Source organism: Martes martes (assembly GCF_963455335.1).
Source record: "Martes martes genome assembly, chromosome: 1".
NCBI lineage: Eukaryota > Metazoa > Chordata > Mammalia > Carnivora > Mustelidae > Martes > Martes martes.
Window position 1 is genome coordinate 159,693,733 of NC_137888.1, and position 274,567 is coordinate 159,968,299.

The window sequence follows — 274,567 nt, forward strand, 5'->3', positions numbered from 1 at the left end:
TATCACAGTTGGTCTTGTCCCTCGAGGTGTCCTCCCTGGTCTGCAGCATCCTAGAGGCCTCTGGTTGGGCCCACTGGCTGGTCTAAGCCCTTCCCCTGCTCAGCTGATGGGGGGTGAATATACCAGAAATCCTCTAAGGGAATTACCACCAGCCCAGCCCCACACCCCCTGATATTCCACAACTAGATCACGTCACCTTCCTGCCCCAGGAGCAGAGACACCCAACCCCAGCGTTCAAGAAATGGATTCAGAAGCCCTCAGAGCCAGACACCATGGATGAAACCATCCCTCCAGGGGAAACGGAGGTCCAGCAGGGCTCAGGGTCACTCAGTCTTCCCAGGAGTCCCTCTGGAGATATGCTGAAAGAAGGGCATTCTACCTAGATTCCTTGGCTCAGAGGCCCAGCCCTGCCTCTGTTCAACCATGTGATTTGGGCAACAAGTCTCAGTTTCCCCATCTGTTCACTGAGGGGTTCATTGGGATGTTCTCCGAGGCCTCTCCTATCTCAAGCACCCATTGTCTGAGGAGAGATGCAGCTTACCTCTCTGCAATCAAACTCGGCTACTTCCCCTTCTGCCTGTGTGACCTTGGGCCAGTGGCTTAACCTCTTCGAGGCTTGGTTTCTTCATCCATAAAATGAAGATGTAACTTATGGGGTTATGGTGAGATCCCATCAGATGATTAAAAAAAAACACACACACACACACTTTAACACACAGTAAGTGCTCAGTAAATGTGAGCTGCCCTGCGTCCCTCCCTGCAAAGGTTTAGCTCAAGGTCATGGCCAACACACCAGTGTCCCAGACTGGCGTGGAGGCCATTTTCCAGAGAAGGCCAGGCTCCAGGTGACCTCAGCGGGTGTCTGAACAGCTGAGCAGTGGAGTCCCAGACTGAGGTCACCCTTCACTTTAATGTTACAGAGTTCCTCCCCTGTGCCAGGCACCCTTGTCGACCTTGGAGAGCGGTCCAGAGGAGAACAAGAAGCTCTTGGGCTTGGGAGGGGGCTGACATCCTGCGGGCTGCGGGGGAGGAGAATAAAAGGGAGGAGTAGAACAGAAACGCCCCGGGTAGGAACTGGGGCTCCTTCAGAGCCAGTGGTCAGGGGCGAGCTTATTAGGGAACACAAGTTAGGCACGGGGTGGGGGGTTGCTGCAGGACAGGCATCCCCGGTGGAGGGTCCTGCAAGCATGCGGGCCTGCAGGCCGTCACACCGCCGAGGTCCGGCCGGAAGGAAAGAAGATGGATGTGCGCGCTGTCAGGGAAGGACAGCGCTGGGAGGGTGTCAGCCGGGCGACGCGCCTTCACGCAGGCCTCGAAGCTGCGGTCAAGCAAAGCGCCGGGATTCTATTTTCGGGAGACAGGAGCCCCTGAGGATGGAAGCCGAGCTCAGTGGTGGGCTCTCCATCCGACGCGGAGGCCAGTGGCAGGCTCAACTCCGACCCTAGGAGTCTGGCTCCAGGCCCACAGCTCCCGGCCAGAAAATGAAGCCTGAGGGAGGCCCCCCGCCCCGGGGCGGAGGGAGCAGGGGCCGGGGGAGGGGCGCGGGCTGGGGATCCACGGTGGGGGACAGGAGGTGAGGTCTGGGGCTGGGGCGCGTCTGGGAGGTGCCGGAGGGCCCGGAGCTGGGGTCCAGAGGAGGGGTGGGGGTTATAAGCCAGCGGGTGCAGGCGCGGTTCTGAGCCAGCGCGCCCCCACGTCCCGAGCCAGGCAGCAGAGCGCGCGCCGCCCCAGCCACGGAGCGCGGCGCCCCCACTCCCCGCCCCCCGCAGGCTGAGCGCCGGTGCCCGGTGCAGCACCGCCCCCTGCTGCCCGCGCCGAGTATTGCACCAAGGCTGCGCCGCGCCCGGGCTGCGCGCGGGCTGCGCGGGTAGGACGGAGCAGGAGCCCCCGCAGCCAGGGGCTACCGAGGTGGGGGCGCAGAACGCCCTGGCTCACCTTCAAGGAAGGAGGCTCACCTTCAAGCCCAGCCCTGGCTGCCCTCCTGTGACCTTGATAGCCCCCCAACCCTGGATCTCACTTCGCAGTGGGACATGGCCAAGGTCATGCATTTAGATTTCCAGGCCTGCCAGCGGGGCTGTCCAGCAGCGCTGTCAACGCAAGCCAGCATGCTACACGATTTTCTGAGCCTCAGTGTCCTCATCTGTAAAACAAGGGTCATCGTTCCCCACCTGGCTTAAAAGCTCGCCTCTCAAACCATTAAATTTCAGCAGTTAGAATCCAAGCTAAATTCTCCAACAATTTCTAGATCATTTTAGTTTAAATCTGCCTTACTGCAGTGCCTAGGTAGCTTAGTCCGTTAAGGGTCTGCCTTTGGCTCAGGTCATGATCCCAGGACCCAGGGATAGAGCCCTGCATCCGGCTCTCTGCTCAGAGGGGAGCCTGTTTCTCCCTCTCCCCTCTGCTCATGCTCTCTCTCAAATAAATTTTTAAAAATCTTTTTTTAAAAATCTGCCTTATTCGTGCATTTCCTTTCAGCTCTGGAATGAAGCAGAAGTAACTGTTGAACTAGAGGCTCTCCTAACCAAAGATGATGGTTTTCAAGAAACAAGACCCTCCAAAAGTCAAGTTTGTAGGTCGGTTAAAGATGTGCGAAGACCTACCTTGGAAGTCGAAAGGTAAATGACAGACCAGGAAAGATCTTTGCAACTCCTATCACAAAAGTCTAATACAGGAGTCAGCAAACATTTTGCGTAAAGGGCCACACGGTAAACATTTTCATCTTCCAGGACGTAAGATCAAAACTACTCAATGAGCATAGTTGGGCTCCAGTAGAATTGCATTTACAAAAAATGGCCTGATATAGCCCATGGATGGGTCCTAGTTTGTTCTCATTTAGCCAATATATAAAAAGCTCCTAGAAATCAAGAAAAGACGATCTAATAAGAAATGCACAAAGAACATGAATAGACAGTTTAAAGAAAACTCGTGAGTCCCCTACACACACAACAAATGCCCAACTTCACACATAGAAAAGAAATGGAAATTTCATTTCTCCCTTATCCGAATGGCACTTCCATCAGGTGCCAAGACAGTCTATCAGTGATACCATGGGACACAGGTCCATTCCGGCTGCTGGTGGGAACTCACAGCGGACACCCTCCCCAGGGGAGGCTCTGCGTATCTGTGCATCGTGGTTACCCTCTGACCCAGCAACTCCACTGAAGGGCATGATCCAGTAGGCATCCCGGGGTCCCCTGCAATGCAGTGAGCCACTGCTGCTGTGTTTGGAAACAACCCAACCAGGAACCAGTTACAGAAACCCTGCTTTGGGTGCACAGAGGAATATCACACAGCTGTTAACGGCAGGGAGGAGGTTCCAAAGCTGATACGGAAAAATCTGCATGTGGGCAGACATCAAGGGGGAAAAAAGCAAAGTGCAGAACTGTGTATTTAGAGTAAGGCTTTTGTGTAGAACAGGGTATGGGAATAAGAGCCTATTTGTATGTGTTTGTATTTGTGTGAAGAAGCACTGAAAGGGTCCCTAGGAAACCAGTATGAATGCTTACCTGTCTGGGGAAATGAGTGGTCAGAGGCAGGAGGAGAAAGAGAATTCTCAGTACAGATCGTTGACGTTTTTAAACCCTGTAAGCATGTATTTTCTCTTCAGAAACTTAAAATTCTTAAATCAACGACTATGGCTTTGATGAGGAGTGAGGGAAAGAAGCCAGAAGCGTAAATATAGATTTCTCGGGTGTGTATGGGAAAATGTATGTTTCCTTATGCGTAAGTATCTGGAAGGAGGATCCCCTCCCCTCGAAAAATGCCCACAAAGGTGGCCTCTGGGAGGAGCATGGGGCCAGGGATTGGAGGGAGACTCACCTTTCATTGTCATTCTTTTTGGAAGGTTGGATTTTCTTTAATTTATTTTTTGTTGCCATATACATGGTTTGAAGCTTTCAAATCAAAAGAAAAAAGATTAAAAAGTAGGCAGATGAGAGCCTACGGGCCATTAAAACAGTACAGCAGCTCCCCAGGTATGGTGTTTGCTAGGAGCCACCTTCTGTTCCAAGTATTTGCGTGCATTTGCTCCTTTCATGCACCTAGCAGTTGCAGAGGAAACTGAGGCCAGAGAGGGGAGCTCCATGCCCCACATCACGCATGGATGGGCACGTGACCCATCGAGCCCATTCCCACCCAGGAAACGGCAAACACCCACTGCGTAGCACTGGAATTCCCTCTGTAATGTCCTCTCAACTTGTTGCCCAGCCTTTGTTTGACTACCTCCCCACACAGGAAGCTCACCACTTTACACACAGGGCATTCCATGGCCAAGTGGCTCTGTTAAAAACTCATCCTCACTCAGCAGGAGTGCCTCCCTGCCCCTGGCTCTGCCCTCTGAGCCACCTGCTCCCTCTGCCAAGGCAAGCCACATGGGCACACACACATCAGGGCACCTACAGCTGGTCCCGTTCCCTCCGTGGAGCAACGTGCATAACACCTCCCCTTCCACATAGTTGCAGTGAACTTCACAGGACCAGGGCCCACACGCAGGAAGCCCCAACCAGTCTCTCCTGGCTCCTCTTTATTCTGTGCTTTGGCCATACTAGCCTTTGGTCTTGTGCATATTAGCCAAGACTGGGCTTACCTCAGGGCCTTTGCACTTACTCTTGGCTCTATCTGGAAAGCTCTTATCATGACTGTGTCTTCCCATCCTCAGCTTCTAAGCAGAAGGTGACCTCCTTGGACGGGCCTTCACTGAATACTCTAGTTAACACAGCTCTCACCCATTCTCTTTCCCACCTTTCCACTTCACTCGAATCATCTTGCTTATGCGTTTCTTTGTTTGTAATAGAACATGGAGCCCCAGCCGACGAGGCCCTCATCTACTTCATTCGCTGCTGGGTCCCAGCTCCTAGAACAGTGTCTGACATGTGTTTGACACATGAATGGAGGGATGAATGCAGAGGTCTCACTGGCCTGCAGGGACAAGCCAGGAGGGGCTGCATGCCCTCGGGGCTGTAGGTCTAAGTGCCCATCTCTGGAGCCCGCCCTGAGCAGCCCCACCCAGGCACCGTCATCAGTCGCTGCCCTTTCGCCCCTCCCTTCTCTCATCCACTGCACAGGGCAGAGGTGAGGCCAAAAGGCCACCCTCCCAGAGAAATATCAGGGCTCTAAATTCAATTTAAAACAGTTTAATTGCCTAATTGCTCTGCTCTTCGGTGCAGTTTGTTAACAGAAGCGGTTCTGCAGCAGCCGGGCCAGCCTAGCAGAAAATTGGCATTTCAGCCAGAGGGAATTAAAGAGGCAGAGCCCTGAACCGCCACAGATCCCCGCCAGCCCACTGTCCCTGCACCGCCACCCCTGGCCCCCATGAGGCGGTAGGGACGGGAGCGCCAGAGCTGAACCTCTGTCCGTGCAGAAGCACATGCCGGTCTGAGCAGTGTCTGTGTTTAGGAAGAGCAGGTGTTTCTGCTGGCATGTTTGGATCTCTCTGCTGTGTGCTTACCTAAGCATGGCTGTGCTTTCTCTTTCTTTATGTTTAAGCCATGCTTTCAAATAGGGAACACAAGCAAATGGTGTTTTAATTCAAAGTGTAAGTGTGTTTGCAGCAACAAAACCCTCCTTTCCCCCCACTTTGATCCCAGACCACCAGTTCCTTTCCCCAGACCAATACTGTTACATTTCATGTGGGTCCTTCTAGAGGTATCTTGTGCTTGTATATGCATAAGACCGTTTTTTATACGGATGATCACATACCATAAACATCATTCTGCCTTTCTCCCCCGCTCCCGCGGTATCTCAGAGACTGTCTTATCAGAGCATATCTCGAGCTTCCTCATCTTTGCCATATTGAATGACTGCCCTTGACGCCTTTCATAACTCCCCCTATTGCTGGACATCACGGTTGATTCCAGCCCTGCGCTTTAGAAGAAACAGTACCCTCTCGATGTGTACACAGGCCTCATTTCTGCACATAGGGGGGTACGTGGGCTTAGAACTCATATTCCTGTTCCAAATCCAATTGGCTTTTCCCACCCACAAAACAACACTGGCATCCTACAGGACTAGGAAAAGTACCCTAATTCCACGGACTCAGAAACAACTTCGATTATGCTCAGACCCTAGTGCATCCTGATTCTGACTTCAATTTCACCCAAACGGGTTCATAGCATTCAGACTATTTTGCAAGCTCTCCTTTTTTAACTTCATTCGACAATCAATGATACTCATCTTCCCATGTAAGTAAACAGCTCTGCTTTGGTTTTGAGGGCTGAATAGCACGCCATTGTGCGCTCTCCTACTACAGCAGGATTTAACCACTCCCTTATTGGAATCCAGATTGTTGCCAACTTTGTGTTATTACAAGCTGCGCTGCAGGGAAATTCCTTGAAGCTAAGTCCTGGCACACACCCTCTATTCTGTCCTTAGGGCAGCTTCCCAGAAACGGAATTTCTAGGTCAGAGGGTGTGTACTTGGAGGGGGGGGGGACTGCACATTTTTAAAAGTCACTTGAAACGTATTTGTGCGTGTGTATCCAGTTATGGTTGTGTGTCTGTGGTCTTGTGCCTGTAGTTTCTTGCAGGTACCCAAGCAAATCTGTTGCATGGATTTGCATAAAGAGGGGGTGTGTGCTTTCTCTCCACCCTTCGTCTCTAGGAGTACTCCCTGCTTCCGCCTCCTCTGCCTAGTATCTGGGGAAGTACGGGACTGTCTCCCATGCCTGTACAGGGCCATGCTTGCCCTCTGAACATGCCTGTCAGAGGGTCTGTAGACCGCATTCTGATTCCCAAGCTCCCCCTAGGGTGCCCCCAGTAACCAGGGTCAGAAGCCAAATCCAGCCTGTCTTTCCATGACAGGAGAGACATCAGACTCATCGGCAGTCGAGGACCTCCAGCCCAGGTATGCTGGTGTTAAAAGACATCCATTCGGAATTGATTCTGGTTGGCTCTGCGCCGTCAGCACTTGGGTCAGCTGTCACGCGTGGAGGGGAGCCAGCTTGCCGCCAGCTCCAGGCATCGGCTCCTTGCTCGTGACCCCAATTCCTTCTCTCTTTCTGCAGTTCCAGGCAGAGCTTGGGGTTTCCTCATAGGGACCAGCGAAGAGTGCACATCCGCTTGAACCATCACGGCATCCAAGGAACCGTGGGGTCACAGGCCACCTCTGGATCCAGAGGTCGGAGCCAGCTCTCCTGCCCCACCCTGCCCAGCCCGGCTCCTGCAATCCTGCCCCTGCTCGATCACCCAGCAGCCAACAATGAAGGGGTCAGAACCGATAACTCTCGCCAATTGCCTCACCGCTGGGATAGCTGCAGTCTCAAGGAAGGACTCCAGAAATCCAAAAGGCTTCCAGCCACAGAGGAGGAGAGCAGCTAGGGACCAGAAACAGCTAGTCAACATCACCGAAGTCAGTGGAAACAAGGCTTGACTTACTTGTCTTTGAAAAGCACTAAATGATTTGGCAGAAGGGATGACTGAAAAACAGTGGGCTGTTTCACTGGTCCCCACTGCTTTTCCTGTTTTCCTGCACTGGCTCTCCCAACCTGAATGAAGGGCTGCAGTTTGAAGCTGAGGCTGAAACTTCACCACAGGTGATGCTTCCAACCCCAGGTCCTATCGGGCTGGGCATCTGTGATTCAGCAAACTCCTACTCATCCTGCAAAACCCCTCCCAAAGTCACTTCCTCAGGGAAGCCTTCCCTTGTTCCCTCTGGCAAAGTTGGCCCAGAGTGATCTATCTTTGCCCTCTGAGTATCCACCATCCATCAGTCCCCTGGGCTCTGGGTCTGATCTAGGCCTTCTGCTTTCCCCAGCCTCATATCCCTTTGTTCCATGAAAGAGGAGCTTAGGGTAAGGTGGATATTTCGATCACCTAAAGGAACAAAAATTGTTTTCAGTCATTCATGCATTCATTCATTCAGCCAATATATACTGAACACCTACCAAAGACCAGGCCTGTGCCAGGTACCCTGACAGATGTCACAATAACCGAATAATATCATAAATAAACACAACATTACAAAGGATGGTGCGTGAAGGAGAGACAGCATCATACAAGGGCTGAAAACATGGGCTTAGAGCCAGACTGCCTGGGTCTGAATCACAGAGCTCCACCACTTACCAGCAGGATGAGCGTGGCCAAGTCACTGAACCTCCCTGAGCCTCAGTTTTGACATCTGTAAAATAGGGATACCCACAGTGCCTGCCCTATTCATCCACCGGAATGATTAAATGGGTCACTGGAGAAAAAAGGCCTGAGAGCTGTGTGTCGACCTCAGCAGGAGATAATACGCACCTGTATAGCAAACCCCTGAGCCTATGTACCAGGCACGCCTACCTTCTTTGGAGGGTCAAGGAAAGCTAGCGTTTGAGCAGGAGGCTGGAGGATAGATAGGAATTAACCATGGAGGGAGACCAGAAACACTCCAAGCAGAAGGAGCCTGTGTGTGCAAAGATGCTGACCAGCTGGTGTCCCACGGTGGACGTCCCACCTCTAGCACATCACAGTTCCATCTGAACAAGAAGAAATGGGGGACGCGGGGGGCGTGAGGCAACCTCCATGAGGTGTGTGCTGGAAAGTGGATGTCCCTTCCTTTCTATCCTAAAGTGCGACAAGAGGAATAAGATTCAAAGCATTTAAGGAAGATTTTCAATATTGGATGTGCACTAAATTTCCAAATAAAACATTTCCAAATATGCAAATGATCTCGAGTTGGCTTCTACAAACATGACTGTTTTCACACCACTATATCAGGTTTCATCTTTGAGATGGCTATATACGGTGCGTCACCAAGAATTTGTTTCATTGACCAGCTCTTTCGTGGGTGAGAAAATGCAGGGGCAGGTGGCAGCAAGGGAGGGCTGGGGCGGAAAGCGCCGCAAGAAGGCTACAGAGCGCCCTCTGGTGGCCAGTGTGAGGCCTACAAAGCCAAGTTCCTGGGACTGAATCAGAATTGCAGGGAGATGCCAAAGTAATGTCCCAATATCATTCCAGACTAATTTAATCGAGTGGTTGTGAAAAAGCGATTTTATAACTATAAAAATTTACAAGTATGAAAATATACTACCCTCAGTAGCTTTCAGGTTAGTATTGGAAAGCAAAGTTAGAGGGGTCCAGAGTAGGGGTTTCTAGAGGGTAGACAGGGGAGGGGGGCTGCTGGTAAGACCAGTGCAAAGGGCAGAGCCTCTGGGAGCCTTGCTGAGGCCTTTGGGGGTCGTGCTGGGGAAGCCGTAGGAGGGCACACGGAGGGCACACGGAGCCACAGACGCAGAGCCGCATGTATGCCTCTGGCCTCAATCTGCAAAGGAAAGATAACAGGGGCAGGATGGAAATGACAGCACTGTTCTAGAGGCAAAGGGTGGCAGTGAGGACCAGACTGATGCAGGGAAGAGGCAGGTAGACTGAGGCTATCTATTCTGGAAGTAAAATGCACAGGACTTGATAATGGATGTTGGGGGGGTGGGAGGCTAGGGGGATCTTCAAGCCCTGGCTTCCAGAACTGGGTGGGCTGGACTCCCTTTTGGCAGGAAGCCACCTGATGTTGGGGAGGGAGGATGGCGTAAGAGGCACACCTGCCAGTTGTGGGGGGACAGTCCCTGTTTATGCATATCATCCCTGCGTTGTTATTAATCATGCCCACTTTCAGCCTCAGAGGGGTCCCTATCTTCTTCTGACCCATAAATAAAAATAAACATAATAAATATAAATAAGGACTGAATGAACAGTGAGAAGGGATGCTCTTCTTGATAGCAGAAGCCAACCTGTGACTGTGGGAGGATTAAAACGGTACAATTGGAAGGAAAGTCACCATCTGGCAACCGGTTTGGGCACCACTGTTGCTGGCAAGAATCAAAAGAGAGTAAAACCAGCAGGGAAAAGGTCGAGGGAGACAGGGGTATCTAACAGAGGCTCAGAGTACCTCCCCAGAGAGCCGCCTGACTTACAAAGGGGAAAAGAGCAGCTCTGCAGTGAGGAAGCCTGGCTGATGTCTCTGTATTCAAGTAAGGAGAGTCAATGCCAACAAAGAGACAAGAGGACGTCAGGAGCCCTGTGACAGGGTGCGGTGGGGAGAACGCAACATCAGTTCTGTGATATCCCTTCTGAAGACACACCGGCTGGATCTAATCATTAGGAAGCAGTTATTCTATAAAATAGAATAATATTCAAAGGCATCCAAGTCATGAAAGTCAATGAAAGCCTGAAGAATGTTCCAGATTAAAGGAGACTCAAGGAACAGGAAAACTCGGGGTCCTTAGTGTGTGGTCCTGAACTGGATGCTTTTGCCATAAAGGACATTACTGGGACATCTGGCAAATGTGAACAGGGTCTGTGGATCAGACTAGGGTGTCCTATCAGTGTGGCTTCCCAGATTTTTAGGGGGGGCTGTGCTCCGAATGGCCTATCTGAGGGAAATATGCGAAAATGTCTTCTAGGTGGGGGGCATCATGTTGGCCGCTGCTCTCAGACTGTCTGTGGGAGTAAGAGTTCTTTGTCCTGTCTTTGTATCTTTTCTGTGTGTCTGAAACTGAAGCCAGAGAGTAAAATGACTGACCTCAGGTCCCTCTTAGAGGCAGAGTCTGACTTAATACCAGGTTCTCCAGCTTCTTGCCTCCCACTGCACTCCACTGCCCTTCCCAGCCTGGAAAAGGATTCTCTGCTCAGATGTGCAGTTTCCCAGAGTAGGGATGGAATTGGAGAGGTTGGAGACCCATGACACACGTTTGGCCATCCCCCACGGCCACCTGGCTGGTTGCCATTCTGTTAGATATACTGAGAAATTCGAGGGTAGCATTATGGCTGCATGAGCTGTCCTCTGGTGGTCCAGGAGACAGGGGAATTCAACACAACCAGGATTTTCCCATCTGCCCCTGAAATCACTTCATCATCAGCATCTCAAGAAGTAGATCTTGAGGGGAGGGGAACCAGGGGAACGGAAGGGGAGGGAGGAGAAGGTCACAGGCTGCCACAGCCCCAATGCAGTTCAAGTTTCCAGGGTCCCTCCTGTGGTCCCACCCAGTGGGTCCGTCTCTCAGCAATCTTCAACTTTCGGGTCCCGGGACCCCTTTACACTCTGAAAGATTATCGAGGGCTCCAAAGAGCTTTTGTGGACGGGAATCTTGTCTATCAATATTTACTGTACTGAAATTTTAATTTTCATGAAATTTAATTTTCATGAAAATTAAAGCGCACATTCCATTGGCTGTCAGAGCAATGACATCCTCACCTGTCAGGTCTGGAAAATTCCATGGCGCACTTAAGACAAAATGAGAATGAGCAAGGCCGTTCATGCCTTACAGTGTTACGAAAACAGCTTTGACCTCACAAGTCCCCTCAAAGGGTTCCAGAAACCCCAAGTGGGGAGAACCCCCCTTGCGCCACGTTCCTGCTCCAGGGATCACTACAACCTTGGAGGAAGCGGAAGATGCATCCACCGGTGACTCCCAGCAGTTCTGTCACTGCAGATACACCCCAGAGAGACTCCCACATGCACCTGTGAGCCAGGAAGTCTGACACAAGAATGTGTGTGACAGCATCATCGCTGTCACCATTCGGAAACAATCTGAATGACAGAAATGACAAGTAAGCGACGCACTGTTTGTGTAACAGAACGCTGGCCAGTGGCCAGCGGTATCGACATACAGAAGTCCCCCAAACCACTGATTGAAAAACACACATTGCAGGGCGCCTGGGTGGCTCAGTCATTAAGCTTCTGCCTTCGGCTCAGGTCATGATCCCAGGGTCCTGGGATCGAGCCCCACGTCGGGCTCCCTGCTCGATGGGGAGCCTGCTTCTCCTTCTCCCACTCCCTCTGCTTGTATTCCCTTTCTTGCTGTGTCTCTATCAAATAAATAAATAAAATCTTTAAAAAAAAGAAAGAAAAAGAAAAACACACATTGCAGGGTACTTGGGTGGCTCAGCCCGTTAAGCGTCTGCCTTCCGCTCAGGTCATGATCACGGAGTCTGGGGATCGTGTCCCTCATCAGGCTTCCCGCTCCTCGGGGAGCTTGCTTCTCCCTCTGCCCCTTACCCCCTCCCCTGCTCTCACTCACTCTCTCTCTCAACTAAATAAATAAAACCTTTGTTTAAAAAAAAAAAATGAAAACACACATTGAGGAAAGAAAGGATCAGGGATCAGTATGAACGCATTTGATGAATTTCAAGCTCACAGGACGTTACCGCACGTCGTTCACAAGTACACCTGTCTTTGCTGCGTGGATAAACACAAAATTCAAGATTTCAGGATGCAGGGCCATGGTTCCCTACTGTGGGCGCAGGGGAGAGAATTGGGAAGGAAATTTACACGGGGGGTGGGGGGGTGGTTCTCACTGCATCCGTGATGTTTAATTCATTTAAGTTATTTTTAAAGAACCTAAGTGACACTGGAGAAGCATGAAACTGGGACAAGCAGACAGTGTGTTCCACCGCCAGTCCATCCACTGAGTCTTGGCATTTTTGAGGACGTGCAGCAGAGACGGCCAGCCGCCTACCTAATACCTGTTTTCCTTCTTTCTTACCAGTTTATCAGGGGCAGCCTGTGCCCAGCTCAGAAAAAAGAGAGAGAGAGAGAGTGAGAACCCTGCACAGTCGAGCCTCCCTGCCGTGTAGTGGCCATGTCAGTGAACTGGAGCCAAGAAGGTGAAATTGAGGTTATTCAGTACCTCTCATGAGAAAGATCCTCAAATATGAGGGATGACAACTGACAGCACTGGTTTTCTTCACCCCTCACACTCACCCCTTTCTCCCTCTTCCTACCTAGAGCTGGATGGGAAAGACTGTTGGAGCTGCAGCAGCCCTCTTGTGATCATGAGGCCACCTTGTGGATGGAAGGCAAGACTAAGATGGCACAGCATAAAAATAGGGGGAGGCTGGGCACTGATGATACCGTAGAGCCCTGCACCAGCCCTCAGCTGCTGTCTCCTGACCTCACGTTTTGTCGGGGAAAAAGAATCCCTCTTTATTTAAGCCACTTGGGTCCAGGTTATGCCCACCCACAGCAAAGCGACCTCCCACACCCATGGCTCCCCAGACCTGCTGGGAGCAAGCTGTCCCACACCGCAGATGCAAAATGGTAGTCGCCCCAATTCCCTTACTTGCTAATCCCCCTCTGCTCTTTGCCTTTTCATAGCCTAAGTTTCCAGCTTGTTGAGCTGAGTTTTTTTTTTTTCCTCCTCTTGGTGCCAAATAATGAAATTTCAGTACTTAGCCTTGAAAACTCTGAGCTTTTCTAACTGCTGGTAAAAGACATCTCAGCAAGAAAAGAAGCAAAAAATGTTCCTGCTTTCCCTAGAGCTGCAAAAACATAGACGCTCTTCGGAATCATAAAGCCGGTTCCGATAAGTGGTGGATTGAAAACGTTCACCGAAAAAAAACACATATGTTCTCCTCTTTAGTGTGGAGACCGATGTGAAAATGTAAAGCCCTGTTCTATTTTCTGTCCATACGAAATTGTCCTCAACAGGGTTATTGGCACAAAAGAGCCTTGTAAGACGCCTGGCCTTCGGGCCTGGCTGCTGTGTCCTGGGAAATGTGACCTCAGCCCTCACAGGCTGCAAGGTCCAGGACTGGGTGGGGGGGGGGGGTCCTTATGTGGTCATTTCTTGTCCTGCTGATAATATTTAACTTGGCATCTGTTATGTTCTGGAATTTCTAGGTCAAAATCTAAGAGGATCATTGCCACATGCATAAAGGAAAAAAATTAATAAAAGCTAAGATGTTCTTAGAGTCTTTATTTGAACCAAGAGTCTGAGGATCCTTTGTCTCATTTTTTTAAAGATTTATTGATTTGAGAGATAGAGAGACAGAAAGAGCAAGCTGAGGGAGAGGGAAACAAGCAGACTGCCCACTGAGAGGGGAGCCCAATGCAGGGCTCGATCCCAAGACCCTGAGATCATGACCTGAGCCGAAATCAAGAGTCAGATGCTTAACGGAGTAAGCCACCCAGGTGCCTCTCTCTTGTCTCATTCAAATCAACACTGATCTACCAGTCTTTGTTCATGTGTTCTCCTGTCCAGAATGTCCACCTGCTCTGCCCTCCCTTCATTTCACTAACATCAGCTCACCCCTCAGGCTTGCCCAGAGTCTTCCTCTTGGAAGGACCCTGCCCCCAGCAGAACTGGGGCCTCCTTCTCCATTCCTACAGCCCCCCAGTGTCTTCCAAATAAGTCCCTCCCTCACTCACATCAGCCAGGACTCCTCTAGTTACAAGGGCTAAGAACCCAATTCAAACTAGCTTGAGCAAAGAAGGAGTTGCATTAGCTCTGGTGCCTGGAAACCCTGACCAAGCTGCACTCGGGCACAGCTGCATCCAGGCGCTTGCAGGATGATTTGTTCCTGTGCTTTGCTCTCTGTCTAGCCTCTGCAGTAGCCTGGGGTGGCTTCATCCTCAGAGAGGTTCTAGCAAGGGAGTGACGGCAGCTCCAGGATCACAGTCCACTAACTCAGCCAACCCGGCAGAAAGAGACTGCATGTTCTTAAAGGCCAGAAGCGGCTCTATGATTCTGAATGGCCCTTCCTCACATGTCACAAGCATCTCTGAGCCAATCACTGCAGCTTCTCACGGGCTAGGTCGGCACCTGTGCCCACCATCGGCAGGGGAAGGAGCATTGATGGTATGGGAGGGCTAGTCCTGGAAAGGGTGAGTGGGGTGGTTTTCATCAGGACACTGAGCTGGCCCAGAAGCCCACTGTAACGTGAGCTTGTAATTCATTTTCATGTGTCCCTTCTGTGTCCAGATGGCTGAACATAGAAGCCTGGCACATGGTAGGTGCTCAGTAAATGTTTGCGGGATGACATGATGGAAAGTACTGGATGCATCCTGGACAAGTCACCTCAATGCCACAGCCTCAGAGTCTCTCAGCTATTTCAAACCCCCTCATGTCGAGAGGCCACTCCGGAGACGCAAAGAACTGATGTAGGCCAGGGGGGCATGGGGGAAGGGCAGGGGGAATGTCCCTATCTCCGATTTTTGCATCTTGTGAATTTTTTTTTTTTGAGAAGGCAAAAATCTGGGTGTGTGTGTGCTATCTAGTACTTAAGTTCTGACAGCTAATTAGAAAACCATTTTTTAAACATTGTGCACACCCATGGGCCACCTGTTTATGAGGACGAGAGTCGGTATTTGAAATGTACACAACAGGGAAGAATAGGAAGCTTCTGGAAGGCCACCTTCATAGGGGCTGTTCCCATGGCCGCATGTGAGTGCTGTCCTCCCACACTGGTCTGCGAGTTTCCAGGACCAACCCCGGGGGAGCAGGCCCACCACGTGAGGGTGTGCGCTGGGCCCGTCCCACGGCCTAGGGCAGACCCTGGCCCACTGGGAAGGCTGCCTCCAATTTTCCACCTCGAATAAGATGCATCTTCCCCAGAATGCCATTCGGCCCTGGCCAAGTGGAACTGATTTTGCATCCCAGAGCCTCCCGGAGCTCCTAACGAGATCTTGACTGGAGCCTGGCTTTAAACATTCTTCACAGCGGGTGATTGGGTCTTGATTTGCTGGATGCGTTCAGCTGTGTCACTGTCCCCAAACAATATGAGAAATAAAACGCTGGCCACGCTCGGATGGCCAGCAGATACCTCCTGATCCGCGGGGCCAATTACTCGGGCCGCTCCCCGCAAGCAGGCCCGGCGCCCCCACCTCCAAGAAAGTCCTGCTTAGAAACAGAAGGTGGACAGGACCCGAGACAGAGAAGCTGTTTAGTGCCAGGCCCTGCGCAGGAATGGGGGGTAGACATGGTTGGTGCTATATTACCGAGGTATGGAGAGCAAGGGGCCCTGTCAAGGTCACATGTGAGGGAGAGGCAGACCTGGGCCAAGGTCACATGTGGGGGAGAGGCAGACCTGGGTCTAGGAACCAGGTTGTCTGCTTGATGTTCAAATGGTGTGCATTCCGGACCCAGCTCTGCCATAAGTACCCCAGGGGGCTCTTGCTCCGCTCGAGGGCAATCCAGTGGGGATTTCTCTGTACCCTTAGACTGTCCGTGGAGTGGCTGCAGGTTCCTCACCTGGATCCAACAGCCCCAGTGACCAGGCTCAGAGCCCTTTTTATGTGGGAGGTGTTTCTGTGAGTCTCAGTAGGGGAGTCTGGTGGTCAGCGACCTGTGCTCACATCCCACCCAGCCTTGTGCTGGCCATGTGGCCTCTCTATCCCTCAGATTCCCCATCTGTAAAGTGGGCATCTTAACAGTGTGGGACTATGTTCCTCCACCTGCACGCAGGTAGTGTTAGGGACTGCCACCATCACAGTCCCCTGCATAACAAACGACTGTCATTCTCCCCCAGGGACAACAAGCCAACGACACACAGGCCCGCCAATGGCTCCGGCTTTCTCTCTTGGACAGCTCCCCTTCACACCCCTGACACCTGCTGCTGCTGGGGGCACACTGGGGCGGCCCACGGTCCCGGGGTCTACCTCTCAGCTCCACATCCCGCAAGACAGCCGCTGGCCCCGTCAGAGCCTCTGAGCCCTCACCTGTAAGATGGGAGTGACAGAGAATGCCCGTTTCGGGGGGTCCTTTGCAGGGCTTTAGCAGAATTGTCTGCTGTGAATGACCCATGGCTGAAGAGCAGACCAGCTCTCTGAGAGACAGCAGTCCCCCCAAGATCCGAAGAGTGTGGCCCCTGCAAGGTCTGGAGGCAGAGTTCCTACCTGCATCCCTGGCTTGACAGGTGCTGCCGTGACTTGGCAGGACCGAGTCACATGCTAGCCATCAAGTGCTTCCACCCAGAAGGGACCCGTGCCACTTCTCCTGGCATTTCACTAACCATGTAGTGAGTCACACCGTGGCATTACACTTCTCCCTGAGGGGGAGGGACGAGGATAATGATCCTGTAGATGTGTCCAGGAGGAAGAGAAGCAGGACGTGTGGGCAATTCTCCAGAGGAACCCCCCCACCCCCCACACAGGCACCATGAATCCCAGTCCACACACATACAAGTGGCTTTCTAGAATGTGACTTAATGTACTACTTCACCCTATCCTGCTGAATGGGTGGAAGATTTCACCCCTGTCATTCTTTGGGGCTTTCTGCCTGGTCCGTGGTTCTGGTCAAGTTCCCAGGGTCTGGTGCAGTGCCAGGCTGTCAGGAGAGGAAAGTTCTAGTACCCTTTATCCCGGGCTGAATTGTGTCCTCCCCCCAGTTAGTGGAAGCCCTAAGACTCAGCACCTCAGAATGCAACGGTATTTGGAGACAAGGCCTTTGAGAACTGATTAAATTAAAATAAGGCCGTCAGGGTGGCCTTGGAAGAAGAGGAAATGTAGGGCCCCAGAGAGGAAGCAGGAATGTGCATGCACCGAAGAAAGGCCCGCTGAGGATTGAGCAAGTGTGCCAGAGAGAGACTGGGCTCTAGGGAAGCCGACTCTGCCCACATCTTGATCCCAGACTTCCAGCCTCAGGAGCCAGGAGAAAAAAATTATCTTTTTTTAGCCACCCGGTCTGTGGTACTTTGTTGCGGCAACACCAGCAGGCCAATACACCAATGGTCCTGTGTTCACACCTGTTATCACTGAGGCCTCTGGTGCTCCTGGCTACGGGGACCTGCACATTTCAGAGTTCTGCTGTGTCCACATCACACTTGGGCCAGGGGACCCCTTGGCAGCAGCCAAGGACCCTGTGCCCAGGGTCTTCCTCCCTATGTTCACAAAAGTGCTGTGTGCCTGCCCTTATCCATGCTTGGGTCCTCAACATCCAGGGACACATAGACCTCATTCCCAAGGGAATCCCCACCTGTTTCTTTCCACCAGCCCCTGCTGCCTTCTGTAATCCAAGGCATTTGGGACAAAGTCAGGAGGTCATCCACCAGCTGTGGGCTTCCCTAGGCAAGGAAGGACAAGACCAAACTCCCACTGACATGGGAGAGAGAAGAAGGTGAAGTTCAGGAAGGAAAAGACACAATTACCATCTCAAAATATTATCCTGTCTCCTGCAAGTGACCCCTTGGGGGGCATGTTCTGATCCTCACATTTCCATTAGGGCCAAGTTTGCTATAAACAAGATGGTTTTTCTCTCATGTTAAAGAAGCCTGTTGGTAGCAGTCCACTACTGGTACAGCAACACCACCATCCTTAGGGACAGGGATTATCATTTTGTCTATTTGAGCATCCTCGATGGATGAGGGTGAACTTCCCAATGTCACCTCATCATCCAGCCATCACATCTGCATTCCAGGAAGCAGGAAGGAAAAAGACAAGAGAACAAAGGAGCAGAGCTCCTAGCTGAGTTAGCTCCCCTTAAACAGTCTGTGCTAAAGAAAGTTTCTCCTATTTCTGCTAACACCTCACTGACCAGACTTTAGTCACGTGAGTGACTAGAGTGGGGGCAGGGAATATCACCTTACATCCAGGTGCTTCCCTGAACCACGAAACATCAGGGCGGGGTCACTAAGAAAGGGAAAATAGGGATTAGGTGGCAGCTGGTCATCTGATACCCTGAGTCACTATGAGGAACTAGAAGGTCAGAAAGAAGACATGACTTGCCCCCCCAGTCCACACCCCATGAGTGGCAGCAGCAGGGATGCAGAACTGGCACTTGGGCCACATACGATGAACCCCATCACCATACCAAGGTCTCGGAAACCCCTGCATTCTGGTCGGTCTTCAGCATGATGTTTGTTACCATCCAGATACAACACACAGAATGAGGTCCTGGCAGAACAGAAGTGAGCGGGTCTTTTCAGGAAAATCAAAAATTTGAATGGCAGACAGTGTTGGTGAGGCCTTACTGGTAGAAGTTAACACTGGTCCAGCCTCTTTGAAGAGCCTGTTGGCTCAGATTAGGTTCAACTATAAGAGAAAAATCCAAAGGGGTTGAAATCGAGTAGACATTATTTATCACTCATCCTCAAAAAGTCATCCTTAGGTGCAAAGTCCAAGGCGACTGCAGATGCACCAGCATCAGGACATGGGCTCCTTCTATCTACGCAGCAAGCTCCACTTCCATGAGAGGCTTTCATTACCAAGATACTCTGTGACTCAAGATGGCTGCTATGATGCCAGCGAGGGCGACCATATCCCCATTAGAAGAAAGGCACAGAGCCTGTTCTCTCCATAAGGAAGTTGCCTGCATGCTTGTATCCCATTGACCAGAACTTAGTCCCATGGCCACACCCACCCACAGGGACGGCTGGAAAATGTAGTCTTGTTCCAGGAAGCTGTGTACACAACTTTAAAAAAAAAAATCAGGGATTCGATTACAATGGAAGAAAAGGGGGGCACACTGGAGGACAGCTATTAATCTCTGCCAGAAGACTGTAAGACTAATTAAAACTAATTAAGACTGTGTGCTCCAGTAATTCCATGTGCATGAGTTACCGAAAGCATATTTGTAAGGATGTTTGTCACTGAGTTGTCTACTGTTGCAAAATGTATCAGGAACAAAAACTGCCCTGACACCTGACAAGGAAGGATCCCGAGATCAAGCGTCAAGTGAAGAACAGACAGAACATCTACATTCCCAGAACAGGGTAAAGCGCATACACAAGTGTGAACACACACAGGCACCTCCAGCCAGCAGCGAAGCCCCTGGCCTTGGCAGTGCTTCTGGAGCAGGGGACAGGGAAAGCGAGGCCAGGCTGGGGAGGAGATCCATGCTCCACTGTGTACCTCCCTGCACAGGGCGAACTGTTCTCGTGCATGTTACTTATTAAAAAACAAATTTTAAGATGGGCAGTAGGCTTCAAGCCTTTTTTTGTCTATGGGTGCCTCCCCGTTGACAGGGCTGTTTGCTCAGGCATCACACTGAGCAAACCCAGGCTGTCACTCTGGCTTCTCAGATGGCACTGGCCTGTCCAGGCCTCTCTATCCAGCCCCCAATACGTGCCCTGCTTGCAATGCCCAGCAGGCCTCCATCCCCCACCCACCAGTCTTCTAAGAAAGCTCTGAGGAGGAACCTCCTGGTCCACCCCTGGCCAGCTCTCTGGGTCCCGGATCCCGGGGAGCATGGCACGTTGGCCCACAGTCACGACCTGTGTTGGTAATCCTTACAGCAGGCCTTGCAACACAGGCCTCTTTATCCCCATTTCACAGATGGTGAGCTGAAGCTAGGGGAGGGGAAGCAGCCGGTCCAGGAGAGCAGAGCAAAAGGCGCAAAGAAAGGACAGGACCCGCAGGGCTCACTCCAAACCCCATGCTCCCCAACAGGGTTGGGAAACAGCAGCTCACAGAACCATGTTTCCCTTTCCACGATCCTCTTGTCTGCTCGGATGGGGACTCGAGATATGGGGCACTGGGATCCGACTGTCCTCCACTTCTCCAGCAGCCAGCCCAGGGTCTGAGCACTGGCCAGTGTTCCTCCACTGAACAAATGAAGGAACTTGGGACACAGAAGGACCTGCCAGGACCTCTGATCATCGCAGGGTCTCACCCCAGCCCTCAGGCTCCTAAGAGGAACCTCTACAGACGCAACTTCTGTTCCTTTTATTTTTTTATTAAAAAATAGATCCAGAAAATATACACACTTCCGCCCAGCCACCAGAGTGGGCTTTGAGGAGGCCAAAGCGCAATGGGGAAGAGGCAAAGGGATGAGAAGAGCCAGACCAGTCCTGGGTGCCCAGGCTTTGGAGAAAGGAGGTGCCCCCAGCTGGCCTAACCAGGCCTGCCCCTGAGAGATCAGAGTCTGGGCCAGCAGAACAGGGACAGAGCCGGTGGAAGGGGGAGGCAGCCCCCAGCTAGAGCAGAGGTGGCCAAAAGCAACTGGGGGCACAGAGGGGAAGACAGGGCCTGCCTGGGGCTGCTGCCCACAGATGGTCCCATGACCTCGTCCTCCTCCCCCCCAGGGCCTTGGCACTCCCTAGTCTTCTCTCCAGCCTGCCCTCCATGGGCCCCACCAGGCCTTCTGGGCCACGGTGGCCACACTCAGGCGTTGATAGCCTTCCAGCGCTCACTGTCTGTGCTGTTGATGCTACCCGTGTGGCAGGGCATGGAAGCGATGTCATCCAGGTAGGCCACCCCACCGGCTGAGTCAAACTGCGTGCTGGCGGCTCCTGCTGCCTCCGGGCCCTCCCGCCGGGCCACAGCGTAGGGCTGGGGCAGGTGCACATCTGGTTCTTCCGTCTCATCCACTTGGCATTTGTAGGAGAAGAGGATCTTGGGCTCCGAGCTGGTGGGGAGGAGAAAGGGGTGGCGGAGCCCCACTGTCTGGTCAGGAGAGGCTTCCTTCTCCAAACAGTAAGCCTTGCTGCCCAATGGCCGCCCCAGGAGGTCCCCAAAGCTTGGACTCTGGAGTCCAATGGGACCTGTTTTAAAACTCAGCCCACATGTGAGCTTGGACAAGGGCACGTTTCTCACTTGCCTGTTTCTCGCTGTAAAATGGGTACTCTGACCTCAAGAGGCCCTTAGCAGAGGGTAAACAGAGGTAAATTCTGGCCCGAGGGGCTCAGCAAACACCAGTGACAACCTCCACCACTGCAGCTTTTATGACCACCTACTTGGTGCTCTCCTGGGCCATGTTGCTGAGCAGGGAGAGGGCAGGTGAAAGGGGTCCCTCAATGCTCAGGGTAACTCTGACAGGGAACAGCTGTAGCCAATTTACAAAAAGGAGCCCAAGGCCAGGGAGATACATGTGTGTGCAAGGTCCCACACAGATCAGGGCTGGGCTGATGAGGGCCAACCCAACCCCTCTCACCCCTCCTCTGATGTCTTGCCCACCCCCCTCCAGTCCCCCGCCGCCTCTTCAGATCCAGCTTTTCCACCGCATCAGAGGCCCAGGATCCAACCATCAATCCCCCATGTCCTTAGCATCCTGTCTCCCTGACATGCCTCCAAACACAAACAGGTACCAACGTGCACCTCCCCCATTATCCACTCCACACCAGCCTCCCGCAACCCTGCTCCCCTCCCCAGCCACTCCAGTGAGCATCCAGGAGCGTGGTGATTTGTGTCTTCTTTGTTCCCTGTCAGAACGTGGCAGCTGCAGCAGTGCCTGACACCTAATAGGTGCTCAGTGAATGCTTGCCGAAAGAGTGAGCGGAGTCTTCTAAAATGAAAAGCAAGCAAGTGTAGAACACTGCGCATAGACACTCTCTTGTGGGGAAAGTGTATATGCCTGTGTGTGTTGCATACAGAATGTGTATATGCATGCATGTGTGCATATGCATGCATGTGTGTATGCACGCGTGGGTACAGACATATACACACCATCTGTCTCATCCTTCCCAGTGCACGAACTGGGTGGGAGCAGGGAGGCGGGGGACCCTGAAGCGGGGGATGCGCATGCGCAGGGAGCTGGAGGCGCAGTTCCGCAGGCGGCCACGCGGGGGCGCCCGCGGCCCTCAAACCACCAGCCGCTGGGCGGTGAGCAGGGCACCAGCTACCACCCCCGTCCCCCGCCCCCTGCCTGCGCCACGCCCCCCATCCCCGTGGGAAGACTCACCCAAAGAAGCCCCGCAGGAAGGCCACGTAGATGAGGGGCGCAAAGAAGCTGAAGTAGAGAAATGTGGTGGCATCTACACAGCTGGGGGCGGGGCAGGAGGAGCGGATCAGGGAGGGGCCTCCTCTGAATGGGACCTGGGCTTAGCCTCCCCCTGCCCGCCGCTCCCAGTCCCGCCTCGCCCCACCTACCAGAGCCCCTCGATGATGTCCGCGCAGAGCAGCGCACTTCCCAGCCCCTGCAGCAGGTTGAGCAACGCCAGAATGCCCGCGTACACATAGAAGCTCCTTCGCGCTGGGGGGTTGGGGACCGTGAGGCCCTGCCCTTGCCTCCACCCTGCATCCCCGGCGAGTCACCTGAGGCCCTTCTGGGCCGCCAAGAGGACCCCTCCCTCTCACCAAGGGCTCTCCAGCAGAAGACCCTCCCCTGCACCCAGCACCGACCCAGAGCCACCCACTGGCTGCTTACAGGGCAGGGAGATGCGCTCCTTCAGTGGGGTCTTGGGGAGCACGACCACCAGAGAGTAGACCTGCAGAGACAGAGCAGGGCTGAGAAGGATGCTGGGAACACCGAGCCCAGAGCTAAGCCCGGGACCAAGACATCCAGGCCCCTGCCTCAGGCTCTGAGACCCATGTAGCCACCCCAAGGGTGCCAGGCCCAGAAATGGGGGAGGGCCCTCTCCGCCTCACCAGGAAGAAGAAGCAGGAGCTGACCAGCCAGAACTGACGGCCCCCATGCCCATAGATGTTGAAGTCCTCAGCCGACAGGTGGGCGTCAGGGTACAGGATCTCCAGAGTCCCCTGCAGGGGCAAGCAGGGGATGGCCTCAGTCTCCCGCCACCCGGAAATCCTAGGGTCTCCCTAATACAAAGCACTCAGAGCTCTCCACCACAGCAAGCCCAGCTCCCTGGCCGGGCCTGCTCCAGACTGCTCGTGGCCTCGCTCTACTCCCTACCCACTTGGCTCCAACACCCAGAGGAGGCCCTTGCCGTGGAGCAAGGAACTGAGCTCGGCAGGAGGTAGCCACTGCCAACTCTAAGGAAGGAGTCTCTAGATGTACAGCTCTCAGTGTGGTCTGCAAACCTGTATGTTAGGGAACCTGGGCTGCTGTGACAACAGCAGGTTCCAGGCATCCTCCCCGCCCCGACCCCGGCCTACTAGACTGGAATGGTTGGTAGGGGGGAGAACCTGCCTTGTTAACAAGCACCCTAGGTAATTCAAACCTGGACCCAGAGCCAGGGAGCAGAGCATGCTCGGCCCTCAGTGACCCCTGACCTCCTCTAGGGAGCCCCCCTAGCTGCCCCTGCCCCCCACCTCCCCCTTTACCTGGGTGACCGAGTAGGCCAGGGACAGCACCGTGGTGATGGCCAGCACCCGCTTGATGCTTGACTTGCTCTCCAGGTGACCTGGAAGAAACGTACTGGTCAGGGAGCGGGAGCCAGCTGTGGGAGACCATGGTGGGGTCGGTGCCCGCTAGGGAGGGACAGGGAGAGCGCTGGCCCCAGCAGCACACGCACCAAAGGCAAGGCCCAGGATGACCACACTCAGCTCGATGGCCAACAGGAAGAAGCGGGTAATCTCCCACAGGATCTGGACACAGAGCGGGCAGAGTGTCAGCCTGGGGGCCCGGTCACCCCTCTCCCCAGCGCCCCGCATCCCCCCGCCCTTGTCAGCAGGCCCAGCCACACCTTATCAGCAACAGTTGCAGCATCCGAGGTGCTGACCGTCATGGACACCACGGCTCGGGCGATGCCCACCAGCGCCACCACAAACACCTGGTGGGCAAGAGTGGGGATGCTATAATGGGGTCAGGGAATGAGACCACTGCGAGGCACAGAGCATCACAAGAGCCTCAGATTCTCTGAGAACGGAAGGATTCCAAACTCTGAGTCAGGAGTGGGATGCAGGGAGGTGGGGAGACCCTCCACGGCCGGTAAACTCCACCTGGCCTTTCCCTTTCCGGCCTCAGTTTCCTGGCTATACTGGCAGCCTTAGAATGGCTAATGGGGTGATATGGTAGAGCCCCACAGCCAGGCTGGAATGCCAGCCCTGCTGCTTCCTGCCTCTGTGACCTCAGCCAAGGACGTGCACCTTCGTGCCTCAGTTTCCTCATCTATGAAATGGGCCGAAACTAGCGCCTACTGTATTTGATGGCTGTGAGAAGCAAATGGGTAAATTGATGTAGCGGAAGTGAGCCTGGCAGCCGGTAAGGGCTGGGTACACATTTTCCTTCAGTGCCATCACATTAGCACTTTTAATACCCAGCCATGGAGGAGAGGAGGCTGCAGGGAAGAGACCTCAGAGACCCTGGGGAAGACTGCTGCCCCTTCTGTCTCGCAGAAGTGCCTGCGCTCAAAATCCTGGATACCAGGATTTTGTCAACCTGGTATCCACTCCCTCCCTCTGGCAACAGCCTCCTTCCTCTCCCTGCTGCTCATATAGCTCAGGGGCCAGGAGGTGGGGGGTGGGGGGGAGAGGGGGTCTTGACCCAAATTCAGGGGACTGGCCTGTAACCCAGGGCTGGCCATGTGGCACATGCCATTCCCTGATTTGAGGATGGGGTGGGACCCAAGGGAGTCTAGTGACAGGCACAGCTAGGACACCAGATGCAGCCACTGGAAATGAAGCTGGTGGGGCAGGGGGGGTGGGGGGGGGGCAAGTTGCAAGCCTGGAGCTGCTGGGCTGCCTGACTCCACGAGCACGAGACTGCTGACAAGGCCACCGGAGAGACCCCAGCTGAGAGGGAGACTAAGACTGTGCCCCCACAGTCTTGTGGAGCCCCTGAATCCAGCCAGTCTGAAGCCCCAGGACTTGTCCGTTTCTCCATCAATACATTCCCTCCAGCTTCCATGAGTTTCACTTTGGTTTTCTGATACATGCAAACACAAGAGTCCAGATGCATACACAGTCTGTCCTTTGTGCCACGAAACCCATGTGGAACTCTCGGGGAGGCTGACACCACTCAAGAGGATGGGCTGTAGAAGCAGCCAAATGCTGTGTGCCTACTGTATGCCTGGCTGCCAGAGGGCTAGGGCTAAGCGCATGGTCTTCTTTGGTGGTCACAGGCATGCCACAGGCTAAAGCAGGCCCAGCACACATCATGTGGGAAGGAGGGCACCGAGGAACAGAGAGGCCAAGCCACCAGTCCAAGGTCATTTGGCACAGCTGGGGCCTGGAGGCAATCTGCCTGAGCCAATGCTCACCACTGTCTCCTGAGCTCTCCAGAAAGAAGTCCCCAGGAATACGAGGGCAGGGGCAGCGCTGAGTCCCCTGGCACTGCCTCATGGAGATGGCAGTGGGCATTCTTCTGTCAGCAAGTATCTCTTCCCCTGCCTTCTACAAAGAGCACCCCAGTTTTCCTCCAAGGGCCACCACCCTCTGCAGTGCACATGGCCTGGCTGAGTTGACCCCACCCTCCCAGCCCAGAGTGCCCCTTCCCTGCTAGTCACAGAGACTGGCTCAGGGACCAACAGGGGATCCAAGGCAGGCCGGTCAGAGGGAGTCCCAGGTCTACACTAGCACCACCAGGAAGGCAGTCCTCTTCCACTGGCATGGGCAGGCAGACAGGATGTCAGCTTACAGCTGCTCTTGGCAATTTGGACACCGGCAAGGGAGGGTTCATCTGAGATGAACCCTGAGGATGTCCGTTTACCCGTGGATCCAGCCACGTCTGAAGCTGGACTTTATCATAGAAACAGTTAATAACTCCCCTTTTCACCTGCACCCGTTGGAGTTAGGTTTTTCGGTCACCAGTTGGGAGTGAACTCACCAGGATATAGAAGGTGATAAAAATGGGGCTGGAGGTGACACGGATCTTGGCACGAGCAAACGGAAGCTTCCAGAGCAGGAAGATGAAGAAGAGCACGTTGGGGATGAGCAGCAAGAGGTCCCAGTACCGGACCCTAGCGGGTGGGGACAGAAGCCAGCCACCTGGTAAGGTTCTGTGCAATCCCCCGTCCTCGCCCCCACCATACACGTCACACCCATGCGTGCTGCACACAGGGGAACCCGCTCAGGGCCACGGCCTGCCTCACCTGGAGGTTCCGATATCCTCGTAGAGCAGCAGCAGACAGCGATGTGGCACGCTGATGTTGGGTGCCACAGGTGGGGGCAAGGCTGTGCTCCCGTTGGCCCAAATCACCTCTTCCAGGATGTCCATTCCGCCAGCAGCTGGCCCTGGGGGAGTGAGAGCCCCCACGTGAGTAGCGCAGCGGCTATGTGGCCTTGGGTCTCTGGTGTCAGGTTCCCAGTAGATCCCAAGAGTGGTTACCTACCATGGGCTGGTGGACCACTCTCCCCCCGACCAGGCAGAAGTTGAGGTGTGGCTCCCCCTCATGCCACAACACAAGACCCGGACAGGGGCCCAGTCGTCTACCTTGGCCTCTGTCTCATGACCCACACACAGTAAAGGCCACTCCGAGTGACTGAGCCTTCCTCTGTGCCAGGCACAAAAAAGCCGGCTACTCAGCATGACCCCAGCTCCTCCCCCTGATCCAGGGGGTCTGGGAGATAGGGTGCAGAGGGGCAAGGTCCCTGTGTCCTTGGAACAGGACTAAGGACAGCGTCCACCTGGGAGGCTGTGGGAGGCACTGAAGTGAGGTCTAGCGCCCCCTACAGCCCGAATGCTCGCAGTCCTCAGAGTCCTCTGCGCACAGCCCACCGGAGGAAGGCGGGGTACTGACAGTTTGCAATCACACAGTCACTGAGCACCAGAGTGGGGCACCGTGTGCACCTCAGGCGGACCATACCCCTTGCCATCCTCTGCTGCCTCCCTGGAAAGGGAGACACAAATCAGGGGGACATGCATTGTGCCAGGAAGACGCACAGGAGGTCTCCAAGTAGAAAAGGGGAGGAAAGGAGAGACACGGCAGAAGAGGTGAAGAGTCCAGCCTTAAAGACAGAAGAGCTGGCAGCGTGGGGCCTTGGGAGCCACCCTGGACCAGACAGGCTCCCAGGTCGCTGGACTCTCAGGGACCCGGACCAGAGCTGGCCCGCACTGACAGCAGCAGGGACTTCCTTGGGGGAACTCAGGGGGGTGCAGGGCAGGCGAGCCTGGCGTGGCCTGGGCATCAGGTCATAACAGACACCAGTGTTAAAATGATGACCAGAACAGATGAAGCCTTATGACCTGGAATCGCCACTTCTGGGTACATTTGTAACTGCCCAGGGCTAGCAATGGCCCAGCCGCCCACCATTGGCAGTACGCACACATACGTGGTGCCACTCATACAAGCAGCAGAACAGAAAGAGAAAGAACAGGCCACTCCTATGTCGGCGACATGACAGGGCCTCACGGATATGGGGCCAAGTGGGGCTAGCTACGAGTGCATGTGTGCGGCCTGAGCCACACACACACCCAGGTGAGGGTCACCTTTGTGGAGGATGGAGGGCACAGTGGGGGGGGGGGACATTCCAGCTTCTGGTGCTTGATGGGGGGGTACACAGGTGTGCTCACCGTGGCAAAATTCATTGAGTCTGTGATCTGTGACTTTTCTAATATTGATTTACACGTCAGTAAGTTTTAAAAAATTAGAAAGATGTGTTCTGTTCACACTCTAAGAGCACAGGTCTCCCATTCAGCAAGGAGCAGGCCGGGTCGCTGGGCACCCTGTTGCAAGGATCTTCAAATGCCACGGGCACCCATGTCTGTGCTGTCACTAAGGCTACCCCTGAGCACCAGCAGGCCTGGGGTGAGGGCTGCAGGGGACACAGGGCCTCCTAGCTACTGTTCCAAGCCACAGAACACAAGCGCTGCCTCTGGCTGAAAGGGACAGGAGACCAAAGCAGATGGGCTGAGACCTGGGCCTCAGACTCCTCCGTCCTTCTCCTCAACAGGCCAGTCTCTGGCTCTGGGGTAACATCCCCACCTGCAACTTGAGGCCAAACCAACAGGGAAAAAGAACATATGCCCAACACATAGTAGGTCCGAAAAAAGGATGCATTCTTCATGCATTCTTCCACCAGCCAGGCAGCCAGCATGAAAACCATGTTAACACAGAAGTGGGACTGAAAGATGAATGGGTAACACAGTAGAGACTACCAGGGTCCTCAATATCCACCCTACCCTTTAGTACTGGAGCCCATGGATTTTACCTTACATGTGGCTTCCCAGGATGATGGCTATTTTCCGAGCTTCCATTGCCACTGTATGGCCACATGACCAAGTTTTATCCAATTGGAAATGAGCAGTTAATTTAATGAGTTGGTCCATTTCGGGCCAAGCTAGTTTCCTTTCCTACTGCCTGGAATAGGAATGTGGTGGCAGGAGCAACAGCAGCCACCTTAGACCGCAAAACCGAACTCATGTATTGAGAATAAGAGAGAAATGAGGAAAGGTGTCTGGGTCAAGTCCAACATGCCTCCAGGCAACTCCTGGACAGCTTGAACACACACCATCAATGCAATACACAGGAATAATCTACTATCTTGTTTCCTGACCTTTGTTTCAACAGCTAAGCCAGAATCCCAATGAATATGAAGAGGTACTGCTTTGGACTGGGTTGTCAGACAAGCTGACATTTGCACTAGATCTAAATAATTGAGAAGGAAGCAGACTTGGGAAAATATGGACAAAGAGCACACCTGGGAGAGAACAGTGAAAGCAAATGCCATGAGGTACAAACAGGCTTGGCCTGTTCAAAGGGCAAGAAGCAGGCCAGTGTGGATGGTGGGGAGAGCAGAAAGGCCAGCAAGGCCAGGTCACACAGGACAATATGGCCACCTACAATGTGACTGCATTCTGAATGCAATGAGAAGGGTGTTACAAAGGCAGGTGATAGGGCCCCATGTCCACATGGAGAGGACCCCTCAGGCTGCCAAGGAACATGGAATGGAGCAGGGGGAGATTGGAGGCAGGGAGACCAAGAAGCCACTGTACCAGTGCAGGCAGGAGGATGGTGGCTTTATCAGTGGCTGCGGTGGGGGTGGAGTGGAGGGATCTGGGATACCCCTGGGAGGGTCAGCCAACATGAGCAGCCCACAGACACCCCGAGGGAATGCAGGAAGAGAGCAAGAATTGGTGACTTCTGGCCTGGCCACTGGGTATTTTGTACCAGCTAGCCCAATGCTGCTAATGTGTCCCCACCAAACACGGCCCCCTTCTCCCCAGCTATCAAGGTGCAATTTTATTCCAGAACCCCTCCGTGATGCCCTGCTGCACAGGCAGGGGCCCTGCCCCTGGACCAGAAGCTGAATCTTAACAACAGTAAGCCAGTGGCCTTGGGAAGGGGCAGTGTGGAACAGAACTGGACACCTCAGTAGCACACAGGGGTTCTCCAGGTTGACATGGGGATGGTGGGGGTGGGGTGCTACGATTTTTTGTGGACAGGGTCCAAGGCTGCCACATGTCGGACAGCCCACCAAATGAATGATCGTCTTCCCCTTTGCCAACACTGCCCTGAAGGGAGGCTCTGGTCCACGTGTGGAGGGGCGTTCTCCTTGCTGGTGCCAAGTTTAGGCAACGGCAGGTGATGAAATATGGGGGAAGTTTCCCAAGAAACATTCTCCTCGCTGACCGTCAGACACCCTCCAGGAGGAAAGCCCTTTCTTGGCACCTGCATGGGGCCCTTGAGGGTCTGCTGTGTGAACGTGGCCATGGTGAGCATGGGGTGTGCCACTCCCCCCAAGACTTCTGTGACCTGGGAGGATGACTGATTAAGTGACCTGAGTTGAAGGAGATAGATTCCACCTCCCCCTCCGCCCCTCACCATTCTCTGTGGAGCAAACTTCAGGTCCCAGCAACCCAACACCAGCTCTGGCCTAGGACGGGGTGTCAAGCAGTCCTAGGAGGGGCAGGCCCCAGAGGGCAGGCCAAGCACCCAGTAACTGCTGAGAAGCCGAGAGGTCTCTTGTGGCAAAAAAAAAAAAAAAAAAAAAAGCAAGCCAGTGAGGATGACCAGGGCCAAGCAGCAGGAAGAATCAGATAGAGTCTGATGGGGGAAGCATCACTTGGTTTTGCCTGTCCAGCCCCCCGTTTTCCTGACAGGGGAACCTCAGCTCCCCGGGTCTCTGTCCATGAAATTGAGGGACAGCTGACTCAAGCCCTTCACAACGCCCGAGGAGTGTGCTCATGATCTAAGCCTGGCTTATCAGGACACTCCACTGTCCCGGCCAATGAGAATCAGCACAGGACTTGCTGTAATTGCTAGCAACAGATACTCTCTGCTCCAAGTGTCATGGTACCAGACAGCTGGACCACTTTGACCCCACATGTGGCTACCCACCTGAGAATAAAGCCAACACAGAGGGATGCAGAGCTGAGAGGCAGATGGAAATCCACCCCAGGATAGAGCCTCACATGAGCTCCTGGATCTAGCCAGACCTGAAGCTAGTACTACTCCTGTACTTTCTTTTTAGGCATAAAATCCCACAAATTCCCTTCTCTGCTTATGTCCAGTTGAGTCTGATGTCCTAATTCACTAAGGAAAACCTTCTGGCTGACATGGGTTATGGAGTCGGACAGATTTGGGTTGCACTTCTGGCTCAGCCATTATGTGGCTGTGTGACGTTGAGTGAGTCACTTCTCCTCTCCCTGTGTCACAGGGACAAATAACACCTTCCCAACAAAGTTGCCAGGAGGATCAAACAAGAACAGAGAAGTAAATGCCCAAGAAAGGTCACGCCTCAGTAACTGCTGCTTTTTTTCCGAAGAGGAAGGCCTGGGGGGTGTAAAGGGAAGAAGGATTTGGTTGGAGGGCAAGGGCCCCTTTGGAAGGACACTGCTCCACCAGTGCCCCCTGCTGACTCAGTGGCTGTAGCAGACACACTCCCTGAGCCCTCCCAGCCCACGAGGGAAGTACTTCTGTTATCCCCTCAGACAAAGCTCTGGGCCTCCCAGCCACCTGCCAGGTTGTCTATTTCCAGTGCCCAGGCCCCCAAGTGGCGACTGCCAAGCACCTGTCTCTGGGAGCCAGTTTCTCCACCTATAGATGGAAGGCTCTGGGCTCCATCTGGAGCTATGCTTCTCACACCTGAATGCCAGGAACGTGCAGATTCTGATTCAGCAGGCCAAGGGCAGGGATGACCGCCCACATTGCTAATATGATCCCAGGTGGCGCCTTTTCTCTGCTGGTCAAAGAAGCACTGTTGGCTTATGAGGCTGTTGGCCTTACCAGAATTGCCACTATGTATCAAAGCTTGTAAAATAACTGAAGCAACGATAAAAAATAAAAGAACAATGCACACTACCCTCAGACACAGGCCTAAGGGCTTTACACACTTAGTGACGCTCTTATCTATCACACCACCTCTGCATGAGATGAAACTACTCTTGTGCCCATTGTACAGAGTGGGAAAGGAGAGGCGCAAGAGGGTTAAGTCACTGGCCCCATTTTCTCCTCCCCCGACCCTGGGCAAGCTCCAGGGCTTGGGAGCAGAAGCCTGGGTGGTAACAGAGAAGTAAGGGGTCTGCAGGCTCAGGAAATGGGGGACAGAGGATGGGACAGGGGACAGGAGATGGTGGGAAGGCTGGCTGAGGGCAAGAAGAAGAAGTAGAGCCCAGATTCGAGGGATGGAAAAGGGAATTCGCAGAGGAGTTTCCTGGAGGCTGAGTGGCTTAAGGCAAACGCAGGTCTTTCAGGACCAGGGAAACCAGAACAGACTGTTTCTTCCACCTGGGAGGGACTTTCCTGAGCTTGTTAACATTCCAGAGGCCATCTTCCCACTCTCCAGTTGGGCTTCCAGCTCCTTTCTACCCTCCCTCTGTGGCTAGCCTGCGGGGCAGGACCCCAGGCTGGCTCCAGTCACACAGTGACTGGCAATGAGCCCCTGAAGAGGATCTTCCCTTCTCTGGGCTTCAGCTTTCCCATCTCTCATCTGTGCAATGGGGTTAACCAGGACTGGATGGAAAACCCCAGGGAAGACAGAAAGCCCCGAGCAAAGAGAGAGGCTATACTTCCTAGTTGCTACAATGCCCCCTCAGTGCTTCTGACCCTTCGCAGACAGGTAAGATTCTAAACTCTGGAAACAAAACAGATTAAGAAGTTTCCCTAGGACAGATGCCAGCTCCTCATCCTTCAGGCTTCAGGTGTGGGGAGGGGAACGCTGTTCCAGACAGGCCACTCTTGGTAAACTGCCAACAGCCCAGGCAGGAGGCCCCAGGATGAAGGGAAGCCCCTCCTGATTTGCCCCCTGCCTGCTGCCCTGCCTCATGCCGTCCATCCTCCAGCCCCCTGGTTTCCACCTTGTTCTCCAAGCTGCTAAGCTTCCTCCTACCTCAGGGCCCTTGTGCTGGTCCTTCTGCCGGTCTCATCATTCAGGCCACCTCCTCAAAGCCCTCCTTAACACATCTCTCTCAGCTAGCCTGCCCTGTGTTTTCTTTACAGCACTTGGCCTCCATCTGAAGTGGGTCTTTATGTGTTTACTGGCTGCCCACCCCAGGCGTGCTCATGACCCAACCCTCTAGAATAGTCCCTGGTACAGAATAAGTTCTCAATAAAATGTTATGATGGGGATAGATGAACCTCCAGCAGAGTGCAGCCAAGCCCTTCCCCGGGAGCGGGAGAAGGATCACCTGAGAAGACCCTCAGACCCATCACTACCACAGAGGCAGAAAGCAAAGTCCCCCTCCACCCTCCTTCCCCTGGTCCCATGGATGCAGCACTTCTGAGCCTCCCAGAAGGCCCCTCCTGCAGCAGCAGCCCTAGCCGCATAAACACCACCTCCTGCCCCTCTCCGGCTGCTGAAGGCCACGGCAAAGTAGCAGGCAGGTCCTGTCCCCTGTCTGTAGACCGAGGCACAGGCCCAAATGCAGGGCCACTGACTCTAGACTCTTCCTGCATAGTCTCAAGCCACTGGGTCCACCATCCCTGCTGGCTGGCCAGCCCTGGCCCTGCGCAGCTGTAGGTGTGCTCACTCCCCCTCCCCGAGCACTCTGCCACCCCTACCCCTCCCGGCCTTCCCATTACCCGTCGCCTCTTCCTGTGAGTCTCACCCAGGGGGCCCCCTTGGCCCTCTGAAACTTCTCCAAGGGGGTCCTCTGAGGCTGCGCCCTGAGCGGGAAGGGGTCACTCCCGGAAGAAGGAGCGGCGACAGGTGGGCCCCGGTCGAGCTGCGGGGATGGCGGTGAAGGTCCCGGTCAGCTCCCGGCTCTCCCGCAGCTGTCGCGGGTAGTCACTAGATGCACCCGGGCTCTGGGTGCTCCCTGCCGGCGAGGGGCTGTAGGTGCGGCGGAGGCCAGGGGGCGTCCCTGCAGTGGCGGTCCCAGCCGCTGAAGAGGGAGGGGGCACCCAGCCCCGCGGTAGGGCTTCAGGAGGGGCGGCGACGGGGCTCCCCCTCCAGGTGTGGCGGGAAAAGGTTCCCTCCTTACCTGAGGGCCCCGGGCCGTGCTCAGGCCCCGCCGCCCGGGCCGCTCATTCGCCACCGCAGAGATCGCCGACGAGGCGCAGGCCCTGGGAGTCCGGCCTCCAGCGCCCGGGGCAGGCTGCAGGGCCAGGGAGCGTCGCGCAAGAGCCGCAGGCAGCCGGCTCCGCAGAAATGGGGGGCCGGCAGGAAAGGGGAAACGCGGTCAGCGCACCGGGCCCACCGGCCCCCAAAGAGCACGCAGCCTTTCCCGGCAGCGGCGACCGAAAAGCAAGAGCGACCTTTTCGTTCGGCCAAAACTGCGAAAACAGCCACAGCCCCTACTTATAGCACTCAGGCCCGCCCCCAGACCCCAGTAGCCTATAGAAATGGAGCTCCACCAAAAAGAGGGCGCAAGCGGCGGGAAAAGCCAATTAGATCCCTAAGAGGCGGGGCGACTCGCTGACCTCTTAAAGAGACAGGACGCTGGCATTGCGGGGAGGAAAGCAGCGCCAGGGTAGGGAAGCTGCTGCGTACCTTCCGCTGAAGGCGGCCAGGATCGCGGACCCGAGAGCCGAGGACGCTGCCGCCTCTTGGCCCCCGCGCCTGCCAGCTGTCAGCAGCTGTCAACGGACCCTCTCGCTCCAGCCTGCGCTCCTCCTCCCGGGCCCGACCGCCCAGGGAGGAGCCTCCGCGGACCGCCCCCTCGCGTGCCACCGCCTCGGGCGCCCCGCAGCGGCTGTCCGGCCGGGTGACCTTTGGTCACCTGGCTGAGGAAGGAAGGGTAGGGACAACCCCTCCCCCGGAACGACGCGCTTCCACAGCACGCCACGCCGCCTCCACGTCCACCATCAAAGCGCGCTGGCATCCGGGTTTCAGGCACTCATTTTCACAACAACCTTGCAGGGCTGTTATTATTAGTTGCCTTTTCAAAGGGGGAACCTGCGGCTTAGAGACGTTAAATAACTTGCCCAAAGCCACACAACTAGGAAGTGGCAGAGCCTGGACGCGGGGGGTTTGAATCGCTCCTGGTCTCGTCTCTAACTTCGACGGTTCTTCAGACCACTTCCTCTGGGAAGCCTTCCGCGATTGCCCCATCCTTGCGCTTCTGACATCTATGCTGTGTTCTTGGCGGGCTCTCCTCGCGCTGGCCCTGCGTGGCCCTCCCGCGTCTGAGTCCTCCTCTCCCACCCATCCCCTCCTCAGTCAGCATGCTCCAGCCCACCGTGCTTTCTGTTTCTCTTCTTTGAATATACCGCAGCTTGTCCTGCCTCCCTCTCTCTTGCACCCATCCCATCTGGCTGGCTCCTTGTCACATGACCTCCTTCCTGACTCCCTAGCTGAAGTAACTGTGCGGTCTCTGTCACATAATGCCCCTTTATTTCCTTCCAAGCACCATCTCTCTAACATGATTATATTCATATACTTGCTTCCTAGTTCATCAGCCACCCTCCACTAGAATTGTCAGTGTCATGAGGACAAAACCATGTTTGTCACATTCCTTGCAACATCCTGAGGCTGACTTGGCGCCTGGTACAAACTGTAGACACCCACTTATCACAGTAACCCCAAGACACACACCCCGTGATAACACAGCTGCTTCACAGTTGGGCTGGAACGAGATTGGCCCCATTCTTCTAAAACAGGAGATGGAGTCACCTCCTCATTACGGTTTGGGATTTGGTTAGTCTGGGACTTTCCCAGCCTAGACCGTGGTCAGCTCAGTGTGCACAGTTTCTGTAGGTGCCAAGAGGGGCTGTGCTCCAGGCTGATGCCTGCCTTCCTGAAGGGGCTGTGTGGGGAGTCAAGGTCAACTTCCAGAGTTGCCAGGAAGCTAAGAGCATCACCACTATTCACATTTAATTGGCAAAAACAAGTCCAGGCCACTCCTAACCTCCAGGGGGCAGGAAACGTCCCTCCTATCATGTTCCAGGAAGAAGAAATGGAATAACTGTGACCAGACCAAAAGACTACCCTCCATCTTGTGTGTGTGTGTGTGTGTGTGTGTGTGTGTGTGTGTGTAGACAGTACAGACTTTCCAGGGCAGGGAATTTGCTATTACTATTGCAATGGACAATTCTGCATTCTGTACTCTGAGTTTGGGACCTCACGTGTAGGTTTCTGCAGGATTTCATTTGTGGAGTAACTGAGGGTATCTTTTCATCCCCTCCCCTTCAGGGCAGAATCAGGGTCTTATTCACTGCAGTATCCCCTACACACAAGACAAAGTGTGGTGTCAGTGAAGTTCAAGAAATGGTGGTTTGAGAAACAAAGATCTGACTCCCAAGTTCAAGCCCTACACCAGGCTCAAGGGTGGTCATGCTCTCTGGGCCATCGCTGCTACAGGGCCGGGCTCCGTGAAAGCAATGGAAATCTGCAAATAACAGAAACAACACACAGCCCTCAGCTGTCAGAAGAAAAGTCAGGGCATTCGAGGACAAAGGAGCAGCCAGTAAGGCTGAATTTTCCCAGAGTTTTGAGGTCTGAGTTCTCAGGTTTCCCAGAGGTGAAGGTCCAGTGAAAGCCCCTGAAACTTGTCCCCACCCACCCACCCACCTCAGCCAGGATAGTAAGTACAAAAACAGTATCACCTAGTGGGGGAAATGCAGAGATGAGTGCTATCCATGAAGACCTAAAGCATATGGAGTTGCGGGTAAACCCCATCGTATTCCTAATGAATTCATCAGTCTGAACTTAATACAGAGAGTGGTAGTGGATTGCTACAGACTCATCAAGGAGTAGCCTCAGTTGCAGCTTCCGAGCTGCCGGCCATGCCAGCACCGATCGGCATGGCCTCAGATAACCAGCAGGGGCCTGAGATCTGACCATATGTATCAGAAACTGTTGACTTTCACAGGGAAAGATAGCCACTCACATTTATGGTCTTGCCCCAGGCCAGTGGTCCCTCTACCACCTTTGTCATAATATGGTCCAAAGGGCCCTGGCCATCTGGACATTTGAGAGAACGTTGCATTGGTTTACTGTATCAATGATATCCTACTACTCTGGCCAGCTGAATGAGAAGTAACAAGTAAATGAAGACCTCAATGAGACCTAGGTGCTCCAGAAGGTGGAGGATAAGCCCTGTGAAGACGTGGGGGCTTGTCACCTCAGTGGAGTCTAGCCGTCCAGGACATACCAGGACGTCCCCTCCAAAGGACAAATGATTGCATCTCACACACCCCATTGCAGGGAATAAGGCACAATGCCAGAACCAAACTCTTTGGGTTCTGAAAGCAGTATATTCCACACCTGAGAATTCTGCTCTGACCTATACATCCCTGGGCAATGTAAAAGCTTCCAGCTTTGAGTGAGGCTCACAGCAGGAAGGGGCTGTCCCCTAGGTCACAGGAACCACAGACTCTATAATATTAGGGCCATATGGGGTAGGTAAATGTGCTGTGTACGTTTACAGCAAGCCCTCGTGGGAAATCCAGAATGTACACCCCTAGGGTTCTAGAGGCAGGCCAGGCCACCTACACCAGAAAATCATATGCAAATTCAAAAAGCAATGCCACTGGGGCACCTGGGTGCTCAGTGGGTTAAGCCTTTGCCTTCAGCTCAAGTCATGATCCCAGGGTCCTGGGAAGGAGCCCCGTATCAGGCTCTCTGCTCAGCGGGGAGTCTGCTTTCCCCCGTCTCTCTGTCTGCCTCTCTGCCTACTTGTGATCTCTCTGTCAAATAAACAAATAAAATCTTAAAAAAAAAAAAAAAAAGCAATTCCACTAGGCTACTGGCCCCTCATGGAGATGACTAGGGGACATCAAGTAACCATGAGGCCAGAGCTGTCCCTGATGAACTGGGTTCTATTGGGCTTGCTAAGTTGTAAATTCAGGTGGGCCCAGCAGACCATAAGCGATCCATTGTAGATCCACATCACCTGCCCCTGTCACACCAGCCACCCCTCCCTCACTCACACCTATGACCTACTGGGAGGCCCCTCATGACCAGCTGACAAAGGGGAAAGGCCAAGTTCAATCAGAGATACAGTGCCTAGACCAGGAGCAGCCAGAGGGAGACTTTGAGGATGAAAGCCACAGGCTGAAGTTCCCTACTGGGGTCCCCAGTTCTCCATTCCATGGGCATGTTCACAGGGCTGGCTGTGTGGCCTCAGGACATGGAAGCTGGGGTCCATGTGACTAAGTAATTTGACAGAGAAAGGGAGCCAGAGAGGGAGAGCAAAGCCACGGTCTTTTTATAACTTTATCTCCAAAATGACATCCAGTCACTTCTGCCACGTGCTATTGGTCACACAGACCGATGTTGGTCAGTGTGGGAGGAGATTACCCAAAGGTGTGATTCTAAGAAGGCGGGGATCATCGGGGACCATAACAGGCTTCCCCAACCCTCTTCCACATTTCCATTTCTCCTACCCCCCTCCCATAGTATGTAAACATGCCCAAATATCATCTCAAAAAACAGCCCTTCCTCAGAGACCTCACATCCCACTCCAGTCACTACTGCTCTGCCATAGCCCAACTTCCCCAAAGAGTTGTCCACCTTCACCCCCTATTACTTCCCAGCACTCCAGTGTGGTGTTTGACACTGACCCAGCACAGACCTGCTCTAGCCGGGGCCACCAGTGTGATTCCTGAACCCTACCAAACATGACTCTTGGCAGCTTGTCACCTGCTGATCTCATCTACCATCTTTTTTTCCCCAAAGGTTTATTTTTTTTACTATTTATTTGACAGAGAGAGAGTGCACGCACAAGCAGGGAGAGCAGGAGAGGGAGAAGCAGGCTCCCCGCCAAGTAGGGAACCTGATGTGGGTTTCGATCCCAGGACCCTGGGACCATGACCCGAGCCGAAGGCAGTCACGTAACCAGCTGAGCCACCCAGACACCCCTCCATCTACTAGCACTCTGAGAGACCTCGCTGCAGAGGCACCCAGCTAAACCACAGCCAGATCCTGGACCCACAGACACTCAGATAATACATAGTCATCGTTTTAAATTGCTGGATTCCAGGATAATTTGCTATGCCGAAATAGATAACTAATATAATCCCACCCATGATCTCTTCTCCGGCTTCTCCTCAGCAGCTCTCAGTATCCCATCTCCTGCCCAGAGTCCTTTGTTGGTGCTTCCTGTCTTCCAGGGTTTCCCAAGTCTGGGAAACCTCTCTGGGCCTTCTCTTCTCACTGCACTCACTCCCTGGATGGTCCAGCCACTCTCCAGATGATCAACAACCACAGCCTGAACCCTCTCTCAAGCCCCAGACCTGAACACTGAATGGCCTCCTGGATATATCCACTCAGGGCCCATGTTTAACACAGCCAGCAACAAACTTCTCCTCTTTCCCCCCAACCTTTCCCCCCCAAAACAACACAGTCGGATACAAACTTTTCCTCTTTCCCTCCTGCACTCCCTATCTCAGAAGTGGTGCCATCATCCACCCGTCTCCTGAGCCAGAATCCTGGTGTCTTCCTGGATGTCTTCCTGCCCTTTTGCTGTCCTTAATACCCAACGCCAATAGATTCTATCTCCTAAATGTCTCTTGGGTATTTCCATGCTCATGCTCCCTCCTGCACCTACACGGGATTCCATCCAGAGATGCTGGTTCCGCACAGAAGTACAGAGGGCTGACGGACATCCACCCCCCGCCCTCCTCACCCAGGGCCCTGCCCTAGCCTGAGGTGCTGGTGTAGTTGGAGAAGAACAGCCACCACAGCTCACAAGTTGGTTCAACCCGCCACCACGCAGGAGCAGCCTGACGGATTTCCATCCCAAGCTGTTTAACCCAAACTACGGACTTGCTTAGAGATCCCCGCTGTGCCAGGCTCTCTCCATCTTTACAAATGACGTTCTTTCTATCCGGAACGCCTCTGCATCTCTGCTTTCCTAGGGGAAAACAGCTCCCACTAGAACATCGAATTGTGGCCTACGACAATCCTGGGGCTGTTTGGGTGCTCTCAGAATTCAGCCTGAGAGCTTCCGGAGTAGTTGAAAGAGACCTGCGGCTCATGAGACCTCAGAAAACAGGCCTCAGCGGCCTCCTCTGTAAAATGGCCACAGGGCCGGCGCAGTGACGCCGGCGGCAGGCGGGGCTGGTCCCCACCGCCCCCCGGCTGGAGGTCAAAGCCGCGGAGGTTCCCAACTCGCGCGCCAAGGCAGGCCGGGCAGCGGTTCCTGGGAGGCGTGGGCGGGGCCTCTTCCCTGGCCCGCCCCCCGGGCACGCAGTGAGGCTGACGTCATGACGCAGTGTTTCTTCAGTCGCTTCCCGGGCTCTGGAGGGTCACGTGAGCCGGTTTTCGCGCGAAAACTGGTTGTTGCTGGAGTGCCGGCGGGGAGCGTGGTACTGCTGCGATGGCGGTGAGCGCGCGGGGTTTTCCCGGCGGGCTGCGGGTCTGCGGTGCTGGACGGAGGCGCAGGCGGGGATGGGGACCGGCGGCTGGTCCCCGCGAGTCTGCATGTCTGCGGGGGCCGGGGGCGCGGGCGGTCCGGGCGCGGGCCGGGACCCGGGGCCAGGGGCTGCGCTCTTCTAGTCCTCAGGCCCCACCCTACTCCGCCCCGTCCGGATCGTGCCTCCAGATGGGGTTGTGTCCCTGGGCTCTGGTTTGAAGCCGATTTCTCCCCTATACTCCTCCTTTGCGGGCCCCCAAACCGCTCGAATCCCCGGGAATTCGGGGAATGCGTCCTCTTCCCCGCCCTCCAAGCTGGGAGCCCCGAATTCCGTAACCCGAGCTCAGTGGCCGACCCGGCCACTATCATTTACTCACTCCGCACATGCTTGTGGGGCTCCCTCTCTGTGCTTGCGCTGGGTGCAACACAAGATGGATGAGGCCCCGCATCTTCGACCACGTATTATTGTAGTGGTTTTTTGTCCCTTTGTTTTTTCCCCTCCACCAGCCTGTACATTCCCGATCTCTTGTGCTTTGGTCACTGTCGTGTTCTGTCTCCTGTCGCTGTGGCTTGCATATTGTGGGTGGGAAGGCATGCTCACAGGAGAGGAAGACAGGAGGAGTAGAGGAATAGGTACACAAACAAATAAGGTGTCCTTAGTGACTTGTCGTGGAGAAAACACAGGGAAATGTCAGTGCCTGGAGTATTTGAGGAAGTGATGCTTGAGCTGGTTCCTGTATGTCGAGAAGCCATTGGCTCTGAGAGCTTACAGGAGAGTGTTCCAGGCAGAGGGAACCTGAGATAAAAAGTCCTGAGGTTGGAGGGCTTTGGAGTGTCATGGAACAGGGTCTCAGGTGGAGAGGGCTGCCTTAAAGGATGTTAAGTCAGCCCTCACCTTCTCGGTCCTCTCCTGCAGGAATCATCGGAGTCCTTCACAGTGGCGTCCAGCCCAGCCCGGCGGCTGCGAAGTGATCCTCTCACCTCCAGCCCCGGGCGAAGCTCCCGTCGCACAGATGCCCTGACTTCCAGCCCTGGCCGTGATCTTCCCCCCTTTGAGGATGAGTCTGAGGGACTTCTAGGTACAGAGGGACCCCTGGATGAAGAGGAAGAGGATGGAGAAGAGCTTATCGGAGATGGCATGGAGAGGTATTTGCATGCAAGGCCAAGCATTCAGATAGTTTTGCCGAGCACGTATGGTGTGTCCAGTGACCTTGCTTTGGGTACGGGGGAGGCAGAGGAATCTGTATCCTTGCCTGTGAGTGCACCTTGATGCAGGATCTAGGGGGATACAGACAGGTCCAAGGAACCACAACAGAGACCTGAGTAACTTGCAGTATCATGCACAGTCTGGGCCCTAAGGCCTGGGTAAACCTTAGCTCTGTAAGATATGCGCCTCAAGGGATGCAGGGAGTCTCTCCTGTGGTGGACCATATCAGGGATGCTAAGATTGACTTGGAAGAACAGGAAGCAGGCAGCTGAGTGTTACTGTGCAGTTGCAACTTAAAAGAAATGTTGGGGGTGGAGGCTGGTGAATCAAGATTTCAATGCATTTCAGCAAACATTTATTACACTTAATCTGTACCAGGCCCTGGGTTAGATAGTTTCACACTTACTAATAAAAATACAAACACGTATTAAAGGTTTTGAGACTCAGTGGAAAGGTCATGGAGTAGGCTGTGCAGGGGAGCAAGGTTAGAGTTCTCCTGCTGCTCTGCCCCATATTTACAACCGGTATTTGGCAGATATACTACTGGTAGAATTGTTTGAATCCCCACAGCCTTATGAAGACTCTTCTTTGGGGCCTTCTTTGACTCTGACTCTGGGGTTCCAAACGTGGGGTGTAGGAGAGTACCGTACAGGCCTTCCCACGGTCCACGGCGGGGTGGTGGTAGGGGAGCGATGGTGCTCTCTGTGAGCCACCGGAGGGACTTGCAAGGGCTCCCTGGGCTTTTCGGGTCTTTGCATTAAATACCATCACCCAGGTGATTGCGGATGTGCCATATGCCCCACACTCTGGAAGGAATCGGGAGCCTTTGGACAAATCAGCTCCAAAGTGTTAGACAAACGTACGTTTTGAATTCTCTTCAGAATACATCTAGGGATGAGATCGTTGGCTCATATTTTAACTCTGTAGTTCACATTCTGAGGAACTCCTAGACTGTTTTCTGAAAGAGCTCCACCATTTTACGTTCCCACGAGTGGTGTACAAGGCTGCTAATTCCTCCAGTTCTTGCCGACACCTGTTATTTTTTGGGTTTTGGTGATAGCTGTCCCAGTAGGTGTGACGTGATGTCTCACGGGGGTTTTGGTTTCCATTTCCCTGGTGGTTGATGACGTGGAACATCTTTTTATGTGCTTATTGGCCATTTGTATATCTTTGGAGAAATGTCTGTTCAGCTCTTTTGGCCATTTTATGATTGGATTGCTTGATTTTTTTTTTTTTTTTTTTTTTAATTATCGAGTTGTAAGAAGTTTTAAAATTTTATTCTGGGTACAGTTCCTTTACCAGATACATGATTTGCAAATATTTTCTTCTCACTTTTTTTAAATGGTATCTTTTGAGGCACAAAAGTTTTTTTAAATTTTGATAAAACCTAATTTATTAATTTTTTTAAAGATTTTATTTATTTGACAGCGACACAGCGAAAGAGGGAACACAAGCAGGGGGATTGGGAGAGGGAGAAGCAGGCTTCCCGCAGAGCAGGGAGCCCGATGGAGGGCTCGATCCCAGGACCCTGGGATCATGACCCAAGCCAAAGGCAGACACTTAACCAACTGAGCCACCCAGGTGCCCCGTTTATTAATTTTTTTATGAATCGATTAGAATTTCACTGAGGATGGAGGACATCTCATGTGACTTAAAGTTTTCTCAACGAGTCAGACAGATACCTTTTAACTGAGAGCATTTAAGAATTCAGAAATGGGTCAGCCCACACATTTACCTGGCTCCTCTGGGATCTGTTTCTGGGCATCAACAATATGGAATTACTTATTTTGAATTTATTTTAAAAAAACAAAAATAGCCGGTCCCCCCAGTCACCATTTACCCTGAAAAAATGGAGAATTCCAGAGGATCGTCTTGGGGAGGTAGTGTGGTATTAGGGAACGAGCCTGCAGGTTGTGGTTGGGCCGCATTTTGACACCCAACTCTGCTGAGTGGCTCTTGGCAAAAGCCCTATCATCCTCGTCTTTCCTCATCTTTCAGATGGAGTAATGATGTCTCCCTCCCAGAATTGTGGGGGGGAAGCCGTCCTTGCTCTCAGTGGGTTCTTTGTCCAGACAGCATTCCCCTTCACATACCTGCCCAGTGACATCGTGGAAAACGAGGCCACGAGGCCTTGGAGAGGTGTTGGAGTAGCTGAGAGGGTTGATTGAGTGGGCGGGCGTTTCTGAGAGGCCGGTTTGGCTGATGTCAATAGAAGACCTTCCCAGTACTTCAGGGGGTTTGAGGCAGCATTGTTCTTGGGGGTTGGGGGTACAGGGAGAATTTGTTGGGAAGTTGGGGTTGGCTGTCTGAAGGGCCTTTCTGCCTGAAGGTTTTGTGGTTCCTCAAATTCCTGTTTCTGACTGGATGCTCAAAGCTGTCTGGAGGTCCCCCTCCCTGTTTTTATGGTGGTAAACACACATAACACAGAATTTACCATCTTAACCATCTTCAAATGTCCAGTTCGAGGGTGTTGAGTTCACTCTTGTTGTGAAACCATCTCCAGCACTTTCTTACATCCCCAAGCTGAATCCTGCAGTGTTTGTCCTTTGTGTGGCTTAGTTCACTGAATCCATTGTCCTCAAGATTCACCCACGTCAGACTTTCTTCCTTTTGAAGACTGAGTGATACTCCATTGTGTACACAGAGCACACTATCTCTGTTGGAGATCCTTTTGGAACCTTTTGTATTTCTGGCTTGGAGACCCTTCTGACCTGGGCAGGCTGGGGTTCCTGAGTCTTCTGGAGCAGGTCCAGTTCCTGGGGCAGCTTTTGTTTTGTTTTTGATACTAACGGTCTGTTTGGGGGGCTCCCTCAGGGACTATCGTGCTATCCCGGAACTGGATGTCTATGAGGCTGAGGGCCTGGCCCTGGACGACGAGGATGTGGAAGAGCTGACAGCCAGTCAGAGGGAGGCAGCAGAACGGGCCATGCGGCAGCGTGACCGAGAGGCCGGCCGGGGTCTGGGGCGCATGCGCCGTGGGCTCCTGTATGGTAGGCTCAAATGTCTGTACCTCCAAGGGTATCTCCAAGCTTCCAGAGCCTTGGGGCGCTGGAAAGGGAGTTCTGGGGAAGGCAGATGGAAGGTGGTGGGAAAATTTCACTGGAGGGTATCCCTTTGGCCCCCAGACAGCGATGAGGAGGACGAGGAGCGCCCCTCCCGGAAACGGCGCCAGGTAGAGAGGGCCACGGAGGACGGTGAAGAGGATGAAGACATGATCGAGAGCATCGAGAACCTGGAGGACCTCAAGGGCCACTCTGTGCGTGAGTGGGTGAGCATGGCAGGCCCACGTCTGGAGATCCACCACCGCTTTAAGAACTTCCTACGCACCCATGTGGACGGCCATGGCCACAACGTCTTCAAGGAGCGCATCAGCGACATGTGTAAAGGTGCAGCTCCTGCGTGTCCCCGCTGCCTCTCCACTCGCTGCAGTCCGCCTTGCCAAATTCTCCCCTGGGGGGGGTCATTCACTTGGGTCTTCAACAGCACGTTGACTCGAGATGAGAAGTGCAGGGAATACTGGGCCCCTTGCCCGTGGCTGGACAGGAGGTGGCACCTGAAGCCTGAGATGTCCGTCCTCAGGCAAAACACAAAAAGCACTGCATGTCTGTGCTAGGGACAGTGCTATCCAGGGACAACATCCGGACCACAGAAGCATTGTTTGACGTGCTTAAAATGTGGCAGGTTTAATGTCAAAGTCTACTTTCTACTTCAGGTAGAAAGTAGCACATTTCTGTGGAACAGGAATTACATTTAAAAAGAGGCTTGTGAATCTTTCCGCTGTTGTCCATGTCGCTCCTTTTTGTCTCGTATCTGATGCAGTTTATTCATGGGTTTCCTCCTCGGCCCTTTTAGGCACTTTGAGTTTGCGGCCTTCCTGTAAGAGGCACCCCGCATGTATCGTTTCACGTAATGTGACTTCCTACATTGTGCGATGTTGCATTTTACAGATTGGGAAGTTGAGGCATAGGATGTGTCACTTACTGCCAGAGCCACACAGCTAAAGCAGGGCAGTCTTCAAAGTTGGGGCTGGGGCTTCCAGCTCCAGGTCAAGGATTGGAGGGGGCAGGCAGGCCTGCCTCGTTGCGCAGAGAGAGGGACGTCACCTGCCGTGTCCCCGCCAAGCTCTGTGCTCAGTCTCTCTTCCCTCCTGCAGAGAACCGCGAGAGCCTGGTGGTGAACTATGAGGACCTGGCAGCCCGGGAGCACGTCCTAGCGTACTTCCTGCCAGAAGCGCCCGCAGAGCTGCTACAGATCTTTGACGAGGCTGCACTGGAGGTTGTGCTGGCCATGTACCCAAAGTACGACCGTATTGCCAGCCACATCCACGTACGCATCTCCCACCTGCCTCTGGTAGAGGAGCTGCGCTCGCTGAGGTGAGCCAGGGGCTGGGCGGGAGCTGGGGCTCCAGGGCCAAGGAGCCCCCACTCACTACTAGGCCCTCTGGCTTGGACCGGCTGTGGTGCTGTGGATCTGGCGGGCTCCCAAGTTTTCCTGGACCCACCTCACGTCAGGCGCTGATCTCTGGAGGCCACGGGTCAGGCTTTGGCCTCCAGTCCTCTGACAGGCCATCTCCACAGGCAGCTGCACCTGAACCAGCTGATCCGCACCAGTGGCGTGGTGACCAGCTGCACGGGCGTCCTGCCCCAGCTCAGCATGGTCAAGTACAACTGCAACAAGTGTAACTTCGTGCTGGGGCCCTTCTGTCAGTCCCAGAACCAGGAGGTGAAGCCGGGCTCCTGCCCTGAGTGCCAGTCAGCCGGACCCTTCGAAGTCAACATGGAGGAGGTGAGAGGCTGCGCCTTCCAGTGGCTGCCCTTCCTGTCTACCCTGGTCCCGCCCCATGGTTAAGGCAGGTGTATGAGCTCAGCAGCCGCGGGAAACGAGGTGGACTTGTGTGCTGGCCACACCCTGAGGTGAACCAGAGCTCCCCGGCCAGCCTGCTCAGTTTGGCCCGTGGGCTGTTTTTCAAGAATTCGGGCCAATATTTTTTTTTAATTTGCTTTTTTGTTTTGTTTTGTTTTAAGATTTTACTTGTTTGACAGAGAGAGAGGAACCACAAGTAGGCAGAGAGGAGGGGGGGGGGGGGAAGCAGGCTCCCTGCTGAGCAGAGAGCCTGATGCGGGGCTCGATCCCAGGACCCTGAGATCATACCTGAGCCAAAGGCAGAGGCTTAACCCACTGAGCCACTCAGGTGCCCCATGAGCCAATACTTTAAAACAAGGCCATTTTGCTTAAAATGTCAAAGTTGATGGTTTTCCTTGAAAAAAAAAAAAAAAAAAAAGGCAGGGAAGCTCTGGCAAAACTGGGCTCACTTCTTGTTCAGCTCTCTTCTTAGTAAGGTACCTGCTTTCCTGTCCCTCACTCCCATGGGGCTTCCCCTTGGCATTTCTGGTACCTGCCTCTCTGGGGGCCTCTCGGTGGGAGGCTCTAGATCATAGCTAGCTTAGACATTGCTGCACTGGATTCAGGAGGCCCTGCTTAAAGCTGCTGGGCCATTTGCCTTTGTGTTTGAATGATTTTTTCTGTAGAGTTGGGGTCATTGCAGTACCTGCCGGGGGGGTTGCCCAGATCCCCTTTATTGCCTTGCGGCCGTGAACGCCGGCTGCCACGCTCCCAGCACTCTGCACCTCTGAGAAGTGCCCTAGCTGGGACCTCCTTACCAGAAAGCGCCTGAGAGTTTCTGCTTGTGGCAGCCCACAGCCGAAAACAGACGTGCTCAGAAGCTCAGGTGCACCTTGCCCTGGGGAGGGTGAGCCCGCGCCTTGCCTGGAGTCTTCCCCTGCCTGCTTCGTGCATCCTCAAGAATCCACTTACCCTGGAAGCTCCTTGAGAAAGCTCTGACACAGGAGCAGGGTTTCAGGCTCTGCTTCTACATGAGTAATAACTACAGCTCAAGTTTCTGGAGTACTTGCAAGGTCCCTAGTGGGTGGGTGATGTATATTTTAGTTTTCCTCATACCTTTTGAGGCAAGTGGCATTATTGACCATGAAGTCACCCAGCTAGAAAGAGGCCCAAAGGATTAGAACTCTGGCATTTGGATCCAGAGCATCTGCTTTTAACTGCTGCATTATGTGGTCTCTTCTTTAGACTATAAATGAAATAAGGGACATTAATTAAATTGCATGGCATGACATTGCCATGTAACGTTTGGTCACAGAGGCCACACTTGGTGGAGTGGCCACAACACTGTCTTGTTGGGCATTGATTTGAGTGCTTTTGATGTATGGCATGTTTTTTTTTTTTCTAAGATTTTAATTACTTGAGAGAGAGAGCATGCGTGAGTGGGGGTCTGGGGTGTGAACTGTCTGTCATGCAGGGAGCCTTATGTGGGGCTCACTCTGAGGACCCTGAGATCGTGGTCTGAACCAAAGGTAGACGCTTAACTAAGCCCCCCAGGCTTCCCTGTATGACGTGATTTAACCTTCACTGTGAGATTGCTCTTAGAGTGTTAGCATCCCCATTCTGCAAAGAAGATAGAGAGAGGGGACATCGCTTCCCCAGGATCACACAGCTGAAGCCACGGAGCTAGGGTTTGAAGCCAGGCAGTGTGGCTGTGGCATCCATACACACTAGCACTCGGCTAAACTGTCTAGCAGTAAGGATGTACCCACAATGGTAGAGGCAGGAATGGGGACTGTCCATGTGTCAGTCACAGCAGTCTCGTCCTCTGCTGGCTTCAGCTCTCCGTTTTCTGGTTCATTGATGGAGGTCGGAATTCTGTCTGTTCTCCTTACTCGTGGGGCCATGGCCAGGGTCAGGTGACATAGCAAATCCGGGCTTGGAAGAGTACAAAGTCGACCATACAGAGACAGGTTCCTGTGACCTTCTGTTTGTCTTATGCAGACCATCTATCAGAACTACCAGCGCATCCGAATTCAGGAGAGTCCTGGCAAAGTGGCAGCCGGCCGGCTGCCTCGTTCCAAAGACGCCATCCTCCTCGCGGATCTGGTGGACAGCTGCAAGCCGGGAGACGAGATAGTAAGTGGCCCAGGAACAGGCCTGGCGGGAGCCGAGTTGCTAAGGACATCGGTGCAGAAAGGGTTGCTGGCCGCGGGAAGAGTAGGCTGAGTTCGGTTCTTCGGTCACTGGGAGGAGAAGAGCCTTTCCTCTTGTAAAGGACTGGCCCGTCGGAATGTAGGGAGGAGTAGTTTTGCTTTGGTCTGGGTTACTTATCTAGTCTGGCAGGGAGGAGTTGAGAAATCAGATGACGGCCGTAGTGGGGAAGAGGACCCCGCCCCTGAGCCTAACCCTGGGCTGGCCCTCTGGGTTGTCTCCCCCTCTCAGGAGCTGACTGGCATCTACCACAACAACTACGATGGCTCCCTCAACACGGCCAACGGCTTCCCCGTCTTTGCCACTGTCATCTTGGCTAACCATGTCGCCAAGAAGGACAACAAGGTCGCCGTGGGGGAACTGACAGATGAAGATGTGAAGATGATCACCAGCCTCTCCAAGGACCAGCAGATCGGGGAGAAGGCAGGTGGAAGTCTGGGCAGGGTTGTCATCCTCCCAGAGGAGGCCCCAGAACATGGTGCTGATTCCCGGGTCCTAGGATCTGGGCTCCGTTCGTTCTTTCCCTTCCTGGCATCAGCTCAGTAACCGTGCCTTGACTGGGGGGGGCCTGTGCTGTGGGGGAGGAGCTGGAGTGCTGCTTCGGGGACCGACCCCTCAATGGGATGGGGCTGTGATGAGGCATCAGTGGGTCGGGTCGAGCCCAGGCTCAGAGCTGAAACGGGTGGAGCATTAGGAATAATTCGTCTCGTGAGGGTGTCCCCTGGTGTTAGACTCCTACCAGCGCTGGTTTCTCCAGGAGGAACGCTACCCCAAGGGGGTTTTAGGGTTTTTGTAATTGCAGATGTTTTTGCCAAAGGTTGGGGAGCTAGGGATTAAAGAGCCAGAGCCTCAGTTCAGGTGACTCGGCAGGGGTTCCATCTGACTTGATGAGCAAATGAGATCCTTCCCTTGAGGGCAGGGCCACATCTGGTGCACTCACCTTTGTCACCTCCACCTGGGCCACCAAGATTTGGGGTTTCAGCAGGAGAGCCAGGGGCTTCCCAGCCTTGGGATGACAAGAACTTCATTGTGCCAGCATACTCAGTCCTTGAATACCTCATAGGTCTGCGTTTTAGCATCGTGGTGGAAGTCAGACACAGTCCTTCCCTTCCTAGGGCTTATAGTGAATTAGGATCCCCAATAGTAAAGTCTTTTCATGGGACCGGTAACGTGGGAAGACAGCCACAGCCCCTGATCTTTTGCTTCCCGTTCTTCCCAGAGGAAAATTAGTACTAACACAATGAACATGAGTTTGGACCCCGCACTGGTATTTGAGCCAGTTTCTCCAGGGCTGGCAACCCGGGCCTCGCTGCCTGTGACCTGGTGTGCGTCAGTTGTGTGCACGTGCGCCCAAGCTGCTAAAGGAGCAGTGTGCTTCTAGAACATTCTTCTTGTGCCCTCTTTCCCTCTGCTTCAGTTCTCAGCCACTGCTCTCCCACTCTGTTGAGGAGAAAGGAACGGTGGCAGATACAGCGTGGGAGGCGGGATGTGCTTGACTTAAACAAGGCTTTGGACAGGACGGGCCCTATGTGTGCCTTGTGCCCCGGACTTCAGAACTGCCCCCAGCAGCCCTAACGTAGAAGGCTCTGCCACACTTCTGTGCAGTGATAGCTGCTGTTTTGTCTGCCTTCTTGTCCATGAAGCTGACTATGCCAGGCAGACGTGTCCCGGCGTCATGGTAGTGACTGTTCCAAGTTCAGTTACACCTGCACACTTACACCATGATCCCATCAGGTTTGGAGATGGTGACTTCTAAACAGAGATCCTGGGGCACCTGGGTGGCTCAGTGGGTTAATTGTCTGCCTTTGGCTCAGGTCATGATCTCTGGGTCCTGGGATCGAGCCCTGCACTGGGCTCTCTGCTCAGCAGGGACCCTGCTTCCCCACCCCCCACCCCGCCTGCCTCTCTGCCTACTTGTGATCTCTCACTCTCTGTCAAATAAATAAAATAAATCCTTTAGAAGGATCTAGAGGGGATCCTTCTAGAGAGGATGAGATCTCTGGGGGACACTTTTCTAAGCCTCATCAGGGAAGAAGGGCTGGGTAATACCAGGGAGGGTTGATCTGTACTGACCCCTTTAGTCCACTGTCAGGGTGGATATTTCTACTAAGAACTTGGGCAAAGACAGGAACCATACTCTGTAGTTTTGGGGACAAACTGAGAGGAGGAGAGTCTTGTCACCATGGGGCTCATTTGAACTATTTAAGCCACAGGTTTACAGTTTGGTGGCCTGTGGGCCACCTGCGGCTTGCTGATGGGTTTTGTTGGGTTGGTGGGTGGTTCTGTTTCCTTTTCTTTTGGTTTGCTTTTATTTTTGAATTAGTTACCATCCTCTAGGCATCGAGATGCCACAAAAAAAATCTGGAAGCCCTGGTTTGTGACCATCCAAGCATCTGCCAGTGCTAGGTCTTTGTTTCTGTCCAGTGATGACTGATGGGAGAGCTGAGGGGCAGCTGCCCTTGCTGACAGGACATGCTCCCTGCCGTCTGTCCTCGCCACCCCCTGCTCCCTCCTCTGCAGCCTGATGAACTCAGCTTGCCTTCCTGTCCATTTGGTTTTGTGGGCCCTGGCCACTGACAGGTAGAAATCATCAAGGGGTAAGTGCCCTCCCTGTCTAGCACTTAGATTTTAAAGGAGATTTTAAAGGAGAATCAGTCTGGAGCCAGACTCCTTGGGTTTGGCTTTTGGCTTGATCTTCGGTTTGATCAGGTGAGGTGTAGGTACTCTACGGATAAGCTGACAGTAGGCAGTACCCCAGGGTAGAGCTGTCACAAGGGTTACGTGGACGCATGCGCATGAGTGCTGCGCTGCCGCGTGCTCAGCAGCTAGTTGTTATTGCACATCAGTACAAAATTTAAACTGCTGGTACAAACACTGGATGGGCGTGCCGGCCAGGACAGTGGATGTTAAAAACATTAAGGACCATAGGAGGATTAAAAATAGCTTTGGGGCACAGTAGACATTTCCTGTGCATTGTCTTGTGGTCCCAGTGGCTATGCAAGTGGGAACTTGGCCTCCCTTCATGGCAGGCTGTTCTGAGCTGGGGGATAGGGCAGTGTGTGCTGAGAATTAAGAGCATGGGCTTCAGATTCAGAGGAATCTGGGGTCATGTCCTGCCTCTCTCACTTAGGAACAGACAGTGTGACAAGAGCCTTGGTTTGTTTCCTCTTTTTTGATGTGGGGGAACCCAGATCATTATGAGGGTAAGTGGAATACTTCACGGCAGGTGTGTCATTCCTTGGCAGGTCTGGGCTTGAGTTTACCTTTTTTTTTTTTTTTAATTTTGTTTATTTGAGATAGAGGGAGAGAGTACGTGGGGGGACAGAGGGAGAGGGAGAAGCAGACTCCCCACTGAGCAGGGAGCCCGATGTGGGGCCCGATCCCAGGACCCTCGTATCACGACTTGAGCCGAAGGCAGATGCTTAACCGACTGAGCCACCCAGGAACCCCTGACTTTCCTTTCTTCCTAGGGGGTACCTTTGCCTGTTACTCTCTCGGACCACCTGGTCAGCAACAGGCAGCATGAGCTTTAGCGTGGTGGCCTCCTCGTCCTCCAGACTCTAGGGATGCCCGTCTGGATGCAGTGCGTGATTTGCAGGAGGGGAGCTGAGCTTGGGCAGCTGGTGCATGACAGGCAGGAAAGGGGCCCGCTGCTCTCAGTCCTGGAGGGAGACATTACCTCACCCTTGCAGGGGTGCCTGCTATAGGAACAGCTCTGAGAATCGGTCTGGGTAAGGAGAGGTCAGGGATGGGCACCCTTGCACACCCACAAGACATACAGGAGAATGAGACATCTCATTCACGGGCCTCGCTGCCTGTGACCTGGTGTGCGTCAGTTGTGTGCACGTGCGCCCAAGCTGCTAAAGGAGCAGTGTGCTTCTAGAATATTCTCCTTGTGCCCTCTTTCCCTCTGCTTCAGTTCTCAGCCACTGCTCTCCCACTCTGTCAGGAGCGGCTTGTCTCTCCTGACATTCCCAGCACAGGTAGGGGTGCAGTGGAAGAGGCCTGCATACTGAGCCCAGAGTATCTGCTCGACACCGTGTAGGTAATTTCCAGGTAGTAACAATGGTAACGGTCCTATAATGGAGGTGTCACGGGTGCCCATTTTATTGATGAATAAACTGAGGCCCAGCATAAGTAAGCCACCATGTAGCATAGTTGCTGATGACAGAGCTGGGATCCCCACCCAGGCAGTCTGGTCTGACTCCGCTCTGGTGACTACTCTGCACCCTCTCCGTGTTACTGCAGCTCAGGAAGGATGTGGATGTGTGTGTTTTGGGGGGGTGGGGGCTTGGGATGTGAGTTCTGTGGCCACCCAAGCACGAGTCCTGGTCTGAACATCAAAACGTTATTACAGAAACTCGCAAACATACGCATGGAGTGGTTACAGTGAACCCCACATGTCCTACCCCTGGCTCCACCTGTGGCTGGAGTCGGACCACCCCTGTGTCCTGTCTATTCACGCCCAGTCCCCTCAATGACTGTAGACAGTTGGCCATGTGGCGTCTGACCTGCAACTGTGGATCTCTAACGGGCCCTCCCTGTTGCACCAAACCACAGCACTGCGGCCACACTTTAAAAATGTTGGCGGTTCCGTGGTAGCAAGTATTTAGTTGGTGGCCACATTTCCCTGATTATCCTACTTCTTTCTTTTTTTAAAAGTCTCTTGGTGTCTGTGTCCAAGGAAGGCCCGCATATTGGGACCAACCGATCTGCCTCTTCAGTCTGTCTTCAGGTCCCCTCTCCCTCTCCTCTTTTTTTGTGGAAGAACATAGGTCGTTTGTCCCGTTGAGATTTCCAGTGTGGATGGTGCTGATGAGGTCTTTGTCGAACATGTTCCTGGGCTTCCTGTTTTTCTGTGAATTGTCACCGCGATGCACATGCTTAGTCTCCAGGCTGATTTCTTTTTAGGTGGGGTCCATGGCGAGATGGGCCAGCGGTCTGTGTTCCCACCATGGCACCTCACATCTCCTTGTTTCCCTGTGATTTTAGCGGCTGCTGCTGATCCTTGGCCAAACCCACTCATTCATTAAGCTTGTGAAATGACAGTCTTCTAACTCCAAATCCTCCATTTATTTTCTGAAATGCTTCTACGTAGAGAAACTTCTCTTTATTAACTACTGGACTGTGCTCAGGCAGAGGTCCTATAGAAAAAGTAGGATCGTGCTTGATCCTTTCCGTTCACTGACCAATTTTCAAACTCACGAATGGTTCTCCTCCTGAGTGTCATCACAGATGAGCAGACTTAAATGTCATCGAGGCTTTGGCGTTACGGTGACCATCCAGGTGATGCCTGGCTAGTTGCCAAGCGTGAAGCTCATCATCCTGAGTCCTGTCGGTGTGACCCTGGGTCTCTGATAGCTTTCTTTATTTTATATAAGACACTGCAGGTTCTTTTTGCCCATTTCCTGCCCCAGACCTGGGATTGGCCATTTCTCCTTATAGCCCTGTGGGGAGTAGAATTTTCTTTCCGTGGGAAATAGTGTTTAGAGAGGCCAGCCTCTACGGGCATCAGGCCTGGATCCCCGGGCATCAATTAATGCTGTCCTACCTCCCCTTGGGCTGGGTTTTGTAAGAAATGTTAGGGCCGGGGAAAGAACCAGCCAAAGTGTCCAAGTGGAAACTGACTTCCACCCCTGACTTATTATATAAAGTAACAGCAGCAGGCATGTCTGGCTCAGTACCAGTGGTACTGGCAGATCCTCTTTCCAGAAGGATTTGCTGGTCACTCTTCCCCCTGGCAGCAGCACCCAGTGGCCGTCCGCAGGATAAACTGCTGAGCCCTGACTCCAGCTCTAAGGACTGGATGTCTCCCACCTTCATGCTTCCAGGGAGCCCGGAGGAAGCAGTTCTTCCCTCTGCCTGCTGGGCAGGTGGGACAACCAGATCCAACACAGTGTGGGGGTGGGTGGGCACCCTCTGGATTATCAGCACTGACTTTCCTGCTTCTGGGCTCCCTTTCCCCTGGGGCCTGCTGCATTACAAGCCACCTTGGTGTGACCGGTAAGGAAAGGAGGAGCACGCAGTGCTTCTGTGGAGCCCCTCCGTGCAGATGGCAGAAAGGTCGAGAACAGTAAAAGCGTGCAGGTGGAGATGGAAGCTGCTTCCTACTGGCAGGACATTTCTTTGTCTTCGCTGGTTCTGTCTTTTAAAAATCATGCAAATTTTCAGATTCTCTCTTTTTTCCTCTTCCCTGCCGTGTGTTTTTCTCTCAGGCACAAGTAGATATCTCCGTGACTTACCAGTTGAAATGACGACTTCCTGGTGGGCCCATTGCCTGAATGTTCTATATTTATCGCGTTTGGCTACCACAGCATAGCCGGGAGCCAGGAGCTTGTATAAACCTCTCACTTGGGGCCCACCCAGTCCTCTGAATTGGCTTGTGATACCCGTCTCCCATCTGAGGAGACCAAGGCTCAGGCCGCCACAGAGCCCGGGGGAGGGGTCTTGCTGCATCTGTGTTGTCAAAGCCACCATTGCACAGTTTCGTGGGCCTGGGTCTTCTTTCTGTTACCTTTGGGTAGTCCTTTTTGACATATGACCAAAAAGGGGGTCCACCTGAGGTTCTGTCAGGCTCTGAAGTTCTGTGATTCTCGCCTGGCCCAAGGTCAGAGGGCAGGGCTCGGTGCTGGGGCCTGGTGGGACTGTGGCAGCTGTGGTGTGTGCACTCTGGGGCTGGAGACATCCCTGTTTGCTAAGATTGGAGCAGGTGGGGGAATGTACCGTGTGTGTGTGTTGGGGTGGGTTGGCCCAAACTCAGAGCAGAGGCGCCTCTTCTCACTGGCTCTTCCTCGCTTGCAGATCTTTGCCAGTATTGCTCCTTCCATCTATGGGCACGAAGACATCAAGAGAGGCCTGGCGCTGGCTCTGTTTGGAGGGGAGCCCAAAAATCCAGGTGAGCGGCATTGGGCGCCACCCCACCTTTCCTCTATGTTGCGGGTCTCAGACAAGACAGGACACTGCCTTTAAAGGCTGGGTGCCTGGGGAGAAAGTACAAGTTAGTAGACGGCCAGACCATGTGTGGCTCAGTCGTTGTAGGGAGAGCATAGCCCATGGCTGTGGCACCTTGGGCTGTTTTAACTGTAAAAATAATACATTAATAGGTAGAGGTAATTACATCCTCTTCTTAAATTGTTAGAAGTCACAGAAGGGTGGAGGTCCCTGCTGACCACCGTTTCTAGTCCAGTCCCCTCCTGGCGTGTCACTTGTGGACCTTTGCATGGCCATTCACAAAGACTTACACATGTACTTAGACAATGACACAGTTCCATGGTGTGCATGTTTCTAAGCACAGTGTTTCCTGTGCCTGCGTGTAAGTGACTGTGTAAAGTACCCAGCTTACCTCTCCCTGCTCATTAGCATGTGTGGGGCGTCCTTTCTGCATTAGTGCCTACTGAGCAGATTCATTCTCATAAGCAACCATATCAAGGTCCCTACAGCACAACGTACATAGCTGTTCGTCTCGCTGGAGATGAATCTTTACTAGGGGCGTCTTTATGCTCGCGGCCCTGTGCCCCCATCGCTCTGGGTTTCGTTCTCAGCAGTGGGATTGCTCGTCTTAGGGTCTTGTATCCCTTTCTAGAAGAGTATGTTTTGCCCTCAGCATAAGCAGCTTGAGAAATTAGGGATAACCCGGCTATGTCTTGCACCCCGCCCTCCCTTTCATCCCCACCTCCGTCCTTGCCTTCTCCAGGGGGTAAGCACAAGGTGCGAGGCGACATCAACGTGCTCTTGTGTGGAGATCCCGGCACAGCCAAGTCTCAGTTCCTGAAATACATTGAGAAAGTTTCTAGCCGAGCCATCTTCACCACTGGGCAGGGGGCTTCGGCCGTGGGCCTCACGGCGTATGTCCAGCGGCACCCCGTCAGCAGGGAATGGACCTTGGAGGCAGGAGCCCTGGTTCTGGCTGACCGAGGAGTGTGTCTCATCGATGAATTCGACAAGGTGGGTCCTTGGGCCGTGTGACCATAGGATTCGGGATGTGTTGGCTTAGTCCTGAGTAGGGGAAACAGGGTTACTGGGATAGCCGTCGGGGCCAAGCATCACACGCTTGAACCTCCTATAGATGAATGACCAAGACAGAACCAGCATCCATGAGGCCATGGAGCAACAGAGCATCTCCATCTCCAAGGCCGGCATCGTCACCTCTCTCCAGGCTCGCTGCACCATCATCGCTGCGGCCAACCCCATAGGTACGCTGGGCACGACAGCCATGGGGGTTGGGGTCTGCCACAGGGAGGCCTCTCCTCAGGGAATAGAAGCCGCAGCGTCCCTTGGCCAGTCCCGACATCTGAGGAAGGAACTGAATACCAGAAAACCTTTCTCTCTTCCATGGTTCTTGCTAGGGGTGCACAGAAGCAAGACTTGGGGTCTTTTGTTGCACCATGTTCTCAGAACCAGTTTTGGACATTTTTCCTCAGAAGACAAGAGAAAAATGCAGTGCATTGTCTAAGTTGGGGTGGAGTTGGTTGTTGATCCCAGCCAGCATGTGTGGGCAGAGAGACCGGTACCTCGCCCATCTTATTCTTGGTTTTTCCTGCTGGGAGTTGATTAGACTTTTAGTCTCAAGGCTGTTTCAGGCCAGTGCTCCAAGAAAGCCTTTTTCCGTGTCTTGTGAGGACACCTGGCAGATAGCAGACACTGAGCCTTCCTTTTCCGAAGTCGTCTTCCTCTCTTGTCGCTGAAGCAGCGTGAGGTTGGCGAGAACTTTGTGCTCAGAAGAAGAGCAGGTCGAGGGAGCATGTGCCCTGACGGACAGGTGCCTTTGTGTTACAGGAGGCCGCTATGACCCATCGCTCACCTTCTCAGAAAACGTGGACCTCACAGAGCCTATCATTTCCCGCTTTGATGTCCTGTGTGTGGTGAGGGACACGGTGGACCCAGTCCAGGTACACCACCCCATGTCCCGGGCCTCGTGCAGTGAGTTCCAGGGACCTTAAGTGAGGTTTGGGGGCCTGGGTCATGTCAGGCGCGGAGATAGGGATGCCGCTCAGACTGTGGCGTTTGTCCGAAAGTCAGCCTTGGTTTCTCTTTGCTTCACTGGCCCGTGTCCGCTGCCCCACTGGCATCGCCCACTGTCTGCCACTGGGCCCTGCTGGCCCAACCATGGGCGCCCACCTGCCTCTCACTGCCTCCCTGCTGCAACCGAGCCCTTGGCTTCTCTTGCTCTGACCCAAAGTACTGCGGTCGGGATGTTGGCTTCCACTCCCACACCCGTTTAAGGTCTTCTCCAGTTGGAGGCCAGCCTGTCTTCTGAAACACAGAAGGTGAATTAATGCCTTTTTTCCACTTGCTGGCAGCTTCCATTATAACTAGCAGAGAATCCCCTGGGCCCCGAGAGGCCTCCTCTGGGCCTGTCTCTCCTCCTTGCTCCCTTCACTTCACCCACCCTGGCCACACCACCCTGTTTCCCTCCCCTGCAGCTGCTGGGCCTCGGCTTGTCATCGTACTCTTTTCCCGGAAGCTCCTCCTAGATTGCTGACTGGCTGAGGCGCTCTGGCAGCCTCGGCTGGAGGGGTCTCCTCGGGCCTCCCTCCTGGGCACATTCCTCTCTGTGGCTATTGGGAAAACCGCGCCTGTCCCCTCTGCTCTCTCTGAGAGGTGAGCTCGAGCTTTGTCATATGCAGCGGTGACCCCCCGCACCCCCGCTGCCTGGCACGTAGTAGGCATCAGATGGTGCCGTTGCAAGAACGTCCTCCTCCGGCACCTGCAGCTCCCACTCCTTCCAGCGAGCCGGCTTTCTCCAAGCCGGGTCACAAGACTCACCCTGCAACGTGCCCTCACCTGTCTTGTCTTAGGATGAGATGCTGGCCCGCTTTGTGGTTGGCAGCCATGTCAGACACCACCCCAGCAACAAGGAGGAGGGGCTGGGTGGCAGTGGCACCCAGGAGCCTGCCATGCCCAACACGTACGGTGTGGAGCCCCTGCCGCAGGAGGTCCTGAAGAAGTACATCATCTATGCCAAGGAGAGGGTCCACCCGAAGCTCAACCAGATGGACCAGGACAAGGTGGCCAAGATGTACAGTGACCTGAGGAAAGAGTCCATGGTGAGGACCCAAGGCTCCGCTGGGGGTGGGGGAGTGGGGCGGGGCGCAGGGGGAGCTCAGCTGAAGCTTCTTTAGCTGTGCGGTCCATTCATTGAAGAAGCACTAGAGCTAGAATGCCTGTCCAAAATGGTAACATGGATACCTTGACCACTTTGTTTCAGATGGAATGTAGACATACATGCATTTGTCTGGGTATGGGGCCAAGGTCTCCTGAGTGTTGGTCACTGGTTAAGTTCTGTGCTAACTTTGTGAATCTCACCACCTAAACATGTGGTCTGAACGAGTATGCAGGGATTTTTTTTTTTTTTGAGACTTTATTTATTTATTTGACAGAGCTCACAAGTAGGCAGAGAGGCAGGCAGAGAGAGAGGAAGGGAAGCAGGCTCCCCGCTGAGCAGAGAGCCCGATGCGGGACTTGATCCCAGGACCCTGAGATCATGACCTGAGCTGAAGGCAGAGGCTCAACCCACTGAGCCACCCAGGTGCCCCAAGTATGTGTTCTTTAGTCATGGAGCGAAATTTAATATAGCAGCTAGCATGCAGCTGGAATGCAGAACCCTTTTTTTTTTTTTTTTAAGATTTATTTGTTTATTTCAAAGAGAGAGCTTGAGTGAGCAAGGGGGAGGGGCAGAGGGAGAGAGTGAATCCCTATACAGACTCCCTGACATGGGGCTCAATCTTACGACCCTGAGATCATGACCTGAGCTGAAATTAGGAGTGGGCCACTTAACCGACTGAGCCACCCAGGTGCCCTTGGATTGCAGAATTCTTGTGGATTGGTAGGTCTCACCCACCTAACCAAGACAGCAGCTTCTTTGTTTTTTTGTTCATTTGTTTGATTTTTTTTTTTTAAATTTTTTTTTTACCTTTCAACTTCATGAGGTCCTTGGAGAGCATTTGGCTTACTTTTTTTACAAACAGCTTTTTTTCTGCACATGTCACACAGATATGTGCAGCACTCACATGAGATAGAAACAAGCACAACTGGTCACAGGCCTCTCGGACTCTGGGATGCACACAGTGAGCTGTGGGAGGGAAGGGGCAGGCGGGATGGCGCCAGGCCATGAGCATGCTGCCTACGTAGGAGCCGCTGGTAGTGCTACTTCTCTATTTTCCTTGCCTCTGTCTCTGGCCTGAGGAGCCCTGACACCGTCCTTCCCCCAGGCCACAGGCAGCATCCCCATCACTGTGCGGCACATTGAGTCCATGATCCGCATGGCAGAGGCCCACGCACGCATCCACCTGCGGGACTACGTGATAGAGGATGACGTCAGCATGGCCATCCGTGTGATGCTGGAGAGCTTCATTGACACACAGAAGTTCAGCGTCATGCGCAGCATGAGGAAGGTGGGTGGGAGCTGTGGCTTGGGCCTGTGGGGGCGTGGCAGCCATGGCGGGCATCTTGAGGCTCTGGATCCCGTCTCTGCTGTCCTACCTGGCTGCTCGGGCCAGTCGCAGAGGGATCGTGGTGGGGACTGGTCATCCTCTAGTAGCCTGGAGGGTCCCGGTGAGGAAGGGCATCGCTTGACTTCAGCTGTCCTCTGCAGACTTTTGCCCGCTACCTTTCATTCCGGCGTGATAACAACGAGCTGCTGCTCTTCATACTGAAGCAGTTAGTGGCGGAACAGGTGACGTACCAGCGCAACCGCTTCGGGGCCCAGCAGGACATTATCGAAGTGCCTGAGAAGGACTTGGTGGACAAGGTAGGGACACAGCTGGGAGGGAGGGCTGTTTCCTGGGGAGCTGTCTGGCATCTGTTGGGATGGGAAGTCCTTGCTCCATGGTGAAGCAGGCAGGCCTCGGATGGGAGCGGTTCCTTAAATGTTTGTGATGTACCGAGCCCCGTTCTGTGCAGTTACACTTGACCATGGTGAGCCCTGTTACTGCCATCCCGTCTCACAGAGGAGATAGACACAGAGCAATTGAGGACAGAGCTTGTCCGCGTTTACAGGCAGTGGGCAGAGCTAAGATTTCAAGCCTTGTGTCTGCCTCCAGACCCTGACTCAGTTTACCCCCGCCAGGGATGGGCCTCAGACATCGCACCAGCGCCATAGGCTTTGCTGCGGACCGGCTGGAGCTCGTTTTCATGGCTCTCTTGACGTTTTCTCTTTCCAGGCTCGTCAGATCAACATCCACAACCTGTCTGCTTTTTATGACAGTGAGCTCTTCAGGATGAACAGGTTCAGCCATGATCTGAAACGGAAAGTGATCCTTCAGCAGTTCTGAGGCTCGGGGCCATCCCCAGCAACTCGCTGACGTCCTGGCGGGGCCGACTTCACACGCTCTGAGGCGTGCAACACCCGACCGCTAAGGGACCCCAGAGGGGGTGTGGGGGCCCGCGGCTGAACCACTCAGCTCCCACCACCGCCTCCTGGCCTCAGGCAGGGCTGGGAACGAGGCTCTTTGTTTCTATGGCTCCACTCCCTGCCCTTCGTGCTGTCTTAGGTGGGCACACTCTGCCAGTGTCCCTCTGTCACGTGCTTGGCAGCCCGCCGCCTATGGGAGCTTGGTCTCCACTTTGTCCCTTGGACCGGAGTCCCTTGTGTTTTGGGTTCTACAGTCCGACCAAGCATATGAGGGTGTTCCGAGAACTTGTTGCCCTCTTGGTGTGAGTTCTGGTCCTGGATGTTTCTACGCTTTGGCCAAAGAGCAAGTTCAAGGTATTTGTAGTGTTTTCCTGAACCCTGTCCCACAGGTTTCTCTGGGCTTCTGTGAGTAGAGAAAATGTGGGCAGAAGAGCATACAATATGTGACATGGCCCCTTCCCCAGCCCCCAGCTTCCCCCCCGGGGTCAGGGATTGCTTGGGTTGGGAGGTGGGAATGAGGCTTGTCCCTGGTACCAATTGTGCCTAGCAAGGGCTGGTTGTCACCATTGCTGTGCTCGTTTGTTTTCTTTTACTAGCCAGTCCCCATTCTCTCATTGTACATTCAATTTTTGTTTCTGTAGTTTTTATTTTTAATAAAATAAAATCTAAACAGTGGTGGCTGTTAATCTGAATTGTGTCTTCGTGTCATCACGCAGGCTTTCCTGCACTCTCCTTGAAGACCTTTCCCATCTTTTGTTTTTGGTGTTTGTCAGAGGGAGATTTGGCTGTAAGAGCTATCTTATTTGTGGATGTGCAAAAAGCAAAAATGGCGTTGCTTTTCCTAGGGAATTCAGTTGGCAGTTGCCGCCTCTGTGACTTCTGTGGAATCTACAAGAACCAGAGAACAGACTTGTACACCTGAAGGGACTGGAGGTAATCTGGCCCTGCTTCCGAAGGGAGCCCTATTGTTCATTTCGACAGCATCGCCATCTGGCCTCTGCCTGGAAACACCCAGCTCTGATCAGCTGCCCTCGGGATGGGTGGACACCTACCATTCTTAGTGTTTCTTACCTGAGGTGTAGCAGAAGTGTCTCCTTATAGCTTCACTCTGGTTCAAATTATGCTTCCTGGAGACTTCCAGGGTGAGTCCTTCCTGTGAAAGTCCTGCAGATGTTCAATGAACCTCTTGTTTGATTTCCTTATTCCATTCCTTGCACATCTCCTGGTGAGTCCGATAAGGGGAAGGCCCTGAGGGATGTGGGGCGATCGCAAAGGAAGCAGTCAAGTATCGGGGAACTGAATTGGGGAGGGGTGGGATGAGGAAGTGGCCCCTGGAAAGGTGAGAACTTTAGGAGGAAGAATGGGAAGGAGCCCCTCCCCAGGAAAAAGCAGTTGGTGTGGCTGAAGCTTGAGGGGTGGAGGGGAAGCTGGGGCGGGAGCTGGGCCTTGGAGTGCTTACGGCCTGAAAGGAAAGAGTCTCTACGCAGAGAACACGTCTGACACCAGATGTGTGGGTCTCCACACCACCTCAATTCGCTTCACAGTCAGACATTGGGTGTCCTACAGTTTTTTCCTTTAAAGATTATTTGAGAGAAAGAGAGTGCATGAGCAGGGGGGAGGGACAGAGGGAGAGGGAGAGGCAAACTCCCCACCGACCAGGGAGCCCCAGACGGACATGGGGCCTGGATCCCAGGACCCCTGAGATCATGACCTGAACCAAAGGCAGACGCTGAACCGACTGAGCCACCAAGGCGTCCCTGGGTGTCCTACGATGTAAGGCAGCTCGGACACTATCTGGAATCAGCATGCAGACCCCTCAGGGGAAGGGCTCAGTCCTGCGGCACTGCACCCACTTCAGTCACTGGTTGCATATAGTGGGGCCCCAGGTTTCCCATACTTAGGTCCAACGTGCCTGCAAATCACAGATTCCCACGACCTCCCCCCAGGTTTGATTGTTTGCTTTAACAGCTCACAGAGCCCAGGACAGCAGTTGGCTTGCTAGGACCGACTTACTACATACTGAGGGATACAAACGATCAGTCAGAGGGAGAGAGACATGGGGGGGGAGGGATCCCAAAGAGTCCTGCCTGCAGGAGCTTCTGTCCCTGTGGAGTTTAGGGAGGCGGCACCCTCCTGGCACACGGCTGTGTTCTTGTTTGCCAAGCCAGAAGATCCTCGAACCCCTTCAGTTAGGGGTTTTTCTGGAGGCTTCATTCCCTAGGCACGATGATTAAATCATTGGCCATTTGTGATTAGCTCAACCTCTAGTCCTCCCCTCCCCAGAGGCCAGGGACTGGGGATGAAGGTTCCAACCCTTCCATCCCAGGGTTGGTTCCCAAGGCAACCAGCCCCCATCCTTGGGGGCTTTCCGAAAGTCACCTCCTTAAGCTCTTGTGTAATTGAAAGGGCTTGTTAGGAATAAGTAACGACGTTCTTTCCACCTTTATTACTTGGAGCTTTAGGAGCTAAGATAAAACTGAGATATTAGAACGAAAGATGCTCCTATCCTCTTATCACTTAGGAAATCATAAAGTAGTCAGGAGCCGGGGGTGAAGACAAAATGTTTACTATGCATTGTTCTGTTCTTTAGGAACCCAGACGAGAGATCTGATTGTTTTTTTCATTGAGATATAATTGACGCATAACATTCTATTAGTTTCAGACGTACAACATGATTGGATCTTTGTACATGCTGCAGAGTGATCACAGTGAGTCTAGTTAACATCCATCACCCCATATAGCTACAGATGCTTTTCCTGTGATGGGGAATTTTAAGGACTTTTCTACTCCGAGCAACATTTAAATCCACCATCCAGCACTGTGAGCTATGGTCACCACGCTCTACCCTCTCTTTTTACAACGTTACAGAACAGTATCACATGGGCCTAATTAGGGCTTGAGTCTGACTGCTGGAGCCAGCCCTTGAGGGGTGGTAAGCAGGGGAGTAAAAGGGTTCCGTGTATTTTACAGGAGCCCCTCCTGGGCCCCGTCGACTGCAGGGAGAAAGGAGGAAGAGGTGAGCGGAAGGCTCTGGAGCCGCCTGCCGATGGCAGTGGTCTGAACTAGGGGGTGGAAGACGGTGGATGCCGTTTAGCTGGATTTTGCGATTTCAGCAAGATTTGTTGATGGAGAAGAAGGGGGGTGGGAGAAAAGGAAAGTGGTAGACAATGACGACCGGGTTTCTTCGCTCAAGAAACAGGCTGGGGTTTAGTGGGGAGAACCAGTAGCTTCGCTGTGGGTGCGTTGGCTAGAAATGCCTTGTAGACGTCAAGTAGCGTTGCAAACTTTGCAGGCAGATCTGAGTCTGGACTGCCGATAGAGTTTCGGGCATGAGCTATAATCATCTGACAGCCGTCACGGTGGGCTGGGTATAATCACCCAGCAGAGCGCGATGACAAGAGAGCACTGAAGGAGACTTGAGGGCCCATTATCTGAAACAGTGAAGGACACTTAGGAGTGGGCAGAAGGCGGGAGGAAAATGATGTGCTTATGGAAGCCAGAAGAAAGCAATTCAGGAAGGCTGAGGTCAGTCGGGGCCAACATAGCTGTAAGTTCAGGTGAAATGACAAGCCTGTCCACTGTACCAAGTTTCATTGCACCTAAGATGCCATCTATTATAAAAATCACCATTATTTTATGTGCTGCTAAGACAAAAATGCTAACATTTAGAATGATTAGATGCCATCAACCGTAACACATCCCAGCTTAGAGATGCTGGGGAATTGTTTCAAATAGGCATCTTAAGTGGAAATGGGGTATTTATGGTAACATGGAGGCCGGCAGTGACCTTGATGAGCGGTTTCAGTGCACTGTTCATAGAATAAGGGGGAAGTAGGTGGTAAGGCAATAGAAGTTGCGTAATAAGAAAAGTCTTGGGAAGTTTGGCTCTGAGGGGGGAGCAGGGAAATGGGCAGTTGGCAAGATGTATAGGGTCAAAGGAGTTAATGTATTTTAGAACTGGATAATCAAAGTTTGTATTCACACAATAAAAGAGTTTACTAATGGATTAGTTTGAAACATAACTGTGAGTGAAAAAATAAGATGCCAAAGGATGTGATCCCAAATATGTAAAATTGAAAAGTATACTGATATTATGTACTGTTAATGGGTGTGCATGTGTTAAAGATAATACAAAACAGGAGTTCCTGGGTGGCTCAGTCCATTAAGTGTCTGACTCTTGATTTCGGCTCAGGTCACTATCTCAGGGTCATGAGATCAAGACCCACGCTGGGCTCTATGCTCAGCATGGACTCTGTTTCAGATTCCCTCCTTCTGCCCCACTACCCTCCCCTGAACATTCTCTCTCACACAAAAGAAAAAAAAAAGATAATATGAAGCGTATGCTTATGTTCTTATGTTTTTTTTTACATAGCAGGCTTATTGAGATAGAATTTACATACCATATGATTTAAAATGTACAATCCAATGGTATTAACATATTTCAAGTTGTACAACTGTCATCATAATCAATTTTAGAATATTCATCACCTCCCCAAAACCAATACCTGTTAATAGTCAACTCCCCTCCCATTCTCTCCCCAGCCCGAGTCAAATACTAATCCACTTTCTGTCTCTGTGGTATGCCTATTCTGGACATTTCTTGTAAATGGAATCTTAACAATACACATGATATTGTGATGGGCTATTTCCACTGAGCATAATGTTCTTAATTTCCATCCCTACTGTAGCCTGTATGAGCTCTTCCTTCCCTTTCATGGCTGAATAACATCCCATTGGAGGGATACACCACATTTTGTGTACCTGCTCATTGGTTGATAAGCATTTGGGTTGTTTCCACCTTTTCACTATTACAAGTCATGCGAACATGAACATTCCTGTAACATGTTTTTGTATAGACATATGTTCTCTGTTCTCTTGGGATCGTACCTAGGACTGGAATTGCTGGGTCATTAGCAACTCTAGGTTTTAATTTTGTGAGGAGCCACCAGCCTGTTTTCCAAATAGCTGTGCCATTTTGCATTACCATCTAGGACATGAGGGTTTTGAATTCTCCACATCCTGCCTGACACAAACTTTCTTGATTTTGTTGTCTCTGTGCAGGTAAAATGCTTTCTTGTTGTGATTCCGTTTTGCATTTTCCTGAGGCTAATGAAGTTAAGCATATTTTTATGTGCTTATTGGTCCTTGGTATATCTTCTTTGGAGAAATACCTGTTCAGATTTTTGCCCATTTTTAATTGGGTTGTCTCTTTATTATTGAATTGTAAGAGTTCTTTATGTGTTCTAGAAACAAGTACCTTACCAGATTTATGAATTCCAAATTTTTCTTAAAAGATTTTATTTATTTATTTGACAGAGAGAGACACAGCAAGAGAAGGAACATGAGCAGGGGGAGTGGGAGAGGGAGAAGCAGGCTTCCTGCAGAGCAGGGAGCTGATTTGGGGCTCGATCCCAAGACCTTGGGTTCATGACCTGAGCCGAAGGGTGTCCCCTGCCATATATTCTTTTCATTGTTTTATAGTTTTAGCTCCTACATTTAGGCCTTTTGGAGTTAATTTTTGTATGTAGTGTGAGGTAGGGGTTTAATTTCATTCTTTCACATGTGGATATCCCTATGTCCCAGCATGATTTCTGGAGACTATGCTTCCCCGTTGAATTGCTTTGGCACTCTTGTCAAAAATCAAGTGACTGGGATGCCTGGGTGGCTCAGTTGGTTAAGCAACTGCCTTCAGCTCAGGTCATGATCCTGGAGTCCCAGGATCGAATCCTAAGATCGAGTCCCGCATCGGGCTCCCTGCTCGGCAGGGAGTCTGCTTCTCCCTCTGACGCTCCCCCTTCTCATGCTCTCTCTCTCTCTTTCTCTCTCTCTCAAATAAATAAATAAAATCTTAAAATTAAAAAAAAAAAATCAAGTGACCATAATGTGAGGGTTTATTTCTAAACTCCTAATTTCATCTAAGGATGTGATTATCCTTGTGCCAGTGCCTGCCTCCTTCCTTTCTTCCTTCCTTCCTTCCTTCCTTCCTTCCTTCCTCTTCCTCTTCCTCCCTCCCTTCCTTTTTCTTTTCTTTCTTTTTTTCTTTCTCTTTCTTTCTTTCTTTCCTCCTTTCCTTTTCCCTTCCATTCTTCCTCCCTCCTCTCCCCTCCCCTCCCTCCCTCTTACTTTTCCTTCCTTCCTTCCTTCCTTCCCCTTCCTCCCTCCCCTCACCTCCTCCCTCCCTCCCTCTTCCTTCCTTCCTTCCTTCCTCCTTTCCTTTCTTTTCCCTTCTTCCTTCCTTCTTAACTTCCTTTCTTTCTTGGCAATGTGTACACCCAATGTGAGGTTCAAACTCATGACTCCAAATTCAAGAGCCGCATACTCTACCAACTGGGGCATCCAGGCACCCCTCCTTCTTCCCTCTTTCAATTTTAAGGATCCTGTAATTATATTGGGCCCACCTATATAACCCAGGATGATTTCCCATCTCAAGATCCTTGACTTAGTCACATCTGAAAGTCCCTTTTGCCATGTGAGGTAGTGCATTCACAAGTTCTGGTGATTAGGACAGGGGACATCTTTGGAGGGGCATGATTCTGCCTACTACAGAAGTATATAGAAACACATTTGATTTTGTATATTGATTTTGTATCCTGCTAAATGCTTTTATTAGTTCTAATAATTTTTTTTACTGGATGAATCTTTAGGATTTTCTACACAAAAGATTATGTTATCTATAAGTGCAGATGGTTTACTTCTTCCTTTCTAATTTGGATAACTTTTGTTTGGTTTTCTTGCCTAATTGTCTTGGCCAGAACCAGACAATGTTGTACAATATTGAATATAAGCGGCAAGAGTGGACATCTTTGTTTTGTTCCTGAACTTAGCAGAAAAGCATTCAGTCTTTCACCATTCAGTATGATGTTGGCTGGAGGTTTTCATAGGTGTCTTTATCAGGTTGAGAAAAGTCCCTTCTATTCCTAGTTTCTTAAGTATTTTTTTTTTTTATCATGAAGGGCTGTTGAATTATGTAAAATATATTTTCTGTACCTGTTGATGATCATGTGTCTTTTGGCCCTTATGCTATTGATATGGTGTATTGTATTAGTTAATTTTCAGATTTCGAATTACCCTTCATTCCTGGGATATATCTCAGTTGGTTATAGTGTAAAATTCTTATATGTTGCTGGATTTGGTTTTCTAGTACTTTGTTGAATATTTTTGCATCTATGATCACAGGAGATACTGGTCTATAGTTGTTGTTGTTGTCGTTGTAGTTGTTGTTTCCTTACCATATCTGTGCCTGGTTTTGGTAACCAAGTAATACTGCCCTCATGTAATGAGCTGAGAAGTGTTTTCGCCTCTTCTGTTTTTTGGAAGAGTTTGTGAAAAATTGCTATTGACTCTTCTTTAAATGCTTGGTGTTTATTTTTACGTAGTGATGAAACTCAATCACTTCATTTGTGCATTTTGTGATTGGCTAATATATTTCCTGTATTACTTATCATTACTTAAAGTAGCTTTTAAAGATTATTGCATTCAGTTCTTCAGTCTGATACTATGATGGGAAGTATGGATATAACTTCATGTTTTCAAGTATAATTGACACAACACCATTTTCTGAGGGAGTAGCTATTCCTCACTACGTTGAAAAGCTTTCTTTATCATGAATTTCCAAGTGTACTGAGGTCTGCTTTTGACTTCTCTGTTTTATTTCATTGATTTATGCATCTTTTCTGGTTTTAATACCACACTATTTTAATTTCTATATTTTATATTTTGATAAAAATTTCCTTGGCTCTTCTTGGATGTTGTCTGTTCTAGCTGAATTTTAAAATCTTCTTTTCAAATTCCATAAAACAGTCTCAGGGATTTTTTGTTGGCATTGCATCAAATTTTATTAATCTGACACCTTTATAATATTGAATCATCCTATCCAGGGACAAGATACATTTTCACCTTTTTGGCAGTATTACATGGAAGTCTAGCATTTTCTTCATTTAGTTCTCTTACATCTAGTTGGGTTTATTCTTGGCTTGTTGTTGTGACTGGGATCTTTTCTCCTCCTATTTTGATTATACATAGGAAGTTATTGATTTCTGTATCTTGTATCCAGAAATCTTGCTGAACCCTTTTTAAAAAATTATTTATTTATTAGAGAGAGAAAGCAGGGGGAGGGACAGAGGGACAGAATCCCAAAGCAGACTCCCACTAAGTGCAGAGCCTGGCGTGGGCTCAGTCCCATGAACCATAATATCATGACCTGAGCTGAAACCAAGAGTTGGACACTCAAAAAACTGAGCCACACAGGCACCCATTGCTGAACTCCTAGTAAATGTTTTCAATTAGTGATTCTGTTGATTGTCTTGCATTTTCTCAGCGCACTTGCAAATAATTAGTTTTACCAAATTTTCCCCAATATTTTTAATCCATTTCCTTTATCATGCCTTATTGCATTGTCTCTTACAGAATACTCAATATTTGTGTTGATAATGATTATCCTTTCCTTATTCCTCACTTAAATGAGAATGCTTCTGATGTTTCTTCATTAAGTTTGGTGATAGCTGTAGGTTTCTGGGAGATATCCTTTTTGGTTTTTTTAATTTTTTTAAAAAAGATTTTATTTTTATTTATTTGACAGAGAGGGGAATCACAAGTAGGCAGAGAGGCATGAAGAGAGAGAGGGAGGGAGAAACAGGCTCCCTGCTGAGTAGAGAGCCCGATACAGGGCTCGATCCCAGGACCCTGAGATCATGACCTGAGCCAAAGGCAGAGGCTTTTAATCCACTGAGCCACCCAGGTGCCCTGAGATATCCTTTTTGAATGAAAGAAGTTTCCTTCTATTTCTGGTTTACTTCTTAAGTTTTTGTTTGCTCCTTATAAAAGGAGTAGGTTTTAAGTCTCATCACATGCTCCTTTTGGGGGCATCTCTCAAGATTTTTTTTCTTGACTCACTTTATGCAGAGAACTGTATTAGTGACTTCTGCTAATACTCAACCAATCTTATGTCCCTGGGTTAAGCCCTATTTAATCATAACATATTTTTAGTACATTGTTGCAATCAACTTGCTTATATTTTCTTTATGCAAGTTGCATCTGTGTTAAGGGAGGTTGGCCTAGGGGGTTTTCCATTTGTATTATTCTTAGTTGGTTTTGGCATTAGGGTTACACAAACCTCATAAAGTGAATTGGGACACTTTCTAACTTTGTAAGAGTTTATACATTGAAGGTTTGACAGAATACACTCATTCCAAAAGGAGCTTATGTCTTTTTTTTTTTTTTTTAAGATTTAATTATTTATTTGACAGAAAGAGACACAGCAAGAGAGGGAACACAAACAGGAGGAGTGGGAGAGGGAGAAGCAGGCTTCCCACTGAGCAGGGAGCCCAATGTGGGACTCAATCCCAGGACCCTGGAATCATGACCTGAGCCAAAGCAGATGCTTAGCTACTGAGCCACCCAGGCAGTCCCACTTATGTCTTTTTTTTTTTTTTTTTTTTTTTTTTTTTTTTTTTTTTTTAAAGATTTTATTTATTTATTTGACAGACAGAGATCACAAGCAGGCAGAGAGTCAGGCAGAGAGAGAGGAAGGGAAGCAGGCTCCCTGCAGAGCAGAGAGCCCGATGCGGGGCTCGATCCCAGGACCCTGGGATCATGACCTGAGCCGAAGGCAGAGGCTTTAACCCACTGAGCCACCCAGGTGCCCCCCACTTATGTCTTTTTTAGTGGTCGATTTTTTTTAAAGATTTTATTTATTTATTTGACAGAGAGAGAGAGAGAGATCACAAGCAGGCAGAGAGGCAGGCAGAGAGAGGGGGGAGAAGCAGACTTCCTGCTGAGCAGAGAGCCCAATGCGGAACTCGAACCCAGGACCCTGAGATCATGACCTGAGCAGAAGGCAGAGGCTCAACCCAGTGAGCCACCCAGGTACCCCTTAATGGTCAATTTTTTACTGTCTTCCCCCCCCCCCCACTGTTATTTGTTTGTTTAGCTTTTCTACTATTTGAATCGATTTTTCAGTAGTTTGTGTGTTCCTTAAAAGCATTCAATTACACTTTAAATTTTATTGATATATATCAAGTTTTGCTTATAATTTTGAAATCTTATTTCTAGTTTTGTTCCCTTTTTCATTCTTAATGGTATTTACTTATGTCTTCTCTTTTTTATTGTATACTAAAGATTTGACTGCTTTATTTATGTTTTCAAATAACAGGCTTTTAACCATCAGTTCTACTCGTTTTTGTTATTATTTTAACAACAATAGAAATTTATTGATTCATGTGTATATGGGGGTGTGTGTTTCTGTGAGTTTAAACCTTCTTAAATTGAATGCTTAGTTCATTTACATTTAACCTGTGTTGTTTTTCCCTAATAAATACATTTACAACTATAAAACCTCTGTGAACTGTTGGCTATATCTTATGGGTTTTGATGTGCAATGTTCTTACATTGTCATTAATTAATGAATAGACTAAAATTTATATTGTGGTTTACTCTTTAACCTAAGATTATTTAGACAGGTATGCATTTTGGGTTGCAGTTTCCTCCATCAATTAAATCTCATTTGCTTTTTATCTTCCAAGCAGTTCTTCCTCATTTTAGACCACTAATTGATCTCATCTTGTTTTCCAGTGCTGTTTTGGACTTAGGTGTATATATTTATCTTTCTTATCATTTCTAGGAGTCAAAAGCAAGAGGGGAAAGCCGGGACATGTATTCAGTGTACCAGCATGATTTCATATCCCTCAATCAACCGCTTGCTTGCTTGCTTGCTTGCTTGCTTTCAAGGTGGAAGTTCTGGACCACATTTGTATCTAATGAAAATGATCCAGAGAAAGGAAAACTGACGCTGTCAGAAAAGGGATACCTGAGGGGCGCCTGGGTGGCTCAGTGGGTTAAAGCCTCTGCCTTCGGCTCAGGTCATGATCCCAGGGTCCTGGGATCGAGCCCCACATCAGGCTCTCTGCTCAGCGTGGAGCCTGCTTCCCTCTCTCTCTCTGTCTGCCTCTCTGCCTACTTGTGATCTCTGTCTGTCAAATAAATAAATAAAATATAAAAAGAAAAGAAAAGAAAAGAAAAGGAATACCTTAATATGGAAGTCCTTGAAGAGGAGATAAAGAATGCAGTGGTGGAGGAGACTGGCCAGTGATAAAGAGGGGGTGTTTCATTCCTTGTAACAGAGGAAAGAAGGAAATAGATGACAGGTCTAGATGCACCCTACTTTTCTCTTTTCCAAGTCAAATACTCCCAGTTTTAACAATTGGTTTTCACGACATCTTTCTGGATTTCTCCTCTGTTACTTGTTTCTTCCTAAAAATAAATAAATAAATAAATAAAAATAAAAAGGTTATTATAAAAAGATAATGCTAACAAAGTTAAAACAGTTTAGAATAATGGAACAATTAATTTCCTTTTTCTAAATACTGTATCATTTTAAGTCCAAAACTGCTTTACACTTTGTAGCCATTGCCTATTCATGGGCTTTTTGTATGAACTATTTTTTTCAAAGCTTTTATTTGTTTATTTGACAAAGTAAGAGAGGGGGAAAGAGAACACACACAAGCAGGGGGAGCGGCAGGCAGAGGGAGAGGGAAAGGGAGAAGCAGGATTACCACTGAGCAGAGAGCTGACATGGGGCTCGATCCCAGGATCCTGGGATCATGACCTGAGCTAAAGGTGGACACTTAGCGGACTGAGTAACCCAGGCGCTCGCATATGAACACCTTTAGATTAGGTCTCCTTTAACTTGTACTTGCATAGAAAATAGCAGCCCAAAACACAGTCAACATGACTCAATTCAGTCATTCTCCAAGTCCTGTTGGTTGCCTCTGGAGTGTTTTCTCAAATCTGCTATGCCAGCTCTTGGTCAGACTTCTACCATCTGCCACTGAGACTACTACAGCACTCTCTCCACTGACCATTTTGCTCTTCCTCCCAGCTGCCCTCAGAATTCTCTAAAATACATGCCATGGTTCCTACAGAAGAAATGGAAGTTGAAACTTACAATGTTCAAGATCTTTTACTACTAGGTCCTCACTTAATTTTCTAGAACCCGTCATGTCCATTGACTCAAATGGCCTGTGGAGTTTAAATTGACCATGGGCTAAATAAATGATGTAGTTCTGTTAATTAAATGAGAATATCTTTATCTAAATATTCTAATTTTATGGTACAGCTTTTTGATATGTTCTTAGACCAGTTACTTCCTCCTTGTGTTTCTTCATTTATAATGTAAGGACTTACTACTTCGTACAGATAAACCAAGAATTCATCATAAGCCATGTATTTTTCTAACCTTATCTCCTGCCCCCATGCTAATCATGAAACTCATTATCCCCCTAAGCATGGTTCACCATTTATTAACATACCATGCTCATGTTCTTTCCTTTTCCAGGGACCCATTCCTGCCCTACCCCCTCCTCCCCAACTCCTATTTCTCCTAACTATTTAGTCCTAAGAACATCCTTCGGGATTATCTACAATATCTAGCAATACACCCCTGGATAGAGGGATGAGAATATAATTTGAAAAAGCAGATTCAATATAATTTATTTTAAAGCAATGTTTTCCAAGTATACTACATATAAAGTAAAACTCCAGGAAATTATCACTGCTGCAGATGTTTAAATTTCACTCATCCCCGAAGGGTCAGGACTTTTCCTCTGTTCCTTAAAGAGGCTGAACTCCACCCTAACTCAGCAATTACGAGTGCACTTTTCTCTCTGCCTGGAAGATTCTCTCCCTAACCCGACTTCCTACCCAATACCCATTCATCCATCCAGGTGCCAGCTTAAATGTCGTTTCTCCAGGAAGGCATGTGTGAAGGTGCTCTTGTCTACTGTCTCATGTTCCCTTATACGTCTTAACAGACCTTACAATTTAATCATGCAATCATATGTGTGTCGTGTTGGTCTTTAGGTTTGTCTTCTCCACTAGACCAAGCTCTGAGGATAAGGGTTGTGGCTGTTTTGTTCACAACCGTGGAGCCCCGCCTATGAAAGAACTTTTGTTGCCAAAAGGGACCAAACTCTTGACAGAAGGTAAGCAACATGCTCGGATAACAGAAAGCCCATATATAACAGTTCAGGCCACTGAGGCACAAAGGAGAGCTTGCCCAGCTGACGTGCCCTGGAGAAGCCTGCCCTGACCCCACTCCGCCTAGAGCGCCTTGATGTAGGATTAAAGCCACTCTTCGTATCAGCTGCGTCAGGGGTCACTCCTGTCTTCTCCGACAGTGCCCTTGCATGCAAGGGACCCTCGCTGCCTTCTGGGCGCTCAGGAAACGTTTCCAGTGGAATGGATGACTACATGGCTCCAGCGTGCCCTCCTCCGTCGCTGCACCTCAGGCAGGTGGCCGCAGCTCCTGAAGTCGCGAGGTGCGAGGCCGGGACCTCCAGGCGGTCGCGGCCGCAGCCCCGCCCCTACAGGCCTCTGCGGTGCTGATTGGCCGGCCGGGCGCCCGGGCCCAAGAAGAGGGGCGGCCGCCCGCGCGCCCGCCTCGTCTTCGCGGGGGCGCGCCCGCGGCACGCGGCCGGGCGGGGCCGGGGTGAGTGACGGCCACGCGGGCCAATGGGGCGGGCGCGCGCCGCCGCCGCCGCCCGCGCGGTCCCTGACGCCGGCCGAGGCGCCGCGCCGCTGCGGCTGCGGGCGGCGACGGCTGCACCATGGGTCGGCTGCCGCGGGCCGCCCGGCTGCCGCCGCTGCTGCCGCCGTTGCTGCTGCTGCTGGCCGGGGGTGAGTGCGCGCTGCGCGGGCGGGCGGCCGCGGGGCCGGGGCCGGCGGGCGGCGGCGGCGGCGGCGGGCCGCGGTGCTGGACAGCTCCCGGGCCGCCAACAAAGGGCCGGCGCGCGAGGCGCGGGAGCGCGGGGCTCGGCTGGGCTGCTGCGCCGTCCGCGACACGCGCGCTCCCAGGGCGGGGGGCGTGGGGCCACGGCGTGTGCCTCGTGTGAAGCGGCTCCCCGGCGCGGGGGCGTACGTGTGCGCGCGCACACACACACACGCACACACAATCACACACACGCAGGGGAGGCGCGCGGAGTGTGGCGGCGGGCGCGCCTGCACGCGCTCCCTGGGGGCTCTGTTCGGGGGGCGTTTGGGGAGGGCCGGAGCACGAGCGAGAGGAGGACGGACCCTGGCTGCCAGCCCCGCGACAGCCACACAGGGATGGGGAGGCGGCATTTACAGGTCCCGTGGGGTCACTACAGTGAGCGTGGGCGCCACTGTCTTGCGGCTCCGAGGGGGAAAGTGCCAAAGAGCCGTACACACAGCTGCTGCGACAATGAGGGGTGTGTGTTTACGCGCGTGTGGTGCTACCGGACAGGATGAGGGGTGTGTCATTGCGAATGGCTGTCTAGACTGTGCTGGGCAACTTTATTAGGAGCTGACAAAGAAGAGGTATGACAGCACCCAGGTCTCTGCTTGTGACAGTGACACTGCTGGATAGCTCCTGCGCAGCTGCCACGCAGGGATGGGTGTGAGAGACACTCTGAGATGTGGTTTTGGTTCAGCAGTGCCCGAGGGCAGTGTGTGGGTGATGTCAGGTTGGGTGTGGGGGGCAGGTGTGAAATAGATGTGCCTGTGACAGAGCCTGCTGAAAGCTTCCCAGGGGGATACATGGGATTCAGGTGTTTGCTGGCGGGTGGTCACAAGGTATGTGGCAGCCTCCCAGACAGGCCACCACCACTGAATGCGGGTGGGTAGAAGTGCTGTCTGCAGGAGTGGGTCAAATAAGGACATGACTGAACAGCTTCTCCACGTGCCGGACACAGCAGAAAGGGGACGGTATGCAACGAGTGCATATTAAGGGGCGATTGCTAATTGGTGTTGGTGGAGAGACACACCGGAATGAGTGTGTGCGCGCATGTGTATGTATAGTGTACGTGTTCACTCATCGGATGGCCTTGAGTGATTCCACTTCTGATGGACATGCAGGAGTATAACGTGTGTGTGTATGGGGGCGTTGACCTGCGACACTGGCTACTTAGTCACCTCCCGTGAGGTTAACCCCCAAAGACACAGGCACAGGTGTGCATATGTGTGATGAAGGAGAGTCCTTTGAAGGGTCTCTGCCCGAGAGGGGAGAGCAGTCTTTGCTTGACGGTGGCAGTGAGATGGGCCATTGCCATGGGCCCATGGTGACAGAATCTCAGGGAAAATGACTGGAAGGGGAAAGGGATCTCTTGTACCTGAGTTTGTCCCAGGAAGGGTCAGTTCAGCAAGGGGTACTTTTTCTCCACCATCAGTCCAGGGATGGGTAAGGACCTAAGTGTGTGCACAGAAGTATGTCCATTGGCGTTTGTCTCATGTGTTCACACACAACTATGTCTATGTTTGCATAGCTTGAATCGTCTCTGGAAGAGGTGAGATTCAACAAATAAATTAAATATTGATTAGTCTGCTCTTTCTTTGTGTAACAGCCATACCAGAACTGGCAAGCAGCGTGTGTTGGGACCCATGTCCAGCTGTGGCTAGGAATGGATGACTGTGGGCACCTTACTCCTTCTGTGTTCCCTCCCACCTCCTCCCTCCGGTACACACTTTGTGGTGTACGTTATTACTTCCCTCTTGGTGACACATATGTGTCTGGTAGTATGTCTCTTTCTTATACACCTTTCTGTAGAAACCTTTCAAGAGCGCTTGGGCATTGCTTCTCAGATTATCCAGACATGCACACAAGTGTGAGTGTGTATGTGGTAGGGTGATTGTGCTAGACAATTTCTGTTGAGGCTGACACTTACGGGTGTGGGGGCTGTGTGGCAGATGCTGCCGGGCAGCCCCCGTATTGGTGTCTGGCAAGGGCTTAGGGAGAGCTGTACTTCAAAGCTGCTGATGAGGAGAAGGGTGGGGGTGTAGTGGATGGTGGAAATCAGAAAGGGATGTTTGGATCAGGAGCAGATTGCAGGGGAGATAAAACATGCGGATTACTAAGGCCTTGTTTTTTTCACCCCCTGAGATATAAGCCTGCTTCCTCTGCCTCTTTTTCCGAGTTTGGGTCAGATTTTCAGTTCTTTGAGGCTGGTCACCAAATCCTTTTCACGTGCCTTCTTTTTCTCTCCCTCTTTCTGTTGGGAGTGATGAAATATCAGAAAATTATAGATGCTAGAGGAGAACAAAAGAAAATCAGGGGCACCTGGGTGGCACAGCTGGTTAAGTGTCCACCTTTTGGTGTCGGCTCAGGTTGTGATTCTGTGACATCAAGCCCTGTGTCGGGCTCCACATTCAGCATGGCGTCTGCTTGAGATTCTTTCTCCCTCTCCTGCTGCCCCCCTCCCCATGTGCTAGTGTGCCCTCTCTCTCAAGATAAACAAGTCTTTAAAGATTTTATTTATTTATTTGACTGACAGAGATCACAAGCAGACAGAGAGGCAGGCAGAGAGTGGGGGGTTGGCAGGGTCCCCGCTGAGCAGAGAGCCCGATGTGGGGCTCAATCCCAGGACCCTGGGATCATAACCTGAGCTGAAGGCAGAGGCTTTAACCCACTAAGCCGCCCAGGCACCCCAAAGATAAGTAAGTCTTTAAAAGGAAAAAAGAATCAGTCACAAAGAGTATAAATCTGAAATTTTAAATCAGATGGAGTCTCAGTTAAGGCAGATTAATTATTAAGTGTAAAAGCAATTATACACAGAATGCTTAGGGCTCAGCTACTATTTTGGTGGGCAAGTTGGAACATAAGCAAGCTCTTACAATTACTAAATAATTATCCATTGCTAAGGCTTTTGAAAATATCAAGGTCTATATAAAGAAAAAATAACCAGCACAGGGAAAAAGAAGTTCAAGAAAATGGAACTGTTTACTGGAGAAGAGTGAGAACCCAGATTCCTTTTTTCACAATAGCTTTTTGGCAAGATTATCAAAATTTCTGTTCATTCATATCAGAAGTTTGGGAAAGGAAGAGAAGGAGGGAGGAGGAGGTGGAAGGAGATGGTGGTGTCTCTGCCTGACAGGTGGAGGAGAGAGTTTCAGAGAATGGAGAAACTCGCCTCATTGTGGATATGGTACGGAGTGGTCCCAGGGAATTCCGCAGACTGCAGTCCTCTGGACAGGGAGCTTCACTGACTAAACAGTACTTGATTTCCAGAAGTGGGAAATCAACAGGACTGCTGGTCAGACTTTCCTTGAGAGGGCTGACACGGTTTCCTCAAGATCCACGCCACTGTGGAGAGAAGGCCGGAGGCCTAGAAGGGAGTGACTTCTCTCCCACCAGGCCCCTCTCTCTGAGAGAGGCAACACTCAGGTTTTGAAGAAGCAACGCAAGTTTGAGCCTCCAGAAGCTAAAATCCCAAGAATTCCTAAATAAAACTAGTTTGTACTTTTCTAAAGAGGCTGACATAATGTCTTACCCAATGTACCCGCTAGAGGCTGGTTCATGTAGATAAAGATTTTCACCCAATGGCTTTTTCAAAGATTGGCTGCTCAGGTGACCTGGAGATCTGTAAAATATTTATTTAGTTATTACAAACATTTCTTGTCAATTGACTTTTTTGTGTGTGTGGACTGAGTGAGTTTTTTTCAGGTAAGTTTATTGCATTTGGCTCCCCCAATCTTGGGGGTACCACTTCTACAGTTGTATCTGCTGGTATCCCATTTAAAATTTAGACTACACTTTTCAAACTGTGGTCATTTTTGAGGGGAGAAACCAGCTAATTACAGCACTTCTATTAACTGGCTGTGTGATTGTGACCTTACGGTCCCGAGCTCTCCCTTATTTCGCCTGTGAAACAAGAGGGTTATTTATTCAAACACCTGTTGTGTTCCTGTCATATTTCAGAGTCTGTCAAGGCACTGGGCCGACCAACTTGACTCAGACACGAGGCATACAGAGTGAGGGAAGGAGGCCATAGATGGCCAGCTCCAGTTTGAGAGAAAAGTGCAATGATTGGTTCAGAAGGCTCTGGTACTAGGCGTGGTGCCTAGCCTACACCGGGAATACCAGGGCGAGCTTCTCAGAAGCAGGGACTGGAAGCAGAAGCAGGAGCCGGGCGGGTGAGGGCAGGTGGCCCTAGGCATTACCTGTTTTTGGTTAAAGGTTTTTTGAAGCTTGCATGCTGTCCCACATTTCCACCCATTAGTCCTGGTTTTGTTTTTTGTTTTGTTTTGTTTTTGAAGTCACATAGAATAACTCTGATCTCTATTACTCACATCAACCTTTTATTTTAATATATTTTAAGATACTGACCATTGTCTCTCTTGCATGTTCTTTTTTCCTGGCCAAGAACATCCCAGTTCTCTGTTCTTTATAAAGGATAATAATACTTAGATTTCTGGAATACAGTCTGCTCATTATGGCACGGTCTGCCTGGAGCTTCCCTCATTTGAGGCCCCTGCCTTCCTGAGGGCTGTGGAATTTTTGCTTTACCAATGAGGAACCTGGGGCCCTTGGTGAAGTAGCTTACCCAGAGCAGCTCCCCCAGGGAAGCCAGAACCCAGACCTGCTTCCCTGGCCCAAGCTCTCTCTACTAGACCGTCCTCCTGTGTTTGAGATCAAGACCTGTTTATCCTCATCCACACACCTTTTAACTGTGTTAAGCCCCTTTCCCTCGGGGCTCTCCTTTCGGTCAGATGCTGTATTCACAGTCCCGTGTCGCCCGACTGTGCACACATAGCTCACGGGGTCTCCACCATGCTCCGGGTTCCAAGCTTAGGGCTTATCACGACTGCAGAAGGCAGTTGTGAAGCTTCGGATTCAGACCATGCAGAGCGTGAAGCATGCAGCACAGATAGTGTTAGCTCTCACTTTTTATTCTAAGCATCATGAAAAATTTCCATGAACTATTCAGGCCGGGGCCCAGTGCGCAACGGAGGAGAGCAGGATATAACTCTTGATCCTATCACTGAACATTAGTCTTGGAAAAGAGAACCTGGAGGTCATTTCAACCACCTTCCTTATTTTTGAGGATGAGGAGATAGACCCAGAGGTTTTAAGCAATTTTCCAGAAGACATAGAGCAAATTAGTAATATTTGTGTGATTAAGCTAGTACTTAAGGAGTGAAGCTGGCCCATAGGGCTGTCTTCCTCTTCTCAGTGAATGGAAGTGAGAGACGGAAGAAAGATACCCTTTAATTTATTGGGTTTTGCTCATTTGTTTTATAAATTAGGAAAGAGGGATCCAAGATGCTAAACAAAGATGTTAGGACCAACGCTGGCTGAATCTGACCTGCAGTCTCACCTAGTCTTTAAAGACTGTTCAGGAGATCGGATTGCTGACATCCGAATCTCATTCTTAATGCACTTTTGGAAAACATTCAGCTTAGGACAGAAGCCTGGGGACCGGTGTGTACATGAGGTCCTTCAGAGCAGGCACTTGTTCTTCACCGCATCTGTGCCCGCTACAGCCCCGCACAGCTGTAGTGAAGGTGGCCGCTGGTGGCCGTTTCTGAGTGAACAAACACTCCCCCCACCGCCCCGCCACTACCGCCAAGCCGGTGCTGAGTCCGATGACACTCTCCGGCCCACCTCCCTCGGGCTCGCCTTTGGTCCTGCCACCGGGAGGGCTGAACAGCTCGGCCTTTGTGGAGTGCGAACAGCATCTCAGAATCCCCTGGATGTCAAGAGCGTCTCCCCGCAAGTCCCCACAGGCACCCCTGTGTTCTTTGCTGTTGGAGACATGTCCTAACCGTGTGCCAGTCTAGCCTTTCTGGCGTCTTCTAACCATCTGGCTTTCATGTCTGTGCAGGAGCGTCTCTGGGCACGTGTGCAGCAGGGTCCGATGAGCCTGGCCCAGAGGGCCTCACTTCCACCTCCTTGCTGGACCTCCTGCCACCCACGGGTCTGGAGCCGCTGGACTCGGAGGAGCCCAGTGAGGCCATGGGACTGGGAGCGGGCCTGGGAGCCCCCGGCTCGGGTTTCCCCAGTGAAGAGAGTGAAGAGTCACGCATTCTGCAGCCACCACAGTACTTCTGGGAAGAGGAGGAGGAGCTGAACGACTCCAGTCTGGACCTGGGACCCACTGCAGGTAGCTCTTCTCACCCGAGACTAGGGGCACCTTGCAGCTGGGAGGGAGGCTGGCCAGGCAAAATGCCAGAGGACCATTTCCTTGTTCAAATCCTATCTCTTGTCTCTCCCTGCCAGTTTTTATCTTGCCGTCGTCCACCTGTATCCCACAGCCAAGTCTCTGGGACCCTGGTGTCTTACTGGTCCCCGAGGCTCTTTTCTCTTTAACATTTACTGCTGTTTAGGGAACCCATGTTCTGCGCTCATGTAACACCATATAATGCAACAGCCTGGGAGGGTAACTTTCCCCCCATGTAAACATGCAAAAACCACTGCTCAGAGAGGTTAAGAGCATCCTTAAATTCATCAGCTGCTCAGCTATGATCCAAGCCGGGGCTTCCCAAGGTCTAGGGGTTCATCCCCTGCTGTGCTATGTTGTCCCTGTTGAAGGTTCCTGTACCCCTCCTGAGGTCTCTCTGACCCCGGATCAAGGCACCGCCCTTCTCCCAGTCATGCCCCAGAGCTGGTTCATGGGTTTCCAGAGCATGGCTGATGAACCTATGTGGGCCAGCCGCCTGGGGCCAGCGCCCATGCTGGAATGCATGCAGTTAGGAGCTGGATGCAGATGCGGGGAGCACGTAAGGCCATGCTCCTGGCTCCAGCAGCTGTGCACGTTCTTGGCCATCAGGAGCCCGTTTGTAAATGCCAGACTGCCACATTGTGTGTGTGCCTGCCCGTGCACGCGGGGGCAGGCTGTTACAGAATGCAGTTTGAATTTTTCTCTTTAGCATATATAATATTTTGGGTTTATGTCCTCTAATTATAAAAATAATACTTGGAAATTGTAGAAAATAAAAAAGATGCAAAGAAGGAAACGAAAGTCACCTGTAACCTCACAACTAAAAGAGAATCACTAGTCATAGTTTGGGATACATCCCTGTAGCCCCTTTTATGTGCCAAATTGGAATCGTAATATTTTCACTTAAAATATTTAATAAATGTATTTCCACATAATTGAATACTCTTTTTAAACCTGATTGTTAGTGACTACGTAGTATTTCGTCATGTGGCTCATCACAGGTTTAAAACCAGCTCCCTATTGTTGAATATTTAGGTTGTTCCCAGTTTTAATGCTGCTAAAACTATCATCATATATTTTTACACTTCTCTGATTGTCTCCTCGTGATACATTTCTACAATAAAATTCTAGGTGTAAAGATGTATCAATTGGCGTCCTAGCCGGAAAAAGAAGATATGACCAAACTGAGATAACCCAGAGAGAGTTTATTTATAGAATAAGAACTTAGAAAGGTATGGGCAGGGGATAGGCCAACCACAGAGGAGTCCAGGGTCCTGGGCAGCAGAACACTCAGTTTTCCTAGACCCAAAGGGACGGAGGGAGAGATGGATGAAAGGAACCAGGAGGGACAGAGAGTGCTAGCAAGCAAGTGCTCCTGGCAAGAGCTGTGACCCAGCAGGGGAGAAACCAGGGGAGGAAGTACCTGACCCCCTCTCCTCCCATCTTCTGCCAGGATCCCTGTCAATCTCTCTTCCCCTGCCTCTGTCGGGGAGTCTGGTCGGGAAGCAGGGACACTTGGCCTGTTGCGCTAACTCCCGGGGTCCATCTCCCAGGGCAGAGGACAGGGTAGAGAAGGGTAGAGAGAGGATCTGGAGGGGATGGAACATGTCTGGCACAAAGAATAGGAATCTTTCCACAGGCTTTTGTTAAATATTTCCAAACAAGCCTCTAGGAAGGTCTTTCCAGTTCACATACCCACCGGAGGTGGAATGAATGGCAGGTTGTTGGACCCTCCTCACCACTGCATTTTGTCATTTAGAAATCTTGGTCAACTTGATAGGGAAATTATAATGGCTTTTGATTGCTAGTGAATGTTAACATGTATGTGTGCATATGTATGTATGTATGTATGTACGTATTCTGACCACTATGGTCCTCTCCAATTTGAGGCATAGTATAATGAAGATCAGGCTCTGGAGTCAGGCAGACTCCAAAGTTGCAGCACCGACACCTAACGGCTATGTGATTTTTGGCAAGGAGCAAGGTGAGCCTGTTTTCTCATCCGGGAAATAGTATCATAGGGTTGTGAGGTTTAAATGCAGTAATTCATTGAACGCTCCCAGTACAGCGCTTGGTACTTCTAAGTACTCTGTATTATGTATCATTGCTTTTCCATTTTTTTCTATTGGGGTTTTAATTATTTTTATCACTGTACCAATCCTCACATGAAAGGAATACATTCTCTGATATATATAGAAAACATTTTTCCAGTTTATCAATTACTTTTTTTATTATAGTAATTTTTGACATACATTAATTTTTTTTAAATTTGTTTATTTGACAGAGAGAGAGATCACAAGTAGGCAGAGAGGCAAGCAGAGAAAGAGGGGGAAGCAGGCTCCCTGCTGAGCAGAGAGCCCGATGTGGGGCTCGATCCCAGGACCCCGGGATCATGACCCGAGCTGAAGGCAGAGGCTTAACCCACTGAGCCACCCAGGCACCCCTACATACATTAATTTTTTTTTACAAACTTCACAGTCTTTCTTTTGAAATGTTTTTATGTTTTTCTTTGCTTTATGTTTAGAAAAATCCTTTCCCTCCCTGAGATATATGTACCTTTATTTCCTTTATTTTTTAACATTAAATTTTTACATTTAACTCTTTATTCTAGCAGTAATTTACTTTGGTATGTGGTATAAGATAGGGATTTAGTTCATTTCCCCCATTAAGCTAGTCGGTTACCGCAGCAGAATAGGCTGATAAATCTATCCCCTTGTCATGGAAAAGAAGCACTAGATGATTAGATGTGCTTGGGTCTTTCTCTGGAAAGACCCTCAAGAATCTAGCCTAAGACAAGCAGTCATTCCGAGGGCCTCAGCCAAGAAAGCCGCAGTGCTGAGCCTAGGACCTCCCTCAGGACCGCAGCGGGACGGCCCTGAGACTTTGCCGGACTCGCTTTCCCTGCCCCTCACTTCCCTTTCCCTCCTTTTCCTCTCTCCACCTCTCTCTTCTTCTCCCAGTAGCCTCTCTGCGTCTCTTAATAGTGAAAATAGAAAGCCATCGAATACGTGTTCTGGCACGGGCACTTGGCATCTGTTCTCCTCCTTGTGCCGGCTCTACAGCGTGGTCTGTCTCCTCTTCTCTGCTCTACACCCTGACCGACTGTGAGATGGGGGCTCCGGTGCCCTGCACGAAGAATGGGTGCGAGCCCTGGAGGAGGGAGAGGAAGGAAGGCTGCTTTTCCCAGGCTTCCACATCTCTCACCTTCCCATGGGGCCCTTACCTTTCCTTGGGTCTGTCTCTCCTCTGTACACCTCCAAGGCAATTTGTGAAAGCACAGTACCCACAGGATAAAAGTGAAACATCTTAGTGCTGCAGAAAGTGTTCTTGATGCTCTGGCCCAGCCCCTTGGCCTCATCTCCTTCCCTGCTCCTGCAAGCGTCAGTTCACTAGCCTATTATCACTGGCAGATGCAGGACTGAGGCACAGGGAAGCTAAGTGCTTTAACAAGGTCGCACTTGTTATGAGACAGAGCTGGATCAAGGATCGGTGTGTTCTCAGGCCTGTTCCCTGAGCCTTGGTGCCCTTCCTGCTGTCCTTCTGCCTGGAGCACTCTTCTCCATCCCAGCTGCCAGGCAGACTTGTCATCATCCTGCAGCACCCAGCTCGGAAGACACAGCTTCTGAGAGGCCTTTGGATCTCTACCAAGCAGGCAGTACTGCATGTGGTTGTGCGCATGGTGCCCTGTCCAGGGGCGCCTTGCTGAGCAGGGGAGCTGGGGCTCAAGTCCAGCCTGCATGCTCCTCACACAGTCAGGCTAGATGGAAGGAGTGCCTTCTTCTAAGTCATCTGCTCAGAGGGGCATCTCCATGAGCTTAGCAGTGGCTCTGACGTGAAGCTAGTCGTTTCTGCTTCTGCGTCCTCATGGTACCTTGATAATACGGTGTGAGGTCATCCCAGAGACAGAGCGTGTTCCAGGTGTGCGGCTCATTTGTAGGGGGAGGAAGCCCAAAGAGGACAGTGTGTGCCAGCCCCTTCTGCCTGCTTCTGCTCCTGACCCTAAAAGTCAGAGGCTTCCATCTAGGGTTCTCTGGAAGGAAAGAGGGCATTGACTCTTTGGGTTTGCCCCTCAGGTTAGAGGAGACCCAAGGAAACCTCAAAGGGCCTGCCCGGAGGAAGAGTGTGTCCAGAGGTCAGAGTGACCATGCAAAGTGCTGTCCTAACAGCCCATGGGGACATGGCTACATCCACGTCCGAGAGCAATGACTGCTGAAAGCCAGGCAGTGGATGGGCCTAATCTCAGACCCAATACCCTTCTAGTAATTATGACATCAACCCATATATGAACACTTAGTGCATGCTAGGCGCCATGCTAGGTGTTTCTGTGTACTATCTCATTTAATCTCAACAGGAACAAGTATATATTGTTACTCCCATTTAACCGGTGAACAAACTGAAGCTCCAGGAGTTTGCATAACAACCCAGCTACCACGTGTAAGAACCAGGAATCAAACCCAAGTTTCCAGACTGCATAGCCTTGGCTCTTTCTATTAGGTTGCCTCTCAGCTCAACCATTTATTAGAGACTAGCAGTAATATCTTGTATTTTACGTAGTAAATATTACCGTTTTTTTCCTTAGAATGTTCTCTGTGATTAGCTCATTTGAACTTCACAACTCTGTGCACTCTGTAGGGTCCACAGGCAGGAGTTGTCACTGCTTCACAGATGCTGAAACCCAGGCCCAGAGAGAGTAAGAGCTTTGCCCAAGTCTGCATAGCTTGTGTACGGCGGCGCTGAGTCTGGAATCAGTGGCTCCTGAGCGCCTGGGCCTAGTGACCCACTGTGGGAGCACAGAGATAGCATGTGTTAGAAAGGAAACCAGTGTGCTTTGTTGTCACGAGTACTTTGCTATACTTTTCATTGCTAGTTTGCTGGACCTAGAAGAGCCAGAGCTAGAGCCTTCCTTCTACAGTGACGATCCTGAGGTCCCACAGCAAAGACAGGCACTGGTCTTTCTGCTCGGCTGATGACGAGGGATGTGACCTTGAGCACATGTTCCTTGTCTGATCTTGGCTTCAATCTCTCCTCTGTAAGTGAGGAATGATAGACTGAAGCCTTCTCCAGCTTTAAAACATTATGGTTTTCTGACATTCCAGGTGAGTGATCTCAGCAAAGTAGGGGGAAAGAAGTAGAATGTAGATCGGTCCTCTACCAACTAGCATCAAGCCAACTTAAGACCTGATCAAGTAATTCAGACAAGATTGTTAATGATTAAGAACAGTTTCCCGGGTTCCCCACTCATCCCAAGGCTGTCTCTCCTGTCACCCTCCACCCTTTCATTCTCCGATAGCCTTAATGAAATTCTCTGCATGCGGTTTTAATTTTCCTAGTGAACAAGCTAATTAGTGTTCTACAGGAAAAGCGACAACTCTTCAGGGTCGGCAAGTTTTAGAAACCCAGCTCAAACATGCTGACAGCCCTGTGTGAAAAAGAGGGTGTTGATTGGCTCAGTAACTGCAGAAGCTAGGCAGGTGGGATCCAGGTATTGAAACGGGGTGTAGGCAACTGTCTTCCTCCATCAGGCCTAGCCTTCCCTGGCTGGCTTCATTCTCAGGCACATTGTCCCTGTGCGGTGGCTCAGAGAGCCCTCCACTCCAGTCACTCCAGTGTCCTCCTCTTTCACTCAGCAGCCTCAGCAGAGAGAGAACTCTGCTTCCCCAGCACTTCTGGAAAAGTCTTAGATGGAAACTCGTTTGTCTGCCCTGGGTCATGAGCCTATCTATGACCCAATCCTGAGGCCAGAGGGACTGGGTTCTCTGGTCTGTACTAGCTCTTGAGCACCCCTCGAAGCCAGGGGGTAGTGCCCCACACTCCTGTACCAAGAGGAGGGGAGTACATGCCAAATCATGGTTGGGCATAAAAGAACATTCATGAGTACTTATATTATTATATATATCAGTTTCACATCATTTTTTTAACCTCACAGCAGCCTGATGAAAACTATAAAAGCAGGCATCGTTAGGATCCCTGTTTTATAACTAAGGAAACCAGCTCAGAGAGGTTTAAATGTGGCACTAAATCACACAGGTAATGGGCAGCAGAGTGAAATCTCAAATTTGAGATTTCTGCTTTAAGATCTGCTACCCCTCTGTGTGAAATCATTTATTAGACCCCTTAAATTACTATTGCCTGTGAAGAATTTTGTAGAAAGCAGATCATCAAAGCCAGTCTGCTGGGACCTGGAAATGGCTCCTATGCGTTGATACCATACCTGCTGTTGAATGATTTGACCTTCTGGGTCACAGCGCACGCATCAGGCATGTTTGCTAAGAAGGCCAGCCGACAGAAGCACTTACACCTAGATGCCCACAAGAAACTGCACTTTTGTTTTACACTAGTAATAAGTATTGTTACGTGAAAATCCGAAAATGCAGAAAAAGAAGAAAGTAAAAACCACTCCCGATCCCATCAGCCAGAATTGGTGAATGTTAACATTTTGGCATGTATCTTTCTGGAAATTTTTCCTACATGGGAAATACATAAAATACACCTTTATAAAAAATGGCATTACAGTGCACAGGTTCTGCTGTTTCACTTCCCAGCATCTCTCCAAGCCAGCTAAGGGAGCTGTCTGCCCTCACTTTTAAGGCAGGAGTAGTCTCCCAAGCCAGGCCCAGCCACCGCCCATTAGGACAGTGGCCTGCTGCCTGAGCGTTGGATGGTCCCCAGTCTTTTGTTCTGCAAACTGCACCATGATGGGAATCCTTGAAACCAAGTCCTTACCAGCATCCTCATTGTTTCCTTAGGGTGTATTCCAAGGAGTGAAATGACAGGTTCAGAATGTCTCTTCTTAAAGCTTTTCATATGTATTAAGCCCCCCACCCGCAATGTGGCCTGATTTCCATTCCCATCAGTAGCAGATGGAGTGCCTGTTTCCTGCACTCATCCAATACTTGGTATTATCTTTAAATATATATGTATATTGTCAATACTCGGTATTATCTTTAAATATATATGTATATTGTCAGGTTGGCACCCCCAAAGCTGTATCATCATGTTTAATTTACATTTCTTTGATGACTACTGAGGTTGACCATTAAAAAGTCATTTTTAATTATACTGAAAGCTTCTCCCCTTGCGCCTCTTTTTTATACCAGTCTGTTGTGAATTTTATGAGTGTTTTCGTATCAACACTGGGTTGAATAACTGGCTTGAGTGTTGCACTCAGGGGGGCAATTTTCAGTGATTTGACATTAAGCGAAAGGGACATTTAAGTGATCTTCCAAGGCCACTGGCTTGGTGCCTGTCTTAATTTCACATCTTAAACAGGGGAGTCAGTTCATTAATATTTCAGTGGATGCCAGGGGTCATCCATGAGATTATGGCTACCCCGCAAGGCAGAAACAAAGTCCAGTGTGACCTTGATAAGCTGGAGAAAGAGACTTAACAAAACCGATGAAACACAGGAGGGAGAAAATGCAACACGATCTATTTAGGGAACAAAAGCCAGCCCCCAGAGTGAGATTAAAAGAAAAAGAAAAAGCCTGGAGAATCCAAGCTGTCCAAAGGTCTGGAGCTTCATCAGAGTGGCCTCCTGCTGCCTCCGAGCCACAAGATCACGTCCAATGGGGAGAGAGCAGCTTGAGTGCTGTGTTAAATTCAGACCGTGCTGCCTGAGTCCAGAAACCTTACTTTCCAGCTCACATAAGCTAGCTTCTCGCCCGTGAATCTTGTTCGCTTTTCAGCAGTTCTTCAGCAAATATTTACTGTGTACCTACTCTGCTGATTTTGCGACCACTGGAACAACTGCGTGGCGAATCCAGCGTTTCCACAGAGATGAAGAATGACAGGGGGAGGGGCTGAGAATGAGGGATAATCCCAGTTGTCGAGCCCCAGGCAAAGCAGGCTACACTGGAACAACTGAGAAAATACGTGGGTTTTTATCCCGAGGGAGATGCTTCCCAGAAGTTCCTCACGTAAACAGACAAAAGAGAAATGGGCTAAAGTTGTACAGGAACCACAGAAGTTGGGTTTAAGGAATTTGGGGAGAAAACAAAAGCTACCAACACAGAAATGCCTCTCTAAGGAGGTATATTCTTGAAGCGGGTGGCAGCCCGTCTTGGCTAGATTTAGCCGTCTCCTGTCCAGATGACCTCCCAGGTCCCTTCTTGAGCTAGAACCCTAGGTCCTTGGAGGTTCTAGCGCGTCCAGTGGAGTCCCATTGTAGGAACACCTGCCCGCGGATTCAACTGCAGTGAGCTGGAGCATGTGGAGTGTGGCAGCAGTGTGACTTTAAGAGATGGCCCGAGGGAGAAGAGCAGGCCTTCTGGGCGAGCTGATCTGAATGTATTATGTCATTTCACCTCAGCCTCAAGGTCCCAGAGGAGTGGTGGGGGGCCTAGAAGCTGGTTAGCCGGCATTCTAGCCCCTGGCCATAGAACCTTGAAGCTGCGCCTTGAGCCCTTACTTGTCAACTAGTCTGGTGATTCAAGCCCAGTTTCCAAGAGACGGCCCATGGCTTGTGGTGCCGATGGAGGGGGAGAGAGGATGCTCCTCTGTCAGTTTGCTCCTCCCCCTGCATCTGAAGCCCAGTCTGGGCATTGGCCTAACTGAACAGGTGGGTCTGTAAAGACTGGCTAACCACGCACAAGCCAGTTCTGATAAGTGTATTTTCACAATTTAGAGCAAGTGTCCTCCCCTCTGTGAGCTTCACTTAAGGCTATGTCCTTTGGAAGCCTGGTTTCCTTTGAGGGTGGGGGGTGGTTTGGGAAGACGTAGTTTCCAACGTAAGCCACCAGGGGGTACTACAACTTCACAGAGCTGCTGCCCTGCGTTCGGTGGGGGAAGCTGTGGACGCAGGAGGAAGAGGTTGGTGGAGGTCCCAGGCGTTCCTCTGCAGTCTCACCGATGGCGAGGTGAGACCTTGCAGTGTCCTTGCAGTGTAGCCACTTCCTGACCTCCCATGTTTGAGGCCAGGCTGGAGCTCCCTCTGGAGGGTCTGAGCTGTGAGGACCTCTCACCTTTTTGGTGTCCCAACTGTCACTATCTTCCTGGGGCTTTGACCGGCTTTCCTGCTGTCTTGAACGTGTCTCCTGGGCATCTCTGCTTGTACACATTTGTGTTCAGATGTGGGGTGTGCGGGGAGTGCCCTGCTGGTATGCCTTCGTCCCAGACAGATTTCAGGGTGTGCAGGCCCCTGCCTGTCCTGACTCCAGATGCTGAAGTAGATGGGCTAGGAAGCAAAGTCTAGGGCACTAAGCAGAACAGGCTCTCGCCATGTGGAGTCATAGGTGTCAGTGACAGCCGTGGAGAGGGCTCAGGACATACTGCTGTCCCTGCACTGGGAGACCAGCGGCTGGGGCAGCCACCTGCCTTGCCAGGCCCTTTGTGCCTCCCCCACTGTGGAGCCATCCTTTCCCATATCCCTCTCCTATTTAAAGTGATGTGCGCTCTCTCTCTGTGTGTAATTCCTTATTTAAAATATAATTTCAAATTTCCAGAAGATTTGCAAGAATAATTCCCACACACCCTTCACTCAGATTCCCGCACTGTTAGTATTTTACCAAATATGTGTATGTGCTTATGAACATACAGTTTTTTTCTGAACCATTTGTCAGTATCTTGCAGACACAGTGCCCCTTTACTTACACTGCATACTTCAGTGTCTATTTCTTAAGAACAGAGACATTCTCTTACAGAATCACAGTACAGTGACCATCAGGAAATTGACACGGACACAATACTACTATACAATGACAAACTCTGCTCAAACTTACCACTCCCCCACTCCCCCCCCAGTGTCTGCTGTAGCAAAAGAAAACAAAATTATTTTATATAGTTCACTGTCCAGTCCCAAATCAGGTACTGTATTTGTTGTCATGCCTCGTTAGTCATTTTTTTTTCTAAGATTTTATTTATTTATTTGACAGAGAGAGAGATCACAAGTAGGCAGAGAGGCAGGCGGGGTGTGGGGGGTGGGGAAACAGGCTCCCCGCCGAGCAGAGAGCCCAATGCAGGGCTTAATCCCAGGACCCTGAGATCATGACCTGAGCTGAAGGCAGAGGCTTAACCCATTGAGCCACCCAGGCGCCCCTCGTTAGTCACTTTTATTCTGGAAAATTCTCCAGTCTTTCTTTGTCTTTCATGACCTCAACAGTTTTGAAGGAGATAGGCTAGTTATTTTGTAGACTATCCCTCAGTTTTGTCTCGTGTTTCCCCATGAGTCAGGGTCTACATTTTTGGCAGGAACGGCACAGAAGTACTGTTTTATCTTTCTCAGTTAAGCAGACCATGGTTCTCCTCTTGGACTGAGCATGGCTTCTCTACTGGTCAGTCTACATTCACGTTTGGATCCCATCCCACTCCCCACTCTTCTGGCATCCCCATTTTCATCCCCCTTGGGTCTGTCCCCCGCCTGCTCACGTTCCACTTCCCACCACACCTCTGGTTCATAGTCTGCGCCCCCACTGAGTCTCCCATTAACTTCTTCTTTCTGTGTAAGAGACCTTTCCGATACTCAGGTCATATCTAGGCTTGTCAGGAAAGCATTGATCCTTCCCTGCCCTTCCCTCTTCCCTTGATTCACTTCGATTTATTTATCATGCAGGCCCCTATCCTGTCTGTCAGCCTGTGGAGCAGACTTCCAAAATGCTGCCATTTTTCCCCTTACGATTTTACCACATAAAAATTTAATGATAATAAGAAGGAGGAGGAGATAGAGGAATACTTAAAATCAATCACTCATTTGCTGTGCAGTGTGGGCTGTGTCCAGGTTTTATCTCAATGCCTCCTGACCACAGCCCTGGGTGCTAGGTACTGTTGTTATCTCACAGAAAAGGAAAACGAGACACAGGGAAGTCAAGTGCATGTCCAAGGGCACACTGCCGATTAGCAATGGGACCAAGATCACACGATAAGAGAAGAAGGAATAACTCTGGATGCTGGGAGGTGGTCTAAAAAAAAAAGTGGGAAAAAAATCCTGCTGAGTCTGTGTTCAGGGTGTGGCGTTTACTGATTTGTCAAGTCTCAGGAAACGATAGAGCTGGAGAAGGCCAAGGCCTGGTGGGCGATGTAAATTTGGGAGTCTTTAGCAGAGAGGCAATAGATTAAGTCTCTGGAGTCCATGAACTCGCTGAGGAAGGATGAGTCAGGGGCTGGCTATCTGGGCGTGATCCCACAGTAGGGAGCCTAATGAAGGAGCAGGAGCAGTCTGTGCCCTTAGAGGCTCTTTTCTCTCCCTAAAGGGGCAGGTTCAGGAGGCAGAAGTTGGCAGTCAAGGGTTCACCAAATACATATTGTTAAGGGTTTTCCACGCACTTTGCCTCTAGACATGACCATTTCTGCTTCGGGCATGGCTGCCCCCACTGTTAGCTGGAGTGCCCCCTTCTTCCTGTTAGTCAGCCGATGCACACAGGGTGTCAAGTCCACCCTCGATTCGCTTTGATTTATCATCTCTCTCTCTTTTTTTAAAGATTTTATCTATTTGACAGAGAGAGAGAGAGCACAAGTAGACAGAGCGGCAGGTAGAGGAAGAGGGAGAAGCAGGCTCTTCACTGAGCAGAGAGCCTGATGTGGGGCTCGATCCTAGGACCCTTGGGTTGATGACCTGAGCCAAAGGCAGCCGCTTAACCGACTGAGCCACCCAGATGCCCCTGGGGTCATCTCTTGAACCTGTTCTCTCATCATTCCAATGTCATCATCTGTGTTTATCTCTCCCAGAACATTGCAGCAAACCCCCAACTCTTTCTCTGCTTTCATTCGTCCCCTCTGTCATCAAATTCTTGCACATTATTGTCAGGGCAATCTTCTAGCCATAAAATCTCATGCCTGTAAGGGGTTGTATATGTCCATTTCCCCAGCATCCATGTGGTGAGCTATTATAAAATCTTTTTTTTTTAATAAAGACTTTATTTATTTATTTGTCAGACAGAGAGAGAGGGAGAGAGAGAGAGAGCACAGGCAGACGGAGTGGCAGGCAGAGGCAGAGGGAGAAGCAGGCTCCCTGCCAAGCAAGGAGCCCGATGTGGGACTCGATCCCAAGACGCTGGGATCATGACCTGGGCCGAAGGCAGCCGCTTAACCAACGGAGCCACCCAGGCGTCCCCGTCCCGTGGTGTGCTATTATATCATCTTCCTGTCAAGTGGCCATCCAGTCCATTCCAATTATGTTTTTATGCATTGTATTTCAATTTTAAACAGATCTATTAAAAAGTGCTTACTTCTGTTGAAGTAAAATACTTCCATTCTTTTATAAACTTGTTTTATGGGTGTAATTTCCTCGAGTCTCTCTAGAGGTGTTAATAAGAAATGTTTCTAAGTTTTCTTTGTTTACTAGATTAACTCTTCTCTCAGAAGTGAGTTGCTTTGCTTTCTCTCCTTCATGCTTCTTCATGAGCCTGGCTTTCCCCTAATGTCCTGTGAATCTTGATCATTCTTTGATATTTATAAAGGTGATACTAGATTGTGCAGTATCAGAGGCTTGTGTAGGTCTCCACAGTATTCTGTGGTCTCTGTTCCAGAAGCATACTTCTCCCCTGAACACCATGGCTGCTTCGTGTAGGGAGTAGGTAAGCTTCCCTACAGAGTGTGTGCAGGGGCTGAGGAGAGGAAGATCTTAAGTTACCAATCACTTCTACTCAAAAAGAGTACACTTAACAAAAGTAGATTGGGTAGAATATTTTAATTATTCATTTAAATAAATATTCATTTAATTATTTGTCTAAATGATATTTGATTATTCAGTTAAAGATTATAATTTAATATATAATATTATATAATTATAATTTAATTATTATAATTATCACCAAGATCACTTAGCTTCAAAAAATTATACTTTTTCTTAATAGGGAATCAATTTTTCTTTTTGTAATAATTCTCAGAGCCATATGGATCCACGTTCTAATTTGAATGCTTGTTCTCTAGGCCCACTGCACAGCTTCCCTCCAGAGATTTATTTTTATGACTTCCTCTCATGTTTCTTGATTCCATGTCTTCTTTGGATTTCTTGGAGAACTTCCTTAAGTACTTCTCTCAGAATCTGTGGATTGAAAAACTTTTAAGTCTTTTGCATATATGAAAATGTCTGTATTTTGTAATCATACTTGAATGATAATTTAGTTGGGTATAAAATACCAGGTTCAAAATATAGTCCCTTCAGAGTTCTAAATGCATTTTCAATTTAGCTTCCTGTAGTCTACTGTTATGAATTAGAAGCTTGGAGATAATTAATTATTACTTTATAGGTTAACCTGTTCTTTCTCTGAGAACTTTTAGGATCTTATCTTGCTCTTTAGAATTCTGAAATATGAGAATGAGGCTAAGTGTGAGTCTTTTATCACTTACCTCAATTATATACCCTTTCAATGTAAAGATTCCCATATGGGATATGGGAAATTTTTTTCTTTGTTTGGTTATTTATTCTCTCCATTTTAAGGGTTCTTCTCTTTTTGGAATAGTTAGTTAGTTAGATATTAGATCTCTTGCACTGGTCATCTGTATTTTTTAACTTTTCTATCTTGTCCTTTTACTTTTGCTCTTGAGGCTTTCCCTTGACTTTTTTTCTTCCACCTGTTCTATTGAATTTTTATATTTTGACAATTTAATTTCAGTTTCCACAGACCTTTTTCTTTTCTTTTCTTTTCTTTTTTTTTTTTAAGAGATTACTTGATTCTCTTACTACCCTGTTCTTATTTTAGGGAGGTAATATCTTTGGGTCTCTCTGAGATAGTAACTGGAATTTAAAAATTATCTTCCATTACCTGAATGTTCTGTGTCCTGTGTTCTTGCTGTTCCCATAGTTGCTCTCTCTCCTTAATTCTGTTGGGAAGATGCCTCCCTTCTTCAGTATCTTTCCCGGTGTTTGTATTGGCTGAATGGTTAATTTATTCTTGTGATTTCATCTGCTTTCCATATTCCCAGAATTTTATCTAAACCTTTAAAACTTTAATTTGACAGTTGAAAAGCCATTCTATCATTTGATAGAAATTTTGAGGGAGGAGGCCCAGTTCCCTACTTTAAACTGCCTCTCTCATGTCTAAAGAGTATTTAAAAATAGTCTTTGATATTTATTTTGCAACAAAATGGCAGCCAATTTAAGTTGCTACCTAGAAATCACTTCTGGTATTTTGAATGAATCTCCCAACTGAACAGGCCCATGAGTTTCCTATGTTGTTACCCTGAAGAGGCCTAGGGTTCACTGCAAAACCAGAACAAGTCCTGCTTGTCCAGGAGGCCTCCTAAGTCCTGCATTTCGAGATATGGTTCCCAGGAATGGCAGGAAGGATAAAATTCCCCGTCATTTCCAACAGTGACCCTGTCCATTCTGGGAGGCTCTGAGCTCAGCCAGTGGGCTCTGTTGAGCTCTCCTGATATCTTTCTTTTGTTTCCCAGCCAGGGCCTAAATCTCAGCAAAAGAGCACGGTTTAGGAAAAATGGTCACGATCTCTGTGTCTTGTCTGTCTCTGTGATCAGAAGGTTCTCAGACCTCATTGAGGGTTTTACCAAGAGGCCTCCCATTACAACCCACTGGGAAAGAGATAAAGGGACCCTTTTCTAATGGGTTGTCTGGGGTCTTCTTGGCAAAATCCCCAGAGGAGGAAACACAAATGCATTGTAAGAACCATAGAGATGTTAACTTCTTGTCATGGACTGTTAACGAGGGGTATCTCCCAGGGGTGCGATCATACACACTTTCTTTCTACTTTATACATTCCAGTATTCACAGAATTTTAGTGGCAGATTTGTGTCATTTTTGTCATCGTGAAGGAAACAAGGACTAGCCTGGCCCTCGTCTCTCGCACAGTCTGCCCCACCCCCCACCCTCACTGTCCAGCTTTATTTCCCACTCCTTTCCAAAAGGACTGGTAATCCGACTCCCCGCTGTCCCCCTGTGGGTCTCATGGTTGCTTCATGTCATCTGCTCTGTGAATACTGAACAGATCAGTGGTGGATGATGAAACTAGCAAATGAGGTTTCTGTCTCTGTCCTTAGATTACGTCTTTCCAGACTTGACTGAGAAAGCGGGTCCAATAGAAGACACCAGCCAGGGTCAAGAGGTGCCAAGTCTGCCCTCTCCCTTGCCCAAGATGAACCTGGTGGAGCCACCATGGCATATGGCTCCTGGAGAGGAGGAAGAGGAGGAGGAAGAAGAGGAGGAAGAGGAGGAGGAAGAGCGGGAGAAGGAGGAGATCGAGAAGGAAGAGGAAGAGGAAGAGGAAGAGGAGCTCCTGCCTGTGAACAGATCCCAAGAAGAAGCCCATACTCAGTCCCACAGCTTTTCCCCCACCAGCAGCAGCCAGATGCCAGGGGCTGCCAAACACAGGCATGAAGAATCTGGGGACCAGGCCTCCTCGGGTGTGGAGGTGGGGAGCAGCATGGAGCCCAGCCTGTCACCACCTGCAGTCACCCCAAGTACAGTGACCCTGGGGGGTCAGGACTTCATCAGCCAGGAGGCAGGGGGCACAATGCTGCCAGCCGAGGGGCATGGGGTAGAGTTTGAGGCCCCTTGGGAAGCAAGCGAGGAGGCCACTGTGGGAGCAGTGGGGCTGGCTGGGAAGCAAGGGGAGGCGCCGTCCTTGGCATCATTCCCTCAAACAGAAGCTCCCAGTGGGGCTGAGAGCCCAGATGAAGATCCCCTTTACCCTGGAGCCTCAGCATCTTTCCCCCTGGCCCCCCGAGATGTGGAACTAACCCCTTCCTCTGCTACTTTGGGGCAAGAAGACCTTAGCCAGCAGCCCCAGGAAGGACAGGCCGCCGAAGCCCAGTCCAGAATACCCTGGGATTCTACTCAGGTAAAGTGAGAACACATGAAGGCCGTTTGGCGGCACCTTCTCTAAGGGGTCTGGTCATCCCCTGGCTGCACGGTGGGGATGGGAGGGTCTGCCAGGCTGAGGTGGGAGGCCCTTGGATAGCATGTAGAACCCCAGCAGAACTTTTGGGATGCACGCCTCACAGCCCTGTACGGTTGTTCTCACCACACTTAACACGCAAAGCTCTTGGAAGAGCTCAGCTTCCCTAGCTCGGCCTTGTTCAGTGCTACTGCTGCCTCCCGTGGCCTTCCCACTGCCGGCCCTGTGCCCGCCCCCCATCTCCACACCCACCCTGGACGTGCAGTCGCCCTCTGCTCTCCTCCTCACCCCTGCCCAGCACACACGCCCGGGCCAGTGCTCGCACCTGGGAAGGGAGAGAAGGGAAGGGGAGTCCCAAGTCGCCAGCCTGTGCATCTGGCCTTCAGGCCTGTTTTCCTTTGGCCTAGGGCACATGAAACCCCCACACGGTTGCCACTGAAGGCCTGTAGCTCGGGCAAAGCCCTGTCAGGCCCCTCCTCTCATTGAAGACATCCTCAGTGTGGTCCCTAGAGACATCTGGGTTTGTGAGCCTGCGGCTGGAGCCTGGGCTTGCCACCCTGCAGAGGCTGTCGGCTCCCACCTAGCTGTCCCAGACCTGCAGCTGGCCTTCCCATCCGGCTTCTCAAAGGGTTTCCATCTGTGCTTTCACCGGTTGCCTTTCCTTGTGCCTTTGTAACTGTGGCCCTTCTTTTGGTCTCACTGTCCAGGTGATCTGCAAAGACTGGAGCAATCTGGCCGGGAAGAACTACATCATTCTGAACATGACGGAGAACATAGACTGTGTGAGTGCCGAGCTAGGCGGGGACCACGGAGAAGGATGGGAGGGGGTGGGCGGCCAAGCGTGGACAGAGGGGAGCATGCTGGGCATGGGGAGGGGCCTAGCCTAACCCAGGGGAGGAGCCAGCCCCCACCCAAGTCTAAAAGAGGAGTGCCTTCATATGTTTAAATTCCTAAGGGCTCTTTTATTCTTGCCCTACTCTGTTTAATTTCAAGGAATAGTTTTTTTTTGTTGTTGTTTTTAGATTGTATTTATTTATTTGACAGACAGAGATCACAAGTAGGCAGAGAGGCAGGCAGAGAGAGACGGAGAAGCAGGCTCCCCGCTGAGCAGAGAGCCCGATGCGGGACTTGATCCCAGGACCCTGGGATCATGATCTGAGCCGAAGGCAGAGGCTTTAACCCACTGAGACACCCAGAAGCCCTCAAGGAATAGTTTTGTTCACGTGTGCAATGTCTTATCGCCTGGAACATATTGAAACTGTCTTTAAAAAGTTGCTTTCCTTATTTGTTGGTTTTGGCCTTGGTTTTCTCACTTGCCTTTGCTCCCCAGATGTCTGGTGGGTTCTTTCAGAGCTATTTAAGGAGGGCCATCAAAAAGCTGGTTGAAGCTTTGAGCTTGGAGTGGGGTTTGTTAACTGGCTTCTCAGGAGGGTGGACTGGCTGGGCCATTTGAGTTTTTAATGTCAACATTTTTAGGTCCTTCCTCTTGGGCGACTAGATTCTTTGAAAAAGGAACGTCTGTCCTACTGGGAGCATAAAGGGCTGGTTGCCAGTGTTCCGGGAGGCAGGGTGGGGAGAGGGCTGGGCGCCTCAGTGTTAGGGCAAGTGAGCACAGACAAATTCATTTACTCCCTCTTTGAGCATGAGCCCCCTCCCACAGTGGTGCCTCATGTCCTCTGGGTCAGAGGGCCTCTCTTTTACCCTCTTTGCAGAATCAATTTCCAGGCTTCTGCCAGGGGGCAGGGACATTTGTCAGCTCTGCAGTGCTGGGGAGAGGAATTAGGGATCCAGCTGCTTCTTAAACAGTTTTCCTATTTTTAGAACCATTTTCATCCTCCCTTCCGAAGGTAACCCGTGCTGCCTATTCAAGAGCGTGTGAGTTGGGGGTTTGACACTGTAAGTGTGATTGCTTCTCAGCTTGTCCCATTTCAGCTGAGGATCTGGCTCTTTGGGGCTTGCTAGATTAGGAAATTCTAACTCATCCATATGCCTCCAGTGCCCGGATTTTGTTGTTCTTGTTTCCTCTTCCGTTTTGTTTTGTTTTTGTCTTTGTGCTTTTAGACCTTGAAAAAATTCTTTACTCTCATTTAGTGGGTTTGGAGAAAAGTGAAAGTATATGCTTGTGTTTAGTTCAAAAGTGATCCAGAAGGTTGTTTTCTTTTTTCCCCACTATAAGTAATAAACAAGTAGATTTTTTTTAAACATGATTGATACATTTGAATCTATTGCAGTGACTATTTATTCTTATTGATGCTTTTACACGCCCCATCTCTGGCCAGCGAGAGCCTCTTTGAGTTGGCTTCTAAGCCTTTTTGGCCAACCAATTAATGTTTGATAGTTTCCTTGGTTTCTGGTGTGACAGGATGTTTGGGCTCATCTTGTACTTTCCTTCCCCCAGGCATGAAATCAACATTTCTCCAAGCCATCATTCCTTTTATTGGGAAATGGTACTTAGAGACCACAGTAAGGGTCCTTGAGACCCTTAAATTTTGTATGTGCATATTTGAACAATAAAGTCTGAAGATAATGTCTGTCTTCTTTCCAAGTAACACATACGTATATAAAAATGCTTTCATTCTGCTTTCCCTGTTTTTGTCTTGATAGTTTTTCTCATTTACTATTTGATCACTGCCTAATTAGTCATTACTTTTTTTTAATGGATTTTTTTTACCAGGGTAAAAAGATCTAACAAAAATTGATCATCTTAACCATTTTTAAGGTACTACAATGGTGTTAAGTATGTCAACATTGTTATGAAACAAATCTCCAGAATTCCCATCTTGAAAAATATATTCTGTCCCCATTAATCACTTTCCCAGGCCCCTGATAACCACTGTCCTAGAAATTGGGCTACTCTGAGTATGTCTTACAAGTGGACTCATACAGTATCTGTTCTTCTGCAGCTGCCTTATTTCATTCAGTAGAACATTCTCAAGGTCCATCCATGTTGCAGTGTGTGTCAGAATTTCCTCCTTTTTTAAGTCAGAACAATAGTCTATGGTATCTATAGGCCACATTTTGTGTATGTATTTGTCTATCGATGGATATTCAGGTAGCTTCCCCCATCTTGGCTGTTGTGAATAATGCTGCTATGAATGTGAGTCCACCAATATCACTTTGAGACCCTATTTCAATCATTTTGGGTATGTACACCCAGAAGTGAAATTGCTGGATCATATAGTGCCTCTATTTTTTATTTTTAGAGAAATCTGCGGTGTTTTCCACAGTGACTGCACCATTTCACATCCCCACCAGCAGTGGACCAAGGTTCCAGTTTCTCCACATCCTCACCAGCACTTGTTTTCTATGTGTGTGTATGTGTGTGTGTGTGTGTGTGTGTGTGTGTTTTAAAGATTTTATTTATTTGAGAAAGTATAGGGAGGGTGGGGAAAGGAGAAGCAGGCTCCCCGCTGAGCAGGGAGCCTGACGTGGGGCTCGATCCCAGGACCCTGGGATCCTGACCCGAACCGAAGGCAGACGCTTGACCAACTGAGACACCCAGGTGCCCCTGTTTTCTGTTTTTTTGAATGGTGGTCATCGTAATGGGTATGAAGTGGAATCTCATTATGGGTTTGATTTTCATTTCTCTGATGATTAGTAATGTCGAGGATCAGTCATTATTATTATCAGTCAGTGCTTATTTTACTTTATTAATACATTTGTTTCTTTGCTTACATGTCTTTTCACATTCCCATTCCTTTCTTGCTAATTTAATTGCCTTTTTCCTGAAATATACCCTTTAGCAGCTCTTTCTACAAGGATATGTCTATATCAGCCCTTATTAGTGTAAAGAATGTCTTTAATTTTCTCATGTTCTTTTTTGGTAGCTTTTCATTTTGATATAATCTCAGAAGACTGGTGCAAAGATATCCTTTGTATCTTTCAGCCAGAGTCACCAGCTTTTAGCTGTTTTTAGCTGTTTTAGCTGGTTTTTCCAAACCATCTGAGAGTAAGTTGAGACACATTTGAGATGTAGTTAGGTTTATTTGTTACTGTTTGTATTCAGTTTTGGACCTTAGCCCCCTCATCCTTGTTGATTCAGTTGTATTTTTGACCGTGTAAAGCATCAGTGTGGTTCTAAGCATCTAAATGACACAAAAATGTGTGCTTAGAGAAACACCCCTCTCCCCCATCACCTCTTGCCTTCTGTTCCCACCCACTCCCTCTAGGTAACCAATCTCATTAGTTTCTGCTTATCCTTCCTGGGTTTCTTTTTATAGCAATAAGCAGACAGATATTTCATTTCTTCCATTCTTTCTTTCAGGAAAGGTAGCATACTATTTATATTTTTATTAGTTTGCTAGGGCTGTCATAACAAAGTACCACCCTGGGTAGCTTAAAAACATAAATTTATTCACTCACTGTTTTGAAGGCTGGAAGTCCAAGGTCAGGGTGTCAGGAGAATTGGTTTCTCCTGAAGCCTCTCTCCTTGCCTTGCAGATGGCCGTCTTCCCTCTGTATTTTTACATTGTGGTCCCTCTGTGCGTGACTGTGTTGTTAATCTCCTCCTCTTGTAAGGACCCCATCTGATCGGATAGGGCCACCCTAATGAGCTCATTTTAACTTAATCACCTCTTGAAAGATCCTGTCTCCAAATACAGTCACAGTCTGAGGTACTGGGGGTTAGACTTCAACATACGAATTATGGGGGAGATACAACTCCGTTCATACATAACATTACTCTTTTGTGTTTTGCTTTTCTTGCTTAACAATATATGCTGGAAAATCACTTCATGTTAGTTCATGGAGATTATTCTCAATCATTTTATTTTTACAACTGAATAATAATAACCCCATGATGTGTATGTATTTTGGATTATTTATTAAATTTCCTTTGTGGTGGGCATTTGGGTGGTTTCCAGTATCCTGCAGTTATGTATAAGGCTGCTTTGAATGACCGTGTGTGTATGTATTTTTCTGCTGTTGGGATGTACCTTCAGAGTAGATTCCTGGGACTAGGATTGAATATGCAGTTTGTTACATGCTACCAATTTTCCATTTCTCTCTCATTCTCATTAGAAGTTTATTGGGCCTTATTTTTCTATCTACAATGTCTCTTAATGCTTTCATGCTTTCTCTTTTTTAAATTTCTCTGATGAGGGGTGCCTCGGTGGCTCAGTGGGTTGAGCATCCAACTCTCAGTTTTGGCTCTTCGGCGTCCTGGGATGGAGCCTTACATGGGGCTCCATGCTCAGCCGGGAGGCTACTTGAGGATTCTCTCTTTCTCACTCTCTTTCTGTCCCTTCCCCTGCTCACGCTTTCTCTCTCTCCAAAGTATAAACAAACAAATCTCTCTGATGCATTCTGAGTAATTTCCTAGCTTTATCTTTCAAATTAATAACTCTCTTCAGCAGTGTCTAATCTTTTGTCTGATCCATTGAATCTTTAATATAGGTAACTGTTTTATATTTTTAGAATTTCTCCCTGACTCCAAATCCTTCCCTTTGTTCTTCATTTTGTTCCCTCCTTTCATTATGGTTTCTATTCCTTCATTTTCTGAATTAGCTTGAGTATATTGATTTCATGATCTCTTTCCTTTTGTTTTAGTAACAGGACATCCTAGGATGTCAGTTCTCCTGTTTGTGGCTTTGTACCTTGTTCCCTGGAATGGATCACTCTTTATTATTGTGATCTCCTCTTCAGCCCCAGGTTGTAAAAGATTTCCAACAGAATGGTTTCAGGGAAACTTTGGGAGTTCCAGCATTCGTAGGTCAGCTTTCATCTTAATTTCTTGGCTTGGATTTTCATATCACGAAGGACATTTGGACTCCAAACCCAGGTAAAGCACAAGCCTGGGTTTTTAAGTGATCTTGGATAACATTTTTCTCCTGCCCATGGACCTGGGCAGGTGGGAGAGCCCATGACAGCTCCTCCAGGTGAGCAGGAATGTTTTTGAGTCCAATTTCACTGAAAGGGCGGCTCTTTGGGGCTTCAGGCTCCATCGTGGTACTGTGCTGTAGTTCTTCATTTCATGTGGGCCAAGAACATGCAAGCGTTTAAAGCCAAGTCTCCAGCTCCTGGGCTCCATTTCTGGGTCTTGCACCCCTGCAAACTGCTGTAGCTTTAGCACCTGCTCACTCTTCTGGCTTTGAGTTCCCTCTGTTTCTGCCTATATTTTTCCCCCAGTGTTTGTCTGTGTTTATAGCAAGGTGAAAGAGCAGGACATTCGTCAGTTCTATCTGCTGTAATGCCACAAGTCAAAATGATGGGCTGGGTTACGTGTCCCTTCCTGTTTGCCATCAGGACCATACCGGGCACTTCGAGGAGTTACATGTAACTTTAGGGCATTGGATACAGGGGCTTGGATGGTAGCAGGAGAGCTGGAGCCTTGACTGTGGGAGAAACGGTGTGATGTGAGGGAAGGACCATCCACCCAGGAGCCAGCAGGGAAGAGAGCATTGCACTTCAGAAAAGTTCTAATGACTTACAGTGTATGTCCAGAAAAGCACGCAGATCCTAAGCGTTCAGCTTGATGGATCATCACAAAATAACCACACCTACGTAATCAGCCCCCACACCAAGACGCGGCACACGATCAGCACTGCCAAAAGCCCTTCTCACTCTTCTTTCCAGACTGTTTCCTCAAAGGAAACCATTTTCTTGGTTTATAACCCCATACATTGATTTTGCATGCTCTTGCACTTTGTATAAAGAGTCATTCAGTAGGCAGTATTTTGTGTCTGGCTGTTTGCCCTCAGCGTTTTCTTTTTGAGATTCATCTAGATGACGGCACGTAGTGAAGTTTGTTCACTGTGCTTCTGTCTAGTGTTCCATTCATGCATCCACTCTAATGTTGCTGGGCCTTGGAGTAGTTCCGCTTCAGGCTATGGGGCGTAGGCTACCGTGGATGTTCTCAGACAGGTATTTTGGTGAGCGTCTGGACACCACTCTCATGGGTGACACCGCGGGGGCCACGTCCCTGCCTCTGTTCACCCTGAACAGATGCTGTCCCACAACTTCCCAAAGTGTTTGCACAACTTCTCCTGCCTCCAGCAGCGCATGACACGTCTGGTTCTCCCCTGTCTCCACCACCTCTTCCCCTTGTCTTCTTCATTTTAATTGGTTTTCAAGCTGTATAGTGTAGTGGTATCACTTTGTGGTTTTATTTTGCATTTTCCTGATTCATGAAGTTGAGCACCTCTTCGTATGTGTTTTGGCTGATTGGATCCAATTGGGATATCTTGACTATTTTTAATTAATTTCGGTGAATTATTTCTATATCCTGGATATGAGATGTGTGTGTGTGTGTGTGTGTGCGCGCGCACGCACGCGCGCGCCTGTGTACATGTTTATCTCATAAATATTTGCTGCTACTCGGTGGGCTGCCCTTTTCCTCTCTTGATGGCACCTTCCGATAAATGGATGTTCTCAATTCCTAAAAAATAGATCGTAAAATAATCTAACTTACCAATTTTTTCCTTCTTGGTTAGTGTTTTTAAGTCCATTTTAGAAATCTTTGCCTACTCAGAGGTCATGAAGATAGCTTTCTTTTTTTTTTTAAGGATTTATTTATTTTAGAGAGAGACAGAGAAAGGGAGAGAGAGCACACACAGGGGAGAGGGACAGAGGAAGAGGGAGAGAGAAACTCAAGCAGACTCTGCACTGAGCACGGAGCCCAACATGGGGCTGGATCTCATGATCCTGAGATCGTGACCCAAGTTGGACACTCAACAGAGCGCACCACCCAGCCACCCCTGAAGATAGCTTTCTATGCTTACTTCTAAAAGCTTTAGATCTGGTGTCCATCTGGAATTGACTATAGTATGATTTTTTTTCTTTTACACTGGGATAATCAGTTGTCCCGGCACCTGTACTGAATAAGCACTTCTCTTTTAATCCTCACATTAAGTGCATGGTGTTAGGACCAAAGCTACATGTTCAGAGCGGGAAGCCGAGACTCAGAGAGGTGCAGTGTTGTGCTAAAAGTTGCAGAGCTGTTGAATGGCATAACCGGGATCTGAACCCAGATTTCTTTAACTCCAAATTCAGGGCTTTCTCCCCAGGCCACTGACACTCAGTTCCCATCTACAAAATAAATGGCATGAAATGTATAGTCATCAGATGCTGCCAGAATGGACACTGTGGGTCTGTGGGCTTAAGCCAGGCAGACATCTTGACCCAGAACGTGGGTCTGCACACATGGGGGATCACAGGCCTGTGGCATGGGGGTAGGTATTGCCTGTGGTGGGGATGTGTTCCTTTTGTAAGCAGGGAGGCTGCTGGGTACAGAGCCTGCTGCTCAGGCAGATGCAGGTGTGTATCCCATCCCTACACACATATGCACACACGTGCACATGAAGACGGTAAGAACTATTTCGAGAATAGGGCTTTCCCAGGCACATGTGACTATCTCCAGGTACCAGTTTTCTCCCCAATTCAGAACAGAGTTGACTTTCTGTTCAGCCAGTGAGGGCCAAGGCTCACGTTTGCACCTGGCACTTGCCATGGTAACAAGTCCCTTTGGTGGCCTTTACGCTGGGATGATGACCAGGAAGCCTCGCTAGCTTGGGCTTTACCAGAAAGGAGATGGGAATGTCAGGGCCCCGCATGGTTTGATGAGATGCCTGGGCCTGGCAGGCAGCCCTGGGTCAAAGCTCTAAGGCCGGGCACTCACGAGAAAGCTTAACAGCTGGGACAGTTGCGTTGCTAGAAGGTTTGGAAGCCAGGAACTGGGGTCGGTGATTTCCTGGTTATTAGAGGAAGAAGGCTGCTGGAGAGGAGCCTGGGGGTGGGGAGCAGCTGTAGGCTAGTGGAAGGTCTCTTCCCTGATGGGACTAGGTTGGTAGCCTGCCTGGGTTTCTGCCACTCACTGAGTTCCTGGCCAGTACCTGCCTCTTGTTGTTGTTTTTTAAATTACACAATCATATCTACACAAGGTCAGGAAAATCTAAACAGTACAAGCGAGTGTCAGGTGAGAACAAAATCTGCTTATATCCCTCCTCCTGCCCCTGGCCACTGCTTCCAGGGGTTACCATTTTAACTGTATCTGTTTTAGTTCCTCTGGCCACCAGTGCCACTGTAAGAGTACTCAGACAGCTTTCTTGACTCCCCCACTTTGGGCTATATCTCTGCAATGACGGGTGAGAGGTGAGCCTGTTACTGCTCCCCACTTCTCCTCCTGGGTTTGGGGTGCATCTTTGGTCTGTTGCATGCCTGACCTCCCAGTATGTTCATCCCTTGCGCTGTACACTTGAATACTCAGGCCTGATCAGCAGACTTCTGTAGGCCTTCACACATGACACACCCGCTTCAAGACTTGTTGCACTGGAATGTATCTGTCCCCAAGTTCAATAGCAAGTATCCCCCAGCAGTCCCCACACCCTCCTCATGTGAGAGGCTCAGGCAGGAAGGAACATCTGGATGCCCAGTGGATGTGTGTCTTGACGTTCCCACAGTTCTGCCCAAAGGCCGGGCTCAGAGCCTCTCGATGGTCTCCAGGTCTGTAAGAGCAGTCCCCTCTGGAATAGCCAGATGGCCTTTCCCAGGGTTTGGCCACTGGGAGGTTGGAGGCTGGAGTGGGGGCTAGACCTGGAGGTGGGGAGTCAGTAGAGCCCTCTCGCTCACTGGGTTGGGGGCTCTCTTTCTGTCCTTGCAGGAAGTGTTCCGGCAGCACCGAGGGCTGCAGCTCCTGGCCCTGGTGGAGGAGGTGCTGCCCCGCCATGGCAGTGGCCACCACGGGGACTGGCACATCTCCCTGAGCAAGCCCAGTGAGAAGGAGCAGCATCTTCTGATGACCCTGGTGGGCGAGCAGGGTGAGTGGGGGCAGCACAGGGAAGGGAGGGCCCAGGGAGGCAGCATCAAACCAGTACCACTTCTCGGGGGCTGCGGGAGGTCTACAGAACCACAGGAAAGCACCCAGAGGCTTTGACCTTGGACCCTAGGATTGCAACAAGAGGTAGTGGTTGGGCCCCTAATGTAGGGTTCAACTGGAGTTGAACTGGAGTTCTGGCAAAGAGGAGGAGGGTGCAAACGTGGGGACCAGGAGGGGAAGAGGTGTGGCTTCAGCACCACGGCGGGAGAAAATAGGCACGGCACAGGAGCAGTGGGCTGCGGAGGGGGCGCGTTCAGAATGTGGCAGTGTGGGGCTGTGGGAGTGACCACCTGGTGTCCCACCTGTCACATGGTGCCATTCACTTACTCCTTTGCAATGAGGCACCCTGTGGAAAGCAAGCATAGGGGAGAGGGGGAATGCGTACACCATGGGGTCTACATGTGGTCAGGAGCAGGGAAACTAGCCTCTGGAGGCTTAGGCCAGAGGTTATCCCAGGGAGTTGGGTGTGCCCCAGTGGCCAAGGCTGTGCTGATGATGGTGCCTTCCCCCAGGGGTGGTGCCCACTCAAGATGTCCTTTCCATGCTGGGTGACATCCGCAGGAATCTGGTGGAGGTAAGAAGGCAGGGACCTACTCCCCTCTCATTCCTTACAGCTCTGGGAGCAGGGCTGCCTTCCCTGGGGGTGGGAGATAGCCGGCACGGTGGTGCAAAGGAGCAGAAGCCCAGCTCTTGCTCTGCACAGCTCCTCCTTTCAGTCCTCCTAAGACACAGTTCCCGCGGGAGAGATGGAGTGCACGAATGCTTCAGGATGTGTATGCACCACCGCAGTTTATGAAAGGGCCCGGAGGGGGTGGTGGTCAGGATAGGACTCAGAAGGAATGGGACCTCCGAGGGGGATCTGGACTGGTCAGTGGGAGTCCTGCGGGTAAGTGGGAATTGCCCTAGGAATTGGGTAGAGGCCTCGTGGGGTAGGAAAGCGTGATGCAGTTTCAGAAACCACAAAAGAAAACATAACAGCCATGGGCATGCTTCAGAACCCATCAGTCAGGCATCATCTAGCAGGACAGGGCTCAGGCTCAGGGGACGGCCCCACCATCTTGAGGAGCAGCCCTGAACCAGTACAGTTGGCCAGCTGCACAGCCAGTCCTAGAGACACGGGCTGAGCAACACTCTGGCCAGCCTGTCCTCCTGCACTGTCAGCCACCCCTGTGTAGGGTTGAGCAGAGCAGGGGCCTGTGGGTGGGGCAGCCTCCTTGGTTCTTCTCCTTGGTCTTCCTGCTCCTTGTTCCACTTTCTCTAACAGGGAGGACCTTGGGTTCCTCTCCTCCTTTCCCCAGGACAGCCACCATGCCAACTGCTCACTGTGAAACCCAGTGACCTGGCATCAGCCCTCTCCCTTTTCCCAGGCTCTGCAGTATTTCACAGCTGGGAAAGATGAGCTGTGCATGACCGTGCACCCCACCTCCTTATCTGTCACATGCAATGCGGAAAGGTGGTTGCGCTGGTGGTTTGGGGTTTTTTTGATAAGCACACTGAACGCTTGCTAAGTGCCAGACTGCGCTGGGTTCGCTCACTCAGCCCTCAGCGCCAGCCCTTGCCTCGTGAGGATTAAACAGGGTTCCCTGTTGATTGCCATTGGTGTCCTATTTAAGATGAGAGCTGCAGCCCACAGAAGGGAAGTGATTCGCCTGAGAATGCACAGCCAGGAAGCAGCAGAGCCAAGCTTTGGACCAGGCCTGAAGGATTTAAGAGCCCAGGCTTTTAAGCACAATGCTGTCCTTACTACCTGGATGGTTACCAAGGGACTTCCCAGTTGTTAAGTTCTGGATTCATGAACACAGGGTGCTGGGATGGGGGGACAGGTGGAAACTTGGGCTGGTCTTCATCTTTTTTTCCCACAGAAACTTCCTGCCTCTCCCTGCTCCTGGGTGTTCTAGCTTTGCCGGGCACTATTCAGACTGACCTGGTCTGGCAAATTTAGCAATTTCAGTTAGGTGGCTGAACCTAGCAAGAGAAACTGATCTTTGGTAATTTAAAAAGTCAGTAAAGAAAAGTACTGGAAATAGACAGGATGTTCATAGATACCCCCGCAGAGATGAAACCTGGCCTCATGTAGAGGACTTCAAGGCAGAAAGGGAGGCTCCCAGGCCGCTGCATTGGAAGCTAGTAGATAGCCCCCTCACCCTGGCACCTGTCATCCTACGAGGATAGCACCTCCCCTTTCCTGCTCTCTGCTTGAGGTGCTCATTAGCCTGGCCCAATAGGGGCGCAGCAGCCTCTAGGCCTGAGAAGAGCAGCCCACCCAAGACAGCTTGCAGTGTGGCGGAGGTACTGGCCAGCCAAATGGGTGGTGGGTCATTGGTCACCACCCACTCTTAGTGGGAAAAGGGGGAAAGGTGGGAGGCTGGTGGTGGCCCAGGATGTGGGCTGTCCCCAGCATCCCGATCTGCACTGTCCATAATGGTGATAGAACACCTCCACACCCAAGGTAGAAGCTGTGTTTCAGCGACCTGAATCAGTAGGGGAGCCAGACTTCTGCCCCAACAGGGACAGGATCAGGGCAGAGCCATGGTGGGGATGTAAGGGGAGGTTGGGAATGGAGGCATGGCATCAAGAGGTTTGGGGCTGCCATCTGGTGAACGGATGGCAATTGGGCAGAGACAGGGATGGAGTCCCAGATGAGCACAGGTCCAGGCCTCCAAGAGGGCATAGTCAGGAGCATGCCAGCTCTTCTCAAAGCCCATCCCCTGTCCCTGAGCCCCAAGCCTACAGCCCCGTGGGGAGCCCTCACGGGGCTGGGACCCAGGACCTCAGCTGGGGAAACTGGCCGCTCCCACCCCCAGATTGGCATCCAGAACTACTCCACTACAAGCAGCTGCCAGGCACGGGCCAGCCAGGTGCGCAGTGACTATGGGACGCTCTTTGTGGTGCTGGTGGTCATCGGTGCCATCTGTGTCATCATCATCGTGCTGGGCCTGCTCTATAACTGCTGGCAGCGCCGGCTGCCCAAGCTCAAACATGTGGTGAGCATGGGGGCACATTGGCAGGAGGGCTTGGGCTGGGGGTCCTGCCTATGGAGGAGAGAGTACCCAGTGGGTTCAGTCATCTGAGACTCACTGTCCACACTGCAGGTGGGGTGGCAGTAATTGTCCTGGGATGGGGGTCTGCTCCTGAAGCTGCTTGTCCAGAGCCTCCCCCCAAGTTTATTCCTCCTGTCTGCAGGGCACCTGCCCAGTGATAGGTGCTAGAGGTGCAGTGGGGGCTGTGGGGGCTGTGGGGAGAGATCAGATGGTGTCAGGGAGGCCCCCGGCTTGCTGAGTGCAAAGTCTCATCAGGAGTTTGGTTGTGGGAACAGGACAGAAGGGAACGGACATCTTTCAAGGGTCTGGTCTGCTGGGGGTTCCCTGTGTCCGGTCTCACAGACCAAGGAAGGAACAGTGAATGGTTCCAGGCCGTGTGCTCGGAGCTGTTCGGGCGGGTGGGGGCTTGGGTTGGGGCGCTCGCACAGCGGCCCTCTCCCAACCGCCGCAGTCACACGGCGAGGAGCTGCGCTTCGTAGAGAACGGCTGCCACGACAACCCCACGCTGGACGTGGCCAGCGACAGCCAGTCGGAGATGCAGGAGAAGCAGCCCAGCCTGAACGGCGGCGGGGCCGTCAACGGCCCGGGGGGCTGGAGTGCGCTCATGGGGGGCAAGCGGGACCCCGAGGACTCGGACGTGTTCGAGGAGGACACGCACCTGTGAGGGCGCCCGCCCGCCGGCAGCTCTGGCCCGCTGTGACCCCGCGACCGTGCCCTCGTCCCGTTGGGGCTGCGCCGGGACGAGCCGGGCGGACCCGGAGCGGTCAGCCGCGCCTCCCCTCCCCTCCCGGTCCCGGCCGCTCTCCCGCAGCCCGGCCCTCGGTGCGGGGTCCTCCCGCTTCCCACCGACTCACGGAACAGTCTCGGCACAGCCCTCCCCACTCCCACCTGACGCCCCCAAGGGGCCGGTCCCGGAACGGCCCCGCTTCCCCGGCCGCGCCCCGGGACCCCCATTAAACCCGCCTGGAGACCACGCCGGGCCCAGCCAGTTCGCCTGCCCGACTCATTCTTGCTCCGGGGCGGGGCGGGGCGGGCGCGCAGGGGGCGGGGCGGCGCGGCCCGGGTCGGTCCTCCGGGCGCCAGGCGCCGCTGCGGAGCGGGGCGGGGCCGCGTGTGTTTACATCCGGCCGGGGCGCGTCGCCGCCGCCGCTGCAGCCGCCGACGCCTGAGGTCGTTCGGCCGGGGTCCGAGCTGCCCGCATCATGGACACCAGCGACCTCTTCGCCAGCTGCAGAAAGGGGGATGTGGGCCGAGTGCGGTGAGGACCCCGCAGCCCCCGGGGGGTGCGGGGTGGGAGGGGCGCCGCCGGCCCCGGTGCGTGCGGTGGACCGGCTCGGGACAGGCGCGCGCCTCTGCGCCGCCGCAGCCCCGGCGCCGGACCCACCACGGACGGCCCCATCCGGCAAGAGCGCCTGGGCGCCCCAGCAGGGGGCCGAGGCAGCTTTCCGAGCCGGGGTGCGCCAGGACGGAGTGCTGGGGGTGTTCTACTCCCTGGGGTCCCGGAGGAGCGGACTGCTACGCGGAGTCGCGGAGAGGAGGGTCGCCCTCTGAGTGCTCAGGACCGGGAGGTCAGACCCCGAGACGGGCCCGGGACTCTAAACGTGGCTCTTCGCGCTGATGCGCTCCGGGACTGGCATGCTGGGAACACCTAGGACCCAGAATTAACCTCTGATCCCTGGAGATTTGGAAACTCCTAAGTGTAGTTAAAGCAAATCTGCGTAGAAATCGCCATAGAACAGGGAGTGACGGGGTGCCTATTTGGGATGTGGGGCATCTCACTTCGTGGGCCCTTCCCTCCCTGTTCCTTGTATCTGACCCACCACTACCTCTCTTGGGCTGGTCCCAGGCTTCCTGACTCCCACAGCGTCCCTGGGTACCACCCCCACCCCCCAGCAGCAGGTGTAACCTAGGAGTTAGTTGATAACCCCTGAAGCTGAGTGCAACTCAAGAGCACTCCCCGCCAGCTTGGACGTCTACCCCAGGCTTCTTGCCCTCAGTGATGGCTTCGTCACCATCCGTGATGGCCCCCCTCGCCTCCCACATGCCATTGGCTACCGTGTCTCCTGACTTCTGGCTTCTAGAATCCGTTCACTTCTCTTCACGCTTCCACACCACCCGGACACCTGCAGCAGCCTTCTTGGTCTCCCTGCCTCCAGTCTCCCTGATCCAGTCTGCTGGCCCAAGCAGCCAGAGGGCTCTGCCAGAACAGATGCCCGTCATCAGCTCCTCTCTCCCAGATGCCTTCAGGCCAGACTCTCGACCTCCTGGGCTCTGGGGTCCTGCTTCTGAGGCTCAGTGTTTGCCTTTTGAGTTCCCAGCTCTACACCTTGTCTACCTATGTTGGTCCGTTTGCTTCGAATGCCTTTCCTGCTCTGGTCTGCCTGTCATCTGCCCTCACCTAGGGGAGACTTCCCTCAGCCAAAAGGGATGTTTTCTCTCTTTCCCCAGTCTGTGGGTCTCCTCTCACAGACCATGAACGTGTCCTGACTGGGGCTCTGACCTCCTCCCCGCCTAGGTACCTGCTGGAGCAACGGGACGTGGAGGTGAATGTGCGGGACAAGTGGGACAGCACCCCTTTGTGAGTGCCGGCTGGGTGGGTGGTCATGGCAGGTGCGGGGTGGGGGCTTTCAGTCCTGGTAACTCCCTCCTGTACTCCTTTTCCTCCCTCAGGTACTATGCCTGCCTGTGTGGGCACGAGGAGCTAGTACTCTATCTTCTGGCCAATGGTGAGAGAGGGGGGCTGAGGCTGTGTGTGTGTGTGTGTATTGCATTTGCAGACACCATCAAGTCCTGTCTTTCTGTCACCCCCACACACATCCAATCAGCAAGTCCTGTTAGTTCTACTTTCAGAACCTATTTTCTGCCTTGTCCACTTCCCCATCTCCACTGCCACCACCCAGCCCAACTACAGCACCTCTCCCCAGCCTTAAAGCCAGCCTTCTCTGGTCTCCTGACTGTCCCTTTTGCCCCACCTATAGTCTGTTCTCCATAATGCAGCCTGGTGGGTCTCCTAAGCCTGATAGGCTTTAAGTTCTCCAAAGATTGCCGTTGTATTTAGCATAAAACTAGAATGCCTTGCCAGTCTTTGTGCTTCTAAGTCGACCTGCTGTTCCTGCTGTGGCCTTACCTCCTTCGGCTCCCCAGGTGCTGTCTTCCAGCCATACTTGCCTCTCCAGTGCTCCAGCACTCCAAGTCTGCCTCTACCTCAGGGCCTTTGCACTTGCTCTTTCTGTTTAGATGGCCCTTTCTCAGATCTTTGCATGGCTGACTTCCTCATTCCATTCAGGTCTCTGCATGCGGTCACGGCCACAGTAACCTTCCGTGGCCTCACTACGTGGCAGCCACAACTGCTGTTACCATTTGTCTTACTTGCTTTTTCTTCATAGCACCTGACATTTATTAACCTGTTTATTGGCTACTGCCCCACTAGAGTATCAGCTTAGTTAGAACAGGTACTTGTCTGTTTATGGTTGTCCCTCCAGTGCATAGAACAGGGCAGTCTCTGAGCCTGCTCTGTTTGTAGTGTGTGGTGGTCAGATGTGCCTGTGTGCCTAGGTCCTGGCAGGGAAGATTAGAGTGTCAGAGTGGGCCCAGGGTAATTTGGAAGGGGCTCCACATTATAGGGCTGGGCCCTACATGTGGGAAGGTTGCAGGGGGAGAGATGAGGATTTCCTCCAGGCCCTATCCCAGCCATAGTGTGCATGTTCCTGACCCTGCTGACCGGTGAGCCCTGCTACCCCCAGGAGCCCGCTGCGAGGCCAACACCTTTGATGGGGAACGCTGCCTCTATGGAGCACTGAGTGACCCCATTCGCCGGGCCCTGCGTGACTATAAGCAGGTGACAGCCTCCTGCAGGAGGCGGGACTACTACGATGACTTCCTGCAGCGGTGAGATGGGCGCAGGGCTGGGTGTGCGTGGAGTGGGACGGTGATGCGGGGCTGAGGGCTCTCCAGGGTGGGATGGGGGCCGCTGTGCTGAGACTGGGGGGAGTCGCACACTGAACACCCCCTCTGCATCCCCCTCCCAGGCTTCTGGAGCAAGGCATCCATAGCGATGTGGTTTTTGTCGTGCACGGGAAGCCCTTCTGGGCACATCGCTGTGTCCTGGGCGTGCGCAGTGCCTACTTTGCCAACATGCTGGACACCAAATGGAAGGGCAAGAATGTCGTGGTCCTGAGGCACCCACTGGTGCGTCCATCCCGGGGGGCATTGAGACGGCAGGGGGCTTATGCTGGGTGGCCACCTCTGACCTTCCGTCCTGGCTGTCTCTGCTTACAGATCAACCCCGTGGCCTTTGGGGCCCTGCTGCAGTACCTGTACACAGGTGAATCTCTGGGCCCAGGGTGGGCAGGCAGGGACGGTGTTTCTGTCCAGCAGCAGACCCCCCTGTAGCCTTGGATCCCCCATTTTATCTCCTGGTACTTATCCCCTGCAGTGTGGGGCAGTTCCACCTGCCTCCTAGATGGGCTGGGAGACAATGAGCCAGTGTGTCTGCTCAGGAAGAGCTTGTCCCGCCTACAAACTGAGCCCTCTCCTGTCTGTCCCGGGGCCTGTAGAACTCAGGCAGTGGCTCCCGATAGGAAACCCAAGGCAGCAAGTAGATCCCGGAGTCCCAGTGCTAGGGTCATCGGAGGGCTCATCTCGGGTCCTGAGACTCCTGTGCTGCACCCAGGCCGCCTGGACATCGGTGTGGAACATGTTAGCGACTGTGAGCGCCTGGCCAAGCAGTGCCAGCTCTGGGACCTGCTCAGTGACCTGGAGGCCAAGTGCGAGAAGGTGTCCGAGTTCGGTGAGTCCAGGCTTGGGGTCCAGGGCATCAGGTGGGAACTGGCGGGGCCCACCTGGCTCCCTGAAGCTATACTCTCCCCTCCACAGTGGCATCCAAGCCAGGCACGTGCGTGAAGGTGCTGACTATCGAGCCCCCCCCAGCAGACCCCCGGCTTCGGGAGGACATGGCCTTGCTGGCCGATTGCGCCCTGCCCCCTGAGCTCCGTGTAAGTGCAAGGCACCTTGGGATGGGGCCCGATGTGGGCGTAGCTATGGTAGACAGGTCCCACTCTTGGGTTCAACCCTTGTGTGACCTGAAGTCAGTCACTTCCCTTTTTCTTTTTTTCTTTCTTTATTTTTTTTTTTTAAAGATTTTATTTATTTGACAGCACACAGGAACAGTGGGAGGGATAAGAGAGGAAGAAGCAGGCACCCCCTTTGAGCAGGGAGCCCCATGCAGGGCTTGATCCCAGAACCCTGGGATCATGACCCGAGCCAAAGGCAAGCACTTAACCGACTGAGCCACCCCAGCGCCCCAGTCGCTTCCCTTTTCTGAGCCTACTTTACTTTTGTTGTTGGTGTTGTACTCAAGTCTTCAAATGGGGCAGCAGGCCAGCCCTCAGGGGTTGAGCTAGAACAGGCTTTTGGCTGGGGCTGGCCACTCTCCCTTGTCCCCCCTGCTCTGAGGGTATCTTTTTTTCCCATCCTCTCCAGGGTGATCTCGGAGAGCTGCCCTTCCCTTGCCCTGACGGCTTCAACAGCTGTCCCGATGTCTGCTTCCGGGTAGAAGGTTGCAGCTTTCTCTGCCACAAGGTGCCGTCCCTTCCCCTCTACACCACCGCCCCCTTGCCTTAAGTCCCCGGCCAGCTCTCTGGGCATGGGCCCCAGCCCTTGCCTTTCCTGAGCCCAGCCTCCCCCAGGCCTTCTTCTGCGGCCGCAGTGACTACTTCCGGGCCCTGCTGGATGACCACTTCCGAGAGAACGAGGAGTTGGAGGCCTCGGGTGGCCTCCCAGCCATCACCCTCCACGGCATCTCGCCCGACATCTTCACGCACGTGCTCTACTACATCTACAGCGACCACACAGAGGTGCGGGGCTTGGGTGGGCTGGTGGCGCTGGGCTGGCAGGTGTGACAGTCAGGACAGGGCCACAGCCCGGGTCTCCATGGGGCTTAAAGGGAGGACCCAGGTCCTGCTTGGCTCCATGGGGCTGGCTTTCCAGGAGGCTGGAGAGGAAGTGTGGAACATGTCTGGATTTGTCTTTCAGGCAGAGGGGGCCTCATTCGGTTCCAGAGCAGGAAGGAGTGGTGGGAGCCACACCATGAGCACATGCCACCTGGGGCCCCCGAGTTCTCCAGTTGGAGGGTGGGTAGGGGGAGTAACCCTGAATTACAACAGTGGGATACCCTGAGCCTCCTATCTCTAGATAGCGGCCCACGCCCAAGGTTCTGGATTTCTGTGCCCTGTTCTTTTGTGTCCCTGGGTCTTCAGCTGCCCCAGAGCATCCCTAACGTGTGGACAACACGGGCAGCCAGAGCTAGTGCTGAAGGGGTGTGTGTGTGTGTGTGTGTGTGTGTGTGTGTGTATAAAAGGCCACTGTGATAAAGGATAAACAGAGCACCCACATCGGGTAACTTAAAGGAGAGAGAAGTTCGTTTCTCCTTCATGTCTGAGGTGTGTGCACCAAGTGTGTGCTCTGGGACCCAGGTTGTCCCCTCCATCTTGTCCCCATGACACGGCCTAGGGCAGGGGTCTGCAGACCTCCAAGGACCAGGTGTAAATGCCATGTGCACGAACATCCTTGCCCCGGCCGGTCCATGCTGCCGTCGCTCGAAGCACCCTATAGCCAGGGTGGAAGAGAGCGGGTGTGGCTGTGTTCCACTCACGCTTCCTTGCCAAACACTGAGCGGGCTGGACCCGGTCCTCAGCACCTGAGGTGGCGTTCTGCTCTGCATCTGGAGGTCGGGGTGTGGGCTGATTCATGTGTCAGGAGGAAGAGGAAGACGAGGCAAGCAGTTTCCTTTGTCATAGGCCAGGTGGAGGCCACACATACCAGTTCTGTGGCCCTGGAGAGAACTCATTTGCCAGATCGCAGGCTGGGACACGTGGCCTCTGGTCAGGAGGAAGGCCCAGGAGACCGGCCGGGCTGTGATGTTAGCCCTGTGCTCGCTGCATGTAGCACCCCCATCCCTAAGCCCAGCAGCCACTGCACTCAGACACCCTTTCTGGCCTCCATTCCTCCCACCTCCTCAACTTCATTCCTCCTGTGGCACAGTTCTTTGGCCCCTGCCATCTGCGGTCCATGATCCCCCCCCCACCACCAATTCCTGAGGGAGCTTTGCCACTGAGGACAGCTGTTAATGGCTGGAAGTGTGGACTTGGGCTGCAAACCTGGTTTGACACTGAGGTTAGCCGCCCACAAGTCGTGTGTTACCTCAGAGCCGGTTACTCAGCTGCTCTGTGCCTTAGTTTTCCCCGTCGAGAGAGCAGGGCTGCTGGTAGCTGTTCTCTTTCAGGGGCTCCTGTGGAGGGATGTGTGTGTCCCAGGCAGAGTGCCTGGCCTGGCGGAGCAGTGCGTGGGGCCTGGACGTGCGAGCAGATGTCCTGCCCACCCTGTCTCCAGCCTGCTGCCTGTGCCTGCCTGAAGTCTGGATGGGAGCTGAGCCCACTCCCAGCGTGTGGTCCTGGTGTTGGGGGGGCGGGGGAGCAGGTAAAGAGTTACTGCACCGCCTTAGTGGGGGACCCCTGCCTCAGTTTAGAGGAGCACCTTCTGTTTTCTGACAGTCTTTTTTTTTTAAGATTTTATTTATTTATTTGACAGACAGAGATCACAGTAGGCAGAGCAGCAGGCAGAGAGAGGGGGGGAAGCAGGCTCCCTGCCAAGCAGAGAGCCTGATGCGGGGCTCGATCCCAGGACCCTGAGATCATGACCTGAGCTGAAGGCAGAGGCTTAACCCACTGAGCCACCCAGGCGCCCCTTCTGACAGTCTGTTGAGGCTCACATGGTTGTGAGCCAGAGAGGAGGAAACTGAGGCACACAGGTGAAGTGACTTGCCTAGGAGGGTCCCACAGCTAGAATTTCAGAAGACTTTCTGTGTGATTCACAGCTCAGCCTCTTTCCCCTTCCGAGGCCCTGCTGCTTCTGGCCTGCAAGTCTTCCTGGGGCCCGGGAACCCCAGGCCCCTTCAGCCTTTCTGGTCCCACAGTGCCTGCAGCAGTCTGGGCCCTGTGAGGTGTGGGTTGGAGCTCTGAGTGGCCTCGGTGACCTCGGGGCACACCCTCCCTCACCCTTCTTTCACTGCAGCTGCCCCCCGAGGCGGCCTATGATGTGCTGAGTGTGGCCGACATGTACCTGCTGCCGGGCCTGAAGCGGCTGTGTGGCCGCAGTCTGGCCCAGCTGCTGGACGAGGACAGCGTGGTGGGCGTGTGGCGTGTGGCCAAGCTGTTCCGCTTGGCGCGTCTTGAAGACCAGTGCACAGAGTACATGGCCAAGGTCATCGAGAAGGTGGGCCCATGGGGGCCATGGTGGGTGGGGCAGGCTGAGGGAGGGCGGCGGGCGGGCTCTGAGCTGGCCTCTCCGCAGCTGGTGGAGCGGGAAGACTTTGTGGATGCCGTGCGGGAGGAGGCGGCGGCCGTGGCTGCCCGGCAGGAGACAGACTCCATCCCACTGGTGGACGACATCCGTTTCCACGTGGCTAGCACGGTGCAGACCTACAGCGCCATTGAGGAGGCCCAGCAGCGGCTACGGGCACTGGAGGACCTGCTGGTGTCCATCGGCCTGGACTGCTGACTGTCCGCATGTGGCGTGGGCGCGCACATGCATGCGTGTGCACATTTGCAGCTCGTCTTTCTGTTCCTTGCACCCTTGAGGGTATCGTGGTGGGCTCCGTGGGGTACCCCTCTCCCCACGTGCCTGGGAGCCCCAGAGGAGGGTCAGGGTGAGCCCCCTTCCCCCAACACAAGCCAGCCCCCAAGGCCCTGGGGCTGGGCACTGCTCAGGGAAACCTGGGGTAGGGGTCTCTTTGGGCTTCCCCCCCCGAACCCCTCCACACCCCCTCTCTCCTGGCCCTGGCTTGTTTGCTTCCAAGCCAAGCCAGCAAGTAGGCTTCCCTGAGGTGCAGAGTTGGCCCACAGGGAGCAGAAAAGTCTGTGTGTGGCAATAAAGCTTAATTCACTGTGGGAGCCTGAGCCTGAGTCTTGGGTGGGCTCCAGGGAAGGCCCTGGGGAGGGCCAGGGAGGAAGCTCTGGGTTTAGAGCCCCTCATCCAAGCTGGGAAGGCCTTGGTGACCAATGGGGGCTCCTTGGGGGATGGGAGTGTGTGTGGGTCTGAGTAGGCAGCCCCTCTTTGCTGGGCCTAGCCTCCCCAGCAGTGGGACTCCCCTCAGGCACAGCTGTTGTTCTGGGGTCCTCTTGGTGAAGTCCGACCCCTCCCCTCACCCCCCCCCCCCCCCCGCCCTCAGTGGTCTTGGGGGAGGTTTAGTGGGAGGGCTGACTGGGCGACTACAGAGGCTGCTTCCCTCTCACAGGAAAGAACTGGTTTCCAAGGCAGATCGGTTTCTAGCACTTGTTTATTGAGCACTGACTGTATACCAGAGGCTGTTCATCCCGCCATGGTGTCTCCCCACAAGCACCTGCATTTTCCACCTGCAAGGACCAAGGCCGGGTGGTGGGCAGGGCCAGAAGGGAGAGGCCTCCATCAGCCCTGAGGCAGCAGCTTGCTCTACAGCTCCAAGAGGAGAGCCAGGGAGGAGGGGTGGAAGTGGAAAGGGTAGGAGGCGGCCCAGGGACCCCAGCTAGCCCCAGCCTGGCTCCCTCCACTCCCCAGCCCACTGGCCACTGGCTGTGGGGAGCCCTTAGCCCAGGGCCAGCCTCCCTCCTGGGGCGACCTCCTGGGCTCTGCCACAGGGGCTGTGGTTACCAAGGATGTCAGAGGTGGCTTTCTCAGGATGCCCTGTAGCCGGTCCCTCGCCCCAATCCCTGGGGTCCTGAGGCCCAGGCACAAATACCCTGACGCTTGCTCCCTTCTGCCCAGGGCATAGCAGTGGGGCTTCTGGCCCTCCCTGCAGTTATTGTTTTGGCCTTTTGCGCCTTTTTACTGTTGGTCGTCAGTTCGACAACTTCTGGGGTCTTTTCCTTAAGTCCCCCGTGCATTTCATCCATATTGGTCTGGCACAGTGCTCACATGGGGTCAGCTGAACAAGGTATGCAGTTGGCAAGGAGGTGATGTGTGGGAGGGAGGGGGAGGGGAACTTGCCAAGTGGACAGTGGGGCATGCTGGGTGGAGGGCGGCTGGGCCTAGGAGCCTAAAGAGGCCCAGGATGAGACCGAGGGAGGCCAGCATGGCCAGAGTTCCCACCCTGGCTCTACCTCTTACTGCCTGGTTACAGCTCTGTGCCTCAGTTTACCCAGCTGTCAATTGGGATGACTCTGATCGTAACTCCCCTCCTTGCTTGGGGCATTTAAGGTGAGTTCCTGCTATTTGGGAAGGGGCCCACACAGGCCCACGGAGTGAGCTTGTTGTGTATTTGTGAAATGCTGGGCTCCACCCAAGGTGTGGAGGGAGAGGTGAGGAGGGTGTGGCAGGGGCTGACTTAAGCTTTGCAAGGTCACTCTGCTTGCTCTGGGTACCCAGACAGGAAGGGTGGGTCCAGGCTGGTGGCAGAAGAGCCACAGGTCCCACCTTAGACCCCAAAACTCCTACATGCGCCAAGGTATGTAGTAAGTTTAAACGTTAGAAAAAAAATTTTTTTAATTATGATGTATTTACTTTAAAAATTTTTTTTTACAAATTTTATTTATTTGACAGATCACAAGTAGGCAGAGGCAGGCAGAGAGAGAGAAGGGGAAGCAGGCTCCCTGCTGAGTCAGAGAGCCCGATGCGGGGCTCAATCCCAGGACCCTGAGATCATGACCTGAGCCAGAGGCAGAGGCTTAACCCACTGAGCCACCCAGGCGCCCCTTATGATGCATTTTTTAAAAGATTTTATTTATTAGAAAGTGAGCACGAGTGGGGGGAGGGGCAAAAGGAGAGGGAGAGAATCTTAAGCAGATTCCATGCCGGGTACCAGTCCAACATGGGACTTGATCCCATGACCCCGAGATCAGACCTGAGCTGAAACCAAGAGTTGGATGCCTAACCGACTGCACCCCCTACCCCAGGCACCCTGATTACAATGCATTTTTTAAAAAAATAGATGCTACAAGGACCCCTGGGTTAAGCCGCTGCCTTCAGCTCAGGTCATGATCCCAGAGTCGGATCGAGTCCCGCATGGGGGTCCTTTTTCAGCGGGGAGGCTGCCTTTCTCTCTGCCTCTGCCTGCTACTTTGCCTGCTTATGCAAGCTCTCTCTCTCTCTCTCTGTCAAATAAATAAAATCTTTAAAAAAAAATAAAAATAAAAAATAGATATTGGGGACAAAAGTGAACTCACACAGCGAACCCATCTTTTAAAATATTTGAAAGTGTATTTGTTTTAGAACAGATTATAAGGAAAAACCTAAGGGAGGGGGTACAGGGGAAGTGCTCTGGATGTGGCACTTCGCAGGTCCCTGAGAGAGCGAGACTGGTGAGCTGTGCCTGCCAGGGAGGCACTGGGGCCTGGAGAGTCCGTGTTCCCTGGGACGGTGGCCGGTCCCCTCAGCAGTTCGGCCACAGGGCGTCGGCCAGCCACCTCATCACACCTTCCTCCTGTTCTCAGCCGCTTCTGGTCTAAGGGGGGGAAGGTGTTCAGCGCGGTGTTGCAAGCAGGAAACAATGAAAACAGCCTCCGAGAGGCGTGGGGAAGGAAATGGTAGTAAGCCAGTGTGGCTCAGCTTCCCGTGGCCCTGAGGTTGTTCGGGGCGCCCTCGACCCCAACTCAAGATACTGGCACATTTTTCACAGAAGGAAAACTGGATCAGCTGAACTCTGACCAAAGTAGCAACAAACACGGCGTGTCTATAAGGTGTAACATGTGGTCGGCTTGTCACCCCCCCCTCCCAGGGGGAGAGAAAAAGGAGCCACGGTGGGCTGCTGGGGGGGAGGCAAGGTCAGTAAAGTGCTGTGTGCTGAGTCATGCCAGAGCTGGGAGAAACATCAGGAATCCCAATCCTGTCTTTAAAGTGCTGCTATTTGGTTCGTCATGCATTTTTTACATTACTTTTAATTTACATCACATGGGAGCATTACTTCTCTTGCTCATGAAAATTCTTGGTGCCCCTTTTACATTGTGTCCAAGGCAAGGGCCGTACTTGGCTTCACCCTGGCCCTGGTCCTGACCGAAACAGTCATTACATGAGGCAGGTCTATAACGAAAATAGAACATATTTTTTCAACCATCAATTAAAATCTTCCCTACTTGCAAAGAAATAGAAATTTTAAAAAAGAGAGTGACAGTTCTGCATACGTTCTTTCATCCACCTGGAAAACTGCACAGTCCTCAATGTCCCATCTCACTGCAGCAGACCCAAGAGCCCCTCCCTGTTGAGGGCTGAGGCTGACATCTGGTGCTGGCGTCCTACGGTTGGATGTGCTCTTGCTAGCACTAGGAGCGGCCTTCGTCCCCGAGCAGGCATTCAGAAGGCATAAAAATTTCTCACTTGGGGAAAGTCTCACTGGCAGGCCTCAGAGGGAGGGCTGGGGCCCTTGGGCTTCTGGGAGTTTCTATGTCTGAGCCAGCAAGCCACCCTCAGGCTATCCCAGGCCCTTAAACAGATGGTTTAAGATCTGAGCATTGCATTGGCGGCGGGGCTTTGTCATCCGCCTGCCTTCTCTGGTAGGGAGGGGGTATCCTGCACCAGAGTCTTGGACACCTGGGCTGGGGCTCTGAATCTGCCCTGTTTTTGAGCCAATCACTGAATCCCTTGGAGCCTTTGCTGACCAGTCTGAATGAGAACAATACAACTAACCAGCGGAACTCGTGTAGAAGTTCCATGGGGCCCCCATGAGGAAGCTCCCACCAGGAGTGGCAGCTCCACCAATGTGAATTTCAGTGTGAATTTCCATTCTTTCCTGGAAGATATAACAGGGACACTTTAGGGCTTACTTTATAAGCTTTTCTTATCTGTAGCATTTTGGAAATGTGCATGCATTCCTTCTGTTCCCTCTAGACCCCTTGGCCCTCAAGGTCACCAAACCTTGTTGGTTTTACCTCTTCAGTAGCCACGGATTCCCTTTGTCCCCCATACCCCCGCCCCAGTCAGGCCCAGCCTCACCTCCGCTCATTCTCGCCCGGTCGGCATCCTCCAGGCAGATACGGACCCTGGGCCTCCTGTCCTTGAAAGCCTCAGTGCAGCCCGTTGTTCTCAGGCGCAGCCTGCTCTCTCCCCTGATACCTGAGCCTGTCCTGCTCTGTGGGCACCTGGCCCACCACCTCCCAGCCTCCCACGCATTTAGCTGTGGCTTCTAGATGTGATCAGAGATACGAAGTGCGGGCTCTGGTTTACTCCTTGAAAGGTACGTGCCTGCCCCTTCCTTTCTTCCCCTCGAACAGGCTGGAACGAGGGTGCAGTCACAGGAGCTGGAGCAGCCGTCTTGGGCCATGTAGTTAAGACTTCCCTGCAGGGAGAGGGGAAGGTGGGAGCAGAAAGAGGCCAGCCTGCCCTTCCCTGCTAGCCTCCATTTTGTTCACGGTTGTGTCCTCTACCCGAGGCCACAGCCTGACAGGTGGCCCCCCTCCTATAGGGGCAGCACTGTGTTCCACCTACACCCTCACCAGTCAGGGCTGTGGGCTCTCTGGGGCTGGTCCTGACTCTGCAGCCGCCCCCGTGGGCCCCTTCACTACACTATCCTTGGGTGCTGCTGTGGGTGCCACCCTGAGATCCCTCCACCCTCCAGGCCTGCCCTGAGCCCCCTTGCCGCAGGACCTGTGTACCCCACTGCTACTCGTCTTTCTGCTCTCGGGCAGGGCTGCCTCGGGGCTGGTCCCCTGTGCTCTCACCGCCCCTCTTCCTGCCCCCACAACTGTTGGGCACCGGGTGGCAGGTTTGTGTCCCCCTGTGCTCATTTTGGGGGGCGGCCCCAGGGCCTGCATCGTGCCTGGTGCAGCAGGCCTCCCTCCCTTTTTCATCCCCTCCCTCCCTCACTGGACAAGTCTGGAGACCAGAGGCCTAAGCAAGCCCACAGCCTCCTGCAGCTCAGTTCTGGTGGAGGGACAGAGCTACTGTGTCGTCAAGCAGAACTCAGGTCCTGTCAGAGGGCAGTAATGTGCTGGGGGTACAGAAGGTGGGGAAGGAGCCAGGGTGGGTGTGCTGGCTTTGGACCGGGTGGTTAGGAAAGGCCTCCGAGGTCGCCAGCAGGGAGGCTGGCATGTGGGGGCCCAGGACACGGGAGGAAGAGGGTGAAGGCAGGGAGGCCAGAAGGCCACCTCTGACTCACTTAACACCCGCTCCTGTGGCGGTATGGGGATGGCTGAAAGGGCACCCCTCCCTTCCCCCGAGTCGGGCACTGTCGCCATCTGGCGGGAGGGGAAGGCAACAGCAGTGGGGCCCGAGGGAAGCGGCCTGCGGCCCCACCCTGCCGGCGGAGTGGGGGCGGAGCTGACTGTGGGACCCAGGACTGGAGGAGGACAGGCAGAGCCCTGAGCCCAGCAGCAGGAGAGCTGAGAGCTGAGTGGACTGGAGCCGCCCGGGGGGGCCACTAACCGTGGAGTCCAGAGCTGCGGGAGGCCCGGTCTCCCCAGTACCAGCGGTGGCCAAGTCAGGAGGAGCAAGCCCGAAAGCCGCCTGCTCCACGCACAAGTCCCCAAGAACGGAGGAGGGAAAACCCAGTCCCCACCCACCGGCTTGGGTCAGATGACTCGCTCAGCCCAGACAGCAATACTGCCCGGCAAGGGGGCCTGCTCTTCTCCGTTCCGGGAGCGCTGTAGTCTCGGATGGGACGGACAGACCACACCCACGTGCAGAAAACACCCGGTTTATTAGGATTAGCTGTGACATACATGGTTCCTTTGATAGTTCAGAACGGATCGCGAGTCCCAGTAACGGTACGCACAGAGGGTTGTGGCTGAGCTGCAGGGACAGTAAGTGGCAAACTGCTTAGAGGATCACGGTGACCCCAGTGGGTTTGTGTTAGTGATTGGTGAAAGAGAGAAAAGGTAGCGTGGGACCTTGCCACAGTGCAGAACAGAGCAGGCGGGTTTCCCAGGCATCCTTCAGTGCCCCCTGGAAGCTGGGAGGGGGGACCTGTGACCATCCACCCCCATCCCTGCAAAGGAGCAACCACTGCCCCCCCCCATTCCCGCTGCAAGGGGCATCTTTTCCTAGAAGGACTGCCAGGCCTGAACCCCATGGTTTCTGTATGAACCGGGGTGACCTCCGAATTCCAGAGGAAGGTGCTGCCTCCACATCAGTGCTTGGACCCCAGGTCCCAGGAGGTGCGCGTCTCTGGGGTCCTTCTCTCCTTCTCGAGGCCGGGCCAAGAATGACCTCGCTTCCCTTCCAAACTCAGCTCCTCGTTGTGCTGAAGGGATTACTCTGAAGCTCCCAATGTCAGCATGGAGCCGTCACCACTGAGAATGAACTCAAGCCTTGCACAGCTCCCCCAGGACAGGCAGACCCATAGCCCTGGTGCGGCCCCAGTGGGACAACAGTCGCAGCTGGTGTCTGTCTCCCACACCTGCTCCCTATTCAGCAGTGGGTGTAGCCATGTCCTTGTCCCCTCCTGTTTTAGGAGACAGTCCTGCTTCCAAATAATTCTTTTTTCTTTTTAATATAGGCAATTTTTTAACCTTTAACCAGATATGTAAATGTGACTGAATATGCCTCTCTCAGAGCTTTCATATAGATAAATCCATGCGTCCAAATCATTCCTGGTCAAACCATGGGCCTGATATTTAATTTGGGAAATGGCCGAGCCGGCACATGCTCTGGGAGACGCGGCAGGGGTAGGAGGCGAGGCAGCTTCGTGTGACTTGCGTTATCCCTGCTCTGGGTGAGAATTCCTGATCTGGGCTTAGGGGCGCCCGAGGTTTGGGGGGTTTGTGGGTTTGTGGGTGGCATTTCTGTTTTTCCTCAGCTGAGGAGCAGAAACATTCATACAGTGGCCCAGTTTGAACAGGCAGGGGCTGACCTTCTCTCTCAGTGCATATTTTACATTTTTCTCCTCCGAAAGAGAAGCCAGAGAAGGGAGGTGGGTCACAGAAAGCCTCTTTCTGCGGGGCCGTGGGCCCTGCCCTCTCCCTGCCCCCACCCCCCCACCCCCACCGCCCAGAAGGGCAGGAGAACACAGACCGCAGCCCCCAGGCCAGCATGACTTCCCATTGGGGCCCGGGGTTTGCCCTCCGGAGGGTGACCAGCGCTTGGCTTCGCCCTGGTCAGGGCCCCTGGAAGGAGAGCAGGGGGACCCCCCTGTCTGGGGACTCGGAGCAAGCCCCAGAACAGGGCGTGGGTGAAGGGCAGCAGTTCCCACCGCTGAAGGAAGAGAGGTGGGAGACCCAACTCCCAGCCCCCAAATTCAGAGGGCCTGGCCCGGGAGCAGCCGCCTCATCCAGGGCCTTGAAGTCCCTCGAATGCACCCTGCGGGCCTAGCAGGCGTCCCCTCGCGGTTCCACCCCCACCCAGGGTCATATGTCCGCTAAGGAGCTTCAGGAGGTAACAACAGTCCCATTTGAAATTGAAAGTCCTCCCGCAGTGGCCGGTGATCCCCATTTATTGCTGGCGCTAAGGGAGGGCCCAGGGTGGGCAGGTGGGGTTTGGCACCTGAGAAAGGCAGGTCAGGCGCTGCGGGGCCCTCTGCTGGGAAAGGTGGGCCCATGCCAGCCCTCGCTGGCCCCTCCTGTCGTGGCCTCTGGGAAAGGGGGTTACGGGTCGGGGGGTGGGGCGGTGCTGCAGCCCTGGGCAGGGCTCTCCTCTTCTGCCACCAGAGGGAGCTGTGCTGCCAGCACCGAGGCTCCCAGGGTGGCTGCGGGCAGGCCAGGACCAGGGACATGCCTGGCACCGCCCACTGCTGGGGCTGGAGGGGGGAGCCCTGCTTCCAGGGGTCATACCTCGACCTAGGGCCCTGCGGCCAGTTTGTGCCATCCTGTGCAGGGGCATCAGGCTCCCACACTTGGTCCCACCCACCCACCCACCCAAATAATCCCTGCTTTAGAATATACATTATATATTAAATGCTTCCTCTTCAATACCATTCTCCTCTCATAGTGTCAGGTCCAACGAGTCCCACAAGGAAGAGCAGCCTCTGAATGTGTAAAGCACTCGGACAGCCTCGGGTTCCCCAGGCAACAAGGAGGGGTTCCTGCCCAGTCCTCTTTGTGTGGGCCAAACCTCATCCCGTCCCAAAGCCTAGCTCCAGGCTGACAAGGAGCTGACATGGGTGGCATGGGTGGCTCCTCGTGCAAAGAAGTTCCGGGCATTTTCTGGGCCTCGGAGTGCACGTGAGTGTGCCCCGGGGGAGCTGCCCCGCCACCTCATCCCACAGCCAGAGAAAGGCCACAGAGCGGGGCCAGTTGGGGAGGGTCCTGGGGTGGGGGCTGGAGGGAAGGGCGGAGAGGGGGAGACTCCTCTAATTATTGCAGTCAGGTGTTCGAGGAACACCAGGAGTTCCTGGGAACCTTGTTGGGGGGGGGGCGGGGGAGAGGCAGGGCAGAGGCTTCGCTTGGTTTTAAGGACATCGGAGCACATCTCCTCCCTGTGACCCTTCTCCATTTTTTCGCAACATGTCTACACCTTAAGGTAGACCCAGTAGCAGGCAGCCTGGTATACAACAAAACCGACAAAATCGTGCTAGGGATTCCTTCAGTTTGTGATTTCCTCCCCCCTCCCCCTGGCAAGCCACGCGTGAGAAGCCAGCTTCTGCCCATCCTCGGCCCACGTCCCCGACCGTGCGCTGGCCACATAGCCGGTGCGCTCAGGGTGGGGACCCCGTTCCCGCTGCCCCTGTTCTTTGGGAGACCCACATGTTTATTTCACGGAAGACGGAGTTGGTTACTTCAGGAAGCTCTTTGTGGAGAATGTGGTAGGCACCTTCGTAAATCTGCAAATTGGGAAAGACAGGAGGTCAGGGCCACAGGAGGAGACAGGTGCAGGCGGGGGAGGCGTGTAGGGGGGCAGCATGGCCAGGGCTCCAGGCGCACCGCCCTGCACCGAGGGCTCCCTTCTTTATGCTGTCATTGCCTTCTGATCAGATGGTGGTTCAGATACATTTAAATGTCCCATCCTGTTCTAGCACTCCCTTTCTTAAATCAACTCACACCCTCCCTTGACTCTCTTTCTCTCTCCAGCTATGGACCCGTCTGTGCCTCCATCTCAAAAGGGTGATTTCCACTCTCTGTCTACACATCCCCGCCTTCCATCTGGTGCGCAGCTTACTCCATCCTCACTTTCACTCCCACCAGCCCTCAGGAGCGTCCTTGGCTCGGGCTCCAGTGACCTTCACGCTGCAGGAGTCAGGGAACACTTTCTGCTTTCATAGGAGTTGACTTCTCAGCGTCATTCAAAAGTTGGCCAGCGCTAACCTTCTAGAAACCCTCTCCTCTTGTGGTTTGCACGGATTGCTACCCTCCTGGTTGTCTCCCTGCCTTGCCAGCAGCCCTTTCTCAGTCTAGGTTTACCCTTGGCCCTGCTGACCTCTGTGGGCTGGTGTGGCCCACAGGCGTGGCCGTGGCCCTCCTCCTCCCTCCCTGGAGTAACCTCGTCCGGTCTCGTGGTTTGAAAACCATCCATGTGCTGGTGACTCAGGAATTTCTGTCTCCAGCCAGACCTCTCTCTGAACTCTAGATGCGTATATTTGACTGTTGATTTGCCATTTCCAGTGGGACTGCTAATAGGCACCTCCGAATTTCCTATTTTTAATACCGTGTTAAGAAACATAGCATAAAATTTGCCATCTTAATCATTTTCAAGTGCATAGTTCAGTAGTGTTAAGTATATTCACATGGTTGGGCAAGAGATCTCTAGAACTTTTTCATCTTGCAAAACTGAAACTCTGGCCCCATTAAATTCCCTCTCCTCGTTCCCCACTGCCCTGGGCAACCACCATTCTACTTTCTATGTCTATGGTTTTTTTGACTACTTTAGATATTGCATACAAGTGCCATCATACAGTACTTTTTCTTTTGCAATTGGCTTATTTTATTGAGCATAATGTTCCCCAGGTTCACCCATGTTGTGACATGAGTCAGAATTTCATTCATTTTTAAGGCTGAATACTATTCTATTGTTGGTCTGGACCACATCTGATTTATCCACTCGTCCATCGATGGACAACTGGGTTGGTTCCACCTCTTAGCTACTGTGAACAATGTCTCTATGAACATGGATGTGCAAGTACCTTTTAGAGACCCCGCTTTCCTTTCTTTTTCCTAGCTTGCTTGCTTGCTTGCTTTCGTCCTTCCTTCCTTTCCTTCTTTCTCTCTCTCTCCCTCCCCTCCCCCCTTCCTTCCTTTCTCTCTCTCTCTTTTGAAAGCATGGGGGGAGGGGCAGAGGAAGAGGAAGAGAGAATCTCAAGCAGGCTCTGAGCTGAGCGCAGGGCTAGATCTCACCACCCTTAGATCATGACCTGAGCTGAAATCAAGAGTCAGATGCTTAACTGACAGCCACCCAGACACCCCGGTCTTTTTCCGAATTTCTACTGGGGCTCTCTAATGGTTAGCTCAAAATGAAATTCTTGATATTCCCCAGATCTCTCTCCCATGTTACCCATCTCAGAACACACGCCGTGTCTCCTCACTGTGCTAGCCCACCACCCGGGACTCGCCCTGGTCCCTCTATCACCATCCCTCCCAGCCGGCTCCTGCCCTCCACTCGTGTCTCCACATGGCAGCGGTGAGGCCACCTGGAGAACTGAAGTCAGCACAGGCCACTCCCCAGCCCCAGACACTCCAGTGGCCTCTCTTGGGTCCGAGAGAAAAGATCCTGACTCTCCAGGGACACACAGGACAGGACTCCCTTCCCTGCTCGGCTCACACACCATGATCTCACCCACTGGGGGTCTTTGTGCTCGTTCTCCTTTGGTCTGGAATGCTCTTCTGCCATTCTTCCTGCGCACCCCATCTGAAGAAAGAGCTTCACCACTGCCTCTGGCCACCCAGCCCACCCCTGGCACCAACCCCCTGCCTCATCAACCCAGTCAGATTTCTGTTTATTGCTCATTCCGCAGGGATGCAGGCCACATGGGAGAGTAGGACTTGGCCTGTGTGTTCCCCAGACCTGGCACAGAGTAGGTGCCTGTGAGTAGCTGAATTAATGATTAACCGAGTGGTCTTCCTGGCGCCAAGGCCAGGATGGGCCGCGGGAGGCTCCTACTTTCTGGCGGCAGGCCTGCCTGCTTTTTCACGCCCCCCACCTCGGGCAGTAACACCAGCCAGCCTACCTTTCCCTTCTCTCCTTTCTCTTCGTCCACAGACCCGCATCGGCTGGTTGGTGTGGGCTGGGGTCTGCACTTCCTAGTGGTGTGGGGGGCGCACCTGATGGCTGGTAAGGATGCGAGCATCCTTGTCAGCAAGGTGCAGGGAGGAGAGGGCCAGGAGCTCGAGCCGAGGACCTGAGTTCGAATCCCGACTCTGCCACTCTGCCAGTAGGCGTGGAATCTGTGTGACTTGTCTCCTCTCCCTACAAGCCCCGGGTGCAGGGCCCCCACATGTGGTGGCTGGGGTTGTGGTATCACGGTCAAAGATGTGTCTGCTCAGGAATGCACCCCGGGGCTGTGTCTGTCCAACCAGCCACGGAGAGCCACTTTCAGGAGCAGCTGTCCCCTGACGGGTACCCAGCAGGCGCTCCTCTAGCTGGGGCTCTTCCCAGTTCCATCAGGCAAACAAGATGGGCACATCTCAACCCCACGACGACATGTGCCGTCGTGAAAGCTACTCCGAGGTGGTCCCCTTGTGGTTTGTTGTGTCTGCCATGGCACGCGGCTAAGCCACAGGTGCTGTCCCCTCTGCGGGACATGCTCTTAAAGAATCCCTCACAGACCAGATGCCAGCAGGACCCCTGCCCCTGTGTTCTCAGAGCCCCCGGTACTGGCAGCTGGGCTGGGACTGTTGTTGCTGCTTCGGAAGGCCAACACGTCAGGCGGCCAGGCAGAACACAGGCCCTTGACCTTGGTCATGACAGAGCTGAAGACACTCCCTTGGGGGGCCTCTTTTGCTCAGTGCCTGGCTGCAGGTGCTCTTCCTGAACTGCTAACTTCTCAGTGTTCCCTCCTTCTTCCTTTCAAGCGCAGTCATGAGAACGGTCAGCTAGTGGCTCATGCACTCCCTTAGAATTAACAGATCCCCGGGGCAGGGGCCGGGAGCCACCAGTGCCACCTTCCCCCTGCCTTGGGGGATTGGTGCAGGGTGGGGCAGCTGCTCACCTTGAGCGTCTTGTCCTGGCTCTTGGCGGACTCCATGAGCAGGTAGGCCCCTTTGCTGTCACAAAGGCGGTCGGCAGAGCCCTGGAGCAGCAGGAAGGGCAAGGTCAGCTTGGGGAGGGCCCGCTCCACCCGCGTCACGGCGTTGAGCAGCTGGATGCCGAAGCACACCTTCAGACCTGCCCGGCAGATGAGCGGGTCCGAGTTGTAAAGCTCCACCTGCGGGCAGAAGAGACAGAGACTTCCATCAGTCTGTGGCTAGGGGTTGGGGGCTCCCGGTCCAGAGAAGCAGACCTATTCCCCAGCAGTCTTCCTTCTGCTCAGGCCTGAACAGCTGGTTCCATCCGGGTGAGCTGGGTCTGGGGTGTGGGTGCCGAGAGCCCGCAGCGTGGCCGGCCCTTCCAGAACCCAGACCTGCACTCCTTCCGGAGCCTCTTCTTCCGGGCTCTGCCGCAGTCCACATTCATACACGTGCCCACAGACTGTTCCAAAGCACGCACTGGTCACTCAAAAGTGTAAGCAGCGTCCTATTGTTTGCTGTGATGTTTCACTCAGGGATGGCTCTGAAGATGTTCTGGTGTTAGCTTGTGTGAATTTGGTTTTCTTCCCTGACTTAGTGTGTGCCTGGCCGGAGCGGGTGAGGAGCCCACGTGAGCTACTGAAGGCGCACGGGAGCAGCGAGCCTTGTGGCAGGTCTGGGGTCCAGAGGTTGCCTGCTGCCCTGACTAGGAGCCTGTTGACCCCATCATCATGTCTGCGCCTTTGTGGGATGTGACTGGAGGCAGGTCCTCCCTCCTAACCATCAGCCCACTGGACCTGACGCTGACACCCTATTTCTTGTTCACGGCTCCTAAGCCCACCCAGTCTTTGGTGGGGCAGCCCCAGAACCCTGTCCTGCTCTCTCTAGCCCAGATTACTTTCTGCCTTTGGGGGGACAGTGAGCTGCCTGTTCCCTATGGCCTGAGATGGGGTATCTGTCAGAATCTGGGTACCAAATTTCTAGAACTCTCTGAGGCCCATATAGGCAGGTGGGAGACCACAATGCCCCTTCACTTACTTTCCTCATCCTCACCAACAGGATCGTAGCTAGTTGAAGTGCCGTGTGGTGTCACGACTGGTTGAGGGAGCAGAGAAGCCACGAGGACAAGATGTCCAGGAACAGTGGTCTCGTGAGGCGCCAGAGTGTCCACGGTGTTCTGACTCTGATTCTCTGAATGAGGGGGCTCCATCTCCCCTTCCTCACTACCCTCTACAGGGCCTGGGCCAGAATCCTGGATCCGTGCCAAAGGGGACAGGCTGTCCTGGGTCACTGCTGGCATCCCAGGACTCCTCACATGCTGGGGACTGAGCACAGCAAACCAGACCATTTGTGAAAAGCCGCGCAAGAGGGATTAGCCACTTCCTGCAGCTGAGCTGGTGCGACTCTTGCAGGGCTGGGCCATCTGTCTGGGGGCAGCATGGGGACAGTGCATGGCCACAGCAGGGGATCAATAGGGGTCTGTAAGGAAACCTCTTGGAGAGAGGGCTGTCGGGTCCACGAGAGAGCTCTGGGCTGAAAGTCTGTCTCAAACGGACGCTAATAGGAACAATGGCAGCGGCAGCACCCATGACCTGACACATGACCCAGGGTGTCACATGCGGGATCACATTCGGTAAGAAGAAATAAGGACAGCTAACATTTATTTCTGAGCTCTCCCACCAGTTTGGCCCTAAGGAATCAACCCGTTTAAGCTTCACGACCTTCATAAGCACGTTGCGTGAAGAGGACTGGCTCTCGTGATCCCTGCTTTGCAGAGGAAGAACCCGTCATTAGCTTCCCAATTCTTGTTTTCCCCTATGGAACCCTGGATGGTCAGTTTGGAACACTACCACTCAGAATAAAGGGACTACATTTCCCAGCCTCCCTCGCAGTGGTGTGATCATGTGACCAAATCCCAGCCAATAGGAAGTCAGCACCAATGCCCGGTGCAACTTCTGATCAAGGCTTGTCTTCCTGTCGCCCCCTTTCCTCTTCCTACCAACGAGGGCAGAACACAGCAGAAGAAGGGAGAGAGGTGAGGCCACACAGACGAGGGCTGCACCCTGGAAACGGCGAGCAAAAAGATGAGAGCCTTTGGCCGTGAGAAGTCACGGTGCGGAGAAATGAGCCTCTCTCCTATTAACCCCCTGCTGTTGTGGTCTGGTCCTGGAAGGCTGGTGAGCCCAGGCCGGCTGTGCTCCGTGGGATCCTGCAGGACCCTGCCTGCCAGGAATGTGTGCTAATGTGAGCACAGGGCCAGAGCCCATTATGTCCTTCCCAAAGCCGCCCAACACTTTGCCCTGCTGACCCAGACCTTCCTGGGCATGCGAGGGCCCTGGAGGAGTCTGTTTAATTGCTCTGACAGTCCAAGCGGCTTCCTGTCACGTCTTCCTGCTTCCTTTTTCCATGTCTTGATCACGTAGGCCCTGTTTACACAATGGTCTATTATGGGCCCAGGGAAGGAACTAGCAGATGTGTTGGGGAAAGGGCAGGCCCTGGTGTGAACCTGGGTGGAAGCCGAGGGGCAGAGGGAAACTGGGACCAGGAGGGAAAGGAGGACCATACCATGCAGAAAAACTGAGGCTCAGAGGGCCCAACTCTCCCTCCCTCCCCCCAAGTAACCATTCTGGCCCAATCATGGCAGATTTGTTTTTTGAAAGCTTAAGATCTAAATCTTCCCAAAGTCCTCCTTTTGGATGGGAATGTGTCCTGTCACCCCCAGGAAGGAGAGGGACAGGGGTCTCCCTCCTACACCAGCTCCAAGCCCTGAGCACTGATCAGGAGAACTTGCCCATTCAAAACCAGAGACCAAAGAGTCAGTCCCAATCGATGACTTACTGTAGGATTCCATTTCCATGACATTCTTGAAATGACAAAATGAGAGAACAGGTTAGTGGTCGTCAGGGTTCAGGAGGGGTGAGGTGGGTGGGAAGTGGAGTGGATGTGGCCATAATGGGCAAAAAGAGGGATACTGTGGTCATGGGGATGTTCTGGGGCTTGACTGTATCAATGCCAGTATCCTGGTTATGATACTGTCCTATGGCATTGCAAGATGTCACCACCAGGGGGGACCTGCGTAAGGGTACCTGGGGTCCCTCTATTGTTTTATTTTTAGAAGTACATATGAATCATAATTATCTCCAAATTAATTAAAATAATTAAAAACATACCAGGGCACCTAGGTGGCTCAGTCTGTTAAGCGACTGCCTTCGGCTCAGATCATGATCCTGGAGTCCCAGGATCGAGTGGCTCCCTGCTCAGTGGGGAGTCTGCTTCTCCCTCTGACCCTCCCCCCTCTCATGCTCGCTCTCTCTCTATAAAATAAATAAATAAAATCTTTAAAACACACACACACACACACACACACACACACACACACACACCCCAAAGAACCAGTCTTTGGTACTCTCTCTTGAACCCAGCTCCCTCTATTTTTGGACCACAGCTGGTCCTGCCAGCTGAGAACAGTGTCTGCTGGGAACATAGCAGCCAGAGGCTGATCTGAGTCCAAGGGACTGAATCCCTGCTCCAGACGAATGACTCCTGGGGCACCTCCACTGGCTGAGACTTGAAGTCTCAGAACAACATAAGGAAGACCAGAGGAGTGAGGCCTACCAACCTTGATACCTCCTGTGTGATCTGGACAAGGCTCTTCTCTCCTAGACTCGGTTTGCCAATCTGGTGAAACGGGATGATAGTAGAAGTCCCTTGGGAGATTCAGTGAGATGATAAAGCCCCAGTGCCAAGCCCAGGGTCTGGGCCACAGTGGTGGAGATGGTGTGTGGGTGGCATCTGAGTCTGACACTGGGAAGCAAGGAGAGGAGAACCACTCTTTGCTGGAAGCAGAACAGGATCTGCTTCAGAGACCCCAACCCACGAGGTCTCGGATGAGGCCCTTTTTCTTCCTGGGCCTCAGTTTCCCCATAGAGGGAAACTCAAAGATCCTCCTTGGGTTATAAGTCTGATAAGCTGAAGTGGAGAGGATGTGGAAGATTTAGGATCTAACTCTTCCCAAAGTCCTCCTTTTTCCTGGCCTCCTGGGTGTGTTTAGTGACCCTCTAGCCCCTCGCTGTTTTCTGAGGCTCTGAGGGCTGTTAGCAAGGCTGAACTTGACAGCCAGGGAGGGATGTGGCCACTGGGGCTTCTCACTTCTGCACATAGTGTCCCTGTGGGAAGAAAACTTCGCCCCAAAGCACAGTAAATAGAGCTGCAATCCACAGCTGGGAGTTTTCTTAAACTTTTGGTCGAGCAAATTCTAGGCCCCACCCCTACCATCAACTCTCTTGACCTATTTTTAGAAAATCAGTTCTGTGATGAAAAGCTGAATTCATTTTTGATTAGAATTATATTAAAAATAACTCACATACTGAGCCCTTAACTCTGCCCCAGATGTTATATTAAGTGCTTTTCTTGTATTTGCTCATAGAAACTTCTCAGGAACCCTATGCAGGGACTAGTATTATTACCGCCGTTCTATACATGAGGAGCCCGAAGCTCAGAGGGGCTAGGTGACTCACCCAAAGTTACACAGCAAGTAAGGGGCAGAGCCAGGATAAGAACATAGGCCACTGGGCTCCATATAAGCCTTCTTAACCAATCACCAGGCTAGGCTCCCTGTCCAGAGAAGAGAAAGTACAAGTGGGTCCTGTGCACACAGATGGCCAGGAGCTGTGGAGGTGGCCCTCCCCAGAGAAGGAAGGGGTGGGTGCTTGGTGAGGACCAGAAACCTCCAGGCCTGAGAGATGATGAAGTGACCTGGTGGGTCGCAGAGGCTGCCTTCCTTCACAGGCTGCCAAAGGGGACGGGGGTACCCTCGGGGCTCAGACCCACATGACACCATCTCCCAGTGTAGCCCCACAGTCCCAATCTCCTGTGATTTCCCCTCGGGTACCTACAGATGTGTCTACAGCTGGGCTTTTTTGATCCTCCTTCCCTTGAATCCCTCCCCGTTCCTCTGGAAGCCCTACGCTTCTGCCCGTGCTTTAGAGCCCAGCCATCTGGTGATCCCCACCTCCTTCCTCCATTGTTTAGGTCTCTGTTAATCTATCCGTTCTCTTCACAGGACAAATCAGAGCACCTTCTCTGGCCTGCCTGAGAGAGAGAGGGCACGGCAACTCTATCCAAGTGATCTTCAGGAAACGCTGGGGAGCCTAAAATGGACTGGCAGGTCTTTGCAGAGGCAATCCATTTGTGTTCCACGTTTGTCTGGAATGGTGGGAGAAGCGATTTGTAGCGGGGAAAATCCTGTCCTATGTGCACTGGATTTCATCTCCCACCTCTGATGCTTTTAGCCTGACGCTCTTTATCTCACCAATGTTTACTCTGCTTTCAGGTCTCCAGGCAGACTTCACCTCTCCAGGGAGGTCTTCCCACCCAGGCTCTCAGGCTCATGGCCCCCCACCAGCCCCGCATGTGCCCCCAACCATAGTCAGGTGTTTGGGTGCCTTGCACACAAGCATGGGTCCCGGGGGGCAGACATCCCGGGATGAATGAGTGAGTGAGCTGACCTTCCTCCACCCGCCCAAGAAGCAGCACTCTGGACCCTGGGTGGCAGCTGGGAACCTCCACCGCCGGCTGGCTGGCCCAGAGCTGGCAGAAGGGCTGCTCCTGTCCTTCCTTCCTGTGCCCATCTTCTGTGACTACTACTGGGGCTGCCCCTGACATTTCCAGTTTCCAGAATTCCCCTTCCCACGTCCTTCATCCTGTCTGCTGGGGAAGCCCTGTTCCCTCTTGGGGGCCAGTTCAAGTGTTTTCTGCCATTGACTCAGGCCCAGACACCATCGGGGAAACTGGCACTTCTGTCCCCAAGTCTCCTGTATCTTTAACGACACATGTGGTAATGACAGCTTCCATCCTTGTGGCATGGACACTGCATCAGCCTGCACCCCCAAGGGGCCTGAGGATCAGTGACACTGAGTGGGTTTCCAAGGCCATGCTGGGGCACAAAGAAAGAGACAGGGTCAGGGACCTGGGTCTGGACTTAGGCCTTGTTGCTGGAAAGCTTGTGCTCTCCCCATGGAGCTTGCTGCCTGCCTCTTTGTCCTCTACCAGAACCACTGGTGTCCCTTGTCCCTGGGACCATGACCCCAGGAGACAGGGTGGCTCATCGGTATTCCCAGCCTCTGGCTCAGGGCCTGGCCCGAAGCAGGGGTTCCACGGGAGTTTGCTGACTTGACATGCCGCCTGCAGGATGGCAGAGGGGAGATGGGGGTCTTGCCTAACTTGGCACAAAGCCTCCCCAACTCGGTTGACTGAAGGCAAGCCCTATTCACCAGGATGCCCAAGGCTATGACTACTGGAGTGGGCGCCCAACTTTGGTGCTTAAAGTTCTTGAGCTAGCCAAGAACCACCAGAAATAAGGACACTTCCGTTCCATTGTGGTTATAAAAAGGATTAATTAGGATCAGCTTTCGTGGATGAGTTACCACTTAATCAGAAGCATATGAATTATCGGACGTTCTTTCCCAAGAATTACTTTTTCTATTAAAGCTTGAACTCGTGGACATTCTGGTCTCTGCCTTTTGGAGCCATGAGCCAGGCTGGCAGGTCATGACCCTGGGCCTGTGGATGCAGGTGGTTTGCACAAACCCAGCATGAGTGATATAGACAAACAGCCCTGCTCGCTCCTTTGGAGTGGGGCTCCCTGAACAATGACCCCCGAAACCCAGACACAGCTCCTGAGTGGTCACCAAAAGAAGGGGAAAAGCAGCCACCATATTCACCACCCAGTCACACTGGCCACAGCCACCTTTTCAGAGGCCCAGGGACCGACTAAACGGTAAGGGGAATGAGAAAGCCTTACAGAGATCTCACAAGACCAACTCCCTAATGGCTGGTCACAAAATAGCAAGATACGTGATCATGAGTCTTAAAATCAAAAGTTGGAGGCAACTGAGGAAATCAGAATATGGTCTAACTAGAGGAGGGCGTAGGAAATTCCTATCACTTTTCCAGCGTGTGATAATGGCATGGGGTTATGTGTAAATATTCTCCTTCTGGTTCCTTGCTCTTGGGCAACACATGCTGAAGTATTCAGGAGTTTAGGATCCTGGTGTCTGCAACGTAACTTCCAAAAGATTCAGCCAAAACAGTGTATCCACTTCATGACACTGAACTGGGCAATGATTTCTTGAATATGACATCAGAAGCATAGGCAACATAAGAAAAAGGTAGGTAAACTGGACTACATGAACATGAAAATCTTCTGTGCATCCAAGAACACTACCAACATAGTAGAAAGGCAAGCCACAGAATGGGAGACAATACTTGCAAATAATATACAGCCTTAGGATCTAGAATATATAAAGAGCTCCTACAACTCAACAACAACAAAACACAAAAAGCCTAATTAAAAAAAGGAAAGAGGGCTTGAACAGACGCTTCTCCAGGGAAGATACAGAAATAGTTGATAAACACATGAAAAGATACTCAACGTCATTAGCCATTAGAGAAATGTATAAACCCAAAAGTATCAAAAGCAGGGTCTCGAAGAGATATTTGCACACCCACGTTCACAGCAGCATCACTGACGGTAACCAAAAGGTGGAAGCCACCTAGATGTCCATCAGTGGACAAATGGATTAATAAGGCGTGGTCTGTGTGTACAATGGAATATTATCCCACCCTATAAAGATGGTTGTGACACCTGCTACAACATGAATGAGTTTTTTGAAGAAATGGTGCCAAGCAAAATGAGCCAGTCACAAGAGGACACCTACTATATGATCACAGTCATACAAGGGCCCTAGAATAGTCCAGTTCATAGTGACAGAAAGTAGGATGGTGGATGCCAGGGCCTGGAGAGGACGGGAAACAGAGAATTGCTATTTACTCAGGACAGAGTGTCTGTTTGAGAAGATGAGAAAGTTCTAGAGATGGTGGTGGTTAAGGCTGAATAACACTGGGAGTGTAATTAATGCCCCTGATCTATACATTTAAAAATGGTTAAGATGGTAAATTTTATGTTCTGTATATAGTACCACAATAAATTTTTAAAGAGATAAAATAGATATCCATACTGATGTTTTCATATTGAAGCATGGATTCAACGAGCACGGAGGAATATTTCCAGTTGGTGGATCTCGGGGAAGAGTCTATGGGAGAGCCTTATGCTACCACGGGGACTTTTCTGTAGATCTGCAATTTTCCATGATTAAAGTTGGAGGAGAAAGGTCACTTCCCCACACTCCCAGTTTTTAGGTTATTTGGTTTCCCTTTGCCAGTGGAAGCCAAACATCCCTCAGGTAGGCCTAGGGCAGGGAGACCTCTGCGGGCAGAGTCCACTGTTCAGGGCTAGTGTCTGCCTGGGTCATTTCATGCCAAGGCTTGGCAAGTTGGCTGCATCCGATCCTTGCGTGAATGGGGGTCCAGATCTTAGCTCCCGTGTGGCTTCGAGGTAATGGAGTGTGTTCTGAGAGAGCAAGGCCCAGGGGTATTCCCATGTGAACCCAGCCAAGCGCGAGGCTTCTTTCTTCTTGGATCATGTGAAGGTACTTGGGAGAGAAGCCTTGGGGCGGGGAGAATACTCCGTGGTCTCTGGTCTGGCTGGCAGCTGGCACGACCCCTGACGGTCTCCCTGCCAACTCACTGGCTTGTCCGTTGCCATTTGAGCTGCTGCCCAGAGGAACCTGCCTCTCTCAGAGTTGGTGGCAGAAGGAGAGCTGTGGGCAGCAAGCATGTGAGGGGGTGGGGTGTGTCAGGTCTGCGGACCCCTTGTGGGCAAGGGCCCAGGACCAAGCTAGACCCAGTCCTGTGCTCCCTGCTCCCATATGGACACAGACATTCCAAGAGACATTCTAACAGCCTGTTTTTTTGTTTTTTTTTAAGGTGTTAGTAAATTATTAGCTGCTTCGAACAGACGAGTCCTCTCCGGGGCACGTGAGCTAGGAATGATGGAGAGTCACAAAATAAAATCAGCTAACCAAACCGGGCATACTGGAAAGTTAATAACCAGTTCTCAGAGGGGTTTTCTGTGGGAGGCTGTGTCCTGGGGACAGAGTGGGAGGCTGGGCCTATCTTTAGCTGTGGGGACAATTAGTCAAAAGCCTTGGTGATGGCCAAGCTTTCCAAACCCAGGCGGGAGCCATCCGAGGGCCCTGGGCAGATAGGGCCTCCCCGCAGAGGGGGTGGGAGTCACGCGGACAAGAGGGCAGGAGAGCCTCACCCTCAGCGTGGGGGCACCTCTGAAATGCCGGGCGGGGGTCTGAGGCGACGCCCCCCATCCCCAGGAGGAACGAAAGGAAGAGAGCTGGCCACCGCTAACAGCAATCCGGGTGCCTGGAACCCACCATATGGCCCCACTGGCAGGAGCGCCGGCAGCCAGGATGCGCTTGGAGGGCAGCCAGCGTATTTATAGAAAACAGACGTGGTCCCGAAGACAAATCGCCTCCATGTACACACAGTGGATGCCCCTCGCAGAGGGGATGATCAGAATCGCAGCCCAGCCTTCCTCCCAGGCTCCACCTGCTCCACAGACCGGACGGAGCTCAGAGACAGCAGGGTCTTCTGCACGTGTGGAATTGGGGGGTTATCTGTAGTTTGAGGGTGTGAGGAGATCAGCAATCTCCTCGCTTCACCTCTTGCCCCAACATCCTTGGCCAGAGAACTATTTAGAATATTCGAGGCTTTTCAGAGTGGGAGGGATTCATCCCATTGTGAAAACCCCACGACTGAGGGTGGTATGGTGACTATGTCAGCACTCCAATGTTCTGGCCAAGGATGCTAAATGTGTACACAAACACAAAAAAATGCCCGAGTGGCAACTTCTTTGTTCTCAGGATTTTTGTGCCAAGGGCACGTGGCTCAGAGTAGAGAGATCTGGGCTCAAATCCTTACTTGGTAGCTGTGTGTCCTTGGGGAAGTGACTTGCCCTCTCTGGGCCCACGCTGCACAGATCCAGAGACTGATAGCAAGACTGACTTCCGGGAGCTGTGGCGGGATGCAAGGGCTCTGGTGTGTGACTTGGAAGAAGGCTACGACAGTTGCGCACTGGCTGGTGTCAGGACAATTATAAGGCATTTGGGGCTGTATTCCCGGAGGCCTCGCACCTGCTGGGAGAACGTGTCTCCGTGGGCTGGCTAGTGGCCGTTCCGTGGTGCTGGTGAGTAAAGGGTGTCATGCTGACGGGCCTGGGTGGCTTGTGAGAACACTTGCCACAGCAAAGCCCAGACGCACGTTGGGCTTTTGACACTCAGACGACAGAGCCTGCCTGCTTCCCCACAGACAGACTTCCAGACCTTCCAAGAGCCTGCGGCCCCTTCCACTGGGTCCTGCTTTAGTGAGCTTGTTAGGCGAATGTCTCTTTTCTTTTTGGGGCTTTTATAACTGCAGGGTTCCATGAGAAGTATCTTAGCTAAAGATGTGCCTTAAGACACCCTGATGTTAGATCCGGGGAGGTGCCTTTTCTGAACATATTTTCCCCCTGGGCGTTGCTATTTTTAAGGCTCAGCAGAATGTTCAAAGGGAGTCTCAAGAGCGGCGATGAGCGAGGGGCCGATTCTCTCCGAGGAGGAATGGAAACTCTTGCTCCTTGTTTATTTCAACTGGAGTCCAGCCTTCAGGCTGACTGGCTACCTCCCTTCCTCTGAGTTTCCCAGTAGGGAAATGGATTAGCATTTCTAAAGAATCATCCCTTCAGCCCGACCACTCAGAAACCTGAGAAAGGAGGGTGCGCAGCTGCGGGGTGCGGGCTGGACGGAGCAGGGAGGGAAGAACCTGCTTTGCTCTGTGTTCACACGACTCCCGGTTTCTGTAAGGCCTTCAGCGGAATTTTCCATGATCTCAAAAATGAGATAAAAGCTCTGAAATTTGCTCCTTTTAAACAAAGAGGGTTTGGAACTTCATTATCTCCCCCCCCCACCCCCGCCCTGCCTTTTTGCCCAAGTACCTTCGGGTAGAAAGATAAACAATTTGAATTTGCACCTGGACGTTCATCCCAAAGATGTCAAAGGGAGTGGGCTCGCTCTCTCTCCCTCTCTCTCTCTCTCTCTTCCTTATTGTTGTGCCAGCACAGCTGAGGCAAAGATAATTGGTTTTACTAGAGATTGCACATTCAAGCCATTATTCAGGATGCCAGCAGGTGGAGGAGACCCTGCCCCCTCGGGGCTCTGTCACAAAGTGAATCCTGCCCACAGGCCAGCTATTGTAAGACAGGAAAGAGCTTAGGGATTGTCGATAGTGGCTGGGAGGAGGCCGCCAGGCGTGGGCAACTCAATCAGATGGGTTCAGCTCTGGCCCTGATGAGTTGTGCCTCTCGGACAACGTAAACCCCTACTTAACCCCTGAGCCTCAGTGTCCTCATCTGTGAAATGGGGTTAATGTCAACCTCGTTCACACACATCAGGATTAGATAGAACAGCACGAGTTTGGCTTTTGTGTTTCTGGGGCCTTTTCGCTATATAGATTGGCCTTTGGAAATGAAATTTTTTTTTCTTTTCTCAAATATTCTTTGATCCCAGTGGGTCAAATTTGGCCCCAAGGTGTGGCTTTGGGAGGCACTGTGGGTTTTTAAAATGAATTAAAAATTTCAATTGAAGGTGGATGACTTGGGCAGATGGCACATCCCAGGGGTGGGGGGTGGTTGCCTACAGACCCCGCCATCCCCTAGGGTCTTTTGCTGGTGTCATTTACAAACAGGTGGCCCTCAGCTGTCTGGGAGTCAGACCTTTGGTCAACACTTCTTCCCATTAAGGCCGATCCCCATTTAGTTGTCCATCCTCTAAGTGACTTAGAGGGCCAGGAGGTCACATTCTATAATGAAGCTACAACCTGAGTGCCCTGGTCCTGAGGAAACCCAGGAAGGCCACTGGAATACCAGAGCACCCCACTCCATTTTCCAGGGGTCTTGGGAAGCCATTGATTCCATGGTTTCCAATTCTTAAAGCAAGAGCGGAAACTGAGGCAGAAGAGTAGCAAAATGATTTGCTTAATCCTGAAGATAATTCCGGTGTCTTCCAGATGCCCAGGGTTGCCTCCTGTCCACTGGCCATAAGCCCACCAGGGTCCCTGCCCCCACAGATAGACCAGACAGAAGAGCACACCCACCCAAGCTTTCAGGCTAGGTCTGAGACCTAGGTCAGGCAGGTCCCTGCGGCAGACCTGCGGAGTCTCCGTCTGCTCACCTGCAGCCTGGGGCTGCCGTGCGGCGGGTGAGCTCCCAGCACCTGCCCGGCACCCAGTTAAAGGTGGAGTACAAGGTGCAGGACTTCAGCTAGATGGGAAGTGCACCGGATCACTGAGCAGTCTCTTAATAGACCAACCCAAATCTCTGGGGTTTGGGACTATACTCAGACCCAGTATCTCAGGTACATGAGTTGACCTTGACCTCTTGTCTCTGCTGACCTTGGTGCCTGGTCCTGGAGGTGGTGACATTAACCAGATGGCACAACCTCCCAGCCTCTTTCTCTCAAAGCCACCTGGCCTTTTCTGAGCTCCTTTTGGCTGGTTTTGCTCTTACAGAAGGTAAGAAGATAAGAAAGTAACAGCTCTGCTTGGGGGGCTGTGATGGATTTCTGGCAGGGCAGTGGCTCTTAGGAGAAGGGGTTCACCAGGTGCCTTGTGATCTGACCTCAGTTCACCCCTTGCCGGTCACCTGCTGCCCTCTCTGCTGTGGCCAAACTGAGCTATTGACTGGTCTGCAAATGGGCTACCCTCCCTTCATGCCAGGTCTTTATCAGCACAGTTACTATTGCCGGGAACCCTCTTTCTAGGAACTCCCTTCAGCTCCAGCACTAGCTTCCACCTTCCAAGCCATGGACATAGGACTTTTGGCCTGGCCTGAGTCCAATCTGTTACCATCATCCCAATTTGTCCTCCAGGAACTGCCCCTCTATACACTGAACCCATGAGGTTGGGTGGGATGAACACCACACCTTTTCCTGGACAATAAGTCAGGCCTGGACAGTCTGCCAATAAAAATCAGCCCTGAGATGTTTGTTGGCTTTTGAACAAACTGTCTTTCTGCTGGGGTTGCTGGGGTAAAGCTGCTGGTGGCCATCTTTGCTTCCATTCTGGTAAAGTTTGCCTGGGAGTGAAGCCAAGCCAGGGGATTGGAGAGCTGGGGAGAGATGGATGGTGACTAAGACTTTTGAGTGCCTAGATCCAGCCATGCCTGAAGGCCTTAGTTACATTTATCAATAAATACCTCTTTTTGATTGAATCGCTTTGAGTTGGGTTTCTGTCACTTGAGGCCACAAGAGACCTGGCTGGTTCACATAATTTCATCTGATTTGCTCCTGTCCCTTCCCGCCTAATTCTGAAGCCACACGGCACCTCACGCATCTTCATGTCCCCATCACTTCACTCACAGCCTCAGCGAGAGGGACGGAACCACCACTCAGCTTTCCCACAGGGCGGCTGCCTTCAATCCCTCAGCAGCACCCAGGTCCCCCCAGGTTTTCAGAAAGACTCACCTCTGTCTTATTCCGAGAGAGCACGCTGGAGTCAATTGGGCCCAGGGACAGGTTTGGCAGGACAAGGTTGAGAACTTTCGCGGCGAAGACCTAGCAGGGAGGAGGAAACAAGGGGTGTGAGTTCGGTGGCATCCATGCCCAGCTCTGCCCACAGGACAGTTTACCATAAATTAAGGAAAGTGACACCCGAGCTGAACATCAGCCAGGTCCGCTTCCCCGCTGCACACCCCGGGACTCCGCCCGCTCTGATTCAGACAACCTCCAGTTAGTCTGGCTCAGATGGTGCCGTGGGGGGAGCCGGGCGGGAGGTGAGCCGCCGCAGCTGACGGCAGGAACGCCATATCTATTTTTTGCCTGTTCCGGATCCTGTGTGGCCGCCCTCCCCGCAGTCACTCATTGGTTGCTGTTTGGAATTCTTTGCGGGAGCTGCCTAGCTGAGGTCTAAGGCACGAGTCACTTCTCGGAGGTTCCTAAAAATACACAGCAGGAGCAGAACCACCCAGATCACCTGTGAAGCAGGATAGCTCGGAAGATCCCAGAGAAGCCTGCTCTGATAGGGAAGAACCTGTGGATTGCCTCGGTTTGTCTCGGAGGGAGACAGAAATCGTCACCAGCTTGATCAGGAGATGCGTGGCAGAGGGAAAGAGACCTGATTTGATCCCCGGCTGTGCTGTTTTGCGCACTTGGATGCGAGATCGGAGCATCACGGAGCCCCCATTCCCTTAGCTGTCAGTGGGGACCTTGGCATTCCCCCAGAGGACCACCGTGTGCTAAAGCACCTGGCACACAGTAGGTGCTTAATCCATGCTCCTTGAACTTGAGCCCGATGCAGGGCTCCCCACCCGCACCTCCCCACCCGTCTCTCCTGCAGGATCTGGTGTTTACCCAGGAAGAGTGTGAGCCTGGATCTCACACTTCTCCCCGCAGAGCGGGGCTGTTCTCATTTCTGCACTGGGCACAGACACTCAGGGGGGAGAGATGCTATTTCACAAGTGAGCTGTGACTTGCTGAAATTAGAATCGCAGGGAAGGTGGCGAGCAGTGAGTTCTCAGTCTTTGTGGAAGGCGCACATCATGGAGCCGAGAGGTGATGTCCCCTCGGTACCCTCGGCGGGCGTGAGGGCACTCACATCTACTGAAGGACTATCTTTGCTGTGTCGCATACAGCCGTAGATGCCCAGACTTTTAATCTTGACACAGATGCCGCGAGGGTTCATCCTCATTGCACAAGGAAATAGGCTCAGCTGTGCACCACGCGGCCAGCTGGGATGGGGACAACGGTCTGGGCGACACTGTGCTTTCCCCTCACACCACAGGCCTTGGTTATTCCCTCTCCATATGAGCGTTAAGTTGGGGCCTGAATTTCCTGTGGGTGACTACACACAGCTGCCATTGGGGCTCTCTGTGGAGTCACTTGCTGGACCCTCCTACCCGCTTGACACTCCGAGCTATAAAACATCCTGTGTCCTCGGGCTGTCCAAGCTGGATGTCCTCTCACACGGCCAGGAATCAGGCAGAGAAGAAAAAAGGGCTTTTCTCTTGAAGGAACACAGGTGTACCCAGCCACTCTGAGGTCCACATGGTCAAGTCTCCATGCTTCAGGAAAAGATGGGAGCTCCCTGCCTTGAAGACCAGCCTCGCTCCCAGCACCCCACGCCTGGGGTCCAAGCCAGCGATCCCCCAAGCATGTCAACTCACTGCTGTCAACGCACAAGGCACCACGCAGCACCCTGAGCTGACGTGTGAGTCTAGTGGAGAAATAGAAGAGAATCCAACTGGGAGCACTGGGGAAGGGCCTGGACTTGGCCATACAGTGTGCAGCCTCATGGGATGGACAGGACCTGTGGGGCAGGGCTCAAGTGTCAAGGCGGGGTTGTGGAGCAGCCCCGCGGACAAGCGCATGACCGGGACGGCTCAGAGTCTGGAGAGCTCTCCCAAAGGAAAGGGTTTGGTTGTTTCCAAACGTCTATGAACTCCAGGAATTGGAGGCTCCTCTGGGAACCTAAATTCAGGAGTTGGGATGTATGCTTTTAAAGGTTAAAGGAAAAGTTTAAATGAAGAGCAAATACAGCGGATGAGCCTGCGGTCACACAAGGCAGGGAGGCAAGGTGCTGTGCCCTCTGGTCCCCACTGGGGTCCAACTGCTTCAGGAGGGTGGAGGACTCCGTGGGACTTCTTTCCTCCAGTGGGACTGGCCCAAGGGCGACACTGTTGGGGAAGGACTTGATGGGTAGCCCAAAGCTTGAGCAACTGTCACCTGGACATCTTGCCATGGCTCCCTGAGTGGGTCTGAGGGCTGATGGTTGACAGTGTGCGGCCCTGCCATGCTTTGGAATCACCAGACATGTTTGGCCTGTGTGCCTGTCTGGTCTGGCCCAGTGTGCTCAAGGACACCGCTGTTTTCCCGCCCTTCAGTTTCCTACCCATTTCCGGATTAGATGGCAGACAGCCAGGGAAAGGCCTGGGGGCATACCAGCTCCACAGCCAAGCCACCCTCCAGCAAAGTGAAGGAGGGAGTCCACACAGCCTCCGTGCCAGCACTCCTAAGACCACCACCAGATTTCTTGTTCACCAACAATTTACGTTTTGTGACCATCACCCGATTCTGCATGGACCCGAGCACACAGGGGCGGCCAGGGGTGAGGAGATAGACTTACCTTCATCTTCGAATCTATGCTCTTGCCACTGGTGCTTCTTAAACCAAAATATTTATGCCCCAAAATACCAAGACCCCCACTTCCATGAGAAGATGCTGAGAGTTTAGGTTTGACAAGGATCAGAAAAGGCAGCACAGTGGCTCAAACCATCCTTGCTCTGGATTCATAGGGTGGAGGGAAGGGACAAGAGGGTCAGGAAGGACTCTACCTGCAGGAGAGGATGACAGTCCTCTCTCCTAGAGAACACTTTTCTTTCTCTTAACAGAAGAACTTTCGGGGCGCGTGGGTGGCTCAGTGGGTTAAAGCCTCTGTCTTCAGCTCAGGTCATGATCCCAGAGTCTTGGGATCGAGCCCTGCATCCGGCTCTCTGCTCAGCCGGGAGCCTGCTTCTTCCTCTCTCTCTGCCTACTTGTGATCTCTGTCTGTCAAATAAATAAAAAATCTTTAAAAAAAAAACTACACTTAACAGAAGAACTTTCTACAGCTAAAGGAAACTTTTAGGGAACGAGTTTTGGAAGAAAAAGAAAAGAAGAGGGCCATTTCTGGAGAAATGTTTGCTTTGTACAAAATGAACAAAGCCAGGGGTGCCTGGGGGGCTCAGTCAGTTAAGCGTCTGCCTTTGGCTCAGGTCCTAATCCAGGCGTCCTGGGATGAGCTCCACATCTGGCTCCCTGCTCAGCGGGGAGCCTGCTTCTCCCTCTCCCTCTGCTCCCCCTTCTCCCTCTCGCCACACTCGCGCACGCACTCTCTCTCTCTCTCTCAAATAAATGAAATCTTAAACAAATAAAAGTCCCAAAATGAACAATGGCAGGGTTTGGTCTCTGTGGAGGGAACTAACCCGTTACAGCCAGACGGTCGGCAGCCGTGCCTCCCTCTTTCAAGTACAGTGAGCCAAGTGCTGGGGAGACAGCTCCCCCCCGCAGCTGCCAAAGGTCTTTTCCCCAAAGAACAAGTAGGAGGAGACAGGGCAAGGGTGCTCGGGGCTCAGGAGGGGAGGTGGCAGGTGGCTGGGCCAGGCTGTGACCAGCCATACGTGTTCCTTCACAAGGACACACAGGCAGGCAGTAGGCACTCGTTCCTCAAAGGGAGCCGGCACTGGTGGGTTCAGGATGGGCAAATGCGCCTACAAGGACCAGCTCATGACAACAGGACTCCAGCGCTGGAGCGACAGGAGTGGGTGATTTCGTCGCCGACACGATGAGGGGCAGACTCTCTGGGAAGGCAGGCCACAGACGCTGTGGCCTTTCCTCTCTTCAGCCTGGTTGTGTCCTGGCATTCAACTCTGCAGGACGTCACCCTGAGAACAGAAGGGTCTTGACGCCGAGAGATTGCTAAGCGGTGGATGAGAGTTCGCACCAGGGGGAGTCTGTGGAGACTCTCCAACACACCATTCCCGGGACAGGCCCAGGGAGGGAAGACTGTGAGGCAGACTTCTTGACTTTCGGGATTCCCTGGAAGCGACATGTGGCACCCTGCCGTCCCAGGAAGACAGCACTGTTGTTGGAACGTTCTGGTCCTTCCATCCCGTTAGCGTACTGGCCACGGCACGGCACTCCCAGCCCACCCTCCAACTTCCTGATAGTCCGTGGCCTCCCTGCTCTAAGTGTGGTCCTCAGACCAGGAGCCTAGCAGCACCAGCAGCTCCTGGGGACTCTGGCCTATGGGATCGAGGTCTGCATTGTCACAGGACCCTAGGCAGGGCATTCTTGTGTCCTGTGAAGGTTGCCCGGCGGTGCCCTGCTCTGACGTTTCTTGGGGAAACATCATAAATGCCTCTTCCCAGGACCACCCTGAGAGATTCTGATGGAATTAGTCTGAGGTGGGGCCCTGGCATCTATTAATTTTTTGTTTGTTTGTTTTGCTTTTAAGCTCCCTTGGTGATTCCAGCGTTCAGCTGGAGTAGAGAAACTGTTCCTGTCCCATCCTGGTTTGGACAGGGTTGGGGGTGGCACAGGATCTCTCTGAAGGGCACACTGTTTGGATGGCCCTGACCCTCGGCTCTTTTTCTAAAGCTGCATGCTTACTTTCACACCACGTTTCTAAGAAGACACAACTGGGTAGAGGCAAATCTTTTGATGACAATAATGTGGCTTAAAAAAACAAAAAGAATTAGGTGCTTAGCCTCTTCCCCACCAAAAAATCCAAGACGGTCGCAGGGGCAGGATGCTTGGAACCGGTGCGACAGATACCCTCTTTCCCTGCTGTTCTTCTAGGGGTTGGTTATTTCATTAGCCGAGAGGCTGACGGGGGAGGAAAGGGTGAGGCAGGGCCGAATGAATCGAGCAGGGGCAGTGGGTTGATTGTAGTGATGCAGAGAGCCAGAAGGGCTGAGAAGGGGGTATGAGGTGAGGAAGGGCCATGTAGTAAGGAAAGAGTAGCGGTGGAAAGGGCCTGACAGAGCCCACACCCTGAGAATCGATTTTGTTCAGACTGCCCGGGTAGGTGCTGCTGCATCCCACCACGAGCTCCTTAAGCCTCCACCATCAGCTGGGAGAGCCCTCCACCGCCTTCAAGGGAAGGCAAGAAAAGCCGGCAGAGGCACCAGTGAGAGGTGCAGCTCACCCATAAGGAAGTTGGAATCGAACAGAATAACCTTCTCGTTGCCAGTTCACTCAGGCTCTTCGGATAATCCTGCAGGAGTGTGGAGAGAGCCTTGGATCCAGCTCCAGGGAGGAGTGACCCCAGACAGCCCCCCTGAGGTGAGATTCCCCCTTCAAATCATGATCCCTGCAGGCTGAGCCAGGTTTGTGCCACCCAGTGGTGCTGACTCAGCAAGGACCCCAGATCTCATCACCGGAGGGTAATTTGGGGGCAGACCTAAAGCTAATGGGCCCCAAGTTGCCAGCCTCCCAGCCCCAGAAAAAGGAGACTGAGAGCCAGGCAAATTTTGATTCAAACTCTGGTTCTGAATCACCAAGAAGTCTGTGGTCCTCAGTTTCTTCATCTCTCAGATGGCAATAACGAAAAAAACCTCCAAGTGTTGCTGGGGAGGTTACCTGAGACCTGGTTCCCACAGAGTTCCTCCCTAATTGCCCTCTGGCTTCTGTCCCCTGGAGAAACTCAACAAATTCTCCTGGATTGACTGCAGAGAGAGCACCTCCAATGTTTTTCAGAGTGACGGTTTGCAACAAGCGTCACGGTCACAGCTAGAACCCTGAAAACTATTGCACCCCCCAAAAACAATAACTCTCCCAGAAATGAGGTCCACCTCCCGATGAGCCAGGGACCAGAGTGTGTGTCATTGGCCCTTGACATGCCCTTGGGCCATTCCTGGATGAAATGCTGAGCCCATCACTTTAAATACTAGTGACATGCGCAAATGCCTCTATTGATCCAAAAGGTTTTAATGGCTCCCTAAGATCATTTTGAAGCTTCTGCAGATGATGAAAGACTTGACATGAGGGAGGGAATTATAATCGCGATCTTCTAAAGTGGCTCCAGCAAGCCAACTTGTGCAAAAGGGGGCCAGAGAGCTAGGCCTTCTGTGAGGGTGACATCCGTGCAAGGGTCAGCCCAGAAACTCTCGGTGGGGGAGGAACGCAGCCTCAGGCCAGCGGAGACTAGAAAGTGCCTTGTGCCTTTTCTGTATGCCGAGCTGGGAAGGGGTAGCAGGGGCTCACCGCTGTCTGCCCTGTGGCTGACCTACAGCAGGGGCTCCCCAAAGATGTGTTGGGGAGATGACTTGTTTCTTGAATGCCAAGCGTCTAGAAGTCTGAATCCCCAGCTAGGACAGCTCAGGCACCTGCAGGACAGAGGTAACACACCCTATCCCCAGGCACATCCCAGCTGCCAGATTCATAGGCCAGCTCATGACTGTAGTTAAGTCCTGGTCCCTGGGTCTAACTTTACAGCACAAGTGAAAGAGGGGCAATCCCCCCCCACCCATTTCCTCCTGTTTCCCCTCCACCCCCAGCGCCCAGATTGTCCCCAGGGCCTTCTGGAGCCTGGTGACTACAACAGATGAGAAGGCGCTTGAGTCAAGAGCAGCTGACCGTTGGCAGGCATGCTTTGGGCTGAAAGGGAGTATCTTGCCTCGCTCGCTGACTGGGGCTGGGGCACAAGCTGACCTTGAGCAAAACAACTGGCCCCACATTCTTGTCTATGAATTGGGAATGACTTTCTCTCCTTACTGGGTGGTGGCAGAAAGGAACTGAGATAGGGCAGCTCATGCACTGAGGGCCTGGTTCATGGCGGCTCTCTCCTCTCTACTTGGCCAGGTGCCCTGATGGATAGGGAGTGGAAGCATCTGGAATTGGGTGGGCTGGCTCCTGAGTCCCTGACCCTGGATCCCCAGGGACAACCTCCAGGCAAGAGGCAAAGAAGATCATTTAGAAGATTACCCTCTGGGTAGGCTGAGCTCCCCCGCCCCACCAACAACCCCAGGCACTGCCCAGGGGGATTTTGGCTGTTCCTCATCTCCCCCATCTAGAAAAGTGAGTGGTTCCGCACCCCACATTCCTGCATGCTATCCCCGGGGCAAGGCCAAGTGAGGACACCCGAGTCGTTCACACGCCCACCTAGCTGGGCAGCCCAGGGTTTCACCTCTGCTCCCTGGGAAGGACTCTAGCCCTGCACCGCCCCAGGTGTAGGACGTGGAGAGAATCCCCAGGAGACAGCCTCAGAAGCAGCTGAGACTGGTTCTGATACACTGGATGTTGTTTCCAAATTTCTCCTGTGGTCCCTTCCCTTATGCAATCACATTCTAAACACAGACAGTGTTTGGGGGCCAGACTCCTGTCCTCCTTGTCTGTCCTCCAGGCTAAACATACCCCAGCTTGTGGAAAAGAGAGTGTGGAGCTAAGACCAGTTGTGTGCAGGTCTGGTGGGGCGGGTGTGGGCGGGGGGTGTGGTCTGGCATGCGGATCCGGTGTTCCTACAATCCAGGGGGTAGGGACTGTCCTCTTCCACATTCCTGTCTGTACTCAAAGCTGCCCACTTTGATGATTTGGAGAATCTCTCCAGCACGAGTTCGGTGCCATGAAACAAACCACCGGCACAGTCCACTGGGAGGAGGGGCGAGGCCAGGACTTGACGTTGCCCTCTGTCTTGGCCACCGCAAGGCCCCCTCTCCCACCAGCCCTCTCAGGTGGGAGTGGTCTCTGGGAAGCCAACCCTCTTGGAGGTCTGTAAGGGAGACCTTACCTATTCCAGGACCTAGCCTGAACTATTCCAGTTGATGTTGATGGGATTAACTATTCCTGAATCCTGGAGGAGGCGCAAGTAGTATCATATGCTGAGTAAAACAACCAAACTAAAGCCAAACCCACAAAAACAAAGCCAGCCGAAAGAACAAAGCCCGCAGAAGGCACAGAGAGGGTATTCTCTTTTGTGTAAAACACAGCAACGAGTAGCACGTGCCTGTGCGTCCCAGTAGATGGAGACTCCGGCTGCCGGCCTCCACCGGGCAGAGAGACAGCAGCTCTGTCCTCTCCTCATCTTTTAAAGTTTGAACCCCGTGAATGGGTTATTCTAACAATGTTTAAATTTTAAACAAAGGTTCTCTGAGACGCTTTCAGGAAGGTTGTCGCACTAGACTAGCTGTGTACAGGGTGATCCAGTCACCCCGGGGGCGGGTAGGCAGATGAATCAGGGACTCTGTCAGTCAAAATTGCCCGAGGCCCAGGGGCAGCAACAGATTTCGTGGTGGGGAAGATGTGTCCTCAGGTCTGGGGGCAACAGGAAATCCAATTTGTCTTGGTTAATAAGAGGAGACCAGCACCCCCCAGAGACTACTGGTTCCTGATTTGACACGGTGATCTATCAGCACAGGGCTCGGAGAAGTCACGCTGGCAGCCTTGCCTCAAAGTTCCACGTCTGCTAGAGACTCTGATTCGAAGCCTTAGGGCCCACCTCTGGGCCCTGCTGCCATGACCCCCTTGTGCATTTTATCTGGAAAGCCCCAAGGTCCCTGGCTTGTCTCTTAGGAAGAACATCCACGTCAGAAAATACCTATTTCCTTCTCTAGGGAAACATCCTAGAGGGAGAGTGGACAGCCCCAGATTCAGATCAATCAGGCAAGTTGCGTGATCCTGGCGGGTCACTCGCCCGCCCTGCCCAAGCCTCAGTGTTCCCGTTCACGAAACAAGGTCACAACCTCTCCCGGGGGTGATAAGGCAGAGGAAAGCAGGGCACATGCTGGGCGCTCACTGAACTGAGTACACCTTTCTGAGTCAGAGCGCATGGGTGCCATGAGAACTCCCTGCTCCCCTGTGATCCTGGTCTTGCTCGTTCTACTTGGAAAAGAACCCCTGATGTGAGTGATTTGCCTTCATGCTATATAATCGATCGCAGTCGTGATGGGAGCCGTCTAGGAGGTCACGCATCCTCTTGCACATGTCAATGACCAAGGAGTAGCCCGTCTGGGCATTACCTGCGGTTCTGGGAATGACCTTCATTTCTTTCCCTGGCAGAAACAGGGTGGCTTCCGCCTCCACTGCTTTCCGCCCACACAGCACTGAAATTTACTAATGACAGTTGGTTCCAACAAGTCAGTGGTGATTTCCTTCCAATGGGGCAAAATTCAAAGACACGAGATATCTCTATTCTTCGGTGAATTAAGTAAATCGTTGTTCTCTGGTTAAACTATCAGATAGTTCCAGGTTTCTCTCTGGCTCAGCCTGTCTCCATTTCTCTGTATGTAAAGGAAAGGCTCTCCACAGGACCTGCCCACCCACCTCTGGCCGTGGGCCGGAGGAAACACTTTGAAAACATTCTTATAAGCCTTTATTCCCTGTCCTGTGCTCCTCTACTTGTGTCCTCAGGAGGATACTGGAGGTATCAGTGCTATCGGGCAATTATTTAGATGTCCTGCCGCCATTTGATGGTGAGGCCAGGGAAAGGAGGGTAAGTCACCGGCGGATGGCTGCCAATTCCCCATGGCCCCATGACCCCCACCTCACCCTCTGAGTCCTTTGAGAGTCCTGACAACTGGCTCAGAGGGCGGCCCCACTGGCATTGGCATAAGATTAACCCTTCCCTGGGGATGCATGGGGTTGGGATTCTCCAACTCTAATTCACTATGCTCTCTCTTAAACTCATGCAACTAAAAGATAGGTCCAGAACATTCACAACCCACGTTCACAGCAAGCAGTCCTGAGATGCCACACTCTCATCTCCCTTCTCTGAGACGAAGCACCTGTTCCGCTCCTAGGCAGTTCAGTTGACCCCTGAACAATTTTCGAGGGCTAAGGGCACTGAACCCCTGCCCAGCTGAAAACCAAATATAATGTTGACCCTCCCTGCCCCGCCTCCCGCCCACAAAACCCAACTACTAATAGCCTTCTGTTGCCTGGAAACCTTACTCATAACATCAGTAGGTGATTAGCACATATTTTGTATATATTACATAGCATACGTTATGTTCTCACACTAAAGTAAACTAAAGAAATAATGTGATTAAGAAAATCATCAGGAAGGAAGAAAGAAAATCGTAAGGAAGAGAAAATATATTTACAGCCCTATATCTGTTGAAAGACATCCATGCATGAGTAGGCTCATGTAGTTCACACCTGTGTTGTTCAGAGGTCAACCGAATGTTAGCTCGTGTGCCATGTCCATGTCGCCCGGAGCCCCAGAACCAAGAGCACGTCCATGCATGCCACTGCATACCAGTATAACCGGGACAACAAAATGATGGTTCAAACAGAGGGATGCATCCTTAGAGCAAAGGAAAACGTGCTCCAGGCTGGAGGAGAGCTGCTGCTCAGCGGACCCCCCTATGTCACCATCACAGACTGCTGGCCGTTCCCCTCAGCGTGTACTTTTGGCTCGAGCTGGCAAATAGTCAATGAAAATCAGCCCAGGCCCTCAACACAAACTGTTAACAAAGGTTATTTTGCTAGATTCCCAACATGTGTCACTTTTTCCCTGTTCAACTTTCACCAAGAAAACACACACAAACAGGAAACTGTTCTCTCATCGCTAAGGGAGAAAACACACCTGACTTCAGACATCACAGAACCCCCGTGGCGACATGGTTTGGTATTTGTCCAAACCTTCACACGGCGAAGGACGACGTCCGAAAACAGACTTCGGCCCATCCCCCCAGACTTTAGCCAGGAAAGGACGTGCCCATGGACGCCTGGGGCCCAGAACCGAAAGGCTGTTTACCTTGAAAGTCGTCGCAGACTCAGGATTGGCCAGAACCAAGGGCGAAATGAGGACCATGCCGGAGAAGTGGCTTGGCCTCTCCGCGGCCGTGAGGATGACGATGGCACCTCCCTGCAAAGCAAAACAGCCCAGGGTGGGCACATGCCCGCTTCCGCCAGCGCACATATTTCTAATAAACCACCATCAACACACTCCCCCGAAGCTGCAGGCCTGGCCCGGAGCCCCAGGCGGGGTGGGGGTGGGGGGCTTACCTTGGAGTAGACTCCATGGAATGTTGGATAAACTGGATCTGCAATTATTTTATTACACACGTTTTTTTTCCCCCCTCAGGGTTTTCCAAGAGCAAACATTTCAGAGAGATATAAATAAGGTTCCTGCTTGTGGGCCGCCAGTTAAACAACACATTCCTACTTCGTTTCCAGCCAAAAGCTGGCAGACCCCCAATGCATTCATGCCGTCAGCCTTAATATGAGATTTTTGTTTTTGTAATCGGATTATAAGAAGAGATGGCTATACTTTTTTTTTTCTTCTTGGTTCGGTCAAGGTCCCGGAAATTTTGGTTCCAAGAAAAATACTTAGTGAGCGTGAATGGTGCTGGAAGCATGAGGGCTTGGTTGTGGGCCTGAAGATGAGGGTAGGTGAGATAGAGGCCGGGCAGGTAAGAGACGGGCAGGAAGCAAGACAGGCTGTGATAAAGGCGGCGGGAGCCCAGCCCCAGAGGGAAAAGTCCCCCGCCGCCCCCCACCTTCACATTTCATCAGTTCAAAATTCTCTGCCAGCCAACCTGTCAGGCTGCCCGGGGGGAGACGTGCTGCCCATTTGCAGACTGCACACTTAAAGATTATACTTGGTTGATTCTTAGGGGATTAGATACATTTAAAAGGTAGAAAGGATTCTGAATGGCTTTTAAGGACTTGTTTCCCTGGGGAGACCGTGTCCCCAGTTCCCAATCGTACTGTACAGACTGGAGCAAGCATCCAGGGTTTGGGCACTTTCCCTGGGCTTCTCGCTGATGGAAGAGCCATCCCCGCCCTGAGAAATGTCTCTGCAGGGAGAGGCGCCCTTGGGAGCCTCACTGTGAAATGGCACGGAGGGGCCAACAGAGCCTGAAAAGAAAAGATTGGTTTCTGAAGAGGCCCCGCAGCAGAGGTCCTCAGAAAGGATGGGCAGGCAGCCTCCTGGCGTCTTGGGTCTCAATGAGAAGCTCCCTCTTGGGCTGTCTCCAGGATGCTGAACCTGGCTTGTCCCGAGCGTGAAAATGCCCAGGAGCTCAAGTACAGGGCACACAGAGAGGGGGCGTGCCAGCCACGCAGAGAGCGCGTGGGGTGGGGAGCACCTTGTCTTCATCACGGGGGCCTCACCCCTCCCACCCACAGCGAGGCTGGGGACCGGGCTTGATGCGGGCAGGGTCTTCTGTGGTCTGCTTACCATGGAGTGGCCCAGAAGGAAGACAGGAAGCCCTGGGTAGTCTTTCTGCATGATATCCACGTGCTGCAACACATCCCTGACGAAAACGTGGAAGTCGGACACTACCATCCTCTCCCCTTCGCTCTGTCCGTGGCCAACTGGAAGGGAATGGGAGATGAGAGAATCACAGTTACCAGGAGGCTGTGGGCCACCTGAGCCCAGTGGTTTCCCCGCCAGAATTACCAACCACTCTTGACCGAGGACCCAAACGTATCATCCCATGGAATCCTCTCTTTCCAACCACTCTCCCATGTGGGAATTCTCTCCCCGTTTTACAGCTTCAGAAGTCAAAGCACAGACTGGTTAAGGAACTGGACCATGATCCCACAGCCTGGAAGCGGGATAAGGAAGGACATAAACACTGCAAAGCCTGTCCACGCAGCCAGGATGCTTTCCTTGTGGCTGTTTCCAAGGAAGGAAGAACAGACAGGTGCACAGAGTCTCAACAGGTCTGATTTTCTACCAAGTGGCCGGGAGTGAAATTGATGGGGCTCAGAATTTTCTGGGGTCTTCCCAGCTCCTTGATCCTCACAGTTGTGTTTCAACGTTAGACTTTCACCAGGTCAAGGTGTTGCATCTTGTCACCTCATCACCTCACTCACAGCTTTCAGCGATGACAATCTGACAAACACACAATGAGATAAAACAGCCCGGGGTGTTTGCCAGGAGTCTCCACGAAGCCGCTCTAAAACTAGGTCACAGTGTATTCCTCCTGGACTTTATCATCTGTCGCGTTTCTGCGCTGTTCGTTTCCCCTGGTTCTTTTCTTAGGGTCTCTCCGCGTTTTCCCTCTGAAGGACATCAGTCGCTATAGAAACAGCGTGCTGGCGGCCACAGCTTCCTTATTCAAGCCGCAAGCCCCTCACGCGACTGTTTGAAAATCACAAAAAAGAAAGAGCTCCCAGAGAACAGGGGCCACCGCAGCCAGGGTTCCTGCCCAAACCCTTCCTGCCATCTCTGCGGGGACAGCTGTCACGGGAGTAACGATGGCAACACTCATTTCACAGATAGAAAGGGGAAGGACTTACTGCCTAGAACTGACAGGCTGCCCGCACCTCAAATTCAGGACCCACCTCGTTGGGCAGGGGACAAGCTCCTGTGCCCTGCTGTCCTGCTGTCCACCACGCACCCCGGCCCCAGCCCTGCCGCCTCCCTGACCATCGCATGGAGCCGGGAGCCCGCCAGCAGTTGCCGTCTCGATAGCAACCTCGGCTCCCTCGCCCCCGGAGGGTTTCTTCCCTCCCTAAATTGTTTATTTTTTTATTGTGGTAAAATATACATACCATGCAATTTACCATCTCAACTATTTTTTAGTGTACGGTTCAGTGGGCTTGAGTACATTCACCGGGTTGCGCTGCTGTCACCACCATCCACGTCCAGAACGTCCCCGAATTCAAACTCCATACTCCTTGTCATGGTCTGAATTGTGTCTCCCGCCACCCCTAAACTCTTATGTTGAAATCCTAGACCCCTGTGGCTCATAATGGGACTGCCTTCGGAGACAGGGCCTTCAAAGAGGCGATTTAATTAAAATGAGGCCGTTCTGGTAGGTCTTAACCCTATCAGACTCCTGTTCTTATAGGCAGAGGAGATTAGGACACAGAGACGTCAAGGGCATGTGCACAGCGGAAAGACCAAGGGAGGACACAGCAAGAAGATGGCCACCTGCAGGCCAAGGAGAAAGGCCTTGGGAAAAACCAGCCCTGTGATACCTCAGTCTTGGGCTTCGAGCCTCCGGGTATGCAAGTAAATAAATGTCTGTTGTTTAAGATGTCGCGTCTATGGTGCTTTGTCATGGCAGCTGGAGAGGACTGATAACACCCATTCCCCGTTAATCCCCCATCCTCCCTCCCCCCATCCTTAGAATATACTTCAGTAATGATATGCCAGAGGTTTGTGTTTAAAGTTCGAGTTATTGCAAATATGTCCTAATTATTTCCTCCGTAGGCTTGTGTTCCTAATTTGATATACAATGATGTTTGTTAATTTCGAAATAAATTTGTTTCCAGCTATAAGTTTTGCTTTTCAATTCAATTTTCTTTTCTGAATAGATACACACTGACCTGGTACAACGATTAGAAATTTTTAAGAAGGTTCACCCAGTGAAGTCTTACTTCTATGCCCATCTACTCCACCTCTCCTCTCTTGTTCCCTATGGTTAACCATTTTAGTTATTTTCTGGATTTTTCTCGAAGCATTTCTTTTTTGCAAAAATACGTTGCCATGCGTGGTAGGTACCCCTTGGTGTGAGCAAAGGGAAGTTTCTGCAAGCAGTCTCTCACCGGAAACTATCTGTGTGCTAGCTGATCTCTGGTTTCTTTAACAGCAGGCTGTAATAAATTGCCTGGGGGTGTTCTAATTCACCTTGGTGAAGGGGCATCTTCGGGGTGTATGTCTAGACATGAGGTTGCTCGGTTGAAAGGTACGTGCCTCTGTCACTTTGGCAGTTTCTGCCAAATTCCCCTCCACGTGGGATATCTGGTCTTGACTCGATCCCCCAAGTATGGGAGAAGACTCATTCTCTCAGCCAACAAAGCGTGTCCACTGGCGTTTGGGTTTTTACCCATAAGATAGGGGACAACATGTAGTTTCAACATCTTCTCATTCTTCAAGAGCCAGCTATATTTCTTTTGTGGTGAACGGAGAATTCATTTCTTTGCTTATTTTTTTCTGTCTCGCATTTTGTCTTGATATTGAACAGCTTCTTCTCTATGAGTTGGTCTTTGCTCCTTTTACTTTGTCTATGTTGTGTTTAGCTGTGCGAGTGATTCTTATTTTTAAATGGCCAAATAATAACTCCTTCCTTCTAATGGCTTCTGAACTTTGATTCTAGGTTATAAAGGTTTTCTCCATTTCAAGGTTCTAAAGGGTGTCGTCAGTCATACGCTGTGAGTCCTTCTACGGTTTCATTTCTTTTTTTGTGGTAACATGTACATAACATGAAATTTACATGCATTACAGGTGTTCAGCTCAGTCGCCTGAAGGACACTCACAATATTGTGCAACTGTCACTCCTATCGAGCTGCAACATGCAGATGGGTCTTAATGTCTTAACGGAAGTCATGAAAACTTCCTTCATTACTTCACTGGATTGTGAGGTCATCCTTGTCATACTCCATAGTTCCCACTTTCACTTGAATCTAGTCTATTTCTGGATTTCTGCTCAGTTCTGCCCGTCTGCTTCCTCGGAGGCTAACTCCTGGCTGGGCCCTGGGCACTCCCCCAGCTTGCCCTCATTCCTGTCTGTGCCTCCCATGCTCTGGCTCTCCTCTGATTGTATACATCTCCTAGCTACAGTCTCTGGCTCCAACGCTTCCAGAACTGCAGATCTGGTCGGAAAGACTCCCGATTGTCCCCGTGGCTCCTCAAACTGCTTCCAGACGGGCTCTCCTACTCCCATGGGGCTTCATGGCCCCATCGCCTTTCCAAATCATTCAGGCCCAAACAAGGCTGTTGCCTTGGACTTTAATTCTGTCCCTGTGGCTAGTGGATCCCTGATTCCTTCTGGATTTCCAGCGGCAGAGCCTCTTGACTCAGTCGCTCACAAGGGATGAGTCCCCTGTTGGGTTTCACTGGCCACGGCCTCCTGACCAGCCTCCCTGCCTGCTGCAAGCTCTCCCGGCTTTAAGCGGCTCAGCACTGCCCTGCTCCCCTTCTGGAAGGTGCTCTGAGCCCACAGTAGCCCAAGGTCCCCCGCTGCACCGTGCCGCGTGGGATTCGAAGGCAAGTCTGCCTGGCCTGCGCAGAGGAGAGTGCTGTGTGTGATGAGTGATGTCTGCTAAGGACACGAAGGAGGAAGTTCAGCATGCATGTACCCCATATTGCCAGGCTGTCCTGAGGAGCAGGGATCCCCTTGTAGTCACCTGCACTTCCTCGGGGCTCTGTGCACAAGCCTGGCAGAACGGAGGGGCTTGATGAATGTCCACTGAAATGAACTGTAGGCAGTATTTCCATAATGGCCTCAAATCAAAGAGCTTTACTCCACGACTCCGACTACAGCGGATGTGATCCATTTCCTTTCCCACCATGTGGACGGAGCCTCCGGAACCACAAACAGTCCACACGTGCAACTCAGATTCTCCTTTCCCTTGTGTCTTTTCAAGAACCCTTTTACAGAAGGCTGATGATCCTGTTAATGTTCGAATAAAAAGAAAGGAATATCCCACGTCCCTTTCATTAGGGAACCAATCCTACTCAATATTCATTTTCTTATAGAAGAAAACGCTGGGACACGATGGCTTGAAGTAAGGGAAGATAGAGTAAGGGCTCACAAAATGGGAATAACAACACCCGATGTCTGAGTGGCCGTTTATCATTTACAAAGCCCTTTTCCCAGAGTTTATTCCCTGTGATCCTCGCGACTGCGAGTTGGGGTTCCAGCGCCCCACTTTCCAGCAGAGGAAAGGGACTCTCTGGCCGACTGGATGGAGCCCGGTGCCACAGTGAGTCAGGGTCCAGACTCCATATCCAGTGTCTTTCATTGTCACCTCCGTGGGAAACATGGGCAGGAAGCGGGAGCTCTGAAGGCGGTGGAATGGGTAAAGAAACTGCCACCAGCACACAAGGCGGGCACCTGCCCTCCAGGCTTGTGTCAGGAGCTGCTCGCACCTGAGGCAAGTCCCGGGAGTGGCCCATCAGCTGCGGTTCACACGGGGCGGGTCACACTTGCCGAGCCGCTGAGCTTGTTACTACCTGCAGATGTGCAAACACGGCCCCTGGAAGCATCTGTTGTGAGCCTTCCCAAATATTTGAGAGCAGAGTACATCGGGAACATGCAGGCTGGGCAGAGACATCGAAATTAACCACAGCAAACAGTGACAGACGCTCACCGGAGACTTTGTGTCTAGGAGAGCACTGTGTGCGAAGGTGTTTGCATGGACATGATGACCTGTCCCTGTTCAGCTGACAGGGACTTTGCTCTGGCTGCCAGGAGTTAGGAGGGAAAGCTTCACATCCGGGTGGAGGGAGGGAGTCAGCAGGGTGGGGAGAGGCCCCCGGATAGGGGGTGCAGATGGAAGACACATCGAACTGGAGGCTTTCCTCAATGAAGCAGGATATAGGGTCCTGCCTGAGGTCCTGGTCCTGGTCTCTGGTTCTGTATCCACCCACAAGGCTCCCACATGAAGGAGGGCAGCCCTCAGCTCCAGGGCTGGCCTGCAGCAGCACCTACTTCCCCTGCTGACCAAGAGACCCACAGAAGCTGCAAAGTCCACGGGAAGCCTCAGTGGGGCAGAGCTAGCCAGCCACAACTTACCCTCCCCTGGCTTGTTTTATTTAAAATGCAGGCGTGTGACTACAGGTGTTAACATCAGACCAGCGTTTTCCCACAGTCCCTGTGGCTTCTGAAAGGCACAGGTCAGCCCAGCAAGTCTAGAATGCTGCCAAGGGTTCCACGAGACCTCAGGGTGCTCAGGTCCCAGCTTGGCCATCTGTCCTGTGAGAGCAGCGCCCGGACATCTCCAGGGAGGTGTCTGTGGCAGAGGGGTGGAGGGCGTCCTACGGCTTTGGTTTTCCTAACCCCTAACCCATGTAAGGGCTTCTGTACAAGCAGAAGTCTCTCCCGGTTTCTCACCTCTGCTCCTTCAGAAGTGCCCCCCCCCCGCCCTCCAAGGAGACCCCGCCTTCTCTCAGGCCACACAGGTGGCTTGCCAAAGAAACCAGTTCCGTGGAAAGGTGAAAGCACAGGGAAAGGGGCTCTGGTCTTGGCTTTGGCTCAGCTCCACAATTCCCAGAGAGATCCAGGGTGAAATGAGCTATTTTCCAGGCCACTGTGTTTATGTACTGCAGTCCTGTGAGTTCTCTGTTCTGGATTTTCCGGAGGAGCTTTCTTCCCATGGGCAAGGCAGCCTTGGGAGGCACGTGGAGCTAACTCGGAGCCTAGGCTCTGGGGAGCTGGTGTTGGTCTCCCCGGGGACATCCACTGGTGAGAGAACAGGCGCTTCCACCACCATTAGGGTATCGGCCTTGCATTCCTGGCTGACCCACTGGAGGTCAGCAAGCACCAGGCTTGGGAGCGGGGTGGTGGAGGGGGCCTTACAAGGTGTGTGGTCAGGCCAACCGGAGAGACGATCACCGATCATCGTGGAGCCTCTGGCCTTGCAAGTCATATGGCTGGACCAGCAGGAGCGAGATGTGAGCATCAGAGCCCCTCAAACCCAGAGGGAGAATTGGCTGTGGCTGACTGACAGGGTGGAATGGACACTGTTAGGAGCAAGGTGAAGACCCTCTCGAGGCCCCCACTTCTAAGTCTAACGGAATCATTAACTCGTATGTATCATAGGAAGGAGAGACACTGGCACAGCCACTTTGGAAAACATTTTGGCATCTCATAGGGTGGAAATTCTGTACTCTACAACCCAATGAGTCCACCCCAGGTATAAACACGCCCAAGAGAAATTCTTGTGCACCCCCCAGGAGACAGGCATAGGGCTGTAGCAGCCTGTTATCATAGCCAGAGATGGATATATTGTAGCAAAAGGGATCTGCTACAGTCAGATGAATAAGCTTGAACGAGCTAAAGCTATGTGTAGCAACATGAACAAAACTTAGACAACAAGATATAAGGTGAACAAAAGCCAGTCACAGAAGATGGCATAACTATAAAGCTAAAAAACAAAAACACAACAAAACCTCCCTGCAAAAGCAAACAATGTACTCTTTGAGAGTGCCATGCCTATGTGATAAAAGCATAAAATAACAAAGCGAGGGAAGGGAACACAAAGTTGATGATGGTGGTTACCTCGATTACTTGCCCAGGTGCAAAATGGGTAAAGCGTGTACCCGTCTCCTGCAGGTGTTGGGGGGATAAATAAAATGGTATAACCTACTGGGCATACAGCAGGCCGCCAGTATATGCTATCACCCGCCCCGCCCCGCCCCTGGCCCTACATACAGTTTCAGATGAGAAAACTCGTGAACTATCTCGGAGTTCAGCCCTCTTCTGTGCCAGCCTTCTTCCGCATGTCTGGCCTTTATTTCTCACACTTACAAGGGTTTCGTCTTGTCCAGTTCTCCAAAGAGACAGAGGGCAGCTGGTCTGCGTCCCCGGGAGAAGCATGGCTTTCTTAGACATGAAATATGGAATAACCTTTCAGCTCAGTTTCCTGCGAACTAAAATTCCCCAGGTTTCACACGTCACAGACCCCTCTTCCTCTTCCAAAACATTAAGTTAGATCTGTCATGTCCTTCCCTGATTCCAGAAGCCACCGGGGATGTTCTTCAGCGCTTGGAGCTTGTTTGGAGCGTGTTTAGGTAAACACGACAAAAACACAGAAATGCAGCGACCCAAGTCCAGCACCTGTGGAAACTCGACCAAGGGCTACTCAGAAAAAACAAAGAAGTATGCGCACGGTACACTGCATGGCTTTCAAACACGCACAGATTCATTTCGCCAAGATGTGAGATGCTCCACTTTTAATATATACAAAGTGGAGCTTACTGAAAGCCTCGGAGAGGAACAAGCCCCCAAGACCAGCTGAGGTCACCGTCCCGGAGCTTTCAGAGAAGGCAGGAGGCGGGGTTTCTCACCCCCACGAAGTAGATGGGGTGCAAATTCAAGATGTGGACCTAAGATGGTACGAAGGCAAAAAGAAAAGAGACTCATTCGTCAAGTTTTCTCATAAGCTTGTGCCCGTGCCAGCCTCCTGCACTGTGATGATAAGAACACTAACTTGGAGGATCACTGCCAAGTGCAAGACGAGGAGGCAAAAGCCAGAGAGGGCCGGGCACTAGAGGACTGGGGTTAGGGGTGGAGGGCTGGAGTCAACTGAGCCTCCATGTGACCTGGAACAGGTGACTTCACCCCCAAAGGCTCAGCTTCCTCGCCTGCTGTAAGGGACACTCACGGAGCTCACTCCATGGGGTGCCATGAGTATGGAGTGAGAGCCTGAGTGTAAGGTGATTGGCACTATGTGGGGGTGTGAAGGTGGGCTCAATAAATACCTATTGTCACTATCACGTTATTATGAGGACGGGGTCTGGACCCAAAGCCACCCTGCGTTCTTTGCACTGGGACATCTGCTGTGTCATTTTTTATTCCGGCGCATCACCGACCCCCTCCAGGATGCAGGGAGGTCCTCTGCTCCTCAAACCCAGCATTCACTCTGTACTAACATGGCCCAAGGCGTTAGCAAGGGGGAATGATGTCAGAAGTGCCCGTGATCCCTGGAAATTTATAAACGATGACTTAGATCTTTCCTGTGGATTCCTCAAGCAGATGTGGGGGCAAGCCACACCCCAGGAAGCTTTGTTTCCTGAACCAAGTCTCCACCTCCCAAGGAGCAAGCAGGGTGGGGGTCCCACATGGTAATGGTGGAGGGGTGGAGGCTGGGGGCCCTGGAATCCAGCCTCAGGCATCCCCCCACCCACTCGGTCTTGTCAGAATAAGGGATGAGGCAAAGGGAGGCCTTGGGCAGAAGCCGCCAGCCACAAGCATCAGTTAAACTTACAGTAATACATGTTCAAGGCAGTTATCTGGGAAAAACTAGACAAGCATGGAGGTAGCCATGGAGTGTGGGGTTAGGGGTGGGGGGGCAACTCTGGGGTTAGACTTCCTCAGGTCAAATTTGGCTTCATTCTAGTAAGGCATCATGCAAGGTTCTCAACTTCTTGGAGCTGCAAAGTGTGGGTAATCATAGCCCCACCCGACTTGGATTGTTGGTAAGATTAATGGAGATCATCTACATAAAGTGCTGGGGTCAGTGCTGGGCACAGAGGAAATCATTGGTAAGTACTGGCTACAGAAATACGAAACCACACGAACAAACAAATGGAAAACAACAAACCACTCCTGCCCTCGCCAACCAGAAATGAGCATTATTAAAGTTCAGTCTCATTTCAACAGCCTGCCCTCGCCAACCAGAAATGAGCATTATTAAAGTTCGGTCTCATTTCAACAGCTTGCCAACATGAACCGTGCGAACTGACCTGGGAAGACATCTGGGACGCATTGCTGGGAGAAAAACCTCAAATTGTGGCAGGCTGCCTAAAGAGCTCACCGCTTATGTTTTTAACAACCCACAGAATCATTCTATTCCCTACAGCCCCTGGGAGGCCACCTGCCTTGCATGCGACTCTGGACATGACCCCCGGCAGGGCCACGGCAGGCTGATACGGGCTTCTCAGGCTCTTCCCAACCTGGGATGCAGGTGCCTTGCTCTTTGTCAGGCACAGGCCTCCTGCTGGGCCACCTAGGATGCGCCTTACAAAGGGGCAGAAGGTTTAGGAGGAGGTGGCCTTGGATGTGATTTCCAGCAAGAACAGGCAGGGAGTGTAATTCGACCCCACTTCCAGTCCCCAGGGGCATGGGTGCCAGGGCGTGATTGGGGAGGAGGTCAGTCCTGTGAACCAACCTGGACTTCTCTAACAGGGCTGCTGCAGAAAGATGGAAATGCAGCTCATTTCAACCAAATAAGTATTTCCTAAACACCTGCTGTGTGCCTGTTCTTGGCTGGGGACTGGGAACCTACAGTTGATTTGTAATTTTGTATATGATGTATGAATATCCCCCCTTGCATTGTTACCTAATTTGTTCTTGTGATTTCTACTGACTGCCTGCTATCCCAGCAAGGGGGTCAAATCAGGACTCAACTATTTTCAGTGGCAAGGCTTTGAAAGTGCTTTCAATCTTTGGTGTTATCAACAACACTGGGGTGAACATCTTGTTACGGATGTTTATAGAATTGTTAGGATTAACTTGCCAAGATGGGGTTTCTGGACCAAAAGATAGGAGTATTTGGGGGAGTCCCCATTCGTAGAAACCAAAAATGCTTTTCTAAATGGGAAGTTTTCCTCGTCCCTCACAAAGTCCGGAAGTGTGAGTTTCATCACATCTTTGTCTGCACAGGGAGCTGGGTCTTTGTTTATTACATGGGAGGTAGAAATTCACTTGGTTTCCACGCAGGCACCCCAGGGGAAGCTATCATTTTGGTCTGAAGAACATGGAGCTCCAGTCATGTGTTTTTCTTCTCTGCTTTTGGTGGGGAGTGAGCATAGGATATAAATGGGGCCCAGACAGCGGTTCATAAAATCATCCAGGCCCAGGGTTGACTCATTTGGAAGCTCTGGGGCAGGCAGCTGTATTGAATGCACCGTAAGGTGAGGTGACAGAAATCCAGCTCAGAGGCTCAAAGACACAGTCTTCCAGTTCCAGAAGATTTCCCCAGACTGTGCTGTCTGCTCCCAGAGTTAACCTCAGGGCTTTAATGGAATGACATGCCTCCACCCCCATACCTCCTTTCTACTTTAGAGATCATGGTCTCAAAACCTGTTTTGCAATGAAGGTCTGGCTTGCTTTCTGCGCTCCTGTGGCATCGAGAAGCAGAAACCCCCTTAGCAATAGCAGCTACCAAAGGGTAAGAATGGAAGACCAATGACAAATGAAAAGTAAAGGAATCACAGCCTAAGGCTGAAGGCCATTTGCTGCCACCCAAGGGGAAAAAAAAATGGTCATCAGCCTACACATGCCTCTCGTGCTAAAAATGCCCTTGTTAGGTTCCAAGAGCAGAGTGTGGGAACAAAGCGGGATTCAAAGTCCTAGGGCCCAGGAACCACAGAGGCGATGTGATCCCGGTGAGGAGGCGTCTATCCCCAGCCAGGGCAAGGAAGAGCATGTGACCAGGGAGGTCCCGCTCCTGTCTCTTGCTCTTTCTCTTTTTACAAAACGTGCATATGGCAAAAAGTCTAAGATCACAGCTTGCTGGCTTGAAAAACGGTTTGTTTCCCTCAACAAAAGCCATTTCCTCCTCTTGTGTTTGCTGCCGGTCCAGGCTTCCTTGCACGGACACTGGGAACAGCATTTTGGCCCCTGGCTAGCAGTGCACCGAGTTCCCTTCCACCGAAGGAAACCGCCTTCCATTCTAGCTCTCCACAGCATCCAAGCACACACTCAACTTTACAAAGGACCTAAAGACAGAAATTAATTTCTTTACTAATTGACAACAGCTTGAAAAAGGTATAAAGATGCCAGCATTCAGCATATGGGCAATGGAAACACATTTTGGCTCAGGTTTTTTGTTTTTTTTTTTTTTAAGCTGTTACAACATGCTTTATAATGTAACCAGCTAAAAGGCTGTTAACGGTGTAGCATTTTACAAATAATGCACTTTCAGGATTTCATGTTTAGAGGACTTATTTGAAAACATCCTACTCTCCACTGTATAAATAAGAGAAAACAGCATGACAAAAAGTGTCATAACTCAGGTTCTTGGCGTCTAGCACGAGGATATCTCTCTTGCATCACACCGTAATATGACAGCTCGGTTTTGGAGAGCCGAGGGAGGCTGGTTCCACTCTGGAACTAGCGATCACTCTCCCACGTGTCATGCCTTGTGGGGGCCGTCCTCCTGTTCGTCTTCTGCCTCCCAAACAGATCCTGGGTTAGCCCAAATCATCCAGAAATACCAGACCTTTCACCCAGATCTTTCCGACGAACGTCGAATATACAGAAAGTTTATAAAAACAGGCAACAGCTGTGGGGTGGGGCAAGGCGTTCATGCTCAGAAACTTCCAGGATGCAATGAGATCAAGGAATAAAAAGTCTGTGAGAAAAATAACAGGACGCTCTGCAAATTCTGAATAATGCTTGAGGCAAATTACAGCATGCCATGAGATTACTCCATGAGATCAGCAACCCCAAGGGTTTGAGACTTCAGAAAAATGTTAAATGTATTTTAAAAAACCTTCATATATTTAGAGGCAGGAAAAGGGCAAAAGGTCAGAGGAATGGGCGACCATGTGCCAAATCGGGCAGATTCCTGACCTGACGTGGCTTTTGCAAAATATGTCATGTTAAAACTATTTTTCTCCATGTCCTTCAGACCGTCTTGATTTTTGTTAGGGGACAGATTAAACAGACTATGTTTTGACTAATATATGTGACTGCATTCTGTAAACCCACTGGCTGGCAGAGCTCCTAGAAGACCACAGAAGGGGTCTGGGTTCAAATCCTGACTCCTACTTTGTAGCTGGGGGAGCGTGGGGGCAGCCACCTTGCTGCTGTGGTCCCGGTTTCTCATGGGTTAAAACCGCCCTTGGGACAGGTGTATCCGGCTGGCAGGTGGCTGAAGGTTACACAAGGGAGCAGGTAGAAGCAGCTGTTGGCAGCATGGTGTCTGTCCAGCCTCCCCAGCACAGCCTTCCTCCCTCGGGCCAAGCACGGCTGGACAGGGGTGCTGCGCCCAGAGCGAGCTCCCCTCCAGAGATGGTTGTCAGAAACTCTCTCCGTGAGCAGGGCCAGGTGAGCCACTGAGGCTGAACGAAGAAGGCTAAGTGGGGCACTGACTTCTTAAAAGACCAGCTGTGGGGGTGCCTGGGTGGCTCAGTGGGTTAAGCCTCTGCCTTCGGCTCGGGTCATGATCTCAGGGTCCTGGGATCGAGCCCCACATCGGGCTCTCTGCTCAGCGGGGAGCCTGCTTCCCTTCCTTTCACTCTGCCTGCCTCTCTGCCTACTTATGATCTCTGTCTGTCAAATAAATAAATAAAAAGCTAAAAACAACAACAACAACAAAAAGACCAGCTGTGAAACTGCCTATAGTTGCCCACTGTGTTAACAAAAGTGCTTGCTACTTTTCAGAGTTCAAATAGAAGGGGGCACCTGGCAGCCAGGAGCTTGGGAGAGAGTGGCCCGGACGGGGATAGGTGGAAATGGCTGATGTGACAGCGGGGCGGAGCCGGGAAGAAGAGACAGGGCTCCCGGGATTGCTGACATGAACCCATGTCCTGCTCAAGTGGGAAAGTCTTCCTCACTCTGCTTCAGGGAAAAAAACCCGAACCAAGATACAGGCGACCACTTGCACTGAGTTTTCTCCTATGGGATCCCCACACATCACTGTTGCTACGGTTTTCCAGGTGTGTCTGAGCTGCTCATCACCCCTGTGCAGACGGTGGCCACCCTCCTTCTGAGAGTGAAACTCTGCCTACCTAGGCCCACAGATCTGCCGTGTCCTCCCATCTCGCTGGCTTAGAGGGTCCTTTGTCACCCCTTCCCCACCCCCTTGCTCTGTGTGGAAGCTGGCTCATCTTGTCTGTCCCCTAGAAGGCCCTCGGTTTCTCCCCGTGTGCTCAGGCTCCCCAGTCCCAGTGTCCCCACTCCGCAGTGTAATTAGACTCCATGCTGTAGAACCACACCCCCCCAGAGACGGTGTGCCCCTCGGGGCAGGGTGCTTAGAAAGTGCCAGACCTACAGCAAATTCTCAGGAGTAAGAGAACTAACCAGAACCAGAGACTGCGGTTCACTGAGTCACAAATGAGAGGTTCACTCCCGATGATCTGGCTGCAGTCTCTCAAAGCCAGCCTGGCCCCAAATGGGCACAGTCAGAGGTATGTTTCATCAGGTGGCTGTCCAAAGACTTAGGACACACGGTCCCAGGCTCCCTAAGGACACCAGCTTCCACGATGACACCTCTCCATTTCCTCAAAGACTGTTTCAAAGGAAACACCCAGAAACTGCTGGGGCTGGAGCCCTGTCCCACACCTGAGGTTCCTGGGACTGGCTCACAGACCCCTGAGCCTGTCATTCAGTCACAGCCCAGAAAGGGGGGGCATTCCCGGCAGGAGCAGGATTTCATGAGGGAAGGGGCCCCAAAGGTTTGACACAGAGTAAAGAGTAATTTGTGAGAAGATTCAGAAGTGTTTTCCCAAATGCCACATGTTAAAAGTAATTGGAAGCAAATATCAAACGACTTTTGGCCATACTTTGTGACTCTCACTGGTGTGGCATACAGAGGGCGATTTTAGTCCTTTCTTCCATAAAAACATGCCTGCCTTCCGTGGCCTCAGAACTTTTTCCCTCTACACCAAGAGGAGGCATTTGGCGTTCAAAGGAACCTCGGAGACCAATCTGAGTGCTTCTGAATTCAGGATTGGACCACAGAACCTGTTGACACTTTCCTCCCTCAATAACCCCTGGGGAGAAAGCCCACAGAGCTGGCCACAGCCCCCCAAGCTGGCCACACTCATCTAACTTACTCCTGTGTGAGGTGCTAAGCTGTAGCCCCCACAAAGTCTTAGGCTGAAGTCCTAACCCCCAGTACCTCAGGATGTGACAGTGTTTGGACCCAGGGCCTTTCAAGAGGTGATTAAGTTAAAACGAGGTTCAAGGGGCACGCCCTCTGCAGTCTGACTGGTGTCCTTACTAGGACACAGACACACTCAGACGGCCGACCACTCGAGGACACGGAGAAGACAGCCATCTGCACACCATGGAGAGAGGCCTCGGAGGAAACCAACCCTGCCGATGCAGGACTTTCAGAACCACGAGGAAGTCAATGTGTGCTATTGAATTTCCTCCCTCTGGGCCTGCAATGCTTGTCAGGACAGCAGGAGCCAAGCCAACTAGTCTGCATGGCACCCTTTCCCTTATGTTCCTGCAACCACAGACGGTCTGCCTTCCCTCCACACAGCTCAGTTATGACTCTGTTCTGGTGCAAAGGTAACTCTGCTCAGAATGCCACCATCCTCTGCCTACCTCACAGGGTTGGCCTCCACCATCAGACCTCCCTGCAGACACCACGGCCTCTGTGCTCCTCTCGGTGCCCTGGGCCCCTGCCACAGGGGGTGCTCCCTCCACTTTGCATGGCAGGCTCCCTCATGCTTGCAGCCTGCAAATGGCCCTTTGCCGAGATGCCCGTGATCTGGGTGCAAAGCCTGATCTCCCGACCCCGGGATTCTGACCATTATCAAACTGAACCGGACCAATGTGAAAGTTCCAGAGGGCTTTCCCATTATAACACTTTTAGAATATATAAATTCAGATAATGCCCGTTTTAAAAGAGCCCCCCCACACCCCCAAACAGGCCTGCTGTCATTCCAGTGGAATCAGATGAGAGATGAAGAAAATGCAGAGCAGGTCTGCTGGTGGGAGGAAGCCGAGCAGGGGGCATGTGGGCAGGGCACACGTGTGGTGTGGATATGGGGGTGACAATTTCAGAGGCTTGTGAGAAGGTGGTGTTCCAGTAAAGATGAGAAGGAGGGGACAGGGGAAGCTAGCAGACGTCTAGGGAGCACAGGGAGGCGAGCGGGCAGGGAGGGGAGGGTCCCTGGAAGAGATTCCCAGTGGAGCAAGGGAGTGGTGCGGGCAGAGGCTCCCTGCCGAGTTGTCACCTCTGTGTCCAAACTGGTGAAATTCAGGGCCCTTTTCCTTCTGGGTTTGCTGTGGAGACGGAGTCAAGCATCCCCATTCTGCCCGCAGCCTCGTGGCTGGCTCTGAGCTAGACCCTTGCCCTCTCCGGGTCCTTGGCGTCCTCATATGTACAGGGAAAGAGAGAGTCTCTAGATCTGCTCCCGACAAGCTTCAATCTCTGCACTCCCCTTCTCCGAGGTCAGAAACGACTAAGAAGAACGTAGAGGAAAGTACACCACCAAGGGTGTGAGTCCCCGGACCCGCGGGAGGGGAACAGAGCCTGCCTCTGAAGCAGGTGGGAGGCTGGACCTGCAGGGACTCAAGGCAACAGCAGCCTGTTCTGCCGGCAAAACCACTGACCTCAGTTGCTCACACGCACATGCACAAACGTGCACACACATGTATACACACGCACATGCACAAGTGTATACACGTGTACGCATGCATGCGCCCACACACACTCCTTATAAATTCGTGCACACAGCTACAAGGATATACCACACAAGAGGGTACTGGCTGTTTCTGGGTAGTCTGATTAAGGTTAATTTGTTTTTCCTTCTTTTATATTTTCCAAAATTTGTACAATGAACTAGTATTTTGTCATTGGGAGCAGAAAATAAAGGCTGTTTTTTTTTTTTTTGAAGTCACGCTTATACCTATGTACAGACACATAAAGCATGAACACAAAATCCCCCAGCTCAGCAATCAGCCTACAATCATATCTGCTCTCAAGAAATGATGGTAATTGGAGTTCGCGCATCCATGCATTAAACCGACGCGCGGGGACCCGGCTAGGGGATGAGGATATGAAAATTAATGAGCGGGGGCCGGGGGGGTAGATATAGTGACAATCAATCTCCAGGGTCCTTTAATATAGCAATGATGCTTCTGCTGGCTTTGATCAGAGCCATCAAGACCAGACCTTAACCTCCACCGAGGTGCCCTTGGTTGGAAAAAAGCACTTATCAGAAATAGCTCTGAGAAATGCTTTCCATTCTATTCTGCCTGCTCTGGCTTCTCAGAAACACACCTGGAAGCTTATCTTGGTCACGTGGTTGACTGACAGCAAACGTGGCGCCAAGTCTCCCCTCTCAACATCCCCCCACTCCGCCCCCCTTTCCCAGGGGCCCCTGCAGCTCCTCCCAGCAGGCTTGAATCCAGGCTCAGGACCTGCTTTGAGCAACACAATGCAGAGAAGGTGTTATATGGTCAGATCTGAGCCTAGGCTCAAAAAGGTCTTGCAGCATCTGGAAACTCTGCTCACCTGCCGGCTCACGGAGCCCAGCCCAGCCACCTCCATGGCCCCACCCACCCCAGTTTGCAGCCCAGGACCCTCAGGCCCTAGCTTTCTTGCCGAGGACCTACAGCGGAGCCCCGCCTCACACAGGAACTCTCAGGGTCATGAGCTAGAGGAAGGGCTGTTGTCTTATGCCGCTCAGCTGTGGGGTGCTTTTTTGAGAGCAAAAGCTAATGACTGCCATCATGAACGTCCCTGGGCAAGAAAACCTTGGCTGGATTTTTCTTTCTTTTTCAAGATTTATGTATTTATTTGAGAGAGGGGGGCGTAGAGACAGAAGGAGGGAGAGGGAGAGAGAGAATCTCAAGCAGCTCCCCGCTGAGCACAGAGCCCAACGAGGGGCTTGATCTCATGACACTGAGACGGTGACCTGTGTTGAAGTCGAGAGTCAGGCGCTTAACCGACTGAGTCACCCATGCCCCCCAACCTTGGTTCAGTCTAAACTGGCCCTTAGAGGATTTTGTTTTGGACTGTGAGGCTCTGGCCAAGGGAACTGTTCTCCTGTGCTGGGTGTCTGGGGCCTTCAAGTCCATAACGGGGCCTTTTGGAGGTCAGGCACTAATGGCAGGTAAAGGGCCACAAATAATATCTTGTCAACAAGCATTGCATCTCTTGATTATTGTTAAAAATTGTTATTTATTTCTAAACTACAAAAGACCCGCACGCAATCTAAGATTTGCTAACCTGATCACCTTGGTGTGTTTCTACACACACCCACAGTCTTGGGTCCGTAACTCCATAAAATTTTGTGTTATGATCTTTTCTTTCCAAAAAACAGTTGTCTGTTTTTACCCTTAACAATAGACCTTGGAGAACCTTCCAAAGCCAAAATTGTAGTTGACTCTCCTTCTTTTTAACCAGCAACATACGAATGTGCTCTATTCTATCTAACTGTTCCTCTGTTGGCAGGCACACGGGCTGCTCTGGACTGTTCGCTAGAACAAGGCTGGTCTCTCTGGACACACCTCACAGGTCCCTCTAGGTTGGAAGCAGAAACGTGGACTCATTGGCCAAGTGAGCATTTTAAAGGGAAGACAGCAGCAGAAGGAGACTTCCCAAAATCCACAGACCAATGAGCCACCCTTCCTGCAAAACCTGCAAAACGCAGTGTTTTCTGGTTTCTGTCACCTCCCCCTCTGCTGGGCTCCTTCCCTTTCCTCTTTTCCCACAGTCTCAAGTGTACTTAGCATGAGACTCCTCAAATTGTGTCATCTTTCCTGACTTAATCTAAAAAGCATGTGAGGGGCGCCTTGGGTGGCTCAGTGGGTTAAAGCCTCTGCTCAGGTCATGATCCCAGGGTCCTGGGATCGAGCCCCGCGTCGGGCTCTCTGTTCAGCAGGGAGCCTGCTTCCTCCTCTCTCTCTGCCTGCTTCTCTGCCTACCTGTGATCTCCGTCAGTCAAAAAAAAAAAAAAAAAAAAATCTTAAAAAAAAAAAATCTTTAAAAAATAAAAAGATAAAAAGCAAAAAAATAAAAAAATAAAAAGCATGTGAACTGAAGTTGCTCTATTTTTCTACAGGGGGAAAAGAAATCATGCCCCCTGCATTTACTTATTCTTGTGCCCTTACTTTTTTTTTTTTTTTCTGAGTCAACAGTCTTGCATTAAGAAAAAAAAATTGCTTTATAGAATAACACCAGATTCTTCTGGGAAGACTGTAAAAGGAATCGCAGCAAAGATGAGAGACACAATATGCACAGAAATAAGTATAAAAGAAATCCAAACAGAAGAAAAGAAGAAGACAAGAGGTAACAGAACAATGGAAAAGCACAGAGCACCCTTGCCCTGTAAGGCCAGGAGGCTGCTGTCTGGAGGGGCGAGGGACCAGGGAGGGCTGCAGGTGTTGGTGGCCGACAATGGGGACGGCAATGTACCCTTTTCCTGGTGGTCATGAGAACCCAGCGATGTTCTCAGGGGCTCAGGGGTCAGGCATGAGGCTACGGGCCCCCACACAAAATGGCCCAAGTGAGCAGCTCTGCTCCCATGGTCACATCCCACCGACTCCCGCCGTTGCTGAGAGCAGAACAGAGGTCAGCTGAGCCAAGCGTGTTTCCAGCATCGGACATTCCTCGGCCTAAGTTTTTGCTCTGTCCTTGGGAGCGTACACAAATGCCCTCTGACCCTCACTGTGCTCCTTGCAAAGGGTGACCCTAATAAGGACAGCATGTAGTCCTCGGGGCAGTGGAGGGGAAGGGGACGGTTCCTTCTACGAACAACTTGAGGCCCAGAAGCCACTTGATGACTTCATCAAAGTCATATGCTCCAAGGCGGCAAAACACCCGGTCCAGGGGGACATGTGGGGCACGTGGACATGACCCCCACGCAGCAGGACCCCAATCCCTTTGCTTGGTGACTGCTCCCCTTCTCCACCCCTGCTACTGACCTGGCATGCCAACATGGACCGGCCTGGACTAGCCTTGAGCAGGCCGGGACCACACCCCTGAGCCTCTCAGTTGTTTCCTCTGTTTCTGGAGGCCCTCCCTCCCGGCTGTGGTGTTCTGTTTTGGTCACTTCTGGGGGGTGGCTAGTTCAGCACGTGCATGGGGGTGGACTCCACGCCCCGGAGAGGAGGCCACACTCTCACTCCTCCCCAAGTCCCGGTTTCACTCCGCGTCTTGGAGCTTCCTTCTCCCACTGGTGCCTCCTTCTGTGAACTCAGGGCGCAGCCTGCACGAGGTGCCCACTGCTGACCCCCAAAGCGTGGGACCTGCCAGGCTCGGCTGTCCACATTCCCACCAAGGTCATGGCAAGCTCCTCTGATCCCCTTGCAAGAAGAAGACACCTGGATCAAACGAGAAAGTCTCTCCCTTTTAGGGAATCAGTCCTGCTGTTTCCCTCACAACCATAAAAGGCAAAATAAGGAAGGAAAAATATATAAAAAGCTCCATACCAATATGTTCTGAGACTGTAAGAAATGCTTCACTTCTGTTCCAGTTTCCTCAACTGTAAAATGACAAATCTGAAGCCAAGTTTGCCAAGCCGGAAACTGAGGCACCGAGGGCTGATGTGACCGGCAGAATCCACGGCCAGCCGGCTCCGAGCCTGACGCTGCTAGTCCTCAAGGCCAGGGTCCTGGAACTATGGCCTGGGCTCCCCTCCCTAGCAGGCCTCACACCCTGCCCACCCGCCCCCCTCCGCAGCAGCTGACAACCACGGGGAGAGTGGAGGGGGGATGTCAGAATGAAAGGGGTTTTGAGGGAAGGCATCTTGTAAGATGTATTTTTAACTGTGTGTCGTCCTCTGGTTCGCATATCCCAGCCCGTTCCACGGTACCATTCTCTTGACTGTGCGTTTCTGTTCTACGAATTTACCTTGAACCAAGTGAGAAAATTGTCTAGGAATGACACCTGGGTTTGGGTGTTGACCCAGCGGTGGCGGCAAGGATGAGCCCCTCAGACACAGGGGCTGTTCTTTCGGCCTACACAGCCCCATCTGCGTGGGGGAGGTCCCCTAAGTTGCTCAACGCTAAGAAGAAAAGCAGAAGATGAAACCTTAATTCAAACAATTTCACTTCTCATGAGCCACTGTGACCTGGAAACACGGGAGAAACCAAAGTTAAAACTATGTGCACGTTAGCCATACTCTGTTCTTTCTGAAAGGGAGAAGGAGTTGATTTAAAAAAAAAAAAAAAAAAAAAAAAACAAACCAAAACCAGAAAGGTTTGAATATTTGTTCATAGTTTCCTAAAAGATAAGATTGCCTCCCAACCCAGCCTGCCTTCCCATGTCTCATCCCCCTACCCACCAGCCACCACAGTGGTCTCAGCCAAGGTCATTATCTCAGGGTTGTGAGCTCGAGCCCCATATCTAGCACCACACTCAGCAGGGAGTTAGAGATTCTCTCCCTCTCTGTCCTCCTCTGCCCCTTCCCCGTCTTCTCTCTCAAATAAGTAAATAAATCTTAAAAAAGATACTTTCTATCACTACTGTTAATGGAAAGCCAGTTACTTCCCATAAACAGAGAGTAACTGTCAGAGACTACTATTCGCCTACGCAGTACCTATTCTCTCCTTCTTAGTATTCAGTCTGGCAATGTACCTGGCTAAAGCACTCAGTCTCCCTAGCCATTAGGGGTGGCCATGTGACAAAGTTTTAGTCATTAAGATAGAAAAGGAAGTTGATATATGGAACTTCCAGAAAACCTTCTTAATAAGAATGTAGCCATTATTTCTGATGTCTGAAACATACATGTGATGTGATGGCTGGAACTCTAGCAGCCATTTTGGACCAAGAGGGAAACTTGAGGCTGGATGTTCTAAGGGGGGCAGAGCAGATAGAAGAAAGCTGGTTTCTTGATAATACAATGAAACCATCATCTCAGGGTATGTTAAGCATGTCTTTTATTCTGCTATTTTAACATGTGGGGCCTGACCAACCCTGGGGAAACTCTCCCTCCTTGGGATAGCCAATTTCTAGAGAATACCAAACAACTTGCTTTTGAGGGCACCTTTCATATGCAAACTAACCAATACAAAGTCCAATCCCTGCTACCATCTCTGATCTCCTCTATCAGGCTCTCCCATTTCAGGCCAATATCCCTCTGCCCTACTCACTCCAGGGTCAGGTATCAGAACACTAGCAACCACCCCTACACTCCGGAGTGGTCCCTACCCTCCAGAGTCATAAAATTATTCCAACTAGCCAATCCTAAACCCGCTTTACCCTGCCTCACCCATTCCTTCCCATGGAAACCACAATAAAAGCTCCTGCCCACAGTTACTCTGCTTCCTCTGCCTCCTGACCCATGCCACTGCTTCCCCACTGTGGCCCTGCTGGTGTGGAGTAGCCCCTCCTCTGGGAACTGGGAGTGACAAACTATCATTCCAGTGGTGGTGATCTCCTGATCTGTTGACCCCACCATGCCTGAGTAATAATTAAAACATCGGCTCAGAATATCTCCAGACTTCTTTTCAGTGAGAGGAAAAGTAACTTTTTCGCTTAATCCACTGCCATGACTAATCTCTGTTCCAGCAGCCAAACTTAATCCCTAACTCATACAGAAATCATAACATAAATACATATGACTTAAATTAAACAGAGATTGCCTGTGTCCTATTTAAAATCACCTTGAGTTCCACCCCTGATGGTTCACTCGGTCAACAGCAGGACGGATCCTAGGTCTTTTCTAGGAAGACCTCCCTCAGCCCTGCTCTTTGTCACAGGTTATGCAGAATCCTCCCACCAGGTGAGGAACATACCGTCCCCAACCTGTGAATGTTGGGCTTGGCCGCATGACTTGCTCTGGGCAGAACTGATGATGGGACAGTCTGAGCTTAGGCTTAAAAAGCATCACAGGACTCCACCACTCTCTTGTGTCCCTGACATCACTGGCCAAAGGAAGAGGAAAGACAGGGGAGAAAACTGGAAATCAGCTGACCTACAGACATATAAGAAAAAGTTGTTGTCTTCAGCTGATCAGCTTCTGGAGACTTTGTTACACAGTATCATTGTGGTGATTGACAATTGATTCAGGCAGGAAAAGCAGCCATCTGAAAAACACTGGTAGATTTCTTATTGTTAGAAGCTGCCTTAGGCATATCCCAGTGCCTGTATGTAATATATATGAAACATATTAATACATAAGACACAACACACACACACACACACACACACACACACACACACACACACACACAATCAGCGACATGGTTCCTGGCCTCGAGGGTCTTATCTTAGCTTCGGAACTCTCCACTTTCAAAGACTACTGAGATCAGCCCGATGCCTGGTCATAAGCTCCAGCAGGATTGTATGCTCAGTCCCCAGATGAATCAATTCGATCAGAGAAAGATGCTCTTTATTGAATCCCCAGAAAGATAAAGCCCCCACAGAGCCTTGGGGATAGCTGAAGAAGCTGCAAGGGTGTTGCAAAGCTGGGGGGGAGTCCTGCTAATGAGAGAGTACCCCCTGATGCCCATCAGGTAGGTCTGAACCCAAGCTCACCCTGACTGGACTGCAGCATCCATACGGTGCTGACACCTTGGGAATGGACAGCCAGGCGGCTTCCTGCATCTCTGATGTAAGAGAGCAATGCACGCTTGCTCCTACTTGGTCAATGCCTAGCATACGTGCAGGTGCATGGTATGTGTTATCCCGTCAAATCTGTATGACAGACAGATGGGTCTTTTGTTTGTTTTACAGACGGGGACACTGAAGCTCCCTGGACCCCACATGAGCCGTTCCTTATCTTCTGTTACATCTGCCACTCCTTTTCCTCCCCCAGCACCCCCTATCTCCTGACTGCTCCTCTCATGAGCCAGACACTTTCCTACCCCAGGACTTTGTACTGGCTACTCCTCTTCCCCTCGAACACCATTGCTCCTCTTCCTCTCCCTTTGTCCGGTTGCCACTTTCCCAGGGGGACCAGCTTCTTTAGAATGGCACCTAGCACCCACTGCACTGCCCTGCTCTACCACTCTTTTGGTTTTTCTTCCTCACCCTTACCTCTAAGTTATAGACTCTCAAGTCATTCGTTCCCACTTAGGGTCTAACAAGGGCAGGGATTTTTGTCTGTCTCGTTTACAGCTGTGGGCAGGTGCTCCACAAATTACAGAAGAACAAATAATCCACAAGTGAGGCTCGGGGATGTGAAAGACATTGCCAATGGTCAATAGCAGGAAGTCTTCCTAGCAAATGGAACCCCCACAGTCTGCCTGGTCGCCTTGCAAAATTAAACCTACAGCCACACTTCCCTTCCCGCTGCATTCCATTGTTAGCTCTGAAAGACAAAGTGTCAGTCTCTTTTCCTAACAATTCTGCGTCATGGAGGGAGGAGAATGGGGGAAGAGGCAATTTTCTTTTCTCTCTCTTGCTTTTTCAAAAAGGCCTTAAGAATCAGATCAATTTTATGGGAAAAGCAGTCTATCTATCACGTCAATGACAAGCTATTACTAAAGGGGAAATATCATCCTTGAAGATGTGAGTGTAAACGTCACTCCTGGCGGGTGAGGACAATTTGGGAGGCCCCCAGGCAGCGATTTTGAATAGCTCCTGTTACAAACTAGCGCCCCTATTCTGTTACAGGGGCAGCTGTAACACCACGGGCCAGGCGAGTCTCAACCCTGTCTCGAGGCCCCAGCTGATGGGCCAGCATCTCAAACCTCTCTGGGCCCGTCCTCACCCCTCTCTTGGTCCCTAGACCACACATGCACGTGTGACAAAACCCAACACCGTGCCTGGCACACGGCAGGTGTTCTGTGAAGCTCTGGGTCTGTGCCCGAAGGGACGTCTGCATCTACCTGTAGTCATTTGGACATCTTGACCGTGGGTGTGTTCCCACATCTCATCTCACCTTCTGCTCAGAGAGCCTTTTTTTTTAAGCTCACAGAGACGATGCCATTTTATTGTTTCCAGCCTAGAGAGCCTGATCATTTCAGGGGCTCTTGGTTGGTGGGTCGGCTGGGAGGAGTGGGGGGGTCTGCCCCAGAGCCCTGCCTGCTGTCGAGCAGCCCAGACCCTCCTCCCTCCCTGCACCCAGGGGCCTTGGAATCTGTCCCTTTGGCCTTCAAACGAAGAGCTGTGGACAATTCCTCTTTTTTTTCCCCCCCGTCTCTTTTCTTGGTAAAAGAGAAAGTTTGCACTGAATAAACCCTCTGAGCGATTTTTCCCATCCGGTGACATCTGTACAATAACCGGGAAAAGAAATAATTATTATTATGGTGCCTAAATGATCCAGCACTTCTCCCGAACCCCAGGAAAAGAGACAGCTGGCCCCCGCCTCTCACACTCCCAATCTTTGCTGGCAACCCTGCCCTGCAGGCCTGGTTTTCGGCACTGGAGGAAGGAAGCCAGCGGCATGGTAGAGAGAGTGCCACCTTCCAGACGGGAGCAGCGCAGAAGGAAGGGACAGAACTGTGTCGACGGCATGCAGAGTTTGTGCTGGGTTCTTTGATTCAAGATTTCTAGGGGATCTCTCTGGCTCATTACACAGATGGGAAAACTGAGGCTCAGAGAGGTCAACTGACCGGTCGCAGCCACAGAACCAAAAACAGAGGGCCAGGCCCCAAGCCCAAGTCCCTCTGCCTCCAACCAGGGGAGTTCCATAGCAGAACACCTGCGGCTGAGCTCAAGCTGAAACCAGGAAGCCGGCCCCTGGGTGAGGCCCACAGGAGGCACTCTGTGTAGCCACCGGAGGAGCTGAGACATAGGGGCGAAAGCGCTGTGTTTCTACTGTTGGCTTCAGCCCTTGCCGCTGTACTGGGCTCAGGTGCCACCTCTCGAAGTCTGAGCATCTCTGAGCAGAGCCTCGGCAGAAGGTGCGCGCCAGGGAGCTGGCACCACACCCCGACAGACTGTGTGTCACGAGCTATTCCTAGAGCCGCTCTGTGCTTCTGTCAGATGGTGTAGACACCCCAGGGCACCTGTGGGGGGCTGCACGACGAGCCAGGCTGCTTAGGAGGCAGAGCACCGAGAGGGGGCCTTGCAGCCTGGACAGAGCCTGCTGCGTAGGTACCCCACCCCAGAGCAGTCTTCAAACGTGAAAATCCCAGCAAGGTGGAAGAGCACAGGGATTTGAATTGGTTTTGGCACTGGATGGCTGTGTAGCCCCGGGCAAGGTCCTCTGCATTTCTGAGCTTGCTTCCTCAACGGGCACACAGGCTGACTCGCCACATTGTTGCAAGGGTGGTGATCCAAGAAAAAAGTACAAGCACAGAGATGACAGATTTTCCCAGGTGGTAAGTGTTACTTGGTTTTCTTTAAATAGGGTCCATCCTCTGACCCAAGTTCATACACGCAGGTATGCAATGCTCCAGTCTGAACAGGGCAAACCCAGAGAAACCACTTTCTATCAAAATGCCTTGAAATGCACTCACAGAGCAGCTAGTGTACCCTGGGTCCCCAGAAGGCTGCAGAGATCCGCAAGCCTCCGTTGTTTGGTGTTCTCCAAGCACTTACTGTGTCGAGGGAGGGATGCTCTGTGAGAGCGGGAGCCACAGGGATGCCAATGGCCAGACGGCCCTGCTTTCTGGAGCTCTCCAGGCAGACCCGCTTCTTCCTGGTGGCTGTGTCTCTTTAGAGCCTCTGCGTGGGGGCTGCTGGCTTGGTTCAGGCCTGGGGTGAGACGCTATGAGTGAGGGGGTGTCCCTTCTCCGGCAGGCAGGTGCCACCTGCTGCCCAACCTCTGCTTCCAGGTTTGGGGTAGAAGCCCGCGGAGCAGCAGGGGAAACAACTTACTGCATGTACGGCTCTGTGGAATGGCCTAGAACCCTGAGCACACAGACTGTCAGGCGCCATCCCTGCTACTTCCCACTGGGTCCATGTGTTACATCAGTCACTCAGCTACAATAGGCCAGGATGCGGGTGCATTTGGTCTCACTGTGTGCAAATGAGGAAACCCAGGCCCAGAGAGGCCCCGCGCACAGCTGGGGGGCCACTGAGCAGGGCGTGGCTCCAGAGCTCAAGGCAGGGCCCCTCAGGCCGCCTGGGGTCTCTCATGTCCTACCCTCTCACTTCACAGGGCTGGCCTCTGGGGGCTCGGAGCTGCCCTATGTTCACACACAGGGCTCCTCATTCTCGAAGATTCCAGACAAGCATCGAACGTGCGTGGTGCCCCAGGCTGCTTGCCAAAGAGATCTAAATGCCCCTCAGCATCCCAGGCAAGGTTGGGGTCCCTGGGTTGGCTTTAATTTTTTTCTGTGACCACTAATAGAAGAGAAATCAAGGCACTGACAGTGAGAATTCACGGAGCCGCGAGCTAGAGCCCCAGAGAAGAGTGTCAGAACCGTGCAGCTACTTACTTATTTTTTCCATGCTAGTAACATGTGTACCTGAAAACTGCCCCCAGACTCTGAGGAAGCCCCTCGCCTGCTGTCATGAGGTCCATTGCCCCCCCTCGCTCCCTCGCCTGTGTTCTCCTGGCCTGCCCTGCCGGTTGGCAGCACGGCGGACGGTTATTTTTAGTTCTCGGTGGGCCAGCCATTTCCTGGTCATGTGCTGTTTAAGCTCCGGCTTCAGGAAGGCTCACAAGCCTGAGATGTCCCCTCCCCCAGGCAGCCCCTGCGGTCCCCTGAGGCATCTGGTGCGGGCCTGGCAGAGCTGTTGAGCCTCTCCCAGGGACGCATGCAAATGCAGCCAGCCCCGGCCCTACCTGTTTCCAAATCTCTGGAAGTAGCTTCTTTTTCTGGTCCATCTGCAGCCAGAGTTATTTGGAATGTTCATTTACAAAAGGGCGGTGGTGGCCATTTCCAAGCCTGGGAGATGCCCAAGGACCTGTTCCTGGGAAGCTGGAGTCCAGGCCCAAGCCTGCCATTTTCTGTCAGGACCTTGAACCCGCACCTGCCCCCTGCGCCCCCACCCGCAACCCTGCATCCCCCTGGAAGAGAAGCTAGCTGCTTTGTCAGTGACCAAGAAGTGACTGTCATTATGATCATTATTTCAGCCTCGGTTAGGAGCATTCTAAGAATATGCATGGCTTGCTGACCTGCTCCCCGGGTAGGGTCCTGCCCTGAGTGCTTTTCAGATGGTAACTCACGGGGTTCTGTGGCCAGGACTGATATAACCAGTTCCACCTCGTGGGTAAGGAAATGGGGGTCCCAGGGGGTCTGGTCTTTGGCCATGCCCTTCAGCTGGTGAGTGCCAGAGCTGGGATTTAACCCAGGTGGTCACTCCAGGGTCCTTCTCACCATGGGCAGCCACGTTAGTTCACTCCCGTCCATGTACCCTTGGTCTCAACGTGTGCTTCAAGAGGCTGCATGGCTCCCCTTACCGATGAGGGACCCGTGTGTGTTTCACCCGACTGGAACGTCTTTAGGAAAACACTCAGTATTTGCAGATGGGATTAGTTTTATAATCCAAGGTAATTGCTACCTAAACCGGGGGCAGACTGTTTAAATTTAGAAGGCGCCCAGCGCAGGGCAGTGGGGAGCTGGTCTCACGGAGCCTGCGGCTGTGTACGAGCTGATGCGTTCTCGGCGCTCTGCTAGACCTGCCCGCACTGCGCCCAGCCGCGGAACAGGTGTGCTGGGCTCTAGAAGGCACGTCATCTCCAAAGCAGATGCCTTCTAAGGCACCAGTGGGGGCATCTACTGGTGCGCTAAGGGTATTATAAAATGATCGCTAAAGGCATCAGCCCTCCTGACAGCCTGAAGCTGCTCTGGACACTAAAAATGTCTGGCCGGCATCCAGCTGTCATGAGCTCTGTGAGCTCAAGGCCAGCCCTGACCTCAGCTGCAGTGAAAACCTCCAGGATGGGCCTAAGGCCTCCAGGCATGCCCAGGAGTATGTCCTCTGCTTTCTAGGGGACCTGCTGTGGCCAAGGCCACCTGGGGTGTGAACCCTGCCCTGATTCAGGTGGGGACCTCCACTGTCTCAGCACAGTACCCTCCCAGACAAGTTCGGCTGCGGACCAGGTGCAGACCCAGTGGGGGTATCGATCTCCTCCTCTGCTCTACGCTCTGCCACCATGACCCTGGCTTCCACGGGTTCTCTTCGAGTTTCATTCCTTCCCCTTCCACAACTCTATCCCTCCCATTGCTGTGCCATCCTGAAAACTCCCAGAGATGGAACCCTACTCGACGGGGTAGACTGCTGTCCTTGGGGAACTGTTAAGCTCATTTAATTCACTAAACCATTACACCTCCCCCCAGTAAGGGACCAGAACCTCAGCTGTGCTGGGGAAACAGAAAGAAAGAAAAGACAAGGTTCCAGTGCTGGGGGAAATGCTGCAGGAATGAAGAGTCTAGCAGGGGAGGTGAACGTATGAACAAATAACTAAAAAGACACCGTGGGAGAAGAGTTATCCTCAAGCGAGTGAGAGACGGCACAGGAGTGTGGAGGGCAAAGAAGGGAAGGAAAGCTACAGGGAGACGTGAGCAGGGCCCGAGAGCTGGGCTCAGTGGGGACGGGCAGGCCAGAGGCGGCCACGGGAGGTGGCCAGGTCCCTGGGGAGGCTGCAGCCCAGGTGTGGGCATGGCTGTTGGCCAGCGTCTGCACAGAGCTGTATTGTTAGGAGGCAGCTGATGCTTCCAGGGCCTTGAAATACCCTTGGCCACTGTGGGCAACTCTGAGCTGCTTGAAGGTGGTGATGGAAGTTCAGCAGCTGATCCGTTTGACAGTAGCTAAGCCCTGCTGCCTCCGAGCCCAGGTCCCAAGCATCGGTGAGGCTCTCCGCAGCAGCACATCGTCCTCGTCCTGTGTGGCTGGACAGTCCTCCCCCAAATCCTGCCCACACTCTGTCACCTGGTTCCCAGGCTTTCACCACCGAACTCAGCGGTGGCTTCTCAGCCATGAACTCCCTGGACCAGGGAGGGAATCCAGGGTGCTCTTCCTACCATGCACCTGTTGTTCTGCTTCCTCAAAGCTCAGTATGCCCATCTTTAAAGTGGGACGACACGCCCATGACTCGTGGTGCCAGCCTGTGACAGAGAAGCTCTTTTCCATGTGTTGCCCCTGCCTCTCCACCTTTGCCTAGTGGGGGCCTGTTCTCCCACACCACCCCTGCCAGGGGGTGTAAGGGCCATGCAGTGGAGGAAGCCTCAGCCTTCGTGGGGCTTCCTCTTCAAGGACAGCCAAGGCCCTGCCCTCCCTCCTGCAGTCATCCTCCCTCCTGGCTATGTCGAGGGCCACCTGCCTCTCTTGGAGTTGGTGGGGGCCCGTGGCCCTACCCTGACAACATGCGCCTTGAGCAAGGGTGGGGTCTGTCTGAGTTCTGGGTGTCCCATCCCCCAACAGGGCCTCCTGGGTCACGCCCCTGCCTGTTTGCTGAGGCAACCCTCACCTGGACCACCTGCCCTCCCTTCTCTGCCTTGATGCGGGAAACCCCAGCTCCAACATAAGGGAGGAACTCGGGGAGAACACACCGTCCTTCAAGAACATCCACACAGCGTACCCCTGGCACTCTGTGAAGCCTAAAAGAAGAGCAGGTGTGGCACGTCTGCGGGGGAGGGGCCAAGAGCAGAGGCTCTGGGACTGCAGGCCTCTGGCACCTGCGTCCTTGTCCTCTGCTGCCCTGTGTGGAGACGGGGCCTCCGGATGCCGAGGCTAGCAGTCTGCCGTGCAGAATTCGTGAGATGAAACACCCCGAGTTAGCATCGGCCCACAGTTAGCATCCATGGAGTAACTAACTTCCGGCCCTGGGTCGTGGGGAGCAGTGCGGGTGGCACTTGGGGTGCTCACAAGCTCTGTTCACCTGTGACAACTGTACCTACTTCCAGGCGGTCCGTAAGGTCACATGGGCAGTGTTTCAAAAAGCCTTTTGTGTGGATAGTCGGGGGTACAGTAATTATTAATAAATATTAATCAGATGCAAATATCATGTCATCCCGTGATGACTCTTGTAAATGCCCCATGACACACGTCACATGACCTCCACTTTCGAAATCTGGACTGGACCCTCGGGAGTGAGAAGCGGCAACCGGTGTCAGACTCAGGTTTTCCTAGGACTGTGAAGTAGTCACCCCACCAAAGCCAGAACCTATGGAGTCCTTAAAGTGGGCCAGGCCCTTCTACGTGGATAATCTCCCTTAATCCTCCCACCCCTGATGCCAGGTGATATGTAGAGATTTCGAGTCTTCTCTGCTGTCCATGAGAAAATGGGGATTCCGAGAGGTTAAGTAACTTGCTTGGGGTCACACAGAGAGTGAGTGGTTGAATGGACTCAGACCTGGGTCTTACAGACACCAAGGTCTACATTTTTGTTCTACTTCCAAGTAAAACCTATGTATACACTCTAATTATATACATCTTTTCTCAGTTCCTGAACCACGACAAAGAGCGTCCGTGGTGCTAAGAAGAATTTCCTTCCCTAGAATTATTCAGTCTTTTTTTTAAACATAGCATCACATATAAGTAATTTCACTTTTCTTTCCTCCTCCAAGTGACTCATTTGAACACTTCAGAAACTGTGTCTTCCAGAGACACAAAATTATGACTGTTTTCTCCTTAACCAGAAAACCTTAAATATTTCCTTCTCTGGGGACATGTGAATAATTTTGAAATGAATGAATACTCTCTTGGGGTGAACTCCTTTTGAAAAATAACTGGGTGGTAAATAATCAGGCCAGCACTGAGACAAGAAAGGTGGCACTGACTTTCCGGAAGCATCCATTTAGCTTTTGAAGTCCCTAACACAACCTCCTGATTCGGGATTCAGACCTGTAGGCCTCAAAAGGGCAACTGGGTTTTGTTGCTTCCATAAAGCAGAGCAAACAACGTGCCTGATTCCCATGTGAAGAAGTCACTTTCTACACTTCTGACAAAATGAAATCAGGGGCCTGCGTGGCTCAGTGGGTTAAGCGTCTGCCTTTGGCTTGGGTCCTGATCTTGGGGTCCTGGGATCAAGCTGGGCTCCCTGCTCAGCAGGGAGTCTGCTTCTCTCTTTGGCTCTACCGGTCCCCCCATATAAATAAATAAAGTCTCAAAAAAAGAAAAATATTACATTTCAAATTTCAGCTATATCTACACTGTAGTTTAAAGGAAATTGTACATAAGAAATATCTGCAGTGAGCTGGCCCCCTTTCTCCTCGCAGTCTGCCTGCTTGAATCAGAAGGTCGGGGGTCGGAGTCCGGCCATCAGGGTTTCCGTGGGCCTTCTGGGGACACCGCTGTCCACTAGAGTTTGAGAACCTTGCTTCCTCTCATTCTATCCCTCTCATTCTATCAACCACCATATAGCCTTATTATTATTATCACGTCATTTTATAAATGAGTAAACCGAGGCCACAGACGTTTTTATATTTTGCTCAAGAAAGACACAAGTGATCAAATAAACTCGTGTCAGATATTTATACCCAAGATGGAAGGTCTGGATGTACTTACCTGTGAATGAAGGAGGAAGAGGAGGGGGAGACAGAGGAAGGGAACTGCAAAGCCCTCTTGGGATACGGAGGGCGCCCAGGCTACCTCCTACACCTGCCACCGCAGGGGAAGTTCACGGTGGCCTGTCCTCAGAGCTGGGTCCCTGAACGCCTCATACCAAAACGCAACTCCCTGCATTAGTCTCACTTGCATATTTACTAAAGCCAAGAAATGTTGACACATTTTTCAAACATTTTAAGCAAGAATCTATTACCGTAACTGATGGTGACCAATTTTTAGAACAGGTCTAGCAAGGGACCTCGACTCAAAACCGTCTCCTTGTTTGTAAAACACATATATCAACTCCCCCCCACCCTGAATTTCCTAAACACCCTTCGTGGGACCGGGTAGAGCCCCCTCATGAACAGAATAGGGCATAACTGTCTCCCACAAACCTTCCCTCAGAACTTCCTCTTCTCACACACTCCGGCTGAGTTAGAAAAAATAAAACAAACAAGCCCCTTTAACACTTTCCCTCAAATATTTGTACATAATTAATTCACTGTTAATCAGTTGAGGATGGCTCTTTGATACTTTGGAAATAGAAACAGAGCGGCTCGGGCCTCAGCAAATGTTATTTTTCCGGCAGCCGGGTCCAGAGTCAGGAGACTGCTCCCCCTGGCAGCAGCCAGGTCAGCTGGGGCCGGCCAAGATGCCCACATTCCGGGCGGGACCCGGTCAGTGTCCGGGGCCCTCCACCTGCAGCGCCGCCTGCCAGGGGGACAGGGGAGCCCGCCCCGGGTGCCTTGCCCCCTCCCCTGCTCACACCAGTCGCTCGGCTCCTGTGGAAGGCAGAGGGATTTCCAGTGAGTCACCGCGAGCAGCTGGTGACCGAGGGACGGCGTAAGCACGAGCCCTGGTTTTCTCGGCACTATATTTAGAACGGCACAGAAAATCCCATCCTCTGGTGTTTCCACCTGTTCAGACGGAAGCTCCTTCACTTCCATCTGCCCTCACCTCTCCCTCGCTGGGTCCCGCCCACCTGTCTCCTGGTGGCCCTCCCTGCTCCCAGCAGCCAGCCTGTCCCTCCCTGCATCAACTCCCTCATGGGCTCCAAGTATCCAGAGGGACTCATCAGCCTGCCAGGGGCCAGCTCCCCCACGCCCCTCTCCCCCACCCCCTGGTAACTGCTGCTAAACTTCAGGGTCCACTGAGTCCTTGGGCTCGGATGTCTCCCCAAACATGACATAAGCATGTCATATTGTGCATCAACTTTTCCCTGTACGGTCTCTTCTGCCTGGAACTGTGCTTCTTAACCTTGACTGCACATGAGACCCCACTGCGGTCATTTTGAAGTTTCCATATCCCAGACATATCAAAGATGTAAGAAATCCAAGTCTCTCTGGAGAGAGGGCCCAGGCATCCATATTTTTCAAGACTCCCCAAGGATTTCAATAGGCGGTCAAGGTCAGAGCCAACTGCTCTCAGTGATGGGTGCCTCTCTCCACACGTTGCTTCTCTTGGTAGGCTCCTACTCATCCGTCAAGACCCAGCCCCCCTGCCAGCGCTCTGGGCATCAGGTGAAGCCTGTGTACCTCTGAGACATTGTGTCCTACTCGGCACACCCAAGTTACAGGTTTCCTCCGTTCCGGCCTCCAACCACATCGCTTTCAAGTTTCACTGGACTGTTGTCCCAATCTTGGCCACCAGACTGCGAGTTCCAGTGGCCACTCTGCTGGGTCCCCTCCACAAGGCCAACACCCAACAGTGCCCAGCGGTTGTGGATACTCTTCTATGGATATTCTGCTGCATGTGCTTAAAACATTTCTGGTCTGGTGGGTTTGGGATCACAGACTCCTTCCTGCGTTCAGCCAGCAATGGTGAGGACTCCCCTCTGCTCAGTCCTGGGCCCCACATGGGAGACAAGAAGGTTGTTGGGGAGAGCGAGGGGCTGACATGTGATGACTCAGTAAGACTAGCTCCTCCAAAGGAAGGAGTTACCACTCAGGATACTGATTACTTTAATGAAGCTGGACACGTACCAGGGGCCACTTAATTTTTCTGGGGAACACAGGTCAGTCTACCATCAGCTTGTCAGTTTCCGCATCCACGACTCTGTCCTTGCACGGCACTGAACCCAGGCCTGCTGCACAATTTGGAATGTTACCCACCACTTACTGATGCTGCCGATAATGACCTTGGCACCAAAACCTTCTGAAAGAACAAAAGGATGGATGGATGAGACAGACAGGAGGTGCTGTTATAACCCAAGACACAGACAGTAAAATGGTTGGGAAATGCCCCTTTCCGTGACAAACCTCACCCAAATGAATGAGATTTCACTGCCTCCCTTGCGGCTAGGGGCCTAGCCCTGCAATGCAGCGCCGGCCAAGGAGATGTAGCTGGAATGCTGGTGAGCTCTCCTGGTATGAGCCCAGCCCCACCACGCCGTGTTGTGCCCCGTCTCCCTCCTGCTGAGAACAGGAGGCTGGAGAAGGCTGCCATGGGCGGGAAAGCCACAGCTAACAAGAGCCGAGCAAGACTGCAGATGGAGCTTCCCACACTGGAGGCACTGTGGGGTCCCCCCACCCTCACCCCCTCTCTCCCTCCCCCCGGTCTTAGACATTTTTTGTGAAGCTCTTATGGTCAGGCTTCTGTGGCCTGAAAACTGCCCCCAACTGGTGTGGATGTTTCAGTGCCAAAGAATAGGCCCCTTTGGCAATAAGAGCCTCAGACTCCTCACCCCTAAAACGGGGTCGTAAGAGTCATCATTAAGGGAAGGTAGAATGTACCAGAAGTGCCCCTTGGCCAACGGCAGGAACAATAGCTCTCATTTGTGGCCACGCCCATGCGGTCTGTCATCCTGCAAAATCCTAAAACAGCAAAGTTCAGTGGGATACTGACTGAGCACGGCGCTGTGCTTGCAAGTCCCCCCGGCATGCTGGGAAACACAGCCAGACGGCTACAGACACAGCGTCTCCGGGCCTTTGCCTAAACCGTGAGATAGTAGAACGTACTTGGACAACGAGAGGGAACGGCTGATTTATAGAAACCCGCATTTCTACCAACTGTGTTTATAGAAACCGGCAGCGGCAGGTCTGTTCACTTTGTAAATGTTTTGAAAATCTACCCTTGCATCAGCCTCTCAGGGGCAGACGGAGGTCCAGGCTCGGGGCAGCGACAGGGGCCCCAGAACCAGCGCCCCTGGCTCCCGGCCTTGGCTTAGCTGTTCCTGCTCAGAGACTTGGAGTCCCCCGTGTGGGTACCTGGCATGGTAGGCGGTCTGCACGGTGGCTGGAAGGGGTCAGGGAGAGGGCAGAGTGCAGGGGGACACGTTACCATGCTCTGCCAGGCGCTCTCTATGCATTATGGCACAGAAATCCTGGCTATAGGACAGCACTGCCTTGCCCATTTGGTGGAGGAGAAAACAGAGGCTTGGAATGGTTCGATACGGTGTCTGAGATCTCAGGTCTGGAGTCACAGCCTAGGGGGCACTTGGACCCAGGTACGTTTGCACCCAAGCCCGCTTGCTATCTGGCATGAATGTTCTAGCAGCACGCCTCTGACAACAGGATGACAATAGGCCTGAGTACACGGGGTGGAGGGTGGGGTGGGGTTTGAGGTCACGCTGGCCCTGGAGAGGCCACGGGCTCTAGAACAGTCTTTCTCAGCTCTGCATTTTTAATCCTTTGTGTACCTCCAACTGGCCCAGTAAGTGCCCGACGTTCTCCCCCTCTCTGCTCTATTTAAATTGAAAATCTATGTAGGAAAGAAAGAAGCCTGCCTGTGTCTCTGTATGTAGTCATTCCTGGTATGGATACTGAATCATCCACATCTTGTCATCAAGGAGGCCAGGCTTCAGAACCTGCAGGTCTGGGTTCGAATCCTTCCTTCTCTACACATGTCAGCAAGAAGGAATAAAGCACAGATCACTAACCACCAGGATCCAGCCGCACAAGACCCTGCAATGATGGCCCACTCACACAGCTTTGTCCTACTAAGTGAGCTACGTCACTTTCATGCACAGACGACCACCAAAGTCACACGCACTTTCATCCGGGTTCATTTCTTGAATAAAACACCACCCTCTAGCACTAGCCAGGGAGACTTCCAATGAGTCGTGGGAAGAAGTCGATAAACCAAGGAACCCAGAACAGGTGACTATCAATGACCACTTTTGAACTATCTTTAGAACGTCAGGGAAAACGATGAGCCCATCTTAGATGTTATTTTGGAAACATCAATAGGTGGGCTGTTTCTTCTCTCCTTTTCCTCAAACAGGGAAGCCTTTCAAACTTGTTTTTCAAAGTTCTGCCACCAGACCAAATAAATAGGGCACAACAGGTACGTGCTCCCGCAGGTGTGACCCAGGGGAGTTCGTAAGAAGGTAACAGACTCCAAGATTCACAACCCCCCTTGGATTCTGGGTGAAGGTGTTGGCCGTTTGCTGAGCCTGACTACTCTCTTCTGCCAGCATGTCCCTAGGTTGCTCAGTTTGAAGAGGGAGGGGGGACTGCAGCAGATATTAGCAGAAACAAAGACAACAGGAAGAGAAGTGTTCCCATCTTGGGCTTTTACACTCTGTACAAAGTCCCCAGGCTCATACCAAGGCAGTCCCCAGAGTAAAAATCAGGACAGTGCTCAAATATGACATCTCAAACAGCCTCACAAATATTACCGCGACCATTTGCCAAGCCCTAAGGAACATTACGACCATAACAAGAAGGAATTTAGTCAATATTCGCAGTTATGAAGATGTTTGCTCATAGTTGGCTTAAAAAGGGCTCTTGGTAAATCCACATTTCCTAATTCTTTTTATTCAAAACGTCCCAGCAGGCTTCTCATCCCCTGCTCTCGCGTTGCCTCCCTTTCGCAAGGACTCTCCGGGGCCCTGTCACTGCTCCCCTTTCCCTCTTTGCAGCAATGCCACTTAATTATCTATTTTCAAATCACATAAAGTAGCAGCCACATTGCTGGATCCGAGCCGGGACGCAAGATTTCTACACCGCGGCTGTGGAGAAATCACCGTGTTCAGTCACAGGGAACACTTCATTCTTCAAGACTGTTAAGCAGGGGAAGAGCTAAATCGGGAGCCTTCCAAACCGTGAGGAATGTCACAAAAATGATGAAGGGATGACACACGGGCTTAGGCAATAAACGTTGCATTTGGATGGTTAGTGTGGATTTTGTTATAGGACAAAGAATCAAAGAATCGGGCTGGGGAACGTGTGTGTGCGTGTGTTTACACGTGTACGCACACATGTGTGTGTCTGGGGTTTTCTTGGGACCGATAGGGCCTCTGAGACTTTTCCTATTTCTCCTGGCTTGAAATGCTTCCTAAGTGTCTTGTGGTGAAAGGGGTTGAGCTGTACTTGACGGACTATTACCACATCCATCTGAAGTCCCTTGGGAGAAAACTGGGGCCCGTTTTGCGCAGAAAGCGCTTTATAAATGCAAGAGAGGATTCCTTGGCCTGAGGCAAGTTCTTGTATAAACAGATTCTGGCTTTGGTTTTTTTTTTCTCAGCCGAGATTTCTAATCAGCCTGCATTCAATCCCAGACGCAACAGAAACTGCTGGTCAGACATATTTTTTTGTTTACATAACTACATATTATTATTACTTTTTTTTTTTTTAACTCAGAAACATCCCATGGAGAGCGTCTTTTCCCAGTGTCACCGTGGGAATCACAGAATAACAGAGGAGGAGGGATGAGGGAGGTGGGGTGGTGGAAAGGGGGAGGCCCCCCAAACTGTCAGGCGCTGGCCAGCAGCGTGGGCCCTGTCCCCCCGGGGGCTACTCACCGTGGTCGTGGGCGAACACCAGCAGCCCCAGCCCCATCAGCATCTGAGCCAGCTCGTCATAGCGGCCACAGTGCTCCCCGGCTCCATGCGACACAAAGATGAGGGCCCTGCAGGGGTGAGAGGGAGCTGGGTTAGGAGGGTTGCAGAGTGCCGAGCACGGCTTGAGCAACACAGAGCTTTCAGGACACCAGCAACGAGTGGAGACCGAGTTGAGCCAGCCCTCAGCCCACCAGGACACGCTGTGGTTGTGGTCACTGCGGTTGCCTAGGGACAAGGCAGGGGTCTCAAGGCGATTGGAGTGGACCCTGGAGCTCTGGCCCTAGGTAGCCAGGAGAAGGTGGCTTCGGCTTCTGCCAGGTGTGAGCCACAAAGGCTGTGGGCATCGAGGGGCTCCAGCCTTCTGGCCAAAATGGATGATGAGCCAATCCAAGTGGAGAGACCACATCAGGAAGGGACAGCAAGTCCTAAAAGGAGGTGCTGGAGCCCTGAATCCAGCCTGACCTGAAGCCCGAGCTCTCCCCCGGCCCCACCTTCTGTTGTGCTCTTTTTAGCCCCTTGTGAGGAGAAGAATCCTGACTGACATCCAGCCCTTTCCATTCCTGTGTTGGGATGGCTTACTTCTCTGGGTTGCTGGAATTTGCCTCACCGGCCCCCTTGTATTCCTGCCACCCCTTCTCCAGCTGGCAAACTCCTGCCCTTCCTTCAAGACCCAGCCAGGGTGGGTCAGTGGGTTAAAGCCTCTGCCTTTGGCTCAGGTCATGGCCTCAGGGTCCTGGGATCGAGCCCCGCATCGCATGGGGCTCTCTGCTCAGCAGGGAGCCTGCTTCCTCCTCTCTCTCTGCCTACTTGTGATCTCCGTCTGTCAAATAAATAAATAAATAAAATCTAAAAAAAAACAAAACAAACAAACAAAAAAGACCCAGTCCTGAGGTCCCCTCCTCTGAGAAGATTTCAGAGCCTCCAGCAGGCTCTGCTACGTCTCTCTCTCCCCAGGGCTTCTGTAATCCCTCTGTTGACACAGGGGCAACAGCAGCTTTCTGCCTGCCACCACCACCAGTTACAACCTTCTTGAGGACATGTGAAGACTTGGCCTTTGCCTTTCCTTTGGTAGCTAGCAGGGTGGAGATCCTGCACAAAGGAAGTTTGTGCGGTTTTCCAAGAAGCAGCTGTCTTTTGCACCCTAGATCTGTGCAGGAGAAGCCTTGGGATCCAGAAGCAGAGCTTGGCTGGGCACTCAGTCACCCCAGAAAACCTCCAATGTGGCAGGGTGACTCTGGGACCCGAAGAGTAGCACCCCCATGCCATGGCTCACCCCAGCTCTGAAATAGCCAGAGTCAGCCTGCCCGTGGTGGGGGTTAATGAAAGAGCATTTAGAGTCTCAGACAGTTGTCAAGACTCCTATTCTTGGCATAAGACCCACGGGATGCTAGGTTCCCCTTTGGGCAAAGAGTGAGTGCTGTGAGCAACACCCATCCGATTTCTGCCAATAAGGAGAGGAGGGACGAGGGGAAGACAGAGGAAGGGGAGAAGGGACGAGGGGAGGACCACAGCTGCCATTTTCCTGAGCATTCACAACACATCAGTTCCTCTATTAACTCTACTTATACGATTTCTAACCCCTATCATCCTCTCGGGCTTTGATTTCTTTACAGCTGAGAATGAAAATCAGAGAAGTTAAGTTTATAGCCCAAGCCACACAGCAAGTTGGTAACATGTAGATCTGAGACTATCACTGACGGCCTTCGGGCCTCCAGCGGGCTACCGGTGGGCTCAGAATACAAGTCATCCTTGCCCTTGCCTGCTTCCCCACTCCTTCTGGACACCTCCCCAGCTTACCTCCCTGTCCTCATGAGGGGCCTTCCGCCATGCTAGGGCAGAGCTCAGTTCTTGCTGCCTCAGGGCCTTTGGCCTTGCCAACCTCTCTGAGTGCTCTGGTTGTGCTCTCCCATTGCTGCTGGTCGTGCTTTGGTCCCAGAACAGACATCACCTCAAAGAGGCTTCTCCTCCATCCCACCTAGGGTGGCCTCCCCCACTGCGGTCTTTCTGACCCACGCAGGCCCTTACCACGCAGCTCAGTTGACCATCACTCATACTGGTTTGTTACTGCTCACACAGGATGCTGTCATTTTGCCATTCACTTGCTTGCTTGGTTCCCGGCCCTCTCCTCCTCTTCAAGGTCAGCTCAAGAGGCCGGGAGCCTCATCGACCTTGCCGCTGGCAGAACCCCAGGGCCGCGGCACCCCACAGGGATGAGCAAATATGTGTGATCGGAGCGAACACCTCATTCAAAAGCCTGTGTTCCTTCTCCAACTCCTCTCTGCCAGGCTGTGTAGGGGCAGAGCTGTGCCTGTTCGTTTCGCCCTGCATACCCATTTTATTCTTTGAGCAGCGCACGAAATACCAGCATGAACCTCATCTGCCTTTGGTATCTGTCCTCTCTTAACTTTTCCCTAAGAATACGTTTCACACCCTCTTTGCTGCTTCCTGGGATGCCCAGCCACCTGCTCCAGACCAGACATCAACCTGGGCAGATTCTAACCGCCCACCTGACGCTTCTGGGGTCCGCTGATGGGTCTTTCTCTCAGCTCCTGAGGATTACGCCAGAAGTTCTAAATAGTCCACTCCCATCTGCAAAAGGGGCGGGGCTTCCAAAAAGGATGGCGCAAGCCCTTTAACATCCTTGGGGAATGTGGCAGCCCACAGTTAATGCCCAGGAACTGGGGCTCCGGCGGTGTCAGGCTGCAGCCAGCTTCTCCCTGCAGTCAAGGTCCCCCTCGGTGGAGGAGCCCTGAAGGGTCTCACTTAGCGCCCGAACAGAGTGGTGCGAGGCTTGCCATTCTGCCTGGACTTGCTTGTTAATAGAATCTACCCCCAGAGACGTGATGTGGAAAAATACTTGGCCTCTGACTCCACAGAAATTTCTTCCAGTCCAGCGGTTCTCAATTTTGCCTACAACTTGAAACCTCCCGGCGAGCTTTCGACAATGCTGAGGCTGGGTCTCACCTCCCCAGAAGCAGCTCTGGGTTTAATTGGTCCAGGGTGGGAACAGCTCTCCAGGGGGTTCTGATGTGCAGCAGCCGAGGTGGAAAAGCACCTGCTCTCATCACAGCATGGGGCGTGGGCTAGGATAGGTGGGTCAGATGCCACTGGGAACTCACCAGTGGCAAGAATGTAGCCATTTTGGCCTGGAGACTCATAGCCACTTTGGAGCCATTCATCTCCCCCGGGAACATGCCGGGTAAACCACAGCTTCTTTCTGTAGAGATGCAGAGGCTTCCAGAACGTGCTGCTGCCTTCCCTTTGGGAACAAAGCCGACTGGCCTGGCTTCCCCCCACAGCAGGCAGCAGAGGCTTCTGTGGGCCTTCTCTGCATGGGTGAAGCAGCAGGGCAGGCTCGGCTCCCTCCCCCCGACCCACCTCCCCAGAGCCAGACCAGCCATCTCAGCAGACTAATGGTCTTAAGCGGTCCCTGTGGTAAGGGCGGGGGTGGGGTGGGGTGGGGGGAGGGTTCTCCTTAGTTTGTACATTCGCCTCGTGCCTGGGCCCCAGTTCTGATTATTCGTCTCTCCTCCCCCTTCCTGCATGTACTTGCTCCCTGGACCCGAGTCTTTGTTTTGTAGAATCTGTCTGGCAACGTGAACATCAAATCGCATTACTCCTCTGCCTTAAAGCCTTCAGAGACTTCTCACCACAAGAGAACAAAGCTATTGCCTCTGTGATAACATCCTCCCCTCCCTCCTCCCCTCTGCCTGTGGCCTCCTTTCCAGTGCTCAGATATGCCGATTAGGGTGCACTGCTAAATGTTTCACGAGTGGGGTGCAGGGCCGGCAGGGGGGTGGTTCCTGATTTGCAGCATTTGCCTATCTCCACAGTGTCAATGCTCTCTCACAGCCGGCTTCAGGCTAACATGCTGCCACAGAACACGGGGTTGGAGGGTGTGCACACCCCGGCAAGCCCTGGCAAGCCCATTCCTGCCCGGGAGCCTCAGCCTCTGCCAAGGTGTGGACCAGGGACCCCGCCCCCACTCTGCACGTGGTGGTGGCTTTGACCATCACGTGGATCTCAGGCCGTCTGTGGGCACTGCATTGAAAAGGGGCCCTTGAGCACGGGTCACTGTCCAAAACTACTTCTCTACTACCACATTTCCTTCCCTCTCCTCTAACTAGAATGTGTTCTTGACGGCCGCTGTGTCATCTATGCGGTTTACTGCTGTATCCTTGGCTGGCGAAAATGCGGGCACACAGTAGGAGCTTAGTAAGGATTTGTTGGCTGACTGCATGACCCCCAGGGCCTGGATCTCTCTGCCCTCCCCTGCCAACCCCACAGCCCCCAGGGTTTGGAGTTCACACCCAGGGGAAGGCACGTTGGGAAGTCAGGCTGGCACGGGGTTTTCCAAGGCTTCGTCCCCCACTCCCATCAAGACACCCCTGCTCTCCCATCAGAACTTCCTCCTGCCCCGTGCACCTGCTGTAGGTGTGACACAGCTGTCTGTCTGCTCCCCAGTCACTGGCAGCCCACCTCCAGGTCCCACCCCTGCCAGCACCAGGGGCACGTCCAGCTGCACCCCAAGCTGTGTGCACTTAGGCTCTGGCTCTCTGGGAGAAGGGGAACCCCCAGCCTGGAGCTGTCTGATAGAGCTCCCTCCTTCACCACTGGATGCTGACCTCCACTTAGAACTTCCCCTTTGGGGTTTTGCAAGATGTTGTGATTGCTGTTAGTTTCTGCTCTGAAAACCTTCAGCACCAAGGAACCGAGATGTGGTTAAATAAACACCCCAGTTGCTGGGAGGCTGGGAATAGAGCAGGCGGAAGCCAGGATGACTGGGTTTGGTTCCAGGTGTCACCATGCATGGCCCTGGACACGAGACACCTGGTGGCTCAGAGCTGCAGGACGGCAGCAACTGGGGACCTTAACTGAGGCCATCCAGAGATATTGACTCAAGGTTTATCACGTGCCAGGCGCCAGGGACCCAGAGAGGGCCAAACAGCACTGTCCCTGCCCTAAATACAGCTCTCACTCAGGACAGACAGGTGCTCAGCAGAGAATATGCAGGTGTGTATTATGAGACGCACCAGGGACAGGTGGGAGTGGCCGGGAAGGGCTCTGAGAAGGAAGGCGGCCGAAGCCGGGAGGGCCCCTGGAGTAAAGAACTGGGGGGGGGGGGGGGTTTCTCCAGACAGATGGCTCAGCACAGGGCAGTGAATGGATCTGCCCTTCTGAAGCTTCTAGGGCTGCTGCGGAGAACTGAGGGAGAGAGGGAAGGTGGTGTTTGTCAAGGAACCTGCAGTCTGGGCTCTCAGCAGGTGCCAGGCACAGTGTGGTCCCCTCCCTCCCCTCCCACCCTGGCATTCTGCAACCTCGACGGAGAACAGCAACAGAAAACTAGCAGGGCCATTTACGGAGACAAGGCAATACCCACAGCGGCAGAAATTAGGTTGCAGAAGAGGCTGGCGAAGATCTTTTTCCTGGAACTTCTTTAATGGCTGCAGCCCATTGGGAGACAGTCATTCCGGGAGAAGGCAATGGCTGTCAGAGGGGGAGGCCCGGCCCCTGGAGCAGATGGCCTGCCTGGCATCCGGCCCTGGGAGGCGGGGCAGCTCCCAGCAAAGCATACGCAGCCTTGATATGAACATGCCGCAGAACTTCGCAGAATGTCTAAACCGGGGCTGATGCGGCCATGCCCCAGGTTTGACAAAACAGAATTTCCCCGGCATCCAAAAAGGATTTCTCCCTTTATTCCTTTGTTTAGTCACTGTTTCAGGAACCGAACTTTCCAGGTCTCAGTGTGCTCACCTGTAAAATGGGGATAATCCTACCACCACCAACTTCGGGGGACACTACGACATAAATGACCAAATGCATATGGGATGAGAGGCTCCCATCTGGGGTTTCCTGGAAGACAGAAAGCACTCTGTAACTGCCTGCCGTGAGGCTGTTTCCTCCGACGGCACAGATGGCCTGCCTGCGGTCCAGAGCCCTGGCTTTATTCTCCAGCCCTTCCAGAAACTGGTTTCCAGATCTCTGTGGGCCTCAGTTTCTCCACCTGTGAATTGGGGACACGGCACTTCCTCACTGGGGCTTGAGATGATGAGAACATGGATGTAAAGGTGTGCAGCTCAAGGCTGAGGTCTCTTGACTTTCCTGTCACATTCTCTGCTGGCTTGCCACCTCCCGCCCAAGAAGGTGAGGCTCCTTCATGGACCCACACAGGGCAGGGCCCCAGGAAATGGGTGGGAAACAAGCCTGTAGCCACCAATGCCTCGAAAGACGGGGATGGGTGCTGGAATGAAAAGCATTCCCTTCTACCACGGACACCCCCACCTGTCACCTACAGAACTGTGGTACTTGGCTGGGACCTCTTCCCCTCCATGTGCCCATCTGCGGGGGGGATCACAAAGCCTCCCTCCCGGGGCTGTCAGGAGGTTAAAATGAACCACCTCTTTCTCGCCTGGAAAAGAGTGGAAAACATCAGCCTCTTTCTTACCTGCCCTTTCCAAAGACCTGGCCAAGCTCCACCAAAGGAGGGGCTGAATGCCCCACTGAGGAAATGTTCTGCTCATTTTATTAGGAGAAATTCAGGAAACCCGGGATTTGAGGGAGGAACCCCATGTGTTGGGTGGACCCCATCCTGCCAGCAGGCGGCTGCTCAGGTGGTGTTTGACCCAGGGAGGGGAAGGACACGAGCCTCGAGCCTTGCAGACCCTTTGATTGTCCTCAGACCAAGGGACAGGGGGAGGGCATTTGCCTGCCTGATCTGGGGAGAGGATGCACTGTGAGTTCTCGCTTCTCCCCAAGGCGTCCCACTCAGGCAGCTGGGTGGCTCACTTCATTATCCACATCCACCCAAATCCTTCCTGCCAAGTTTTAGGACTTAAAAAAAAAAATTCGCCCGGCACGTTTGTCATCGGGCCCGTGAGTGGGATCGTCAGGCTCCGCTTGGACCCCTTTGCCATAGCTAAAGTGGAAGCCTGACAGGCTCTGCTGGAATCCAGATTTAACCGTTTCCCTCCTCTCGCAGAGCGCCGGGCTGACTTTGTTCCTCTCCATCGCTGGCAGGGCTCCCGCGGCACAGTGTGCGGTGGGGACAGAAATAGAACATAACCGGCGAACGGGGTCTAAAATTTCAGAGGGAGAGCTAGAAATAGACCTCTCATTTGTAAAACAGATCAATAATGCCTATCTCCCAGGGTCTTTGTGAGGGTTGATTGAGAGAATTTATGGAAAATAACCCGGCAGGATGCTTGGTGCCGAGTCAGGCATTACTTAATAGCCAGTGCTGACAGCTGATACTCATTTGGGCTCGCTGTTGGTCTAAGGGTGTTAGGCGCTAACTCGTTTCACCCTCACAACCACCCCTGTGAGGTGGGTCTGGCGAGCTTCCCCATTTTTCTTATGAGAAAAGTGAGGCCCTAAGAGGCTACGCAGCTCGCCTGAGGTCACACAGCCAGTAGGTTCAGAACTCAGTAGAACCTGAACGCAGCCAGGCTGGCTCTCAGGTGCACATTCTGGACCACGGTGTGATGGCATCGCGAGAGGAAGATGCCAGGCAATCATGTCACGGTGCATGGTCAGGTGGTCCCCAAAGCCCCTTGCCCTGACCAGCTTCTCCCTCCGGCCTCCTGCCCCAGCCCATTCCTTCTCCCACCCTGTACACCAATCAAAGAACAACATCTGGTTCTTCAACCCACCATCTCTGCCCCTGCCTGTGATTTGGCTCAGGTTTGACACCTACCCTCTCCGAACTCTGGAGCCTTTCCTGGGGTCCCCCAGGCTGAGCTAGTGGCTCCCTTCTGAAGTCCTAATAACACTCCATTCCCATCTCTTTTATCCTGGACTCATCAAAATCTGGTGTGAGTAGACCATGAGTTCTTTGAGGACAAAGGCTATGTTTTATTGATTCGTCCTGGTGTCCTGTCCCTAGCAGCTAGGACGGCCTCCGTTCTGTAAATGCTGACTGATGAATGACAGAATGAATGAAGGAGGGAATTAAGTGGCTCCGGGGTAACAGAGACAAATGTGGGCTGGAACAGCCAGGGGAGAGCTCCTGGAGGTCCACAGGCCACACCTGCAGGCCCTCCAACTATTTTTGAAAGCCCCTGATTCCCCCTAGTAAATTCCCTTTTGCCTTTCCTGGCTATGGAAGTTTCTGTCATTTGCACTGGATCCAAAGACTTCAACTGAGAGCTTGGGACTGCCGTTGGCCCAAAGGGATGGGAGAAGGAGGACAGTGAGGAGGACCCAAGCAGGGCATTTGAGGTGATGGGGGATCCAGGAGAAGCTCGGGGGTGCCAAGACAGACTCATGAGACTCTGAGGAAGGGGGTGGCCCAGAGGAGGGCAAGAGCCAGCAATGCTCAGCAGAGTGGGGACAGTGGGGACAGTGGGGACAGGAGCTAGACTGCGGGGGCCCCCAGATGCAGGAACGGAACCTGATTACACCCTCAGGGGCATGGACATGCTGAAGGCTTCTGGCTAGGCGTGATAAGCCAGAGGGACACATGCCTGTCACTGGAAGGCAAACTCAAGATTCAGGAGCATGATGGGAACTAGACGACTCATCACTGAAACCCGACCCCCATCTTAGTTATTTTTTTTTTTTTTAAAGGCAGATCTGCAATAGAGGTGTCTTCCAAGGAGAAGATAAAATTACAATAATTTTTAAAAGGCCACAGAGGAAGTTTCCTTAAGCATTTGATCATTTAACATGCCTTTTGAAATGTGTACAACCTCAAAACCAGAACAGCTTTGTGACCAGTGTATTTAACTCAGATGCTGCTGTCAGCCCCCACATTTTATTTATTTATACTTACTATCATAAGGAACCTATAAAACAGAAGAGCTTGTCTAGGTAGATAAGGCATTCAGTACAGATCACGGAAAGAAGATAAACTGGCCATGCCCCCCCCTCCCCTCCCCCACCAGCAACAGCAGTGCTAACAGATCAGTACAGGGAGGCAGCATGGGGTGGGCTGGAGCCCTGGAGTCACTGGACCTGAATCCCGGTTCTGGCCTTTACTAGCCACAGGCCTCGGACGAGGGACTCAGCTGCTCTCTGGCTCAGTTTCCTCATCTGTTAAATGAGCACTGACAATAACACCTACCTGCCAGGTTCCTGAGGGTGAGGTCAGGAATCCCCGCAGGCCACACGAGCTTTTGGTGTTGTATCACCGGGAATGATCTAAAAGTTACTTACTATTATCTGCTGTAATCTTACACATTAGGGAATGGGCACACAGACGTTCAATCAGATGTCAACCTTTGAGGGAGGAAAATTCGATCGGAGGCCCCTCTTTCATAACCAGTATGCTAAATTCCGATGGTCTCACAGGAGAGGGAAATGGGGTGCTCTTTGTGTTTTAGAGAAGCGGTGGGCTCTGAGTGGCTTCTACTCAGAGGGGCCTCCACAAAGGACATTAGCAACCCCCAAACTGGCCGGACATTACCTATCCAAAGCCTGCTTCTATTGTACAAGCCTGAAATAAATGTACTGAGCCATTCATTCATTTATCATTGATTTTCCAGACCAGCTGTATGTCAAGTCACCTAAGGATCCTATGAATAAAATAATTCCACTGCTCCAGGGAGGTCAGAGTGGAAAAAGCTCCCCTCATCTCCCCATGACTCACAGCATAGCCTCCCCACTCCACCCCCGGCAGAGTGCCTGGGTCTCTAGTTCCAGGCCCCTATTCTGCCCACTCCCTTCTGCCTGCCCATCTCCTGTGTGACTCTGGTCTTGTGCCTACACACCTTCTCCCACATGTGCTCCCCTATGCTCTACTTACCCCTAGAGCCCACGGTGACCCCGAGCCCCCACACCACCCACTTTTCCCTTCCCCACTGGAGAACCCTGCTGGGGTCCCCAAAGTGCACGCTTGAGGTTGGCTGGCCGAGCACCTGGTCTGTCTGCCTCTTCCTTTTGAGGAAGCAAATGTTCCCAATGCCAAAATGCTCTTGGAGATAGAAGACAAGGGAAGTGGAGGCCACTGAGCTTTATTCCCACGTTCTCCACGTTCCCCACGTTCTGAGCTTTACATGCCCTCAGGAGCTCGTTCGTGGATCATTTAAAACAGCAGGATCCTAGAAAGGTCTGCCCGGTCATCCTGTCCCCCACTGGGCCCAGGAACTAGAAAGCCACCCCCTCCCTGCCCCTTCTCTTTCTTTTCTTGTCTGTGTACCCTCCTATTTTAAGGCACCCTGAGAGTTCAAACTTCACGTCCTGACTATTCCACACGGTGGCACTGGGTTCTTTTTGTGTTTGTGTTGCAAGAGTCTGTGCATCTCTTATTTGTCCTGCTCTGCAAAAGCCAAAAAATTCTTATTTGTTGAGCGAGGCTCTTTATATATGTTTCGTTGTTGAATACTCCACCCCAGCTTCTTCCCAGGACTAGGACCAGGGCATTTCAGTACCAGCACAGTCCAAACCCTACCTTTGGTGTTTGAGAAAGTTACTCACTGTCTCAAGAGCCTTCCTTGCAAAAGAAGAATGAGAATCCCTTCCTTGCACAGGCGTTTTCAAGTTTAAATGATAGCGTTGCACCTGCCTGAATGCTGGTTCCCTTCTTTGGGCTTCCCTTTCCCCTTCTGTGCGTGTCAGGATGGTATGAATTGAGTCATTTGAGAACACGCAAAGGAGGCTTGCACTTGGAAAGAATGCTCCAGACAACCGTTTAGTTACATGCCAGATCACCTACTGGGTTTCTGGTCTGTGTGTTTGGGTTTTTCTATCTCTGACTCACATCAGGCAGGCACATCTGTGTCAACAATGGACTGAACCTCATCCGCCCCCGGGCGGTGGGGGGAGGGTCATACTTGAAACATTTTTGTTTGGGGCAGTGATGATGACTGTCAGCCTACCTAAGTCTGAAGGAATTCTCCATTCCCCCGGCTGTGAGCCAGATGGAACTCTTCCCCGCTCCAACATGCGAACTACGATGGCTCCCCCAGAGAAACCATCAGAGTAGCACCAGGCACGTGGCGGGACAACGGCCACCTTTGGCCCCTGCTAGTTCAGCAGCTCCCACTGCCACGGTCGGGGCTTGCGCAGCCCGCCTGTGTCTACAGAGAAGGAAGGCAGACCCTGGCTTGGCCGATTTGCCCAAACCGGATGGTTTCAAAGACCCCACTTAGCATAATTCCTCAGAAGCCAAAGTTACTAAATCGTTAGAAAAATAGGTTATGTATGTATTGGTTATAACGGAACTGTAATTTTATTTTAAAATTTATAACAACATGGGTAGAGGGGGATGGGTGAAGCAGGTGATGAGAATTCAGACGGGCACATGTGATGAGCCCCAGGCGATGTACGGAAGTGATGAATCACTAAATTGTACACCTGAAACTAACATTACACTGTATCTTAACTACCTGGAATTTGCAATAAAAACTTAAGAGAGTTATAACCGCGTATTTTTCTCCTCTCTGTGCCAGCCGCTGGGCTTTGCCCTCTATACGCACAGTCTCAGCTCCCCTGGCTGGAAAAAGCTCAGAGCTCTTGATTCCATGCAGTTTTTTCAGGTGTCAGTTTATTCCTTCCTCATAAGTGCCCACTCTTAGCTTATGGAAGCCAAGTCTTCCTGGGTCATGCCAGAAGTTCCTGGCAAGTTTCTCTGTTTCTCATAGCAATGCCATCTCCTAAGATCCTTGCTTCTGTGACTCCTTAGAAGGGAGTCCTTCTTTGGGACTGCTAATTCTTTTGGATCGCTGGTGATTTTTCATCTTTTGTTCAGCTTTTCCAAAGAAAGTCAAGATTTGTTCAGTACTAGAAATTGGGAGATGATTGGGGGGGGGGTCTTGCCCAAAGATTTCAGTCTAGATGAAGCAAAAGGCTTAGCATTACTCTAAGTAGCTACCTTAGTACACTGCAAAGGAGTAATTAATGTTCCTGGTACATTCATGAAGAGAAAAAGCATGCCACCAAATCTTTCTCTATATATAATATTTTAAAATGCACACACCCATGCCCACACACATAATTTATGTATGTTTAAAAAGAGAATGTGGGTCATTCTGAAAAATGGAAAAATACAGACAAGCCTAAAGGAAAATAAAATCTATCCATAACCTCACTATCCAGTGATAACCAGCATGAACATTCTATTTCCTTCCTGGTTCTTCCTCTCCACATATATTAATATTTGTTTGTTATTGCTAACAGTTTAATTATAAATGTATAGTTGTGACTTTCAATTGTAATAATAATTTATAGCCATGCTGCATGTTTCATTTCGGATCCTGCTTTCGATTCCTTAGCTTCTTTCCATGAACAGTTGCTCACAGGAAGAGCACTGCCACCTCCTCCCAGAGTCCCTCTGAGAGTGAATGGGGGAAAAGCCTGAGAAAGCCCCCAGCACAGGGCCCAGCACCTGGGAGGTATCTAAGAAGTGATTATGCATGGCACTCAGACCCCTCCTGAACCCAGAGCAGACATTACTAATCAATCACAGCTCCCTGCTCTGCTGAACACCAGGCAGCCTATGAGCCTTTTTTTCAGCACCATACTCTGGACAGCCACAGATTATATTCCTACCTGTATTATATTCCCTGGCTATGTGACACCTGGTCCTCCAGATTTTCAGTCCCCAATTTCCCCTAGGATGATGTCACTGCTACTTGGAGCAGCCAGCCTCCGGCATTTCATGGATCAGTAGCTGACTCTTTTACATTTAATTTGGGTGTTCCCTACAAAGCTATGTGGAGCTAATGCAGTCGGGTTGCCAAAATCAGGGTCTGGCTTCAAAAACTCTAGTTAGGTGTCCAGTGTATAAGAGATTCTTCTGCTACATAATGGTGGTCGTGCAGAATTTAGTTTAAGACTGGTCCATCTCCATTCCTGCGCCATCAAAAGAACCAAAAGAACGTTATCTCACAACCCTCAAAACAGCAACATACTGAAGCCACGGGTGCTCCTTGGTAAGTATCACAAGATGCCTGGGGCCATCCAGTCTCCTGAGCACTGAATCTCAGTAAAGCCTTCCCAGCGCAAGGATAATTAAATTCCAAAGTGGGCCCGCCCTGAAGCTGTTCAACTAGAAAATTACAAGCCACAGCAACGATGTATTTTCATATAAATGTGCAAAAGCAAATCCAGCATCAACCAGCTTGAGACAGAGGGGGATAAACAGTTTGATGCATTTTAACACCTAATTTATCATATTGCTAACATCTCTCTTTGGGCACTTAGCGCATTCTCCTCCCTGGGCCACCCAGATGCCTGTCTTATCTAGCCTGCTAAACCGAGGAGTTCTGGAAGGCAATGCCTTACTCACGCCGCAGGGTTTCATGGGAGCCTGCGAGCAACTGTGGTGCCTGCAGTCATGGCTGGCAGAAGAGAAGCAGGTCATGCAGTTCTGTCGCCAGCACATGTGGTCTGTGGGCTGCATGACCACACCAACATCACCCCCAGCCCCATCCCTACTGTCCTTGTTTCTCTGCAGAGGACAATTCCCAGGGGTGTTCTCCACTTAGCCTCTGGGACAGTCACTCTGCTGGCTCGTCTCCCTCCTGCATCCCACCCGTGTGGCTGTCCCAAGCAGAGTTGGGGACAGTGGAGCAAGGCCAAGTCTCCAGCTGGGCCCATGGTCACCAGCTCGCTTTTTGTAGGCAAAGAAAAACGTCCCCTGAATATACGGGAGTACCATCTCTCCTCAATAATATTTCCTCTTCACCTTTCAATACTCAGTCTGGCCTTCCTTGGCCCACAGCCTATTTTCCGAGCTGGGAGGCCTCTGAAAGCAGAAATCCAGGCAGAAGGATTGAGACCTAGAACGTCCTTTTATTATGGTTATCTACAACTCCTTATCACATCCCTGAGATGTTGTATACTCAGAATATCACTCATCTCCTAAAATATTCCAGATTAGGAAAACAACATAAAGTAAAAAGAATAAAAATTCTTTATATCACACAGAAGAGACTTCCCAAGGTGTCTCCAGCCCCATCTCCAGGCGCATCCCAGCCTCTATCCCAATTACACCAAGGTCAGTGTTGCCAGGTCAGCAAGGCTGGTGTGATTTCTCATTGTGAATTTACCTGTGCGGATTAAATAATCATCCCCAAACCGACAGAACATCACAGGACTGCAGAAGCAAGTATGCACCTCCTTCCCCCTCAAGACATCACGACTAACTTGTCCTGACTCCTGGGAAGAATCACTGCTTCACTTTCTTCACAGCTTAACCACCTATGCAGGTAGGTAAACGATGATCTGTTCAGGTTTGCCTGTGTTTGAACTTTTACATGAATAGACTTATCCTGACGCTTTTTTTCCTGGGTCTTGATTGTTTCTTTTATTTGGCATGCTTGGGGAGCTCATCCACGTGGATATCTGGAGTCCTTTTTCACTACCATATACTATTCCGCCCAAAGGCTATTTTATGATGTGTTTATCCATCTTCCTACGGACGGGCATTTGGATTGTTTCCAATGTGGGTTTGTTACAAGTCTTGTTGCAATGGCCATCCTTGTGTGGCTCCTGGTGCTCATAGGCAAGAGTGTCTCCAGTATGTGTATCTGGTAATAGAGTCACTGGAGAGGGCGTGAAGCTGTTCAGCCTCTACCGGATGATGACAAATTATTTTCCAAAGAGGTGGGACCAATTTACACTCTTCCTTAGAGATAGGAGCTTTCCTTTGCCCACAACCTCACCACCACTTGGTAATGTTAGACTTCAGATTTGCCAGTCAAATTGGGTGTGCAATGGTATTTCAATCCCCATTTTCCCCATTACTGATGAGTTTGAGCGTCTCTGGCGCATTATAAGCCTTCTGGGCTACAACACCTCGCCCCACAGTGATCACATTCTAGAGTCCCTCTCCCTCCTCTCAGCCGGTGAGCTCCTGCTCATTCTGCAACACCCAGTTCAAATGAGACCTTCTGGGTGACAGCATCCTTTTGGTTCCCTGAGCCAGAATTAGTCACACTTCTCACTGGGTTCCCACGGCCCTGGGCTCAGCTGTGTCAAACGCCCTGATCACCTTGGGCTGGAATAACCCGTTTCCTCGTTGTTTCTGCCAACCAATGACTGCCTCCCTCTTTTCCCTCATTTGCATCCTGCAGAGCCATGCTTGGCCCAGGACATCTGCTCATTATATCCGCTGATGGATTCCATCAGATTTAGAGAAAAACGGATTTTTTCCAGTACAGGGTAGTTTGGACTTAGGGAGAAAGGAGGTTTGGATTTAGATAAAAAGAAAGGTCTGGACTTCTTATAAGATCAGTGTGCGTCCGACTGGTGCCCAAGGTAGATTCCTGGAATGCTGGACAGGCGCTCATCCCTGTGGGTTCCAGTCTCTGACTTTGGGCTCCAAGCCCTGGGTCCCCTCTGGCTCCAAGGGCCCAGTGTGGACTCCAGCCTCATTCTCACTTCTGTGACCATGCCTGTGGCTCTCGCAGCTGGCCCCCAGACAGGGAGTCCCAGGACCAACTCCCCCAGACAGGCCCTCCCCCAGCGCCCACCCCTCTCCTATTCGTTCTCGCCACTCCCTCTGCTGCCACCGCCCCGCCCCCCCATGCTACCCCAGACCTGGACTCTTGCAACAGCCTCTAGCTCGACACCCTGCTCCCAGCCTCTCCCACTCAAATCTGTGCTAACACAAACCCAAGCTTTCTATTGTGTTCACAAAAGTTGTCCACTGCTCTGCTCTCACAAATGACTCATCCGACCTCGGTCCTCACCTAGCCGGCCCCTCTCCTGCCCCTCCCAGCCTCTTTACTCTGCCCAAGTCTCCTGTCCCAAAAGGCTCTGCTCTGGGATCTTCCCAGCATGCTCCAACTGCCGGGGCCCTGGTGAGGGTGGGATGGTCAGTGGGCCCACAGTGAGCTGAGGCCACGGATGACGTGAGCACGCCAGGGAGCACCCGAGAGAAGTCTGGGGCAGAGCAGCAGGACGTGCAAGCAATTCCAAAACAGGACCGCAGGTAACCAGGATCAGGATGAGAGAGCAACCCAGCTCCCAGGAGGAGGGAGGGGCAGGGAGGAGAGGACTGGGAGGGACAGGCAGGGCCATCTGCCTAGCTTCCTGAGGTCTGTGGCCTCAGCGTCCTCCTGGTGCATTCTCAGGACCTCATCAAGCATGCAGGACCAAGTGCCCCATAGAAGCCAGAAGGCAAGGACATGCCTACTTAGGGAGCATCCACTTAACCAAAGCTGAGTCCATTCCGCCTGTAGATTCTTACGAATCGCTCTCTGACGTAAGAAAGCATAGCATCAGTTTTAAAGCTGAGGATCCTGAGGGTCTCAGAGAAGTAAGGTTGTTTGCCAGCAGAGAAGTCAGAACTCGACTTTGGATATACCTGACCTTGAACTTGTGCTGTGCTCATTTCATCACACTACCCTAGAGGCCTGGCTCCTAATGCTGGCTCCAATTCCTCACCAGCCATGTGATTTCTCGGAACCTGCCCCGCCTCTCCCAGGGTGGGGGAGAACATGAAAGAGAAGGTGGGTGTCCATAGCACGTGCCAACGGTCTACTGCTACACTTACGCTACCTCCGTCCCTTCGTGGAAAGACAAGTGTGAATAAATGAGAATGAATTAATACAATCATGAATCCACTCTCTCTGCTCCCTTGGGCTTCGTGGCTGAGGTCTCACCTCCTCACTGTGATACAGGTAGAAACAGTGACTCTGGCTTCTCGGTGGCCCCCAAGCTCCTCACCCCAGAGCTGCCCCTGAAGGAAGCCCCAAGAACGTTTCTTAAGTGAATAAAGGACCACATGCATGAGTGATAATAATGAACATAGATAGCACCTTCCTTGCAACAGACCAGCATTAACACTCACGGAAGAGGAGCCTATCTTCACAAGAGACTGCAAATGGGCTGCCGTCAACTCCACCCTCCCTTTCCGCCAGAGTGATAGACTTTGACCTGAGCACATGGCTGTCTAGGCAGAGACCAACTTCCCCAGGCTTGCCTCTGGCTAGGTGTGGCCACATCACTGATTTAGGCGGTAGAATGCAAGTGTTGGCGATGTATGTAATTTCCACGACACCCACTTTGAAACAATTTGCTTGTTTTACACTTGCTCTCTTTCTTCTTCCCCCGGACTTGGAAGACAGAAATGGCGATGGCCCAGCTTTGGTCGTGATCCCATACCTGTGGGGGTGTTGGAGCAAGAGGGGGGAAGGAACCCGGGCCCCTGAATGACTGCGTGGAGCAGGCTAAGTCACCGACTTGGCCCGCTCACCCCTGGACTGCTAAGGGAGAGGGAGTCTGAATCTTCATCTCACAAAAGCCACTGTGTTTGGGGTCTCTTTTCACATTGCTTGGTCTGTACCCGTAACAAAGGCAGACTCATTACCAACTTTCCTCATGTGTGCAGCAGCAAGCTGATCTGGGTTCAGATCCAGACTAACTCTGTGACTTTGGGCCGCTGACCTCACTGTTTCCTCCTCTGTAAAATGGGGAAACAACAGGACCTGCAGGGAGAATTAAATGACACTGGATACGCACAACAAAGCCAGCTGTTGTCCTTATCATCACATCAAAATGTTTTCCTATGGCCAGCCAGGCCACCCTGGGCTCGGCCTCCTATGCCAGAGGAAGTAGCTTTTATGTTGGTCCCCCGTGTGATTAGCTATGATCTTCCTGCCACAACTGATTTTCCTGTCCTCACATCCATTTTAAAGCAAGAACCCCGAAAATCATGGTAATAAGAACCACAGGGTAAAGTTCAGATGCATGTAAGTTTCTGGAATATTTCCCAAAGCATCGATTTTCTTTAAAATATATATATTTATGTGTGTGGGGTTTTTTTTTTCCCTAGAAAAGACAAAGTCTCACGAGCCTGGAGGGCTGCTAAGATCACACCCATAATGCTGCACAACGGAACAGAAGGACTGCCTGTCATTAATCTGATGCCCACGCAGCTCTCAGCCCTTCATTTCTTCACTAACAGAGTTGTTGAACGTGTCGTCGGGGCCGTGCACTCGCTGAGGCTCCAGGGACGCATCTGAATTAAATAAAGTCCCTACCTTTGTGGAGATTTCGATCTAGTGCCAGAGCCAGAATACTTACCTAATAAATATCTTCTGAGCCGTGTCAAGCACCTGGAGAAACACCGTCAAGGTGAAGGGTCAGATGGATATTCTGCCCCACCCCTAACAACACAGCGTTGCTTCTCACACTACTGGTCATACTAGATACTAGAATCAAGACTGCTGTGAGATTTTTTCCCAATGATCACGAGAGGGCAACAGGTGCATGAAAAGTTGCTCAATCTCACAGTCAGCAGGGAAATGCAAATTGAAACACAATGAGCTATTACGTGACACCACTCAGAACGGCTCATATCAAAAAGACAGGTGACAACAGGTGACAAGGAGGTCGAGAATCTAGAACCTTGAGCTCTGTTGGTGGGAACGTCCATTGCGGCCGCCACTAAGGAAAACAGTATGGCGCTTTTTCAAACACTAAAAATAGAACTACCCTAGGACCCGGCAATTCCCCTTTTGGAAATACACGGCAATGAAAACTATGGGGAAGAGACGTCTGCAAGCCGTGTTCACTGCTGCATTATTCACGATAGCCAAGCCATGGAAACAGCTGAAGCGTCCACCGATGGAAGAATGGATAAAGGTGGTGTGGCGGATATATATCAACATACACAATGGAATATTCCTCAGCCATAAAAAGAAGGAAATCCTGCCGTGTGTGACAACATGGAGAGACTTGGTGGGCACTGCGCTCAATACTGTACCATCTCACTTCCATGTGGAATCCAAAAAAAAAAAAGGAAAGAAAAAGAGAAAAACCAAACTCATAGAAAAAGAGATCAGTCTGTGGTCACCAGAGGGGAGGGGGGACTGGAGAAGGGGACCAAAGGGTACACACTTCCAGTTATAAGAGAAGTAAGTCCTAGGTAGCGAGGCAGCTGAAGCTAGCATTGCTGTGCAGCATACAGAAAAGTTGTTAAGATCCTGAGGGGGTTTGTCACGAGGAAGACACCTTTTTCTACTCCTGGACTTTTTTGTTACCGCAACGTGAGGTGGTGGATGCTAGCCGAACTTGCTACAGTGATGGGTTTTCACTGAATGGGGGCGGTCAAGCCGCCACGCGGTACGCCTCCACCTTCCACGGCACCGTGTGTCAATGACATGGACTAAATCTGGACAGCGACAGCAAGAGTTGGGTCGGAGACGACTTTAGAACCTTAAGAGTTACTGCTGCCAATAACAGTACAGAACTGACCACCCGGGGGGCCCACGGAGGCACTTAGCAGCCAGCAGTCCCAGTGTCCAGAATGCGATGATGAACAGAAGTGACATCTCGGCTTCCCTAATTAAACCGAATCAGCCCCTCCCACCCTCCCCCATCTTCCTGCAATTTCCTGCAGCTGTGCCGGAAACACGCTGAGTCTAGGCATGTGAGACAGGTACCGGCCTTACTCGAACCAAGTTAGAAGCTTCTATGGAAATGGCTATTCCTCCAACATCACGTCTGTCCCACCTGAAAATAATTCCCTACCCTTGGAGGCATGCAACCTCCAGGAGTGACTTCTTTTTAATGGCAAAGCAGTTCTATAAAAGGCCAAGAGATTAAGCCCCTTCATTAGCATGCGTGGTCTCTTCAGAGACCTCTTCTGCCGCCGCGGCCGAGGCCAGCTCTGAATAGGCCCTCACGCCAAAGGGCCCCTCAGAGGCCACCGTCCAGATCAATATTTGGAACAGGCCTTCTGGGAAATCACGAATGGTCTGTAGAAGGCACATGGCGTGATTTTTAGGACCGTCCATTAATGAAGAGCTTCCCAGCTGTCCCACGATTCCAGAACAGGCAGGCCAAGGGGCCAGATGTTGCTGTGATGGACTCGGCTTCTGTGTGGAGGAGCTCCGAGCTTGGCCTTCCAAGCCTGGTCTCTTTCTTACCGCACAGCAAAGGGCCTGTGTTTGCCTTTCTTCCCAACTGGGGAGGAGTGGTGGGGGGTTGCCCACCTGCAGACCACCTGAAGGAGCACAGAGGAGGGCCCTGGCCTCCAGCTGCTCCCCTGCCTCCTCCCAGATGCCAGCCAGGCTCGCTGCAATGGTCAGGGCACGGGAGAGTTCAGGCCATCCGGGAAGTTTTCGCTGTACCGGGACACGCCATCAGAAGAGGGGAGGGGAAAGCTCGCTCATCTATTTCTAGCACGACTCTTGACTGCAGGGGTGTGTATACACCTGGGGTGGGGGAAATGTTGAAGAAAGCTCGACTGTCAGTCTCCTGGAGGGATGGTACGAACCATCCACATTTACTAGTCGGTACGATGAACTTGGAGATGCCAAACTACCACATCACCGGCTCGCAACCTGTAAGCCCCCCGGGCTGGTGGCGCTCGGGACAAGGGATGTCCAGTGACAACTTTAAATAACATGAAAGCGCACGAGGACAAGGTTCTTTATTACAGTCTGGGGGCACGGGAGGGAGGTGCAGATCTGTTTTAAATATGTGTTGAACGCAAGCCAATTTCCAGGACACGGAGGGGTTGGGGGGGCTGTGGGCTCGGGGCTCTGGGGCTAGCCCAGCGGGGAGTGGAAGTTAGCACCATGGCTGGCTTTTCTCCTGTGGTCTCTCCTTCTATTGATGGCATCTGATACCAGTTTTTCTATTTCCTGAGTTAGAATAACGTCTCTTCTTAAAATAGATTTGAAATGAAAAAGAAAGCAAGTCAAAGACAGCTTGAGGAAATCACATTCAACTCAAAGGGCTGCAGTGAAAATCACGCAGGTGACGTGTGAGCACCCGACGTGTGGGCGACACAGGTCTCCTGAGGACGTGCCAGCTCTTTCTCTGCGATAGGCCCACAGAACCGACTGGGCCCTGCGGGGTCTCCAGGCCCCCCAGTCCCTGCCCGGCTGCTCGCTGCCACCCTTGGGAAGCCCTTGAGAACTCATGCGAGACTAGAGTTGCGGGAGGGAGGCATGGGGCAGGGATGACTCGAATGAGAGGTGGTCAGGTAGGAGGCAAACCTCCAAAATGCTCTTGGGAGGAGGAAGAAGCAAAAGACCCTGTGCCGATGAGGCCAGCTCCAGCGTGGGCTCCAGGCCTGCCCTGTCACTGGCCAGCAGGTTCTAGTCCAGACCCGGCTCCAATGTTACCCTGGCTCAAAGCCGCCCCAGCCGCCGGCAGTCAGCCGATCCCTCCACTCCCTTACGCCTGGCCCACATTACCCCCACTGCTCACCGATCCCTCGATGGTTTCCTGGCTTGCCAGCCGACTTCTGGCTTCCTGAGAACGAGGACCTTGGTGCACTTGGCTCAGACTCCCCAGCGCCTGTTGCTGTTACCTACATCTCTGAGAGGGAATGCATGACCCTAATGTCTGTGCCTCAGTTTCCCATCTGTAGAGCCAAGAGTTGGAACTAGCTCATCCTTTGGGTGCTTTCCAACTTGTCAGAGTCTGCCACTGTTAATACAATTCTCCTGGGGTGGTCAGGGGTTCCAGCTTTCTGCTTTCCCTTCATTTCACCATGGCTTCTAATGAATACGTTCACCCCCGAAAAAAAGAGCAAATTTTATGTACAACCACAAAATTAAATGACCTAAGAGGAAAGAGTGAAGGAAGAGCCTGTTCCATGAGGGGGATATGGCAAGAGTCTGGCCAGCCAGGAACCCAGAGAGGGTCCATGGGAACCTTCAGCCCCGCCCCCCCCCCAAGGTCCCCTCCTTGCTGCCTGAAGGACAAAGGACAAAGTAGCCAGCACCAACTGCCATGAGGAAGGCCCAGAGTTCTCCAGAAGAAGCCTCTCCTCACAGAACCCAACGGAGACCTTGGAGAGAGAGCAATTCTAGGCGGGCACGGGGATAACACTTAGATTCTTTTCAAAGGCTTTGCAAGGGAAAATATTTAAAGAGACAGCTGTGATGCGGTTTTGGACCTGGATGAAGCAGGAAATGGGGAGTGGAGCTAGCAGAGGGTTTCTTTAGTCAGATGAGGCTCTCCGGCCTTCCTGTACCGTGTGCTGGGCCCCATCTTATGTAACACTTTTTTTTTTTTTTTTTTTCCTGGAAGGAGAACAGCATGAACTTTCCAAGTATGCAGATGGCTCTAAGTTCTTCTGGGTGGTGAAATGCCAAGCGGATGGCAATAAACGATCAGGAATTTATTGAGAATGCGGGAGAGGTGAGATGGGCACACAGTGATGAATTTAAGGGAAATGGTTACAATTTTATGGGCACCGTGAGGCTTCTGAGCTCGGGTATGGTCCCAACGGGCAGCTACAGCCGGGCTGGCATGATCAGAGCCCACGCCGGAGTTGGACACCTGTGGTGGTGGGGGGGTGGATGGACCATGGCTCACACTACAGATCTGTCATCCCACGGTGGGACTTCATCAGAACCACTGAGCCCTTCTCAGCCTCAATCTTCTCCGCTGTAAAATGGGGTTATCATCCCTACCTCCGTGGGTCACGGTGAGCTTTGAATAGCACCTGTGCACACAGCAGGGTTATATGAATGGCTCTGGAAGGGCTTCAGGAGGCAGAGCTGCGTGTTAGAGCAAGAACAGTGCCTTTAAAGCAGACGGATATGGGTTCAGATCCTGGGTCTGCCATTTATGAGCGTGTGGCTCTCTGAGACTCCATTTCCCCATCAATAACACAGCAGGTATGATTCTAACCACCTATAGTGATATGAGATTCAGGGAGATAGAGCCAAGAAGTATGTAGCAAGCTGCTGGACGCAGGCTTGGGCCCTTCTGAAGATGCGTTTCCTTCCCCTTTTCAAACACCATACGGGCTCAAAGATGCATATTCAAGGAGGTCTGGCTTTGCTGCTGCACTTTGAAGTTCAGCCACAGAGATGAGCCAGGCTCTCTCCCCAGCTCTCTGCTGGGGCCTGCCGAGACAGAACCTGACAATGCCCATCTTAGATGTGGTGTGTGGGGTTCTGAATGCACCCAGTGGCTGGGCAGGGCGTGAGCTGGGCCTGCAAGGGGAAAACCCTCGGTGAAGCTCTCAAGCTTCCCCAAGCAAAGCACCTGGTCTAGAACCCAGACCGCCCTGGGCCTTAGCACATGTGCAAGGGGCTTGTCTTCCTGCCTTGTTCTCTGTCCTGTGGGTCCTCCAAAGGCAGGGACCATGGGGTCTCCATGATTTCTCTCTTTCTCGAGGCCCAGCAAAAGGCATGACATAGAGTTGGTGCTCAGTGAATGTTTGTTGAATGAAGCGGATGGATGGATGGATGATGAACAGATGATGGAGGCATACAGATGGACGGATGGAGGAGGGGGTTGACGGGAGGATGGATGGGTGGCTGGCTGCATGGGCAGATGGTCATAACTACATGTTTATCTCTTCCTTCACAGGTGCTGTGGGTTATACCTGCTCTCTCTCTGAGACATTAAAGCCAAGGGCCTATTGACATCCAATACCCCTCTCTCTGGGAGTTCCCAAATCATTTTCAGAAGAGCTGTAAGGAGTGCCATAGGGCGCCTGGGGGGCTCAGTCGGTTAAGCATCAGCATTTATCAGGTTGTGGGTCCTGGGATCAAGCCCCATGACGGGCTCCCCGCTCAGCGGGGAGTCTGCTTCCCCTCCCTCTGCTCCCCATCCCCCCGGCTGTGCTCACTCTCTCTCTCTGTCTCAAATAAATATGTTAATCTTTATTTAAAAAAAAAAAAAAAAAAGGAGTGCCATGGTGAGGTCATCCTTTTAGCCCTCTCCATGTTTTGTGGCTGACACCACCCAAGTTGGAGGGAGGGGACTCCCAGGCCAGCTGCTCGTCCATGGGAGCCCAAGCCAGCAGCCCACTGCTCCCCTGTGACACTGCTCTCTGCCAGTTCTCCCTCCGACTACCTACTAGTTTTTGGTCTCCCTTTACATGCTTCCTGCTGCTCTGTCTGTCATGGGTCTCTCTGCAGCAAGGGTCTCTGCTCTTCTCCCTGTATTAACTCCCACCAAATCCCGACAAGGGAGTCTTCGAGCCTCCCCGATGCCCGCAAGTTAGAGTCCAAACAAGGCACATGAGCCCTTTCCAATAGGATGCACACCTGCCTTCAGAGCCTCTTCCCTCAGGCTCCAGCCAGGGACACACTTCCCTCTTTGCTCAATTCTATCACCCCTCAAGACCTGGCCCAGATCTCAAGACCTCCAAAGCCTTCCCGCAAACAGCTCCTTTTAGAAAATGTGGGAAAACCAGAGAAGTCTGAAGAAGAAAATGAAAATTGCCCATCACACATCCACAACCTAGAAATGACCACTATTCATATGTCTCGTCTTTTTTCCCCCATGATCATATTTTTAATATGACTAAGATCACAGTTTTATATTATAATCCCCATGTATCATTATCTCCTAAACAACTTTCTGTACTATTGGATTTTTTGATGGTAAACATCATTTAAAATATTTGCATAATATTCCTTAACTCATTTCCCTAGGTATTTCCCTAGGTAACAGATTTATTGAAATATAATTCACAGAGCACACAATTCACTCTTTTAAAGTGTACAATGCATGGTTTCTAGTATATTCACACAGTAGTGAAGCATCACCATAATCAATTTTAGGACATTTTCATCGCCCCAGAAAGAAACCATTAACTATCACCCCTACTTCCCCAAGCTCCACCCCAGCTCTCAAGAAACACTCTTCTACTTTCCACCTCAGTAGATTTGTCTTTGCTGGATACTTTGTGAAATCAAATCATATAATATGTGGTCTTTTGTGACTGGCTTCTGTCACTTGGTATAAGGGTTTCTGCTTCACCGCTATTGGGCCATATATCAGCATTTTATTCCTTTCTATGCCCAAGTAATAGTCCATTTGTCTGGAGGTGCCACGTTTTATTTATCCATTCGTTAGTTGATGGACATTTGATTTGTTCCTACATCTTGACTGTTAGGAATGAGGCTGCCCTGAGTGTTCACATTCCAGCATTCGTGTGGACTTACACATTCAGTTGCCTTTGGAACTGAATGGAGCACCTGGGTCGTATGGTAACCTTGTCAAAACTTTGAGTAACTGTCAGACTCTTTTCCCGAAGTGGCTGCACCATTTCAAGTTCCCTCCAGGAGGGCGTGAGGATCTCGATTTTTCCACAGCCTCACCAATGTCATTTACCGCCTGTGTTTTTTAATCTAGCCTCCTAGTGGGTATGAAGTGGTCGTTCATTGTGCTTTTGATTCCGTCTCCCTGCGGACTAGTGATGTTAAGCATCTTTTCACGTGCCCATTGGCCATTCCTGGATCTTTGCAGAAATGTTTTCAGGTCTTTGCCCATTTTTTCAATTGAGTCACTTGCCTTTTTATCATGAGTTGTAAGTGTTCTTTTTATATTCTGGGTATGATTCCCTATGAAGAAAAATGATTTGTAAATATTTTCTTCTAATTGTCTTTTCACTTTCTTGATAGTGGTACTTTGAAGCACAAAGGTGTGATGAAGTCCAATTTATCAATTTTTTCTTTCGTTACTTGTGCTTTTGGTGTCTGAAGAAACCACCGTCAAATCCAAGGTTGCGAAAATGACGCATATGTTTTTTTCTAAGATTTTTATAGTTTGAGCTCTGACATTTAGGTTTCTTAGTTTATTTTTGCATATGGTATAAAGAAGAGGTCCAACTTCAAGTCCTTTGTATGTTGATATCCAACTGTCCCTGCACCATTTATTGAGAAGACTGTATTTCCTATTGAATTATTGAGGCCTTCTTTTCAAAAATTAATTGATCGTAGATGCATGTTTTTTTTCTGGACTCCTGATTCTTTTCCGTCTTTATGCACATTGTCTTGACTACAGTTATTTTGTATTAAGTGTTGAAATCAGAAAATATGCGTCCTCCAACTTGGTTGTTCTTTTGCAAGATTGATAGGCTTTTCTGGGCCCCCTGAGTTTTCACTAATTTTAAGACCAGTTTGTCAATCTCTAGAAAGAAGTCTTAAATCTGTAGATCAATTTGGGACTCCCCAAATTGTTATCTTAACAATATTGTCTTCTAGCCCATTGATATGGTGATGTCTTCTACTCATTTGGATTTTCTTAATTTCCCTGAGAATGTTTTGCAGTTTCCAGAGTATAAACTTTGCATTTCTTTGGTCCAGCTTAGGCCTAAGTATCTCTACTCTCTTGGATTCTCTTGTAAACGGAATTGTTTTCTTAAGTTCATCTTCTGGCTGTTCACTGCAAGTATGTAGAAATACAGGTGATTTGTGTCTGTATCTTATCTCATTGTGTGCATTTATCAGTTCTAACTTTTTTAGTGGGTTCCTTAGGATTTTCCATATAAAGATCATGTGATCTGCAAATATGGTTTTACTTCTTCCTTTCCAATCTGGATGTCTTTTGTTTCTTTTTCTCACCTGACTGCCCTGACTAGATCCTCTAGTACAATGCTGAAGAGCAACAGGGAGACGGCCATCCCTGTGTTGTTCCTGACTTTAGGGGAAAAGCATATAGTCTTTCATCATTAAGTATGATGCTAGCTTGAGCTGTTTGTCATCGCCCTTCACCAGGTTGAGGAAGGTTCCTTCTAGTTGGTTGCACGTTTTTATCATGAAAGGGTGTTGGATTTTTATCAAATACATTTCCTACATATTTTTGATGATCCTTTTTTCTTTATTCTACCAATATGGTGTGTTGTAGTAATTACCGTCCAGTTATTAAACCACTCTTGCATGCCAGGGATTAAACCTCCCTTGGTAATGGTGTATAATTCTGTATAATGGTGCTGCGTTCTGTTCACTAGTATTTTATTGAGGATTTTTGCATGTATATACATATCAAACATTGGCCTGTGTTTTGTTTCCTTGTATGTCTTTGTTCGCTTTTGGTATCCAGATGACACTAACCACTTAGAATGAGTTACGAAGTGTTCCCTCTGCTCTTAGAAGGTTGTGTGAAGAATGGATATTCATTCCCTACATGTTTGGTAGATTTCAATGGTAAAGCCATCTGAGCTGGGGCTTTTTTTTGTGAATAGTTTTCTGCTTACTAATTCAGTCTCTTGTGAATTGATTCAGATTTTCTATTTCTCTCAAGTCAGTTTTTTTTTTTTTTTTACGATTTTATTTATTTATTTGACAGAGAGAGAGAGATCACAAGTAGGCAGAGAGGCAGGCAGAGAGAGAGGAGGAAGCAGGGTCCCTGCCGAGCAGAGAGCCTGATGCGGGGCTCGATCCCAGGACCCTGGGATCATGACCCGAGCCGAAGGCAGAGGCTTTAACCCACTGAGTCACCCAGGTGCCCCTCAAGTCAGTTTCAGTAGTTTGCATCTTTCTAGACATTTGTCCATTTCACCTAAGTTGTCTGATTGACCAGCATACAATTATTCATAGTATTCCTTTATAATCCTTTGTACTCATTAAAGATTGGTAATAACGTTCCCTCTTTCATTTCTGATCCTAGTCACTTGAGTCTTCTTTTTTCTTGATCAGTCTAGCTAAAGATCTGTTAGTTTTGTTGATCTTTTCCAATACTCAAGTTTGGATTAATTTCTTTAGTCTATCGTTTTTTCTATTCTCAATTTCTTTTGTTTCTGCTATGATCTTTATTATTTCCTCCCTTCTACTTGCTTTAGGTTTAATTTGCTCTTCTTTTTCTAGTGTCATAAGCTGGAAGACAGGCCTCTAGCCAGCCCTGGCTGCAAATGACCCTGGGTAAGGAGAATGGAATAGTCGTACCTGATAGTAAGCAATCATGAATTATACCCCTGCGGACAACAGTCAGTAAGGCAGAATCAGGAATGGCTACAGAGAGGGTAAATACCAGGTCCGTAGACTGCCCTGACTCTGTAGAGACAGAGTTCATCCCTGGCTGGCTCCCACACCTGTGTCTGAGTCAGCTGGCCCATGGGGGCTGCTGAGACTAGATGGTCTTAAGTATAAGACATCAAGGAGAAGGATAAATCCTCGGCAACTTCAGATAGGCTAAGATATCCACTGTGAAACCACAGAGAAGAAAAACATGAAAAGCCAGGATCCTCATCCAAGTTCAGCCATGGATGGGTTTCCAATCGCTTTGAATGCACTAGACTGGAAACAATAGCCAGCTGCACGGGACCCCCGCCTCTGTACTGGTTCCCACACAGCCTACACAATAAGGCCCAAGTCCCTTAGCAGGCCAAGTATAGCTGGTGCAAACCATTGTGTCCCCCCAGAATTCATACGCTGAAGCCCTAACCTCCAGTATAACTGAATTACCTCCTTAAAAGATGAGACTTTAAAGGAGGTAATTCAGGTTCAATAAGATCATAAGGATGTGGCCCTAATCCAGGAGGACTGGTGCCCTTATAAGAAGAGAGACACCAGGAATGTGCACACATAGAGGGAAGGCCATGGAAGACAGAGCAAGAAGATGGCCGTCTACAAGGCAGGAAGAGAGCTCTCACCAGAAACCAACCATGCCAGCACCTTGATCTTGGATACCCCACCTCCAGGACTGAGGAAATTAGTTTCTGTTGTCTCAGCCACTGGGTCTGTGGTCTTCTGTTATGGCATCTTTAACCAACAAACACAACGCCATTCAAATCCAGGCTCCCAAGCAAACCATTCCAAGCTCACCTTCTGCCATGTACTTTAGACCACAGTTTCTGAAGAATGCCTGTCATTTTCAGAACCTACCTCCACGCCTGGAATGCCCCTTTCCACCTTCAAGAAGAGCCAGCTTCAACTTTCCTCTGAAACCCCGACACGGACTGTATGGTGCTTGCCAGCAAACACCCACAGGGTCTGGGCCTCTCTCCCTAGTATCTGGGCATGGATGTCTTTGAAGGTGGTGAAGAGGCACTTCATTTCTGTATCGCCAAACTAGAATGGAGTTCAGCACAGGCCAGGCGTTCAGAAGGAGCTCGTAGTGGGGCAGGTGCGTGCTCCTGAGTCTCCTTGCTGCCTCATGAGACCGCCAGTGCCGCCTAGCCTCCCGCCACTCTTGCATTTGGAGCTCAGTCAATCCTGATGAACCATCTCCTTACATCAAACAAGGAGGCAGACCTCACGTCCAGATCCTGGTGTCCACCCCGACTTTGAGGAGACCTCAAAATGGAAACCCCTTTCTGCCAGCCTGCAGGCCCCACTCGCACGTGTGTTCTCACGTACAGAATTTTACTTGCCGGTTAAATTGGCTAAGACACAGCTGCCTGGTACCTCAGGGATTACCCACAGGGAATATCCTTATTCTAGGTGTTACCAGTGTCTTCAGGGATTCAACTGGGTTTTGGTGCTCCATTTCCTGAATAAAAAGTCAGCCCCTCTGATCTGCGCTCAGTGGAAATATTCTCTTCTTTCCTCGAAAACCATGCCAGGAGGGAATTTGGAGAATCATCCAACTCAATCATCTCACTCTAAATGTGAGAAGTTCATCTATTCAGTCAAGAAACATGTTTAAGTCCCTTATCTTGTGCCAGGCATGAAACTCCAGGAGGGCAGGTGCCCTGGAGAAGAGAGAATAACACTAAATATGACCGGAGAGCCTGAGCGCCGCAGCTGGCTGAGCGTCTCACTCTTGCTTCAGGCTCAGGTCATGATCTCTGGGTCATGAGATGGAGCCCCGAGTTGGGCTCCCCACTCAGCGGGGAGTCTGCTTGAGATCTCCCCTCCCCTCCCCCTGCCCCACCCCCCACTCACACACTCTCTTTCTCTCAAATAAATAAATAAAATCTTTTTTTAAAAAAAGAAACAACGTAAACACGACTTCTGCCGTGGAGAAGCTCAGGGGCTGTTCTACCATCAAATAAAATGCAAAGCCCTCTGGGAACTTGCCTGAAGGTCTAAGAGACGGTACCTTGTCCAAAGGTACTCAGAGGCAGAGGCAGAAATAAAACTTCGAGGCTGGTTTTCTGACTCTGAGGACAAAGATCTTTCCCCCATGTGGTAGAATGTCGAAAGTGGTCTCATTTATGTCCTCCCCTCATCCTGGCTCCTTGGAGGCGCCCTCACACACCGCCTCTGGGCTGACTCACTCTGACGGTGGGACCCTTAAATGCTGCACCCCAGCAGACTTGGAAAGCACGTGCACATTGGGGTTTGTTGCCTTGTTGCTCTTGGAACATGGCCACCCTAAGAAGAGATCTGAGCTAGTGTGATAAAGGGTGCCCAACCACATGCAGAAGAACCAACGAGCTCCTGCCAACAGCGTGCTGATACCAGCCTGTGAGTAAAACCATTAGAGACCAGTAACCCCTAGCTGGCCCACCAGGGCCCATAGACCCCGCGGCTAACCCCAGATGCATGAGAAGCCCAGCCAAGGTCAGCAGAAGAACTGCCTGGCTGAGCCCCACACAAGTCGCCAATCCGCAGAATCTTGAGCTGAGTACCCGTTGTTACATAGCAACAGATGACTAATGCCCCGGACTGCCCCGCCCACTGCCCCATCCACTCTGTGCAGTAAATGGCAGGATGGCACTTGTACCAGTTAACCGTGTCTCTTGCAATAGAAACGTTAGAAACATTCCACCCCGATACACAATCGGGACCAAAGGAGACATACATGCCCGAGATGGAAGTGTCTTAACACGCAGACCACTGGAAATGGAGTGGATGCTTCTACTTGGGTTTGCTTGCACAGACTTCCGCTTTATTTGCCAAGGCTGGTTCGGTCTCCCAGCCAGGCAAGAGTATACTCACATACTGTCAAGGAGCTTTTGCGTGAGATAAACGTATCTCGTGGTCCTAACCATGTGTTATCTCAAAAAGAATTTCACCACCAACGGCTCCCTCGCGGCTTTCTTGGTTCCTTTATCTTGTAAACTATGCACCCAACATCTATTTCTATTAAACTTCTGTTATTTAGGGAGATTGAAATCCCACTGAAATGGAACTGAGGTTTTTTTGTTTTCAGTTGTCTTTGCATCCAACGTGGGGCTCCAACTCAAGACCCTAAGATCAAGAGTCGTATCCATGGGCTGAGCCAGCCAGGAGCCCCAAAACAGAAATGAATTGTTATTTAACTGTTAAGGAAAAAAAGCAGTAAATAGGCTGAAGACTGGGGGAAAGCAGGCAGCCTGCAGTCATGGGGCAGAGCTATAAAGGTGGAATTTATAAAGATCATTCTTGTGGGGCACCTGGGTGGCTCAGTCGGTTAAGCATCTGCCTTTGGTTCAGGTCATGAGCTCAGGGTCCTGGGATCGAGCCCCATATGGGGCTCCCTGCTCAGTGGGGAGTCTGCTTCTCCCTCTCCCTCTGCCCCCTACACCCCCCACCCCTGCTCATGCTCTCTCTTTCTCTCTTGGTCTCAAAGAAATCAATAAAAAATCTTAAAAAAAAAAAAAAGGATCATTATTGCTTTCACTGTAGGGCTTATGTGGCTGAATCTTGCCAGGAGGGTGTTGGGAAGTAAGAGATAATGGTGGGTCACAGACCAGCCCACCACACACTCCTTCCTCTCGGCCTCCCAGACTGATGGTGGAGGCAGGCAAAGAGTTCAAACTAAGTGATAACAGCCCACACTCACCCTTCATTTACTACGTGCCCGACATGAACTGCAACACATATCTTACCTGTGCAACCACCCTAGGGAAAAGGGGCTGGTGCCCCCCATTTTAAAGATGCAGAGATTGGTCAAGGAAGGCCTACAGCCCCATGATTCATCCATGTGGAAGCAGTCTATTCCCTGCGGTCTGGCTCTGTGGCCTACACTGTTCTCCACTGTGCCATCTTGCTTTGCATCCCAGAGAGACCAGCTTTCCCTGGAACACGTCTCTTTAAGATCAGCTAAACAGGATAAACAGAGCAAAACTTCGAACCATGTGAAGGCAGCAATTCCCTAGCAGGTGTCTTCTACAATCCAGTAGCGTGCAAGTGGCCTGAGGAAACTGACCCGCTTTGACAAGGTGAGATTAACCAGAAGCTATGTGAGACCAAAGATACAGTTTTCTCCTTCCCTTCAAGGTTTTCTCCTTCTGTTCTTCCCCCCTCCTTCCCCTCTGCATTGGGGGACCCCCGTACCTCCTTACAACATTGTCCTCTTATTCTCCTAGTGGCTTTCTGGTCTTCTTTTCCTTCTAGAATGTATGGACCTTGTCTTGGGGCCTCTAAGTGAGTCTCCTGCCATCTTTCTGAAGTCCATCAACACCCTTTACTCAGCATTCTGGGGCATCACCTAGGTGCCCACATGCTCCTAACCAGGGAAAACAGAACCACCAAAATGAAGATGTTGTCAAAAGGCTTCCAGCAGTGAGGAGGGAGGCGGCCAATTGAGGCCTCTCCAAGCCCTGCCCCAAATTGGACATCTGTTGATACCCCACTGCTAAGGGCTACCTTGTGGCTTAAACACATGAGAAGAAGGCATGGGAGCAACTCCTGGAAGGCAGCATGGCACAGAGGAGAGCATGCGGGCAGGACCTCACCCCTGGGCCCACGCCAAGGCCCCTAGGTGACCTCATGTTTACCCTCCAAGCCTCAGTCTTCCCATCGCCAACATAATGACACCTGCACAGAGCTTTGGGGTCAGGGACTACCCCCATTTTGAGAGTCTGATGGAACCCGAGTTCCATCTTTCTCTCCAGAAAAAGGCATATACTTAACCTACCCATGATGTCAAAAGGCCCACAGACTCTAACCCCCTAAAACTCCCCACCACCTCCTTGGGGGAGTCCCCAGGACTCGGGAGAACTGGGGAACTCTAAGGAAACCTTAACACCCCAGTCTGACTTCCCCCACCAGGAGAGAGAGCTCTGCTGGGGACAGGCTCACATGCCTCTTTCCTCTCTCGGAGTAGAGTCATTCACTCATTAACAGGCGCTCATCAAGCTCCTGCGGAGGGCTGGCGGCTGTTCTGGGCACCCGGGACCCCACGCATGTGCACAGAGAAACAAAATACTGGCGCGCCTGCATTTTGGTGGGAGAAGCACACCACCACCTCAGGAATCTAAGCCTCGCTCCGGGACATTGCACCTGGCATCTGCTCTCTGGAGGCAGCAGCACACAGGTGTGACTTCACACAGTCATCCATTTTCACTCTGACCTCTACAAATCCCACCCCACGGAAATGTAAATCTCTCTGGTTTGGGAAATTTGTTCAAGGAAATAGGAAGGTCCAATTCCCCTCCATCCTAACACCAACTGAAAATATATTTTTCCAAACCCTCTTTCTTTCCTTCTGTTCATCCCCTTCTCCTCTCCCCTCCTCCATACTCCCTCCCACCCTCCCTCCCTCGTTCTTCTCCTTCCTTCCAGAAATGTGACTAGAGCTGTGATCCCATGAGAAGCAGCTTGTTTGCACCTTTTTGAGGAAGGGGAGGGACGGTGTTTCGTCACTGCACAGTGAAGGATTTGCTGGGCGCCAAGAGAAGAAAGGGACGGTCAGCAAATGCGGGAGAGGCATGGCAGGGGCTGGTGACAGATGTGGAATGGGACGGCTGCAAATGGAGTGATGGGGCTCACCGTTCTTGTGGTGGCCCTCCTGGCTCCACACAGTCCCCTGCTGTGTGTGTCTCCAACACAGAGAGAACAACGTGACCGCCGTCAGCATCCCCGCCCCCACCCCCAATGAACAAGGCTGTATGAAATGAACAAGAACCTTGGATGACCTTAAAATATGGGACAAGGGTTGTCTTGTAATCTCAGCTGTAAAAATTCGCACCACTGAAGACCATTTCCTCCATGTATGTAATCACCAACGGTTTGGCTTGTGTTCATGGACACGGCGCCTCCGGGATTAAGATCTGAACCTCCCAGGTGCCAATAAATAGACAGTGGTGGACACGGGTGCTATTCAAGAAGCAGCTTATTTTGCTATTTTTTCCCTTAGATTCCACAGCAGAACAAAGCCAGATCTGTATCTGCAGAACATTCTTATAGCAACTGGAAGAAATTATCCCTTAACGAAGCTGCTGGAAAAATCAACTGCAAAGATAGCAGTCGGCCCTTCCTCTGGCCATCAAAAGATCTTTGCTATTCGAAGAGTCTTAAAAAAAAAGAAACCGCCCAGAAGCAATGCCCTATTTAAAAATAAGGCAGTTCGCTATGCTATAACAAAGGCAGAAGCACCAGAAGGAGAAACAAGATCTCCTCCGAGAGAAAGAAACTTCTGGAACTCCTTAAAATAGGCAAAAGAGAATCAGATTGCTACTGAAAAGCTGATTGATCTGACCGAAAATAGTGTCGTTGCTATAAATTCAGAGTGAGGTCCACGTTCTTGGAGTTAAGGTGTGAATTTCGTAAAACAACACATTCAGTCAAAGGCACTTCATTTCTGAGTCCTCGTTGTGGACAGCTAATGTAAGATGGGATTCCTTCCTCACCTGCATGAAAATGAACTTGACCCGTCATTAATGTCTTACTGGGAATTCGGTTTGCTTGGCCATGCTCCCTCTCCTCCGTTTCTCCTACTGGTTTACTCTAGGGAAGCATCCCATGGGGCCCCTCCTGTCTTCAGAGAGCAGAGCAGGCATCTTCAGAACAGAGATAATAAAGGGGTGTTCGGGGAAGGAAAACCCTGTATTCCCTGTGCGCCCGTCCCTTGGGGAGGCACCTGGGAGCTGTCCTTCCCCACGTCTACTGCCATCATCACCAGGGGTAGGCCACTTTAGTCCTCCCACTGCTATCACGTGGACCCACTGCTATGTGGAGACTCCGCCCTCTTTACCTGTCCTCTGGATTATGGCAAACACCTCCAACCAGCTGGCTATCCAAGTTACAAATCTGACTACAGCATTTCTGACTTAAAACCTACCTACGGGGCCCCCACCCTCTGAAGGTTCAAGGCCAAGCCCGGAGCACAGCCCAGAGACTCCCCTGACCACCGCAACTGCCAGGGATTGGCCCCTCCCACCTCTCTAGCTTCCTCAGGCTCCTTCCTGCCTTCTGCCCCAGTAATACCACTGCTGGGGCTCCTGAACATCTCTCACAGCCCATGCCTTCCTGCCTCGACTTCCTCTCCTGGCATGCCCTTCCTGAAGGCCAAGGGCACTGGCTGAAAGGATGAGTAGGAGCTGAAATCCAGCCCACATTCTGCTTCCTAGCCACACACCCAAGGGGCTAGGTCTACCCGGATGGACCCCTTTTCCTCATTTGCACACAGGCTCTGCCGGGCTTGGCTGTGGTCCTATCCCTAGGGGCTTGCCAGATCACACTGCAATTATCCATGAGCTCTCCTACCCCCAGCCCTTCATCAAACAAAGCTGTCTTTGCCACCCTCTCCCCACCCTGGTGCCCAACACAATGCCTTGAACGTGTAGACGTCAATAACTAAGTGTTGGCTGAACTGGCTGGTTGAATGGGAGCATGATGGCAGCTGAGCCAGAAGAGAAGAAGGTGGGCCCTGAGAGCCTGTGTTGTTACAGAGGCTTCCGAAGAGCCCCACAGCTTGGCAGCGCCTTACAACTAGGGAGCAGTTCTCAGGGGCTGGCTGTCGGAGGAGCTGGACTGTCCTGACACCCAAGGAGACCAAGAGGATGGCGTTCAAGATGGTTCCTTGTAGGGACAAAGAAGGGATGTGATCTGGTCCACATTGAGGAGGTAGCAACCAAACGCAAGTGATGCAGTAACACCCAGTCCCACAGGTGGCAGGAGTTCAAAGTGCGGACAGGTCATGAGAGCTGCAGGAGTCAGCAGGGGACATATAGGGAGGTGGAGACACTCAAAGCTGTAGGCAGAACTCGTGCAACCTTGCCCAGAACACTGGACCAATGATGTCAGCTGGGGGGCGGGGACAGGGACACTAAATCACTGACTTACAGCCTGATTAGAAAACTGAAGGGGGAGGGGAGCACCAGAAAAGCCAGTCTGATCTAGGAGAACAAAATTCCAGAAGGCGGTAGGGATCAAATTTATGTCCAGCCAGATGGTAGAGTGGAGATGCTGCCTCGACGGGGTCTGGATCCAGTCGGCTGGGAGGGAGCCCTTATCTTCTGGAGCCACTGGTGCCACGCCCAAGGGGTTGGTGGCTGATGTGAGGAGGACGTTATAAGGGTGGCAGGAAGGGAGCGTGTTTTGTAGCCTTTAAATATATCCCAGCTTTGAGGAACCACTTCTTCTCCAGGTAAATTTGCATAGGTGGGAGGAAGTGTCCTAAAACGGCATGCCCAAAAATGCAGCTACAGGTTGTGACAGCTTTGTGGAGAAAGGGATCCATGTGACCCAGGGCAGAGGTAGAGCATGTCAGCTGAGCCCCTTCTCTGAGGAATAAGGGACAGGAGAGGAGTAGTGGGAGCAGGGACTTTGGTTTATTGATTCTAGATGCACCGAGAATGGCCAAGGCTGAGACCTTGCAGAGGTTCCAGAAATGATGCAACGTGACCCTTGTTAGTCCCTTTCCTGCCATGTGCCCCACTCCCAGCTCCCACTCCATGTCACCAAGAGGAAAGCCCTGAAAACCACACTAACTGCACACCACCTCCTTCACAGCCCAGACTGGTGGAACCGGGAGGGGAGAGGCAGTGGCGGCCACGAATGGGTGTGGCTGCAGGGTGACTGGCAGGAAAAACCAGGTGGTTACTGAGACCGAAGTCAGATGGACGCCAGAAAGGGAAAGAGCACAAAGCCAGCAAGGTCTGGAGAAGGAACTCCGGGGGCTTCTGTTCTGAAAGGTCTCGGAAAATGAAGGGGAATCTGGAACAAAATGCCAAATGAAACTTTCAAAATTGAGTCCCTTGTGTACTCCAGTAGTCTCCAGGCAGGGTGTGTGCATAGGGACCTCTACGAGCCCAGGGACAAGGGACAACGGCTCTTTGGAACAGCTCCCCCAGTAGGCCACAGGAGCTAGAGACAGAATGCTTGTCTGCTCTTCAGAGCTGAGGGGCTGCCCAGAGACCAAGTGCATGGGGGGAAGTACCGGCTTTAAAGAAAGATGAAGGGCACCCATCTGTGTATCCAACACACGCCCACTGTGGAAACAGGCGGACGAACCAGGATGGTCAAACTCTGGAATACGGCATCTGGATAAAGCAGCTACACCACTGGGGGCCTCCCAAGATTTCTGGTTGCCGAACGGATCGGAATCTTTCCTCTATTTCCCACTTTCAGTAATTATGAGCAAACGATTAGGGAGAATTCATTATTCTATTACTCTTCCCTACCGGTAAAGTGATCTTTAACCCTAATCAGAAATGCAAGAATTGATCAGGAAGACGCTGCTTAAAATGATGAAAGTCTGTCTTTCTCGGTGGTGCATTAATAGCACCTGACTTGGAGCCAGAGGACTTTGACCTGAACCCAGCTACCCTAGCAGGGTCATCTTGGACCTGTGCACCCACACAAAAAATGTTAATAGTCAGGCTAAGCTTTGCCTCACAGGTTGATGTGAGGTCCAAATGGGATCGTGTGCATAGAGCCGATTCCAGATCCCGGCACATATTTGATACTCAATTAACATGAGACACTCAGCCGAGAGAATTCTGCTCTACCGTAAGTATAAGGTTTGTTATCCCTGGAAGTACTACCCGAGGAGCGTGAATTGGCCTTGACGCTGCCCAACACAAGCTTAAAAATTTCTGGCATGAAATGATTCAAGGATGAGCCTCTGGCCTGCCTCATTAAACACAGCGTCCTATCTGGACACACACATTAGAATGACCATCCCAAGAAATGCTTTCTTCTTCCAGCTGGAGAGAGAAGCCGGCATTTATAAAGACAGCCTCTGTTTCCATAAGCAGGTTAGGCCGGTTTCCCAGCTATGGCTGACACCTGCGACCCAGGGTTGCTCTGAGCCACCCGTGGGGCTTCTGTTGGAGCCCAGCAAGTCCCATGAGACCAGAAAGTTCCAGGAGCTCTGAGGCAGGCCCCAGGACCTGCAGCAACTCGCTGACCACAAAACCAGCCCAAAGCAGTGTAACCAAGAGGGGTGCACACAGACTGTGTCAGGTGATGCCCAGGGTGGCTTCTGAGATCTCAAGGTCTTCGGTGAGGAGGATTTTTTTTTTAAAGGGAGCAGAGTGGAAGGATAGAGAGAGAAGGTGACATCTGTCTGGGTTTTCCCCACAGATTAGGTAGAACAGAGAAGGCCCTGCAGAGCTTAACTGGGAAAGGGCCTTGAGGACACTCCCCGGAGGCCAATGGTGACCTGCGGTCCCCTCCCCCTTCCTGAAAGCAACAGGCAACAGTGTTGAAACTCCACGGCAGAGATGTTCCAGAACACGCAGGAAGGCAGGCCTGCACAGTAGCGGCTAGCTGCCCAAGCAGCTGCTCTCAGTTATTAAGACATGGACACACTCTCATCCAGTTGGCATAAACCTCTGCCCTGAGGCCCTCACTGCTCCCCTTCACTCTGGCTGCCACAACACCTCCTCCAGGAAGCCCTAGCCCTCCTCAAGATCCAGAGAGGCAAACCACAGGTTTAACACCTGCCTCTAGGAATTTCTGACTGGTCGGAACTAGTGGTGAAAAGGTTTAAAGATCTCTCCTGACGTTGGCCCCAACTCCCCATGATCTATGTCATCTCCGGGGGGTAGAGGCAGAGGAGGGGACAGCGGTCGCCTCCCGGTCACATTTCTTTCCCAACTCTCAGGACCCAGCTGCCTCAGCCACCCACCCATCCACGTTCTTACTGCCACAGGCAGCTACCACAACACAAACCCTGAACTTCTCAGTTCAAACTACCGGGGGCGGGGCAGGGGCGGGGGCTGTTGCTGCATCTAAGTGGAGCAAAAGGAAAGGAGCCGACAGAATGCCCCACAGCGAGATTGTGAAAACCACTCACAGCCAAGGAAGGGCAGTCAATTCGGCCATTCCCAACCCGCTCGCCCACCGCCCTGAGCGGTCTCCTCTGGAGGCCCTCCTTATTTCCTTGACCTCAAACTAGGATGGCACCTCCACTCAACCAAGGAAAGCCGCCAAAGTCCAGGACCTGGGCATTAAAAACATGTCCTTCCAATTCTTTGTCCTCTTTTTGTACATTGATCACATAATGCACCACATACCACAAAGTTCTTCGAAACTGAACCAAGAATATGCAGTTCTATAGCCAGTTAAGTCAGAGTGGAGAATAAGTCAAGGATAATGCCCGACAACCCTTTCTCTCCCTCTCCCCCCCATTTCCTCCCTCCTTCCTTCCCTCCCTGCCCCACTCTCTCCATCTGACACACATGCAGACATACACACTCTCTTCTCAAGGAAATCTTCGAGAAAGATTTTGCCAGAACTGGTAGGAACTATTATCAGCCCATTATGATAGCCAATTTACAGCTGCCCTGAGGCTATGATTTAAACCAGGTCCTTAAAAGTCCCTGTCTCTGTGTTTTTCATGGGCAGCTACCTGGATTACGTACACCTTGTTGAAAACACAGGCGAGACTATATGGCTGTCCTAGGGTCGGGTGATTACTGAAACAGAGACATAATGCACACCAGACCTTGTCCGCTAGGAGACCAGGCCTGTGAGGCAGTTAAGATATCCATGGGACAGGAGGTGCTCCCCCGTCCCCAGGCCAATTGGTCATCACAAATAATTTCTTTCCCTGAATAACACAAACAAGCAGGGTTTTCCCTGTTTTGTACAAGAGGAGGGGAGCAGCAGGAGACCAGCTGTCTGATGGAGTATAGTCCCGATGCCTGTTTCTAATAGCAAAACAAATCCTTGATGGAAAATGGACGAAGTAATCAAGCTGGCAAGAAATCAGAAGGAAATATCCAGGCCCCTTTCTGCCTAGGTGTACACCTAGGACACCTCAGAAGCTTAAAACTGAGCAGGAAAAGAGAAGGAAGATTACTCTATAGATATAGTTTTGATTTTCTTATCTGCTTAGGTGGCTTTCTGGAGTTGTTGGGTTTGATTTTTTTAAAGGAATGCCTGTACCACAGGAAATCAACGCCAGCACAAAAAATAAAGTCATGTGGAATTTTTGAACACTGCCATACGGTAGAATCAGTATCCTAGTTGTTATAATGAAAATAGAACTCCTGCTTCTTAATTAAAAAAGAAAAAAGATCAAGTATAAATCTCAGCTTTGTTAGCACCGCTGTGCCTGACGTGAAGTAGGTCATGAAGAAAGTGGCCCCAGAGGAGATGCCACGTGAAAGAGGAGAGGCAGGTGAGAATGTTCCCGTGAGCATCTGGGGCAGACTTACTTGGGTGTGCCCGTGGGTTTCCAGTATCTGCAGAAAAGGTACTGCCCGTCGGCGTTGACCAGGTGAGGCAGGTCCTGGTATGGAATGCTCTGCGGGGTCCGCCTGGGAGAACTTTCCTCCGGCATTCTGGAAGGATCGTCAAGTCCTTGAAAGAAAAGAGGACATATTCCCAAGTCAGAGATATGGCAAAACACACAGAGATGGGGAGAAAAGCGTTATTCGGTGTCAGTAATATTTTCTAAGCAGTACAAAAAAAACCAAAAAACAAAAAACAAACCTCCATTTCAAAGATTCTTAAAAACCCATATATTTCTTGCAATCTCTCCAAGACTGAAAAATCCCATTTGTTCTTAAGAAAATGCTCACTTTATTTTTTAAGTGCCTCATTACAGCTTTTTCCCCCTTCCCATCTGTGTTTATTTTAAATCATTTCAGGAAACTTCATCTTAAAGACTATTTTAGCAGTAATCAAGTGGAAATTATAGTCGGCTCTGTGGGTATAAAGACCCAGCTGCAAGAAGACCCATCTATCTCAAAATCCCCAAGGAAGTTTCAAAGGGGCACAATAATGAGGTGGATGATACTCCAATTAATTCCTCCTGTCTGAAATTCCAAAGATTCCGTGACAAACCTGTTTCCATCATGTCCTGGCTTTTGCATTCCACAACCACGACAGCATGGAGGATCAGAGCCAGGCAAATAAGGGCTGTTCCCTCATCTCGGCGGTCACAGGGCAGCATTCAAGCAGCTCCCCAGCCCCTGTCCCCCCACCCCGCGCCCTGCCCCCAGAGCCTGCCTTTCGGGCTTTAGGGGTTGCGGAGCCGGGCAGTCTGCGACCAGCTCGCACTGGCAAGCCCTCCGGGGCTCCCCTCCTTCCCCAGGGGCGGGGAACATGCGCCTGCTATGCCCCACTACTAGTTTAGGTCGTCACTTTCCCTACACAAACCCATGGAGGGGTTCGGTGGGGGGAGGGGCTCCGAGCCCGCACCCCCTGCCCAGGGAAACTGGGAAACTAGCACCGCGCACCCGGAGGCACCTCGCACACGCACAAATGCGGGTCCCCGAGGCAAAGTCACCCCCGAGGCTCCTGACAAACTTTGCTTTCCTGCCTGTCTCCGAGGAGCCCCGCAGCTGTCACTGGGAAAGCCACGGGAAAAACCAGGAGACTTCGCCAGGCGTGTGCACGGGGACGGCGGGGGACCGGGAAGATGGAGTTGACGCGGACAAGTTGGTTTGGGGGCTGGTGCGAGGGAGCAGGGGAGGGCGCGCGCACACACGCGCGCACACAAACACGCGCACCACACAGACACGCGCGCACACACGCGCGCGCACCAGGGGGCGCGGGAGCCCACGCCGAGCTTGCGGGGGACCCCCGAGGCTGCTCCCCACCCCTGGGGACGGCACTTGCTGGCTGGGGCAGGGGCCGGGAGGCAGTTACCGGGGCCACGAGCGCCGCTGTCGCGTTCCCCGAGAGCCGCGGGTCCTCGTCTGCGGCGGGCCGGTGTAGGGCCGAGCTGCGCGCCGCCGGCTCCGCGGCGACAGGGCGCGGCGTCTGCGCTGCCACTTTATCCCCGGGCCGGCTTGGCGGCGGGGGCGGCCCGAGGTGGGTGGGGACGCGCGGGACCGGCAGGCGGTGCGGAGAGGCGGCGCCCGGGGCCCACGTGTGCCCGGCCCCGCGGGGAGGAGCGGGGGGCACAGCCCGCGGACCCGGCCACGCGCTCCTCCCCGCCCGGCCTCGCGGGAGGCCGCGCCCCAGGGTGGCCGCCCGGGGACCATCACCAGGCCTGGAATCCAGCTGGGCTCACCAGAGTGTCAGCGCGGGAGGACTCGCCACACCCACGCGCAACACACCTAGCGCACACAGACCCACGTAGGGACCCACACGCACACCGCACATACAGACTGCACGCATACATACACACGGACCACATGTGTGCCCAGACACACACCCGGGTACTACATGTACAGACACAGACAACACACAGGGACACATACAGATAACATGTAGACGCTCCATGTTCACAAGGACACACACACACATACAGGCATGTGCACAGACGTGCCTACAGATATACATGCATGGACACATACAGACACACAAATGACATACCACACACACAAACAGACACACAAGCACGTACATACTCAGTACACAAAGACCGACGTGTGGGGGCCACGGAGATACACAAACTTACACAGACACACACAGAAAGGAACACAGTGTGACACACTCGTGTGCAGACACCCGTAGAGCTTACCAAGCACACAAACATGACATGCACATATGGGCCGACACACATTATCTCGCGCATACACACACACACATTCACACCCCCACAGAGACACACATGGTCAGACACACATAAAAGCTGGGGCGGGGGTGCACCTAGGTGGTAGAATGGAGGCAGCAACCCTCCCCCGGTCCCCAGAAGTAGGCCCCCAAACAAAATCTCTGGTGCATCTACACAAGCCAAGGGAAGATCTGAACGCTCTCCAGTACAACTAGCAATGTAGCCTGTGGGGTTACAGGAACCAGCACTGCACTTAGAGTCAGAACACCTGCTCTGGCTCCTCCATTTGTCCTGTGGGACTTAATCTCCTCACCGGCAGCCTGGGTACGACAATACCTGTGTCCCCAAGGAGTGTGACAAATGTCCTCAGCTCACACTGACCTCAGCTGGCCTCTGTGCCTTTCCTTCTTTCACAAATAACTTTACACCATAGCAATGATGAAAAGAACTGCTGTCCTCCAGAAACCCGTATCTCAATGTCACATTGTGGGAGTGTAGGGGGCCCAGGCTCCTTAGAGCCTGTGATCTAACTTAAGAACTAAAACAATAGCCTTTGAGAAGCTCTGGGTTTTAAGTGCCGCCCAGTGGCTCGCCAGCTCTCTGGCCTCAGGCAGTTCATCAGGATTGGGAGAGAGAAGGGACAGCTAAGTGACTTCACCGAGGGGCCGTTTATAACAGCTGTGCAGGACCGGTCCAGAGCCAGCAGCCCTGGGGCAGGGAGCTGGGGGCCCGGCCTTCCCGCTGGCCCTGCTAAGTACATTGTATTTACTTGGATGGTAATTTCTTCAAGGCAGGGCAATTGGGGATCTGATAGAGGTTGGGGGGGGGGGGCATAGCCCACCAATAAACCTTGGCTGCGGCTGTTGTTTTGGTTTTTTGCAGCTCCAACATTCGAAAACTTTAAATAGTGTGAAAGTTTGGAGGACAGATTTTGCTGAAGTTGTCAGCAGAGCCTCTGTAGAAATGGTGGTAGAGAGTCTGAGGATTTGTTTGCTGGGTTACCAGCATAAACGAGAGCGTGGTGTGCGGTCAGCAGGTTGGGAAACGAGGACTGAAGAGACTGAGACTCTGCTGTTGTATATCTGGCTTTTTTTTTTTTTTTTTTGAAGTAAACTTTTTATTTTGAGATACTGGTAGATTCACAGCAGTTGGTAACAAATAATACAGAGAAATGCTGTGTGTCCTTTACCCAGTTTCCCCCAGTGGTAACATCTTGGGAAACTGCAGGACGGTATCACAATCAGGATACCGACATTGATACAGTCAAGATGCAGAACATTCCAGAACATTGTGCTGCCCTTTTATAGCCAGAGCTACTTCCTTCCCGCCCCCGTTTCCTTTATAACCCATGCCAGGTGCTTAATTTGTTCTCTGTTACTAAAATCTTCTCATTTCGAGAACGTTCTATGACTTAAATCACACAGTACGTGATCATTTAGGATTCACTGTTTTCTTTCAGCATTTCCGGTGGTTGTGTGTAGCATTCTATGGTATGGATGAACCACACAGTTCATTGAGGGACTTTTGGGTCATTACCCCTTTGAGCTATCATGAATAAAGCTGCTTTCGCAGCCCATGTAGAGGTTTTTGTGGGAATATGAGTCTTCATTTCCCGAGAGGGTAATTGCTGGGCCATACAGAAATTGCATGTTGTTGGGGGTATAGCTCAGGGGTAGAGCATTTGACTGCAGAAATTGCATGTTGTTTAAGAGCCCACCCGGGGATGCCTGGGTGGCTCAGTGGGTTAAAGCCTCTGCCTTCGGCTCAGGTCATGATCCCAGGGTCCTGGGATCGAGCTCCACATCAGGCTCTCTGCTCAGCAGGGAGCCTGCTTCCTCCTCTCTCTCTGCCTGCTTGTCTGCTTACTTGTGATCTCTGTCTGTCAAATAAATAAATGAAATCTTTAAAAAAAAAAAAAAAAAGAGCCTGACCAAATGTGTTCAAGTGAGGCTGTGCCCTTTCACATGCCCACCCAGAATGTGCGAGAGGGCCATTCTCTCCGTGTCCTTGTTAGCTTTCAGTGTTGTCTCTTTCTTTACTTTAACCTTGTCCTCCCCACTGTCTTTTCTCTTCCTCTCCCTCTGGGGCACAATGATATGATGTTAGATCTCTTGTTATAGTCCCATAGGTCTCTGAGGCTCTCTTCATTTGTTTTCCTATTTTCTCTCTATTGTCCAGATGGGATAATTTCTAGTGCCCTGTCTTCCGGTTCACTGCTTCTTTTCTCTCTCCCCTCCATTCTGCCTCTGAACCCATCCTCTGAGCTTTTTGAATTCAGCTCTACAATTTCCCCCTTGGGTTCTTCACTAGATCTTCTCTTCCTCAGCTGAGACTTTCTATTTTCCATAAGTTTCAGCCATGTTTGTCATTGTCCCTTGAAGCATTTCTATCATGGCTGCCTTGAAGTCTCTGTTCTTTCTTATGCCGTCTAGTCATTGTCTTTTTTCATTCAATTTCAGGTCTTCTGTGGTTCTTGGTGAGCTGTGTGATTTTCTATGGAAACCCAGATGGTCTGGTCTTGTATTATGGGGTGAGACTCTGGATTTTATTGAAATCTGCTGTCTTAGCTGGTCCTCTCTGACACTGCTGCAGGCCAGGGGATGGGTGGGTGTGGCCTCATTACTCCCAGGTAGAGCTAGAAGCCCAGGTTGCCTACACAGCCTTGGTGGGTGGAACTGCACCATGTTTTTCTTCCACGTTATTTGACTAGTATAGAAAGGTCAACATCTGAAACTTTTCTGTCTTGTTCAGCTTTCTCTCTCCTGGTCCTTTGGCTTGAAAGAGCGGGCTTTGGTTGGTTGGGTATTGTTTGGTCTGTGCCCATGACGTTTCTGGGTTGTTGGCTTCTCCAGCTCCAAGACTGGAATATCTGAGGCAAAACAAAAATCCAGGCGCTCACCGCCATGTTGTTCCTTTGCGCCTGAGGTCTCTAGCTGGTCTGCCTTTCGTCTCCCCTTTCAGAGTCTCCTTCACTTTGCTTTATATATGACGTACAGGGTTTTTAGTTGGACTTACTGGGAGGAGTAGGGAAAAGCACACCTCCTGTGCCGTTGCAAATACAGATGTTCCATATCTGGCTATATAATCCAGCAATCCTTGCCTACCCATGTGCCCACAGAGACCTCAGGACCCAGTCTCTCTAGACCAGATCACTCTAGAGACAGTCATCTTCCAGAAGAGTGCCAGTTGGCAGGATCTGTCCCTACAGCTTGGGATGAAAGGATAGGGCAGCAATTCAAATAAAAGCAGTATCTTTCTGCTACCACTGGTGTCTTGTGTGGCCTTCCAGAAATGTTCTAAGGTTTGAGCTGAGTGGAACATGCTGGAAATAGCTGTGGGGAGGAAGGAAATAGGAAAAAACTAGGAGACAATAAGAAAGCCAAGAGTTTTTCTTATTAGAAATTTTGGCAAGGGAAAATTAACCTCTATAGCTTTTTACAATCTCAGGACTTTGGGGTGCTGTATACCTCAACTGTGGGTCACTTCTGGATGGAGCGAGGTGGAGGCTGGGATGGAGATGGTTATTAGAGTGAATGATAGAGAAGAGGTAAGACTTTGAACAAACTTAGAAGGAAAATCAGATTAAAATACCTAAACTCTGAAATATGCTTCATTGGCCAGTTGTGTAACTTCCAGTGACTTACTTGGCCTTCCTGAGACTGTCTCCTCACCTGAAATAGGGGGATAGGAATACCCATTGCTGGCCTTGGCCATGGTCAGTTGAGATCATGTCTGTGTAGCACTAAGCTCAGTGCCTGGTGGGCAGTCAGCTTGCCTAAATGCAGGGTGGCACCTCAGTGGCCCACGAAAGGTACTTTTTGTCCGAAGAAAAAAAAATTTAAGATTTTAAAAAAATTATTTATTAGAGAGAGAGAGAGTGTGTGAGAAAGAGGGAAAGCACGCACAAGTAGGGGGGAGGCAGGAAGAGAGGGAGAAGCGGACTCCCTGCTGAGCAGGGAGCCCAATGTGGGACTAGATCCTGGGACCCTGGGATCCTGACCCAAGGCGAAGGCGGATGCTTAACTAAGCCCCCCACCACCACAGCAGCCTGAAGAAAATCTTTCATTTGAATTTTTTAAATTGGTAATTTCACATGCAAATCCAGATTCCCAGCTTCTCTTGACAAGCAGAGAGATGTGGTCACAAGGGGCCGCAGTGCTGGATATGTTGGGCACGAGATAAGGGAGGCTGGACTTGTGGGTCTCGAACTGAAGAGAAAGGTCAGGCCAGAGATGTGGGAGTTGCACCTTGCACTGGGCTAGAGCACACTGATGTCAGGAGAGTGGGCAGGCAGAAGTGTAACTTGGCAGCCTGTGCATCGTATCTGGTTTGCAGGAGGTTGAGATTGGCCATTGCCGTGCTTTCGAAATATTTTCATTAGTAGTCCACATTCCATGTGATAGTGCTGGTCTCTGGATCTCCTCTAAAAGGCCAAGAGCTTGGCAACATGAGGGCCACATTTGTACCTGATGGTAGTCAGCACTGCGGCTGGATGGAAGTTGCCGGCTTCGGGTGGTGCATGCTTCTGCCCTTTTGCCAGACCCTCTGCTGCACCCAACTAAAGAAAAACTAACTCTCCAAATTCATTCTATGAGGCCAGCATTAGCCTGATACTAAACCAGATGAAGACAATACAAAAAGGAGAACTACAGGCCAATATTTCTGATGAATGTAAGTATAAAACTCCTCAATAAAATATTAGCAAACTGAATCCAACAGTACATTAAAAAGAATCATTCACCAGGATCAAGTGGGCCTTGTTCCCGGGTTGCAAGGATGGTTCAATATTTGCAAATCAGTCAATGTGACATATCACTTCAATAAGAGAAAGGATAAAACCCATATGATCACTTCAATAGATGCAGAAAAAGCATTTGACCAAGTACAACATCCATTCATGATAAAAACCTTCAACAAAGTAGGTTTAGAGGGAACATAACTCAATTTAATAAACGCCAGACAGATATGAGAAAAACCCACACCTAACATCACACTTAGTGGAGAAAAACTGAGAGCATTTTCCCCAAGGTCAGGAACAAGACCAGGATGTCCACTCTTACCACCTTTTTTCAACATAATACTGGAAGTCCTCGCCACAGCAATCAGACAAGAAAAAGGAATAAAAGGCATCTGAATCGGTCAGGAAGAAGTAAAACTTTCACTATTTGCAGATGACATGATACTATATAGAAGAAACCCTAAGGACTCCACCAAAAAACTACGAGAATTTAGTAAGCTCACAGGATACAGCACCTGTCAGAGTGGCTAAAATAAACAACACAGAGAAACAACAAGGGTTGGCCAGGATGTGGAGAAAAAGGAACATTTGTGCACTGTTGGTGGGACGACAACCAACAAACTGGGGCAGCCACTGTGGAAAACTGTATCGAGGTTCCTGAAGAAGTTAAACTTAGAACTACCCTATGATCCAGTAGTCACACTACTACATATTTGCCCAAAGAATTCAAAAACACTAATTCAGAGGGATACATGTGTCCCTATGTTTATAGCAGCACTATTAACAATAGCCAAGATATGGGAGGAACCCAAGTGCCCAACAAATGGGGATGAAGAGATAAAGATGTGATATATGTACAGAGTGGAATTTTATTGAGCCACAAAAGAGTGAAATCTTGCCATTTGCAATGACATGGATGGAACTAGGGAGTGTAATGCTAACCAAAATCAGCCAGAGAAAGACAAATACCATATGATCTCACTTATATGTTGAATTTACAAAAGAAAAACAAGAAAAGGGAAAAGGGGGGGCAACCCCCCCAAACAGGTTCTTTGATCATAGAGGGCTACTAGAGTGCAGGTGGGACAGAGATGGGTGAAATAGGTGATGGGGATGAAGGAGGACACTTGTGATGAGCAGGGGGTGTTGTATGTAAGTGTGGAATCACATATTGTACATCTGAAGCCAATATAACACTGTATGTTAACAACACTGCAATAAAATTTTTTTTAAAAATTAAAAAGCTAACACTTGAGTGTCTGGTTTATTTCACTGGGTCAGAACATGAGGAAGGGGGTAGGTTTTGGTGGTGGTTGATGAGTTATGATGTGTAGTTCTGGACTTTTGGTCTCTCTGGGACATCCAAGCCAAAGCCTGATGGGTAGTAGCTGACACAGCAGGAGAGTTGGGACAGAGAGGAGGGCTTGGAAGTAAGTGGTACTTGATGTCATGGGAATGGATTCAATTGCCCAGGAACCATGAACCCAGGAGAGTTCCTTGTGAGAAGAAGGAGGATGATGGGGACAGGGAGACTTTGCCAAGGTGATAGGAACAGAAGAAGATCCCTTGGAAGGTGTATTTCACAGAATCTAAAGGTACAACATGTTGTAAGAAGGACCAACAAGGTCAAATGGTGTCCAGACATCAAACAAGAGGACTGAAATAGGTTCAATAGATTTAATGACAAGGAGGTCATCTGTGACCTTGGAGAGAACCCAGTTCGTGGTTTAACCAGGACAAAAAGATAGCCTACACTGAGCTATGCCGTGGGTAGAAAGTGAGTGGAGACAACTCTTTCAAGATGTTTTGTGTGAAGAAGAGGTAATGGTATATGGTGGTGAAGTCTATGCATTTCAGAGTCGGATGACCTAGATTTGGTCCCCAACTCTGGTGACTTGAACTACACAATCTTGGATGATTGGTTTACCTTCTTCATGCCTCTGCAGAAAGAGGGTAGTTAAGAATCCTATCTAGTTCATGGCACTGACTGGAATAGAGCAGGTCCATTGCCTTGCACAATGCCTGGCTCTAGGTAGGCAAAATGTGAGACAATGTCACCATTAAGTTAAGGGAATTTACACATGTGGGCAAAGTTCTGATGAGAAGCAGACTTAACAGTGAGTGGTGAGTCTCCTTCCCACTCCTGAGTCCTGGTTCCTTTCCTGGGAGGCAGCCACCCGGCAGGGTCTTGTGTGGCTTTCGATAGGTGCTCCGAGGTCTGAGGAGAGTGGAACATGCCAGAAATACCTTGAGGAGGAATGGAGAAAGTAAGAAGCAAGGGCATCGGAGGGGACATCTGCATCTCTGTGGGGTCCCCACTGCTGGCTTCTTGAAGAGGTGGGACCAAACTGTCGCGTGTCGGTGTTAAGGACAGGGCTTGAGAAGCATCTCTTCAGGGTGGGTGAGAAGGTCTGTTGCCTCAATGGCCCCAATGAATGGCCTTTGCGTTGTGACTTTGCAGGTTTCCACTACCTCTAGGTAGACATAGTCAGAACCGAGTTAGATCACAGGACCCCCATCTGATGTCACAGACTTGTTTGGTGCAGGGAAAACCCCACGTTTGGTGACCAGGAGCGCCAGAAGGGAAGTGTTCTGTGTAAAAGTAAAGGAGACACTACCGGAGAGAACTGGGGTTTTCCCCTACTCAGGGTGAGTACTGGGTTTTTCCAAAACAAAGGGAAAGGAAAAAAGAAACATTTTGTACTCTATACAATACCTACAAAAAAAGAATTTACTGGAGGACAGAACCAACCAAGTCATGTACCCAGTGTTGTTACGGAGAAGTCAAAAATATTCTTAATGTTGTTGTGACAAGGTGTGTTGATTTTGTTGTTCCGTCTTATTGAATGGTTGTAAAAATTTTCCCCAAATCATTTCTGCCTTGGCCCCTTTCCCTATTTTTTTTCCGTAAAAAAGATCCTTCTTCATAAATTCTTCCTGTAGGAGCACCTGGGCGGCTCCATCGGCTAAGTGTCTACCTTCCGCTCAGGTCATGATCTCAGGGTCCTGGGATTGAGCCCCATGTTGGGCTCCCTGCTCAGTGAGGAGTCTGCTATTCCCTCACCCTCTGCCCCTCCCTGCCCCTTGTGATTTCTCTCTCTCTCCCAAATAAATATACAGTCTTTAAAAAAATAAAAATAGGGGCACCTGGGTGGCTCAGTTGGTTAAGTGACTGCCTTCAGCTCAGGTCATGATCCTGGGGTCCGGAGATCGAGCCCCCCATCAGGCTCCCCACTCAGTGGGAAGCTTGCTTCTCCCTCTCCCACTCCCCCTGCTTGTGTTCCCTCTTTCACTGAGTCTTTCTCTGTCAGATATATAAATAAAATCTTTGAAACAAATAAAAATAAAAAATTCTTCCTGTAAAGATTTGGGGCCTCTGATCTCCATAGTTAAGAGAGGGCTGCTGGGTATTAAATGTGAAATAAGTTATAGCACATGTGTGGGTGCAGGGAAGTTCCAGAAAGCTGGCTCTGTCCCCCATCTACCCTTCCACGTCAACGGAAGGGCAATGTCATTAGAAGAGATAATCCCAGAACAGCAGGTGTAGCAGTCAAGGCAATTTCTGGCCTTTCCTTGACCACTAGGAATCAAGCAGGAAAAACAAAATAGGGAATTTCTGATCCTTTTAGTGTGGTTCCCACAGAAGTTGCATCTGTTGGAATCCAAATAGAGAGGTAGATGAATAGCTACCTTTGTCAACACTAGCACCATTGCCACAGAGGCCCTGCGGTAGGGCCCCCACAGGGATTTTACAGATGAGGAAACCACACTGGTCCCTTGACTTGCCTAAGGCTGTATGTGGGGAAGGGGCAGAGCCAGCCTCTGGATCCCACGCGTGCACCTGCTGAGTTCTGTCCTTTGCGACAGTCTGGTGTGAGCCCAGGCTGCTAGGGAAAATGGATGTAGGTGTTCAACACTCAGGGATTAAATAACACTCAGCTTCACAGTGAGAAAGGCCCTCTTCTCTTTCATCTTTCTGATGAGTCAAAAACAAATTCTTTGTTAGGTTTTTACTCGTGGGTAACGTTCCAATGTTCGCGCCTCTCCCTTTTACGCCACTTGGCTTTGTTACTGTTATCATTCATTTTATTTATAGGGTTACCTTAAATGTGTGTGGCAAGGGTTCATTTTCTATTTATAGAAAACTTTGAAAAAGACAAGGAGTTTAAAACAGGGGTTGATTTAAAGGAAGATATCAGGTAAATTGCAGAGCACGCGGGACATGGAGAATGCAAAGCCGTGGTATCCGTGGTGGGAACACAGAGGTGGGGTCTTGGTGGGAGAGTTGCGTGTGGGCCTGGCCTCCCTGCCTCCCGTGCTGGGCCTCAAATCTGCCTTTTCTGGTGAGGGCTCCTTCCACACCAGCCTACTACTGCACTTCTGGGCTTTAGTTTCCTGTGGGTCAGCATAGGATTGGCCCAGAGGTTCTCCCCGGGTCGCTTCAAGCTCTCAGAGACATTCTGTGGCTGGCTATTTTTGCTATGTATTTAAGCACCAGGGCCAGCCCTATTAGGAAAGGCCATTAAGCACAATCAAATTTCCCAAGATGGAAATACTGGTCCCCCACCTACACACCACCTTCTTTAAATGCATTTGGCAAGTCCAGAAAGCCAGCAATTAGTAAGTGGGCCCAATCACTATAACAAGATCTGTTCTCAGCGGTAAAGGAGAAATTCCTGCACTGACTAATCTGGTTAATGGAGCGGTTAAAAGTTCTGCATGCTGAAAAATATTCCTTTGGGGTCATTATAAGCGCACATAAAATGGACCCCTGCTAGCAAGTAACAGTGGCATGTCACACACGTATGTCTTTCTACTTTGTTTTTTGGAAAAAAAAAAAATTTTTTTTTTTTTTTGGCTTCTTTTGAAATAGAAGCGATTGACCTCATGCTAGGTTTTGGTCTTTGAAGGCAAATGAGGTAGTGGTTATGATCAGGCAGGGAAAGTCCAGGGATGGGTTGAGTAACTGCAGAGACTGCTGCATATGTATAGAAATTTCCAGATAATCTAGGCAAGGCTGGGGAGGAGGAGGAGCACACTGCAGGGTTTTTCTAAACAGTAGCTCTTTTTTTTTTTTTTCCTGATTTGTTTTTAATTGGCTGGTTTAGGTTAAAGAGGCCATGTGGTATGATTGTTAAAGGCACAGACCCCGGGGTCTGACTCAGCTCTCGGACTTAGAAGCTGTGTGACCTTGGGCAAGTTACTCAGCCTCTCTGTGCTTCCATTTCCTTATCAGTAAAATGGAAGTAATAATAGAACTTGCTTCACAGAATTATTGTGAAGATTTAATGAATTAACACATTAACATGCTCAGAACAATGCTTGGCATCTAACAGATCCTTTATGTATGAGGTACATTGTTATAATTATTGTTACTATTATTTGTAGCACAACATCAAGTCTCCCCTCTAAGTTGCCTTTGCAAATACCACATACCTGAGAACTCTGTGTCTTCTGAAATCGTGTTACCTTATACAATATTAAATGTATATTTCAGTGTAAAAACAAAATTGGCAAGCTTTGGGGAGGATTTTGTAGCGGGAAGAAGTCCTAGATGTCACGGAATCTAAGGCCATCATTTTATAGGTAAAGCAACTGAGACCAGAGAGGTGAGGTGACTTGGTTGCACAGCAATTTGGTTGCACAGCAAGGTTGCACAGCAATTTGGTGGCCAAATCTGAATTAGAAAAAGAGCCTGGGCCCCACCTTTTGTATCTTGGGGGAACTACATTCCTAATGGGTTCTTAGTGTTTCTGTTATGGAAAGCAACTGGAAAGAATGAAGATACTCAGAGGTCTCTCCGCCACATCCTGCCAGAGACCTGCCTCAGATTTCCCCTCATTTCCTTCAAATCTGGAAGAGGTCTATGCGGACATTGGTTTTCTTTGATTTGTTTGTTTGCTGACCACCAGGCAATACTTGCTCCTTTCCAACCACAGCTCTATTTCCTTTTAAGGAACCCTCCACCGCTGTGTGAAATCTTGGGGCAACTGTCAAAGTGCCTGCATCACTCTGGCCAACCAGGGACACGGAAGCCACCGCACTGTCTCTGACTAACTCATGAGCAGAATGACGCGGGCTGGGAGGCCAAGGCAGAGCTCACTCGTTCTCAGGCTTTCTTTCTGAGTCCCTCTGTTGCACGCCCCAGTCGTCACGCCAAGCCGGGCCTTCTAGTCTTCAGCGTGTTCTGTGAGCAACCCAACAGATCTCTAAGAAAGGCCCCTCGGGCTTACATCAGCCATATTTGATTTCTGTTGCTTGCCATCAAAGAACATTGACCAACACGACTTAACTGGTTGTCTTTGGCTTTCAGAGCCATTGGGAACTGGCAGGTAGAAGGAAGGTCAGAGATGCGGGGAGCAGGAGCTACCGGGCTCGCTGTTGAGGTGTCTGAGGAAAAGCAAAAGAGCTCAAGAGACGAAAGACCAAGGAGTCTCTCCAGATCAGCATGGAGAAGGCTCAGCAGTGGGAACACTGGGAATGGGAATTCTGTCAAGCGGGGAAGTTGGCCTATTTAAGTCCCCAAGAGTGGGGTAGGCGGATGGAATGAGGCAGCTGAGAACTCGGGAATAGGAAAACAAGAAACAGAGGGAACCTTCTCAGGACTCATTCCTCCCTTAGGAAAGTCCACCCATGGCCACAGCAAAACAACCCTGCACAGGGAGCCCTTGAAAGTGAATCAAAACATGGCTTCAAGGACCATCTTGGCAATAGAGGTCAGTATTTGTTTCTTCTTTCTTTCCTTCATGTAACTCGAATTTATTCAGCAGCTGCTTCAGGCCAGACGTGGTGCTGGAGGCTGGGGTGCGGAGCTAAACCCACCATCTTTCCTCTCGTGTGATTTGCAGTCTAATGAGCAAGAGGGCCAAGAAAGCTACCATCACGGCCGGGAGGGGCCCCCCAAGGAAGGCGTGCGTGTGAACAGGCTGTGAAGGAGAGTGCAACGGTCCATACAAGAAGTCACGCGATGGCAACGTTCATCTTCAACAACCATGAAGGGTGTGTGAAGGTCCCGGCAGAATCCCAAGCCTGTGACCTTCAACTTATCTGCTCTCTAATGCGGGCTCTTGTCCCCTTCCAGGCGTTGGCACGGAGGAAAGGAACATGAGTAGTCCATTTTAGGCTCTGGTCCCCAAACTCCCGATGGTCCATGGACCAGCAGCATGAGCTTGTGCCAGGAACTTGTTAGAAATAGGGAATTCCACACCCCACCCCAGACCCACCGTAACAGTCGGCCATTTCAACAGGGCTGCCAGGTCGTTCATGAACAGGTTAACATTTGAGAAGTGTTCGTTAAACCCTTAGGTGAAATACTGAGATATTCATTTAAGGAGAGCTTATTTGGAAAGACTCAGGTCAAGAACTGAGCCATGCCGGCTGGGAATAGTGTGTAACCAATGTCCTTGTGCCTAACGGGGACAAGGGCAGAGGGGTGAGGGAGGGCAGGAAGACTCAGTCAAGACACGTTCCTGTAGGTGGTCTGACAAGATGAAGGAGGCTTGTCCCATCTATTTATTTGGGTCTTTTCTCTTTTCTTTTTGATGAGTCTGGCTAGGGGTTTATCAATTTTATTAATTCTTTCAAAGAACCCACTCCTTAGTTTCGTCGACCCATTCTACTGTTTTGTTTGTTTGTTTCTAGATCATTTATTTCTGTTCTATCTTTATTAGTTCGCTTCTTCTGCTGGCTTTAGGCTTTATTTGCTATTCCTTTTCTAACTAGCTCCACCTAAATTTCAGATAAACAGTGACTTAATTTTCAGTTTATTAGTACATCCCATGCGATATTTGGGACATGTTTATTTAAAAGTTACTCATTGTTTATTCAAAATGCAAATGTAACCAAGCATTCCATACTTTTATTTGCCAAATCTGGCAACCCTAGTCTACCAGGACCCAGATGTTACCTCTCAACACCTAAAAGAGCCTCAAACTATTAAAACAAAGGGATTAAGAACATCTGAAATGACAGAATGTGTGACTTAAATTTAGGGATGTGTATATAATTGATCATAATATTTTCAACGCAGATATAAATGCAGTTGAATCACCACAAACAAGAAAGAGCCAGAGGTGACAAAGAACTCAGTAAACGGTACTGGAAAAGTAACACTGAATCTCTACTTCCTGTCACTTGGACAGGATGCCCAAAAGTGAAAGATAGACGTAAAAAATTAATAGAAGGCAAGAGAATATCTTTGTTACCCAGGTGAAGGAAAGAGTGTCTTCAGTTAAATTTTAAAAACAAAAACTGTCAGAAAGCAAGTAAGTAAGCAAGCAAGCAAGGAGGGAAGGAGGGAGGGAGAAAGGAAGAAAGAAAGAAAAGAGAGAGGGAGAGAGAGAGAGAGAGAGAGAGAGAAAAAAAGATTTGATGATGTTAAAATAAAGGATTCTCTTCCAACAAGGGACACCAAGGGACAAATGAGGGAGACAAAGAAAAGGTGGGAATATTTGCCAAAGACAAATAAACGATTAATTTATAAAGGTTACATGGAACTTTTGCAAGTCAACAAGAAAAAGACAACTGTCCTCATTTTTAAGAAATAGGCAACGAATATGAACAGGGAATTTCTAGGAAGAAAATGTCAAAAAGCTAACAAGCATATTGAAGAGATGCTCCAATTCAGCAGCCAGTCATTAGAGAATCACACAACTAGATGACATTAACACATCATTAGCTTGGCACCGAGTGAAAGTCAAGCCATGGGAATTCGTAGCAGGGACAAGACTGGGGGTGGGGAGCTGGTGGGAATGGATAGCCACTATCAGGGAAGTATATGCACCCCATAGCCAGCCTCTCACATTCCAGTTCTCAGACAGGTCCAGAGGGGGCAGAACAATTCTTTGTCAGGGCTGTCTACACGTCCAGAGTGGCCATTCCTGGGGCAGTAGACCCATCAGAGGAAGTCACACGGAATCCCAAGCAATGGTCAGACACACCCAAAGTAAAAGGATGGATGTTATAGAGCACTTGGTGAACAAAGTGAAAAACAGTGAAATCTAGAACACACTTCCATTTATATGTGTTTTAAAACATAGACACTCTGTAAAAAACATATATTTAAAACATGAAATATAAACAGGATACGAGGGCTATATTTCTTTGGAAGGAGAACTGGGAGAGGGATGGGAGATACAAAAAATGATAAATGAAAAATAATACAAAAAAAACCAGCAAACAATAAAATAATAAGTGAAGATGAAAGAAGGAAAATGTAAATAAAAGAAGAAAGAACCAACCGTGATAAAGTAGCATGGAGTGAGGGGGTGACTGGCTCAGCCCTGTGCACCTGAAGTTCAAGAATAAACACGTTAATCTATAAACAAGTAATGACAGGTGTCTACAGTCACTGTCCTGCTCCCCTTTGGGGCTTACTCTGAGGTCTTCCCTTCTCCCCAGGACTTGGGCTGGGCCCCTGGACCTGGTGTTCTGTTCAGTGTCCAGTTCTGCTGCCCAAGGCTGCTGTACCATTTGTAGATGTGCGTCTCTGTAGTTTGAATGTTCATGCTTGGCCCGGCCCCACTATGACTCATGATCTGAGCTGCTCATAGTCTGGGTCTTAATCAGTGGGTTTTGACCAGAGAAGCAGAGCGTTGCTAAAACTCTCCTTCCCTGACCTCATCCTGCAACCTTGGGTTGGGGAGGGAAACTCAGCATCTCTATTGGGAAGTATTCCTTAGGTGGCTCTCAGGAAATTTGCATATTGAAAACTACTGATGTTGAAAAAAAATTCCATAAGAGAGCAGAATATAAAATTAGCACATAGAAATCAATAGCCTTTAAGTACACACGTACATATGTATTTATATTTATATACATAAAATAATCAGAGGATACTAAGGAAGAAAAAAATCCCTTTACAATGACAACAAAGAAGGCAAGATATTTAGGAATAAACTGAAGAAGAAATATACATAACCCGTAATAAACACTTTTGAAAGACGAAAAATGTGAAGAAATGGAAAGGCATTCCTTGTTCTGGGATAGAATAACGTCATAAAGATGCTGGTTTTCCTTCAATTAATTTATAAAGTTTAAACAATCCCAATAAAAATAGCAACATGCTTCTTTGTGGAGTTAGCCGATTGATTCTAAAACTCTTAATTTGAAAAATGCAAGAATAGCATTGAATGTCTGAAAGGCAAGAATGTCTTACCAGATGTTAAAGCATACCTTTTTAGACAGCGTGGTGCTGGCACATAAAGAGACCAGCAGACCAGCAGAAAAGAACAGAAAGTCCAGAAATAGCCTCAGCCACATAAAGAAATTTGGTATTTGATAAAGATGCCATCTCAAATCACTGAGTCTTTTTAACAAACAGCCTTGGGCAACTGTTAGGTTGTTTGGGAACAGGTAACACAGCTCACAGCGTACCCAAGAACAAATTCCAAAGGGATCAGGGATCCAGACGTGAAAACAGGAAATCACATGGCTATTAGAAAACCACCCCTATAAAGGGGTTCTCAGGTCCCTCCTGATCGTCCACTGCTGGGATTCAACTCTCCAGCAAAGTGACTTAAGGCAGAGTGTTCCCCAAGGAACGGATACATTCATCATGGTTTTCAAGCCCTCTCTGACTCATCCACCTGTGCGGCAGGGGACAGCGCTGTGAGATTCATGGTGTATTTAACCTGCATCTGTGATGAAGATCGCCAGCATTCATGGGCACACAGCTGGACTGCACTTCTCAGACACCTCGCGGCATCAGAAATTCCTGGCCAGTGGAATATGGCGGGAAGGGAGCCGCATCCCAGCCTGTAAAACTCTCCCTTTCCCTGTCTGCCATCCAGAGGAAGAGCGAAAGATATCTAAAAGCTGGTGTGGAGCCACAGACGGAAAGAGCCCTGGCTCCTGAATGACCACGTGGAGCCGAGAGACCCCGCGCCGCCAGCAACCTGCATTGAGCCATGGAGCCAAGGAGAAATAAAAGCCTCCTGCCACATGAAGCCACTGAGATTCTGGGTTTTGTCTGTTACAGCAGCTGGCGCTCTTTGCTCTGACGAATATGGTGTCTGAACTGTTGCTATCCCAGCAGGAAACACTTCTGGCCCTTTAAAACCTTTCCGATCTTTCCCACCTCAGTATATATGTGTGAAGTGTCAACCCAAAACACCCAGGTTTGAAGCCGAATAGGTAGTTGCAAACCAAGTTCCCGTCTGTGCTCAGGAAACACAAGAAGAGAGGGACACCCTGGGCATGTGACAAAGGGGGAAGAGACAAAATCCTTTAAATTCTGGCACAGAGAACAAGTTCACAAAAATGTTGGAAAGAACGTGTGGTTCTACACCGAAGTTAAAACCCTGCTTAGAAATTAAGCTGGAACAGTAGGGAGCATTTCTGTAGTTCCCCCCCCACCCCACAACAGACGTTAGAGCAGGAAGAGAGAGATGGTGGCCTGGCACAGGAAGGGGGGCACCAGTACCCCAAAGCTGTCCCTCTAGGCCACAGTAACATTTAGCACTTCTCTGTGAGAGGTTAGAAAAAACATGGTTTTCTTGTAGCCAGCAGGCCCACACTTGCGGTGATAGGAGCGCTGGTTCTCCCCATCGGATGTGGGGGGCAGGGCACAGCCCCTAACATCTTACATCACTTTATGAGAGTGATGAGCATAACTTGGCTGACTCCCCAAGGACGGGTCAGAGCTTGCCTGAAAGCAGGAAGAGGAGGAGGCCATACCACACTGACCTCCCAGAGAGCTAGCAACAGCTTATGGGGCCAATGGGGACAGGCACTGCAGGTGAAGGGGGTGGGGAAGCGGGGAAGGAAGAGAGAAGGGGTGACCAAAATGCATCGGCAATGTACTGGGGAAGTCTAAGGAAAGAAACAGCAGGGGCTTCTCAGACCACCTTAGGGATGCACGCTCCCTCCCACAGGTGCTCGCTGACCTCACCAGATGCACAGCCCTGGGGACGGTGTCTAGTGGTCCCCGTGCTACAAAATGCCACCGGTGTTCAGAGTGTGGGGACTAAGTTGATCAGTGGCACAAAGATGAGCTGGTGAAGTCAGGCTTCCTGGGGTAAGAGAAAGGACAAAACCGTTCCGCGTGTCTGACCCTAGAAAAAAGCTGATAATGCATTTGTAGCTCTCTTTCTAAACATGACTGTGATGTGTGCAAATACAAAGGGCATGCTAGTGACACGTGACACCTTGCAGGGACAAAATGCCTTTGAGCAGTTGTGCGTTGGCCTCTGCTGCCCTCCAAACCCCAGATGTGCTGTGCCTGGGTCCGGGGCACATGACTGTAGCTGTAATACAGAAACTGTTAGAGACCCTGAAAGAGAAGACACGCCAACCACTACATTTAAAGGGCTATCGTCCTAAGACAATAGCAGAGAGAGGCTTGTAGACTCTTCGACACGGGGGAAGAAAATGGAACATCTAGGAAACAGGAGCATGGACTCATGTTCCCCAAAGACAAGACGGGGGCATGGTAGGCCGAACTCCCTGCCTGGCCTGCAGGGTTCCCAGGGTCAGACCCTGGCCGTGATGGCTCCAAACTGGTTTCCCCAATTATCACCCTTCCTTTGCTCCAGCCACACCTGCCATCTTGCCAGGGCTTGACCACTCCATATGGGGTCCCAACTTAGGGCCTTTGCTTTTGCTGAGCCCTCCACCTAGGATGCTCTTTCTCTAGCCCTGGAGTGGCTCCCTCCCTCCCTCACTTCCTCCAATGTCTGCACAAGCATCAGCTCCACAGAGAGCAGCCCGGCCAGATGGCCCCTTTATCCTCTTGGTTTTCTTGCTAATACCTTTACTGTTAAGAATACTTCATAATATACCACAATACTTGATACTAAAATTACACAATTTATAAGTATACTTATTATATTACATCTTTATTATCTAGAATGGCACCATTCAACAGGGTAGCCACTGGCCATGCGGCTATGGAGCACTTAAAACATGGCTTGTCTGAACTGAAGAGAGTTTTAAGTGTAACATACACACTGGATTTCAAAGACTTAGCCTAAAAAAAGAATACAAAGTATACATCACTAAGAATCTTATATGCATTATATGACTGATTGCATGAACCCAATATATTGGGTTAACCACAATTTAGTCTTGAAATTAATTTCATTTACTTCTTTTTACTTTGTCCCTGTGTCTACTTGAAAATTTGCAATTCCACATGGGGCTTGCATCTGTGACTTTCAGTCGGTTTCCATTGGACAGTGGTGATCTAGGATGAGCATTCCATGACAATAGGGACTTTGTCTATCTTGTTCTGGGGTCCAGAAGAGCACCTGCACGTAGGACAGGCTTAGTCCACACTTGTTGAATGGAACTCTGTGTTTGTGGAAAACTTCATGATATGCAGTCTCGCTCTTTGCCCTCAAGCTCTGCCTTTCTCTCTCTTCCCCCATCCAACCCTCCCTCCATTCCTTCCCCTCTGACATCATCATTACATAAGAAACTGACAGCCTACCCTACGACCCAGCAATTGCAGTATTGGTTATTTACCCTAAAGATACAAATGTAGTGATCCGAAAGGGCACGTGCACCCCACTGTTTATAGCAGCAATGTCCACAATAGCCAAACTATGGAAAGAGCCTAGATGTCCATCAACAGATGAATGGATAAAGAAGATGTGGTATAGCTACAATGGAATACTATGCAGCCATCAAACCCCCTGAAATCTTGCCATTTGCAATGATGTGGATGGAACTAGAAGGTAGTATGCTAAGGGAAATAAGTCAACCAGAGAACGATAATTTTCATATGATATCTCTGATATGAGGAATTTGAGAGGCAGGGCAGGGGGTCGTGGAGGGTAGGGAGGGAAAAAATGAAACAAGACAGGACCGGGGATGGAGCCAAACCATAAGAGACTCTTAATCTCAGGAAACAAATTGAGGGTTGCTGGTGGGTGGGGGTGGGAAGGGATAGGGCGGCTGGGTGATGGACACTGGGGAGGGTACACACTATGGTGAGTGCTGTGAAATGTGTAAGCCTGAAGATTCACAGACCTGTACCCCTGAAGCAAGTAATACATCATATGCTAATAAAATAAAAATAAAATAAAATAAAATAAAGAAACCGACAGCCTTCCTTGTCTGCTTTCTGAAGCTCCTGTCCTGATTTAGGCCCTTCTTGGTCAGGTTCAAAAACATGTTTTAAAAATGCTGTCTTCTGAAACTAAGCTCAGTTCTCTTCCAAAATAGTTACTGTATTTTGGATGGCTCATCTTTTTTTTTTTTTTTTAAGATAACTGGGCAGTTTAATTCATGAGAGTGACCAGAAAGCTCAGAGGTCTGTCAAAGATGTTATTAAGGGATAGATTTACCAGAGCTTGAGAAAAAAGATTGTAGGCATAACATACCATGGTTGCATCCCATCAACTTCAATCTGGTCAATAAAACTGTTATAAATGTCCACTGACAGACCACAAAGTGTATACTCTATCCAGAGATAATCAAGGACGGAACATAGAATTCTTCTCATTCACATTTGTGGATGGCTCATCTTATGGACAAATTAGTTAATCTAATTAAACTGAGAGAACACCTAGAAGAAAGCAAAAGAAAACACAAACAAGCACTCATCCCACGGGAGACAGCATGGCAAAGCAGCAGGCCGGGGGTCAGAAAGGTGTCTGGTACCACCGACTCAGGGAGGGGTGAGGAGTGAAGGGCGAGGGGAGAGCACAGAGAAAAAGCTTCTTCCGGCATTTGGAGAGGCAGGCCCGGCTTAGAGCAGCTGGCTAACGCAGCAAATATGTCTACAAAAGAAGAGACACAATCCATTCAGCCATTGCACAGATGTACTGAGCACCTCCCATGTACGTGCCAGGTGCTGAGGAGACAGCCAGAATGAAACAGACAGGATGCCTCTCTTATTGCAGTTTATGTTCTCTGTCTGGAGGACACAAAAAATGAGCACATAAGCCCATGATTTAATATATGCTTTCTATACACTTATTATTGCATGATCAGAGAAGAGACTCCACTTTGCCAATTAATTTTTTTAAAATCCACAACTTGGGGGAAGAAACTGGGCAGCGGAAAGTTTTCAGAGACTCATTGTAGGATTTTTACAAATGAGGGACATTTAAGATAAATCTCTGCAAAAATAAAGCCCAGGCTACATGTGAGAATACACAGGCCACCACCTTAAGAGGCATCCGGGATGGTGGTGATTCAGTCCCATCAGTGTGGGAGAGCTTCAAGACTCATCACACATGTTGCATGTTGAAACCCAGAAAATGCTAACCTCGTATTTCTAGAGAGGAGAAAATTAATTTTAATACCACTATTAGCATTAGGACAAAAGTAGTATCAGATGCACCTGCAGGGTTGCTAGAGTTGGTAGCATATTTGGCACAGAATAAAAGAAAGGCAAAACATGACACCCACTGGAACAGAACACGCTAGCCTGAAAAGCCCTTGAACTCCACAGCGTTCCAGGGCAGGAAAACACGCCAGGCTCTTTGTTAGCTCTGAGCACGCGCCTGAGCATTTTCTGGAAGCGGCTAGGACTGCAACCCAGATCGCCCACTTGGAACTGAAAGGAGACAGAAACCAACAGAGCAACGGCATTGATTTAACTAGTATTCTGCGGTCACGCCAATGCCAGGGTGGGGGAGCCCATTCCCAGGATTGCAGCTAAGGACATCTGACAAATCTTTTGTGCAAGCTCTTAGGCAATGTATAATCGGGCCCTGGTTTATAAATTACACAAAAGTAAATTCATGCTCATTGAACTTTTGTGGGAGGAATGGGTGTGCTATTAACAAGAGGTGGCGTGTAAAGAAGGAAACACTTTCGTAAAGAATAAGGGTTTGTATGCGTATACATGTAATTATATCGTCTGTGTTCATTCACCCATTCACCAAAGATCTATTAGTGCCTTTTACAACTCTGCTGTTGGGGATACAAAAACGAATAAAATATGGCTCCTGACTTTAAGAAGATGACAGTCTAGTCGGAGGGCTCAACGTGTGAGCCAATCATTACTATAGGCATAGGGTAAGTGCCAATAACAATTTGGACACTTTCACATGGACTCAGAGAAGAGAAAAGAATGAATCCTACCCAGCAGAGGATGCGAGTCAGGGAAGGCTCCTGGGGAGCAAGATAATCCACTCTGAGTGGGGTATTAGAGGATGAGGAGGAGTTTACCAGTTTACCTTTATCAGAGGATGAGAAGAGGAGGGGAAGGAAAAACTCACAAGCAACGCCATGCGCAGGCATAGCGGCCTCGAGCTCCCGTGTGACAGGAGGGAGGAGAGCCAGGTAGCATGAAGTTGAGTATGGCCCAGCTGTTACATTGGAAATAGGTTCAGCTGTCCTAAAAGAATAAGTCACCAAATAAAAGTGGTTTAAAAATGAAGTTGTTTCTTTTCTTTTGTTGTTGTTTTTTTTCCTCACATAATCATATGACCACAGGCAGAGTAGGGCTGGCAGGAAGGTGACCTTTGGCAAGATGACTCTTGCTATGGCTGTAACCCGTGGGCACTCTCTATTCACTCCAATGTGGTGCCAATGCACTCTCCATTCGCCCCTACATGGTTCCGGTGTATTCTCTATTCCCCACATCCATAGTCTACCCCTACATCATCTATATCAGAATGCATTGTAACTCACTCCTACCACTTTTATATATTCACATTCCATATTCTATCTAGAAGGGACATGCAGAGCACAAACCTCTTCCTTCTAAGCATACAACTTGGAAATTGCACCCATGGCTCACTCATGCAACATACAGACATGGTTTAAGAATGTAGCTGCAAGGAAGCCTGGGAAATGTAGTTCTTGTTCTGGGCAGCCATCTAGCAGCCATCTGCCAAGTTCAAAGTGGGAGGTCCTATTTCTATGAAGGGGAGAATAGAGACTATAGGGACTGCTAGCAGCCTCTGCCTCTGCATGCTGTACTGGTGATCTCTGGACTATTTAGGCGAAAGACTGATATAACAGGCTTGCATCTTCTGCTTGATTTATTCTGACATGCCGGCTTAAGAGTGATTTTTTGATTTCTCAAAAGTAGAATGTCAGGATGTCAGAGGTGACTCAATGTCAGCAAGTAATAAATGAGCGCTGCCCCAATCACATGTGCTTTGTAAGCACTAATTCTAGCATTGTCTTAAAGGACACTTTCTAATGTCTCTGGCCTGCAGGTATTTTAAGAGCTCCGCTGTATCCACTGCCCTTGTGTTGAGCATTTCCTGCTCCCGCCCCCACCCCCCGCCCAGAGTAAGGAGACAGGAACAGACCTCTCAGCAGGGTAGGGCAGGGAAATAAGGCAGATGTCCACTTTACACCACCTTGGGTCTGAATCCCAGTGTATCACCTACGTGCCACTTGGAACAAATCACTTCTCTTTCTAGGTCTCAACTGCCTTGTCTGTAAATGGGAATAAATGAGGACATTCCATGGCCCAGTTAAATGAGATACTACATGTGACCCATAGAGGGAGCTCAACAAATGTTTGCTTTCCACTGGAGGAGATCACAGCACCTGGGTAGAAACTAAGGCCCAGGAAAAAATGGAAAAACCTAGTTTCCCATATAGCACCATATGTTAATTATATGTGAATAAAATACATTAAACCAACTTAAAATAAATTTGGAAAATGAATCTAGTTTCTTAAAAAGAGATAAGGGCCCCTTTACAGTGATACCTTAGCCAAATGATCGTGAGTAATAAAGGTACAAAGTGACAGACATCAGGTGTCATCACTTCTGTGGTATTGCTTCAAAAAATATATGATCCGAATGTAAGCAAAGAAGCATAAAACAAGCTCAAATCAAGGGACGTTCTGGAAAAAACGGGACTGGACTCAGTCATATCAATGTCCTTAAATGCACACACACACACACACACACACAAGCACACAGAAGCACACACATGAGCCTGCAAAAGGAAAGGGAACTCTTCCAGCTTAAAGGAGGTGAAGAAATAGAACAAATTAATGCAAAATTTGATTAAATCGTTGATCAAAAAAACTGCAAAGGACATTGTTGGGACAATTGGAGAAATGTGAATATAAGATATATGCTAAATAGCAGTGTATATCAATGGCAAATTCATTGGTGAGATCATTGTGTGGTGATTATGTAAGAGAATGTCCTCTCTCTGAGTAAATACATGTTGATGTAGGTAGAGGTGAGATATCACGATGACAAAATTGACTTTCCAATGATTTTTTAAAAATATGGATTTGTACAGAAGTGTATGAGGAAAGAGAGAGAAAGATAAAGAGGAAGGGAGGAAGGAAAGTGTTGCGAAATGTTAACAACTGGTAAATCGATACAGATCATGTACTTATCCACTGTATCATTCTTTTAACTTTTGGGGTGGATTTGAAATTTGTCAGAATGGGAATTGGAGAAGAAAAGTAAGATGTTATTAGGGAAAGAATTTCCCTAATATACATATTCTGTAATATAAGGGGGTCAACTTGAGATAATGTATTCAAGAGAGCTTCCAGATCCTTCTTCCAATGACAATGCAGAAAATAAAGGAAAGTATTTACATTAAAAAAAGAAAAAAGCAAGGTGCCCTAGTTCATTTTGGCTGCTATAGCTAAGTACCATAGACAGGGTGACTTAGAAATAACAAAAATTTGTTTCTCATGGGGCTCAAAGTCCAAGTTCAGGGACCCCCGCCTGGTCAAGTTCTGGTGAGAACCTGATTGCAAGTGGCTGACTTCTCACTGTGTCCTCACGTGGTGAAAAGGGGGGCTAGAAAGCTCTCTGAGGTCTCTTTCATGAGGGCATGAATTCCATTCATGAGGGTTCCCCCTTCATCACCTGGTCCCCTCCAAAAGGCCCTGCCTCCTAATACCATCGCATGGGGTTGAGGTTTCAACATAAGACTTTTGGAGACATGAACATTCAGTCTACAGCCCAAGGGTCCCTTGCTCACAATGGGTTTCGCACTGTCAGGGGGCAGCAGAATCCACAGGACAGGAGACAAGCTCTGGGACATTGTCAAGTTTGTCACTGATCACACACAATGAGGTTCACAGGCTGATGCAAAAGAGTAAGGGGACAACTGTCTTGTAAAATATAATTACACAAACATGAGTTTCCATAAGTGACATCCAAAGCCATCAAGGGCCCTGTGACAAGGCTGAGCCAGTGACAGACTTCTTATGAATGAGCCAGGAATTCTGGTGCTGGATGGGAGGGGAACCAAAGGGACAAAATTTCTCAGGGGGATTGGAAATCCCTCCCTCAGTTCTCCACACGTTTGCAGACATCATTTACTCATGCAGCTGGATGGTGGGGTTACCCACAACCCAACTTCATTAGGGGAGGATGTTCCATCTCAACATTAAAATGCGGGCTTAGCTGATAAGGAACTGCCTGACCTAGTAGGTAGTGAATATTGCCGAAATCATCGGAAGAGGACTCAATTAAATGTACCATATAAAGAGAACACAGCTGAAAACTCTGTCAGTATGTGGAGTACAGTAGGTAGTCCACAAATCTTACATTAAAAATAATTTTAGAATCTTCTAGAACATGACGTTTATCCTAAAGGCAGTGGGAACAGATAGCCCAGTTCATTCAGGAAACTCCCAGGTCCCAAGGGCAGGCAGGTCCAGCCGCCACCAGAAGTCTGGAATCATTTGAGCTCCCTTTGGGCTCCTATCTTCAGTGTATCCTCAGACTGGACAGTCCGTGTTCTGCTTTTGAACAGTAGTTTCAAAACGAACAGTGATGGCACAGTGACTTCACAGAGGAGAAAAGGGAACTTGAGTTTCTTCAGTTCTGCTATTCTTTTACATGATGACTTGGAGTTTTTATTTCTTTTTTTTTTTAAGATTTATTTTTATTTATTTGAAAGAAAGAGAAAGAGAGTGAGTGGGGAAGGAAGGGCAGAGGGAGAGGAAGAGAGTCCTAAGCAGACTCCAAGGTGAGCACAGAGCCCCATGCGGGTCTCGAACTCACAATCCTGAGAGCACCATCCGAGCCAAAACCAAGACAGGGCGGGCGTTCAACCGACTTTGCCACCCAGGAGGGACCCCTTGCGATTTTTATTTCTGCTTAAAATTTAAACACTGAAAGAGAGTATGAATGCAGTGTAAATTCACCCTTTAAAAGTAATGTAATTAGGGTGCCTGGGTGGCTAAGTCACTTAAGCATGTGCCTTTGGCTCAGGTCATGACCCCAGGGTCCTCCTCCCCCTCTCCCTCTGCCTGCCGCTCCTCCTGCTGTGCTCTCTCTCAAATAAATAAGATCTCTTTTAAAAATTAAAAAATTAAAATTGATGTAATTAAAATATTAACCCAATGCTTTTTCCTTGCTCGTGTTTATGGGCTCTGACATGATTTAACTACCAAGTTCAATAAAAAAAAAATTTCCCTGCAATATTTCTCTTCTAGATAGTCTTCTTTTTTATATTATTATTATTATTATTTCATGATTGTTAATGAAAAGGATTTTGTATAAGGGAGCTGTTAAAAGAAATATTTTCCTGGGGCACCCAATATGTTACACCAGGTAGAGAGAGCAGATTGAACATTGACGTTTCTCTTGCTCCCTTCCAAAACCCCTTTGAGATGCCAAGAAGAGGGTGGCTTTAAAGCCAGAACCTGCAGGGAAAGGAGGAAGGAAAGAGATGATAGGGACCCAGCTTTGGCAGCAGGAATGCAGAGGGCAGGGAGGTGACTGACATGCTTAGCAGCCGCAGGAACACTAAGCTGGCGGTGGAGAAACGAGGATTTACCCAGCAGAATTCCGGGATGCCCAGGAATGAGGGGCACTGGACACTTCTGGACATCGGGGTGACATCGATGGTGATGAGGGGAGGTTCCAACAGTGGCCAGCCGCTGAGACCCCCTCCCCATTCCGCATCATTTGTTACTGCCTTTCTCCCTACCTAGTAGAGGATGAGAAATGTTCTGGGAGGGAAGGATAATAAAGGTGAATCTTCTGGGCTGGGAAGCACAAGCCACAGTTGAGGCCAGCGTTGTCATTCCAAAAAGACCAAAAAGATTATGTGAATATGGGATGCTGAAATCCCCAGTCCTGCTCTCAACTCATTTTCCAGAAATCTTCCCCTTGAGGCAGGAGACCAGAGGATCTTTCTGGATGGAACCTGTGGAATGATACTGGGACAGCCCCAACTGAGTGGCCTAGCCACACCACCTGCAGTGAAGCTCAAAGTTAACAGGCCCCACTTATGCCCCCCGGTTTCCAATAATCATTTTAGTGCCCCCTTCCTGAATATGAAGGACAGAGGGGCACGTCAGAGGGGAAACTCTGACACAAAGACGGACACCAAGGTACAGCTGGAGATGGACCGAGATGGAGACAGAGAATAGGAATTTGGAAGAAACAGGTTTTTGCAAGGAGAAGAACGTTGAAAACAAAAAGATTATTAATAGCCTCAGAAAGATAAAAAAAGATATTGCAACCAGACAAGATGTCATAAAAATTAATATTCAGAGAACAAAAAGGAAATCCTAGAAATTAAAGTCATGATAGCTGAAAAGAAAAGCTCAATAGAAGGTTGAGAAGATAAAAAGACACAAAATAGATAAAAAGATTAAAAAGCTGGAAGTTAAGGAGAAATTTTTTAAAAATTAAAGGACTAGTCCATGAGGTCCAGTATTCAAATAACATGCATTTTGGGGGTTTTTTGCCTTTTTTTTAAAAAAAGATTTATTTATTTATTTATTTGACGGAGATCACAAGTAGGCAGAGAGGCAGGCAGAGAGAGAGGAAGGGAAGCAGGGTCCCCGCTGAGCAGAGAGCCCGATGCGGGGCTCGATCCCAGGATGCTGGGATCATGACCCGAGCCGAAGGCAGAGGCCTTAACCCACTGACCCACCCAGGCGCCCCATCAAATAACATGCATTTTGGGGAAAAAAAAGATAATCAAATAGAGATTGGGTGGGGAGAGATGAGGGAGGAATCTAAAACCCCCAGAAGATGAATTGCCCATTGCCCATCAAGTGCCCACCGAGGCACAGCACCCCAAAACCTCAGGATGCAGGAAGCAAAAAAGATCCTATAAGTTTCCAGAGACAGAGAAAGGCTGAAGAGAAAAGATCAAGAATAGAATTGTTATCCACCTATAATCGGCTGTCTATCAGACTACCATTGAATGGCATTTGTATTTGTCTCCCGTTGCTGCTACAAAAGATAACCACACATTTGATACCTTATGACAACATAAACTTAGTATCTTTACAGTTGTGGCGGTCAGGAAACCCAAAACCGGTCTCACTGGACTGAACTCAACCAGCAGGCTGAGCTGCCTTCCTTCCGGAAATTCTGGAAAATCTGTTTCTTTGCCTTTTCTAGCTTTTGGAGGTCACCTGTATTCTTTGGCTCATGGCCCCTCTATCTTCAAAGCCAGCGAAGAAGCATCTTCAAGTCTCTCTCTCTCTGTCCCCCACCCCACCTCTGCCTCTGTTCTCACATCTTCTTCTGTGACTCCAACTCCCCTGCCTCTCTCTTATGGGGACCCTTGTGGCTATATTTAATTCACCAGGATAATCTCCTTGTTTCAAAATCCTTAATTTAATCACACCTGTAAAGTCCCTCTTGTCATGTAAAAGAAGAGGTTCACAGGTTCCAGGGATTATGGCCAGGGCATCTTTGGGATGGGGCATTATTCTACCCACCCACAGCTTTGGACTTGTAAAGAGCAACACTGGAACCTGGCTGGCAGGGAAGGAAGCCTCTTTTCCTGCCTGGAAGACCTCTCTCTCCTCAAACTGTCCGTCAAGTGTGAAAGTAAAATAAAGAAATTTTCAAATGTAAGATTCTCAAGAGATTTGCCTCCCACACATCCCATCTGAAGAAGCTCTTGGAGGATGTTCTCAAACAAATGACTCAACCAAGAAAGAGAAGGCACTAGGGATCCAGGAAATAGTAGATCCCACATAGGGACAAAGGAAAGGGTACAGGCAAGATGATGTTGGAGAGGCATTCCAGAAGGACAGCTGTGTAGCAGTCTGAGTTGGAGTGGTTCAGAAGATTCCGGAAGAAACTTCCTTGGAGAGATGAACTGATAGTGTATCTGAGGTATGTGACCTGATTGTGAGAAAATATAGACAATGGGTACGGAGTTTGGGATTGAATTAATAATAAGTTCATGAAAACAAAGACAATTATTAACTCCAGGGAAAACGAAAGTTGTGGAGAGGGGGGAAAAATGTAAAACATAAAAATTTACTACATTCGGCAGTTCCATAGCTGCAAATAGAATTTCCATAGCTATGATAGTGTGAGCACTGATCACCCACTTAATCAAGCTAAAACCATGGGAGGGTGAGGGATAGGCCAGAGTGGGAAGCAGAGCCCACCTCAAGTTTCAGAGTGAGGATCAGTAGTCAGTGAGAACAACTGAAAAGGAAGGAGAGATACAAGAATTTTTTTTTAGGGACCTGAAGGCACATTCCAGAATAATCATCCAGAAGAGGTGAAGGCTAAGGAAATTTTGATGCAGAAAGGGAAATGGGGCTATCTAGTACAAGGTCAGCAAACTTTTACTGCAAATAGCCCCATAGTAAATATCTACAACACAAATCTGTATTCCTGCTCTAGGCTGCATAATAGATGATCTCAAACATAGAGACTTAAAACAATACCTGTTTCTTAGCTCTCAGCTCTGTAGGTCAGAAGTCTGATACCGCATGCCTAGGTTCTCTGTTCAGGGCTCACAAGTCAGAAATCAAGATGTTGGCTGCTAGCCTCTTATCTAAAATCTCTGGGGAAGAACCTGCTTCCAGAATCCAGCTCCTTTTGGTGATAGGACTGAAGGTCCTATTTCCGTCCACGTGGCCTCCTCTATCTTCAAGCCCCCTTGTGCTTGGAATTTCTCTACTTTCCTTTTCCACTCTCCGCCACTGCCCCCCACAACTCCTCTGCCGCCAATTCAGGTGTAACTGACATGCAACATTATATTAGTTTCAGGCGTACGATGTAATGATTCCTATTTGTATACATTGTGAAACGGTCACCACAGTAAATCTAGTTAACGTCCATCATCACACGTAGTTACAAAAAAATTTTTTTGTGTGTGATGAGAACTTTTGAGATCTACTTCTTCTGCTGCTTTTAAGGGCCCACGTGCTTCCATTGGACCCACCCAGATCATCCATGATAACTGACAGTTCACCTTAATTACATCTGCAAAACACCTTTGCCAAGCAAAGTGACGTATCTATGGGAGTCATGCCAGGTGGTGAAGGTCAAGTCAATGTTTGTCTCACCAACTCAATTCAACAGCTCTAGGACAAAAACAGCCCTCAGCAAAATGTAAACAAACAGGTTCATAGGTGCACAAATGCTTAGGGAAAGAACTGGAAAGACACATTCCAAATGCTTAAGTGTTATCACTCCCAGGGAAGCAAGTGAGGGCTGAGGGTGGACATGCCCATCCACGTTTTATTCCACACGCTCACTGCTCTGATTACTTCACCATGTACTGATTAAGTAATAAAAATTCTTAAACTGTACATGTATATAAGTGTTTGAATGTTAATATATGTATATTAAAGCTCAGCCCATGATGGTGATTATATCTGAGGAGAGGAAGTAGAAGGAACTTACTCTTTCCAAATTACATTTTCCTGTCATCTTTGATGTTTTTTTGTTATAATGAGCTTCTATTGCTATGGCGAGCAGGAAAAGATATATTTTTTCCCTGTTCTTTTTAGAGAGAGAGAGAGAGAGAGAGTTAGAGAATGAGTGGGGGGAGGGGCAGAAGATGAGAGAATCCCAAGCAGACTCGCTGTTGAGCACTGAGCCTGACCCAGGACTCAATCCCATGACCCTGAGATCGTGACCTGAGCCGAAATCAAGAGTTGGACACTCAACTGACTGAGCCACCCAGGCTCCCCAAAAGGTAAATATACTTCGAATTTTACTGATGTTTCTGGAGAGTTTAAGCAAAAATCTAAAAAAAAAAAAAAAAGGTAAGAAATGAGATAGTAAATATCTACAAACAGTCATCCATCACAGACACATGTTCGTGTTATAACTTCAAGTTAAAAGTGCAAGAAAAAGAGTGTCCCGGAAAATAAATCCAACTATATAAATATTCATAGAAAATGACTGGAAGGAAATCCACTAAAATGTTAACAGTGGGTGTTCTAGGCAGTGAAATCATGAATAATTATTTCTTCCTTTCTAGTTTTTAATACTTCCCCATTTTCTATTATAAGCATGTATTATTTTTATAATTGAAAAAATGAGCACTTTTTTTTTTTTTTTTTAAACTAAATGTATTTGCCAAGTATACGGCAGTATTCATGTCGGCGGGCTGGCTGGTTTTCCTCCCAGGGCAGAAGCTTGCTTGAAAAACAGTAGAAATCAGAGAGGGATCTTGGCGAGTGTGGGGAAAAGAAAAGGAAACTTATCCAAGGAAAAGGAGCCTGAGGCTTCAGGGGTGAGAAATCATGTCATTTGACAATTGGGTGGGGCGTCTCCTGCCCAGTCACCCGAACACTCAGGGATGTTGAGCAAGCCACCCCTGGTCCAGGTCCACATCTGACACATGCTAATGAGTGTTTTCCATATAGATCAGATTTCCAATTCTCATATTCTTAACAACACCTACTCTTTCAACACCCCCATTTGGTGTGATGTTCTCAGCAGGTGGCTTTCTGGGTACTCCTGAGGTGGCTGCCTCTGCAGGGCGATGATAGGCTTTGTCTGTGGTTATTTTTACCATTCAGGGGAGCAGGCAGGCGCCGAAATGCAGCTCTCACCAGCTCCTACCAAACAGACCCATTCCCAGACACACAGATCGGTGACAGTTCAGTCCCCACTGCACAGATTTTCAGTCCTCGCGAGAGTAACATGGAGCCCCTGTTTCCCGCCAGGTGCCATGGGAGAACAGAGGACACAAAGGGTAGGACGCCTGCCCTCACAGGAGCTCACAGCCTATGAGACATAAAACATGTCCAGAAAAGGAGCCCATGCGAGGAGAAAGGTGAGTGCCCTGAGTCAGGTCAAGGGGAGTGCCTCTAGATGGGAGGGAGAGATTCAATCAGTTTTAATGGACAGGGTTCGCATTGAAGGGTGCCTTAAAATATTCGGAGGGTTGTTCCTAGTGGGATGGAAAGAAGAGGCAAAAGTATTCCAGCCCACTCCCAAAAAGGCAGCATGAACAAAATTGGGATTTCCTGACTCTCCAGGATCTGAAATGTTAAAATACTTATCACTGCACTCTGGACAGCTGCAGTCTCCCTACACGCCATTGCCTTGGGCAGACATGCCCCCAGGTTGGAGCAAATAAAACTGCCAATCTGCCTCCAAAGTACTCTAAAAAGTCCCCAATAAACAGGCTGTGAAAAGTCCACTTTGCTCTAATTTGAGAGGTGCAGATAAAAACCACACTGTGGGGGAGAGGACACCTGGGTGGCTCAGTGGGTTGGGCCTCTGCCTTCAGCTCGGGTCATGATCTCAGGGTCCTGGGATCGCCCGCATTGGGCTCTCTGCTCAGCGGGGAGCCTGCTTCCCCCTCTCTCTGCCTGCTTCTCTGCCTACTTGTGATCTCTCTCTCTGTCAAATACATAAAATTTTTTAAAAAGATTTTAAAAACCACACTGGGAACACAATGAACCGTATCAGTGTGTATATATTAAATTTAAAAATAGATGGGAACCTTAGAAATCATCTGCTTCAATCTCATGTCAATAGGGACAACTGGGATTCAATGGCCGGAAAGTCTCAAGGTCACGCCCCAAGCTCGTAGCAGAGCAAGGGTAAAATCCATGGTTCATCGACTCCAGAGGGAGCTGATCTTTAGCTGGGACGGGACCCAATTCTGACTTAATTAGTAAACAGCTATTTCCCTGAGCCCTCCAAGGGCCATGGCCCATCCCAGCTGCCCTGTCTTCTACCCTAGAACCTGCCAGACACGTTCACAGTCTGCAACGTACAGGCCTAGCCACCAGAATGGCTAAAATGTAAAAGACTGATGGTACCTCATGCTCGTCCGGGGATAGGATGACTGGAAGTCTCACACGTTGTTGGTCAGAGTGTAAAATGATATGACTACTTTAGAAAAAAGTCTGACACTTTCTTATAAAACAAAACACGCACCTCAGCCATGCCCGGGCAAAATCACGCCTGGTGTTTGCCAAAAGAAATGAAAGCATATGTCCACACAAACATTAGTGCAAGAATATTCACAGGAACACTGTTCATAATAGCCCAAACTGGAAGCAACCCATGTGTAGTCAACAACTGATGACTGGGTACATAACTTGTGGGGCATCCTTGAGTGGGTGAACGGCCTTGGACAAAACAGTATGCATGCAAGGATTCCATTTGTTCTAGAACAGGCAAAACTCATCCATGGTGAAGTCAGATAGTGCTTGCCTCTGAAGGGTGGGGATAGATGACTTGGAACCAGCAGGTTGGGGTGATGGTATCTCTCTTTTTTTTAATTGAATTATAACTGACATGAAACATATTAGTTTCAGATGTACAACATAACGGTTCAATATTTATATGTATTGCAAAATGATCACGGTGGGCTAAGTTACCATCCATCACCACATATAGTTACAGAATTTTTTTTCTTGTGGTAAGTTTCAAGAACTACTCTCTTAGCAACTTTCACATATGCAGTGCTGTATTATTAACTATAGTCACTATGTAGTACATTACATCCCCATGACCTATTTATTTTGTAAGTGGAAGTTTGTACCTTTGGACCCCCTGGGTGATGGTATCTTGATGAGGATCTAGGTTACATAGGTATGCACATTGGTCAGAACTCATGCTTAAAATTGGGGTATTTCCCTGGATGTTAATTTCTCCTCCAAGGAAAAAAAGGAAACAAACATGGAACCCTGCTTAATGATATTCATGCTGAAGTGTTTCAGGGTAAAGTCCTGATGCCTGCAACCTACTTTGAAATGCACCATGATAAGCTGGACATGTTTAGAGGTACAGATGGACAGAGTGGTAATGCGACAACTGTATAGTAAATATTTAAAAATCTAGGTGACAGATATACGGGAGTTCCCTATACAAGTCTTTCAACTGTTCTATATGTTGAAGCATTTTCATAATAAAATCGTGGGGGGAAATCTGTAGGTCAACTAACAAAGGAGGCATGGACAGCAGCTTCCAGGATTCTACTCAAGTGCCCTACTCAAGCGTCCCTGCTGTACCAGTTACTGACCAGATATTAAACACCTGTGTAATCAAAACTGTCCCAGTTCAACATGCTTCCCTCTGCCCACTGGATCACGCTGCCTCCCTCCTCAGTCTACCCCCGGGGCACCTGAGGGATAACAAATACATTATTCACTGAAATAATCTTCTCATTAAGGTTACCTGGCTGCCCTTGGTAATAACGCTAGTCTCCCTGAACCCTCTAGTTTGTGAATTCATCTCTCTCTCTCTCTCTCTCTCTTTGGAAAGTCTATTTATCTTTCGGATGTAGATCAAAGCAAAATTGAGATGTCCATTTAACTGACATTTGTCGAGTGTCTAGACAGTGGGGCTGCAGGAGACATTAAGAAATGGCTAGGAGTTGCTTTAGCAGCCAGAATGGGAAGTTTTGGAGGTGGGGAAGGAGTGGGTGAGGAGAAGGAAGGGAGAACGGACACCAGACCATGATCTCATCTTTCATGTCATGCTGAGAGGTTCAACTTCTAGCCCAAAGTCACAGAGTTCTCCAAGCCCTCCTGAAAAGCTGTGTGTAAATCCTTTTGTGTTTCAAACATTTTATGGAAATGCCCAGGAGATTTTGAAATTTCAAAAACAATAAGGGAGATATTTTTGGAAATAAATTATTTTATTTTGAAAATCATTCAGTTTTACTTTTTTTTTAAATCTCAGATTTGAACCTATATCCCTTGCCATAAAGTGAGGTGTCCTAATTATTAGACCCCCTACCCTCACATGGTCCTTATGACATCAGTGGGCAATCTGATTAAACATGCATGAGGCCATAGCTCTTGGCTGACTCGATTCAATCTCAACACATAGTAGTTTAACATAGGACTGCATCCTAACAAGGTTAAGAGGGCTGGAGGAAGCACCTGGTCCAATGCCTCCTCACTCTTTGGAGAAAGAAGATAAAACAAGGCAATGTAAAGGTGACTCAGAGCTAGAGGGCTGGTGAGAGGCAAGACTGAGACTCAGATCCAAATTCCAAATTCAATGTTCACATAGTCAGTCAGCTATCATTAAACCACCATTGTCTGTTCCTTTCCCCTCCCAATCCATAGTTTTCACATTTCTTGAAGCACAGATATAAGTAAAACTTAATTCTAAATATTTTAAGATTTTCTATTATTTTAAAACTTCTTGTAAGAAAAAAATGCTTGAGGAGGAATAATTACTCAAAATGGTTAAACCTCTTAAATTCCACATATGAGTGAAATCATAAGGGCACTTGACATAATGAGAACTGGGTGTTCTATGCAACTGATGAATCACTAAATTCTACCTCTGAAACTAATAATACACTGTATGTCAATTAAGTTGAATTTAAATTTAAAAAAATTTAAAATAAATACAAAAAATTAAAGCTCACGATCTATGATACAATTGTCACAAACATTTCACATCACATGGCTCTCCGTTCAGAGAGAAACTTCCCAGTGATTTATGGATTCTGAAAGCACGAACTACCTCACTAAAGGCTATTAAAATAGCCTTCCATAAAGTTAAGGTTCCACCAAATGAGAAGAGTTTATAAAACAGGGTGACTTCCCTGAGCGCCTTATTGTTCCTAAGACACCCGAAAGAATGAATGTTCCAGGCACGATTTTGAGGACCAGGTATGCATTAACTCACTTAACCTTATGACAACCCTATGAGGTGTTGCTCATAGTTCGACTTCAGTGGGGAAACTGAGGCACAGCAATCCCTGCCCTGCTAAGAGGCAAAGATTGAACTGGGTAGTCTGGCCACTGAGCTATTTCTGAAACTCCCATGCAAGCCACTCAATAAGATCTGATTACCAGTTCCCCTGTATCTTCCTTGCTTCAGGGGAGTTAGTCCTTTGGGATGTTTCAACCTTATCCTTTCTTCTCCCCCCTTATGCCGTAGGGGATAGAAGCAAGAAAGACCCTTGCCCAGGTGCTGCTAACAGCTGGCGTCCAGCTGGGCTCTTCCAGGGGGAGGCACTTAGGCCACCCAGATGCTAAAGGCAGCTTCCAGCAATGTGCAGCAGCAAAGGGAGCCTCGGCATCTGCCGCGACAAGCAACAGGCAGGCTCCATAGTGACAGCATGGTGGACACTACCGGGGGCACCGGCACATTTCATTTACGCCCTGGTCTCTGGGCGTCAACGCCTTCCCCCCTTCATGTACCTCCAACCCTTCCTTAGTAGAAAACCAATTTCCTTCATATAATCCCTCTCTGCTTGAAATATGTAGGTCAATGGTGTGTGTGTGTGTGTGTGTGTGTGTGTGTGTGTGTTTTCTGGAATACTGATTGATTCTGACACCTTACTTAAATGTATTACATTTCCCTGTCTTCTGAAATGAATATAATGAACCCGTGCACCCTCGACTTGACAAATCACAATCCGGTACCAGAGAGGTCCCTGAGACCTATTTCAGGAGCACGCTCTCCTGCCGCCCCTGCTTCCCAACATCCCTTTGTAATGATGGGAGAAAAAATTATTTTTCCACTTAAGAGCTATCACAACATTGGAAGGCAAGAAAGGGTGCCCCCTGCAGACCAGAGCGTTAGAGGAATTTTAGGAAGGGAGAAAGCCACTGGAGCCTGATGGGTGGAGAAATCAGGGCAAAGGGTGAAGCTGTTTTGTTCTTCCCGAGGGAGCCCTGCAAAAGCCCTCTGATGTGCATCAGTAGGTACAGAGAGCAGGAGCGAACCACTCTTGGGCATCAGAACCACAGGGGAAATCTGAGTCCTTTTCTCTCTGTACATACATTTCCTGGCAGCAGAGGCGCTCCAGAGAAAGGGCAGGACCCCAGCTGAGTCCTTCATGAGAGAAGCAGAGCAGAGCACAGGCAGACACAGGGAAGATGCGGGAGGAAAAGGCAAGTTGCTCAGCCAAGGACTGGGATACAGCAGAACACAGCCATTCTTGCCGCGGTGCCCGTCCACAGCTCCGTGACCTTTGCCGTGCAGGGAACCCCTCCCACATGGGCTTCCGCTTCCGGTTCACACAGAAGCTGCCATCACAAGATCCAGCCCTAGGGGAGAGACGCCCATACCAGGGGGACCAACACTGCCCAGGATCGTCCTTCCTTAAGAAATACACACGGTGGGACGCCTGGGTGGCTCAGTGGGTTAAAGCCTCTGCCTTCAGCTCAGGTCGTGGTCCCAGGGTCCTGGGATCCAGTCCTGCATCGGGCTCTCTGCTCAGCGGGGAGCTTGCTTCCCTCCCCTCTCTCTCTGCCTGCCTCTCTGCCTACTTGTGATCTCTGTCTGTCAAATAAATAAATAAAATCTTTAAAAAAAATAAATAAAGAAATACACACGGCAACAAATAGTCACAAGACGTTTCATGAGAGCTACCATCAAATGAGAGGAAGATGGACAGAAACTTGAAGGACAACTGATCCTGGTGGAATCAGAGATGATTCAGAACATTCAAGAAAAACAGAGTTAATCCTAAATTCACTTTAATTTTTGACTTTTAAAATCTGTGCTATCGTCACATGATTCAAAAACCAAAGAAAAGGAAGAAGGGATACACTGAGAAGTTTCACTCCCACCCTCACCCTTCAGCCCTACTTTATGTGCAAATGCAAACAAATATGGAAAACATATACTTCTTTTCCTTCCTGTCTTACACAGAACATGGCATGCTACCTGCATGAACAAAGCAGGTGGCTTCAACAACAGAAATCTACTATCTCTGTTCGAGTCTAGAAGTCCAAAATCAAGGTGGGCCAGAAGGGAAGGGTCTGCTCCTTGGCTTGTAGATGGCCATCTTCTTGTTCATCTTCTTGTTCTTCTTGTGCTCTTCCTATATGCATGTCTGTCTCCAGATTTCCCCTTTTTATAGAGATACCAGTCATATTGGGTTAGGGCTCATCCTGATGACTATCTGCACTCGGTCACCTCTTTAAAGACCCTATCCCCATAAAAGGCGCCATTGTGGTGTACTGAGGGTTAGGACATCAACATACGAATTTCGAAGGGACACAATTCAATCCCCATCCTTTTAATACCATTCTGCTTTTTCCCCCCACTTACTAATATGCCCCTCCCTAGAGACTTTCCCACATCAATACACAGAGAGTTTTTGGGTTTTTTTTTTTCGTTTTTTTTGTGGCCCTTCATTACTTCGTTCAGAGGATTACTGTGGTATATCTGATCACTCCTTCATCCATGAATACCTGGGTTGCTTTTTCAGTCTGTCACTATTATAAACCAAGCTTCACTTCCTAAGTGTGTTGGGCATGTCTATATGATAAGATCATAGCCATGAGATTGCCTGGCCAAAGGATCAAGGCATCTGTAATCCTGATAGATATTGCCAAAAGGCTCTCCTTGGGGGGCTAGGCCATTTTGCACTTCCCCCAACATTGTAGGAGAGGGCTTGTTTCCCTCAGAGCCTCGCCAACAGACTATGTTGGCAATCTTTGGGATTTCAGTCCATCCCATAGTTAAGAGATGCTTTCTTCATACAATTTCACTCTCATTTCTCTTCCGAGTGAGGTTAAGCATATTTCATATACTTTAGAGCCATTTAGATTTCTTTTTCTGCCAACTGGCAATTTTTTATTGGGTTGTTACTTCATTTTGCTCGAGATTCCTAGCCATTCCACCCACTAACCAGATTAACCCTGTGACTGTGATGTATGATGAAAGTATTTCCACAGACTTTTCATTTGACTTTTCGCTTTGCTTTTTAAGCTTTTTATTTGGAAAATTTCAAACACTGGCATAGGTAGAGAGATTATATAGTGAACCCATATACCCATCACTCAAATACACCTGTTACTAATGCATGGCCAATTTTCGTCTGTCTGTAATCCCACTGACTCCCATCCCAGATTATTTTATTTTCTTTAAAGATTTATTTATTTATTTTAGAGAAACAGAGAAAGCAGAGAGGCAGAGGTAGAGAAAGAATCTCAAGCAGGCTCCCTGCTGAACACAGAGATTGGCATAGGGCTTGATCTCACAACCCTGAGATTATGACCTGAGACAAAATCAAGAGTCAGACGCTTAACCGACTACACAACCCAGGCACCCCCCCTTCCAAGATTATTTTAAAGTACATCCCACTCATCATAGCCTTCATTTGTAGATAGCCCAATCTCTAAAAGATCTGTTTGTATCTCTTTTAAAAAAAAGCATAATCACAATACCATTATCACATATGCAAAATTAATGTTTCTTTAATATCATTGGATAACCAAATGGTGTTCAAATTTCCCAAACATGCATAATGATTAGTTAATATGTCTCTTAAGTCCCTTTTAATCTACAGCTTCAGCCTCTGTCACTGTTTCTTCTTTCCTTTGAAATAAATTTTTGAAGAATCCATTGGGTTGTCGATCTGGCAGAAACCGCCCCCCGCACAGTCTGGATTTTGTGGAATGTGTCTCCATGGTGTCTCTGAATGTTCCTCTGCTGCCTGTATCTTCTGTAGACTGGTAGCTAGATCTGGAGGCACTGTTAGATTTTGATTTGATTTTGGCTGGGGGCTGGGGTGAAAAGACAACTTTACAGGAAGTGTTGTGAACTTCCTTCCTTCAAGAGGGACTTCATGTCTGGCTGTCCCTATTTTTGTGATGCTGGCAGCTGTTGACGATCATTGCCAAAATCCACTGGTACCTTTTGATGTTGTAAAACAATGCCTTTCAGATTCTAGCATCCCTTCTTCTTTTATTTGCTGGAATACACCTATAATGGGAAACACACCATCTCTTCACTTAACTAGAGGAACAGTTTACGTTCATCTAAGTAAAGTAAGTAAGTAAACTAAGTTCCTCTAAGTTCTAGAAGCAAAGTAAGTGTCTGTCTCTTTTCCTCTACTGCCACTTTAAAAAATAATGACTGGTTCCCTAGGACACTCCAGTAGAATGGCTACTGTACGCTTGCCATTATGAACTCATTTCTTCTAACATATATTATGTTTCCATTCATCACAGTTATTATCCCTCTTGGATGCTCCATTTGTCCCATCTTTGGTCAGTGGGAACCTCTCCAGGTTGGCTCCCGGGTGCTCCAGACACAATCTTAGTCCGCATCATGACTTTCCCTGCTGTTCGGTCTAATGAGTTGCTGTGGTTCATCTTGCATATTTCTTGCTCCAGACCTGGAATCAGCTTTTCCTCCAAGAAGCCTGCTTTCTTTTTTGTGAGAATGGTATTGAGAGACCACAGTATGGACATATGATATCATCCATTCCAAGTACTGCACACGGCATTATTTCCTACTGTGTAAAAGGAATCATCTGAACCCTAAAGTTCTCAGAAATCAAAACATGCTTCCTGAAATAAGACATTAAGTGGGTATAGAGAACATCATGGGCATAGAGAAATACTAACTTAGGGATCTGGAAAATGAAACCAAATAAATCTAAGGGCAAAAAGACAGTGATGAAAAGGATGAAAGAAGAAAATTCAGAGACATAGAAGATAAATCCAAGGTTTAGTACTCAACTTTTAGGAATTCTAGACAAAATGGTAAGAAACAATGGCATAAAGAAAATAATTTCTTAAAGATTTTATTTATTAGAGAGAGAGAGAGACCATAAGCAAAGGGAGCAGCAGGCAGAGGGAGAAGCAGACTCCCCACTGAGCAGGGAACCCCATGTGGGGTTTGATCCCAGGAATCTGGTATCAAACCTGAGCCTAAGGCAGATGCTTAACTGACTGAGCCACTCAGGCACCCAAGAAAATAATTTTTAAAATGATAATTGTAAATGCTGTTCAGCCTACGGACACCATCTTGGACACGGAACAGCAACGGAATCAGCTTCGTTGTGAAAATGTAAAAAAAAAAAAAAAATGTAAACTGTGGAGATGTG

At 50.7% G+C, this 274,567-nt stretch overlaps 5 protein-coding genes across 11 annotated transcripts; 3 read left to right on the plus strand and 2 right to left on the minus strand.

Moving 5' to 3' along the window:
- Positions 1 to 19,084: 19,084 nt before the first annotated feature.
- On the minus strand, positions 19,085 to 34,350 carry TPRA1 (transmembrane protein adipocyte associated 1). Of its 5 annotated transcripts, none has more exons than XM_080824733.1 (12): positions 34,111 to 34,244; positions 33,602 to 33,715; positions 26,331 to 26,472; positions 26,066 to 26,198; positions 23,985 to 24,071; positions 23,814 to 23,886; positions 23,623 to 23,702; positions 22,987 to 23,097; positions 22,766 to 22,826; positions 22,489 to 22,591; positions 22,301 to 22,381; positions 19,085 to 21,028 (listed from the first exon to the last, which is right to left on the minus strand). In XM_080824733.1, exons 3-12 carry the CDS (start codon positions 26,453 to 26,455, stop codon positions 20,785 to 20,787), a joined length of 1,098 nt encoding a protein of 365 aa, XP_080680859.1. In that variant the 5' UTR covers positions 26,456 to 26,472; positions 33,602 to 33,715; positions 34,111 to 34,244; the 3' UTR covers positions 19,085 to 20,784. The 5 variants fall into 5 exon arrangements, with proteins under 5 accessions (XP_080680859.1, XP_080680860.1, XP_080680861.1 ...); XM_080824736.1 differs by having other exon boundaries at positions 20,332 to 21,028; positions 23,985 to 24,093; positions 34,111 to 34,239; XM_080824734.1 differs by lacking the exon at positions 33,602 to 33,715 and having other exon boundaries at positions 34,111 to 34,350.
- Positions 34,351 to 39,817: 5,467 nt separating this feature from the next.
- MCM2 (minichromosome maintenance complex component 2) lies at positions 39,818 to 61,218 on the plus strand. The gene is made up of 16 exons (XM_080825405.1): positions 39,818 to 39,886; positions 40,833 to 41,062; positions 43,938 to 44,113; positions 44,249 to 44,509; positions 45,277 to 45,496; positions 45,701 to 45,908; positions 47,967 to 48,101; positions 48,408 to 48,599; positions 54,978 to 55,071; positions 55,870 to 56,120; positions 56,242 to 56,368; positions 56,952 to 57,064; positions 57,974 to 58,222; positions 59,387 to 59,569; positions 59,770 to 59,925; positions 60,338 to 61,218. The coding sequence occupies exons 1-16, from the start codon at positions 39,881 to 39,883 to the stop codon at positions 60,446 to 60,448; spliced, it is 2,712 nt and encodes a 903-aa protein (XP_080681531.1). The 5' UTR covers positions 39,818 to 39,880; the 3' UTR covers positions 60,449 to 61,218.
- Positions 61,219 to 74,082: 12,864 nt separating this feature from the next.
- PODXL2 (podocalyxin like 2) lies at positions 74,083 to 110,098 on the plus strand. Its single transcript, XM_080816476.1, has 8 exons — positions 74,083 to 74,199; positions 80,139 to 80,417; positions 95,403 to 96,202; positions 96,967 to 97,041; positions 105,855 to 106,011; positions 106,583 to 106,644; positions 108,875 to 109,054; positions 109,563 to 110,098. The coding sequence occupies exons 1-8, from the start codon at positions 74,130 to 74,132 to the stop codon at positions 109,773 to 109,775; spliced, it is 1,836 nt and encodes a 611-aa protein (XP_080672602.1). The 5' UTR covers positions 74,083 to 74,129; the 3' UTR covers positions 109,776 to 110,098.
- A 106-nt stretch (positions 110,099 to 110,204) lies between these two features.
- ABTB1 (ankyrin repeat and BTB domain containing 1) lies at positions 110,205 to 118,054 on the plus strand. 3 transcript variants are annotated; one of them, XR_013968417.1, is made up of 13 exons: positions 110,215 to 110,369; positions 111,627 to 111,689; positions 111,782 to 111,837; positions 112,855 to 112,999; positions 113,140 to 113,299; positions 113,390 to 113,435; positions 113,784 to 113,900; positions 113,987 to 114,105; positions 114,593 to 114,691; positions 114,799 to 114,966; positions 115,145 to 115,242; positions 117,182 to 117,382; positions 117,461 to 118,054. XR_013968417.1 is itself a non-coding variant. In XM_080830251.1 (12 exons), exons 1-12 carry the CDS (start codon positions 110,314 to 110,316, stop codon positions 117,665 to 117,667), a joined length of 1,437 nt encoding a protein of 478 aa, XP_080686377.1. In that variant the 5' UTR covers positions 110,205 to 110,313; the 3' UTR covers positions 117,668 to 118,054. The 3 variants fall into 3 exon arrangements, 2 of the variants coding, with proteins under 2 accessions (XP_080686377.1, XP_080686378.1); XM_080830251.1 differs by lacking the exon at positions 115,145 to 115,242 and having other exon boundaries at positions 110,205 to 110,369; XM_080830252.1 differs by lacking the exon at positions 115,145 to 115,242 and having other exon boundaries at positions 110,248 to 110,369; positions 111,627 to 111,654.
- Positions 118,055 to 125,485: 7,431 nt separating this feature from the next.
- On the minus strand, positions 125,486 to 234,376 carry MGLL (monoglyceride lipase). Its single transcript, XM_080823998.1, has 8 exons — positions 234,078 to 234,376; positions 232,640 to 232,784; positions 192,748 to 192,854; positions 155,764 to 155,900; positions 154,336 to 154,446; positions 143,571 to 143,660; positions 130,146 to 130,361; positions 125,486 to 126,827 (listed from the first exon to the last, which is right to left on the minus strand). Exons 2-8 carry the CDS (start codon positions 232,762 to 232,764, stop codon positions 126,702 to 126,704), a joined length of 912 nt encoding a protein of 303 aa, XP_080680124.1. The 5' UTR covers positions 232,765 to 232,784; positions 234,078 to 234,376; the 3' UTR covers positions 125,486 to 126,701.
- Between the last annotated feature and the right edge of the window lie 40,191 nt (positions 234,377 to 274,567).

What these genes read in the sequence shown, in the direction of transcription:
- ABTB1 (XM_080830251.1), top strand. Translation starts at nt 110,314, where the DNA reads ATGGACACCAGCGACCTCTTCGCCAGCTGCAGAAAGGGGGATGTGGGC. An exon ending in TGGTCCTGAGGCACCCACTG is followed by an intron (nt 113,300 to 113,389) that starts GTGCGTCCATCC and finishes CTCTGCTTACAG; the next exon opens with ATCAACCCCGTGGCCTTTGG. An exon ending in CGAGAAGGTGTCCGAGTTCG is followed by an intron (nt 113,901 to 113,986) that starts GTGAGTCCAGGC and finishes TCCCCTCCACAG; the next exon opens with TGGCATCCAAGCCAGGCACG.
- PODXL2 (XM_080816476.1), top strand. Translation starts at nt 74,130, where the DNA reads ATGGGTCGGCTGCCGCGGGCCGCCCGGCTGCCGCCGCTGCTGCCGCCG. An exon ending in GGACCTGGGACCCACTGCAG is followed by an intron (nt 80,418 to 95,402) that starts GTAGCTCTTCTC and finishes CTCTGTCCTTAG; the next exon opens with ATTACGTCTTTCCAGACTTG. An exon ending in TACCCTGGGATTCTACTCAG is followed by an intron (nt 96,203 to 96,966) that starts GTAAAGTGAGAA and finishes CTCACTGTCCAG; the next exon opens with GTGATCTGCAAAGACTGGAG.
- TPRA1 (XM_080824734.1), bottom strand. Translation starts at nt 26,455, where the DNA reads ATGGACATCCTGGAAGAGGTGATTTGGGCCAACGGGAGCACAGCCTTG. An exon ending in CATCCTGGGCCTTGCCTTTG is followed by an intron (nt 23,703 to 23,813) that starts GTGCGTGTGCTG and finishes CGTTTCTTCCAG; the next exon opens with GTCACCTGGAGAGCAAGTCA. An exon ending in TTCCTGCGGGGCTTCTTTGG is followed by an intron (nt 21,029 to 22,300) that starts GTGAGTCTTCCC and finishes CCTCCCCACCAG; the next exon opens with CTCGGAGCCCAAGATCCTCT.
- MGLL (XM_080823998.1), bottom strand. Translation starts at nt 232,764, where the DNA reads ATGCCGGAGGAAAGTTCTCCCAGGCGGACCCCGCAGAGCATTCCATAC. An exon ending in AAACCCACGGGCACACCCAA is followed by an intron (nt 192,855 to 232,639) that starts GTAAGTCTGCCC and finishes TCACCCCTGCAG; the next exon opens with GGCCCTCATCTTTGTGTCGC. An exon ending in AGTCTGCGACGACTTTCAAG is followed by an intron (nt 143,661 to 154,335) that starts GTAAACAGCCTT and finishes CCTCCCTGCTAG; the next exon opens with GTCTTCGCCGCGAAAGTTCT.
- MCM2 (XM_080825405.1), top strand. An exon ending in GCAAGCCGGGAGACGAGATA is followed by an intron (nt 48,102 to 48,407) that starts GTAAGTGGCCCA and finishes TCCCCCTCTCAG; the next exon opens with GAGCTGACTGGCATCTACCA. An exon ending in TCATCGATGAATTCGACAAG is followed by an intron (nt 56,121 to 56,241) that starts GTGGGTCCTTGG and finishes AACCTCCTATAG; the next exon opens with ATGAATGACCAAGACAGAAC.